Genomic DNA, 288,358 nt, shown 5'->3' on the forward strand with positions numbered 1-288,358 from the left:
CTCCAGGAAGAGAAGTCACCAAGCATGGATGAGATTCCTCCTCGAATGCTGAGAGAGGTAAGGGAGCAAATTGCAGAGCCATTGACAGAAATTTTCCAGGCCTTTCTGATGAATTTCAATCAAGAGAATTATAAGGCAGTGCATTCTGGTAGAAGAAACGTGGAGAGACAATACAGGTGCAGTGGTACAACTTTGAGGGGAGTACAGGAACAGGAGGACCTCATGGTCACGTATATAATTCTCAGAGGTGGCCAGGCAAGTTGAAGCAGTTGTTAGAAGTCTTCTAGGATTCTTGGGGGTTTATATATAGAGGCATGGTATATAAAAGCAAAGAAGTGGTGCTACACCTCTACAAATCATTGGTCAGACCATACTCGGAGAATTGTGTTCAGTTCTGGGCACTTTATTTAGGGAAGGAAGTTAAAACCCAGAAGAGAGTTCAAAGGAGATTTGCTAGGATGATACTGAGAATGAGCGATTTTATACATAAGGAAAGACTAGAAAAACTGGACGTATTTGCCTTGGAGCAGAGAAAATTAAGTGGTGCTATGGAGATAGGACTGGAGAATGGAACGAGCTCGGCAGCTTCTTTGGGAGCTGATACAGACAGATGGGTCGAATGACTTCCTTCTGTACTGGAAAATTCTATGATTCTATGATTTAGCTGCATGGCTTGTCTTCTAATGGTTGGCATATTAAATCTAAATACATATTCCACAAAAATATAAGTTATCTTCCTTTATCCTTATTAAATGTTCTTTTTTTCTAACTGAGACAAGTAGTGCCATAAAAGAATAATCCAGTAGAGATGGATCAAAAAAAGAGTAATTTGCTAAATTTTAGAAGTAATTATGTGTTGTGTTTAATGGTCAATATGACAGCATACCTTGGACAGACATGCTCATAATATCATCACTGCATCATATCATGTGACCTGAGGGTATAAACAATAGACAATAGACAATAGTTGCAGGAGTAGGCCATTCTGCCCTTCGAGCCTGCACCACCAATCAATATGATCATGGCTGATCATCCTTAATCAGTATCCTGTTCCTGCCTTATCTCCATAGCCCTTGATTCCACTATCCTTGAGAGCTCTATCCAACTCTTTCTTAAATTAATCCAGAGAGTGGGCCTCCACTGCCCTCTGGGGCAGAACATTCCACACAGCTACCACTCTCTGGGTGAAGAAGTTTCTCCTCATCTCTATCCTAAATGGTCTACCCTGTATTTTTAAACTGTGTCCTCTGGTTTGGCACTCACCCATCAGCGGAAACATGTTTCCTGCCTCCAGAGTGTCCAATCCTTTAATAATCTTATATGTCTCAATCATATGCCCTCTCAGTCTTCTAAACTCAAGGGTATACAAGCCCAGTCACTCCAGTTTTTCAGTGTAAGGTAATCCCGCCATTCCAGGAATTGACCTCGTGAACCTACGCTGCACTCCCTCAATAGCCAGAATGTCTTTCCTCAAATTTGGAGACTAGAACTGCACACAGTACTCCAGGTGAGGTCTCACCAGGGCCCTGTACAGCTGCAGAAGAACCTCTTTGCTTCTATAGTCAATCCCTCTTGTTATGAAGGCCAGCATGCTATTAGCCTTCTTCACTACCTGCTGTACCTGCATGCTTACCTTCATTGACTGGTGTACAAGAACACCCAGATCTCTCTGTACTGCCCCTTTACCTAAATTGATTCCCTTTGGGTAGTAATCTGCCTTCCTGTTCTTGCCACCAAAGTGGATAACCATACATTTATCCACATTAAACTGCATCTGCCATGCATCTGACCACTCACCTAACGTGTCCAGGTCACCCTGTAATCTCCTAACATCCTCCTCACATTTCACCCTGCCACCCAGCTTTGTATCATCAGCAAATTTGCTCATGTTATTACTAATATCATTAACATATATTGTAAAAAGCTGTGGTCCCAGTACTGATCCCTGCGGTACCCCACTGGTCACTGCCTGCCATTCCAAAATGGAGCTTTTTATCACTACTCTTTGTTTCCTATCAGCCACCAACTTTCAATCCAAGTTAGTACTTTGCCCCTAATACCATGTGCCCTAATTTTGCTCACTAACCTCCTATGTGGGACTTTATCAAAAGCTTTCTGAAAGTCCAGGTACACTACATCTACACATAAAGATCTCATACTCCATTTTACTGGCGATCATTTGAAGCACAACATTCTACTTGAAGGATACTACATTGTTACAGCTTAATAATATAACTTTATCTTAGACACAAGTGTCCATGGAACGTAATGTTTGTAATATTATGCCTCACTGGGATAGAGCACTGGAAACCAGGTTCTGCTTTTCCTGGAGTCATCGGACATGTTTAAAAAAATTGTCAAAGTATGCAAATTCCCCAGTTTACATGTCTGATGGACTCAGACTAACAGAAGACATTGACAAGGTTATCTACTTAAGATACTCCAATAAATAGATTCTAACCAAATAAATGATTATGAACTGTTAACATATCCCTTCCAGTTAACACTCTAAACTTTCATTGCATACACACATACAGACAGGCACAAAAATGTTCTGAAAAAGTATAGGGGAAACATTTCAATGGCACCAGTTCTAAGGATTCAATGGAGGGGATCCTTTTGTTTCCTAAGTCCTTTCATTTGCCAAGTATTTCCCTTTATTTTTACATTTTCATAAAGGCACAGAACAACTGGTTCACAAATTATAACATTTCTGTTTTATTAGTTGAAATCAACAAGTTACAGCAACTAGTGGGAGAAAACAATTGGCTTTCTTTAGCTTCAGGTATTTTATTCATGTAGTGAGAGACAAACCACTTTCCCTTCTCAGATCTAAGGGCTTCTCACTGTACTGTTCACATCCACAGGCTGTTCAGATATTTATAACTCATCACAATTCCACAAATCAGTCAGCAGCCTGTTTCTGGTCAAATCTCATTTTGTAAATACAACCCAGTGATGTACCATCCCCTCATATGCCATCCCCCCAACCCCCACATTACTTGCAAAGTGACAATATAAACACAATGCACAATGAATTTCAATAACTTTCTTTCTAAAAGAATAACAATTCCTTTCTCATTTTATTTTCCCATTGAATTCATAATCAAAAATAAAGTAAAATAAAAAGATGCAGTCTTAAGAGTATAACTTCATTGAATCAAATATCTACTGAATTCTTCAATACCAGAATATTTTCTTTCATTGTGGGGATTAACCTAAGTATTCATCAAAAACAAGTTGGATAGAAGGGTCTGTTCATGTCTGTGTGACCCTATGATGCTATTGCCACATCAGGGAAAAGTCCTTTTGGAGGTCAATGTATTCTAATATGTTCAGCAATCTAAATCCTGTCACAATGCTGTAACACAAGATTTGAACACATGAACAGCCCAAAGATCATGCAGCGAGGATTCTTTATTCCACTGGTACCAGATCATTACAAACAAGAAGGAAAATTGTGCTTAAACAAAGAAGTATTTTAAACTTTACATGGTATGAAGGCTGTGGTTTACAATGGGTTGAAGAATAGTTTATCCATCTACTCTCTCTTCCATGAGCCCTCCTTCCCCCAAATACAGCCATTTCTCCAGAAATAAACCATTAGCTGTCCTCTCTCACCATTGCTTCCTGCTGCTGGAGGTCCTGTCACACTCCAGTATCTCCTTTGTGACATTGTGTTAAACTTTGCTTGATAACACCCTTGTAAATCGTTTTGGGACAACTAGTATTTCAAATCAAGAGTAATGAAACAAGCAAAATTAGCTTAAAGACAGCATTTTGAAGATTGAAGAAGAAAGAGAATAAAGATCAGAGCAGCAGGTAATGGTAATGACAGTGCATTCTAATTAAAATAGGCACAATTTTTGCAATAAATTAAACTGAATGAACTGTTGTGAGCCAACCATGAAGGTTTCATACTGACATTCAAAGATTTGGTTACAGTTAATTTTCCAAATAGAAACACTGACTGAGTCCCTCTTCTCTCAACACTGCTGCTAATGGCAAAGGTAACGTTTCTGGAATATGACAAAGGGAGCCTCCAGTTTACTGAATTAAACCTAGGATCCTGGTGCTGTGAGACAGCAGTGCTAACCACTGAGCCACCGTGCAGTTTACCAGAACAGTTCTCCAAAGATGCTGCCAGATATGCAAAACAAGGTAAATAGTATTTTCAATTTACTGCTGGTCATGGATCTATTGTACCAGTGCAGATCAATTTAAAGTAATTGCACTTTCAACATGAAAAACAGGCCTACGTCAGACTTCAATTGACTGGATTGTTGCTTAGAATGGAACAATACCCACTACAGTGTCAATATGCCTGAAATTCTGGGTTCAGTGTAATGAATGATCCTAAATGGCCATCATCAACAAAAACACACTGCCAATTGGGATCCAGGTTCACAGGTGAGAATTGTTTCACCACAATGACCTTTGAACCTCTGTGAATCAATGAGTTGAAATGTCAATGTACATAAGAAGAACTAAATGCAAACTGAGGGACCGGTTCGGGGAACATCTATGGTCCACATGCTCCAAATAACCCCATGTCCCAGTTGCCAGCCGTTTCAACTCCCCCTCCCACTCCCCTAATGACATGTCCATCCTGGGTCTCCTCCACCGTCAAAATAAGGCCACGCGTAAAATGGAGGAAGAACATCTGAAATTCCACTTCAGGAGCTCACAACTTTATCGCCTCAATGTAAATTTCACCAGCTTCAAAATCTCCCCATTTCCCACCTCATCCCAGGTCCAGCCTTCGCTGTCCTCCCCACCCACATGACCTGACCTAACCTGTCCACCTTTCTTACCACTTCTCCGCTTTATCCTTCCCACTGACCTATCCCATTCACCTCCTACCTGCATCCACCTATCACCATCCATAAGACATAGGAGTGGAAGTAAGGCCATTTGGCCCATCGAGTCCATTCCGCCATTCAATCATGGCTGATGGGCATTTCAACAATACTTACTCGCACTCTCCCCATATCCCTTAACTCCTTGCGAGATTAAGAATTTACCAATCAATGCCTTGAAAACATTTAATGTCCTGGCCTCTACTGTGCTCCATGGCAATGAATTCCACAACGAATCCCATCTACCTTTCCCCAAGCCCGACTCTCCCTTTATTTGTTTCTCAGCCACCTTTCCCAGCTCTTCCCATCCCAGTCCCGATGAAGGGTCCCGGCCAGAAACATCTACTCTCCTGCTCCTCTGATGCTCCTTGACCTGCTGTGATTTTTCCAGCTCCACATTTTATCGACTCTCACTTTCCAGCATCTGCAGTCCTCACTACCTCCAAGAAAATGGACAGGAATATGGTATGAGGCATTCAAGAGTGTGTTGGAAGATGTTTTGGATAGTAATAGCATTCAAAGATGTATGGAAGAATCAGGAGATTGGTACTAGGTAACAATGTTCATTTGAAGAGCCAGTGCAGGAATGGCCCATTTCTGCACTTTTACAATTCTGTGATTCTGAGTAGGTCATTTAATCCCTCAAGCCTACTCAACTACTCAATACAGCCTCAGCTGCAGTGAACAATATATATCATGCTAGCTAAACATTCCCCTACTGGAACAACTTCGTTTCTTTTTAGTGTCCCAATTTGAATGTTCTCCTGAGCAATGGTGCTGTAATCAGTTTTTTCAGTCTCCCTACAGTCATTGTTTAGTCTACACAAACTAGAGGACATAGCTTTAAGGTGAGAGGGGAAAGGTTTTAAAGGGATCCGAGGGCAACTTTTGCACACAGAGGGTGTTGTGTAAATGGAATGGGCTGCCAGAGGAAATGGTGGAGGCTGGTACAATTACAACATTTAAAAGGCATCTGAATGGGTACATGAATAGGAGGAGGGTTTAGAGGGACGAAGACCAAATGCTGGCAATGGGACTAGATGTATCTGGTCAACATGGGTCATTTGGACCGAAGGGTCTGTTTCCGTGTTGTACAACTCTATGATTCTATATGCTGCAAGAACATCAGATGCTTCTCCAGTGCTACCTTCTGCAATTTCATATCCACTTCACTAACAGTCACATCCTCCTATTTGTTGCCATGGACCCAGAACAGAAATATTTAACTGAACAGCTGTAACTGCTTCCTAGAACAAAGTATCCAAGTAACCTTCTCCCTCCCTGATGCATTGCAATGTTCAAATCTCAAAATCAGGTTCCTGATCTATGAGTCAACATTTCTCAGTTTGCAGACACTTACTGTAAGTGGGTAATTTAAGTTTTAAGTCTGACACTCTTTCGTGCTATTTCAGTTGTATCCATCCAGATTGGACTGATAGTGGATTAAAGGACATGCAGAAACTCCAAATCTTACAAATCTGCTGCCACCAGCAAATTTTAGTTGTTTCCTTACATTTGGTGGCAATCAATATATTCATATCTAGATGTGTGCATTAACGTACTCTTGGAGTGATTGGTTCAATTACACATTTAAAAATGAAGATTTATTTAATTTCTCACACACATTCCAAAACTTAATGGAAACATTCACCCACACTGACATACAATATTAGATCAAAGGAAGAAAATACTGTAATTATAAAAACGGACTTTACCTCTGTCACTGTTGTGGTGCAGGTCTGGTGTTTCTCAGTTAAGTTGATACTTTGGTTGCTTAGCTGACTGTAGCACACTGATGGCTTTTTTGCAGAACACTCTTTAATGAAATTTCTTTAAAAAGTTTTAAATTCAACTATTTTTGTTTTTAGCAGGGAGCAAATATAGCCACTTTTACATGTGACCTCATAGAAGTGTCAAGTCACTGTCCAAATAAGGTGTCATGGTAATTGAATAAGTAGGCCAAGTTCATTTTCCAGTCTGAGGTTTGCAAATAACAAAGGTCTTCATTGAAAGACTAGGCAACATGACAATGAACGTTTCAAACAAGTTTTGTTTATCTTTCAGCTTGGCCCACAGGATCATACGAGTGGAATGTCCTCCTTGCTCTCTCTGGAGATAGTTATTTCTTAATCTTCAAAATATATCCTTGGAAGCCATCTTGATTTTGAACTTAAACGTATCTTTATGAATACAGATTTGAGGATTTATAAAATCATTATACTGAAACAGCTGTATATATTTAAATTTCTTGAACAGCAATTTTTGCCGTTATTATCCCACAAATTGCACAACCTTGGAGACAGACACATCTGCAAGAACCCAGAGGCACAGAAATTTAACATGTATTTTAAAACCAGTGCATTTCAGTACGTGACACATGCTTCAATGTCCAACTTGCCATCTCACAGAGCGCAAAATCTGCCCCAAAGATTCATAGAATTTTTGGCCAAAATTTATGTACTGTGACTGACTTTAAAGAGACAATAACTGATTTAAAACTTAACTGAAATATTGGCTGGAGAGATCAGATTAGCTGTCCTGAGGATTGAGGATGAGTTTTCTCCTTCCTCATTAATAAATCCATTCTTTTTGTCATGAATGAGCTTTAATGTTAAGTGCAGAAGCAGAAAACTCAGCTCATCACTCTGTTACATGATTTCCTCCCTTTTGAACTCAATACTCAGCAGTGCTGCCAAAGGGTTGCTCAAGTGGATCAAGCCTGTATTTATTCCTGATGTGACATTGTGTTGGCATTCTTTTGACTTGGAGTGCTGCCTGCTAGTCCTGTGGCATTTTCACCTACTGTTCCTATCTCTAACATTTCTGACTTGATGAAGCGAGAAAATAATTATGATGCAGGAGATGATTGCTTGCCATTTGCACTCATCAAAGTAATTGTGTTGGCATTCTTCATGCTATCTTATATGCAAATTGAGATGATGGTTTGTTACTTGTTTTCCCAAGATAAAAAAAATTGGTCAATGTTTGAATGACTATATCAAGATTTACAGAAAATGACAATGAAGCTTGCTTTAAATTTAATGATTGTTAGTTGCAGAAGCAATCTAATATTTAAAACTGAAATCTGTGATTCAGCGTGTCCTTTCATCACAGCACATGATAAATATTGAATCTAGGCTTTTGCAATCCTGAAATATTTAAGTTTTAGTGAATTTCAGTGTAAAGCATATTCAATTAAAATAACGTGTTTGTTTACTGCTGTCTATTTAAATTCACAGCTAAAAATTTATGGATAACCTTATGAATTGTTTTGAACATTTCTTGCTGTGATTGCTGAGTCCAATTGTGAGAGGGATTTCTTTTCTCATAGTTTAGCCAATAAATTAGGGATTTATGACCCTCTGGAAGCTGGTTGTGAAGAGGTCTGTAAAATTAGGCATCAAGATATGGACTCTATTTCAAGTGGCTATACCCACCACCACCCCATGCTGTGATTTTACTTGTGATGGGGGGGAATGTTGGGAGGTCTTCCTGCCTCTGGGCCATTTTAGGCATTTAAGTGCCTACTTTAAGGCCACTTAAGTGCTTTGTCCCATCTATATTGGGGTTTAACCTGTAGCAAAATATGTCCCCACACCAAAAAGCCAGTCCAACATCTTCTGCTGCTCAGGAAAGATTTGGGCTTTCCTTTAAGGATCTCCTACACATTTCCCCTCCACTTTACTTCTTTACTTCTTTGTGACAATGCTGCTCCTTTAACAAGATTATGTTTCCGTTGGTGTTTTTTCAGAGACGTCATAAAAGACATAGACTCTGACAAGTCTAAGTTGAAGGGTTTTTAGGCCAGTTTGATTATAGCTAACAGATACTGCCTCAGGAAAAAGGTTTCAAAGTCTTTTAAAAAAAAACACTTGTATAATGAAAGAGAAGAGGCCAGTTCTCCCACCTCAGCTTTCTCTTGGTTTGGTTTTAGCACAGTAGTGTTTTGGAAGCTGCTGGACCCAAAGAAGCAGGTCCATGCTGACCCTCTCTCTCTCTGACATCTCTCCTGTAAAACCCTTTGTTTGATTTTACCTTTTGTGCCAGGTGGGGATTGTTGCAAGTATTGGGAACAGCCCATCATTAAGTTCATATAATATGTTGGGTTTTTGGATAGATTAATTCACTCGGTATTCTTTTGTTTGTGTTCCATTCAGTAAACTTGTAAATAAATTCTGTAATGTTTAAAATTAACTGGTTTGACCAGGTGCATCAATTCTGGAATATCCACATTACATCAGCTGAAACAACTAGCAAAGTTAGGGCCTGAGCTACTTTCTTGAAACGTTTTGAGGGGGTCTAGCCTGGTCCTATGTCTACTATGGCCTGTCCATCCACTGAACACCTTACCAGGCCAGCCAACCCAGTGAAAGTAATCCCTTGAATATCTGGATTAAGTGACAATCTGCATTGGATCCCAGCACTAGCCACTGCTCCTGGTGATGGTGCTGGCCACAAATTGATTGACCACCAACTTTCAGAAACACGATTGTCTCTCTGATGTCGCAGATTGGAAATTCTGCATCAAGATTCTGCAAACTAAGTCAGTGAAAGAAGAGTGGTTTCACAGGCAGCAGATTTTGGCTGCGTTTGGAACTAAAGGCAAATTTGATTTAAAACTTAAGGAGTGGATGAGTCTACCATTATATGGCAGAGAGCACCCAGCAAGATTCTCAAATATTGCTCTCGAAGCCTTTGTAGAGGAGATGAAATGAAGGAAGGACATTGTATACCTTCACAGTACATGACAAGGGGGTATTTGGAGGGAGGTAAATGCCAGGGATAAGGCTTCATATGCCTGCAGTAACATAAAAAGTTCAAGGTCTGCTAGTTGTTATCAAGCTAAGATCAGTCTTCAAGTGGCACCTCATAACCAGTGTCCCAGAAACCTAATGAGTTGCTGAATTCCAGTGGTCCTCATCCCTGACTACCTATATTCTCTATCGATCACTTTAATTCATATGGTGAACTTCAAGCTCTTACATTCATTATTATTGCAAATAGTACATTCAAATTACAGTTTAAACACACACCAACAGTGAATCAAGTATAAAAGCCACATAACTCCAGCAACTTGCAAAACCTCGAGCAAAAGGAGAAGGAGCAGCTTATGGCAGACAGCAACTGGTGGAAGAGGTGTGTACTTTATGTACTGATCTCGATGGAAATGGCAGTTCTGGTCACTTTGGGAAGGAACATTGAATCACAGGACTGTTGTAGTGCAGAAGTAGGCCAGTCAACCCAATAAGGACACTGAGCTCATTTGTGTAACTGGAAGGATCAGTGATCAGGGTTTCTACCTCCTCACTTCTCCCTTTCCTTCCTTTCACACCAGAAGGTGTAAAAGAGGAGCTGCTGAGGATACATTCTCTCCCCAATTCATCCTTATCTATTTATTCATTGTAACTCTCCAAGAAGTGGAAACTCCAGAAACAGTGAAGGAAGAAGAGAATGACAATGAATGAAAATGCAGCATCACTTAATCTTACTCTTGTGCCACCGACTTAAAGGACAACATTGCACAGAATTGAGAAGCTACCTTATACAAGATAATTCCACTTAGTGAGTGACTCAACAAAACTGCACTGAAATGGGGGGGGTGGGAGCTAGTGGTGGGGATGTCGGGATGGAAATGTGAAGTCTACCAGAGGTACCCGCTTACTGGAGAATGGGTTGTACACTAAACTCTTCTCCAGAGGGCTTTGATGCTATCTTGAATGGCCAAGCTACAAGAGAACGTGGTACATGGGATAACATATTTGTATGGACAGAAATTGTCATGAAAGCAGAAACCATGAATCTGTTGTCAATTGTCAGAGACACCCATCTGGTTCATTAATGCCCTTTAGGGAAGGAAACTGCCATCTTTACCTGGTCTGGCCTATGTGTGACTCCAGACCCAAAGCAATATGGTTGACTCTTAACTGCCCTGTGGGCAATTAGGATGGACAATGATGGCCTAGCAAGTGACACCCTCACCCTGTGAATGAGTTTTTAAAAATTGCCACAAATAAGATGTACATGCATTTGGAAAGACAAGGTTTGATTAGTAATAGTCAGCATGGCTTTGTGCATGGGAGATCATGCTTCACAAATTTGTGAGAGTTCTTTGATGAAGTGACCAGGGAGATTGATGAGGGCACGGTGTAGACACAGTCTATATAGATTTAAGTAAAGCTTTAATAAGGTTCCACATGGAAGGCTGCTCTGGAAGGTTAGATCGCATGGAATCCAGGGGAGCTTGCAAATTGGATACAGAATTGGCTTGATGGTAAGAAGCAGAGGGTAATAATGGATGGATGCTTGTTGGAATGGAGGCCTGTGACTAGTGGAGTGCCTCAGAGATCAGTGCTAGGCCCATTACAGTTTGTTATCTATATTATTGATTTGAATGAGAATGTACAAGGCATGATTAGTAAGTTTGCAGATGACACTAAAATAGGATATCGTAGACAGTGAGGAAGATTACCAGAAATTGCAGCAGGAACTTGATCAGTTGGGAAGTGGGCTGCAAAATAGCAACTGGAGTTTAAAATGGAAAAGTGTGAGGTCTTGCATTTTGCAAAGTCAAATCAAGGTAGGAGTTTCATGATGAATGGGACGGCCTTAAGGAGTGTAGTGGAACAGAGGGATCTTGGAGTTCAGATGCACTGTAAGTGGAGTCACAGGTAGACAGGACAGTGAAAAAGGCTTTTGGCACACTGGTCTTCATCAGTTAGAGCATTGAGTATAGAAGTTGGGAAGTTATATTGCAGTTGTACAGGACATTGGTGAGGCTGCACTTGGAGTATTGTGTTCAGTTTGGTCACCTTGCTATAGGAAGGATGTTATTAAACTGGAAAGAATGCAGAAGAAATTTACAAGGATGTTGCCAGGGTTCAATAGTCTGAGTTGTAGGGTGAGTTTGGACAAGCTAGGACATTTTTCTTTAGAATGTAGGAGACTAAGGGGTGATCTTATAGAAGTATATAAGATCATGAGAGGCATGGATAGGGTGAATACACTTTGGTCTTTTTCCCAGAGTTGGGGAATCAAGGCCTGGAGGGCATCAGTTTAAGGTTGGAGGGGCAAGAATGAAAGGGAGACTGAGGGGCAACTTTTTTACACAGAGGGTGATATGCGTATGGAATGAGCTGCCAACGGAAGTGGTTGAGGCAGTACATTTACAACATTTAAAAAGCTTTTGGAAAAATACATGAAAAGGAAATGATTAGAAGGATATGAGCCAAGTGCAGGGAAATGGGGTTAGCGTGGATGGACATTTTGGCCTGTATCCGTGCTTTAGGACTCTATGACTCTAAATGTTAAAAATCACACAACACCAGGTTATAGTCCAACAGGTTTCATTGGAAGCACCCTAGCTTTCGGTCATTGCTTTGAAGCTTATAGCCTTGACAACCACACGCAATGCTGTCCTCATCCTCCTTGAAGATGCAACAGCTGACATATTTCAGTGACAATCTACTTGGTGAAGCAAAGGTACAGTATGACCTTCTCTTCAGTGATGTTAAGGCAAGACAAATGGCCTTTGAATATTCTCCGTGAATAAGCTCCCTTGCTAAGTGTTTTGTTTCTTCTCCTCCTCCATTTTCAGGTTTTCCTTCTCTATTGAATTTTCCTTCTTTCTTCCAATCTTGTTCTAATCTGAAGCACAGCCCTACTGGACAACTCACGGCTTGAGGAAATTAACTTGTGTGGTAGATAAGAGTAGGCTGAGGCAATATAGAAACTGCCAGACCTATTGTTCTACAAATTACTGAAACTTTCAACAGCTATATAACTGAGTTTTTAAAAAATCCATAAATGAGTAGTAACCAGAAAACAATCCCAGCAGTTTATGATTCTTGCATAATCTTTTTAAGTACCATTGAAAGGTCATTATTCCATCAGCATCGCTGCCTACCTGAAACAAGAGCTAGCAAGTAGACTGGTTCTTTCTCCCCACCCCCACCCTCCTCGCTTATCTCTCCATGCTTCAGGCTCACTGCCTTTGTTCCTGATGAAGGACTTCTGCCCGAAACGTCGATTTCGAAGCTCCTTGGATGCTACCTGAACTGCTGTGCTCTTCCAGCACCACTAATCCAGAATCTGGTTCTATACCCAGACATCCTGATGAAGGGCTTATACCCGAAACATCGATTCTCCTGCTGCTCAGATGCTGCGTAGCCTGCTCTGCTTTTCCAGCACCACACTTTTCAAGTCTGATCTCCAGCATCTGCAGTCCTCACTTTCTCCACCTCTACATCATGTCTGGATAGAACATTAAAATGAGTGTGAAGAAGAATCATCTTCCATCACAAGATAATGTAAGTCATTGAAATTGAAATTGTCAATAGCCAAAACATGAGAAACCATTTGTGAGGACGATGAAATGCAGACATTATGGTCACCTGACGGGAAGCCTGGTTTCTGACAAAGGAAATCTATTGAGACATACTTTTGGGAGCAACAGAAAGAAAGAAAAGGTTGCAGAATAACAAGGGAACAGGACCCACCTAAAATCAATCAGGAGGATGAAAATTAATTGGGCTGGCATTTATCCATCTACTTTAGGGACCAAAGCAGGTTTTCATTGAAGGAGTTTGACTATAGTTTGCTTGGAGTGAAATCAGAAAGTACTGCTCCTTCAAACTGCAAATCATCTCCATAAACCTCCTGGGATCAGGGACCTTTCAAGATCCTACCTTGAAGGAAGCAAGCGTGGTAGTGAATTGTTGGACTTTTACCTCTTTTGTAATCACCCTTCTTGGTATGTGTGTGTGACTGTGAGAATTGGTGTGGTTGTCTATACTTGTCAGGTGTTGAGTAATAAAACATTTAACCTTCTTCTTTAAAACTTGCAAGAAAACCTGTCATTTATCTGTTCTTGACAGTTATGGAAATCAAGAGTTAAAACATTTTCCTTTCAAAATATATTACCTTCAGTCAGTCAGAAGGTGGAAGATGGCCGTGCATCTCTCCCTTGCTGTAATAAAGGTTATTTTCACATTTCTAGCTCCTTCTCTTTGTGGAATCAGCAGAGCTAGACATGAAGAGGGCAGCTCAGGTCCAGGTGGATTTGATATAACTTGTCTATAGATGTAATGCTTATCACATGTAAATGCAGTAACAAGACTACATTTTTTTTGTAAATATTTTAATTGAAAAGAAAAAGATTTTTGAAGTTTTTTTTACAAAATTACAAAATTAAAACAAAACAGTGTATCCACTTTATAGTATAATAACATCATCAATATAAAATTAAGAAAACTAACTACTAATCTACTCTACAAACTACCAAAACACAAAATAAGTTATAAGAAAGAAGGCTCTATACATAAAAAGACCACAGTATCATACATTACTAACAACAAGAAAAAGAAAAAAACGAAGGTAAATAAATAAATACATTCAAAATAAAATTATATCAAGTCATAACAAAACCCGTATTCATATGGGATTCTTCCTCCCAGGGGCCCCCGAACCAACAAACATCATCTTCACGGCTAAACAAAGGCCCTAAATAGTATGGCTGATACATCTGCATTGGTGTAGTTCAAAATGGGCCGCCATGTTCTATAAAATAATTCGTAAGGAAATCCAGGGGAATATATTCCATAACTCTTCCATGCCAATTCAAAAGTCCTGGGGGACTTTCCGATACCCAACTAACTAAAATGTTTTTCCTCGCACAAAAGGAAAGGATAGTAAATAGTTTTCTTCCCGTATGCATCTCGAGAAGGAAAATTTGGAAAGCCCAAAAGGAGAGACATCGGGTCCAACCCAATCTCCATTCCCAAAATCTTTGCCAAAGCATTTGCTACACTATCCCAATATCTACGAATGTTATGGCATGTTCACAAACAATGAGTGAGAGTACCAACTTCTATTTTACATTTAGGGCACATTGGGGATGCTCCTGTCTTGAACTTTGCAAGTCGCTCTGGTGCCATATGAGCCCTATGAAGTATCTTCAATTGAATAGCCTGAGTACTATTACAGATAGAGATCTTGCTGACATTTTCCCAGATATCCTCCCACATCTCTAAGGAGATTTCCTTGATTCCAAGTTTTATATAACTGTTCCATGTCCTTCGATACCTTATTACTAGCAAGTGGTAGAGAGTACTGACCGAGGGTACGCCCATCTGCCGAAGCACTCTCTTTTCCATATCCGATTTATAAGGATTAGTCATCAATGTGTTTTTTTTGTATGAAGTCTCGTACTTGAAAATATTGACAAAGGTCCTTGCTGGGCAACCGAACTTCTGACGCAACAGTTCAAAGGACATCATGACCTCCCCATCGAACAGATCTCCCACACAGGAGATACCTCTGAACTCCCCGATTTTAAATCCAGCATCAGTCAGGCCTGGCTGAAATTCCAACGTTCCCACTATAGGAGTAACAGGGATGGTTTTTTTGTAAATTACCCTTATTCTGTCGCATCATCGTCCAAGCTTTGATCGTGTTTAGCACAATTGGGTTTTTACAATGATCTGTAATAACTCTCAACTTATCCATAAACAATAGATTGATGAGGGGGCATTTTGCTCAATATCCAACCAAATTGATTGTGGGTCACAAGAGACCCAATCAGCCACAAATGATAACAGAGAACTTAGTTGGTACTTCCTAAAATCTGGAAAATCTAGACCTCCCCTTACTTGTGGGATAAGAGTCCGCCTATGACTCCAAATGAAGAAGCCAAGCCAACCATAACGCCTATGCAGTGCCTGTCTCGGCAACATCAAAGGAAGCATTCTCATAGAGTATAATAGGCGAGGTAGAATCTTCCTAGTGTTGGAGGTCCTGCCTTATTTTCTCTAATAAATGCATTTAATTAGCTTTGTATAGCTGACAAAATACTGGGATAATAAAAATACCTAAATAGAGAAAACCTCCCAGTGACCACCGAAAGGGGAAGCGGGATCCATTCGCAAAATTGGATATGCTGGTAAGACCTCCTAGCGGCATAGCCTCTAATTTCATAAAGTTAATTTTGTAATCTGAGAACATACCAAATAAGTTAACCACTTGAATTAGGCAGGGTACAGATATCAATGGATCATTTAAGAAAAGAAGGACATTGTCCACATAAAGAATGATTTTATGCTTCCTCGATCCTACCTCCAGGGCTGTTAAATTAGGGTCAGTTCGGATAGCTCCGGCCAATGGTTCAATCACTAGAGTAAAGGGTAGTGGTGAGAGAGGGCATCCTTGACGACAACCTCTGCCAACATTAAAGCTATCCAATCTTATGCCATTGGTAATCACCATTCCTTTCGGGTCATTATATAATACTGCAACCCACTTGGTAAAGCCCCTTCCAATGCCAAACTATCCAATAGTGTTAAATAACATGGCCATTCCACCCGATCGAATGCCTTCTCTGCATCTAGGGAGACGACTAATCTCAGTATTGCTTTTTGCTGGCAGACTTATACCTTGTTTAACACTCTTCTGATATTGTTAGTAGATCTGCGATCCTTAATAAACCCCGTCTGATCCTCTTTTATAATGAATGGTAAAACTCCCTCCAGTCTTAATGCCAACATTTTTGAGAGAATTTTAAAATCCACATTCAATAATGATATAGGTCTGTACAAGTACAGTCTTCTGGGGCTTTTCCTTTCTTAAGAATGAGAGAAATATTTGCTTTTCTCAGGGAGGGCAGAGACTACCCTGATTGTGTGAATAATTATACGTAAGTGGTCCGACCAATTTGTCTATGAACTCTTTATAGAACTCAGCCTGGAATCTGTCTGGTCCGGGCGCTTTACCGCTCTGGTGCTACTTCACCACCTCTTGCACTTCCTGGGTTGTCAGGGGGGCATTCAAAAGCAACACCTGCTCCGACGTTAAGCCCGAGAGGACCAGATTTTTAAAAAAAAGATTCCATCTTTCTCACTCTATCCTCACAGCCTTTCGAGTTACACAACTCAAAGTAGAACTTTCTAAAGGCTGCAATGATCTTTTTAGGATCACAAATCAGGGTACCAGCACCTTCTCTAATAGACGTAATGGATTGGGGAGCCTTTTTCTTTCTGACAAATCGTATCTCCTTCTTTGCTGAATTCAAGGAAGTAAATTCAAGGTAGCTCGAGGGCTGTAATCCGCTGTAGATTCATAATGGAGTGTCTATCGGCATATGCTGTCTCAGCTGCCTTCAGGCGAGCCTCGAGCAGATGCTGTTGTTCTCTCTTTTATCTTTTCCGGGTCGCAGAATATGAGATAGCCAAACCATGCGTATATGCCTTAGCAACCTCTCATATCACTGATGGGTTACTGGCTGTGCCTGAATTGATATCCCAGAAAGTTTTAAATTCCTGCGAGAAATATTCGATGAACTTATTATCCTTCAATAGGAAAGGGTCAATACGCCAATGTCGGGAACCCATCTTACCATCACTAGTCTTAACCTCCATATACACTGTTGCATGGTTGGAAATAGTTATATTCCTTATTTTACAAGACAATATCGAATTCAGAAAGGTCGAAGGGACAAAAAACATATCGATTTTGGTGCGACATTTGTGTGGGTTAGAATAAAAAGTAAAATCTCTACCCTCAGGGTGAAAACACCTCCACACATCTACCAGTCCCAACTCCCTATTCAGATCAGCCAACTGCCTAGATCTCAGAGAAATACCCACAGAGCTCCTAGGTATCCTGTCCACCTCAGGGTCAATAATACAATTAAAATCTCCCCCTATAATTGAGTGACGCACCCTGAGAGCCATCAATTTAGAGAGGACATCTGTTACAAATTTAAAAGGATGTGCCGGGGGACAATAAACATTCAAAATCCTGTATTCCTCTCCATGTATTAGGGCTTTAAGTAATATATACCGTCTTTTATCTGGATTAGCATTTGGAAAGGAAGATTCTTCTGGATAAGAATGGCCACTCCCCTGTTTTTTGAACTAAAAGATGAAAAGAACACCTGACCAAATCCTCGCTGCTGTAGCTTCAAATGCTCCTTATCAAGTAAATGTAGCTCCTGTAAAAGGACTACATCAACCCTCTCTTTTTTAAGACTTGATAATATCTTTTTCCTTTTAATTGGCGAGTGGCTCCCCTTGACATTCCAGGGGAATTGTACCAATTAAATGAATGACTAGCCATGGACATTCAAGAAAGTCCGAGACCCCCCAGGAAGAAGAACTCCACTCAAAAAGCATTGAGTAGAAACCGTAAACAATTCACGTAATTTTAAAAAAACAACCTTTAAAACAATTAAGTCAAGACAACTACGAACTACTCCTAAAAAAAAAGACAAAATTAAAAGGAGACATTCCCCCCTGTCCACAGGGGGCACTCCTACCTTCCAGTAATCCCACCATAACCCCTTCCAGCTAGAGCCATGCCCTCGGCCCAGACATTACTAAGTAAAATAAACAAATGCCAATATCTTATAATACAAAAATTAGAAGTAAAGGCAACCAACCCGCCCCCTCCATATTGTTACCTAGGCATTCTTAACAAAACAGCAACGTAAAATAAAATATATAAAATTACAATCCCAGCAAATATTAAGGAAAAAAAACTCAAAAACATCCGCCAACAACCAGATAAACCAAGCAAGTCATTGATAAGAGTTAAAAGAAAAATCCTGCCCCAAGGAAGGATGGAAAAGAGGAAGGGGGAGGGAGGAGGAAAAAAAGGGAGATAAAATAAAGTGATTGTCCATATAGTTCAAGTCCATCAGTCTATTTGACAGCATCTAAAAATTATTTTACTTTTTCCAGCGATCCGAAGTTATATGCAGACCTTCTATGACTGAAGCGCAGTGTTGCTGGGTTGAACATGGAGTACTGAATATTTAAATCCCTCATACGCTCCTTTACCTCATTAAACGCCTTCCTCTTGCGAACCATAACCGGAGAAAAGTCCTGAAACTGCATTATTTTGGATTCCTTGTATACCATGGCGTGGGGATCCTTCCCAAAGCTCTGGATGCCTCCAGTAGCATTTGTTTTTCCCTGTAGTGCTGAAGTCGAACTAGGACTGGGCAGGGGTGCTGGTCTGACCCAGACCTGCGCACAGCAACCTGGTGGGCCCGCTCAACCAACACCCGGCCTGACTCAGACTCCAGTTTCAGCAACCATTGCTTCAAAAAGTCAACAAGCTGGCTTTCCTCCTCACGTTTGGGAAGGCCCAGCAACCGAATATTTTTCTGACGACCTGACCCACAGAAGATTCAGCAGTGATCGCAGAGATTGCGGCCCATTGCTCCGCCCCTCCAACACGCTGCCCGAGTTTCTCGATCTCTCGGTCATGCTTCTGCAGCATGACCAAGATCAACACCCACCTGGACTGGGTCTCTTCAATCGATGCATCGATCTTCTCTAAGAGCTTGACAAACTCCGAGCTCAGGCTCGCCTCTGCAGTTAAGTCCCCCAGGACGACCGCGGACGCATCTGTTGCTGTGGGGTTGGGGGGGCGGTGTGGTCCCTGCTTGTTGTGAACTCCATAATCCTTTACCTTTCATCATTTAAAAATGTATCAAACTGCCAAAGTTTCATACAGAATGACTAGCTGCTGGGTAAAAGCTATTTTTAGTCGTTTAAAAAGTCTTAGACCTACTGGGTCGCCGCCATCTTGAATCCCCAAGACTACATTTAATATAATGCTCATAAGATAGAGTAGCAGAATTAGATTATTCAGCTCATCAATTCTGATCCGCAATTTGAAGATGGCTGATATGTTTCTCAAATTCATTCTCTTGCCTTCTCTCCATATTCCTTGATCACCTTACTAATCAAGAACCTATCTCTGCCTTAAATACGCTCAATGACTTGGCCTCCACAGCCCTCGACGGCAATGAATCCCAAAGATTCATTACCCACTGACTGAAAAACTTCTTCCTCATCTCAGTTCTACAGGGTTGTCGCATCATTCTGAGTCTGTGCTCTTGGGCCCTAGTCTCTCGTACTAGTGGAAACATCTTTACCACATCCACTCTATCCAGGCCCCACTGTATTCTGTACATTTCCATCAGATCCCTCGTCATTCTTCTAAACTCCATTGAATGTAGACTCAGAGTCCTCCCTCCTCCTCACATGTGAACCTCCTTTGGTTTCCCTCAGCTCATCTTTTCTTAGATACAAGGCCCAAAACTGCTCATAATATTCCAAATGCAGCCTGACTAGAACTTTATAAGCTTCAGTAGTACATCTCTGCTCTTGTATTCCCACCCTCTTCAAATGAATGCGAACATTGCATTTGCTTTCCTAACTGCCATCTAAAACTGCAGGTTAACATTAACAGAATCCTGAACTAGGACACCCAAGTCACTTTGTGCTTCAAATTTCCAAAGCCTTTAACCATTTAGAAAATAGTCTATATATCTATTCTTCTGACCAAAATGCATATACTGTATTCCAACTGCCATTTTTCTGCCCATTCTCTTCTAGCATGTCCAAATCTTTCTGCAGCCTCTCACTTCTTCAACAATACCTGTGCTTCCATCTATCTTTGTGTCATCTGCAAACTTAGCAACAATGCCTTCAGTTCCTTCCTCCAGATTATTAATGTATAATGTGAATAGTTGTAGTCCCAACGTGGACCCATGTAGAACTCCACTAATCATCGGCTGCCATCCTGATTCGGACCCCTTTATCCACACTCTGTGCCTTCTGCCAGTCAGCCAATCCTCTACCTATGCCAGTACCTTGCTCCTACAACCATGAGCTTTTATCTTACTTAGCTGCCTCCTGTGCAACACCTTGTCAAAGGCCTTTTGGAAATTCAAATAGTTCATGTCCACTGGTTCTCCTTTGACTAATTTGCCCTTTCCCTCCTCAAAGATGTCAAACAGATTTGTCAGGCCTGACCTCCCCTTGACATACATGCTGATTCAACCCTATTTTACCAGGCACTTTCAAGCACTCTGCAATATCACCATTTATAATAGACTCTAAAATCTTTCTAACGTCAGGCAAACAAGTCTAGAATTTCCCATCTTGTGCTTCCTTCCCTTCTAAATTAGGGATGTTGCATTTGCCATTTATCTGTAACCCTCGCTGATTCCAGTGATTGCTGAAAGATCACCACCAATGTCTCCACAATCTCCTCAGATATCTCTTTCAGAACCCTGGGGTTTAGTCCATCTAATGCAGGTGACTTATCTACCTTCAGACCTTTCAACACCCCCAACCCCTTCTTCTTAGTAATGGCCACTACACTCTCCTTGACCCCCTGTTTCTCTTAAAGTTCTGGGATGCGACTGATGTGAATATAGGAGTTATCGTTAGTAAGATTGCAGATGATACCAAAATTGGAGGCGTAGTGGACAATGAAGTAAGTTACATCAGAGTACAACTGGATTTTGATCAGATGGGCCAATGGGCCAAGGAGTGGCAGATGGAACTTAATTTAGATAAACGCGAGGTGCTGCATTTCGGAAAGACAAATCAAGGCAGGACTTATACACTTAATGGTAAGGTGCTGGGGGGATTGCTGAACAAAGAAACATTGGAGTATAAGTTTATAGTTCTTTGAAAGTGGAGTCGCAGGTAGATAGGATAGTGAAGAAGGCATTTGATATGTTTTTTGTTTTGGTCAGCACACTGACTTTGTGAATTGGGAGGTCATGTTGCAGCTCTAAAAGACATTGGTTAGGCCACTTTTGGAATATTGCTTGATAGGCTTCAGAAAGATTTTCAAGGATGTTGCCATGGTTGGGGGGTTTGAGCCTAGAGAGAGGCTGAATAGGCTGGGACTATTTTCTCTGGGGTATCAGAGGCTGAGGGGTGACCTCATAGAGGTTTATAAAATCATGAGGGGCATGGATAGGATGAATAGCCAATCCCTGGGGTGGAGTTGTCCAAAACAAGAGGGCATAGGTTTAATGTGGGGCAACTTTATCATGCAGAGTGTGATGCGTGTGTGGAACGAGCTACTAGAGGAAGTGGTGGAGTCTGGTATAATGATAACATTTAAAAAACATCTGGATTGGTATATGAATAGAAGGATTTAGAGGGATATGGGCCAAATGCTGGCAAATGGGACTACATTAATTTAGAATATCTGGTCAGCATGGATGAGTTGGATCGAAGGGTCTGTTTCTGTGCTCTACAACTCTATCATCTCTTCCACTGTGAAGACTGATACTATTCAGTTCCTCCACAATTTCCCTTCTCCTAATCACTACTTCTCCAGTCTCATTTTTTGGCACATCAATGTTCACTCTTGCCTCTCTCTTACCTTTTATATATATATATAACAGCTTTTCTAACCTTCTTTTGTATTACTAGCTTATTTCAACTAATGTTACTAAACTAAGGACTCTAAAATGCCATGGAAAAAATAATGCTTTCGTTCCAAATATCACCTACAAGTATTCATGTGGGTGTTACGCATGAGTTGGCATTTTAATTTTGCAATTTGACATCATAAGCCCCAAAATATTTCTGAGCTATAAACTTATAATTGTTGTTTTAATTAATAATTCTTAACTCAAAATGTCTGGCATTTATGTGTTCGTCAGTTGTTTATTATCTAAATATTTTTAGTTAAGGTTGGTAAATCCCTTATTAATGTTGTACAACATAGTGCAATGTAAGTGTGCAGGCAAGCACATTCACAGTCAAGGCTCATATTGCACACTGTCCACTCTAATTCTTGGTCTTCAAATATCATTAAACTAATGTTAGTGTTGCTTTTCACTTGTCAGCTTGTGGTCTGTTTTATTTGAAATTTCTGGATTGGCACATATGCTATTTAATTTCTAACTTTACACAACCATTATGATGTTCACCTAGGGAATTGGTTTAGCTTAGTTGGCTGGATTATTGGTTTACAGAGCAGTGAGATGCCAACAGGGTGGGTTTAATTCCCATCACCGGTTTGAGGTTACCATGAAGGACTCTCCTTCTCTACCTCTTCCCTTGCCTGAGGTCTGGTGGCCCTCAGGTTAAATTACCATCTGTCGCTTCTCTCTAATGAGAAAGCAGCCCCTATGTCTGGTAAGACTATGGCAACATAACAACAGATGTTCACCTCTGACATCCATATTTGTGATCGATGGGGGATTTCTCATCCTTGCTGTCAACTTAGCTTGAAATAAACATGAGAAAGTGAGAGTCCTCTGTGTCATACATAAATACCATTTATATTGTCTAATTCTGACAGTCAACACTTTGGGATCCCTGTCAAGATTAGAGTGGTGCTGGAAAAGCACAGCAGGTTAGGCAGCATCCAAGGAGCAGGAATATCGATGTTTCGGGCAAAAGCCCTTCATCAGCCACATGGGGCATTGTTGGTGGAGAGCCGAGGCTTCCTGAAGGGCTTTTGTCCGAAATGTCGATTTTCCTGCTCCTCGAATGCTGCCTGACCTGCTGTGCTTTTCCAGCACCACTCTAATCTTGACTCTAATCTCCAGCATCTGCAGCATTCACTTTTGCCATCTTTGTATTCCTGTCAATATTCAAGTATTTCTATCCAGATTGCATCTTACTCTGAGGAAGGGTCAGTGGATCTGAAACGTTAACTTTGATTTCTCTCCACAGACACTGCCACACCTGCTGAGCTTTCCCAGACTTTGTATCTTACTCTGACGATTTTCTCCCAAGCCCTGCTTCAACCAACATATGACTGATAATAATGGTTCCTTGCCTACATACTACTACGCCAAATGCTTATAAGAGGAATTCCAATTGCAATACACTGTAAATTAGCATTTTTACAAGAATCCTTTTGGAAACTAGAACTCTGTGGAAACTATAGAGCCTTTCTTTCAATTCATTGGGCTGGTGGTGCAGTTAGAATCATAGAATCCCTGGTGTGGAAACAGGCCATCGGCCCAACAAGTCCATACCAACCCTCCAAAGAGCATCCCACCCAGACTCACTTCCTTAACCTATCCCTGTAACCCCACCTTTTTCATGGCTCATCCACCTAATCTACAGATCCCTGATCAGTACGAGTAATTTATCATGGCCAATTCACCTAACCTACACGTCTTTGGACTGTGGGAGGAAACCCACGCAGACACAGTAGAATGTGCAAACTCCACACAGACTTTCACCCATGGCTGGAAATGAACCCGGGTCCCTGGTGCAATGAGGCAACAGTGCTAACCATTGTGCTGCCCCTTATAGTTTAACATACTGGTTAACAATCCATTCAATGGCTTAACTGACACAAAGTGAACAGTTGTGATGCCACTAGGTATGGGTTTTCTCAGGAGTGAAATTGTGACTGTGTCAGACCATTGCCCCGGTACTGAATATTTCAGCAGTTCCTCATGAACATTGGCCCCATCTTCCATAGCCTGTCAGAGAAGTATACAACCCGGAAACGGGCCTCAAGTGGTTGAACATTCTCTGCATGTTCCATGGCATGTGAAATCTGGGATTTCCCATTCTAATCAGGTTTTTGCTGATAATGTTCACAGCAGGAAGTGCCCCACCAAAGATTACAGCTATTAACAGTCTGTACTATGTGGCTGGAGGGAACATAGTCCTACACTTTGTTCTCTCTTGTTGCCTGTTCCTGGCTCTCCAGTAACACTGCCACCTGTGGCTGGAGGGTGCACCATTCTCTCGAGGCTCTCCATCAAAACATCCCATGTGACTGATGAAGGTACCATACTCTCCTTCCTCTTGGGGAATAGTGCCCCATGTGGCCAGAGGGAGCACCATCCTCTCCTGGTTCTCTGGACACAGTGCCTCTGTCTGGGGGAGGCACCATCCTGCCCCGGCTCTCCATGTACCCTGTACAGTGCCCGATGAGGGTGGAGGGAGCACCATTCACCCCAGGCTCTACGGATATAGTGCCCCTGTGGACGGACGTAGCACCATTCTCCCCCGGCTCTCTGGGCACAGTGCCCCTGTGGCCTGAGGAAGCACCTTGCTCTCCTGGCTCTCCATGTACCCTACAGTGCCCAATCTGGCTGGAAGAAGCAACATCGTCACCTGGCTCTCTGTGCGCAGTGCCACTTGTGGACTGAGTGAGCACCATCCCCGCCTGGCTTTCTGGGCACAGTAACTGATGCGGCCAGAGAAAGCATCATCCTCCCCTGGCTGTCCAGGTAAAGTGCCCCTTGTGGTTGGAGGGAGAACCATACTCCCCTGGCATTCTGGGTACAGTGCTCCTTGTGGATTGAAGGAGCACAATCCTCCCCTGGATCTCCAGGGACAGTGGCCCTGGATTTCCAGGTACAGTGCCCCCTGTGGCTGGAGGGAGCACCATCCTCCCCTGCCTCTCCAGATAGAGTGCCCCTTGTGGCTGGAGGAAGCACTATCCTCCCTTGGCTCTTTGGATATTCCTGAAGAAGGGCTAACGCCCGAAACGTCGATTCTCCTGCTCCTTGGATGCTGCCTGACCTGCTGCACTTTTCCAGCACATTTTTCAGCTCTGATCGCCAACATCTGCAGTCCTCATTTTCTCCAGATACAGTGCCCCTGTGGCCAGAGGGAACACCATTCTCCCCTGCCTCTCTGTTACAGTGCCCCCTGTGGCAGAAGGGAGCACCATCCTCCCATGGCTCTCTGGGTCCAGTGCCCCCATGGCCGGAGGGAGCACCATCCACCCCTGCCTCTCCGGGTACAATGCCCTCTGTGGCCGGAGGGAGCATCATTCTCCCCTGCCTCTCTGGGTACAATGCGCCCTGTGGCCAGAAGGAGCACCATCCTCCCCTGCCTCTCTGGGTACTATGCCCCTTGTGGCCGGAGGAAGCATTATCCTCCCTTGGCTCTCCAGATACAGTGCCCCTGTGGCCAGACAGAGCACCATCCTCCCTTGCCTCTCTGTTACAGTGTACCCTGTGGCAAAAGGGCACACTATCCTCCTGGCTCTCTGGGTACAATGCCCCCTGTGGCCAGAGGGAGCACCATCCTCCCCTGCTTCTCTGGGTACAATGCCCTCTGTGGCCTCAGGGAGCACCATGCTCTCCTGCCTCTCTGGGTACAGTGCCCCCTATGGCTGGAGGAAGCACCAAGCTCCCCTGCTTCTCTGGGTACAGTGCCCCTGTGGCCAGAAGGAGCACCATCATCCCCTGGCTCTCTGGATTCAGTGCCCCCTGTGCCCAGAGGAAGCACCATCCTCCCTTGCCTCCCTGGGTACTGTGCCCCTTGTGGCTGGAGAAAGCACTATTCCCCCTTGGCTCTCCGGATATAGTGCTCCCTGTGGCCAGGAGCACAATTCTCCCCTGGTTCTCCGGGTAGAGTGCCCCCTGTGGACGGAGGGAGTGCCATCCTTCCTGGCCCTCCTGGTACAGTGCTCCATGTGGCTGGAGGGAGCACTATCCTCTCCAGGCTCTCCAGGCTCTCCAGGTACAGTGCCCCCTGTGGCTGGAGGGAGCACCATCCTCCCCTGCCTCTGGGTACAATGCCCTCTGTGACCTTAGGGAGCACCATGCTCTCCTACCTCTCCGGGTACTGTGCCCCCTGTGGCCAGAGGGAGCACCATCCTCCCCTGGCTCTACGGGTATAGAGCTCCATGTGGCCGGAGGGAGCACCATCCTCCCCTGGCTCTCCGGGTACAGTGCCCCCTGTGGCCGGAGAGAGCACCATCCTCCCCTGGCTCTCCGGGTACAGTGCCCCCTGTGGCCGGAGGGAGCACCATCCTCCCCTGGCTCTCCGGGTATAGAGCTCCATGTGGCTCCGCCCCGGCCGCTTCAATTGGCTTGAAATGAGAATGTGACACATGCGCAGTAGGGTGGGCCTGGGGGTTGTCGTTTATTTTCTGTCAGTTTCCCCCATCCTCCGGCCGCTGGCTGAGTTGGGGTTTTGTTTGGTCGGAGGCCTTTGGCCTTGACAATATCCTGCACAATGTGAATGATAGCGGCGGGGACATGATGGCGGTGCCCAGGGCCGGAGAGCCACCAGGTAGGTTACCCTCGCGGGCTCGGGACGGTGAGGCCTGGGACCTGGATCCGGGGCCTGGGGCTAGGCCTTATAGTCGGCTCCGTTTTTCCAGTGCGGCTGTGGATGGTGGTGTATAGCAACTTCTTGCTTGAGGTCGTTAAAACCTCCCAACCTTGTGTGCGAGGCGACCTAATAAAGTCTTTAATACGGTCGAATTTGATAGATGAAACTTCAAATAACTGGAGTCCAAAACGATGATTCATAATCATATTTCTTTAATTATCGAAAAATTGCTAATAATTCCCATAAGGAATTAATAAATCTCAACCCGAAGTGTGAGCAAACAAGAAAGGAATAGAAGGATACACTGATCAAGTAGGAGGAAGCTCAGAGTCTATAAATCTCAATGTAGTCTACAGTATTTAGATTAAGTGGTCTGACTTTATTTTGCTGCAAACTCTCTTTCTTTTTTAAAACCTATTGAAACAAATAGCATCACTGGGTAAAGGTTGAAGTGAGGATTTCCAGGACTGGTGTGAATGATGGCGATGTGGGCTTCAATCCAATGTCTTTGTAAATATGATGCCCTTGTATAGTCTATGCAACTATTACCATCAACCTTTGGTGTTAATCCCAGCCTATAAGAAAGTGAGGACTGCAGATGCTGGAGGTCAGGGTTAGAGTGGGAATCATTCCTGATGAAGGGCTTATGCCTGAAATGTCAATTCTCCTGCTCCTTGGATGCTGCCTGACTTGCTGTGCTTTTCCAGCACCACATTCAACTGTAATCCCAGTCTATAAATGGGATTTCACATAAATTAATCTGCAAGACATATGAGACCTTCAAATAGTGAAGGATCATCATAGATGCAAGCAAAGTAAATAAAGTTTGGTGTTGATTTACTAAACCCTCTTAATATAGAATGCAGTATTACAGTTTTGGAGTTCAGGTTAAAAGCATGTGCTTGTTGCATTTTATTCTGTTAATATGTTATAACTGTCACTTAATTGCATTTATGGTGCATCTTGAATGTCCTCAAAAGTCTCTGTACACTTCACCAGAGTGGTGAATAAAAAATGTGTAAAAGTTAGGAGAAGTAGTTTTAAAAAAAAAAGTGGAAAATGTAGTTCCAAATAAGGATGGCATGTGTCTGAAAGAAAAATTGCAAACAATATGTTCCCACATGCCTTTGTCTGCCTTTGTCCTCCTAACTGGTTAAGGTTGTAAGTTTGGAAGATGCCATTCAAGCAGGTTTATTTACTTTCTCTGCATCTTGTAGCTGGTTCTGCTACCACTGAGCAGCTGGTGAAGCATGTAATTTTTAAGTTGGTGAACAGACGACTGATCAAGTCAGTCACTTGATCAGTCATTGAGTGTTTTTGGAGTTACATGTGAATTGAATTAATGGTGAGTATCTTAGAGGAATGCTTCGCAAATTATATTGTAATCCCATTTTGACACACATTACCATGCCCCTCGACTTCAACAAAAAGACATAGATCATAGAGATGTACAGCACAGAAACAGACCCTTCGGTCCAACCCGTCCATGCCGACCATCTGCATAGTAACTGTTGAATTTTGCTTATTATACATAATGTTATGATCATTATATATGAAAATCTGTGACTGATACTAAATTATTTTGTGGAAAGGTTGTTTTATTGTGTTTCAATGTCTCACAATCTAGCAGCAAATGATACTGCACACCTAAACCCCAAAGTGATACTCAAGGTTGGTTGATGTCTGATCTGATGTAGGCAATTGAGCTTCACACAAATGCTGTTAACAAAAGGAACCATCACTTTTTCAATGTGACTAGTGCAACACTAGTTAGTGAGTAAGAATGTTGTCAGAGAACTTCTGAAAATGGTTTCGTGTAAAAATTGTTTGGATAAAGCTGTGGCCAAATCCAGTTGTTCTCAGGAACTTTTGAAACCGATTTTGCACCCAGTCAAACTTTTTGTATTCTTTCCCTTCAATTTGGATGAGATGAAGTGCACCTTCAAGTGGCTGAGATGATTGGTCATCACATAATTGAGACATTGTTTGATTCTCATTGACAGAAAGAAACTTGTAAAATTGCGGAAAAAAGTCATAGTTCACCTTGACCATTACTCTCTCAAAATGCAGTTTGCTTCAAGAACACTGATTTGATCAGCCAATTGAGTGTTTGTGTTCTTTTTCTTGCACAATTGCATTTAATTCATTTAATTTCCCCAAATTTAAGAACTTTTAAAGTTTCCTTTATCTTGACAGCAGGTAACATCACAATAATCCAATCCCATGTCTTCAAACACATTTACAATTAGATACCCATGAAGTCAGTTTACAATTGATGTGACCTGCTGGACTGCTTCAACTCATTTTGTTCTCGGTTCTTCTATTGTATTGTCCCTGTAAATAGTGCAGCAATCCAAAGAGCTAATAGCAAATCTCTTCATTAGGACGTACGCACCTGACCTATGACCTGCCAGAGCCAGAAAATCGTTAGTACTACCAACAATGCAGTCTCATGGAATATATTTGTCCTCCATGTACCCTGTAATTCACTGAATAGTCCATCTCATAGCCAAGGTTTAAAGACAGAACAGTGGCTTCAAGAATACTATTTATCCATGTATAGTGTACAAAAGCTATTCTGTGTGCATCATGTCGTCAGTGCTCACCATCAATTTAAGCAGCTAAACAGTGTATGGATCACAGATACTCCACCAGCAGAGATTCTTGATCACTTGCAGTTGCCTCAATTCCCCACTACATATTGGTTTTTAAGGGAGACACAGCTGCAAGTTTGTTTGCCTCTGCTTCTCCAACATTATTTTACACCATTTTGATTGACAAAGAACAAAAGAAAACTACAGCACATGAACAGGCCCTTCGGCCCTCCAAGCCTGCGCCAATCCAGATCCTCTAACTAAACCTATCACCTATTTTCTGAAGATCTGTATACCTCTGCTCCCTGCCCATTCATATATCTGTCTAGATACATCTTCAATGACGCTATCGTGCCTGCTTCTACCACCTTCGCTAGCAACGCATTCCAGGCCCCTACCACCCTCTGCTTAAAGAACTTTGTACGCATAGCTCCCCTAAACCTTTCCTCTCTCACTTTGAAATCATGACCCCTAGTAATTGAGTTCCACACTCTGGGAGAAAGCTTCTTGCTATCCACCCTGTTTATACCCCTCATGATTGAGGTCTACAAAATCAATGAAGGAAAGCACCCCTTTGCCTTGACCACTTTACTGACTTGCTTTGCCACTTTCAGGGAACAATGGACCTGAATACCCAGATCTCTCTGTATATCAGTTTCCCCCGGGACCTTTCCACTTATTGAATACTTCACTCTTGAATTGGATCTTCCAAAATGCATCACCTGGCATTTGCCTGGATTGAACTCCCAACTGCCATCTCTCTGCCATCTCTCTGCCATCTCTCTGCCATCTCTCTGCCATCTCTCTGCCATCTCTCTGCCATCTCTCTGCCATCTCTCTGCCATCTCTCTGCCATCTCTCCCAACTATCTATACTCTGCTGTACTCTGACAGTCCCCATCAATATCTGCTACTCCATCAATCTTGGTGTCATTCGCAAACTTGTTAATCAGGCAACCAATACCTTCCTCAATATATAGTCCCAAGATGGATCCATGTGGAACAGCACTGGTCACAGGTGTCCATTTTGAGAAACTCCTTCCACGATTACTGTGTCTCTTGTTGCCCAGCCAGTTCTCTATCCATCTAGCTAGAACACTGCAGTCATGTAAAGCATCTTTGCCTGTGCAATCTGATAGTTCACCTCAAAAGATGCTTTTTCAGTTCCTTTGGATGCAGTTTAGGCCCTCTTCAATTGTTCTTTCAAATGCTCCTCTTTCTATTTGCATGCAGTATTTGTATGAACAACTTGTCTCGCTCACTATCCATTCCATTGGTCACATGATTCCATGATTTTATTAACTAATGATTATAGTCATGTGTCAATTAACCTACAGCAGACGTGAAGTGAAGAAATCCTTGGAAATTGTAGGTGATTTCTAATCAACTTGCTCATCTTGTTAAACATCTCTCTAAACATTTTTGTGAGAGATTAAGGTAGGTTAGTCAATTCTTCTGCCAAAAAACAGGAAAATTAGAGAAAATAGGGATTACTGTCTTGTAAACCTGAGTTTTCAGGTAGGAATTATCTCATGTTCATGTTGTTACCTGTCTAAAGCTATAGCTTAATACTGGGGCTACATACTCTGCATTTTTATGTCAAAAAGAGCAGCACTCCTAATAGCAACTACTGCAGGATGCTGCAATTTACTTTGCTCTATTTGGGAAAATGACTATTTAGTACTCTGCTTTCTGCCTTCTGGCCAATTTTGTCTACTCTTCCTTTAATCTTATATCTTAGTTTGCAAACAAATGCTGCGCAATATTTAGATGATTGCTGAAAGTCTCTGGTGCCTGCTTCTGTTCTGAAAGTTTCTGAACGTGAGATTTTTCTAATTATTTTTAATGATGGTTATGCTATTCAGATTATGAGAGGGAACTCGGATAAATAATCTTTCAGTGCTTCATATGAAACTCCTAATTGTTATGTATTTGTGTTTAACAGGTGGACTGGAACTTAATCCAGATGCTGCAGATTTCATTCCTCGGGAAATGCAAGAAACAGAAAGAAAAAAGAAACCAGAGGATTTTGGCAGGAACAATAACACAAATCTATCATCATCAAGGCAGCGACCATTTCGTAGTTATCGCTGTGGTTTAACACACAAGGGGGAGTATTCTCAGCAGTCAAGGAATCATTATGATGAAGACCCTACCTCTGATCCCAGAATAAGCAGTGAGGGGCACAGGACTAACCAGAATAGAGCAGGCATGCATAGTTTCCAAAATCAGCGGCGACACCGTGTAAGAGAAGAGAAGGCCTGTTCTGGAGAAATGTCACTTGCCAATGAGTCACAGCAGGAAATTGCTGGAAATCTATTGCAGTCAAGGCTTTTTGAAAAACATTTGGTGGAGGATAGCGCACAGAAAGACCCAGTGGAGGCAGGGGCAGAATGGGTGGGGCACAGAAAGATTCACAGTTCAGACCAAGAAAATTGGAGAGCACCAGAAAATCGGACTGGAGCCAAACCAAAGAAAGTTAACTTGCACATGTATAAATCCAGTCGAGGAATCGTTAACCAAGGAAAATTTGCTTTTGAGAAAGACGCTAGAACATTTGGGAAAAAACACAATATAATTGAAAACATGAGCCCACCAGAGACGAATCAAATAGAAAACGCTTGTGAACCTTCTGTAATGGATAAAAATTATGAAAGATGCAATGATCAGTCACAGAGAAAGTTTCTTAAAAATAGAAGTAGCCAGAGAGAATTCACCTGGGGCAAACCGTACTCTGACAATGAAGCGTACAGAGGTTTGACAGCAGACAATGTTCGGACAGGCACTGGTTTCACCACGACTGCTTCAGCAACGGATACCAAGACTGATTTCAATGAGGAGAGCGTGAATCCTAAATTACAGGATCGTTTGACCCACCGAACACAAACATGGAAAGTGGGTGAAGTAGAAAGAAGAAGAAAACGCCCAGAAGATCTACAAAAAAAATCCTTTGATTCGCAAAAGAAATCCTTTGATTCAGGAAGGAAGAGCTTTTGGAAAAAACAAATGGAAGTTCACAAGAGCAAGGAGACTCATACAGGTTCACTTCCTCAATCAATTCATTAATTACAATTTCTTGAAAATGCATTTTTACAAATTGTTGAATAAACAAGTCGTATTGTGGGAAAGTTCTTGAATTCCAGCAGTTATAGTGTTTTGGGATAGTTTTAATCTCTTGTTTCACCTTGTCTCATCACTTTCCTTGGATACAAAATTGGCTTGAAGGTTGGAGAGGGAGGGTGGTGATGGAGGATTGTTTTTCAGGCTGGATGCCTCTGACTGGTGGTGTGTTGTAAGGATCAGTGTTTGGTCCTTTTTTTTTTTGTCGTTTATATTAACCATTTGGATGTGAATATAGGAGGTAGGGTTAGTAAGTTTGGTGTAGAAGCTTACCTCAGTACAATGGGACCTTGATCAGATGGGCTAAGGAGTGGCAAATGGAGTTTAATTTAGATAAATATGAGATGTTACATTTTGGAAAAACAAATCAGAGCAGGACTTGCGCACTTAATGGTAGGGTCCTAGGGAGTGTTGCTGAACAAAGAGACCTTGGAGCGCAACTTCATAGTTCCTTGAGAGTGTGGAGTTGTAAGTAGATAGGATAGTAAAGGTGTTTTTTATGCTTTCTTTTATTGGTCAGAGCATTGAGTATAGGAATTGGAATTTCATTTTGCGGCTATACAGAGCATTATGACAGGTTTATAATACTGCATGCACTTCTGCTCTCTCTGCTGTAGAAACGATGTTGTGAAACTTGAAAGGGTTCAGAAAAGAGTTACAAGGAAGTTGCCAGGATTGGAGGACTATAGGGAGAGGCTGAATAAGTTGGGGCTTTCTGCCCTGGAAGAGGCTAAGGGGTGACTCTAGAGATTTGTAAAATCACAAGGGGAAGGATAGGATGAATAGCTAAGGTTGTATTTTTTTCCCGCAGGGTAGGGAGTCCAAAACTAGAGGGCATAGGTTTAAGGTGAGGGGGGAAAGATTTAAAAGGGACTTGAGGGTCAATTTGTTTTTCACACAGCGGATGGTAAATGTATGGAACAAGGAAGTGGTGGAGGCTGGGTACCATTACAACAATTAAAAAGCATCTGGATAAGTACATGAATAGGAAGGATTAGAGGGATATGGGACATCTGCTACCAAATGCAACTAAATCAATTTGGGGTATCTGATCAGCATGGTTGAATTAGACCAAAGGGTCTATTTCGGTGCTATATAACTATGACTCTATGACTAAGTGTCTTAAACTACTTGGGCTGCCTTCACTTTCTGAAAATATCGATTAGGATTGTGAATTGGCCATTCAGTTCTTTGAACCTAGCCTGCTTTTTGATAAATTTGTAGCTTCTACTCCATTTAGCTATCCACTCCTAATGTCTTTGGCTTCTTTGCTTGTGAAAAATCTGCTTACCTCTGCCTTAAGTATAATAGTAGGTTATCCTATTAATTTGGTACTAAAGACATTATGTGCGCTACACAAACCATATTGAGAATCCTTTCATTTTCTTGATTTTTTTTGTTTGTTCTGATTACCCCTTCTGATACATGTCTACTTAAAGCTTACAGGATTTTTTTATTTTAAAGACCAGTTTAATTGTGAGAAGTTAACATTAGCTTTTAAAAGCAGGGAGTTGAATATGAATAAGGCCATTCAGCTCCTGGAATGTGTTCCACCATTCTCTAAGATCATGGTTGATCTCATTGTGTCTGCAAATTTGATCTCATTGTGTACCAAATCACCTTTTCACCTCATTCCTTAACCAGAATTTATCAAAACATTAAAAGTAATATATTTTTTAAGCTGCTCCATGATTCTGCTTCCAAAATCTTTTCAGGAAGAGTTTTGAAGGCTTGTGACGCCCTGAGGGGGAAAGAAGGATTATTTTGCATTGCCTTTTGTGCTATTTATTAAATATGGATAGCACTGACATGACAGCCTTTATTCCCGCCCTATTTATCCTGATGATTTTAGGGCTGAAACTTTGTTATGACAGCTCAAATTCTGCTGCTGAGGCCAGAGACAGTCCTGCCCCGCTTTGTTCAGCAGCAGGATTCAAGGAGGCGTATTTCTGATCATAGCCAAATATGTGGCTACCATACCTAGAGTACAGCAGCCTGCTCAAGTCACCACAGGCCCAGTAATTTAGTCTACTAAGTTGATCTTAAGCCTGATGAAGTGTGAAAAGAGACATTAAGTAAACCCATTATCAAGAAAAGTGTCATAGAAAGCAGCCTTTAAGTATGTTTAGTTTCTACCTCCTCACCTGGTCTTCCAGCTGTTTCTTTATAATTATTTCTAACTGACTTGTTGAGACATGATGGGACTCAAACCTAGACCTTCTGATCCAGACATGGAACACTACAGCTCTGCTGTAAGAGCTCTTCTTGTGTACTCAAGCACTGAAACGATGCCATTCATTCATGTATCAAAGTATAATTAACATGGCATTAACAGACTTGGAAATCAGTGCAGCCCTCCAGTGTTGGTCAGTACTGAAGTTACATGCCTCAGCTGTGGTACTCTCAAGATGACCTTAGAGGTTTGTAAAATCATGAGGGGCTTGGGTAGAGTAAATAGTCAAGGTCTTTGCCCTGCGGTGGGAGAGTCCAAAACTAGAGGGCATAAGTTTAAGGTGAGAGGGGAAAGATTTAAAAGGGACCTGAGGGGCAACTTTTTCATGCAGAGGGTGGTGTGTCTATGGAATAAACTGCCAAAAGTGGTAGAGCGTGGTACAATTACAACATTTTTAAAAGGCATCTGGATGGATTAGAAGGATATGGGCCAAATGCTGACAATAGGACTGGGTCCGTTTGAAATATTTGGTTGGCACAGATGAGTTGGACTGAACTCTTGCACTGTTTCGGTGCTGTATGACTCTCTGATTGTATGAACTCCATGTTCCTGCCATTCCCCATTACCCTTCAACCCATTATTGATTAAAATAATGTCAATCAATCTCCTTAAAATTATTTTGCATGCTGGCATTGAAATTGCACGCTCTGGAGTTGTAAATTGCAAATATTTGTGACCGTATGAGTGAAGTAATTCCTCACCTTTTCACTTAAACTATGACCTCTAATTATTCTTTGTCTTAGGGGAAACATTCTATGCCCACTTTGTCGATCTTTTTAGCATCTTGCAGACCTCAATTAAATCTCCCCTCAGTCTTCCAAATTCTAATAAATAAAGGAAGAAAATGTTCAATCTCTGTTCAAATAAATCTTACATCTCTGGGATTAACCTAGAGTACCTGGTCTGAACTGCCTCTAATGCAATTACATCCTTCCTCAAGGTGGCCAAAACTATGCATTGTACTCCTGATATTGTCTCCCCAATACCTTGTACAGTTACAACAACACCTACTTTTATAGTCCATTCATTTATCAATCAACTCAAAATTCCATTTGCCCTTATTACCTGCTGTACTGCATGCCAGCTCTGTGATTGATGCACAGACACCCAGATCCCTCTGTACCAATGCAGTTTGAAGTTTCTCTCCACTTACTATTTTTACAACCAAAATGAATAACCTCTCTCTCATCCACCTTAAACTCCATCTGCCATTCATCTAGCCTCCTCATATCCATATGTAGTTTTCTGATTTTCATTGCAACTTACTTTCCTACCTATTTTAGTGTCACCTGCAAGTTTGACTAGAGTACATTCCTCTTCCTGCATCAAGTCACTAAACAGGACTGAACCCTGTGGCACCCTACTAGTTACAGCTTATCAATCAGGAAAAGATCCATTTATTCTGATTCTGTTTTTAGATGATTAACCAATCCTCTATTCAAGCTAATACAGTATCCCTAACTCCATGTGACCTTGTGTAATAACTTTTTGTACGGCACCTATTCAGATGCTTTCTGGAAATCAGATAAACAGCAATTTTTTTTTTTATTAACCAGTACCTGTGGGACCATGATTGTGCTGGTTGATAGAGGTTTATAACTGCAAATTTGTCTTAAATAAAACTTGCTAGCAAAGAGCCTTGTCACTCACACCCTCAACTGCTGCTTCCCTGCTGTTTTCAGACTTCTGAATGAACCTCTCTTGTTGATATGATTTTTCTCTGCACCTTCTCAGGTAACATTATATCCTGCACTCTTCTGATTTCTCCCCCCCCCCCCCCCCCCACACACACACACACAATGCACATTTACAGTACGATTTGCCTGTAAAGCATGTAAGATAAAACTTCAGTAATAACTCAAAATCAAATCAAACGGACTACTCAGACATCATAGACATTGTGATAATGCAGTAAACATCTGGTGTTTTAGGTATGTAATTTTTCCTGGTTTATCAAAAGTGCCAGTTAAAATTAAAGTTTGCTGTTCAGCTTTTACAGGTCTTCTATTATCCACTTTGCTTGCTACATCTTCAAAGAATTCCAGCAAATTGAAACATAATTTATCCTTCCATGCTAACTGGTTGCACTTTTGACTTTCCAAATGCCCTGCTTTACTTAATAATTGATTCAACAATTTCCCAACAGCACATGTAAAGCTAACTGGTCTTTCTGCCTCCCTCCTTTTTAGGCGTTTCTCTAGCGTTTTTCTGATCCATTGGACCCTTTGCAGAATCTAGGGAAGATTGAAATATATGACAATACCTCTGTTGTTTCCTTTAGGACCCTTGGATAGAGGTCTTCAGGACCTGGGACCTGTCTGCCTTAATCCTAATTGTTAACTCAATATTTTCTCCCAAGTGACGTTTTAAGTTCCCTTTTTTAAAAAAATAACCTCTGTGTTACCTGTTACATATTGGGATGGTTACAGTGTCATCCACCATGAAAGCTAAGGCAAAATTCAGTTTTAATGTTTCTACCAAGAATATGCTCAAAGGAAAGCTTCTCGTCTCACTGAATGGTGTCCTTTATGCAGCTAAATACCTGCAGAGATGGGAAGTGCTGTTTAATTGCAGCCCATTTGACCTATTTCTGTGGTCACACAGATGGCCAATTTAACACTATTCTTTAGCTTTGAATATGGCGCGGTGGTGAAAGTATGTCAGGTGTATCTCCGCCTGGTATATTTCTGCACCATTCTGTCAGCCTTTCTATCATCCAGCTTGTTGCCAAAAGCCTGCCGAGCGTGTGCCTAAGAGTTGTCAACTGTATACTGTAAACTTTAGTCATATGGACGCACATCAGACTGTCGAATTGGTAAGTACCCTGTCCTGAAAGAAATTAGTAAATCAGATGACTTCTAAGACCACCTGCGACTTTTATGGCTATGTTATCTGATAACTCAACTCAATTCACGATATTTAGTAGAAATAGATTTCTCAACTGACATGCTTGTCTCTGAATTCACAACACTGGCTTGCTCAACCACCATCATGGTTGTTACATGACCATGCCCTGCCATATATCTGTGGAGAAAGCTTGCACATAGAAATGTTAAAACAGTGGGTTAGAGATCAGTAATTTATAATCTTGGAAGCGATTACATGTATTGAATTAGGAGAATCTCTCCAGGCCTTTTTGAAATTGCTTTAAAATGTCTTCCTTTCTTAATAATGGGATGGGTCCCATGATATTTGTCACACCCTTTTCTGTTATTTAGCAAATACCACGTGTTACATTGTAATTTTCTAAAATATTCAAGTTTTTCAATCCGGTAACAGATGAGCTCTATTTTCTTATCTGATCCCTTCTAATACTCACCATTTTCTTTTATTTTCAGCAGCCTGACACATAGTTTGGTCTAACTAGTTATCCCATTTTTTGTTTGTTTGTCAGGATCTCTGATCGAGCAACTTACATCTGAGAAATATGAATGTATGGTTTGCTGTGAGGTGATCCGTGTGATGGTACCTGTCTGGAGCTGTCAAAGCTGTTATCATGTGTTCCACTTGAATTGCATTAAGAAATGGGCAAGATCACCAGCTTCCCAAGCTGAAGGTTAGTTTTGCAATAGACCACTGACTTGAAACATTAACTCTGTTTCTCCCTCCATAGATTATTAGAATGGCTGAGTATTCACAGCATTTTGTTTCTTCTGTTAGTGTTGGTTTACTGTTTAGTTTGCTTGCTGCATTAGAGTTTTGCACTCTGTTATAAAACATGATGCATAGAGTTAATTGATAGTTCTTGTAAAGACCATATTGTAGTGTGAGAAACTTGACTTTGGTTTCTCACACTATTAATGGCAAGCCACATTGTGTGCATGCCTACCTGTAGTATGAGTTTCACCTATAGGTGGTGCTGTTGATGTCCATTTTCAAATTCAAATTTAAATCTGATTCCTAAGATGTTTGAAAGAGACAATTGGTGTGCAAACCTTTCATGCCCCAAAGCTTAAGCCATGCTAAGTGTTTTTAGATCACTACTACAGTAACACTGCCCTTAAAGTTATTGATGTGTTCTTGAAAATTGCAACTTTAACTTTTAAGACTTCAAGGAAATTGCATTTTACCATTAAAGCCAATGCAAGAATTATTAGGTTCAGCAGAACTCTCCTTAGCAATCTTAAAATATTGCTGAAGTACTTTGCTAAATCTTTATAATAAATACATTTTCAATTACTTTTAAAAATGTGGAAGGAATCTAGCATGATATCTTGCTACTTCCCTCTTGCTTGCTGCTGATCCTGCTTTCTGAACCTCCTGCTCTTCACACATTCTGCTGGCTGTCCCTCCAGGTTGCTGCAGACTTTGCCCCCTGCTGACCGTATGGATCGCAGCCTCTGCGACTCCCTGACCAACTCTCTTGCTGTTCCAATAATTTGTGGCTTCTCTCATTTCTGATCCTTTTTTTGTTTTTTTTTGCAATTTGTTCTACATCCTGACCCAACCCAGGTAGAAGCTCTCTTTCTGAACTTTGCTCAATTGCTGCTGCTTCTGCTCCTGCTCCTCTGCTCACCTCCAGAATCTTGCGAGAGCTCAGTCACAAGTGATAGAATCAGGGGGCAGGAGGTTAGGTGAGTTGGGGAGTCCAATGGGCCACTAGTTGGAAGAATGTAATGAGGGTGAATTAGGGAGAGGGCAGGGCCACAGATCAGAGAGTCAGCAGCTGTCAAGTAGTTCAGGCAATATGATCCTATGAACCCAAACGTCATCGCAAACAAGGAAATTGAAGGAGCAGGAGAGGTCACAAGATGTGGGCTAGGCAGTAAGAAGTTGATTTAGGAAGCAGTAGAGGGTTGGCTGTGAGAAAATTTCTGGTAATGGGGGAGCTGCTGTTAAATGGCATTGATTGATTGGGTCAAGCAGCCATACGTAAGACTGGAGCGAAAAGACTTAAAAACAAATCTTGTGACAATTAACACAAGTACTGACCACCATTTGACATGAAACAGCATAAAATGTCAAATTGAGTCTTGTAATGTCATTTAAAAGGAATCCCAAGTTCTTGTTATGGTCCTCTTACATGACTTTAAAGAATCTCGAGAACACAAGTGGACAAGGAACCAACTAACAGGTATTCACATTTAAATTTTTAAGATTATCAAATCAGCATCAACATAATTCAAATATTAACGGGTAAATGAGATTTCAAATTACAAATGTTAATTTTACTCTGAATAATTAGAAAACAAATTTATTTTATAAACTACAAACATCCATGTCATTCCTCTGTCATTTGGTCCCCATAGCAGCCTCAGCCAGAATTTAACAACTCGGATGGTGTCACAATCAGAAGTCCAATTATAACTGTCTTTCCAGAAAGTTTCCTTGTTTCACTTGGCAATTTAAAGGACTTAGTTCTTTATATTTGAAAAGTGTGGCACTGGAAAAGTACAGCAGGGGGTCAGGCAGCAATCGAGGAGCAGGAGAATCGATATTCCGGGCATAAACCTTTCATCACCTTCCTGATGAAGGGCTTAGTCCCCAAACGTTGATTCTCCTGCTTCTCAGATGCTGCCTGACCTGTTGTACTTTTCCAGTGCCACACCTTTCTACTCTGACCACCAGCATCATAGTTAGGATAAATAAACAAGGGGGAGTCCAGGACTAGAGGGCATAGCTTTGGTGTGGGGGGGAAAGATTATAAAAGAGACCTAAGGGGCACCCTTTTCACGCAGAGGGTGGTACATGTATGGAATGAGCAGTCACAGGAAGTGGTGGAGGCTAGTACAATTGCAACATTTTAAAAGGCATCTGGATGGGTATATGAATGGGAAGGGTTTGGGGGGATATGAGCCAGGTGCTGGCAAATGGGACTAGATTAGGTTAGGATATCAGGTCGGCATGTATGAGTTGGACCGTACGGTCTGTTTCTGTGCTGTACATCTCTATGACAATGACTCTTAAGTCAGTCACAAGTTGTAAATAGTTGAGCCACCAGCAATGATCCCAATGACGCTTTGCTAAATGCAGGTTCCTAAGTGGAAATGGCCCCATATCCTGATTCTTTCTCTCCTGATTGTTGGTTAAGCCTTTACTGTCCCAACATCTTGAGCTCTTATCTTGTGTGGTAACTGTTTACGTGGGACTTCTTTGAATGCCTTTTGGAAATCTGAATATGTTACATCTAATAGTTCCCTTTTTAAATGCTTCGATTGTTGCATCTTCAGAATTCCAATTTATCAAAAAAAATTCCTTTGTGTATATAGTACAATCACGTTGAGCCAATGTGATTTTATTCTGACTTTGTAAATGTGTTGCTGCTACTTCCTCAATTGAATCTCTGCAATTTCCCAGTTATGGATGTTAGGCTAACTGGCCTACAGTTTTCAGTTTTCTATCGCCATCTTTTCTTGAATAGAAGTGTTACATGTTTTCTAATATGTTTGGACCTTTCCAGAATCAAGGGAGTTTTGGCAGATTGACTGAATTATCCATGATTTCTGCAGACGCTTTCTTCACAATCCTAAATTGGAAACTGTCAGGTCCATAGGACCTGTCAGCCTTTAACCTTTCCAGAAATTTGACACGAGCAACTGAGAGGGTGTCTTGAGTTTCTTCCTCCTTTTGCTCCTTGATTTTTCTCATTTTCTTGGAATAGTTTTGATTTTCTACTCTGAAGAAATAGAAAATGCTTGTAAAAACTGAATTTTCTTGTTTTTCCCTAATTTCTCAACCTCCTCCTTTTAAAGAGATCAATGTTTGATAGAAATACTCTCTTCCTTTTTGTATACATAGATAAGTTCTTACTTTCTATTTTAATGTTTCTTGCTACTTTGTTTCCATCTTCTAGTGTCTCCCTCTTATTGTTGTTGCTTTGCTGGTTTCTAAAATGACCCCATGATTCTAGCCTGACATTAATCTGTGCAGCAGCATGTCTTTTCTTTCAGTTTAGTGTCATCTTTAACTTCCTTAGTTGGGCATGGATGATATATGTTCATTTTTGAATTACTTTTTCAATGGAATGTGAGAATTATGAGAAATAGTTGAGAATTATGCAATATTTCCCAACTTTCGCTGCTGTTCATCAACTGTTTTATTTATTTTCAGGTTTACTGTAACCAACTGTTTTTAATCACACTTCGATAATTGCCTTTATTTAAAATTAAAACATTATTGTGTAGGCTTCTCCCCCTCCCATAGAATTTCACATTTAATCAGGTTGGGATAATTCATTCTTAGAGGATCATTTATAATTAGATCATTAATTTATCCTGTTTCGATACACATTCCGAAATCTGCTCCTTGGTTAATTCCAGGGTATATGTTTATTCCAAGTAACTATACCAAATACTTATGAATTTATTCTCTGGAGTTCTTGTGCCATTTTAATTTGTTCAATCAATGTGCAAGGTAAAACTGCCTGCAGTAATGCAGTGTTTTCTTAAGTCATCCCTATTATGGCAATACTGAACAGGGCTTTTGCCCGAAACGTCGATTTTGCTGCTCCTTGGATGCTGCCTGAACTGCTGTGCTCTTCCAGCATCACTAATCCAGAATCTGGTTTACAGCATCTGCAGTCATTGTTTTTACCCAATACTGAACAATGACTGACTGACATAAAGATGTGTTGATATGGTAAAATATTTTTGCTGAATTAGCCACTATCTGGAAGTGGACACTATCTGATGAATTTTACATTCTATTTTCCAATATTAAGTTCAACAGACTTACTTATCAAAAATTCAGAGTTTGTTTTACCCCTCAAACCTTCAATAGTGATAACTTGGGGCTACCATAGTCACAAATCAGTTCAAGTTGATGCATTAGACATTGCACTTAAGTATATTGTGGTGATTTTTTTCAAAAATGAATCCCTTGAATGCCTACTTGATGTATTATGGAACAGCTTCTATTCTCACCTCAGCACAATACAATAACCTGTTTGCACTGTTCCTCTGGTGATTTAGTTGAAGCTATGGAAGACCATCAAGGGATACCCAGTAGGAATTCCATCTGTTTGAACAAGTTGTTATGGATAAAGCCAATTTTTAAAAATCTAATTATTTTGAGTAAAATTTGTTTGAAGGGCAGCTGTTTTTATTCAATGTTCTTGCAAAGCACTGTGTAAAGAATGAAGAACCTTTTACAAGTTGCATGCAGTCAGTAAGAGTATCTATTCATGTAGAACAATAGTTTAGCTATTGTCAAATAGCAATTTTTCTTCTCTTACCATGAAAAAGTGTACTGAAAGATAATGGGAATAACTTTTGTTCTTAATATTGTTCTGAACAAAACATTTTTATTCATTTTGCATGCTAGATGGGAATGGTGGTTGGCGATGTCCTGCTTGTCAGAACGTTTCTGTAAGAGTTCCCAATTCTTATATGTGCTTTTGTGGTAAGTAGAAAATTCTGCGGCATTACCTGAAAATTTTCCCAAAAAGTACTCTTGGAAAATGCCACTAATAATGTCTTGTGTGGTTTCTATTTAATAAGGAGTGTTTTGAACAGCTTTACCCTTTATACATGTCAGAATAATCTTTAATACTAAAGTGGGTGGCACGGTGGCAAGCACTGCTGCCTCACAGCGCCAGAGACCCGGGTTCAATTCCCGACTCAGGCGACTGACTGTGTGGAGTTTGCACATTCTCCCCGTGTCTGTGTGGGTTTCCTCCAGGTGCTCCGGTTTCCTCCCACAGTCCAAAGATGTGCAGGTTAGGTGAATTGGCCATGCTGAATTGCCCGTAGTGTTAGGTAAGGGGTAAATGTAGGGGTATGGGTGGGTTGCGCTTCGGTGGGGCGGTGTGGACTTGTTGGGCCGAAGGGCCTGTTTCCACACTGTAAGTAATCTAATCTAATCTAAAAAGTAATCTAATCTAAAGTACATCTGGAGTGCAAATCATGTACCCAGTTGTAAGATTGGATTTTAACATGTATCTCAAACTCTGATAGTGATTCATTTGTTTCTGTACTTTGCTGTATTGAGTCGTCATATGCTCCAATGACTTTGCCCATTTACAAGAAAAGGCAAAGTAAGATCAATTGGTGCACCAAATAGTCTATTAATACATTCTCACTGAGCACTTCCACTCACCCACCGCACGCAGACAAAATCTGGAATTGAACTCCAGTCTTATCAACAGGTGACTATTAAGTTTTGTTTAAATATAGCTGGCTCACAAATGTCATTTAGGTGAAGAAACCTACCTTGTCTGATCTACTTGACTCCAGACCCACAGCAGTGCTGTTGGACTTGTAACTGCCCTCTGACATGACCATGCAAGACACTCAACAGTTAGGGGTGGACAATAAATGTTAGCCATTTCTATGATAGCCACATCATTGTTTCAAAAACAAGTGGAGAGAAGAAACGTTACTCATTTTATTTCACTCCGCACTGATGTAAACTGTCCTGACTCAAAAAACTACAATCTCCTTTCTTGGTCACTTGCTAATTTTGATTCTCAGGTTAGTGCCAATTTCACTGCCTATTTCATACCTGTGGTATGTGATTTGTTGTCTACTTTGTCAACTTACTATTATTATACATCCAGTCCACTTCTGCAAATGGATGTAGATTGAAAGGAAGCTGTAATGTTTTTCATTTTGGTCCTTTATTGATTATAGAGAGCAATGGAATTTGATGACTTGGTAAAACTGAACAGAGTTTACTTGACTTCTGAGACTCATTGACATTAAATTTATTTTGTAGTAAAAAAAAAATCAAAATGTGTGCATGTGGATATGGTTAAAGCCACTGAACCAAATGCTAATAAAAAGTCGAAAGTGACATGGAAAAGTCACCAGTTTTTGGACAAGTTTTCTCAAGACAGAGGGAGGGGAAAGCAACATTTAGTGATGTAACCGAGAACTCAATCTTGGGACTTCTGATTTTTCTTTTTTTTAAACTTAAATCTACATTCCATGAAAGAATGTCTAGCAAGGTCAGCATTTGTCACTTGGCCTAATTGTGTGGCTTGCTCAGTCATGTCGACAGACACTTGAGAATCCACTACGTTTCTGTAAATCTGGAGTCACATGTAGGTCAGTCAAGTGAGGATTGTAGGTTTTTTTCCCTTTGAGGACATTAACTCACCAGTTAAGTTTTCACAACAATCGGCAGTTTGGTCACCAATATTGAATGGCTCTGAGATTTGAAGCTATGCCCCCAGGGCGTTAGCCTGGGCCTCTGGGTTATTAGCCCATTGATATTCCCACTGTGCTATTGTTGCTAGTTTTTTTCTATAGGAAAACGGGTGCAGCTAAAAATCTAACAGGTAATATTTAAAAAACGAAAAGCAGATTTGGCAAATTAAGACTTTACGTCTATTTTCAGAGAAGATGTGGTGCAGCATAAACTGTTCATATAATGGAGTCTAAAGCAAGTTGCAGGGAGAAAACCTAATAGATGTTTTAAAATTTCATTCTAAAAAAGATCATGAGAACATGGAATGGATCTTGAGATAAACAAATCTCCAGGATGTCATGCCCTGTATCCCAATCGATTAAGGGAAAGATGGCAGAAAATTAGAATTGGACTAGTCATGACTTGCCATACTTTGGTGGGATTATGTGCCTTTTGGTTTGGAAAACTGCATATCATTGCATCATTTAAGAAAGAAACCAGGAAACTATGGACTTGTCAAATTGAATCCTTTATCATAAAGTGACAATCTTTGATCAGTTCAATGTGAAGTACAAGTCATGTCTGACTAATCTAGTTACATTGGTTGAAGCTGTTTGGTAGGGTTGTCGGAGGATTTTTATCTGAGAACCTCAACAATTAATTTTCAAATTCCACCTAAAATTATCGACGACAATAAAAATGGAGGTAGTTTAGGTAAATGAAGAGGTAGGTCACCAAAATTAAAAAGAATGTGATTCATTTGCTGAGAAACGACCGTGTTCCTTTTGTAGCTGCATTCGGGTGTCAACTCTAATAAATATAAATAAAATATGAATCCTTAAATAGTGGTTTCATGTTTTTCATGATACCAAATTAAGCAAGGTAATTTAAGTAGACTTAAAGCCACAAATACCATTCAAACTAGCAGATCTAGATCAGTATCTTAAAGTGTGTGGATAATACATGAAGTTACAAAGACAGATTAAGTAATTAGCAAAATTGTGGCAGATGTTGTTTATTGTGTGGAAGTGAGGTGAGACTGGGAAAGAGCAAAGGGTTTGGGTGTCCTCATGCACATGTCTTGCAGAACAAGCTGACGGATATATGGAAAGGTGAATAATATGGCCTTCATCTCAAGGGGTAGAACTATGCTTATTTAAAATTGTGCAAAGTCTTAATCAGACCCCGTCTTGACTATTGTAATCAATTTTGGGCCTCAGGAAGATTTTGGCTTTAAAGAAAGAGGAAAAATTGACCCAGGGCTGAAAGGGTTAAATTATGGAGATCAATTGTGCAAACGTGGCTTGTATTCCACTGAGTTTTGATAATTGAAGTGATCTGATTTGTCATTTTTAAAGGGTTTGTAAAGATGCATTAGCGTAGATACAGGGAAGCTATTTAATTTAGTGTGGGAAATCCAGAGTAAGCAGCAGAAAGGAGTAAAATCAGCAGGCACTTTTGAAGGGCTGTGGAATTCTTTCTTAAAATGCCTATGCTGGATTAATTGGCATTGTAAAATTAGTTTCTAATTGTTAAGGTATCAATGAGACCAAAGGTAGTTAATAGAATTAAAATTTGGATTAACCAGGATCTAATTAAAGGACTGTATAGGCTTATGGACTTAGTGATGTACTTGTGACCCTGTGTTGAACACTGCTACAAAACAAAGTTGAGTTAAAATCCTCAAACTCCCTATGTGATGGCATTTTGGGTCTGCCTGTAGCGCGTGGACTGTAGCAGTTCACGATGATAGCTTACCATCACCTTCTGAAAGGCAGTTGGCCCAGCCAATCACGCTCACATCTCACAAATGAATTAATCAGTAAGTTGTGACCAACATAATACAGTTCTCCACATCCTGAGTACTGTTCAGTTCTAGCAACCATGACACAGAAGACATTCTGGAGGCAGTCAATTCAAGAGTCTGAGGCCTGTCCCTAGAATGAAATATTGTAAGGTGTGGATAAAGTAAACCTGGAATGTTATTTGAATTGCAAGAAGTCAAAGTAAAAAGTTACTTTCCCTTTAACACTGTTATCACAACTTATTTACACACAGTGATCATGAATGGAATGAGCTTTGAGATAGAATAGTGGAAGCAAAAAACTTTAAATGCATAATTAATCTGAATTTTCCTACCCTGCTTAGAAAAATACCCTGCTTTATCATCCAATTTATACTGTCTGGATTCAGGCATACAGACAGTACAGCTTGTTTCATTTCCTCCAAGTTTACTAATTCAGCTTTTTGTTACATTTTGTTTATAAAAATATAACCCGTGTGTCCGTGTCAACAACTTAGTAGAAGTCTAATTAGCAACATCTTTGGGACTTCAACTGTCTACTTTATTTGTAACTTCTTCAAATACATTTGACATTTATTGAGGAGCAGTTTCACTTTTTAGACTTCTGCTGTTTTCTGATTTACTAATGTTCTCAAGAAATTTAAATTCTGATGGAGTGCAATTCCTAACCATGAAATCTCACTTTCGTGAGGAGTGTTGTTGTAGTGCTGTGCAATTGTAGTTTTTTGAAATAATCACAAGATCATATATGTAAACTTAAGTTCACACTCCTGGTAATGTTTTGTTTTGTATAATTGTAAGGTAAGGTTAACAATCCAGAATGGAACAGGAATGAGATACCTCACAGCTGTGGCGAGCTTTGTGGAAAGAAACGATCTGGCAATGACTGTCCCCACTCATGTAACATGTAAGCACAGAAAACACACAATGTATGCAACTTTATGCCTTTTACATGTTGCTTTATTGTCAATAATTTGCCTTTTTTAATATTTCAAGTTTTTGGAATTTTTCATGAGTATATTACTAAATACAACAAAACTCACTTTGCATATAGGTATGTGTTTTTGTATGCTATTATTTTTCAGTTCAACTTTTATTGTGCCACTTCCTTTAGACTTGTAAAATAAACTTGGGCAGATACTATATTTGATTATGGTGGATCTTGTACTTTGGAACCGTGGTTAACTGTTTGTTGTAGGTGCTGCCTATCTGTCCCACTATGGAAGCTTTGAACTGGATAGTTTGAAAATGAATCTAATGTATGTGAAAAAGATTTTACTTGCAGTTCAATGCGTGTTTTTAAATAATTTTAGCTGTGAGAGGATTGTCCTTACCTGATTCATTGAGATGATGGTTGACCTGTGATCTAACTCCATATACTGGCCTTTGTCCTGTATTCCCTATGCAGTTCTGTTGTCACAAAAATCTATTGAGGCCTGATTATAAAAATTTAAATTGATCTAACCTCAATTGTTGTTTGCCGAAAAGTTCAAAATTTCTGATACATTATGTACAGATCTTTCCTAGTCTTCCCTAGAAGATTTGAGTCAAAATTTGACTGGTCTCAGTCCCACACTCCCAAACCAGGAGAAATAGTTTCTTCTGTTTGAATTTACCAGTTTCCCTTTGATTTTGAAAAAATTGATCACCACTTAGACTTCTAAATTCCAGGGAGCTCTGCCCTATTTTTTCTGTGATGTTACTCCAACTTTGGAAATCAAAGTCCAAACAGACAGTTTTAATGCTTTAAAATTATTGTTGTTCACTACTTTGAAAATGTTGATAGTTGTGGAAATATTTTTGTAGTTACAAAAAGAGTAAGATCATCACTGTTTTCCAAAATTTACAGATTTTTATCTAATGCAAACTTAATACCCATTGGTTCAACTGGTGAAGATTTTATTTTCCAAGAAAAATGTCAATAATCTATCCAATTCACTTTTCAAATATTTGTGGAAACCCCTAAGTATGAAGAAAGTTACCATTGTTTAAGTTAGTGTTGGATGTCAAAGTGAGGAGTAACATCACTCACGATTGCTGAAAATTCTGGCTGCTGCTGCTCAACTCAACTATACTTCTGTTTCAAAATGAAGGTTAAAAACTGACTGAGGTTTCCAATTAATCCTGATGCCTTTGTTACAACCCAGCCCAATCCCTGCAACAACAACTTAAGGAATTGTATTTTAATACTTAAGGTTACAAATTAGCAATCGTTAAATTAGTAGATTTCTGAATGATGTTGATATATGAAGTCATTTGTTTTTTTTTTTTGAAAATTCAGTCAGATTCAAAGGCCAGTATCAGCCAGTGCTTGTGCTATACTGAAAGCTTTTAAATTTTAACCTGTGTGTGAAAATTGAGGAAATCTAACATACAACTATCTTGAGAAAATCTGCTAGCAATTATATTTGTAAAAACAATGACTGCAGATGCTGGAAACCAGATTCTGGATTGGTGATGCTAGAAAAGCACAGCAGTTCAGGCAGCATCCGAGGAGCAGTAAAATCAACGTTTCGGGCAAAAGCTTTTTACTGCTTTTACTGCTCCTCGATTTTACTGCTCCTCTGATACTGCAAAAACTGCTGTGCTTTTCCAGCACCACTAATCCAGCAATTATATTTGGACAAGCTTCAAAAGTATCAAATGATGCTTTGCTCTTTGGTACTTTAACTGCATTCTCAATTTATTAACACTGCTTCTTTGTAACACATTAATATGATCTCTACAGAAGATTCGCCAAACAAATGGAGCCTCCCATCCAACCAGCATTTCTAGTGCTGTGTTGTAATTGACCCTAACATTGCATGGAAGATCATTGTAAATGAAAAGGATTTGTGTTCCTTTCTGTTAAGATAATTCTTGCTGTGCCTATGTGGTTTTAAGTCTTGTTACCTAGTTGATTCATTGCAAACTATTTACTCATTTATAACTGGGGCAGAGAGGAGAGTAACAGTTATGATAACAACAAATTTGTGAATGTCAATGGACTTAGGTTAACTTTTGATATTTCTGGCATGTACGTTGGCGATGGGTTTATAGCAACGAAGTAATTAACTGTTTTCAAGAGCAGGCTTTGCTAGTGACACACAGACGTGTAACTAATTTAAAAATGTAAGTTAAAACATTTTTAGTCTCTTGCCTTACCTTCCCTACCCCTCCACCCCATTCCTTCTCTTGCCATTCTCCTGCATTTATTTTAACTTTTGCTTTATTTCTAATATACCCTATTTCATCCAACTTTGAAAATCTTGACTGATGACTGAAAATTGGCTGTGAAGGCTAAATGAAGTTCAGAAATCTTAAGTGACAGGTTTGTGTTAAATGTGTGTTAATTTGCTTCCGATTAGAAAGAGCTTGAACACTGAATTGCAATCCCTCTGGCAGGATTTGAAATTAACTTGTACATTATATCCAGGGATTTTATAGGCTGTATAGGGTTTCGGTTACAAATAAATTGAGCAATGTTTAATATGTGTGCTTTAAAAGTTATCAAGTCTATTACTTCTCAGCAGGGTGAAATTAGTGCTCTCTTTTTTTTTTAAATGCAAATCACTGAAGCAGAATCTTTTCCTTTCAGCCTCTGCCATCCTGGGCCATGTCCGTCATGCCCTGCATTTGTGACAAAAACATGTGAATGTGGTAGAACCAGGTAAGACCCACTTCAGTATTCCCATTTCCTGAACATTGTTTAATTTTTTTTGAAAAATTTTTGAGTAAATTATCCTTGAGATACTCAAATTTATTCTTTTCATTTTTATCTTAATAGAATGATACAGCACAGAAGTAGGTTGTTCAGCTCATGTGTCTTGCAGGCTCCTTGATGGCAATATTCAAATAATTCACTGTTATTCTTAGCTCGTAATTTTTTTTAAGTTTGCCTTCGTGTTTTTTTTGGGCATTATGATCAAATCTCTTTTCACCACCATTCTTTCATGTATTGCATGCTGTATCACAACTTCTTCCTGCATACCTTTGTTTTGCTCCATGTCATCTGCTTTCATCTACCTTAAGTTTTTTTCTGGTGACTGACATTTTTAGAAATAGGTTTCTTCCTTACTTGTCAAAATCCTTCATGACTTCTAATGCATTTTTCTCCGATCTACCCATAACTTTGTGCTATGTAAGAACAACTTCAAATTCTGTAGCCTCTCCAATAAGTGTCTCATCTCTGGTATCACCCTATCCATCTTCTTTTCAAGCCTTGCTATCTTGTCTGAAGTATGGTTACAACTGAATGCATCACTCCACATGAGGCCTAACCAATGCTCTATACTGGTTCAGCATAAATCTGTTGCTTTTGAGGCAACAGCCTAGTGGCATTATCATTAGACTATTAATCCAGAAACTCAGTTAATGTTATGGGGGCACAGGTTCAAATCCTTCCATGGCAGATGGTGAAATTTGAATTGAATGAAGAATTTGGAATTAAGGGTGTAATGATGACCATGAGACCATTGTTGATTGTTAGAAAAACCTATCTGGTTCACTAATGTCCTTCAGGGAAGGAAATCTGCTGTCCTCACCTGGTCTGGCCTACATGTGACTCCAGCCTCCAGCTATATGGTTGACTCTCAACTGGCCTCTAGGCCATTAGGTATGGGCAGTAAACCTAGCCAGAGACATCCGCATCCTGTGAATGAATAAAGATTTTTTTATTCTGTACTTTGTTCCTCTAATAAAGGGGATCTTGTGTTTAACTCTTAAATCACTTTTTTGCAAATTTTTCTCCCAACTTCAAAGGTTATGTGCATTTCTCTATTGCTGCACATGGTTAGAAGCTTATTCATAATTTATATTGCTTCATTCTTCCTACTAAAATGTATCACCACATTGATTTCATTTCATGCGCTGAATTCTGTTACTGTTCTCTTCATTATTACGAGACTTGTATGACTTTGAGAAATCTAAATTCTGAGCATTCTACCAGTACCAATCTCTTACCTTTTTCCCCAATAACTTGCGCGTTGTTTCCATTTGCATAATCACTTAATGCCCTCTTAAATACCTCAATTGAATTTGCATGCTTCCAAGCAGTGTATGATCTTGGCATTTGTCATAGAGCTGTAGAGCACAGAAACAGAGACTCTTCAGTCCAACTCATCAACATCAAACAGATATTCTAAATTAATTTAGTCTAGTCCTATTTGCTAGTATTCAGCTTATATCCCTCTCAACCTTTTTCTATTCATGTTCCCATCTTTTAAATGTTGTAATTGCACCGGTCTTCACCACTTCCTCTGGCTGTTCTTTCCATATACTCATCACCGTCTGAAAAAGTTGCCGGTCAGGTCCTTTTTAAATTTCTCCCCTCTCTCTCACCTTCAACCAATGCATGGTAGTTTTAGACTCCCCAAACTGGGAGGTCATTTAACAGTTTTGTATATGGCATTGGTTTTGGAAAGTGACATGTCTTTCCTATCTGAAATCCAACCAGTCATAATCACTCTCTGAAGTTTGAACTTTAAGCAATGTTTTATCCATATTGCCACTGCCCCATGAATTCTATGGGTTTAAATTTTGGAACCAAATCTATTATGTGGCATTTTATCCAATGCCTTTTGAAAGTCCATGTAATCATTTCTCCTCTGGTATCATTCCGATATTCCTGAGGAGGATTAGCGGAATGTGCCTACAAGCTCTGCATCTACCATCTTTCCTTCCATCGGTACTGTCCGATATCCCATCCAGTCTGAGTGAAGTTTTGTACTTTGCAAACTGTCAACTTTTTAAGTACTACTCTTAATCAGTTATTTTCCCATCAATCAGACTATTGTTTTTCTTAATATAATATGTTGGCAACATCCTCTTTTCCCATGAACACAGATGAATTGTGCTTATTTACAACTTGAGTTGTGCCCACTGCTTCCACAAGAAGATCCTTATTTTAGATTGGTTCTGCCCAAACTGACTACCCTCTTACTATTTTCATGTTTATGAAATAGTCTCAGATTTCCTTTCATGTTTCTTGTAAATCTTTTCTCAGACTCTACCCCTTCATTCTCCTTTTTGAATTACTAAGCTTATTGCAGCCTGCTGGGATCTCTGCATTTGCAGACTTCTGGTGCACAAGGCAGCCATTCAGCCAGTGTCTCAAACAACTCTCTGAGCATTGGTACAATGCTCAATCTCCCATCTTTCCCCCAATAACTTGCATGTTGTTTCCATTTGCATAATCATTTAATGCCCTCTCAAATGCCTCAATTGAATTTGCATGCTGCCAAGCAGTGTATGATCCTTACGTTTGTCATATGTCTAGTTTTGTTTTGATTTTCTAACCTTCAGATCATCTTAATGTTTATTAATGTCACTTTTTCATTGTCCCATGTATCATCTTGTGCATTTATGGAAAATCACTCCAAGCCCATCTAAGAGAGTCTCACATTTGCTCTGTCCGATCTCTCCTAATTCTAATCTACCCTTGTATAAGATTTGTCTCTTTCAATATTCTGTTCAACTTACAAACAAGAAGAGAAATTGCTGGAAAAGCACAGCAGGTCTGGCAGCATCTGTGGAGAGAAATCAGGGATACTAACTTAGTTCTATCCTTCTACTGCACTAGCTAACCATGTTAGCTGTTGAGTTGCAACCAGTCTACCTTGATCTGGCCTTGCCTGAGCCAATGTTGATACCAGTATCCCAAGAACCAAAAGCTTTCTTTCCTGCACAATTCTGTCACTGTACATTAGTCTCCCTTAATATACAGCTCCTGTACCCACTAGAGGCATGCAGCTGAGATTAATCCTGAAATCTACAACTTTTAATATACTGCCTTTCGTTTCCTCAGCTTTTGAAACACTCGCTGTATTACTTGACTCTTTTTCTCGTGGTTCCTGTGCACCATTTGCTGTCCTGACACCAAGACAGCAACATCATTGATTGCAGAAATGCCAATTGTCCCTTGACTATTGTATAGCTCCTCCAATTTTATACTTTACTATGCCACTGTGATGGCATGATCCCTGTGCTGCCCACCACCCCTATGTCTTTTGCACCAAAGTGCTGTATGCTCCTTTTTAAAATGCCTTCATCCTTATTTGGTGTTCAGTAGTGAAAGCCAATTTGAAGGTCACACTCCACTGCTTACCACTCCCTACCAGTTGAATGACAATCCATTCAATGCCATGTCTAAAGTGATGTTTATAATTTTTTATGAATTGGTTGTCTCAGCAGATTTTGAGAAGATTAATTTAGTCAAATTGCAATTTTGGTGCTTTATGAAATATGTTGCGCTTTGGTTGCTAGAGCACTTCATTGCAAAATGTTCACCAGGGGTGCGAGTATTGTACTTCATGTTGTTGACAGCTTTGCACAGTTTCTCAGAGGCTTTCTTTAACTTGAAGACAGTATATAAAACATTTTGATTTGGAAGTAATTCAATTAGTGTTTTTGCCTCCCCTCAAAAATAAGTATCAGAAAGTAAAAGCAACCAACAATACTGGTTTCCAACCAAACTTCTGGTTTTAAAATTTCTAATTGATTAGTAGTTGTCAAACTCCATGTTTTAAAGTTGTGTTTTTCGCACAACGTCCAGTTATAGTCCAACAGGTTTAATTGGAATCCTACTAGCTTTTGGAGCACCACTCCTTCTGGTGGTTGTGGAGGACACACTTGTAAGGCACCTGATGAAGGAGCGGCGCTAGTGTGATTCCAGTTAAACCTGTTGGACTATAACCTGATATTGTGTGATTTTTAACTGTGTACACCCCAGTCCAACACCGGCATCTCCAAATCATGATCCATATTTAAAGGAATTGAGAAATTTGGAGCGTTAATGAGAAAACTGAGGGAAGAGTCTATTTCAACTGCTTTGTACAGTTCAATGGGGACCGTCTTTCTAAGTGCATTTGATATATGTTCTCCTTGTTCGGCATGTATTAGGAAGTCCTGCAAAAATCTAGTTTAAAGTGTGATTGCTGTAATGGTTCTACAATGAGTAAGAATAGTAGAATGGTAATAGCAAGGTAGCTCTAAAAAGAATAGGTTTCTAAACCTGTCTCTTTGCCACTCCAGTACCAAGAATAAGCATAGACCATTAAGCTCCTTGAGTCTGTTCCATTATTGAATGACATTATGACCATAAAAATCTAATCCTATATGCTTGCCTATGCATGTGATTTAATACCTTTTCATTTAACAAAACTCTTACCAATCTCAGGTTAAAATTTACATCTAATATTGCATCATTTGCACTTTACAAAAGAGATTGTGAAACGTCTACCACCCATTTTATGTAACAGTATTTCTAACTTTCTCCCTGATCAGGATGCTCTAATGTTAAGACTTTGGCCCTGAGTCCAAGACTCCCCAACCCTAAAGACCTTTATTTTCTTGTATCTACCCTATCTGTTCCTGAAAGCTCTTGAAATTTTTGATCAAATCACACCTTAATCTCCTGAATTCCTGGGATATAATTCTAGTTTGTGTCATCTCTCCTTTTTAGTATAACCCTTGGAGTCCAAATATCTCACATGCTATAATTCCTGCAAGGCCAGCATATACTTAAATTCTAGTGTACAGAATTATTCAGCATAACCCAGAGGTCCTCTAGCAAGGATTTGTTAATAGCTGCAAGATAACTAGTCCCTAAGATATATTCACAAGCATTCTGTCAGCTGTTGACAGTTTTCTGTACCTGTTTGTAATATTTTAAACCATCTTCCAGAATCCAGAGTTGCCATGGCGCTCCATTGCTTCAAGCTTTTCATTATTTCAAAAATTACCCTGTCCTTTTTGGATCTAAAGTTTGGATGACCTCACATTTGTCAAATTGCTCTTATCAAGGGCAGTTGGGGATGGATAAAATAAATCTTGATCTAGCCAGCAAAAACACATCCTCTGAATAATTTTTTTAAAAAATTGGAATCCATTTGGCATAGCTTTGCTATCTCTACCTGTAATTTAATGCTTCTGTCTATGAAGTCACCTAGTTTGGATAGGTGGCTTTCTATCCCATCATCTACTAATGGATTAGTAAATTTGCAGATGACACTAAAGTCAGTGGAGTAGTGGACAGTGTGGAAGAATATTACAGGTTTTAGGGAGACTTGGTTAAATTACCGAATGGGGCTGAGAGGTGGCAAATGGAGTTCAATGCAACTAAATGTGAGGTGATGCACTTTGGGAAGAATAACAGGAAGGCCGGGTACTGAGTTGCCACCCAGGTGGATAGTGCTGTTAAGAAGACATATGGTGTGTTAGGTTTCATTCGTAGAGGGATTGAGTTCCGGAACAGCAATATCATGCTGCAACTATACGAAACGCTGGTGTGGCCACACTTGGAATATTGTGTACAGTTCTGGTCCCCATATTTCGGAAAGGATGTGGAAGCTTTGGAAAAGGTGCAGAGGAGATTTACCAGGATGTTGCCTGATCTGGAGGGAAGGTCTTATGAGGAAAGGCTGAGAGACTTTGACCTGTTCTCATTGGCAAGAAGGAGGCTAATAGGGGATTTGATAGAGACATACAAGATGATCAGAGGAAAAGATAGGGTAGACAGTGAAAGTCTTTTTGCTAGGATGATGACGTCAGCTTGTACGAGGGGCATAACTACAAATTATGGGGTGATAGATTTAAGACAGATGTCAGAGGCAGGTTCTTTACACGGAGTGATAAGGGCATGGAATGCCCTACCTGCTAATGTGGTCAACTCCACCACATTAGGGAGATTTAAATCCTTGGATAAGTACATGGATGATTTTGGGATAGTGTAGGGGGACGAGCTGAGAATAGTTTACAGGTCGGCGCAACATCGAGGCCTGAAGAGCCTGTTCTGCGCTGTATTGTTCTATGTTCTATCTGCTGCTTGTGTCCCATTTGTAGCTACCTTTGCAGGAAGTCTGCAGTCATGATATGTCACACCATTAGATTCTATGGCTAACTGTGGGAGTTGTTATCTGAGACCACAGACTCTTTACAGGCAGCTGTCCACTTGCCTGTCCTGGATGTGTGTCTCACTTTGCCAGTGTCTGCCTTCTAAGCATTGTCATATTATCTTGTCAAGATTTGTTGGCTAATTTGCCATTCATAATTTTGGTACACCTAGAGGGTGCAAAGCATCCATGCTACATGAGGTGAAACCTAAGGACCTTCACTTCGCCATCAGCTAAATCATCAACGCACATAGTGAAGAGGTAACATCACAAGGGTACCTGACAAACTAAAATGTTACAAAGTGAGGCAACAGTTACCAAAGTGAATGTTTGAGTTACAAATGAGAGTACATGTATTCTTTTGAATTGCATTTGATTTGAGCATTTTTATTTCAGCACAATTTATTCATTGGAGTGATTAATAATGTTATTTAAATAAAAGCAAAATACTGTGAATGCTAGAGATCGGAAATAAAAGCACATTGCTGGAAAACTCAGCAGCTTTGGCAGCGTCTGTGGAGTGAGAAACACAACTAGTGTTTAGAGTTGGTTCCGATGGGTCATATTGGACTCAAACTGTTAGCTTTGTTTCTCTTTCTCAGATGTTACTACACCTAAGGTTGTCCAGCACTTTGCTTTGTTTCAGAATGTTGTCTTTAATTTTTCAGTTGAACATGGTTACTGTTTTAGCAGCAAACTGCAATATTGTTCATGGGCTTTTCTGACGCCCCTCTCTCCTCCTTACCCACCACTTTTCTCTCCTACCCTTTTGTTACTTCCCTCTGACCATCTGCCTCCCTCCTCTGACTCTCCAATCCTACCCTTCTCTTATCCATCTCATCTTTTCTCCCATCCTCTTCCCATTCACCACACTTCTCCACCCGTCCTTTTCTGCTCACAGCCACCCTCTGTGTCCCTTTTCTACTTGCTAACTCTTTGCTTACTATTGATGGAATTTCTGGCATGTTGACTTTTCACCTACTTTAAGTACAACCACAAAGTAATTACTCAGTGTCTGCTCTGTTATGCAATTTGTTTTATTAACTGGCACTTGTGGAACCAGAAGTGTACCGGTTAATCAAATATTCCAATGGATCAAGAAGTCCACATAATTGATGTAAAAATGCATACTGAGTAATAGAAACATCATGCAGGGGGTATACACATCACTGTTACACTTTTTAATTTATTATTTAAGTGATTTATGCTGTGAATAATGCAACTTGTCTTAAATAAAATTTACTGGCAGAGATCCTTCTCACACTCTCACGCTCAACTGACTGCTCGGACATCGCGAAGATCGCGATAATATGGTAAACCACTGATATTTCAGGATTTTTTTATTGCTGGCTCACAAGATGCTGGTTAAAACAAAATTTGCTGCAAATATTAAGGAACTATATAGCTGTGTCAAATGGCTTCCTACGCAGTGCTTCTGACCACCCTCTTTTTCCGAGTTATGAATTTTTATTTGATCTTAAGCTTTTTGGCCGTTTGTATGTTTTTTTTTTGCCCTTTCCTGCACTCTCATTTGTTTGTCCCATTCTGTGCCTCTTCTGTATATTTGTTTTGTCTTTAACTTTTTCTCTTCATCCATTTTAATTTTTTTAAACTTAAATTTACTACTGCAGACTACAAAGGGAACTCCCATATCAATGCTTTTTGAATAATTTATAGCTGTCATTTTACTTATCAACAAAGCTGCTCACTTTGTGGACGGTTTCTGTTTGATTACATTGTAATCAGTCTTACCTATACCTGGAATCATATCTTCTGCATTTCTCCCTTTCAAATACAATGTCCTGATCTGGAAGTAATATCTACACATGGTTCTGAGTGTTAGCAGCCATCTGGTACCTTTCTCAAGCAGCCATCTTTTATGCTTTTAGCCACATGAAGTATTACTTCCCAAGTAAAAACTCTATTCAGTACACCAAACAGTACCAGCTCTCTGGTGACTGTTCTAAAACGGTCTCCAAATATTAAGTGCTAGACTTCTACTCAAATCTTCATGTGCTCTGTGGGGGGATAAAAATGTATGACTAATTGGTAAAGCCATATTTGGAATAAAATGAAGAACACAGGGAACCAGATTAGAGGAAAATTATCTGACCAAACAACACTAGATTGGTGAATAGAAAATAAAATGTCTGATAGACAAATCAAGCTTCATTTGAAGAAAAATTTTTATTGTCATCTTCATATGGATACCTATTTACAAATTAGTCAAACTTCTCATTATTTGTTCTGGCATTTAAGTTCAGTTGTGCACTCGCAATGTCCTTTTGATAATATTTAGATGTAACTCTTTAAGTGATCCAAGTAAGTATTTCATAACTAAACTACTGCTTCAGTTATTCTTGTGTATTTTGTGTTGTAATCTTTAAATCCTTTCAGAGGATTTTAACTTTTTCCCCCACTTTGCAGCCAGTCGGTTCGATGTGGGCAACCGGGAACCATTAACTGCAGTAATGTGTGTGATAATCTCCTAACTTGTGGGAAGCATACATGTGCCCAGGTTTGCCATGCAGGGAAATGCCAGCCATGTCAACTTACTGTTCAGCAAGGTAAGGAGCCAGTCTTCATTCCAGGTACAACACTGATCCATTTTCATTAGCTATGGAAAATTGATTGATATTACATTGTCCACTGTGGGTATAGAAATCATTAAAGTTTATTATATGTTACCTTAATTAAAAATGTTGAATAAGAAGGAAGTTACTGATTTCAGCAAGTAGACTTTTGCTTAAGAAATAGGAGTGGGTCATTTGATGAATGTCTGCTCCACCATTTAATAATCATGTCTGATATGAGATGGCGTTAACTTCATTTTTCTGTCTGCTCCCTCTTCACTTGTTAACAAAAATCTAACTCAGCCTTGCATAGTATATGTTTAGTGACCTAATCCTGACTGCTTGCTGAGGAGACAATTGCAAATATTGATGACTCAAATAAGTTTGTCCTCCTTTCTGTCTTAATAGAAGATCCCTTATCTTCAAACTGAATCCCTCAGTCCTAGATTCCCTATCAAGCCTTCAGAATCTTATACATTTCATATAATAACCTGGCATTCTTCTAAATGCCAATACGTGCCCAATCGTCGTTTCATTCCAGCATTTAGCCTAGTGAAGCTTCTGCTCTGAACTCCAATGCAAATGTGTTCCTCCAGTAAGGTAACCCAAACTACTTCATACATGATCTCACTATTGCACTGTAGAATTGTTGCAAGAATTACTTGTTTTTTATACTCTATCCCTGTTATCAACACCAAAGACTGCATGCTGTTCTGCGTATGCGCCAATGTCCACGCCTTTGTGCGCACACGCTGCTGTCCACATCAGTCTTCGTGCTGTCCTGTGCATGGGCTGATGCCAGCTGCTGACAGCGCAGCTTTCTGTGAAAGGGACTGTACAGAGAGCAGCTTTGTTTTTTTTTAAATATGCTATGTTAAATCTACTTTTTGTTTTGTGAATAAATATGATTTCAACCTTCATTTAGGCTGTGCTATGCTTTATACTTTTGGTGGTTTTTGAGCGATCATGAGTGACTTTTTTTTTGCTGGTCTGTCCCTAACCCGACTTCTTCCATAGGCCCCATTATTTCTGTTAAGTGATTTTCTGTTGAGCGAGGTTTTGCTGCAATGCAACTACAGCATTATAGGAGAATTACCTGTAGTTACATAAAGGGGAAGTGGATGGTCAGGAACAATGTTGGCCCATGAAAGACAGCAAGTGGGGACACTGTCAGTGTCTACAGGAATTTTACAGGCATGTTGAATACAGTAGAAAAGGAGAATAGTCTGTCAGAAGTCGCAAGAACGTTAATAATAAATCATGAACAGGGACTGAATAAAGTTAATCTAAGCAAAACATCAGTAATGGAGAAGATAATGAAATTAAAAACTGACAAATCCCTAGAATCTTATGGTTTCCATGAGAGAATGTTGAAGGAAGTAGGGGACAAACTGTAGTTACTGTCAACATAATCTTTCAGAGTTCTCTAGATACGGAAGTTGTCCCTCTGGATTGGAAAATTGCACATGTCACTCCATTTTTTTTTTGAAGCAGGGTGAAAGAGAAAAACCAGGGACAAATAGGCAGACCATTAGCAAACCATGAACACCAACTAGCTACAACCAGCTATTCCTAGTAGCCATACGCACACATTACAGGGACCACAAATTACACTGGCATAGCACAACAATCATAGAACAAGCTAAACAGAAGGCAGCCAGAGAACTTCTAGAAGCATGGCACTCATCTACAAATTCCATCAACAAACACACAGACCCAGACTCAAGATACTGGCAATGACAATGGACAATGGGAACAGGCAATCTGAAACAGGAACAGAACCAAAAGTTCCAGAAAAAACTTAGAGCAGCGCTTCACAGGAGGCTCCAAAGCACTGAAGATGTCACCTGGACAAGGGATGAAATGTCTGCAAATCAACGTCCCAGCTCAGCAAACATACCCACAACTATGGCAATCGGCACCTGAGCTACAAATCTTGCTACAAATCTTTCACAAACCTTTGAATAGGCTGCGTTTAGCTGAAAGCAGATCTCAAATTGATGCATGTTGTAGTTTTTTCTGGGATGGCACTGTGGACTTTGAGAGAGATGTTATTGACAATATTGAAATAGAATTTTAGGCTTGCTCGTCAGAAACATCTGCAGACTAAATGTATTGGTAAAGACGTTTAAACAGTAGGTTTGAAGTAATTTTGAATCCACAACCTTATTCAGAGTTCTGAATATAAGTTTGCTTGCTGAGCTGAAAGATTTGTTTTCCGACGTTTTGTCACCATACTAGATAACATCAGTGAGCCTCTGGTGAAGCACTGGTGTTAGTGACCTGCTATCTGTTTTTGTGGTTAGGGTTCCTTGAGTTGGTGATGTCATTTCCTGTTCTTTTTCTTAGCGTGGTAAATGGGGTGCAAGTTATTGTGTGTGTTGATAGATTAACAGTTGTGGAGTATAAGATCAACATTTCTATTAAGAAACACATCGACTTGGACCCGTTTGCCACCCTCTGTTTTTAAAAAAAACTGGAAATGACATCACTGCAGGAAATTGCATCACCAACCCACGGAAACCTAAACACATAAATAGAAAGTGGGTCACTAACACCAGTGCTTCACTGGAGGCTCACTGTTACCTAGTATGATGATGAAACATCTGAAAACTAACCTTCCAGCTTAGCGAGCAAACTTATATTCAGAGCCTGAACCTGAGCTACAAATCTTCTCAAAACTCACGTATTTAGATAGTGTTAATCTTACCTCTGTTATCTCTATGCTAGGTCATCAGAGGAAAATTGTATCACATCTAAAAAAACAAATCATTGAAAAACTTAATTGTTATGAAGTTGAAGGCATGTATTGTACCTTTTGAGAGAGAGAATGGTGTTCTGAACTGAGATTACAAGCACCTCCGTACATGATTAGATGGCAGTCCTAGAACGTACTGAAAAATTGAAAATATGTAACCTTTGGATGTGAAATGGATACCTGAGTTTTGGTTGCTATTTTACGACAACTCAAATTTAATCAATCAATTTAAATTATGCCCAGGATATTAAAACCCTACCGAGTTTGAATTTACTGTTTTTCCAACATCAAACCAATGAGATGATACAAGGTTGGGTATAAGAATGTGGACATTTTGAAAATTGGTCAGAGAACAATTGTCATAGAGAGAGAAAAACTGCTGGAGAGCTAATTGCCTACCTTACATTTTGCTTTCAAAGAAATTAGGAAAACATTCTTTATCAAAGGTACTTCTTCATGTGAAACATACTTGCAGTAAAAAGAAAGATGATGACTCAGGAAGATCAGTAACAGGAGAAGACAAAGACTGGGTGATTTTGAGATTAAGCTAATGTAATTTTGTAAGTGTATTATTGGAACAGCATATTTTTAGAGTTGGAGTCAAAAGTTAGCAGTTAAGAGAAATGGGGGCTTAGATTTGTCAATATTCTTTTGTGTAATGCTCACATTTAGAGTTAGAAAATAAATTGATATTTTTTAAAATAGTGAAATTTGGGAGTTCTCTGTCACCTCATTTGAACAAATTGCAAAGTGAGCTTTTCTGGGTGCTTGGTTTAATTAACAAAAAAGGTTCACCTCTGTGTCATAGTTAGTTGAATTGGTTATGTTTTCAGACCAGACCACCTATTAGCACTGATATATAGAATTAAATACTATAATAAAGCATCTTAAAGTAGAGAGTATATTTTAAGGGAAAATAAAGCGTCAAAAATTAAAAATGGAGAAATGTGTACTTGCCATCCTAAGATGACCCAAAGAACCAGAAGTTAGTTGAAGCTGATTTTATAATATTTTTGGATGGTGTAAATGGGAAGTGCCTTTAATCCTAAGAAGCTAGGAAGTAAATGCAAATATTTGAGAATTATGTGAAGTTAAGAGTACTTGACCTGCAGAAACTTGTGACAGCAGTGGATATGAGATTTTTTTTGTCAAATATTTTTGGAGAAATTCAGCCCCTGGGGTAAACTGGACACACTTTGTCCAGGTAACATTCAATGAACAGTCATTCCTTGTGGGATAGTGTACACTTTACAAAAAGTGTAAATAGGGGAAAAGCTGTAAGGATTGACCATATTAGCATGGAACAGTTGTTGGTTTTTAAAAAAATCTCCAAAATCACCTGAGTTGATACAAATCACCAATTATCTCTTGTTCCATCTAAGAAGTGTCAAAATATTACAGGGACTCCTGGAAGAGAGCCATTTGTCTTGCAATGCTTTATATAAAATTTTAGAAAGTAATTTTATTTGTTTTAAAATGTAATTTGTGAATATTATGTAAGCTTTATTTTTAAACCAGGAAATGAGGAGTTAATTGTGTAACATGATGTTGTGTTTACAGGAGAGGGGCACTCTTTGCTCAACACTTGTGCTCATATAAAGGAACACTTGGTAACACTGGAGCCATCTGTTTGAAATATTTCTTTGTGAATAAACCTAAAACTGAATAAATATTGTCCATTACAGCTGACTTTTAGAAGTTGAACAATTTATTGGTAAACAAATTTCAGCATATGGTGTGATATAGTACATTTTGAATGGAAGACTGAGGAAATTGGATAGAAAGAGTATAAATGGATAAGAAAACACAAGGGATCTAGGGTAGAGATGGTCAAATCACTAAAAGCAGGAAGACAAGTTTAGGAAAACTTTTTTTAAAACAAACACAAGCACTGGGATTAAGTTCTCAAAGAATAGAACAGAACAGATAAGGTAAACTGAATGTGTCGTGAACTGAACTTATTAGAACTGCACATGGCAGTATACTATATCCATATTTTGGAAACAATTTTATAGAAACATTGGAGAAGGTGTAGAAAATATTCAAACATAATATAACGACTGCCAGGACTCATCCTTCAGGAAAGGTTCAGGCAATAAATATAGATGCACTTTAACTAGAGAAGAACGTAAAGAAGAAATGAATAGAGGAATATAATGGAGTTAAATGAAGACAGATCATCTTTGTGGAGTGTTAAGCTGAAATAGTCACATTCAACCAGCTACCTGTTTCTGTGCTGTACATGGAATGTGACTCAATTCTTTGGCTTTCTTGATCTTTTCACTGCATTGTGAAACTATTCAGTTATAGTGATCTTGTAGCATGATAGCTTATAGACTAGAAAAATACCTGAATTATGAAATACCAAAGTGATCAAATCATTATTACTTTGTCTCCTTTCTAGGCTGCTACTGTGGAGTTACTTTCCGAGAAGTACTATGTGGAACAGATAAAGAAGCATATGATGGCACTGGCTATTTTACTTGTCAGAAACAATGTGACAGGTGAATTGAGCATAGATGTATGCTTTAATTGGTCATAGTAGATATCTTTTAAGAGGCAGTTAGTGAGACAGAATATACTGATTGATAATGTATGTTTGCTTTTTAAAAACAAGTTAACTTAATAAGTGAAGTTTGAGATTTCCACTGCTTCCTTGAAATGGGATCTCTCTTATTTCTTCTTCCCTTGTTCAGGTCTGAAATTTGTTTCTCTTGGTTTTCCTCTATAATGATTTCTTTGATTTTCTCTAAACCCTGCCATTCTGGGTTGAGTCTCAGTCTCTGTATCTCCAATTTTTGGTTAATTTCTCCTATCTGTCTGCTAAATATAATTAAAAGTAAAATAAGCACCACCTGGTGTGTCCACTGACCATCCACTATTTTTCTCCCTCACAGAATGGATATATTTTCATATTCACACATCTTAAGAACAAAAGTAGTAATATCCTGTTTAAATCAGTATTTTCCAAGTTTCGACCATAAGAGACATGAGCAGAAATTAGGCCTTTCAACCTATTGAGTCTACACTGCCATTCAATCATGGCTGATAAGTTTCTCAACCGCATTCTCCCATTTTCTGTCCGTAACCCTTGATCCCCTTGATACTCGACCCATCTATCTCAATGACCTGGCCTCCACAGCCTTCTGTGGCAATGAATTCCATAAATTCACCATTCTCTGGCTGAAGAAGTTTCTCTTTATCTCCATTCTAAAAAGTCTCCCCTTTTACTCTTAGGCAATGCCCTCTGGTTCTAGTCTCTTACTAATGGAAATACCTTCCCAACATCTACTCTGGGCCATTAAGTATTCTGCATGTTTCAATTAGATCCCTCCTGTCATCCTTCTAAACTCAGACCTTTTTTTCGTGTCTTGTTGGTTAGGATTTTGGTAAGCTTTTAAAATTCTGTCCTTTGTTTTGGTGTGGCTTGATCTGTATTGCTCTTCCCTACTTCCACTTGTCTGTCCGTTTCGGCTTCTCAGTGAGCGAGCCATTTGCAAAATGATGCCAGTTGTGGCTCCATGTCAAAAGATTTATTGAATTGTTTTATTTTAAATGTCATTTTAAATGAATGATAAAGCTAATGAATCTCATTGAAACAAGTAGACAAATTTTAATGAATTCGTATTAACACTGAGTCCCCCCCCCACCCCGGTATAAGTCTCTCAATCATGTATTTATAAAGTCAGTTGAGGCTTCTTTAATGCCCTGGAAATAAAAGCCTTAATGTTTTGTAGTATGAAGAGGTAATGGACTTGGTGAGCTTAAAAAATTGAAGGAAATCATTGACAAATACAGAATGGCAGTAGGTAGAGAGATATAGGAAGGCCGTGATAAGCTGGGGCTGCGCCTTCATGTGAAACTCTTGTTTATCATGATGTATTAGTACCCTTACAGAAAATAAAAATTGGTTCAATTTTTTTTGATCAGCTTTGAAAGACTCAGAGCACAATTATCAGATACTTGTCATGGTGATTAATTTGAGTCGGGTCGGTTTTATAAACATCTGCAGAAATTTAAAGGACACTTGATTTGGGCTAAAATTGCTCAGTCTCCTGATTTGCTGAATTTTGGGTGAATTTCATTGCAAAAATCAGCATTATCTGCAGGAATCGCTACCCCAATGTGAACTGTGATTCCAAAATTAACGTGTTGCATTTAATTTGATTTTCTACAGCAAAGGCGTAGGCTGAAAGTACTGATTTTTTAAAAAAATTAAAACATTATGACAACAGTGTTGAAACTGAGATCGCTTTCATGCGTGAGTATGCACGCGTGCAGGAAGTTGGGTGGGAGTTTTAGTTGATTGATCGTAGTAGAAAACTCTTTACTTTACAATAGAAAGTCGGCATGGAATCTGATGCCATGATAGAGCATGTCCAAAGTTACCATTTCTCACTAGTACAGCTGTAATTAATTTTGTGTAACCGCATTATTACAATTACTAAAGCTCATCCTACATGTTTTATGTATTTAAAAGACACAAGAAATAATTGTTAAAAAATTGGTTGTGTCTGTTCCATGTTGTAATGCTATGTAATTCGCAAGTTTGCTTTTTTTTCCCAATCACATCTGTGCATAAAAGATGTGATTGGCAAAAATCCACTGGCAAATTGAACCAAGATTTTTGGATGCAAAACCATTTTTCCCACTTTAATAGCTTCGATTGTGAGCATTTTATATGGATACTGTAAATGCTGTTTTTAAATTTCTGTATTGTAATCTCACCTTGTATTGGCTCATTGTAACTATGGCTCATTGATTTGTCTGTCTGCATGACTGGTACATGCTATAATAATCCCCTTGTACCTTATTGTTTACTTCAAAGTTTCATGGATTATTTGCTCCCTTAGGAAACTCGACTGTGGAAACCATACCTGTTTGCAGCTGTGCCACCCATCTGCATGTCAGCCTTGTCCTCGCCTGCCAGCATTGGTACACAGCTGCCCTTGTGGGCAGACTCCTTTGTGCAAACTTCTAGAGCTTGGTTACCCTGAGCGTAAGAGCTGCACTGATTCTATACCATCGTGTGGGAAGACTTGTGGCAAGCCCTTACCTTGTGGCTCTGATGGTGAGGAGATTAGATGGCTTTGACCAGTTGTGTTTATGAACTTTTTTTTTAATTGATGAAATGAAGTTTTTAAATCATATTATTGAGGTTCATTAATAAAAATTTTAAACTGGTTCACAACTTGGAATAAATTCTGCGTGGAATTTGTTAGGATTGTTAAAACATTATTGTGGTACTTTTCCATAATTTGTTAGAAGTCACTAAGGAGTTAGCTATTTTCAGTTTGTTGTTCATAATATGGAGAAAACTTGTTTCCAAGCTGTAAATTACTTAGTGAAAACCAAGTAAACATATCCTTGTGCATTCTAAGCTATGGTTTTGTAATTTCAGTCATGTTTGCTTTTAATGGGGAAAGGTCGAGTATACTGAGACTGCAATCATCATTGGCTTAATTTGATTGGCCATCCTGTTTTGTTTGTATTTGCTTCTCAAACATAATTATGAACAGAAAATGTAGCAAATTTGAGATAAAAACAGATACTGGAAATGCATAGCCATTTAGAGTATATCTGTGAGGTGAAAGTGCTTTTAAGCCTTCTGATTCTGCATGATGCAATAGAACTGTCAACAATTTGTTACAAGTGGCTAGGAAGAGAAAGAACCGAATGAGTGTGAGACTTCATAAATGGTTATAGCACCAATATTTCACCTGCATTGAATGTACCAGGTCTCTGCTAGACCAGTGCACCTAGTCCCATAGCCTTTTCCCTAGAGACGTGCAAGTGGAAAACTGTTACATAATGTAGGCAATTATAGGTGAGTCAAGAGAAATATTGTGTAGAAGTCATTGAAGATGGAAAGACATCAGCGAAGTTCTTAAGCTGAAAACATGAAGGAAATTGAAGATCAAACAAATAAAAACCATCTCGTAGATTTGTAATAAAATTTTGACCCAAGGCAAATGCATAGCTCTTTAGTGTACATCTGCAAAGTGGAAAAGCTTTTAAGTCGTCTGATTCTGCCTGCTTTGTGTTCGGCTGGCTATCTGAGTAGCAATACCCTATCAGACCAGCTCCCTACGTTTAGAGTGTCCGGCTGTTTATTGCTAAAATCTAAAGCTACTGGTCAGTATTTCCAACAGAGGTATTCAGGATGCCTAGAAAAAGGTAAAACACTGTTCTTGTAGTTTGTTTTAAACTTGGATAGAGCAGTACAGAAAACTTGATAAGTATGGGATAGGTGTGGGTCTTGATGACAGCCAATCTCTGCAGTAGTGAGCCACAGGGTATTATTTGGTCATATTTACAGGCACATTAGAAAGTGTCCTAACATGTTTTGTGCCCTCGTAGAAGGGGCTACACCATGAGCAGCAAATACAATCTCAATTCTCTTTTTCAAATCAGTTAAGTGTTTTGGACACTGCTTTCAGTTTGAATGAGAAATGGAGAAGTATTGTAATGTTCTGCATGGAAGTATCAGGGATAATGAAATGTCAGTTAAATTAGGAGAAGATCAAATAAGAGCATTCCCTTTCCAGTAGCACCCCAGGGATTGTAGTGGTACCACCACCTTCACAAGGGCACTTAGGGTGAGGCAATAAATACTGACCTGGCCAGGGACATCCACATCCCTGCAACAAATATTGAAATGAAGTCCTAGATTAAAAGTTATCCCTGTAAAATAGAGACCAAGAAATCTGTTTTGTGGAGACATCACAAAATATGTAGTGGGGTGAATACTAACCATTAGTGTGCAAGGAAAGGGTGCTGTTGAGTGTTTAAGAGTGGAGGCCAAAACCAGTCCTCTTAGCACTGGAAAAGAAGCTCTGCCATAAAAAGATTTCTCTGACCTTTCTGGTATGGAAAGAGGAATCATCAAATTAGATGTCACTAACATGGGAAAATTAGGAATCTCTTGCAGACTCGGTGTGGCTCTGGAAAAGCACAGCAGGTCAGGCAGCATCCGAGAAGTAGAAGAATTGATGTTTCGGGCATTAAGCCCTTTTTCAGAGATGTGCGGTGGGGGTTTGGCTGAGAGATAAATGTGAGGGTGGGGGTGCACCAAAAGTAGCTGGAAGGCCGGTGGGGTGCAGGTAGGGTGTGACTGTGATTGATCGGCAGGAAGAGTGGAGTGGATAGGTGGGAAGGAAGATGGACAGGTCAAGAGGGTGATGCCGAGTTGGAGGGTTGGATCTGGGATGAGGTGGGGGTAGGGGTGTAACTGCGGAAGTTGGGCTGTTCCATCCTACAAAGGCAGGCATAACTGGGTCCATGCGGGAGCCCATGGCTATCCCTTTGGTCTGAAGGAAGTGGGAGAATTTGAAGGAGAAGTTGTTGAGGGTGCGCACCAGTTCCGCTAAATGAGTTTGTTGTTGGAGGGGTACTGGTTAGGTCAACAAGAGAGGAAGAAATGGGGTGGGGGGGAGCGCGGAGGGAGTTTGGAGGCAATGGTGAATACAGGGCATTGGAGGCCAGAGAAATGAATGTCATGGAGGTGAAGCGGGTGGGTGGTGTGGGAATTCCTAGACCAAGGGGGACAGGATGGTGTCGAGATAAGAGGCCAAGTTCGGTGAGGCAGGAACAAGTTGACTGGTGCAGTCAGGTTAGTGGCTTTTGGGTAAGAGGTAGAACTGGGTGGTACGGGATTGTGGAACTGAGGTTGGAGGCTGTGGATTAAAGATCGCCTGAGGTGATGAGGTTGTGAATGGTCTGGGAGATGATGGTTTGGTGAAGGATGGTGAGGTCGTGGTTGATGGGGTGGTAGAGGAGGTGTCCATGAATTGGTGCCTGGCTTCAGCAAGGTAGAGGTCAGTGCACCACACTATCACTGCGCCCCTCTTGTCTGCTGATTTAATGGTGAGGTTGGGATTGGGGCAGAGGGAGTGGAAGGTTGCGCTTTTGAGAGCATGAGAGGGGTGGAGAGGTTGAGGCGATCAATGTCACGGCAGCAGATGGAGATGAAGAGACTAAGAGACCAGGGCAGGATGTCCAAAAGGATGAAGAGTTCTTGAGTCAGAAGAAGAGGTCCTTGGAGGGTGGTGGGAGTCGCAATTGAAAAAGTAAGCACTGAGCAGGGGACAGTGGAAGAAAAGCTGGATGTTGCAACACGTAGGGAATTTGTTGACCCTAGTGTGTGCTCCAACTTACTCATTCACTCACTCTCACACAAGGGCTTATGCCCAAGACATTAGATCCTGCCTGACCTGCTGTGCTCTTCCAGTACTACACTTTTCAATTCTGACTCTCCAGCATCTGCAGTCCTCAGTTCCTCTCTAGGTCTCTTGCCGTCTGTTAAGGTAATTCATTGTCAAATGTATGTTTGGAATATTGTAAGATAGGATACGAATTAATACTCCATGATGATATTAACACTAAGTTTCTTGAGTGTTCTCAAAATTAGATAGCCTGCTTCCAGGCCAACAGTCTGAAGCAAATATGACTTAGTGACTGTATACACTATATTGCCTTTTCTGAGACTAGTCCGTACAGCTAGTCTTCAACAATATTTGAGAATTTTATTTGCAGGAATTCTGACATTCATGGTCATCAATAGAATTAAGTTTTTTTTTCTTTAAAATATAGGTTCCATTCATACTTGTAGTAACCTTTGCCATGAAGGTGAATGTGGACCATGTGCTGGAATTTCCACTGTTAACTGTCGGTGTGGATTTAAAAAGCAGGTGAGGGAAAGGTCACATCTATAATACAATATATTATATCTACTTCATTCAATTTGCTTTCAATACTAATTCACATCTCATTGGAGTTAGACCATGGCAAGGACAGATTTAGGGAGATGGCAAGTGTTTATGCAGCAATCCTTTTGAATCTGGAAAAATATGAGTAATTTTTCACAGAACCCAGTTTCCTAGCAGAGATCAGGTTTATTTGTCAATCAGTTTGACTTCCTAGTGAGGCACTTGTCATTATCAGGCACATGCATGCTGGTATGTTGAATCAATTCCCAGCATGCAAGGGAACCCAGACTTCAGATTTTGCATTTAACTCCGCTGAACACCCACCCATCTACATATTTTGCCACAAAAAGTATCTAGCCTGTAATTAAAATAATTACCAGTCTCCGAAGACAATGAATAGATGAACTCTAAGCCATAAAAATTCTTACCACCACTAATAGTGTGCCATTTAACAATAGATTCACTATTTAATTTCTGTGGTTTGATGACGAATTAAGTTTTGCCATTTCTAAAGGACTATCTCCAAAATCATTGATAGAAATACATTCCTTAATTGAACTGTTTACTCACATCAGTGGTTGACCTGTGTGGAAGAATTTAATTCTGCATTAATCTCTGATAGAAAAACTTCAGTTCAAGAAAAAAAAGTTCAGTGAATTTCAGCTTGTGTAATAATTATTATTTAATCCTGCATAGGATGTTCCCTGTGTCAACATCACAAAGGAAGGTAAGCATCGAGATGCTTCCATTTTTTTTTGGAAATTAAGGTAGCGATGTTTTCAGTTAAAACGTTGTTAGAAATTGATTATTTGTTATGTTTATTTTTTTTTAAATAGGCGAAATGAGATTTCACTTCTTACATTTTCACAATTCTGCCCCATATCATCACCCAAGGTTTTGAATGAGAGATTCCAAAAATCTATTGTGAAACTAACTGCTAAATAAAAAATTTGATAGATTCTTGTGGCGACTAGCTTGTTTTAGCCTATCCTGCCCTCCTTTGTTGAGAAGCCTTCCTAAAGTATTCGTACGATGTTAGATAACTGGCCAAGTTCTACTCGGCATACAGTAATTTTGTAACTAACCTTTGCTGGTCAGTGTTGAAAAGTGAATACTAAACACGTTTCCCTTGTCTGACACACTCTAGTGTGGTCACCTCTGTCCAGCACTTGTAAGTTTAATGCGCACACGTGTTCTCACATGTACATGCCGCAATTACTACCCTCATTCTGTAACCAGTAGCAACCCCATTGGTACCTAGATGCTGTTTTTTTTTCAAAATGAATTTCATAATTTGTTGACTATATTAGAGATACTCATGGTTTAGTAGAAATTATCAATTTCTTATTGTATCAATGAAATTTTATTTCTGAAAGGAGATTGCACTGTTGTGAAAGCCTTCATGAGTTGCTGTGTAACACCACCTCTACTGTAATTTTCTTATGTAGCAGATCTGCTCTTTCTGTGTGACAAGCGTTGCAATAAAAAACGTTCTTGTGGCCGCCACAAATGTAATGAAATTTGTTGCGTGGTAAGTCGATCAAATATGTTTGAGACTTTTTTAAACTGCACACTTTATTGCCCCATGATGTACATTAAATATTGTGTTCTGACAAATCACTATTTCAGAAGATCAGATTAGATGCATAGATATATCTCGTACTCTGTAATAAAGGCCGGTAACTTATCCTTTAAAATAAATTATCCATAGTCAATTTATCTTGTATTAGCATGGTTGCATTGCTACCTACCATTGCACAGGTAATGGTTTCCAAAAACAAAGGAGCAAAGTGGAAGCAACCACATGCTCCAGAATGCAGTCAGAATATGGGATGATGAAAGAACTTCAGAAGTAAGAGCTAGAAAACGATACATAGTCCTTCAAGTTGCTCTGCCACTCAGCAAAATCATGGTTGATCATCTACCTCAATTTCACTTTCCTGCATGATCCTATTCCCTTTGGCTAAAAGTCTATCTTTATCTTAAATATACTTGGTGAGAAGTTCCAACCCAAACAGCTGATAATGTGTACTCAAAGAATTTTCTCCTCCTCTTAATTATAACTTCTCCTGCCTCTTATTTTGAGTCTAACTGTTTTCCAGATCCCATATCCAGGGGAATGTTTTTCTCTACATCTATCCTTGAAAAATGTTATCTCTTTGAATTAAATCCGCACTCATTCTTATAAACTTGAGAGAGTATGGACCCTCAATATTCTTAGGATAAAACCCTTACCCCAGCAAACAGTCTAATGAACTTTTCTGTCACACCTCTGGAGTAAGAGTGTCCTCCCTGAGGTAAGGAGGCCAGATTTGAACACGTTATTTCACACGTGGCCACATTTAAATGTTGTAAGATGTGTAACAATAACTAGTATATGATTTGTCATTGTCCACATAGACATGAACATGAATGGGCGGCACAGTGGCTCAGTGATTACTACTACTACTACTCACTGCCGGGACCCGGGTGTGATTTCAGGCTTGGGAAACTATCTGAAGTCTATACACTCTCCCCATGTCTATTTGGGTTTCCTCCCACAGTCCAGAGATGTGCAGATTAGGTTGATTGTGCAATTTAGCATGGCCATAGTGTCCAGGGATGTGCAGGCTTGGTGGATTAGACATGGGAAATGAAGGTTTACAGGGATTGGGTGTGTCTGGGTGGTATGCTCTTCAGAGGCTGTGTTGACTTGATAATCAAATGGCCTGCTCCCAAACTGTTGGGATTCTATGCTTCTACGAATACCAAAGTCAAAGGATATCAAAATCCTTCTAAATATAAAAAATTCGCAATTCCTTTGTTGCAAGTTGATATTTTTCCCACAAGTTTATAACTTCATACTGTGTCACATTGTTTTCTATTTGCTGTTACATTCTTTTCTTCGACCTAATCATTTACAAGGATTGGTTTCAAAAAAAAAGGGGGGTTCTTTATTTGAAGGTAAGTCTATGTACAAACTATATGCCCTGGAAGCTAAATAAAGTACATCTGACTTTTGCTGCTCTTTATGGACTGCATATCATACAGCTAGTATTGTCCTGAATTGAATTTATTGACAGTTCAGAATACACAATCTTAAAGATATGTACATTTTTTTTGTAACTCACTTGTGGGTTGAGTGATGCTGGCTGGGCCAGCATTTATTCCCCATTTTCCAGTTGCTTTGAAGATGATAGTGAACTGCCTCTTGAATCACTGCAGTCCATTTGGTGCAGGTATTCCCCCAAAATGCCACTCGCGAGGAATTTCCAGGATTTTGGCTCAGCAACACTGAAAGAGCAATGATATATTTTTAAGGCTGGCTCGCAAATAGCTTGGAGGGAAGTTAGCAGATGGTGGAGTTTCCATGTATCTGCTGCCCTTCTAGATGGCTTGTTTATGTGCTTCAGAGAACCCAATTTTGATGTATGGTCAGAATGGAGTGAATTCAGGCAGGTTATCTTCCATTTCAGTATTGGATATTTTGTGGTCACCTTCTACCTTTTTTTGCAGCATTTCTTAATGCTAGCTGCAGCTTTTGACATCTAATCCAGAATCTTCCAGCTGTTTTGTCTTGATTGACCACTAAAGGTACTGCCAGTGCCTTAGCTGGTCATATATTACTGCTTAACAGTAATGATGGTGCTGTTAAGCTTTTTGATTTTTCGTTCCTGGCTTAACTTAAGCACTAGCCACAAATAATAAATTTAGTTGTGAAAACTGACTTCAGGAGTTCCAAAGTGAAAGTAAATAATGAAGAAAATACTTTTTACAGACTTAGTGTTACTACATAGATTCTTCTTTACAGCCCAGTCTGTAGTCGTTAATTTCATTAATGAATTCCCATGTAGTGAGATGGCCTGCTGTCTGCTATTCAGTTTCTGTTCTTGATTTAACCTTGTGGTTAGACTTTGAACAATTAAGCTCTCACAGGTTTAACCTAACTTATGGGAATCTGATTCCTGTTGGCTTCAGCAAGGTGTGATCCAATACGGAAGTAATTGTATGTGGAGTTCCCCCTACAGAGATGTACCCATACAAAAGACAGGTTTCATACTTGTTTCACTTTAACACCAGCTCGTTTCTTCTATTGAGTATGGAGGGGTCGAGGTTTATATTCTGTGTGGTTATGTTCAAAATCATGCCACTGCTGCTGAATGTGAAAATTAAAAATCTTCAGAAAACACATACTAGTGTTACATAGCATCCTTTTCTTCCACACATGCCAGTCATTCACAATGATTGGTGAAACAATCTGGATTGTTTATTTCCAAGTAAGATTGTATAATGTTCACTAGGAGCGAAGTATAGTATGCCTGAGTTTTACCACTGTTGCTCAAAGTTACATGACATGTCAGTCTTAATAAATCACATTCTGCCTCAAGATGGTGGTGTTTAATAGTAGTTTAATGTGGTCTCTCCTTTAAAAGTATATGAACATCATAACACCACATCTGCTCTTATCATTCCCATAAATTTAATCTGTCTGTCTCTCACTCCTGCATCTTAGTGTCCTCTCACCAACTCTTGTTGTCAGCAAATCTGGATGCATTAAATTTTTACAACTAGCTTGCTGTCCGCTGATCTCATCTTAAACATTTGGTATTTTTTAAAACCACCTTCATTACAATATGTAAAATTCTGTCACTATACAACATTTAAGCTCTTAAGATATTAAGGTTGTTTTATTAGATCATGCAGATTATCTTGCCTTTAAGGTGCAGGCTGGTAGTTGACATTGCATTAATATATGCACCTTTGCTCATTCTAGACCAATTTATCTCAATTTTCTCTGCTTCTCACCATTCTGTCTGTCTGACTGTCACACTGCTGCTTCCTATATTCCATGCTCACTGTTTTGTGGAATTCCACAGTAGACTCAGTAACATTTCAGAGAGGCACTATTTCAGTTATTTTGAAATGTATGTCTTGGCAAGTTTTTGAATGTATATGGAGAGTGAGGGTTTTATTTTGTTAAATAGATTTTTGAATAGTTTTGAGACTACTGTCAAATGTCTTGTAACCTGTTTGGTTTCATTTTTAAGGATACTGAACATAAGTGTCTCCTTCTCTGTGGACGCAAGCTTAACTGTGGACAGCACAAGTGTGAGGAACCTTGCCACCGTGGAAACTGTCAGAATTGCTGGCAAAGTAGTACGTCTGAAGTCAAAAAATATAGTAATCTGACTTAGTGTCTATGAATTATGCAGCATTTTATAATATCAGAGTCCCATTCATGGCCCAAGCATGTGATTACATAAATGCAAGTTTTCTACTAGATAGAATCAGAAGCTTGAAGAATACACTCTTAAAACAGATGTTTAATAAAATCTAGCCTTTACCATAGCAAACCAGTTAGTCCATAACAGGATTCCAAAGGATCTTTTAAATTTTGTGAACTGGTTGCTCAATAAGTTTTTTAATCTGCTGCATTGCATAAATTTCTTATTTTTGTTTGAGTCTAGGGGCAGTCCTTCATTGATTTCACAGCTGAAGAAAATGTCATTGGATTTGATAACTATCTCTAATTTGCCTGAAACAGTAGGACCTTTAGTTTAACAAAAAAAGAGAGCCATGCTTAAAATAAATTGTTCTCTGAAACTAGTCTTTTGACAAAAGACCTTTCAAAAAACTGTCAAAATTGTCCTTTGTCACCAAGAATGCTATTCCACACAAACGTGGAAAATCAGTGTCCCCTATTCTGCACTACTCATCCCTCTCAGTCTTTTGTTAAAAGTCACTCCTGATGCTTAACCTAGAAGCTGCTTAGCAACCAGGGGAAACCCAGCTTTGTTTGTCACAAACAGCTCTTCACACCCATAGCAAAGAGTGAAGTAGATGGGTAAATGAGGCTTGTTGGTTAAAATTGATTTGCTATGTCTGCCAAACTGAAAGTTCACTCTCGCTGGACACCTGTTCAAGGTAAAAGATGTCTGAAAATGTTCAGTCTGACTCCTCGATCTCCTTCCCATTTTCTTATTCTACACTCAGTGTAACAGCTGTTTCTTCATCTGTTATTATCCACGTGTAGATTACATGGTAGTGCAAACTCTTGGAAGCTAGATTATGCAATTAATCCAACATTTGCTGTTTAGGTTTTGATGAATTAACATGTCATTGTGGCAAAACAGTGATCTATCCTCCAATACCATGTGGCACCAAACCTCCAGAGTGCAAAAACCCTTGCATCAGAGAGCATGAGTGTGATCATCCAGGTAAGAAAGAATGGCTTGACCATGCTCATTAAATTGAAATCCTTTTGTGATTTTTGGTGGAGCACAGGTGATTAACTGTGTTTAAAGAGATTTAAGTGAATAGTTTGGATAGTTATGAATGGTGATAAGTAGTTAAGGGGCTATCTTTGAAACCCATAGGGATAACAAAGTTGACTATAACTTGTTTGACTTCACTTAGGCAGTATCCAATGTGATCTAAAATAGCAGAGTATCATTTCTGCACCGGCTGGACCAAACCTCATGGAGTCTCTAGCACCCATATTTAACTAACACAAATGATTTTAAAGAAGCATGAGGAGGGCTGCTTAAATTAAGTTTAAAGAGCGCAAGAGGAGAGTGACTTCAGAGTTAAAAGCACCAGTGGAGAGTGGCCTCTCATAAAACTAGCATGCATGTGAACAACTTTGGAGAGATTATGAATGAGAGGAGAATAGTTTCAGTGAGATCAAAGCAGGTCCACGTTTAAGGGAGTAAGTGATCCTGGACCAAGGAAGGAGCCTGATGAAGGGCTTTTGCCTAAAACATTGACTCTCTGCTCCTCTGATGTCCCTGACCCGCTGTGCTTTTCCAGCGCCTCACCTTTCGACAAGAAAGGAGCCATCAATCACAAAAGCGAGGGAAGGCAGAGAAAAGATTGGGATATTAGATCAGGCCTTCACCATCGAGGGAAGAGATGGAAAAGATTCATCTCTTAGTGAAGCACTTCTAGCTGCTTCCCGTCCCTCTCTGTTCTCTAAAATGGAGATCCTGCTGCAAAATGACCTAGGTTCTCCAACTCCCAGTTAATCCTCTTGATGCATAACTTTAATTCTACTCCTTTTTTGAAACTCCTTTATCTGTCGAGTCAAAAGACAATGCCTGCTGTCTTAAAATAGGAATTTGATCCTAGTAATGCCTCTGTCAAGCAGGACACAACAAGATGCGTTGGAAAGCAAAAGATATCTAATTTCTGTGTTGTGGCATAAAAATGCAACCTTGATTTATTTCTTTTACCCCCGCAAGTGATATCCAAAATAAATACGCTCAATCATTGGAGAAAATTAGATTAATCAAATATTCTATTAAATATATTGATGACCTTGTTCTCAACCCAGATGTACCGGGTTCCGTATGACGGTTAGTTTATTGGATTAGAATTGTAATTAGACCATGCAGTCTTTTTGTGCACTTTTGAAGTGTATGGATATTTTAGACTGTCATTCATGTGCATCTTGTTATATTCCTACAGTATTCCACAATTGTCACAATGAGGAGAAATGCCCACCTTGTACTTATCTCACTCAAAAATGGTGCATGGGAAAGCATGAAGTAAGTACGGGGATGCGGGGGGGGAATAAACCAGAATTACTTTGATGTCACTCCCTATCAAATCCATAGATTTAAAACAAAACTGCAGAACATCGGTTCTTCTCGGGCTTTGTTTAGTAAGTCCAGCGCTGACCGCTGATCACAAACGTTTTTTTTTTGAAAATCTCAACTTCTGTCTTTTTAATACAAATACAAAGAATAGTTGAAATCCAGCAGATTGAGAAATTTATGAACTTGCATCCTTTGTACGTTTTTATAATGAAATTGAAAAAAAAATTGCAAGCCACTATTAATGCTTACAAATAGCATATGTTTTTAATAAGACGTCGAAGCAGCAGAATGCCATTCACCCATTGAGTTTGCTCTCCTATACAGTGGGATAATGGCTGATCTGGTAATCCTCAACTATGCAGACTCTTCACCTTTTTAAAGATGCAGGAATTCTGATAGGCAGTAACCTGCCTAATAGACAATTAACCTGTCACATTTCCTGGAAATGATGGTCACAGAGTTGCAACCAACATTTTGGCTGGTTGATCAGATCACCGCTATAGTGGTTAAATTTAGCCCACAGTTTCTTGGCCTGATCACACACAAGACAGAGATTCCCTATAGAGGCAACCATGCTGAAAAGGTTCTCAAATCATAATGTGTACAGAAGCCTATGAAACATCTTTGATTCTATCATTGAAATGGATTTCAAGTGCAAGTCCTTCATTCCTGATTACAAAATTCAAACAAATATATTAGGGAATTTACAGGTTCACTGTTAGAATCAAAATGAAGATAAAAGCCATGTTCGGGTTGTTGACCATACATCAGAGTGGGAAGTATTGAGACAATACAGAAGAGCAATGTCTTTTTCCATGCTTTGTTGTAATGCAAGCAAGGGACCCTGTAGTAACGGAATAGTGGATGCAGTCTTTCAGCAGTGTAACTACTGTTGATCTAGATTTTAACTGAGATCTATCTGCACACTGAAGACATGATTTCTTCTCCATTTGAAGAGAATTATGTAAAAGTTATTTGTTACAAACAACAGCCTATTTTTGATTCATTTACTTGTCTATTTTGCATATCTGCTTATCAGTGTAATGCAGTTGTGCTTTGATAGTCAGTTTATATTAAAGCATAAATCAAGGACAATTATTTTCAAATTTTTAATTTTTTTCCATTTTCAAAGCCAAATGCAGAATTTAGATGCTTAGATTACAGAACATGATATCTGGAATGGATTTGAATTACATGGATTTAATGGAACACTTTCTTTACCAGATGCGGAGCAATATTCCTTGTCATCTGACTGGCATTTCCTGTGGGCTTGCATGTAACAAGCTCTTACCTTGCGGAATGCACAAATGTAAGAAGATTTGTCACAAAGGTGACTGTGTCACTGAAGAACCATGTAAACAGCTGTGTATCATTCCACGACCTGACTGTAATCATCCTTGTTCGTCTCCATGCCACCCAAATTTACCTTGTCCAAAGACCCCCTGCTCTGCAGAGGTAAGTTTATTATGTGTGGTTTCTGCTCAGAAAATAAAGTTAGCCTTGTGGAAATAAAAAGTTTGGATTTGCATGACCTGTTACATGATTGAAAACACCTTGAGGCCTGAGTGTTACTTTTGAAATGCAATCATACAATATGTAAACAAAAAAAGCAGCCGATATATGCACAAAATTGTCCCTAAAACTGCAAGTTAATGAGCAAATTAAAATTGAAATGCTATTTTTATTTCACACTGCCAGCATCTTCACTATTTTGATTTGTATGTGAATGAGTGACCTGTTTTTGGTGCAGGTACTTCTTCTATAATGTGTTCTTGTACAACTCTACATTATAGAAGAATCACACTTTAGAAACAATGCTTAAAGTGTTGGTGGTGTAGTCATGTTACAGCCAGCACGTTTTAAAAGTCTACACTTTAGAAACAGTGTCCCCAATTCGGTAATCGTGTCACAGCAAATGTGCTGTAATGAAACGCACGTTAGTGTTTCATTTATAACCTAAGGGAAGAATGTTGGCCTGGACCGGTACATTGGAACAACTTAAGTTCTTTGCTGTAGTGGCATGGAATTCTTGTGCAACTTCTTGACCAATTAGATGTCCTGTTGTTTCAACATTTGTATCCTAACCATGATGCAATGCATAATTCGATCAGTGCCTCCCAGATATGTGTGTCACTGTCTTCAGTTCTGGTGAAACGTAATTGAACTGAAAATAACTGTTTCTCCCCACAGATGCTACCTGACCTGTTGAATCTTTCCAAATAGTTGTTCTTATTTCAGATTTCTAGCGTCACATTTTATATTATTCTTAGCCTGTCAGCTTGTAAATATTTGAAAGAATGCAAATATGTATGAGTGCTGTGGAAAAGAACATCGAAAATAATCATTTGACTCCAACTGTAAACTTGGTTGCGTTTTGAGCACAAGAAAACTTGTTAAAGATATTCAAGTTTTATACTTTAAAAATGCAAAGTACCAGGACCAACTCAAGTAATTTCATTATTTTTAATCAGTGCAGTCAGAATTTCATACTCTGGCTTTTGATAAAGATGTAAATGTACAAAGTAGCTACATTAGGCTAATATTCATGATTACATCTGTTGCATTGCAGGTAATATTATATTGTAGCTGTCAACGGAAAAAAGAGATCATGATCTGCAGTGAGGCTTCGAGTAATTACCAGAGGTTTGAACTGCTTCCATTTGCAACTGAGACTGAAGCGTGATTTTTTAAAAAATATACACAGTTGGGCAGGCATTTTTGCCATTATTCATTATTCGTGGATGAGTGAATATTTTTTTCCTGTGTTTGAGGATGGAGGTAACCTTTTCAAAACAAAGTTCCTTTCTTCAACATCGACCATAAGCCGTACCCTAAGGTAGAAATAATACAAAAAGGTTGCATACTCCTCGATTCTAATTATACAGCTATATTTTTCTAAACCTATACTAATATTGGGCCTCAAATGCTTTTCCTGTTGGTCCATATGACTGTCAGACACTCCTAATAGTTTTGGACTAAATTGACCCATTAAAGCCTGAACTTACAGCATTGCTTGTGAACAAGAGATGCACGAGATCAAGTAAACCTTTCACATTTGGTTGATTGTAACTTTGCCCCCAACTCGCTCACAATGCCAATCCTTACTCCCCACCATTTTTCCAGATTACAAGGCCACCAGCTCCTGTTCCTCCTCCCAACTTAAAATCTTACCAAAATAGATGGGGATAGTGGGTTACAGCCCATGCCTGTCATCTTTCATCACAAGCATTCATGCCTGGCAAGTTGCCAACCAGGCCAGCTGTTGGGCTAAGAGCAGAATAAAGTAAAATTACATTGCTTTTTAATTACAGCAAAACCAATCACTTTGCTGAGATTTGAGTTTCCATTGCAAATACACTCCCCAGTTTTCTAAAACATGTTGTGAAACCTATATCTGCACCTGATGTGTTAATGGCATACTCATGAGTCGTATATGATAGCTGATGGCCTCAAATCTGTGATTAAAGCTTTGTGGTATGTAATATTGAAAGTAGTGATCTGGAAAGTTCAAAGGACTATTCCAGTTGTTGACTGAAGTAAATAAGCTGGGAATCCTAGTGAGTGTCTTTAGAACTGTTTAGGCACAAAGACTTTGTACACCTCTCTTTGTGATTTTCTTTTTATAAATGACTTGGATGAGGAAGTGGAAGTGTGGGTTGTAAGTTTGCTGATGACACAAGTTGTTAGATTGGTGGATAGTGTGGAGGGCTGTTGTAGTTTATAATGGGATATTGACAGGATGCAGAACTGGCAGATGGAGTTCAACCTGCAAAAGTGTGCAGTGATTCATTTTGGAAGGTCGAAATTGAATACAGGACTGTTCGCAGTGTGGAAGAAGAGGGATCTTGGGATCCATGTCCATAGATCTCTCAAAGTTGCCTCCCAAGTTGATAGAGTTGCTCAGAATGTGTATCGTGCGTTGGCTTTCATTAGCAGGGGGATTGAGTTTAAGAGCAGTGAGGTTATGGTGCAACTGTACAGATCCCTGGTTAGAACACATATGGAATATTGTTCATTTCTGGCCACCTCATGATAGGAAGGATGTGGAAGCTGAGAGGATGCAGAGGAGATTTACCAGAATGCTGCCTGTCTTATGAAGAAAGATTGAGGGAGCTAAGGTTTTACTCATTGGAGCAAAGAAGGTTGAGAGGTGACTTGATAGAGGTTTACAAGATGATGAGAGGCATAGATAGTGGATAGCCAGAGACTTTTTACCAGGGTGGAAATGGCTATCTCAAGGGTGTATAATTTTACGGTGATTGGAGGAAGGTTTTGGGGAGATGTCAGATAGGTTCTTTACTCAGAGTAGTGAATGTGTGGAATGCACTGCCCACAGCAGTAATAGAGTCCAACACATCTAGGACATTTAAGCGACTCTTGGATTGGCACGTGGATGATAGTAAAATGAAGGATATGTAGGTTAGTTTGTCCTTAGAGTAGGATAAAACGTCAGCACAATATCAAGGACTGAAGGGTATATGTTCTAAATGCAGATTCGCATTGTAAGACAAGCAGGTCCAAACTGTACTCCTTTCGTGATTCATAACTCCGTTGAGAGGGAGTATTTTCTTCCATTCATGTGAAATTCAGGCCTCGACCATGTTTTGAAATTGTAATTGAGTACCTTTTGATTGTTTGGCTCCGTATGGTGACTCCTTTGCCAAGGTGACTGTGAACGAAGCTAGATAAAAGCATTGCGAATGAATAAGTGTAGTGAGAATGGGTGTTCAGGGCATAATTATGGTTGGTATGTTGAAAGCTGCTGTATATATGTTCTATCATTTTGAGGCCAAGTGTCGATCACGTGTAGCTAATGAGCAAATCCTAAGACTTGAAATGACAGCTGCTGAAAGGCAATACTTAATGGTGGGTGTGAAATTCTCTATGCCTGTCATCACTTTACATGAAGAAACAGCTAATGCCAAAACTCTTAGCTAGTTGAGAATGTAGAAGATGCTGGAAATGCATTCGTGTTTTGTGTTGAGTTGTGCTAACCCTGCCTGTTATGAGGAGCTAATTCTGCTGCCCGGTTTGAAGCGTTTAAAAATGCTGTTAGTTGTCTCCTGAGAGGAGATGAGAGGAGTTATTGGTGGGATGAAGCTGGTTTTCAGCAACAGCCTGTGGTAGAAGTTCAGAATGGAAGTGACACCTTGCTATGACGTTGACAATATAAGTCAGACATGTCGACAGTCCATCAGTACAGCAGATGTGAAGTTGATTAAATATCCAGTCTGGCTCACTAGTGGAAGCAAGGGTGGGGATGCTCACTGCCTAGCTCAATATCACGTGCAAGCTGTGTCCCTAATCTGACTGGTAGCCCAAAGTGGAGAAGCAGCAAAAAAAACTTTCTAATAATTTACTGTCGTAATACTTGAATTATAATGCTGTTTCACCAGAGCAAAGTTGAACACGTTCCCTGTTGTTTATTGTTTCTTTTCATTTATGATTATAACTTGAAAATGAATCCTCTTTATTTATCTTCTTGTTCTTTTGCTTACACTCTATGTAGGATAACTGCTATTTCCATGGCCAGCAAACTTTCTGATGTGCATCTTGGGGACTCGGTGGAAATCAGTAAACTCATTTCTAAGAAAGAAATGAAACAGAGCAGGTAAATCATTCTTTTATGCATTGGGAGGTGGAGTTGGAATTTTCCAAACAAAAATGTAAAATAAGTTGCAAAAGCACCAAGAGCTACTAAGTTGAACAATAACTGACCTATTTCATCCAGGTGAGCATGATATGGTTTTATTTTCAACCGCTTGAATTTTGGATGGTGTTTATTATTGATTATAAGGAACCTTATTTCTCAAAAATAAATTGTGGAAAGTTGTACAGAATACTTAGAGACTTGAATCGAATGGACGTGGGAAAGATATTTCCACTTTGAGATGAGGACCCAAGGGCACAGTATCAAATAAAGCGTTGATCTTCTAGAACAGATGAGGGATTTCTGCACCTGGGGCCAGGGTCGGGGAATCTGGAATTCTCACTACAGAAGGCTGTGGAGCTCAAGTCATTCTGTGTATTTCAGACAAAGATAGGTTCTTAATTCGTAAGGGAATCAAGGGTTATAGGGAGAAGGCAAGAAAATTGGGTTGAGAAACAGATCAGCTGGTGTTTGAATGGCTGAGCAGAATGATGGGCAGAATAGCCTAATCCAGTGACTTTATTTTGTAGCTAATCAATGTTTGAAGTGTTAATGTCAGGATGGTTGTGCTGCTATAAAATTGCTTCTTTTCCATGCAGATTGGAGTGTGATCAAGAATGTGCAGCAGTAGAAAGAAATAGGTGAGTTATTCTATGACATGCTATGACATGAGAGATGCATTTTCCAAAATTAAATGTGTTCTCATATTGCTATAAACCAAATGTATGTTGCCTTTTCACTTAAGACTGCCCAAGCCTGATTTAGTTTACAGATTTTCAGTTTGTGATTGATTAATGCATCGAAACAACATCCACTAAAGTGTTTGATTTGCTTTAACTCTGGAATAGTCTTATTAATTTACCCTAAAATACTGTGTGCAACTATTGATGCCAAAAATCAAAATGATGCGTGTTCATTGTTGAAGATTGCTCATTACACTTGAGCACATGAGGAAATATTGGAGAAGCTTGTGTTCCAATATCTAACAATAAGAAACTCCAGAGTTTGGGAGGGGAGGAGGAAGGAAAAGAAAATTCATTACTTTGCATAAATCATTAATTTAGATAACATGAAACCAACATAATCACCATCTTCTAGGTATGTTAGTCTTGTGGGAACACAGAGTTGGGAGCTTTAATGAATAGTAAATTAAACTATTGTCCAAAACATGATGAATATTTGAAAAGTAAAAGCTATCTTTGAGGTAATTGAATCTCAAGATGTTGGGGACATTTAAGGTGCTGCTGGATATCAGGCAAGGTGAATGGATGTGTTCAAGGAGTTTTTCCTTCCTCTAAAATTCTTAAACATGGCATATCGTTTGCTTGTGTTCTCCAAACACCTTTTGTCCCTTTATTTTCTTTTTTGCTAAGTTCTGCATTTTTGTAGTTGATTCAGTCCAATCACAATTTAGCTTTAATGAACAGATGCATGTATTAATGTTCATCCTGTTTAATTCTATTGTTGTGAATTGATGCAAAGATATGACTAGCTTAGTTCCTGTGCTCTGTGAACGTTTAAGCTGTTGAACATATGACTTGATTCATATGATCAAAACACTTCAACAGCAAAAAGCTGCCTTTAATTTGTAAGTAATTTTAATTTATGGACATTGCCATAAAGCACAGATAACAAATTATTTTCTATTTTGGACGTGTGCATTCCAGTGCTGGGCAATGTTAACATGTAGAGTTAACAAATAGTCAATAAAAATGTTTAAAGCTTTTAGGAATATTCCTATAGACAACTGACACTTGCCCTTTATTATACATAAATTAGATAGAACTTGCACAGTCAAATGCAGAAGGTGCTATGCGCTGCTTTGTCCTTGCATAAGCTACACACATCACTATCTAGCTGTTCAGTTAACTGTTGAATGGTGTGGCATTGTGCACAATCATCATGAATGTGTGTTTGACTGGCAGTTCCATTCTAAACACCCTTTTAGTGGTGGAATAAGCCTTAATTGCGTCAAGCAACCTTTTATAATCTTGAGAATTAATTTTCACAGGCTTTGAACTTTTACTTATTGGAGATTTTTCCCAATTTTTTTGTTTTCAATCTCCCTGTTCCCTATTTCCTAACTCCCCTGTCTATTTCTGTTTTAATATTGACTTCTTTATTTTAACTTCGCTATCTTGGCCATAACTCCAGACAAAATCTGTGGCTGATGAGCTGAACCCTTCAATTTGTGGCTAGTAACAGTCTGGCCAACACCAGATTCCAAAAGACTGGTGACAATGGATTTGTAAGAGAAAGTAATTTTGGTAGTGAGGCAAGGTTTTTAGGACAATGTTGATGGATTATTTGATTGCAGCAGGCATACCTAAGTCTATATTTATCCATTTCAAATAGTGATCACTGAGTAGTGGTCAAGATTGAGTATTCTAGCCAATAGTGTTTCCTCATTCCTAGTCCAGGGATATTGAGGACAGTTTTATAGGGAGTTTCCTGTTGTCCTGACTGAGAATCGATTCAGCATAATTTGAGGATCAAACCTCAACTATACTTTTAGGGTAAACTGAATTGAGTCATCAGGTAACCTGGAAATCAGCTTTCAGAACCATCTTTTCTGCTATTGGTGAATTTATTCCCAATCACATCCAACTTTTATTCCTGACCCTTTATAGCATCTGACATTTTAAAGGGTTTCCAAATCTTGAGTGCTGAGTTTGTTCTTCTCAAGGCTGCCATCACCTCTGCTCAAAAAACAGTCCTTTGCTTTTGTCTTTTCTTCTTTCCTGTTTTCCACTGCCCAGCTCTCACTAACTAATATAGTCTCTGATTTCCTTTCCTCTTAAGTCCTTGAACATGTGGCCTCCCAGCTCCATGGTTTAAATCTTTTGCAGTGATGTTTCTACTCTGCCATAGAACTGAAATTACCTCTGTCAAGATGCAAATAATATCCTATATGACTGTTTCTTTAAATTCTCCCTCTTTTTCACTTTCTCTGCGACCTTTCAGATCAATGAAGATCCGTTGTCTTTCTTTGGTCCCATTCCTGTCTAGCACATCTCCAGCAATGGATTGTCTTACCATCCCCACAATGTTATTTCTAGATTCTGTCCTGGATCTATTTTTAACATTCCCTAGTCTCTGAAGGACAATATCTTTTATCTTTAAAGACATAGCATACATGCAAAATGTGAAGCAGATAATCCTCCAGGTATATCTTTCCACTGCCCCTCAAATTTTCGCTACTGGCTTCCATCTCCATTTCATTGTCTTCACTACTTCTGTTTCACTTCATCTGTTAATGGAACTGTAATCTATAGATTTATTATCAAGTCTCCACTTTTCCTAGGACTGTCCTAGCCATCTTCCAAAAACATCAACTCATTAAAACTCTATAACCCCTAGCCATCAGCCTTATCCTATGTTAAGTGTTAACCTTTGCTTAGTGGTAGTATGCTCATCTCAAGGCCAAGAGTATAAGTTCACCTAATTGAAGGACTTTGCAAGTATAGGGTAATTTCCAGAAGCTTCCACAAAAGATCATGTCACAAGTTGCAGTTGTTGGATGAAGGCTAAGTATTGGCCTGGGCATCAGGTGATCTCCTCTGTTACTTTTAAGAAAATGTAATAGGATCTTTGAGTTCATGTGAGAGGCAGATAGGGGCCTTGGCTTAAAACTGCATCCAGAAGTTAGAATGTTTGACTGTGTGCAGCATTCCTTTAGTAAAACAGTGTCAGCCTGCAGATTGTGCTGAAGTGATATTTATCTTGAGCCAGCAGGCTTTATTCACATATGCTGCCGTTGAGCTATAGTTGACCCCTAAAAATTGGCCTGGATGCTAACCGAACAGTATTGATCCATTAACTTTTGGTTTATATGCATAACAATGTTGGCTGTTTGCTAACCTGTCTGTCAGAAGTGTTTGAGTTCCTCTTTGCTGTTCATAATGTTTCTTATGTTTCTGTGTATATTTTTCACAGGAGAATAGCAGATGCTTTAAACATTAACCCTGCCTCCGATCCATTTCATGTTCGCAGTTTAGGATCCAAATACAGTGAGAGTCTAAAAGAGGATGCAAGGTAGGTGATGATTAGTATTGGGCACATGTAAAATGGAGTGCAGATAAATGATGACCAGTTTTAAAATCGCATCTGTGTTTGACATCTTGGCTACAAAGCAAATAGATTAATAATTGTATTTACTAATTTGTCCAAGCTGGATAGGCATAGAATTTTCACCAGAGCTTGAAATTCTGGAGTTACAACTGATCAATAAGCAGCTGAGCAAGAGACAAGTTTTGTGTCCCACCAGATGTAAAAAATCTTTTGTTTTTGTTTTGTTTAGATTACTAGTTATAATCATTTGTGTTTCTAAAGGTAGTACTGATTTTTTTTTTTGTCATTTTTCTCTGGGGCTCGGATGGTTTTTGCCAGAGAAAACGTCTGTGCCATTTTGTCACAAATAATGTTTATATAAGTAAACATGTTGATGTTGAGTTGGATGGATTAGTGCCATTTATCAAAAAGCAATCCCTCTGCCTAGATAAAATTTAAATTGTGGCCTGCAAACATCAATTTTCATTTTATAAAATAGAAAAATCTAAGGCATCTCATTCAGTTAGAATGGGTGAAATGGTGATTTTTTTTTTATTTCCTTCACTGGAAGATTTAAGAAAATGTACCAATGTCACATTAACTAAATACGTGGTTGTAATAAAATTGCAATGGTGGCCCTATGCACATAGCAAAGGATTGAAATGAAGTGATGAGAAATGAATCCATTTGAAGTGGTAAAAAATAAAGATCAACCGTGATCTTAATGGCAAAATAGACTTGGCCGACTCCTGTTGTTCTTTCAGTTGTTTGTGGAAGTAAACAAATGATGCAAACCATTGCAAATAATGTATGATGTTCACAAGTATCAAATCCATCAGGTGGTTACATGTCCTGGAAATTTACCTTGATTAAAAGTAAGTTTTCTAATAACCAACTGGGAATTAGCATGTGCTTAGTTTTCGGAGATGTATTGATGCAATAAGTCATAGGTCTGTTTTCTTTTTAATCTCAACTAAAGGAAAGATCTGAAGTTTGTAACTGAAGTGGAAGAAGAAATTAAAACTCTTGTGGAAGCTGTTAGTAAGGTTGGTGCTGCAGCTAATAAAGTGCCTTTATTATTACTCTCCAACACAATGTCCTGTTTGAAAGATCTAACTGTAAAAGAGCTAATAGAACACACAAGTTTATCATCGCTGGTGGTCAACATTAAGCCACATGCTGTTTTGGAAATGTTCACCAAGTAAGTTGAGATATGTCATCCAATGTAGTAAAGCATGTGGCATCCTCTTCCACATTTTAGCTCAGAATCAAATTGGCAGATGACATTAAACTTTTGAGGATAAATGATGGTGGGTTCACCAGGGGTAAACTCTCTCCACTGCAAATTTCTTCTGCTAATCAAGGAGCAGAGTTTGAGGGGTGTGAGGGAAAAGAACCACCTCCCTTTGGTGGCCAGGCGCAGCACTTGGTGGCATTTGAATTCACTTAACAGCTGGAATAAAGAGTCTTTGGATGACCATGAAACCCTGGTTGACTGTCAAAAAAGCTGATCTCGTTCATTAATGTTCTTCAGGGAAGGAAATCTGCCATGCACATGTAGTCTGGCTGACATGGATTGGAATGTCATGTAGTTGTACAGGACTTGGTTAGGTCACTTTTCAAATACTTTGTACAATTCTAGTCAACTTCCTATTGGAAGGATGTTGTTAAACTTGAGAGGGTTCAGAAAAGATTTACAAGAATGTTGCAAAGATTGGAGGGTTTGAGTTATAGGGAGTGGTTGAATAAGCTGGGTTTATTTTCCTTGGAACATTAGTGGCTGAGGGCTCTCCTTATAAACACATGAGGGATGTGGGATAGGGTAAATAGAAATGGTCTTTCTCCTAGAGTAGGGCAGTCCAAAACTAGAGGGCATAGGATTAAGGTGAGAAGGGAAAGATTTAAAAGGTACCTGAGGGGCAACTGTTTCATGCAGAAAAAGTGGTGTGTGTGTGTGGAATGAGATGCCATTTTAAAAGGCATCAGGATGGTTACATTAATAGGAAGGATTTGGAGAGATGTGGGCCAAATGTTGACAAATGGGACGAGGTCCGATTGGGATGTCTGATTAGTGCAGACAAGTTGAAATGTGGGGTCTGTTTCTGTGCTATGTGACTCATAGATAATGGGGTTGACTCTCAACTGCCTTCTGAAATAGGCAAAAGTGAGGAGTGCAGATGCTGGAAACTAGAGTTTAGATCAGTGGTGCTGGAAAAGCACAGCAGGTCAGGCAGCATCGGAGGAGCAGGGTAATCGACGTTTTGAGCAAAAGCCCTCTATTCCTGAAGTAGGGCTTTTGCCCAAAACGTCGATTTCCCTGCTCCTCCGATGCTGCCTGACCTGCTGTGCTTTTCCAGCACCACTGATCTAAACTCTGCCTTCTGAAATGGCCTAGTAAGTCACTCCGTGGCACCAATCTCTCGAGTCTCAAAAAAAAACAAAAGCAGACTAACCATCTAATATTGATCTCAGCACCAGAAATTATAATGGTAAAAAAAACAGCTTTGTTGACCCTGCAAAGACAACATTATTAACGTCTGGGGCTAGTGCCAAAATTGGGAGAGCTCTCTGACTAGTCAAGCAACAGTGTCACAATGTCACTGACACCACCCATCACCATCCTGGATAGGTCCTGTTCCACCAACAGGACAGGCCCAGCAGAGATGGCAGCAGAGTAGTAGACAGTCAGGAGAAGTTGCTCTGGGAGTCATCAACATTGACTTCAGACCCCATAAAGTCTTACGGCATCAAATCAAACATGCAAAAGGAAATAAATCGCCCACCTTCAGCAATTGCTCCTGTTGCACACCACTTGGAGGAAACTGAATGTGCTGTGGGTAGGGCGTTTTCATTGTCCACCACCAAAAGTGGCTCAGCAGTGGCATTACTAAGTCAGGCCCTGAAGGGCATAGTTACAAGATTGGGTCAACAATAAGTGGTGAGAGAAAACCTACTTGACCAAAACTTACTTACCAAAACTTCACCAGTCCTTCTGAGTTTTTCTAGCATTTTATTTCAAATATTAAGTGTTTGGCTTTCATACAACAATTAAAGCAGTGTTTGTAAAGCTTTGACAGATTTGAGTAACTTTTTAAGGTCACGTTTTGTTGTTATTACTGACTTTATTCTGTATGACCTCACTAAGTGCTTTAAATGCTGAAATACTGAGGTCACTTTTGTGAAGTAATGCAAAAGCATTGGTTCACACACTTGATGGAAAGTAGATGAGGGGATCTGATGGTTCTACACACTTGAAATTTAATAATTGCATCTAATTCAAGTAGGCTAGAAGCTTTTGCATTTCACGTATCATTAAAAACTGCTATAATTTTCCAGCACTACACCCCGACACTTGATTTTTCTGCATTGTGTTGTGATGTGTTCCTAATTCCCTATTCTAAAAAATGTTTGTTCAGATTCTGTAGTTCTCATCCACACTCATTCCTGAAATATTAAGTGATTTTCTTTAATTTAATCCAGGGCAAACAGCAGAAGAAAAGCCGTTGCTATCCCCCGATGAACCGGGAGCATCGCAGAATCATTCATGAGCTGGCTGAAGTCTATGGTGTTGAAAGTGTCAGTTATGACAGTGAGCCCAAGCGCAACGTTGTTATCACTGCTGTGAAGTGAGTATTGACAACACTAAAAGCCTCAACTTGTTCCCTTTCCCACCCACCTGACATGGGGGAAAAAAAAGGTATTTACTCTTCTGTTCAGATTTGCGTGTCGAACAGGAATCTTTGGGCACAGTGGAAAAGTTATCCATCTTCCCTTTAGATGGCAAATAAATTCTATGTGAAATTAGTTTTGATAATTACATAGATACCTCAAAGTTGCCATCCAGATTGATAGGGCTGTTAAGAAGGCATATGGGTGTGTTAGCTTTTATTGGTAGAGGGATTGAGTTTTTGAGCCATGAAGTCATGCTGCAGCTATACAAAACTCTGGTGCAACCGCACTTGGAGTATTGCGTGCAGTTCAGGTCACCACTTTATAGGAAGGATGTGGAAGCTTTAGAAAGAGATTAGAGGAGATTTACTAGGATGTTGCCTAGTATGGAGGGAAAGCCTTATAAGAAAAGGTTGAGGGACTTGAAGCTAGAGTAGAAGGTTGAGAGGTGACTTAACTGAGATATAAAAGATAATCAGAGGGTTAGATCAGGTGGACAGGGAGAGCCTTTTTCCTAGGATGGTAATGGCTAGCATGAAGGGGCATAGCTTCAAATTGAGGGGTGGTGGATATTGGACAGATGTCAGAGATAGTTTCTTTCCTCAGAAAGTAGTAGGGGCGTGGAATGTTGCAGATCGTCCAACTTTACAGGCATTTAAGTGGTCACTGGATAGGCATATGGATGAGGTTGGAATAATGTAAGATAAATGGACTTCGGCTTGGTTTCACAAAATGGCGCAACATTGAGGGTCAAAGGGGCTGTACTGTGCTGTAATGTTTTATGTTCCTCCAATTTTTAGTGTCTTCTGCAAACTTACTAAATTACCTACTATGTTCACATCCAAATCATTTATATAGTTTTCCTCTGCTAATCTGACTATCCCAACCTATGTAAAAGTTAAGTTCACTCATAATTATTGTCCTCATTATTTCCTGACCTATTATCTGTTACATCATGTCATTATGTTAAAGACTCCTGCCACCAGTGCATTTCTTCCATTTTTTTATTTCTTCTTCCTATATGGATTTTGGATCTCTGATTCAAGATCACTTCTTGCTACCATACTTATTTCATGCCATACCAACAATGCTACCGTCTCTTCCTGCTTTTTCCTTTGAAAAGTCAAAAATCACTGAATACTTAGTTCCCAGCTTTGATTATATCATAGCCATGCCTCTGGAGTCATAAAGTCATAGAGATGTACAGCACGGAAACAGACCCTTCGGTCCAGCCCGTCCATGCCGACCAGATATCCCAACCCAATCTAGTCCCACCTGCCAGCACCTGGTGCATATCCCTCCAAACCCTTCCTATGCCTCTTAAATGTTGCAATTGTACCAGCCTCCACCACTTCCTCTGGCAGCTCATTCCATACACGTACCACCCTCTGTGTGAAAATGTTGCCTCGTAGGTCTCTTTTATATCTTTCCACTCTCACCCTAAACCTAAGTCTGGACTCCCCCACCCCAAGGAAAAGACTTTGCCTATTTATCCTATCCATGCCCCTCATAATTTTGTAAACCTCTATTAGGTCACCCCTCAGCCTCCGCTCCAAGGAAAACAGCCCCAGCCTGTTCAGCCTCTCTCTCTAGCTCAAATCCTCCAATTCTGGCAACATCTTTATAAATCTTTTCTAAACCCTTTCAAGTTTCACAACATCTTTCCGATAGGAAGGAGACCAGAATTGCACGCAATATTCCAATAGTGACCTAACCAATGTCCTTACATCCGCAACATGACCTCCCAACTCCTGTACTTAATACTCTGACCAATAAAGGAAAGCATATCAAACGCCGCCTTCACTATCCTATCTACCTGCAAGGAGGAGCTATGAACCTGCACTCCAAGGTCTCTTTGTTCAGCAACACTCCCCAGGACCTTACTATTAAGAGTATAAATCCTGCTAAAATTTGCTTTCTCAAAATGCAGCACCTCTCATTTATCTGAATTAAACTCCATCTGCCACTTCTCAGCCCATTGGCCCATCTGGTCAAGATCCTGTTGGTAATCTGAGGTAACTCACTTCGCTGTCCACTACATCTCCAATTTGGGTGTCATCTGCAAACTTACTAACTGTACCTCTTATGCTCGCATCCAAATCATTTATGTAAATGACAAAAAGTAGAGGGCCAAGCACCGATCCTTGTGGCACTCCAATGGTCACAGGCCTCCAGTCTGAAAAACAACGCTCCACCACCACCCTCTGTCTTCTACCTTTTGAGCCAGTTCTGTATCCAAATGGCTAGTTCTCCCTGTATTCCATGAGATCTAACCTTGCTAATCAGTCTCCCATGGGGAATCTTGTTGAATGTCTTACTGAAGTCCAAATAGATTACATCTACAGCTCTGCCCTCATTAATCCTCTGTTACTTCCTCAAAAAACTCAATCAAGTTTGTGAGACATGATTTCCCATGCACAAAGCTATGTTGACTATCTCTAATCAGTCCTTGCCTTTCCAAATACATGTACATCCTGTCCCTCAGGATTCCTTCGAACAACTTGCCCACCATCGACATCAGACTCACTGGTCTACAGTTCTCTGGCATGTCCTTACCACCCTTCTTAAACAGTGGCACCATGTTAGCCAACCTCCAGTCTTCTGGCACCTCACCTGTGACTACCGATGATACAAATATCTCAGCAAGAGGCCCAGCAATTGCCCCTCTAGCTTCCCACCGAGTTCTAGGATACACCTGATCAGGTCCTGGGGATTTATCCACCTTTATGGGTTTCAAGACATCCAGCACTTCCTCCTCTGTGATATGGACATTTTGCAAGATGTCACCATCTATTTCTCTGCAGTCTATATCCTCCATATCCTTTTCTACAATAAATACTGATGCAAAATTCTCAGTATCTACCTCATTTTCTGCAGTTGCACACAAAGGCTGCCTTGAGAGGTGCTATTTACTCCCTAGTTACACTAGGGAGTGATGTCCTTAATGTATTTGTGAAAACTCTGGATTCTCCTAAATTCTATTTGCCAACGCTATCTCATGTCCATTTTTTACCCTCCTGATTTTTTTACCCATTAACTTTGTATTTACACATTAATTCATCTATTTTGTTCCACATACTGCACACATTCAAGTAATGAGCCATTTATTTTACCTTTTTTGTCATGTTTTCTCCCTTTTTGATCTGATTTTAGAACAGCCTGAATGTTCATTTATTTTATTGCTGTTTGGTAGACCTTGCAACTCTGAGACGGGTTACAAATGTCTATAGATCTTGATAGTGATGAAGTGATTGACTAGATACCAACAAGTTTGTCAAAAAAGCAGGATAATTATAATGGGAGACTTTAATTTTTGCATACTGGGAGAAGTCTCAAAGGTGGCCAATTTCTTGAGTGTAATAAATTTTTCGATGGTGGATTTGCATTTTAAAAGCATTAGAAGAGAGGGCATGCTGATTGTTTCCAAGTTGAAGAAAATGGTCCCTTTCCATCTGTTGGACCGTTTCTCTTTATGGCTGGAATTGTCAAAAATAGACTTCTATGCTCGTGCTATTCATGTAGTATCTCATTAGTTCTTTCAGTCTGGTAAACTGTATGAAATAGACTGCAGGTTTGTCTGTTTATATTTTATGCCGCAAAGCAAATTTGCTCATGATTTTACATTGTCACTCATCTCATTATTTCAGTAATTTTCATTTCTTTGCAGGGGAAAATCTATGTGTCCAAATGTTTCACTCACTTCATTGATTGAAAGAGAGATGGCAGCAAGACCACCCCCACCAATTGCACATTATAGGCAACAAGCACTTAAGTGAGTAACATGAAGTACATCACCTTCACACTGGTAACTGTAATTTCACAAGCGAATTCTTGCATGCATAACCATACCAAATCTTTAACAAAGTACACTCTTATCTATGTAAAACAATGGATTAAATTTTCCAGAGTGACAATCTCATGTAGACTGTCATTTTGTCCCTGCTTTATGAAAGGGGAGAGCTCCAGCATTCTGACAGGAGATTCTGAAAAGGCCTCCTTCAGAAAATGGCACTGTAGTTCCATTCTGTCAGGTTCCTCACAGCAGAATTGTCAGGGGAAGTGAAACCACTGCCACTTTAATAGCTTTTGTCAAACAGTAAGTCCGTGAGAAAAGAATGAGGGTAGGGTACAAGAGGACCATCTAAGTGATGCAGTATTTAGCGTGGGTCACTGGGAAAGATCTGTTTTGGAGGTGGCTAGGAGGAGAGGTCATAGCACATTAGTGTCCAAGGCTTGGGGTAAGGGATGGCTGCCTCCCAGTGGGTCAGAGGCCGATTGGGTCTGAAGGTGGGTGGGGAGAGGGAAGGGTAGAGTGTAACTAACATTCCAGTCTGGTGCAAGGGGGAATTGGTGAGGTTCAGAAAATCTGCTCCTGGGAGGTGAAGTGGGATTGGGTCCAGAGGGGGTAAAGTTAATGGCTCATTACTTGATTATGTGCAGTATTTGGAACAAAATTGTTGAACTAATGGTACAAATACAAAGTTAATGGGTATAATCTTTTTACTGTAGAGGCACGGTTACGATATAACCAAAGCTGGGAACTAAGTATTCAGTGATATTTGACTTTTCAAAGGAACAAGCAGGAAGAAATGGTAGCATTGTTGATATGGGATGGAATAAGTATGGTAGCAAGAAATGATCTTGAATCAGAGATCCAAAATCCAGGTCTAGCACCAGGAAACTGAGTCGGCAAGTGTAAAGTGTGTCAGGTCCAACAGTGGAAACGGATGGGTCCGGTCTGCAGCAGTAAGAAAAGGTGTATCTGGTCCCTAGACATTAAACTGTTAGGTCCTGGGGATTTGTCAGATTTTAGTTCCTTAAAAGTCTTAAATACTTTGTCTTTCTCAAATATAATTGCCTTCTTTTTGCACCCAGGAATGTAACTTGTGTTGTCTTCTATGCAACCAGATTAAACACAATATGGCCGATGCCTCTGCCATTTGCTTGAACCAGTGTTTACATTGGCTTGTCTTTTCCTTTTATAAACTCCTAAAAGCTCTTACAATTTGTTTTCATGGCTAGTTTGCTCTGCTTTGTTGTTTAAATCAACTTTTTATGAAACTCTGGCATATGTTACTTTTAGACTTGGAATTCAGTTGTATTATGATCACTTGTTCCTCAATCTTTTATTGTGAGCGTACTAATTAATCTTGCCTTAGTACAGAATCGATTTAAAATGGCTTTATCCCTGTTTGATTCACATTGTGCAATATTATCCAGGAATCTTGCACGGAGGCATTCTACAAACTCATCGTGTGCCAATTTGATTATACTAGTCTGTAAAGGTTAAAGCCCCTCCACAGTTACTATATTGTCTTTGTTATACACTCCAATAATGACGAATGAAAATATTGCACAAGCTTTTACAGTGGACAAAAGGGATTCAGGGTTAAAGCTTAAGCCATATCGTCAGCAATAAGGAAGGTGGCTACATATGTCAGAATTAACAAACTAGACATCAGACTTCAAGGTTAATAGCTAGAAGCCATATTAATAAAGGCCTGGAATGAAACAATGCCTTCAAAGACTGCAAAACAAGATAACATGGAATATGTGTTGACGTTTGGGAATCATCGCTGTAATTATAACCATGCCGTAATCTGTATCAATCTTGGAATTCTCTTGGAGCGAGCATTGACCGATGTTAAAGTTTCTTTCCAAATGTATATATCAAATAAACAATTGTTATGTTCTCCTGGAGATGTCTACTAATTTGCGAAGTGGAAACAAATGTGTTGCTTGAGGAGATCTAGTTTACATATGTGATTATTGATAATTGGAAATGTACAAAATAAGATTTTCTATAATTTTACAGGATTGACAATGGAACAGTTGCCCTGCAAAAGCCGTTCAAGGAAGAACCAGTCATTGATTACTTTGATGTTCAAGACTAGAAGAAGACTTATTTTCAAAAAGTTTTGAAATTTAGATCACACATCTGGGGAGTAAGCGGTTGAGAAATAACCTGATCAATAGTGCACAAAAAAGAATCACTGAAGATTTGTAAGGTGATAAAATTGTGTCGATCTTTTAAACTTAAATTCAATATGCATAACAAAGTGAGCTGCTAGTCTCTGCTGTAAGGTGTCACTGTTGCATGAGACAAACATAAGAATTAAAACAAAATCTGTGGGAAGACTATGTAAACCATGCATTCCTATCAGCTGTTGTATTGCTCCTGTTAATGGTGCTGAATAAAGGGTTAACATTGTTTTTCCCTTGGTTTTTTTCTTTTTGAAAGAAATCAACATCAACGTGATAATGTTAAAGGTGGCTGTGTAATAATTGCACTCAACGATTAAATAAATTTCAACAAATATAATTTGTCTCATTTTAATGAGCTATGTGTGAATGAACCTTTGGAAGTAAAGCCACAACAATTAGATTTGTTGCAAACTGTTGGAATACAATAGTTAATCCTTTTTGTGAAACATCCTCTCTTCCAGATTAAAATACTCATTCAGTGCATGACTTTTCACTGAGAGCCTTTGCATAGATATTGTCAGATGTACAGCACTGAAGCAGACCCTTCGGTCCAACTTGCTCATTAGGTCCCTTCTAAATCTTTCCCCTCACACTCTAAATCTATGCCCTCTAGTCCAGTACTCCCCCCACCCCAGAGAAAAGACTTTGTCTATTTATCCTATCCATGCCCCTCATGATTTTATAAACCTCTCTATAATGTCACCCCTCAGCCTCTGATGCTCCAGGGAAACCGTCTGAGCCTATTCAACCTCTCCCTATAGCTCAAACCTTCCAACCCTGCCAACATCCTTGTAAATCTTTTCTGAACCCTTTCAAGTTTCACAACTTTCTTCCAATATGAGGGAGACCAGAATTGCACACAATATTCCTATTATAATCTCTTTCAGATTTGATTGGGTTTAGTGGTAAAATCAATCTCTGTCCCTTCCTGAAACTTTGGGATATACTTGAGTATTGTATTACAGAATGTCCTTAATCTCCAGGCTATTGGGCTGTGGAAAGGTGGTAAACCTCATCTACAACTGAAATCTTGTCTGAAGCATGAGGGGCAACATAACCTAAGTGCTATAATTCTAAAAGAGATGTGGGACAGGGAGACACATGGGAATGTGTATACATTAATCTTTGGGGTGGCAGAACAAATTGAGAAAGTGTGTTCTTTTAAAACGTGATCTTGTCTAAATAAAGGCAAAAAGTGCAAAATAAAGCAAGCTACCTTAAACCTCCAGAAGTAAATTGTTTGACGTCAACAAAGGTATTGGGTTTACATCTAGGTACAATACTGAAACCTAGGCTGAGAAGAGTAAGAAAGTGAATCTCCAATAATATTATCAGGAATGAACAATTTCAGTTATTAAAGAGATGTAATTATGTTTCACTGAAGGTGTAATCCTCCAGAGGTCCTGAACATCATTGCTGCCAGTGTTCAGCCAATTCAATTCCGCATATTATTGAAAAGTATTTAGAGGAACTTGACATTTCAGAAGTAATACTGAAAACTTCTGCTCCAGGACTACTACAACGCTTGCGTTTACCCAACAATGTGCAAAATTGCCCAAGTATGTCCTGTACAGAAAAAGCAGGATCGATCCAACCCAGCCTTTTGATAGCCAGTGCTATCAAGCAGTACTTGCTCAGTGATGACTGGTTTGGGTTCTGCCAGGGCCACTCCGCTCCTGACCTTCATTACAGCCTTGGTTTAAGCATGGACAAAAATGCTGAATTCTGGAGGTGAGAGTGACCGCCCTTGTCATTAAGGCCACATTTGTTTGAATGAGACATCAAGGAACTGTCATGTGAGCAATTGAGGATTCTGGATCTGTACTAAGATTTTAGAAGGATGGGGGGGCGGGTAATCGAATTGAAACTCTCAGAAGACTGAGAGGCCTGGCTAGAGTGGACATGGCGAAGATGTTTCCACTAGTAGGAGAAACTAGAACCTGAGGGCACAGACTAGGAGTGAGGGGACAACCCTTTTGATGAGGAATTTTAGACAGTGGTGAATATGTGGAATGTATTGCCGCAGATGGCTCTGGAGGCCAAGTCATTGAGCGTATTTATTTGATTAAGGTCACAGGGAACAGAGAATGGGGTTGAGAAACATATTAGGCGTGATTGGCGTAGTAGTCTTAGTGGGCCAAGTGGCCTAATTCTGCTCCTATATCTTTTGGTCTCATGGAGTCAAAAGAAATCGGGTGGGGAAGCTCTTTGCTGGTTGGAATCATACCAGACATCTAGGAACATGGTTGTGGTTGCCGGAAATCTGTCATCTCCAGGATGTGTCTGGAGGGGTTCTTTAGGGTAGTATCCTAGGCCCAGCCATCTTCAGCTGCTTCATCAGTAACCTTCCCTCCATGTTGTTTTTAGGAACAATAAGTCCTTCCAAGACCCACTGCTTGGAACTGTTAGTGGCCACCTTGGCCAGGCCGTGGAACAGAGTCACAAGATAGCCCTTTGACTTGCCTGCCCCTTCCCACACCAAATGCCCGTAGATCAGGAGTGAGGGGCTGAAGTGTAACCAAAACTTTAGTAGCAGCCCCTTCAAATAAACCAAAAATGTGCTGCAAATGGAAACATTCTACATAGACCTGAAACACTCCAGGTTACAAAATCTACACGAGCAAATTATAGTGAATGTGAATCTGGATAAGGGCCTGAGTAACATTTATGATACAGAGGTCATTCATACCTTTTTTTTGTGGAGCTGAAAAAGACAGCAAGTTAAAAATAAACATTCCCTGCTGCTACATAATTTTTTTTTTCAAAATGTTTCGGTTCATAAAGCCCAGGGTTACAAGAAATTAAAACTTCAAAAAGAGGGTATACTTAACGAGTTTTGAGAATTCTTGTCCATCCTAGGACAAGCCAAACACAGAGACACACCAGAATTCCTAAATGCATAGCATTCCAACCATCCTCTACCAGCAAACACATTGACTTGGATCCCGTTTACCACCCACTGAGACGAAGAAAGGGAAATGACATCACCAACCCAAGGAAACCTAAACACAAATAGAAAGCGGGCCATGCCGCCAGCAATGATGTTACCTAGTATGGTGACGAATCATCTGAAAACAAACCCTACAGCTCAGCGAGCAAACCTACATCCAAGAGGGTATACCTGTCAAGAACAATTGAACAAAGTCTGGCTGTTTACTGTAGAGAAGAGGGGATCAATGAGAGACCTCATGAGGTGTTTAACATCACGAAAAGATTCAACTGTTGGTATAGTAAAATATTTTCACCCACTGCTGAGATCAAAATTAGGGCCAAACTAAAATGTAAACACTAGTAAATTCAACAGGGAATTCAGGAAAAATCGTATTTGACTAAAGTATGGTAAGATTGTAATATGTGCCCTCACATAAAATAGTTGAGGCAAACTGCACAGAGGAAGAAAATAATATAAGGAAATGTTAACAGGATTAGATGAGATGAGATAGGCAGCAGTCAGCCTGAATGACATCTTTATATGCTATGTAAACACTACAAAGGCCACTAAATTTTATGAAGATATGTACACACATCTAATAAAGTTTAAGCCCGTACTGGATCAATCATTATTTTCAAACCCTTATGTAAATTCCTTTTCTCTCTTGTCAGGGAACAAAGGTTCTGACAGATTAACTGTCTTTGGTGGACCATAACAATGCTTTCACAAAGATTAGTAGATCTTCTATCTCCCAGCTTGTCCTTTGCACATGAGCTTTCCTATGGTATAAAAGGCCATCTCTAATGGTGCACCTTTGGTATCGCCAAAGTGTACAGCTTGGATGGGCAGTGATGATTTATCACGTAGAATTCCTTCATCTGTTCTCCAAATGTGGTCATTGCTATCACAATTGCAAAGCTTTCCTGGGACAGAACAGGATCCTAGAAGATCAACAAAAGAGATTGATAACCGTCAATTCATATAATGCTTCATATATTTTAATTGAAATATCTGGGACAGCTATATCTGAACACAGGTATAACCAGAGTTGAGTTCTTCTGTTGTTGACTTCACTCCATTACTTCATCACCCTTTTAGCGTAGTTTTTGGAAGTTTGTTTATCAATTTCTGCCTTAAATATAATTAATTTGCTCACTAAGACTTCAACTTGGCTTCATGCTTCATTATTTTCAATCTCTCCATTCTATCAACTCAGGCATACCATAATATCTTCCTGCTTTACCAACAATAGCAAAGATGAAAGTTAAAACACTCTGGAATTCTTTCAACTCCCCGGACTTGTGTTTTTCCCTGTCTCCTTACCATTAAAAATTTATGCTAAATTTACTTCATTGAGAACATTTTCATTCATAGAATCTTAGATTCCCCGCAGTGTGCAAGCAGGCCATTCAGCCTATCCTATCCCTGTAACTCTGTATTTACCATGGCCAATCCACCTGACCTGCACATCTTTGGATTGTGGGAGGGAAACAGAGCACCCAGAGGAAACCCACACAGACATGGAGAGAACATGCAATCTCCACACAGATAGTCGCCCAAGGCTGGAATCAAACCCAGGTCCCTGCTGCTGTGAGGTAGCAGTGCTAACCACTGACCCACTATATTGCCCGTTACTTCTAGTTTACTACACCTTCCTCTGCCATCACAGTTACTTACAAACTTTTTCATAAATAAATAGCCTTCTTTTGAGCAGGTCTGTGTTTCACCTGAAGGGATTTTGTTACATATTTTGGTGTCATGCTGTTTCCAATACATTTTTTGTAACTACAAGCAAATTGTAAATCAGAACAATTAAGATCATGACTCATCTCAAACTTTGAATAGTCATGTTATAGTTTCATATTTTTAATATATAACATCAAGCCAAATTTAATTTCCTAAAGATCACATAGTAATTCTATGTAAACCTGTAGATGAGCAGGCTATCTACAATGGAGTAATGAGTTTTACAAAGGCATTTATTATTTTAAGATCTTTAACCCAAGTTAGAAGTGATGTTCTTCAGGAGATAATTTAATTACTGTTCAAAGGTAGAACATTAATATAATAGGTGAATATTTAGAGTAGATGCAGTATGTTATGTTCAAAGTGAAATAGCATTCTCACTATTTTTCTGAACTATTTCTTGTTGAACTTAATGGAGTAATTTTCTTAAGTGGTCATAGCAAGTATGGGAGATTCTGAGGAAGAGTCACTCAACCCAAAACATTAACTCTGATTTCTCCCCACAGACACTGCTGGACCTACTGAGCTTTTCCAGCAATTTCTATTTTTTGTCCCTGCCTTAGATATTAGATATAGAACTCCTACAGTGTGGAAACAGGCCATTTGGCTCAACAAGTCCACATGAACCCTCTGAAGAGTATCCCTCCCAGACCCATCCCCTTAACCGGTAATCCTACATTTCCCATGACTAATGCACATAGCTGACACTTCCCTGTACATACTATGGGCAATTTAACACAGCCAATTCACCTAACCTGCATATCTTTGGACCGTGGGAGGAAACCCATGCAAACACAAGCTACCACCACATAGATAGTGGTCTAAGGCTAGAACTGAACCTGGAACTCTGACACTGTGAGACAGCAGTGCTAAACCACTGAGCCACCATGCCATGCCACTTTAACTGATTAAAGTGCTTTATTAGGTATAGATTGGTTCATCTTTAATTTGTAACAAATTAATCAAGTTATTGCAACATTTATATCACATGACTCTGAATAAAACAGGTTTTAAACTTCATTTATTAAATCTAAATTAGTGAAATTATGATCATCAAAAATATTCTGCTCCCCGTACTGAACCAGTAAAAATGGTAACATTTTAACCTACCTTCATAAAGATGTTACACCATTTTAAAACTTACAGTGGGTTTTATTTTTAATCCTGAAAACCAATAATCCATAGTCCAGAACACAGCTAATTAAAGCTGATGGTTTGGAGTTTCTCAGATACCTGTCATTCCACAAGCACAGCGACCACTCTCTGGACTTGCACCTCCCCAGTAGAACATTCTTCTTCCATCCCAGGATGTCCACCAGCCCCAGGCTGCTTGAATGAAGCGAATATGGCGACAGTCCAGCTATAGACACAATAGCACATTCTGAACAGGAGCAACATAAAACCATAAAGCACTTATTCCTGCAACCCTATTCAGGTTTATTTTTACTAGATTATATGCTTTTTCAAGTAGTTTTTGATGCATTTAGAACAGCTAGAAATTCTACCACGCTGCCTTCGCCCTCCCCCCCCCAATTATCCCAGAAGCCCCCTCTAACACACACATTATTATCAGGTTGTAAGTTTGGTCACTGAGCTGGTAGGTTTGTTGTCAGCTGTTTCATCACCATGCTCGGTAACATTATCAGTGAGCCTCCGGTGAAGCAGTATTGTTCTTTCCCACTTGCTATTTATGTGTCTTGGTCTATTGTGGTGGATAGTATCATTTCTGGTTCTGTTTCTGAGAGGTTGGTAAATGGGGTCCAAATCAATGTGTTTGTTAATGGAGTTCGGGTTTGAATGCCAGACCTCCAGGAATTTCCGTGCATGTTTTTGTTTAGTCTGTCCCAGGATGGATGTATTGTCCCAGTCGAACTGGTGTCCCTCTTTGTTTGTGTGTGTGGATACCAGTGATAGTTGGTCATGTTTTTTGGTGGCTAGTTGGTGCTCATGTATCCTGGTGGCTAGTTTCCTGCCCATCTGTCCAATGTAATGTTTGTTGCAGTCCTTGCAGGGTATTTTGTATATAATGTTTGTTTTGCTGGTTGTGGGTACGGGAACCTTTAAATTAATCAGTGGTTGCTTTAGTGTAGTAGTCAGTTTGTGGGCTACCATGATGCCTTGGGGCCGAAGCAGTCTGGTGGTCATCTCTGAAATGTTTTTGATGTATGATAGGGTAACTAGAGTCTCTGGGCATGTTGTGTCTTGCTAGGCAAAAGTGAGGACTGCAGATGCTGGAGATTAGAGTCAAGATCGGAGTGATGCTGGAAAGGCACAGCAGGTCAGGCAGCATCCAAGGAGCAGGAAAATCGACGTTTCGGGCAGGAGTCTTCATCAGGAATCAGAAACAGTGTTGTGTCTTCCTGTTTAGATCTGTTGTGGTGCCTTGTTTATTCAGCTCTATAATCTGTCAGTGAGTTCAATTTTATTTAACCACAAAGTGATTTATTTTTGGAGGAGGCAGGAAATGGAGAGTTTATTTCCATCATGTTGGATTGTACATGCGCTACACAGTATCTTCATTTATTTAGTGAATTCAAATAATAAAGCTATTTATTTAATTTCACAAAAAACAAAGGTGTTCAGAGGCAAGGCAGCAACAGGTTGAATGAAAGGGAAAACTGGAAAGCTGAATGAATGGACGATCAGTCACTGTGGGTCCACGGTGCTATTGGAAATTATCAGGACAGGCCAACAATGGAATTAACCCTCAAATAGAATTAGATTTTGGATTGAAGTAACAACAAGCATAGGGTTTAGAAAAAAATTGCAATGTATAGGAGATGAAAGAACATAAATTTTGCAAAACTGTTGAGAAAGCTTAAAAATCTGCACTGATAATAAACTGTGCTCTTTATGAATTTTCCATTGCTCTGACCTTGACATACTGCTCACAGGATTCAGAAATGCTTGTGAGAGCATTCAGCTGATTCAGCTCTGCTTCATATTTTATCTCTTTTCTGTAGCAGCCAGGATCCTCACAGGGAGCTACTCTTGTGCGTCTTTCACTGTCATGGCTCACGATGGTTATACCTGCATCAGACACATGGCAGTCAGTGGTTTTTTTTGAAAACTCTTATGTAAACACCTTGTTATAATTTGTGGCCAAGATTTTCTTCTTAGTTGCTGTTGAATTTGTGGCAAATTAACGTGTTTTGGTGTAAAGGCATAATTCATATTTTCTTCTGAATCCCATTGTTTTATTGTCATGCGATGAAGCAGAATAAATTTGCAATTGATTTAGCAACTTCATCTCCAGTTAACTGCCATTATGAGAAGGGATGCAACAAGACATTCTTTGTAATTCCAGCATGAACAATTATTTTTCTAATTATTGAAGTAGAATGTGCATAATATGGTATAAATTATTAGATGGAAACATTGCTTCATTTATCAGAATACCCTTCTGGTGAGTTTCATGATTTTTATCCTGAGGGCTGTGAATTAAAATCCTGCTCACAATGCTATCTTTTGGAATGAGATGGGTATGAAAGGGTTAACACAGTTTTGTTCTGGTACTTGGAAAGTTATCAATTGAATGCTAATACAGCTTCGATCATTCAATTTAACTGCTGCATTTGTGTATCACAATGCTGCCTGTGTAGCATTCTACTAATCACCACATCATTCAGACTGGTCGTAAAATCAGAGATGGGAAATTCTGGATTGAATTTAGATTAAGATGATTTTGGACCAGTTCAATATCCTAGAAATTTGCCAAGTTTTGATTGTAAAACTGTTGCAAAATTTGGACCAGTTGGGCCTATAAACTAATGTCCCTTTAGTAAATGATTCTGGACAGTAGTTTATCTGATTCTGCTATTCAGCAGGTTACCAATAAACTGAATGGCAGCTGAGGATAGCAGCAGCCTTCCTACCGTGCTACACTCTCCACAACAACCCACCTTTGACGGTCCCTATCCCCACCAACACTCAGCATCATAAGTGGGATTTTAATTGCAAGTCACCTACAGATGTATATGACATGAGTAGAGCCCAAAATGTCAGTTTACAAACCCTGAAGAAATTCCAACACTCCTGAAAAATTTCAAGCACATTTTGCCTCTGGAATACATCCCTAAAAAGTTAACATTTTAGAATAAATGTGCTCATAACTATACCTGTAAAATTCTGATTCAATTATCTTAATTGATACGTGTTAAAATTTGTGTTTACTTTAAAGTTTACCATGGAGATTCCATCATTTAGCTGATATCGTTCTATGACAATGTGATTGTGAAGGATAAACAGGATGTGTGCTAATAGGCAGGTGGAACTGGTTTCGTATGGAATTAGGGCCGGCACAGATTGGTTAGGCCACAGGGTCTGTTTCCATGCAGTATGACTCAATGAATGGCTGCAACTACATTGTGTCTTAAATGTATTTCTGTGGTTTTGAACTTATTCATTCATGAGTCTTTCAATTATTTTGTTAACAGCGCAGTTGATTTTCGGCTTTTGTTCAGATCAAGAATAACTAGCGACAGTCACTTGTCATTTTGACAGAATCTAATTACCTGTTGATTGGTCAGAGGTCAAATCACAGAAAACTTCAAATGGTGCAACTCCCCTTCCAGCACCATCTGGGTCAATGACATAACGACGTGATTCCTGGAACCCTGCCTTTTTCAGTGCAGTACAGGACTCCAGCACCGAAACCTGGGAACCTATAAACCACAAGCAAATCATACAGTCAGTGTTAAATTGACTGCATGTAGAAAATATACATGGACAGCATCACCTCAAGGACAAAGGACTTGCCACATATGGTTTGCACTTTCACTCTGGTTTGTATGACTTTCAGCAATAACAATTCAACAACAACTTGATTTTTTTTTAAGTTAAAAGAAAGTCTCAAGTTATTTCACAAATAGGGTTGAAAGAGATAGATGTCAAACACAGGAGGAAGAGATTAAGGGACTGAGGTAGGTTAGTGGGGAACTGTGCATTTGTTTTGGGAGGTGGGTTTTAAGAAAGTTCTTGCTAAGGAGGAACTTGTAGCAATTATAACCTCAACATCTGAGGGAGGGCTCTGTGGCGAACGTTGTAGTGAAAGGGTGTGGGGGGATATTCCAAAAGTCCCAAGTAAAAGGGATAGAGGGAAGGAAATAGGTCTGAAAGAGATTATAGGGATCGAATTAGAAAAAGCAAAAGGAAATTTTGCCAAGTACTTTCCAATCCTTTTATTAATTATTAATAAATAATACAGTGCCGTGTAAAGTAGTTCAAATCCCTTTTCAGCCTCCTGTTCTATGATTGAGATTGTGTTAGCTTACTGTTGTGAATCTGTGCTCTGCTAAATCTTAAATGCCTACAAGGTTAAAATTGAGCCTTTTCCACTAGAAACATTCAAAATCTCCACAGCCTCCCATCAGAATTCATGTTTAATCCTAGCTACGGATTCAGAGCCCTTCACTGCACGGTCTCCAATGCTTAGTTGTCTTTCATATAATTGATTGATTGTACATTGTCTCCCACATGGGACTGAGCCAATGCATTATACAAACTCTATCACTGAGATATATGTACTACTGGTTTAGTTATACATCCCAAGATCCTACTTAACTCTATTCACTGCTGCTTTACAATGTTTTGTGGGCTTCAGCAATTTATCTACCAATGTCTGCAAATCCTTTTCTTGCATTTTTACTGTAAAATAAGACCTTGTGGTGCCACTGCTTATTAACTTTACAGCTAAAAAGATTGGCATCTTTTCAGTGAAGCTAGTCTTTGCTGAACAGTTTTCTCCTTCCCAAGGAATAGTTCTAATGTATCGTGGTTCCACATGCACCATGCTTTAAGCCTCACAATCTATTTTTGTCTCTCTCACCCAGCTCAGAGTGTGGCACTTCTAGTAATTCCAAGATTACTACCTTAGGAATCTCAAACTATTCCTTTCCCTTTGAAACTGAATTTCAAAGGCTTGAGCCTGCTCTTTCATAATTGCGTCCTATGTTAACCAAAGCCTGTGGCTATTTTCACAATCCTTTAAGAAATGTTTCTCTACCTACTTATTAAATCTTGAGGCAAAGTACCATAGGGAACTCCTGACATGACTGCAAAAGAAAAATTAGCTATCTCTCTATTAATAGGGTCTGTATAATGATGACCTTCCTGTTTTTTTCTACTTCCTTAACAGTGTTTTTTTCTCTCATTATGCCCTGCTGTCTGCTTCATAGCTATTCAGTATCTGGCAATAGCATTGGAAGTTTGGGAATACCCATATTTTTGAACTCCATTTCTTCAGCAGTGACCTATTTAGTTAATTTTTCAATCTGTGGAATAGTGGTAACATGGAATGTGTGGAATTTAACTCTGCACTTTGGAAGCTGTACCCCTGATCATAAATGTCAGGTGCACACTTGCCTCCATCCTGGTGACTTTCCTACAAACACTTTGACTGGTCCTTAATTGGATCAAGGCAGGTCTCTCAGTATCTTCTGGGAAGGAAGTCCCGCCTCTGAGATCTAATGAACAATCAAATGGCTGGCAGATCCCACCAGTGCCACCACGAGTGATGGTCACTACTGGTACTGCATCCAATTCCCAATATGATCATTCTTGGAACCAGTCACCAAGGTAACTGGAAGGGCTTCGTGAGGGCCAGACTATGGCTGGAGATAGGGTCTAGTATGGGAAACTGCGGTAGATAAGTCACAGAAGGAGGGGAAAGATCTTGAGGAGGTTGGCCTCCAAGGGACTTCGCTCACCACCAAAACAGTACTGAAAGTGCCAGACAGCAGACTTGATGCCAGCCTCTGCCTGCTGTGCATAACATTGCAGCAGGAATAGGGGAGGGTAGATAGTTGCCAAGAGCCATGCCCATAGTATTGAGTCCAATTTTTTTAAAACCACAACCACTGCCAACCTGCTCCTGGGCGAATATAAAATTCAAGCTCAAATGTTGCATTTTGCAGACATCAACTCGTCATTAAAATGTCGGTAACACAATTCTCTGATAATTCCGACCAATGTAATGTCCACCATGCACAGGACTGCCCACAGTTTATATATTACATGTCATGAGCTGTTCTTATTAGTCAATTATTTCCAAATGATGAATCCATCTTTTATATGCAATAGTTGACTCACCAATCATTACTAGTCTTGATCAAGCTTTCCCAAAGTAGTCCGACTAAAGAAACAATGAGGAAAAAGAACATGCTTGTATTTTAGATTAGATTAGATTCCCTACAGTGTGGAAACAGGCCCTTGTTGTCACGAAAGTACCAAAGAGATAGTAAAGGCAATTAAACCCAAGCCTGGCTTCCAGAAGTTAAAAACAATATAAGGAATTGACCTGGGAACAGTCTCCCTCTAACTTTAGTCCCAGAATTATACTTCAAAAAAAAACTAAATTACAGTAATCACAGATGTTATTCTGTAATGTTTATTGTGAGCAAAGGAAGGCAATTCAGAATGAATAATTTCTTCAAATGGAAATGATCTTTGTTTAAAACCTCCTTTTAGTAAGGTCATTGTAATACCATGTATTATGAAAGAATGAAATGTTACAATGTTTTTGTGTTTTCCTTGGCTAAAGATGTTTCCAATTTGTAACTAATCAGCCAACTTACCAAAACATCTGCAGTTCATAAAATTTGTCACTAAATCTACAAAAAGCATTGAACAGGTAATACAAGTGGGAGTAAAACAACATTTGTTTCAATTGCACCCAAGATGGTTTTTAACCATGGAAAGCTAAGTGACAGCTGGATTTCTTGTACTGCAAGAAACCTGTCAGGAAGACTCCTGCTTTGTAACAGGCTGCTATCAAATCAGAGGCACCACCATCTACAAGGTTTACACAATATTAAAACTAACATATAATCTTCGCACTTTATGCATAAATCATTTAAACGTTTTTTGAGTTTTCAAAACATTCAAACATCGTAACTTTATCCCCCTCACACTGCATTTTTACAACTAAGATGTAAGGGCTGCTCGCAATGAAGCTGGTCACACGCCTGATGTAAGTGCAGCTGGAGTGCAGAGGATTGGTGGAAAGTTGGGCAAGAACAAGGTACCAAGATCTCTCCACAGAAGTATCTTGGAGAACATTCACTGAGAGGCCAGCGCAATCCTTTTGCCTATTGATGTTCCCATAGGTTGAATCTCCAATCTACCCGGGAATTTCAGCCCAGGAAAGAAATCAACTTCCAGGTCTTTGTTAAAATAGATGTAAACATGTGGCCTATAGGAACATCTAGGGTAAAGTCATTGCCTGATCCAATTTTTACTTATGGTCAGCACTTTGATTCTTGCGTATTGCAAGCAGGGATTTCAACTTTTATAGGGAACCCACCATTGGTCTACTGACTGTCAATTTATGTATCTAATGTTGTGTATCATCCAAATCCATGCCTCACCCCAATAAGATCTTGGGACCAGCACATGCTGTTGAAGGAATATGAAGTTGAAATGGTGGAGGTAGTTCAAGGGAAACTAACCAATTTTCTGGCCTCTGCATTGGAATACCACCAACCCCTGGCAATGCCAGAAAATGGTAAAGGTACATACAGCCCCTTTGTAGCCCCAATGTCAAGCTGCATCCCTCTACCCACAACCTCCCATCATGGAGCTTTATGACTTCCATGCCAACTTATGTCAATCCTTGCTCCCCTCACCATTTGCCCTTACAACAACCAGTTCATCCAATCCTAAAATCTACCATGGACAGACCTGAAAATCCTGTTGAATGCAGAGTGCAGGAGGACATGGCAGGAGCAGCATCCGGCATACGGAAAAAGGGGGTATCATCCTGGTGAAACTACCAAATAGGACGACTTGCACTCCAAACAGCACAAGCAGCAAATGATAGAGCTAATTGAGTTCAAAACCAAAGAATCAGGTTAGTGCTCTGCAGTGCTGCCACATCCAGATGAGAATAATTGTGGAGAATTAAACAATGCATTGCAGGAGGGGGCTCTACAAATATCTCCATCTCAATGATGGAAGAGTTCAACACATCAGTATAAAAAAGAAGGCTGAAGCATTTGCGGCAATCTTCAGCCAGAACGGCCAAGTGGGTGATCCATCTTGGTCTCTTCCAGTGATCCCCAGCATCACATACCAAGTTCAGCCAATTGATTCACTCTACATGATACCAAGAAACAGTTGGAGGCACTGGATACTGAAATGGCTATGGGCCCCTGACAACATTCTGGCAATAGTACTGAATATCTGTGCTCCAGAACTTGACGCACCCCTGGCTAATCTGTTCCAGTACAGTTACAACACTGACATTTACCCGACAATGTGGAAAACTGTCCAGGTATGTCCTTATTACAAAGTGAAAACAAATCCAACCCGGCCAATTACCACCCGATCAGTCTGCTCTCGATCATCAGAAAAGTGATGGAAGGTCTCATCAACAGTGCATCAAGCAGCAGCTGCTCAGCAATAACCTGCTCAGTGACGCCCAGTTTGGATTCCACCAGGGCCACTCAGTTCCTGACTCCACAGGAAACGTTTATGCTACTCAGGTGCCAGGCAATAACCATAAGAGGAGATAATCTAGCCATCATCCCCTAACATTTAATCACCTTACCATGGCTGAATTCACCATAATCAAAATCCCAAGGGTTACCATTGAACAGAAATTCCATTGGAGGCAGTTCAGAGAAGGTTCACTGGATTAATTCCAAAGATTATAGAGATTGAGCAGTTTAAGCCTGTACCAGATAGAATATTGGAGCAGGAGAGGAAATTTAATTTAAGTATATAAAACGCTAAACATGGGCATAGAGTCATAGAGATATACAGCACGGAAACAGACCCTTCAGTCCCACTCATCCATGCCGACCAGATATCCCAACCCAATCTAATCCCACCTGTGAGCGCCCGGCGCATATCCCTCAAACCCTTCCTATTCACATACCCATCCAAATGCCTTTTAAATGTTGCAATTGTACCAGCCTGCACCACTTCCTCTGGCAGCTCATTCCATACACGCATCACCCTCTGTGTGAAAATGTTGCCCCTTAGGTCTCTTTTATATCTTTCCCCTCTCACTGTAAACCTACACCCTTTAGTTCTGGACATTCCCACTCCAGGCAAAAGACTTTGTCTATTTATCCTATCCATGCCCCTCATGATTTTATAAACCTCTATAAGGTCACCCCTCAGCCTCCGACGCTCCAGGGAAAACAGCCCTAGCCTATTCAACCTCTCCCCATAGCTCAAATCCGCCAACATCCTTGGCAACATCCTTGTAACTCTTTTCTGAACCCTTTCAAGTTTCACAACATCCTTCCGATAGGAAGGGGACCAGAATTGCATGCAATATTCCAAAAGTGTTTAGATTACAGTGGTGCTGGAAAAGCATAACAGGTCAGGCAGCATCCGAGGAGCAGGAAAATCGATGTTTCGGGCAAAATCCCTTCATCAAAGCACTGATGAAGGGATTTTGTCCTAAACATCGATTTTCCTGCTCCTCGGATGCTGCCAGATCTGCTGTGCTTTTCCAGCACCACTCTGATCTAAACTCTGTTTTCCAGCATCTGCAGTCCTCACTTTTGCCTATATTCCAACAGTGGCCTAACCAATGTCCTGTACAGATGCAAGATGACCTCCCAACTCCTGTACTCAATACTCTGACCAATAAAAGAAAGCATACCAAACGCCTTCTTCGCTATACTATCTACCTGCAATTCTACTTTCAAGGAGCTATGAACCTGCACTCCAAGGTCTTTTTGTTCAGCAACACTCCCTAGGACTTTAACATTAAGTGTATAAGTCCTGCTAAGATTTGCTTTCCCAAAATGCAGCACCTTGCATTTATCTGAATTAAACGCCATCTGCCACTTCTCAGCCCATTGGCCCATCTGATCAAGATCCCATTGTAATCTGAGGTAACCTTCTACGCTGTCCACTACACTTACAATTTTGGTGTCATCTACAAACTTACTAACTATACTCCCTATGTTCATATCCAAATTATTTATATAAATGACGAAAAGTAGTGGACACAGCACTGATCCTTGTGGCACTCCACTGGTCACAGGCCTCCAGTCTGAAAAACAACCCTCCACTACCACCCTCTGTCTTCTACCTTTGAGTCAGTTTAATATCCAAATGGCTAGTTCTCCTGCATTCCGTGAGATCTAAGCTTGCTAACCAGTCTCCCGTGGGGAACCTTGTCGAATGCTTTACTGAAGTCCATATAGATCACATTTACTGCTCTGCCCTCATCAATCTTCTTTGTTGCTACTTCAAAAAACTCCATCAAGTTTGTGAGACATGATTTCCCATGCAAAAAGCCATGTTGATTATACCTAATCAGTCCTTGTCTTTCCAAATACATATACATCCTGTCCCTCAGGATTTCCTCCAACAACTTGCCCACCACCGACATCAGGCTCACTGTTCTATAGTTCCCTGGCTTGTCCTTATCACCTTTCCTAAATAGTTGCACCACATTAGCCAACTTCCTGTCTTCCGGCACCTCACCTGTGACTATCGATGATACAAATATCTCAGCAAGAGGCCCAGCAATCACTTCTCTAGCTTCCCACAGAGTTCTAGTGTATACCTGATCATGTCCTGGGGATTTATCCACTTTTATGCGTTTCAAGACATCCAACACTTCCTCCTCTGTAATGTGGGCATTTTTCAAGATGTCATCATCTATTTCCCTACATTCTATATCTTTCATGTCCTGTTCCACAGTAAACACTGATGCAAAATACTTGTTTAGTATCTCCCCCATCTCTTGTGGCTCCACACAAAGGCGGCCTTGCAGATTTTTGAGGGACTCTTTATCTCCCAAGTAACCCTTTTGTCATGTCCCCTTTGTGCCCTCCTGTTTTTCCTCTTAATTATACTCCTACTGCCTTTATACTCTTCTAAGGATTCACTCGATCTATCTTGTACATATGCTTCTTTCTTTTCCTTAAACAAGCCCTCAATTTCTTTAGTCACCCAGCATTCCCTAAACCTACCAGCCTTTCCTATCACCCTAACAGGAATATACTGTCTCTGGATTCTCGTTATCTCATTTCTGAAGGCTTCCCATTTTCCAGCCGTCCCTTTACCTGCGAACATCTGTCCCCAATCAGCTTTTGAAGGTTCCTGCCTAATACCATCAAAATTAGCCTTCTTCCAATTTAGAACTTAAACTTTTAGATCCGGTTTATCATTTCCATCACTATTTTGAAACTAATAGAATTATAGTCTCTGGCCCCAAAGTGCTCCCTCACTGACACCTCAGTCACCGGCCCTGCCTTATTTCCCAAGAGTATGTCAAGTTTTCTCTAGTAGGTACATCCATATACTGAACCAGAAAAGTATCTTGTACACATTTAACAAATTCCTCTCCATCTAAACCCTTAACACTCTGGCAGTCCCAGTCTATGTTTGGAAAGTTAAAATCCCCTACCCTATTATTCTGACAGATAACTGAGATCTCCTTACCAATATTGAAAAAATAGACACAAATTGGGTGTATCTGCCTGTGGGGCAATTTGAACAAGAGATCATAGTTTTAGACTACATGGTTGGGGGGGTATAGATTTAAAACAGAAATGAAGAGGAATCACTTCTCTTGAAGGTCCTGAGTCACTACACCAGATTGTGGTAGACAATAGGACAGTGAATAAATTCATGTAGGAGATAGGGAGATTTTTAAATTAGTAATGGGTTGAAAGGTTATGGGAACCAGACAAAAATATAGAGTTAAGGCAGAGATGAGATCAACCATGATTGTATGAAATGATGGAGCAGGTTTGAGGGTGTGAATAGCCTACTCATGTTCCTAGTTCTTATGTTCTTATATAAATACTGTGGCTATAAAAGCAGGCCAGAAACTAGGAATTCTGTGGTGAGCAAACTGTATCCACAATGTGGTCAACAATAGACAAATTATTTCCCCAATGCTGCCCTCCATCTACAAGACACAACTTTGGAGTATAATGGAGTACTCTCCACTTGCCTGGATGGGTATAGTTTAAATAAATGGTAAATACATGGAATAAGCTGCCAGATGAAGTGGTTTGGGTGGGTACAATTAAAACATATGAAAGGCATTTGGACAGATGCATGGATAGGAAAGGTATAAGAGGGATATGGACCAAAAGCAGGCAAATGTCAGCATGGATGAGCCTGCTTCTGTGCTGTATGACTCTATTACACTCAAAAAGCTTGATGCCATCCAAGACAAAATATCCCACTTGATTGGCATCCTATCCACCATTTTCAAATTCATATCAACACTCAGTAGCAGCAGCATGTACAATTTACAAGATGCACAGCAGAAATTCATCAAGGTTTCTTATAAAGCACCTTCCAAACCCACGACCATTTCCATTCAGAAGGACAAGTGACAAGTGCAGCAGATACTTGGGAACATCATCACCTGAAACATCCTCACCAAGCCTCTCATCATCATGTCTTGGATGTTCCTTCACTGTTACTGGGTCAAAGTCCTGAAACTCTATCCCTGAGGGCATTGTGGGTTAACCCACAATACGTGGACTGCAGCAGTTTAGGAAGTAGTTTACCATTACCTTCTCCAGAGATGTTAGAGGACGGCAGTAAATACTGACCAAAGCAGTGATGCTGTTATCCCATGAATGCACGAGAAAACATTCTCCAACCCAGCCATGCCCAATAAAATTGGAAAGTGCCATGTCTGCAGAAAAACTTGTAACTTTAATTTCTTGTGAAATGAGGGATTCCCAATCGAATGTGTCAGAAGAGTTTCTGAAAGGCTTTCCTCAACTTCAATGATGCACGAGCAAAGCTGTTAATGTTGACATTTTTCACCCATACTATACAGTCAAGAATTGGCCAATTATCAGACTCTTGAGTTTTGACTAAGTGCAAAGTGACAGAGAGTTGAAATTCTGTTTTTTTAGTTTCTCCTGGGTGTATCCCAGTATACTAATTCATTTTACAGTGACCTGCCTAGGGAGACTGGAATTTCTCAGACCTTAAGGCAACCTGTGGGATTCAAACTGAAGTTGCATTCTTGATTTGATGTTACAGTATTTTTAACAGGATTTTATGGTCACAGAAATCCTGTTCAGTTGGTTATCAATACCTGTGCTATTCTGTTACCTCCATTTCCTCTACTAATCAGATACTGATCTGGTTGTATTGTTTTGTAATCCAGTTGAATTTTAAACTGCGTCATCATTCTTTAAGCATTAGTTACGAATTGAGATTCCCATTTGCTTTCAAACATGCTCTTACTCTGTCCATAACAATGAAGTGGGCTGATTTTGTGAAACGCCATCTCGACAGGTGCATCTCTTGTATCTCCAAATCTCACTTCACGTACAGGAAGAATGGCTTTGTCTGTCAAATATCCTTTGTCTTGTCTCCAAACTCCATCATTTGCATCACAGTTGCATGTGGAAAGACCCAGGGCACAGTTGCCTGTGAAAAAAAAAAATCGCTAAATTTTTTTAGCGCCACATCATATCGAAACAATTTGCCACTTAATAAGATTTAGCATTTTTAAATATATATAAGTCTACGTGGGTGTCCTAACATGAGTCCTAAACATAAACTACAGTCCTAAACATAAACTACAATTAACCATTCGGATGCTCACTAACCAGATGAGTAAATGTAATACAATCCAGTTGACATGTTGTTTCTAGCTTTTACATGGCTTGAAACTGCTTCAAATGATTATACTTTTTTCAACTGCTGGGGCTTGAAAGCTATTCCAGTTAGATTCCAGCATATCTTTTTCAATCAGAATTCTTACTTCTGACTGTGGACATTTCCAGGACTTTAGGAAAACTTGCCAGCAATATGAAGTTGGGGGAGTGGACCGGGAACCTTTAAAAAACTCAATATTTCAAGAAATTCTCCAATTACAGATTTGAATTATGTCTGAGGGTCAAGAATACACCACACATTACCTTTGCAGCACCAGTTGGAACATGAATACAAAAGCAAAGGGGAGAGATGTATTAAATTTACAACATCGGAACAAGTTGTAAAGAATGAAGATGACAGCAATTTGCATTTTCATCATGAATTTGACATAAATTACATTTCCCAAGGTGATTGGAAACAATACATGGCAGTAAGACATATAAGGAGACATTAGGTCAGATGACCACAAGCTTTGTTAAAGAGGTAGATTTTCAGGATGGTCTTAAAGGAGGAAATTTTAATAAAGAGGCAGAGAGGTGTACAAAGGGAATGCCAGAGTGTAAGACCTGAGCAGCTGAAGATATTGCCAGCAATGGTGGAACAATTGAAATTGGGATGTTCAAGAGTGAAGAAATTGTTGACTACAGATATCTTGGAAGATTGTGGGGCTGGAGGATTTTAGAGAGATGGGGAGGGATGAGGCCATGGAGGGATTTGAAAACAAGTTGAGAATTTCAGAAAGAAGACATTGCTGTAATGTGAGCCATTGTAGGTCTACAGCCACAAAGGTGATAGGGTAATACATCCACAGCAGAGTTTTGGATGACATCATGGACATTATGTTGAGGTTGCACAGGAACTGGTGAAGCCTCTTCTGGAATACTGTGTCCAGTTCTGGTCACCCTGTTAGAGGAAGGATATTATCAATGTGCAGAGGGTTCAGAAGTGATTTGCCAGGATGTTGCCGTGAATTGAGAAGCTGGATTGGCTGAGCATAGGAGGTGACCTTGTAGAGGTTTATCAAATAATGAGGTGTGTGAATAAGATATGGTAGTTGTCTTTTCCTTCAGTGGGACATTCCAATATTAGGGGGCATATTTTAAGGTGAGAGGAGAAAAAAATTAAAATGTCATGAGATCCAATATTTTTACAGAGTGGTTCATGTTTGGAATGAATTTCCAGAGGAATTGGTGAATGTGGTTACAGTTACAATGCTTAAGAGATATTTAGAAACATAAATGAATAAGAACTGTTTGGAGGAATATGGGCCAAATGCAGGCAGGTGGGACTCGTTTAGTTTGGGACTATGGTTGGCATGTATGACTAACTGACTGTGTGACCTCAAGTCTACATAATATGACTTGAACGACTCATGTCTAGATGTAACATAGATTGTAATGCGGGGACCATCAGTAGATACACAGAGAAGTGAACCAATAACATGCAGGTGGAAAGCGATGGTCCTAGTGATGGTGTGAGTATTTAATTGAAAAGTCATCCCCAGTAAAATACTGTATAAAGTCTGTGAAGAGTCTGGTTTAATCTCAGGCTATTGCCTCGGAGACATGGACATCAGTAATGATAGAGCTTGAAGGGGGCTCGTTTCAATCTTTCCAACATTTAATTAGAGGAAGGAAGAAGAAGCAAAAGACTGACTGGCATTTATTTTAAAAAAGGGAGTGTTTCAGGTTCAGTAACAAAAGAGAATTCATCTGTTTTTAATCATTAATGTACAGTGGTTCTTACCATTCTCCCCACAGGCACATTTTCCACTGTCAGTTGAAGCTCCACCCCAGGAATTTATTTTACGCCCATCACGAGACACCCACCAACCCCAATGCTGCTTAAGGAAACGGATATGGCGACATTCCAACTAAGCAAAACAAGAAGTAAAATATTGTTAATTGGCTATGTTCCTATGAACGTTGCAGAAGTTAATGAGTTGTTACTTTCTCTATCTGTGCTCTTGTACGGTTTATATTACTATCCCTGATCCATCACTGGCCTATTGAGAGTCAATCTGGAAAACAGATCTACACAATCATACTTGAAGGTACTTTAACTCTTCAAGTACCAATGTGGTCAAGTTTCCTACAAGAGACAATTGTACATTGTAAGTAAATGCTTTTAATACATCAAAGATTGGCACATCTATGTTCAGAACCTATCAATCATTGCTACATTTCCCATTTGATGTCGCCTTATATTTAATTACATAGTGTGTTTTGTCTTTTCTTTCCACCTCTTGAATAGAATGGAAATAGAGAAATAGAAGAATGAATCTGTGGACTTCATTTTTTAAAAAATTAACACATAACATATTTCATCAGGTAGAATTAGAAAACAGTACAAGTAAAGCATCCTTTCTTAAAATGGGAAAAATTCAGGCAGAATGTGACAGCCTACCTAGCTGCACCATCCTTCCAAGCAGGTGAGCTTGCTGGAGGGTGTGTAAAATTCAGGTGGGATACCTGGACAGGATGTGCCTGGCATCAATCTACCTCCATGATTATTTTACCAGCACTGGAGTAGCTGACAGGCAGTGCACAAAATCTTGAGTCATTGATGGTAACCATTTAATGGTGACAAGGCCCTCAGGTATGCCTGCCTTAGGACTCGGTGGGAACTTCCACCTGTTTGGGAACCCTGTATCCCAAAGAAGGAACTCCTTCTAGTGGAAAAGATTACCTTGTTCAAATTTGCATGCCACCTTGGCCTCCCCTCCACCCTGGCTGACTGGTCCTGGTGAGGCTGCCCCATTAATGTTGAACTCCAAGCCTCAGCAACAAACTTACCTGAGGTGTGACTGCAGTTCTAGCAGTTGCCACTGTTTCTGGTGGCACTGTTGGGACTAGTGAGCTGCCAGTCATCTGATTTGCCAGCATGTTTGGAACCTCCCAGATGGGGGCAAAAGCAACTCACTCAGGCCACCAAATCTCTATGACCACAAAAATTGTTTGTGGCTTTCTTGCCAGTGAGTGGGGCCACTGTATAAAGTTCGACCCAATATTGTAGCACCAAAGTCGTTCCTGATTTTAGCAAATCATAAGCTGGAAATTAAAGCTACCAGCCCAGGGACACATTATTTTTAATCCTTGCATGGGATGTGGACGTCACTGGCAAGGCCAGCATTTACGATGCATCCTTACATCACCCTGAACTAAGTGGGTTGCTAGGCCAGCTCAAAGTCAGCCATATTGCTGTGGTCTGGAGCCACCTGTACGTCAGATGGTAAGGACAGCAGATTTCCTTCCCTTCAGGACATTAATGAATCAGATGAGATCTTTAGAAAGTCAATGATTGTTCATGGTCAACATGACATGGACTGCCTTTATATTGTAAATTTAATTATTGAGCTTAAATTTTACCAGCTGCCATGGTAATTGTTTCAACTGTTGGCTCTCATTCAGTGATATTACCATTAGACCAGCACCTTAATCATCTTTCTGAACTGACAAGTGTCTAAAAGTTAACATTTCTTAAAAAAAAAAATTTAAGGGAGGGTCAGAGTGGATCATCCTGATGGTTGAAAGCATGTCAACCAATGGCAGAGTCAAGGAAGTGGGGATTGATTTGAAAAGTCAAGTCTCAATAATTGACTGATTTCAAACAGCTCATGCAAATATATGAATTAGGTATAGTATGAGATCATTCAGCCCCTCTGAGCCTGTTCTATCATTTAGTAAAATAAATGTTGATCTGATTGTGGCCTCAACTCTACTGTCCTACCCATTCTCGATACTGTTTTACTCACTTGTTAGTCAACAATCTACCTATCTCTAAAATTTCCTTATCTTTAAAGAATTAATAACCCTGCTTCCACACTTCTCGAGGGAGCAGAATTCCAAAGACAGGGAAAAAAATTGATCCTCATTTCCGTCCTAAATAAGCAAGCTATTATTTTTTAAACTGTGTTCCCTAGTTCTAACACTTCAGTAAAAAAGTTGTTGCCTGAGTGACAGAATCTAAATGTAAGTAAGACAAAAGAATAACTAAATTGAGGATTGTGGAAAAACATCGATGTATTATCATTCAATAATGTTATTGTAAATCGGAGATAAGAGAAAATGAAGCAGATTGAAAATTGATAAGGGTAGACTTTCATTTTCACTCTTTATGTGACAATCTGTTTTGACAGGGGACACAAAGGTATCTGTTGGACTTTTTACATTATTTTCACAATTATTCCTTTCTAAGTATAATTTTTTTTTCATTTTGCAGAACAACTAAAATACTGAAATGAGACAAGAATCTAGCATGTTCATTTTTTTTTTGCATTACCTATGACTAAGAAAATGATTATCACGATGTATCAGTTACTTACACTGATATATTGCTTACAGTACTTTGATGTCTCAGTTAAAGCCTTAAGTTGATCTAAAGATGCCTGATTGTAATGTATAGCTCGAGAATAGCACCCAGCATCTTCACAGGGAGATACACGGATTCGATCCTCTGAATCGTGACCGATTATGGTAATACCTTAAAAAAAGAGATTGTAATTTTCACTAAGCAGCTTGTTCACTTAAATATGAAATTGTTAGTTCATTAGTGTTCAACTCAGACTAGTATGAATTTGTGTTCACTAATGAATTAATTCTTAAAGATTAAGATGATGCATTCACTTCAACACAAATATCTGATACATTATTATTCTTGACTGAACAGTTCCACCAGATGTCCCACCATTTCAGTGTTTTTGTACAGAAATTTTTACTGAAGTATAAATTTTGAAATGAAGCATCCCTCACTGGTACTCGTCCCAGTAAATGCACAGCTTGTAAATCACCTCCTTTTGTTGCAGCAGGGAATGGCAGAACCAGAAATGTGAATCATTTTTCTTTCAAATGTAACTGAACAAAACTTGAAAAAAACTTGAAGGAAAGTACTCATTGAAACAAAAACAGTTTGTGGTGTACAATTGGTTGTAGTGTACTCTTGTGGGAGATGAGAGAGTGAGTTACTGGGGCCCCAGCAGAAATTTATTTGCCACAGGGGAGGTGCCAGAGCACAGGAGGTGAGCTAATTTGCATGGGTGGTAGAGTGAGACCAGAGAACTATTGACCAGTGATTCTAATATCAATGTTAGGGAAATTATTGGAGAAAATAATGAAGGAGAAAATTAATCTCCATTTACAGGGCAAGATTTGATCAGGGATAATCAGCTTAGCTGGGACAGAGGGAGGTCATGCCTAACAAATCTGTTTGAATGCTTTGAAGAGATAAGGGTATGCAGTTGATGTAATTTATATGGATTCCAGCAAAGCCTTTGAAAAGGTCCCACATGGGAGACTGATAAAGAAAGTAAAAGCACATAGGATCCAGAGTAACTTGATAAAATCGATCCAAGATTGGCTTAATGACAGGAGACTGAGGGTGGTGGTAGAAGGCTATTGGTGTGACTGGAGCCCAGTATGCAGTGACAAATCACAGGGATCAGTGCTGGGTCCCTTATTGTTTGTGATAATCATACAAGATGGAGATAAGAATATGAGGGGATGATAAGTAAATTAGCAGATGACACAAAAATTGGCTGGGTGTTCGACAGTGAAGAGGAAGATGTTACGTTACAGGAGGATACTAACAGAGTGATCAGACGGACAGATCAGTGGCAAATGGAATTTAACCCTGACAAATGTGAGGTGATGCACTTTGAAAGATGGAACAAGACAACAGAGTCCTCAATGAATGGCAGGACAGTAGGAAGTTCAGAGGAACAGAGGGATATTGCGTTGTTTGTCCACAAGACCCTGGAGGTGGCAGGACAGGTTAATAGGGAAATCAAGATGACATATAGGACACTTGCTTTATCAGTCATGGCATAGACTTTAAGAGCAGGAAAATCATGTTGGAGCTGAACAAAAACTTTGGTTAGGCCACAGCTGGAGTACTGTGGGCAGTTCTGGTCACCAGGCTGTAGGCAGGATGTACTGGACAGGGTGCAAAGGAGATTCAACAGGAAGTTAGATAGACTGGAGCATTTTAGCTATGGAGAGAGGCTGGAGAAGTTCACATCTTTTTCGAAGCAGAGAAGGTTGAGGGGGGAAATCTGATAATATTATGAGGGGCACAAACAGGGTGAACAAGGTGTCAATAACAGGTTGGCATAGATTTAAAGTGATAGGTGGGAGGGTTAGAGGAGATCTGAGGAAAATCCCTTTCACCCAAAGGGTTGTAGGGTCTGTAATGCCTGGGAGAGTAGTTGGCACAGCAACATCGCAACCTTTACGAAGCACCTGGAGGAGCGTTTGAAGTTGCTATGGATTTAGCGCGGGCAAGGGGTACGTGTGTAGGTTGTACTATATTATTGGTGGTACAGACCTGATGAATCAAAGGGTCTCTTCCACACTTCACAAGTCGTTCTGGTATAACATGCAAATTGGCTAAAAGCTGACTGGGGGCAGATGTTCGCAGGTAAAGGGACAGCTGGAAAATGGTAAGCTTTCAGAAATGAGATAACTAGAGACAGTATATTCCTGTCAGGGTGAAAGGAAAGGCTGTAGGTGTAGGGAATACTGAATGATTAGATTACTTACTTAGAGTGTGGAAATAGGCCCTTCGGCCCAACAATTCCACACCGACCCTCCGAAGAGCAACCCACCCAGACCAATTCCACTACATTTACCCCTTCACCTAACACTACAGGCAATTTAGCTTGGCCAATTCACCTGACCTGCACATTTTTGGACTGTGGGAGGAAACCAGAGCACCCAGAGGAAACCCACGCAGACACAGGGAGAATATGCAAACTCCACACAGACAGTTGCCCGAACTGGGAATTGAACCCACGTCTCTGGCGCTGTGAGGCAGCAGTGCTAACCACTGTGCCATTGTGCCATCCATATAACTAAAGAAATTGAGGGTTTAGTTAAGAAAAAGAAGGAAGCATATGTCAGGTATAGACAGGATAGATTGAGTGAATCCTTAAAGGAGTATAAAGGCAGTAGGAGTATACTTAAGAGGGAAATCAGGAGGGCAAAAAGGGGACATGAGATAACCATGGCGAATCGAATTAAGGCGAATCCAAAGGGTTTTTACAAATATATTAAGAACAAAAGGGTAACTAGGGAAAGAATAGGGCCCCTCAAAGATCAGCAAGGCGGCCTTTATGTGGAGTAGCAGGAGATGGGGGAGATAGTAAACGAGTATTTTGCATCAGTGTTTACTGTAGAAGAGGACATGGAAGATATAGAAAGCAAGGAAATAGACAGTGACATTTTGAAAAGTGTCCATATTACAGAGGAGGAAGTGCTGGATGTATTGAAATGCATAAAAGTGGATAAATCCCCAAGACCTGATCAGGTGTACCCTCGAACTCTGTGGGAAGCTAGGGAAGTGATTGCTGGGCCTCTTGCTGAGATATTTGTATCATCGATAGTCACAGGTGAGGTGCCGGAAGACTGGAGTGTGGCGAACGTGGTGCCACTGTTTAAGAAGGGTGGTAAGGACAAGCCAGGGAACGATAGATGGGTGAGCCTGAGGTCAATGGTGGGCAAGTTGTTGGAGGGAATCCTGATGGAAAGGATGTATATGTGTTTGGAAAGGCAAGGACTGATTAGGGATAGTCAACATGGTTTTTGTGCGTGGGAAATCACATCTCACAAACTTGATTGTGTTTTTTGAAGAAGTAACAAAGAAGATTGATGAGGGCAGAGTGGTAGATGTGATCTGTTTGAACGTCAGTAAAGTGTTCGACAAGGTTCCCCATGGGAGACTGATTAGCAAGGTTAGATCTCATGGAATACAGGGAGAACCCGCTCAAAACTTGGACACAGAACTGGCTCAAAAGGTAGAAGACAGAGGATTGTTTTTCACACTTGAGGCCTGTGACCAGTGGAGTACCACAAGGATTGGTGCTGGGTCCACTACTTTTCGTCATTTATATAAATTATTTGGATGTGAGCATAAGGGGTATAATTAGTAAGCTTGCAGATGACACCAAAATTGGAGGTGTAGTGGACAGCAAAAAAGATTACCTCAGATTACAACGGGATCTTGATCAGATGGGCCAATGGGCTGAGAAGTGGCAGATGGAGTTTAATTTAGATAAATGTGAGGTGCTGCAATTTGGAAAAACAAATCTTAGCAGGAGTTATACACTTAATTGTAAGGTCCTGGAACACATTGCTGAACAAAGAGACCATGGAGTGCAGGTTCATAACTCCTTGAAAGTAGAGTCTCAGATAGATAGGATAGTGAAGAAGGTGTTTGGTATGTTTTCCTTTATTGGTCAGGGTATTGAGTACAGGAATTGGGAGGTAATGTTGCAGCTATATAGGACATTGGTTCGGCCACCTTTGGAATATTGCATGCAATTCTGGTCTCCTTCCTGTCGGCAGAATGTTGTGAAACAAAAGTTTAAGCGATAAAAGTTAAGGAGATGATCATCACTGACAGCTCAGTGTGAGGCTGGGTAAGGATGGAGTTGCTGAAGTTTAAGTGGCTATAGTTCATAAGCTCGAGCTGTTTTCTGTTTGTATCATGCGTATCTTTTTCATTCGTGTGTTCGCCTATAAGCAATTGATAGGATGTGATTTCCAGAAGATAACAGTGAGGCCAGGAATGATACAGACCCAATAAGACTGAGAATGTTTTGAAGCCAGTGTTATAATTGTCCTTTTAGAATTATGTATAAATATGTCTTGGAGAGAGAAGCTGAGGGACTTAGAGGGTGAGTGTGACTTCAAGCATGTGTGTAAGAGAGAGAAAGAGAATGAGGAGTTTGATCTTCTCGTCGACTTGCTTGTAATAAAAATCTTTGGACTTGAAACATCTCTGACTCTAGGTAAGGCATTTGTTCCACAAAATAATCATCACTTGTTTTACCTGCTTAAAGACACCTCCAAGATCATTCTTAAATTTGCACACATCTTTTTCATATCAATTTATCACAGGAATAGCCAAAAAACTTTCAATTTTTAAACATGACTGCAAAAACTAAACAATTGAAGAAGCCACTTTTTGACTTTTCAAAATTCAGATGGTGGAACACCTCGTCTCCAAAATTAGTATTTATGAGATCAGTTTTGCCCATCATGAAAGATAATGCTGACAATAATAATACAACAAAAGCCTAGAATCATGGTTATTGCAGCAAAATGTAACAGCATAGCATTGTCCCACAAACAGAAATGAGTTGAAAGCTGGTTGGTCTGTTTTGAGAGGTGAATATTATCCCAATATTGTATATACTTCCAGAAATTACAAAGGAAAATTGGAAATTTATGACCGTAGCTGTTTTGAAAAAGAATCACAAAATTAACTTTATCAACAAACTCATTTGACATTAGGCGGAATTTTACCTTGGAATTTCTTAATTATCAGTTTAACACCACACAATACTTGTAAAATAATGCGTGAAACATTGTAAACATGAATTGAAGAATGCTCCACAACTTCATTGCCAATGTTTGAAATATTAAATAAAAAGCTGGTTATGGTGGATTACTAACCTGTTGCTGGGTCAGAGACCATGTCACATTCAACAGGAAAAGGATCTACTCCACCATCCACACCATCAGGATCTATTGTGAAGACCCCAGACTTCAGAATGCCTGCACTTTTTAAGGCTGCACAGGATTCCATGACTGTGGCAAATTCAAAGTAAAATTTGAGGAATTTAATTTCATCGGACTGCTTTTATTTCTAAAAATGTAATCTAACATTATCAATTAGTATTCAGCTTCAGGTTGGCAAGGTTTATTTGTGATTATAATGGTTTGAAATTTCTACGCTAAATAGTTTCTCAGGTTCAATTTCCTTATCAATCTTGCGACCCCCATCCCTAAGTTCCTTCAACATCTTTTTTCTAATAAGGAATTCCTTGTGAGACAGTAAGTGCTCATCCCTTAAGTGTTGTTACTAACATGTACCACAAGAAATTCAGCACCAAGGAATAAAGTATATCTCATGTTAACATTGTCTCTCTCCACAGATGCTGCCAGACCTGCTGACTTTCTTCAGTGTTCTATGTTTGCTTATGCTTTTCTTGTTGCAGAACCAGCACCATAGGTCTAGTTTGTTCATGTTGCATAAATTTTAATTCATGGCAATTTTAATTCAATCTTCCCTACAGATGTCCATTTATATGGTAAACAGGAACAGACTACCGGGAGGAAACCTAATAAAGGCAGTATACATTTGTGTATTGAAGTACTCACTGAATAAGATCACAACGTGTGTCCACTCCACTTTTAAAAATTCAATGTCTGTGTCATGCAGTCAAGTTACCATGGTCTTAGCAGACTGTAGGGGTATTCTTTCATTATAGAGAGAGAGTGACACACAACAAGTAGTAGTTTAACCTGAGGATCACCACAGGTAAGGGAGAGTTTGAGAACGAGAGTCCTTCATAGTAACCTCAGCAGGTGCAGAAATTTAATCCACACTGTTGGCGTCATTTTGTGGTGTAAACCAACTGTCTAACTAACTGAACTAAACTGACCCTCCCTGTGTCATGCGATGCTTAATCTAAACATATTTACATGATTTATTTTTACATCAAGGAACAAGAGAATTATTGTTTTTTAACCTTGTTTTTATAAACCATCCTTTATCCCAATAGTAAGGTGTGAGTATCAAATCTCGGAAGTTGGCAATATGGTATGACAAACAACTCACCTTGGCAGATGACTGCGGCATGTTCATTGCTTGAACATTTACCAACCCTTCTGATATCACAGTCCTGCAGTACCATTTCATCTCCTTTGCATTTAATACAAGGAATTGTTTGTGAAGTATTTTGCTGATTCACATCAACCCTGAGAGAGAGAAGGCACTATTAATTTCCAGTACCATAAACTGTCCATCACAAATAAAGCTCATGTAATCGTAACAAATATATCAGTATGGATTGAGGATTGGATTACAGACAGAAAACACAGAGTAGGAATAACTGTATCATTTTCAGGTTGTCAGGCAGTAACTGGTCAAGTAGAGTAAGGATTAGTGTTTGAGCCTCTGTTGCATTTATGGGCAGAATTTTTGGGGGTCTGAGTGAAATGGGCCATGGCAAGATGAGTGATAGAATCACATCAGAGGTCTAGTGAGACCATCTCAAATTCAAAGATGAGTGTATTACATCCACATTTGCTGATAATACAAAGTTAGGCTGGAAAGTAAACTGTGGGGAGGATGCAAAGTAGCTTAGAAAAATTAAATGAGTATATAAATATGTAATAGTTTAAATTTAAAATAGGGAAGTATGAAGTTATCCATTTTGATAAGAAAAATATGAAAATAAAATACTTCTTAAAGCAGCATGGTATAGAGAGGGATTTGGGTGCCCTTACATGCAAACCGCAAGCATTTAACATACAGGTTATGGCATGATTTGTTTGCCCTGCCCATTGCCTATTTAATTACTGGTGGGACACGGGTGATGCTTACTGGCCAGTATTTATTGCCTGTCCCTTGTTGCCCTTGAGAAGGTTGTGGTGAGCTGCCTTCTTGGACCACTGCAATCCATCTAGACCCACAATGCAGTTAGGGAGCGAATTCCAGGATTTCAATCCAGCAACAGTGAAGGGATGAAGATATATTTGCAAGTCAGGATGGGGACTAATGTGAAGAGGAACGTGTGGGTGTTCCCATGTATCTGCTGCCCTTGTCCTTCTCTATAGAAATGATTGTAGGTTTGGAAAATGCTATATAAGATCCTTGGTGAATTTCTGCAGCGCATCTTGTAGATAGTACACACTAATGCTGCCAGCAGTGGAGTGAGTAGATGTTTGTGGATGTGGTGCCAATCAAGTAGGCTGCTTTATCTAAAGGCAATTTGGACAAGAGTTTGCTAAATAGTTGATGAATCCAACAAATCATTGCACAGCCATTACATCTGTTGGTCACTGCATTGTTGCTACAGCTCTGACCTTTATTCTTAAGCAAGTAGCTGTACTTGGATTTAATTGACATGTACCAGGAATAAGGGAAAGTCAGAGAAAATATAATAGAGTAATATAAGTTAAATATAAGTGAGTTAAGGAGAGCAGGATATTCCAATCTAGGACAGAGTCAATTTAGCTCGAACTATGGAACATAAAGAATGCATTACCTTATTCAGGGTAATCTATGGACCACCAACTAATGCGGAGGATTTGGTGAGCAAATCAGCTGGGAATCACAGAGAACAAATTACAACAAGTTACAGAGAAATGCCAACTTTGTAGGATAGTTCTAATGGAGATTTTAATTATGCACAAAGTCTGGGATATTGGTGGTTTAATGGGTAGTTAGGAGCAAGTGTTCCTGGATTATACTCAGGAGAATTTCCAACAGCAGTATGTGACCAGTCCAATAAGAAATAATGCACTGTTGAACCTGGTTCTTCAGAAATGAGGTAGAGTAAGTAAATCAAGTTTCAGTGGGGAAGCAATGAGAAGATGGTGTTCATTGTATTGCAAGGTTCAGGATAACGGTACAGAATGACATTAGTCAATCCAGTGAAAGAAAAATCAATTGGCAGAGTGTCAATTTCAGTGGGGCAAGAACAGAACTCAGCAGGATGAACGAGAATGAAAGGTTGGCATGAAACAATTAACTGAGCAATAGGCTACCTTGGAAGGTGCGATGTTTCAAGTACGCTCAAGGTATATTCCCTCAAATGGGGAAGGCAGGGCAAACAAATCATGCCATTAATTCCTCCTCTACCTTATCATCATAATTCAAGCAAGATGGATAGGCAGCTCATTCAGGACCAAATTGTAACCAGCACCAAGAACCATTGATAAATATGAACCAGAAGCCAGAAACCAAAATGATATACAAAAAACTAATTTCAGATGCAAGGGCCTAGCTTAAACATTTCCAGATTGCGTTGATTTGGGCAGCTGCCAGGGTGCTTAAAAGATGACACATTGGCCTGTACACCCGCTCAGATTAGGTATAGGTATGGGTCTCTGCAGGAAAATAAATACGGGATGCATGTTCCCAATGACCAGGGAATCCAGAACCAGGGGTCACAATGTGAGGATACAGAGATTTCCATTTCAGACTGAGATGAGGAGAAATTTCTTCACCTGGAAAGTGGTGAGCCTATGGACTTCTCTGCCACACAAAGTGGCTGAGGCCAAAACATTGCATGTTTTCAAAATTGAATTAGAACTAGTTCTCAGGATTAAAGGGATCAAAGAGTATGAGGAGTAATCAGGAACAAAGTACTGAGTTAGATAATCAACCATGAATGTGAGAGCAGGCTCAAAGGACTGAAGGGCTTGCTCCTGTTTCTAGTTTCTATGTTTCCAATTAGGCTACCTTTGTGTATCTTTCATATCTGGAAAGTAGGCATCATGATGGTGAATTTAGATTCCAGTCAATTTTGAATTAGAATTGAAAAATCCAACATTAGTCACAGGTTCATAGCTCCTTGAAAGTGGAGTTGCAGGTAGATAGGATAGTGAAGAAGGCGTTTGGTATGCTTTCCTTTATTGGTCAGAGTATTGAGTACAGGAGTTGGGAGGTCATGTTGCGGCTGTACAGAACATAGGTTAGGCCACTGTTGGAATATTGCGTGCAGTTCTGGTCTCCTTCCTATCAGAAATATGTGAAACTTGAAAGGGTTCAGAAACGATTTACAAGGTGTTGCCAGGGTTGGAGGATTTGAGCTATAGGGAGAGGCTTAACAGGCTGGGGCTGTTTTCCCTGGAGCGTTGGAGGTTATGGGGTGACCTTATAGAGGTTTACAAAATTATGAGGGGCATGGATAGGGTAAATAGGCAAAGTCTTTTCCCTGGGGTGAGGGAGTCCAGAACTAGAAGGCACAGATTTAGGGTGAGAGGGGAAAGATATAAAAGAGACCTAAGGGGCAACTATTTCACACAGGGAGTGGTACGTGTATGGAATGAGCTGCCAGAGGAAGTGGTAGAGGCTGGTACAATTGCAACATTTAAGAGGCATTTGGATGGGTATATGAATAGGAAGGGTTTGGAGGGATATGGGCCGTGTGCTGGCAGGTGGGACTAGATTGGATTAGGATATTTAGTCAGCATGGACAGGTTGGACTGAAGGGTCTGTTTCCATGCTGTACATCTCTATGACTCTGTGTTTCTGGGATAACAGCTCTCAGAGTGGGAGAAATGGGCTGTGTCAGTTCTTACATATTGGAGGCAAACATCCATATGTAAAGTAACTAACTGTGTGCTAGTCCTTCCAAAAAATTCAACTTCCAGGTCTGAAGTATTATCTTTGTAAATGCAAACAGCAAACAGATTGATGATGCATATCACTCGACACTCAGCTCACATTCTTATTGACCTTGTTGCTAACGCTGGTCCACCGAAGCCTAACTGACGGCACACCACCATGGCATCTCTATTGGTCCAGTGTTTGGCACATATTCCTCCCCAGTGCCCATTGGACATCATTTTTATTATGCCACCATATTTATTATTTCCTCTATCCAGGTGGATATAACCTATGGGTATCAGAGACAGAACAAGAAATGAATGTGTCAGAGGCTTCAGACCCTGCTAAATTAGTTGGCAGTTCCAAATTCTATCATTTGTGCTTTGACAAACCAACAAACAAAGTCCATTCCGTGCCATCTACCTTCTGGAGCTTGAAAAGTGCTAAACTGGGCTGAAAATCCCTCTAATTCCATCGATGAGTCTGATCTCATTGTGATGCTCATTGTGTTGGAAGAGCCCTGCAGCTGTGGTGGCACTTCAGATCCACAGAACCTGATTCAATGAGGTTAAACAAGAAAAGCAGAACTTTAATTTGCAGCTATTACTTTTCTCATAATTAAACAACAGCATTTTATACAAGTTATATGACACTTCGTAAATTTCAAATTTTAATGTTCATTCTCCAGTGCCCAAATTAGCAGTTGCAGCATTGTGTTGTTTTTACAATAAATGGGGGATATCACTGATGATACAATATTTATTACCCATCCTTGGTTACCCTAAAACCCCTGGGTAAGAAGCATGTAACACAGGATTAGAGTTGTATGTAAATCAAAGCATCAGATGACTCCTTGAAAGATGTTCGTGAGTCAGTTGTGTTCTTACAGTTGTGATCAGCATCTTTTATAGAGTCAGAGAATCGTTACTGCACAGAACAAGGCCATTCAACTCATCTTATCCATGCTGGCTCTCATAAGGATCATTTCATGAACGGCCACTTCTCTACCCTTCCCCAAATCCTTACACATTCCTCCTTCTCAGATATTTAGAAAGTGTAAAACAATTAAAGTGCAGAAACAGGCTATTCCACCATCATATCTTTGCTAAAATCCACGCAGACCACGTCACCAGCACTGCAGCTCTTTCACCAGCTTCATCTCTGGAAAACAAAGTCCCCCACATGTTGGACTTACTAAATACTGACCGAAAATGTTCTCCTGAATACAATTCAAGAATTCTGTTTCTCCATTCAGTTACACTAAACTATCCCAGTTAATATTGCCAGTTATAATCCCTTATTACTGCTTTCAAGTTTTTGCATTTTCACAGATTTGCTTACTTATTTGTTCTCCTATCTCCCTCTGACTGGTTGGAGTTGAAACTACACTCCAAACAGTGTTGTTGTCATTTTCCTTTGTTTCTTAGCTCAATTAATATGGCCTCGTGTGATGATCCTCCTAAAATATCATCCTACCTCACAGTTGTAATTATTTCTTCATTCAAAATTGAGACCCTCTCCCTTTTTTAACCCTTCATGAACAGATCTGAAACCTCTGTAACCAAGCAGCTCTTCCTGTCCCTTTCTAACCACGTCTTTCATCTGTAATTGCTATGACATCACATTGCCATGTTTCTATCTAACCCTTGAGCTTGACTAACACCTTGCACTGAAGTATATTTCCTTGAGCAATACCAAAACTTTTTTTTTATTTTTCTAATCTTTGTTCCCTCTATCGTCCAGGCTTATTGACTAATTAGGATAATTTTCTTGTGCAAATCCACAAATGGCCAGATTATTAAATTTAATTTCATATCTTGCTGCAGTTTGTCTTTTAAAATTCACAGCCTCTGAGCTGCCAGTGAAATATCATAACCATTACGCTGTAGTATAACAGGTAGTTGTGGTTACAGATTTGAATAACATCACTTGAGGGTTATTAAGCAACTAAATATAAAATAGTTCCCTTCAACAAACGTTTTGGCAAATTCATAAATAATGCATGAAAAACAGTTAATCCCAGCATGCATTGCATTTATGCAGCATATGTGACTCCTAAAATGAATGTTCCATTTTACAGAAATTATTTATCTTCTCACCATATCTTTTTTTAGAACTGTTCTGCCTGTCTTACAATCCTCCTTGTTTATTATGCAAAATTTTCAATTCTTACCTGCCCATTTCTACTTTGTCGGGTCCTTTGCCGTCATAAACAACCACATAATCATATTTGCATGTTCTGTGTTCTTCGATAAACAAGGAAGTAAAATCCAAACGGATGAGATATCCAAGAGGTGCTTCAATCTCCCAGGTGCAGTCCATGTCCCTCGGGTAGGATTGTGGATAGTGTGGGGTCTGAAATCTTCCTTCAATCTGTCTCATCAGACCACCACATGAATCTAACATGAAACAAATGTGCTAGGAGATTTGTGGATTGCTTGCAGGGTGAATCCCATCATACGTTACATTATGAACTATTTAATATTAATCCAAAACATTCAAAATGATACACCAGAAGTTTTGTTTTATTCACTCACAGAATATGGGCATCTCTTGTTATTGCCAGTCCCTAATTGCCCAGAGTGAAGTTAAGAATCAACCACATTGCTGTGAGTCTGGTGTCACATGTAGGCCAGACCAGGTAAGTATCACAGATTTCCTTCCCTGAAGGGTATTAGTGAACCAGATGGGTTTCTCCAACAATCAACAATGGATTAATGGTCATCATTAAACCCTGAAATTCAGATTCTTTAGTGAAATTAAATTTCACTATCTGCCATTGGTAGGGTTTGGACCCAGGTTCCCAGAACATGAGCTCAGCCAAAAGTACTACTACACTATTGTCTCCTGAAGTAATTACCATTTAACAATGACAGGTTTTATGTCATGTCAAATAACTGGAGCCTAGGTTTGTTCAGCACTTTCGTACTGAAACTTTTGTGATTCATAAATGATGTATTTTACCAGAGGCATAACATTTATGAATGATTGAATTCAATAATATTGGTAAAAACAATTTAATAGAAAACGTCGTGAAGAATAAACAATATATCCAATAGCAATTTAGACAGCATAGGGTGCAGGTTACTTATTAGAATTCCATCTTCATTGAATAATTTATAACTTTTCAGGAAGAGCGATGAATCAAAAGAAATATTTATATAGCTGTGATATCTGACTGATTCAAATATAAACAGATACTTTACAACTAAAAATACTAATGCAGTACATTTATTTAGTTTGAAATAAATTTTCACTTACCTGGATCTACAAATGAGGAGGTAGATGAATGTACATTATCTCCCCTTGTTGGTACTTTTGTGGTAATGACAGGAAAAGCTGATATGGACATGTCTTCAAGATTTAATGGTGAATGCGCCGCAGGTGTTTGCATAGTAACTGGACTTATTGATGAAGCAACTAATGATAAAAAATCAGTGACAACTTCTGTGATGTTGGCAACATTTTTTCTATGGAATGAGGGAAGGGTCACTGTTTCAGTTAAATGTGACGCATAATTTTGACTAAATTCCTCTTTTGGTAATGGAGCCCCTTCTGTGCCTTCGACACCCTGACCTCTATATACTCCAGTAAATGTGTGTGCAATGGCTTCATGAACATCCTCAGAGGAGCTTTGTTGCATTGTACTCTTTTCACTTAGACTAAGTGATGGCTCAAAGATGTCAGCGATAGTTGTAACTACTTGCAGTATACTTGTATCTTTGTCGACAACGGGCTGAACTTTGCCATCTTTTCTAGTCATGGGTAAAAAACTCTTAGTGGTTGTTACACTTACAGGAATTTTATCTTTTGCAGTAGAAGTGATGGATTGGGATATATCACCTGGGGAGTGAATGAGTGTCTGAACAAGACTATCTTTGTTTAGACTTTCTTTCTCATAGACCAGATTCTTCTGACTTATTCCTGCAACTCCACTGAATGTGGTTGGTTGAACTGTTCTTTCTTCAGTAGATGTGGTAAGTTCCATCCTTTCACTGTCTGTGGATTTCTGAAGTTGACTGAAGGGTGTAGTTATTTTGGACAGGACAGAACTATTTACAGTTAGCACAGGTTCAATTGGTTGGAATGTATTTATTTCACTGGTTTCATCCACATTTGCATTTCTTTCTGTACTCACTGTTGCTTGTGAATCTGAATTGTGTGTAACGGGTTTATGTAGCATAATCCCACCATTCACTCTGGATCGAAATGACTCTTCTTCATTCTTACTTACAAATAGGTTTGATTTTATATTGACATTTCCTGGTTGGTCTATGCTGGGTACTGCTGCTTGTGAGAAATCTTGTGTTTTGAATGTAATTAGTTCTACATTTGTGCTTGTACTGGATGCCCCTGGAAAATCTGTTACATTCTGACTAGATACTACCAGCTGTGTTTTTTTGTCCACATTCTGGGGAAGAACCATATCAGATATCTGCAGATGTTTCATCATGGCTTCAGAGCTCTTTGTTCCTGAAAAGGTAGTTTCACCTCTAGTTAAATCAAGCTGATGGTTCTGATTCTTTCCTGTGGGATATGAAATGTCTTCTATTTTACGTGTGATAGGATGAAAATTATCCTTAGTGGTGGTCACCCCTGACAATGCAGCATTGTCCAAATTCAGCACATTTTGTGAAGCTGGCAGGTGCTTATCTGGAGCCGATTGGTGGACTGCACTATCCTTAGCAACATTTTCCAAAAATATTTCCCCTTTTGTATTAACTAGATATTGTTGATCTACTTCCCCTCCTTTAAAATATCCCCCTAATTGAAAGTGCAGGTCTGACTTATCGCTTTTCCTCAAGTCCATAACAAACTTCTTCAGGCTCACCAAAGAATGTGTTGTGATTTCATGTTGGTATGATGTATTCATGGAGAGCGCACCTCTTCCATCAGGGCTACTTTTGTATCTAAGGTGTGAAGCTTGAGGGGTTTTAGTGTCTTTATATCCTGAATCATCATCTATTTTCGAGCTTTTAGATTTATCAATAGTCATATTCCAAAGTTGCAACCTCACTGCATTTATTTCAGAGGAAGTAGTGATTGAACTGCTTGTCATTTCTGAATAGTATTCTTTCTTGGTCCCATTTGTCAAGTTGTTCGTTGTTTCAAACTTGGACCAATTTACACTTAATTGAGAAGCTGCATTAACTTTATCGCTTTGTTCCACTTGCAGTGAATACTTATTATCTGAACTTTTCACAAAGTTTTCAATTAAAAACGGTTTCACCAATTCCTTAAAGTTGTCCTTTTCTGAACCGTTGACTGAGGAGGCAATTGAAGTTTCTGCTAAAGCAACATTAGCTGACGTGAAAGTTTCTAAGTCATGTAGATCTTTAGTCTGCTTGTTATGAAAGCTTGGTTTTACCACATTTGGGAACTGATTTGTTTGATTTTGAAGCTGGATCAGATCTGCTTTAGCAATTTCTTGTTTCTTGGAAGCATTATTCTGAGAAGAAGGCATGATCGATCCCAATAATAATAGATCCATTGATTTGCTGTCAGAAGTACTCCCTTCCAATTGTGGTGACTGATTATGAGCAAAACAGTCATCACCAGGTTTGTAGCAATACACATCCCACTTTTCCAAAAGGTTCTTCCTAACCCCGTATGAAATAATGCCGACTCTATTTTGGCCACAATTCCAGTTTCTGTGTCTCCTTGGATACGCAACTTCTCCTGATGAAATCCAACCTGCTCTGCATCCCTCTAGTCCAGCAAGGTAGGCAGCATGAAGCTGCTCCCTTGTTGCCACCACAGCACCAAAGTCTTGCTCACAAGCCACTTTAGCAGCAGGGAAAGTCAGTGAATATCGAATCCTCTGATCATAATGGAAAACACCACTTAGACTCCCTACAGCAAAGAAAATATATGGTTTGAAAAGTACTAGAGCTGAGAAAATGTTCTATTTTGACACACCTCCAAAGGTATTTACTGTCACCAGTTTCTCATGGTTCTGTAATACAGTTAATTCTTGTCAAAGTCCTGGTTGTCTTGTCATATTCAATACTGATTTTTAATGCTAACTGCGGAGAAACCAACAGCAAATTCAAATGATGCGTACTAAATAGACATCTTTAAAAGGAAGATAAAATGAGACTGCAGATGCTGTAGAGTCAATCAAAGTGTAGTGCTGAAAAAGCACAGCAGGTCAGGCAACATCCAAAGAGCAGAAGAGTAGACGATTTTGGCGTAAGCCTTTCATCAGGAATGTGGAGGGGAAAGGGGGTTGAGGGATATATAGGGGGTGGGGTGGGGTTGGGGAGAAGGTAGCTGGGAAGTCAATAGTTAGATGCCTGTGGGGACGATTGTGATAGGTCAGTGGGGAGGGTGGAACAGATAGATGGACAGGTAGGACAGGTCAAGAGGGCGGTGCCGAGTCGGAGAATCTAGGATGAGGTGGGGGGAGGGGGCATTTGGAAACTAGTGAAGTCAATGTTGATTCCGTGTGATTGAAGGGTCCTGAGGTTGAAGATGAGGCGTTCTTCATCTAGGTGGCGGGTGCCTTGTATTTGGTGATGGAGGAGGTCCAGAATTTGCGTGTCCTTGGGGAAGTGGGTGGGGGAGTTGAAGTGGTTTGCTACAGGGCAGTAGGGTTGTTTGGTGCATGTGTCCCAAAGAGCGAGTTGGCGTCCTGGCCCCACGATGTAGAGGAGACCACATCGAGAGCAACAGACACAGTAGATGAGGTGTTTGGAGGTGCAGGAAAATCTCTGCCGGATGTGAAAAGATCCTTTGGAGCCTTGGATGGAGGTGAGGGAGGAGGTGTGGGCTCAGGTTTTACATCTCTTGTGGTGGCAAGGAAAGGTGCCGGTAATTGAGGGTGGATTGGTAGCGCGCCTGGACATGATGAGGGAGTCACAGAGGGAATGGTCTCTGCAGAACGCAGATAGGGATAGGGAAAGAAAAAAATCTTTAGTAGTGGGTTTTGACTATAGGTGGCAGAAATGGTGGCGAATGTTGCGCTCTATATGAAGATTAGTGGGTTGGAAGGTGAGGACCTGGGGGGGGGGGGGGGTTCTGTCCTTGATGTGGTTGTACGGGTGGGATTCAAGGGTGGAAGTGCAGGAAGTGGAGGAGATGCACTGGAGGGCATTGTTGATCATGTTGGAGGGGAAATTGCGATCCTGGAAATACAAGGCTCCTGTGGGAGCAGATACGGTAAAGGCAGACAAATTGGAAGTAAGGGATCGCGTTTTTATGGGGTGGGGGGTGTGAGGAGGTATTGTCTAGGTAGCTAAGTTTGAAATAGATATCTGTGTTGAGTCAGTCGTCAATGGTGAAGTCCAGGAAGGTGACAGAGTTGTTGGAGATGGTCTGTGTGAACTTACGGTCAGAATGGAAAGCTGTCCGTGAAGTTGATGAACTGTTCAACCTCCTTGTGGAAGGACAAGGTGGCGCCGTTAGAATCATCAATGTAGCAGAGGAAAAGGTGGGGGATGGTGCTAGTGTAGCTGCGGAAGATGGTCTGTTCCACATATCCTGCGATGAGGCAGGCATAGCTGGGACCTATGCGGGTGTCCATGGCTACCCCTTTGGTCTGAAAGAAATGGAAGGATTTGAAGGAGAAATTATTGAGGGGGAGGACTAGTTCCGCCAATCAAATGAGTGTGTCAGTGGAGGGGGGCTGGTTGGGTGGATGGGAGAGGAAGAAAAGGAGGGCTTGGAGGCCGTCGTCATGGCGGATGGACGGGTTTAGGGACTGGATGTCCATGGTAAAGATGAGATGTTGGCGGCCGGGGAACCGAAAGTCATGGAAGAGATGGAGGGCATTGCTAGTGTCCCAAATATATGTGGGAATTCCTGGGCCAAGGGAGACAGGACAGTGTCGAGATATGAGAAGTTTGGTGGGGCAGGAGCAGATAGAGAAAATAGGTTCCCCGGGGAAGTCAGGTTTGTGGATTTTAGGTAAGAGGTACAACTGGGTGGTGCAGGTTGTGAAGCTCTGAGGTGGCAGACTGTGGATGGGAGATCGTCTGAGGTGTTGAGGTTATGGATGGTCCGGCGATGGGAGGTGACGTCATGGTCGAGGGGCGTGGTCACACAATTACAAATTAAAATTCCTGCCTTTTATTTGCAGTCACCCTGTTCAGAGTTGTTATTACACACCTCTGGAGCAGGTGAAACTTGAACCAAGAGACAGGGACACTTCCATAAGGGCCCTTCACTCCTGGTTGTTTTAAACAGCTGTACCAATGCAAACCACACATTATTGGTTTTAATCCACGAGTAAACAACAGCTTAAAAAGTTATGAGATGCATCGTCGGAAGACTTTTGGTGCAATGTGAGAGGGCACCAGTAAGCCTAAAATGCTCCATTTATGTCACACAATGGTAACATTTTTTAGTGGTTTTTTTCCCTATATATGTGCCTTTGCTTTTCAAAAATAGAATGAATACATTACTACCTCGTGGGATGTCAGGTTACCATGTGTTCAGATGAGACCTGGGATCCTTGTCATACTTCTGCTTTTATCACATTGACCTGAGTATAAAAAACAGGCAACATACACAAAGTGCTGATCTTTCCTGAGAGAGTCCAAGCAAACTTGTGACAGGCTGCTGCTGTGAGTGAGACTTCAGGAAGGTGTGTTGCCTCCATGGTGCCAAGGTCAAGGCTATCTCAGGGCGATTAGAGGAAATTCTCAAAGTGGGAGCGTGAGCAGGCAGAGGTCACTGTACACATTGGTAACAACACTGTAGATAGAGAAAGGGATGAAGTTCTGCAAAGTGAATATAGGGAGTTAGGCAGGAGGTTAAAAAGAAGCCACAATCACCTGATGAAGGAGCAGCACTCCAAACGCCAGTGCTTCCAAATAAACCTGTGTGATTTTTAACATTAAAAAGCAGGACTCCAAGGATAGTAATCTCTCTATTACTCCTGGTGCCACCTGCTAGTGAGAGTAGGAATCGGAGGATAGGGCAGATGAATGCATGGCTGAGAAGTTGGTGGAAGGGGCAGGCATTCAGACTTTTGGATCACTGTGATCTCTTCTCAGGCAGAAGTGACCTGTCCAAGAGGGATGGGATTACATCTGATCTGGACAGATCCAATATCCTGGCGGGGAGATTTGCAGTGCTACAAGGTAGGGTTTGAACTAGGGGAGGTGGGAACCTAATCAGTAGTGAGACAAGAGGGAAGGTTGAGGCTGGTACAAAAGTTAAAGAGAGCAAATTACGTAGAAACTACATGCAAGAATATGGCAGATAATGAGGGAAGACTGACTAAATTAAACTGCATTTATTTCAATGCAAGACACCTGACATGTAAGGCAGATGAACTCAGGGCATGGATGGGAACATGGGACTAGGATATCATAGCTATCACGGAAATATGACTGAAGTAGGGATAGGACTGGCAGCTCAATGTTCTGGGGTATAGATGCTACAGGAAGGATAGAAGGGGAAGAAGAGAGGAGGGGGACTGGTATTTTTGATTAGGGAAAACATCACAACAATTCCTATACACAATAAATAGAACATTACAACACAGTACAGGCCCTTCAGCCCTCAATGTTGCGCCAACCTGTGGAACAATCTGAAGCCCATTTATCCAACACTATATCATTCTCATCCGTATGATTATCCAATGACCACTTAAATGCCCTTAAAGTTGGTGAGTCTACTACTGTTGCAGGCAATGTGTTCCATACCCCTAATACTCGCTGAGTAACAAGCTACCTCTGGCATCTGTCCTATATCTATCACTCCTCAACTTAAAGCTATGTTCCCTTGTGCTAGTCATCACCATCTGAAGAAAAAAGGCTCTCCCTGTCCACCCTATCTAACCCTCTGATTATCTTATATGTCTCAGTTAAGTCACCACTCAACCTTCTTCTCTCTAATAAAAACAGCCTCAAGTCCCTCAGCCTTTCCTCATAAGACCTTCCCTCCATACCAGGCAACATCCTAGTAAATCTCCTCTGAACCCTTTCCAAAGCTTCCACATCCTTCCAATAATGCAGTAATGTACGCAATACTCCAAGTGCGGCCGCACCAAAGAGTTTTGTACAGCTGCAGCATGACCTCATGGTTCTGAAACTCAATCCCTCTACCAATAAAAGCTAACACACCCTATGGCAATCCTATCAACCTGAGTGGCAACTTTCAGGGATCTATGTACATGGACATCGAGATGTCTCTGCTCACCTACACTATCAAGGATCTTACCATTAGCCCAGTACTCTTTTTTTCCTGTTGTTCCTTCCAAAGTGAATCACCTCACACTTTTCCGCATTAAACTCCATTTGAGGAACTTGAAGGACTTTTGCTTGAAATGTCATTTTTCCTGCTCCTTGAATGCTGCTGTGCTTTTCCAGCACCACTCTAATCTAGACCAGTCGACTGGAGGATGCTGTTTGCAGGTAAAGGGATGGCTGACAAGTGGGAGGCTTTCAAAAGCAAGATAACAAAAGCTCAGGGACAGCATGTTCCTATTAGTGTGAAGGGCAAGGCTGTCAGGAGTAGGCAACAGTGGATGATTAGAAATACTGAGGGTCTGCTCAGGAACAAGGAATATGTCTGGTATAGCCAGTTGGGATCAAGTGAATCCCTTGACGAGTGTAGGGAATGTAGGAGTACACTTAGGGGGGAAAGCAGAAGGGCAAAAAGAGAACATGAAATAGCTTTGGCAGATAAGGTAAAGGAGAATCCAAAGAGATTTGACAAGTATATTAAGGGCAAATAAGTAACTCAGGAGAGAATAGGGCATCTTAACAATCAATGAAGCCATGTATGTGTGGAGTGATATGAGATGGGTGAGGTCCTAAACAAACATTTTGCTTCAGCATTTAATGTGGAGAAAGACATTGTACTTGGGAAAATAAATAGTGATGCCTTGAAAATGACCCTCATTAAAGAAGAGAAGCTGCTGGATATCTTAAAACACAAAGGTAGATAAATCCCAGGGGCCTGACCAATTGTATTGCAGGACATTGTGGGAAGCTAGGGAAGAAATTGTGGAGCTCCGAGCAGAACTACTTGTATCACTGGCAGCCACAGGTGAGGTGCCAGAAGGTTAATGTTGTATCACTACTTAAGAAAGGCTGCAAGGAAAAACCAAGGAACTACAGACCAGTGAGTCTGACTTCAGTAGTGGGTATGTTGTTGAATGGGATTCTGAGAAACAGGATCTTTATGTGTGAAAAATCATGTCTCACAATGTTGATTGAGGTTTAGAAGAGTTGACCAAGAACATAGATGAAGGTAGAGCAATAAACATTTCCTACATTGACTTTAACAAGTTCTGCATGGTAGACGTGTTTGTAAGGTTCGATCACAAGGGATCCAGGGAAAGCTAGCCAATTGGATACAAAATTGGCATAATGGTAGGAGACAGAGGGTGGTGATGGAGGGTTGTTGTTCAGACTGAAGGCCTGTGACAAACCAGAGTGGGACTTACACAGTTAATGGTGGGACCCTGGGGAGTGTTGTTGAACAGAGAGACCAAGGGGTGCACGTACAAAATTCCTTGAAAGTGGTGTCACAGGTAGACAGGGTGGTGTCAAAGGCATTTGGAATACTTGCCTTCGTTGTGTACAGGAGTTCAATTGTCACATTACAGCTATACAGACATCGGTAAGGCCACATTTGGAGTACAGTGTATAGTTTTGGTCACCCTGCTATAGAAAGGATGCTATTAAACTGAAAAGGGTGCAAAACAAAAGCTTTACAAGGATGCTACCAAGACTGGAGGGTTTGAGTTATAAGGGGAGGCTGGATAGGCTGGAGTTTTTTTACTGGAGCATAGGAAGCTTAGGGGTGACCTTAAAGAGGTCTACAAAATCAGGAGGAGCATAGATAAGATGAATAGCCATGGTCTTTTCCCCAGGGTAGAGAGTCCAAAACTGGAGTGTATAGGGTTTAACATTTCAAGTCCGGTGACTCTTTATCAAAATTAATTATTCAGATGAAGAGTCACCAGACTTGAAATGTTAACTCTGTTTTTTCTCACAGATGCTGCCAGATGTGCTGAATTTCACCAGCAATTTCTGTTTTTGTTTCAGATCTCCAGCATCCACAGTTCTCTGTTTTACATTAATCATGCAACCAAACTCAACTTATGGAATGAACCTGACACTGCACTGAAGGTAACGCAGAGCATGCTGGAAAAACTTAGCAGGTCAGGCAGCATCTGAGGACTCAGAATGCATTTCTCTCCATGGAAGCTTCCAGACCTGCTGAGTTTCTCCAGCATTCTCTGTCTTGGTTTCAAATGTCCAGCATCCACAGTATTCCGCCTTTACTACTACACTGAACATAAATGTCACGTGATTTAGAATGGAATCACAGAATCCGACAGTGTGTAAGCACACCATTGGAGTCCACAACACCCTTCCAAAGAACATCCCACCCAGACCCCTACCCTGTCCCTATATCCCTGCATTTTCCCATGGCCAATTTCCCATAACCTGCAAATCTTTGGACAGTGGGAGAAAACCCATGCAGACACAGGGAGAACATGCAAACTCCAAACAGACAGTCACCCGAGGCTGGAATCAAACCCAGGTCACTGGTGCTGTGAGGCAGCAGTTCTAACCACTAAGCCACCGAGCCACCCATTTGCCCATTTGTCCACCTACATGGGGAAACTCTTCAGTATTTTATTGCAACTTAATGTCACAGAACATAGCGAGGTAACTATATCCATATATAAAGTAAGAAACCTTTAGAAGTATTCAGGTGATGTTACATGTTCCCAGACCAGTTTGCTACTGGGATTGACTGAATTACAACGTTTTGTAACAAATACAGTTTTTGTTTTTGGAAAAAACATTGTAAATCTTAGTTTTTTTCCAGTGAAGTCTTATTACATTTCTCTGAACTACCTTGTGATTTTACTGGGGTTTTTTCTACATTAAAGGAATAAGCAAATGCAAGCTGTTGATATTGATTAAAGATTGTCTCAATAGACTACGATTGTGGTGTTAGCTACAAACAGTTGGAGATACATTACTTAGATATTAGAATTCAGTCAGAAAGTAACGGAACTCAGAAATTAGATTAGATTAGATTACAGTGTGGAAACAGGCCCTTCGGCCCAACAAGTCCACACCGACCCGCCGAAGCGAAACCCACCCATACCCCTACATTTACCCCTTACCTAACACTACGGGCAATTTAGCATGGCCAATTCACCTGACCCTGCACATCTTTGGACTGTGGGAGGAAACCGGAGCACCCGGAGGAAACCCACGCAGACACGGGGAGAACGTGCAAACTCCACACAGTCAGTCGCCTGAGGCGGGAATTGAACCCGGGTCTCAGGCGCTGTGAGGCAGCAGTGCTAACCACTGTGCCACCGTGCCGCCCAAAAGATTGCAGGCCAGGTTTTATCTAACAAAATATCATTGCAGGTATATTTTTTATTTGACGTATTTATGTATTGTATACTTTTACTAAGAGGTAGGCCAAAATCACCCTGAATAACACAGACTATAATCCTTTTACAGGAAATTACTTTTCCGTTTCACAGCAGCTTATTTTGTCATTAAACACATCATCCCTCACTTATTATCCACAATTCAAAGGGATTTCTAAAATAAATGTTGGGTTTTATGATGTCGCTTAAGAACTATTTCTATTTTAAGAACTTTTAGTCCTTATTTTCAGAATTGCAGTCTTTCTAATTTGAATTAACTAACTTTTGTGCATTGCCATTTTTGGTAACAACGCTGTCATATTGTGGGGGGGGAATGCAACTTCCAAAAAAGCAATCATTTCCATCTGAGAAGACAATGTTCATCTAGAAAAACGCGGACGTGGGATTAAACTACTTACTGCTCAGGTAGAAAGCACAGTTCAGCCCCTGTGAGGAAACACAGCGAATGACGAACGGCACCAACAGGACGGCCGCAATAAAGAACATATCTGGTGAAGAAAAACAATCTCAATAAAGACCGGATGGGTACAGTGTGTGGAACGTGACTACATCAACAGTAATTCGTTTTGCCTGTATCATGCGCAGATGCATTTTCGTTCAGGAGTGTCAAGGAGCAAATGTGGAATCCTGAAATAGCACTAACCTGAACAATTCCTCTCTCAAAGGTAACTTCTGGAAGAAACGATTGCTCAGCACAAAGCTCTGACTGACTGTGTTCAGACACTGTAGTGCTGCTGTTCAGGAAGGAAGGGGCAGCTTGAAGAAACCGCGGTTCCCTCAGGATCATCACCCTGAGATGAACTCGGAATGGACTGTGGGGGTGTATGGGCTGAACAACTTTCAACTCCCACTCACATTCATCCGCTGCACGGATTCAAATATGACACAGGGGAGTGAGAGAAGGAATAAAATTATCCCAGCCGCCAATAATAAGGGCAATTTCTTTTTTTAAAAAGTTTTATTTATTTCCTTCTGAATTTTAGTTCCCTATTTTGTTTTTAAAAGAAAAAGTGACCGAGAAACTACGGACACTGTTCCTGTTAGTCGAAGTTTCCTATCAACTCTGTCACTGAGGGACAGTTTCTAACCCTAATGAGTAAATAAAGCAAAATTCCACATCTGTCGCCCCTTCCTTAACATGTTCTGACAGTAAGTTGGGCTTTGTTCTACAGGCTGTTAACTTGTTTAAGAAGTTTTATCAAGAAGGCCGAAACAACATTTTGAAGAAGATTAAAACAGAAATTACTGGAGAAACACAGCAGGTCTGGCAGCATCTGTGCAGGGAAAACAGAGTTAACATTTCAGGTCCAGTGACCCTTCTTCAAAACTGAAACTCTAGCTGCATTCAGATGGTTCGGAAGAAGGGTCACTGGACCAAATATCGACAGAGCTTTCTCTCCACGGAGGTTGCCAGACCTGCTGTATTTCCCCAGCAATTTCTGTGGGAGTTTTTGTTTCAGATTTCCAACACCCCAGTTCCTTTTTTTTAAACTTAAAGATGATAGTAGATTATGTGACCAAGGCTTCCAGCCCATTTATTAATTCCACAATTTGCTTTGCCAGAAATAAATATAAAGGCACCAAGAGCAACTCTTACATTAGAGAGAAACAATGGGTGGTAGTTTAACGCCGGGTCACCACAGCTCAGGCAAGGGAAGAAGTTTAGAAGGAGAGTCCCTCATGGTAACCTCAGCCTGAGTGGAGATTGGAATTCATGTGGTTAGACATTAACTCTACATAGGATGCTAGCCATCCAACCAACTGAGCTAAGAAGTGAGGACTAAGGGAACAGGGACGAAAACCAGACTCAGCAAAAATGCAATCATTGAAATTAAGCATTTAGAAATGAATAACATTATTTAACTCACCCCATCATTTAGACGGAAGTGGGTATTGCAGATGCTGGAGATTAGAGACAACTTTATAGTGGTGCTGGAAAAGCACAGCTGGTCAGACAGCCTCCGAGGAGCAGGAAATAACGATTCTAATCTTGACTCTCCCCATCATTTGATCATTGATATTTAAGGTGTTGAAGCAACAGCAGCTAAGGAATGATAATTTTAATAGTCAGTTGTAAATACTGTATTGTATTATTAGAAAGTCATCAATGTTGGGTTTGGGGTTTTTGTACACTTACTTTTAGGTTCATTTTGAAATCTCACTCGAGATCATTTTATTGTTATGGACCAGGCCAGACGCCACCGCCCAACCCACCCAAAAAAAAATTTCAAGAAGGTAGTCCAGACCCATATCCCAGGAGGGATGCAGCTGGTCAAACCACTTAGTTTCAAACAAAACAGAGTTTACTTGCAAGATTACACAATGAAACACGAACAAAAGAGAACAGAATATCGAACCTATCTGAAAAACCAACAGATCATTCCAACTTAAAGATGCTGTTCCAAATAGCTGCAACATTCCCCATAAACACCCCTTGGGACCACGTTTGCCAACCTCCAGTCTTCCGGCACCTCACCTGTGACTATCGATGATACAAATATCTCAGTAAGAGGCCCAGCAATCACTTCCCTAGCTTCCCACAGAATTCTCGGGCACACCTGATCAGGTCCTGGGGATTTATCCACCTTTAATTATTTCAAGGCATCCAGCACTTCCTCCTCTGTAATCTGGACATTTTGCAAGATGTCACCATCTATTTCCCTACAGTCTATATCTTCCATATCCTTTTCCACAGTAAATACTGATGCAAAATATTCATTTAGTATCTCCCCTATTTTCTGTGGCTCCACACAAAGGCTGCCTTGCGGATCTTTGAGGGGCCCTATTCTTTCCCTAGTTACCCTTTTGTCCTTAATATATTTGAAAAAAATCCTTTGGATTCTCCTTAATTGTATTTGACAATGCTATCTCATGTCCCCGTTTTGTGCTCCTGATTTCCCTCTTAAGTATACTCCTACTTTCTTTATACTCTTCTAAGGATTCACTCGTTCTATCCTGTCTATACCTGACATATGCTTCCTTCTTTTTCTTAACCAAACCCTCAATTTCTTTAGTCATCCAGCATTCCCTATACCTACCAGTCTTCCCTTTCACCCTGACAGGAATAAACTTTCTCTGGATTCTTGTTATCTCATTTCTAAAGGCTTCTCATTTTTCAGCATGATTTAGATGCGAGCATAAGCGATGCAGTTAGTAAGTTTTCAGATGACACCAAATTGGAGGTGTAGTGGACAGCGAAGAGGGTTACCTCAGATTACAACAGGATCTGGACCAGATGGGCCAATGGGCTGAGAAGTGGCAGATAGAGTTTAATTCAAATAAATGCACAGTGCTGCATTTTGGGAAAGCAAATCTCAGCAGAACTTATACACTTAATGGTAAGGTCCTAGGGAGTGTTGCTGAACAGAGAGACCTTGGAGTGCAAGTTCATAGCTCCTTGAAAATGGAGTCGCAGGTAGATAGGATAGTGAAGAAGGCGTTTGGTATGCTTTCCCTTATTGGTCAGAGTATTGAGTACAGGAGTTGGGAGGTCATGTTACGGCTGTACAGGACATTGGTTAGGCTACTGTTGGAATATTGTGTGCAATTCTGGTCTCCTTCCTTTCGGAAAGATGTTGTGAAACTTGAAAGGGTTCAGAAAAGATTTACAAGGATGTTGCCAGGGTTGAAGGATCTGAGCTACAGGGAGAGGCTGAACAGGCTGGGGCTGTTTTCCCTGGAGCGTCAGAGGCTGAGGGGCCTTATAGAGGTTTACAAAATTATGATGGGCATAGATAGGATAAATAGACAAAGTCTTTTCCCTGGGGTCGGGGAGTCCAGAACTAGAGGGCATAGGTTTAGGGTGAGAGGGCAAAGATATAAAAGAGACCTAAGGGGCAACCTTTTCATGCAGAGGGTGGTATGTGTATGGAATGAGCTGCCAGAGGATGTGGTGGAAACTGGTACAATTGCAGCATTTAAGAGGCATTTGGATGGGTACATGAATAGGAAGGGTTTGGAGGGATATGGGCCAGGTGCTGGCAGGTGGGACTAGATTGGGTTGGGATATCTGGTCAGCATGGACGGGTTGGACCGAGGGTCTGTTTCCATGGCTGTACATCTCTATGACTCTATGACTCTATGGCACAAAAGATAAAATCAAACACAGGGTCTTACAGGATAGGTGTCACAGAGAGAGGATCAGCAGCGATCTGCTTCTTTGGGTCCAGCAGCTTCAAAACTGCCTGACTGCTTTCAGTGAATAACCAGACCAAACCAAACCAGAGAAAAGCTGAAGTGGGAGAATTGGCAAATCTCCTTTCAATGTACAAGTGTTTTTAAATTTAAAAGCCTTTTTTTCCATTGTGCTAATACCTACAGTCTATATCTGAAAGATTCCAAAAGGATGTAACAACTGAGTTCTCCATCTTCTTTAACACCACAGAGTTTCAATTAATTCAATTAAGCTGCTTGAAATGACTGTGGTCCAAGGTAGGTTTCTAAAGTTTCTGATATCTATTCCAAAAGAGTGTCTCCTTCTCAGAATCTAACTCCAGCTAAGCAAGGGTTGGAGGATTTGAGCTATAGGGAGAGGCTGAGTAGGCTGGGGCTGTTTTCTCTGGAGCGTTGGAGGCTGAGGGGTGACCTCATAGAGGTTTATAAAATCATAAGGGGTATGGATAAGATAAACAGACAAGGTCTTTTCCCTGGGATGGGGTAATCCAGAACTAGAGGGCACAGTTTCAAGATATAAAAGGAACCTAAGGGGCAACTTTTTCACACAGAAGGTGGCGCATGTATGGAATGAACTGCCAGAGGAAGTGGTGGAAGCTGGTACAATTACAGCATTTAAAAGGCACCTGGGTGGGTATATAAATAGGAAGGGATATGGGCCAAGTGCTGGTAATTGGGACTAGATTAGGTTGGGATAATTGTTTGGCATGGACGAGTTGGACCAAAGGGTCTGTTTCTGTGCTGTATATCACTATGACTCTATGACTCTAAGACCAGAAACCTTTAGCATAATCTAAGAGTTTGCAAACATATGCTGAACAGGGAGTTTTCCATTGAATTTGCAATATTTTAGTCTTATAAAGTCCATGATATAGAGTCATAGAGTCATACAGATGTACAGCCATGGAAGCAGACCCTTCGGTCCAACCCGTCCATGCTGACCAGAGATCCCAACCCAATCTAGTCCCACCTGCCAGCACCCGGCCCACATCCCTCCAAACACTTCCTATTTATCTACCCATCCAGATGCCTTTTAAATGTTGCAATTGTACCAGCCTCCACCACTTCCTCTGACAACACATTCCATACACATACCACCCTCTGCATGAAAAAGTTGCCCCTTAGGTCTCTTTTATATCTTTCCCTCTCACCTTAAACCTATGCCCTCTAGTTCTGGACTCCCCCAGCCCAGGGAAAAATACTTTGTCTATTTATCCTATCCATGCCCTTCATGATTTTACAAACCTCTATAAGGTCACCCCTCAGCCTCCGACGCTCCAGGGAAAACAGCCCCAGGCTATCCAACCTCTCTCTGTATCTCAAATCCTCCAACCTTGGCAACATCCTTGTAAATCTTTTCCGAACTCTTTCAAATTTCACAACATCTTTCCGATAGGAAGGAGACCAGAAATGCACGCAATATTCCAAAAGTGGCTTAAGTGATATTCCTCAATGGAACAACCGTCTGTCTTTTAAAATCTACCAAAGTATGCCCATTCCTCAATGGCATTTAATACACCATCATTCTTCTCAATTTATATCCATTAGCTTAATAGAAGCACTAAACATACCTTGTTTTTCACCTGAAGGCCTTTAATCTGATAAAATATTTTGCATCTGTGCATACTCTTGTTAGGAAGCTACAGTGCCAAAGGCACACCTTGCTTTTTTCCATTTCAGTTGGGTATATCTCATGTTTATGCATCTACCTCACGTTTCTATAAATAAGGTAGAAATTCAGAGAACATCAATGGGAAATCATTTGCTGAGAATTGACATTTGATTTTAACTATTGATCACAAAATTAACTCAAGTTACAATCCTCTATCTGAAAAAGAATCACTTTCCAATCTTTACCACATTTTTAAAATCATCAATTCACATACATGTCAGCTGTCCTCAATGAAACATATACCTGTTAACATACATGGTGAAGACGAGCCTGCTTTCATAGTTCAGAATTGTTACAGCAGAAAAGAAGGCCAATCAGCTCATCATGTCTGTGACACCTTTCCAGAGCTGTAATTTACATGGAGACATTCCCCTCCCAGTACAGCTGCACATTCTTTCTTCTGAGGTAAAAATTTAATTCCCATGTGAATGCCTCAATTAACTCTGCCTCCACCACACTACATTCATGACTGTAAACATTCAATACATGATAAACCCTTTCTTCTTGTCATCATTGCTTCTTTTGTTAATTAAATCTATGTCCCCTTGTTCTCAACCTTTCTACAAATGGGAATAGTTTTTTCCCTGTACAATATGTCCTGATCCCTCAGAATTTTGAACATCACTGTCAAATCTCCTCCCAACCTATCTTCACCAAGAAAAGTGGTTCCAACTTCTGCAGTTTTCTACATAGTTGAAGCTTATCATTTCCAAAACCATTCTTGTGAATCTTTTTACCGAAGCTGTAATGCCTTACCATCTTCCTTAATGTGTGGCAAGCAAAACTGGATACTCTACTCCAACAAAAGCCAAATCAATGCTCTATTTAATTTTATCTATACATTTTATTGACCATGCTGTCAAACTGTCCTGCCACCTATAGTGAATCATGCTTATGTACTTCTGAATCCCTGGCTGTCCAGCATGTTTTAGATTTGTACCCTTTATTTTACATTGTACATTTCATTCATACATTTTATATTTCATTCTTCATGTTAAAGTGAATTACACTGCACTTCTCTGAATTTTTCTCTGTTATTTCTATCCCATTCTATTGATTTGTCTATGCCTTTTCAGATTTGACAATATCATCTTCACAGTTCACAATGATTCAAGTTACATTTCATCTCCAAACTTGGAAATGATATTCTGCACATCAAGGTCTGGGTCATTAATTTATATCAAGAAGAGCTGGTCTCAACACCAATACCTGTGGTATTCCAATACAAATCTTCCTATGGTCTGAAAAGGTTATCCATGGCTCACTGTTTTCTGTTATTTGGTCAACTTTCTATCCATATTGCTAATAACATGTTTGTTCCAAGAGCTATCACTCAGTCCACAAATCTGCTGAACGGCACTTTATCAATGGGGGTGGCACAGTGGCTCAGTGGTTAGCACTGCTGCCACACAGCACAAAGGACCCGGGTTCAATTCCAGCCTCGGGTGACTGTGTGGAGTTTGTACGTTCTCCCTGTGGCTGTCTGGGTTTCCTCTGGGTGCTCTGGTTTCCTCCCACAGTCAAAAGATGTGCAGGTCAGGTGAATTGACCATGCCAAATTGCCCATAGTGTTAGGTGCGTTAGTAAGAGGGAAATGGGTCTGGGTGGGTTATTCTTCAGAGAGTCGGTGTGGACTTGTTAGGCTGAAGGGCCTGTTTCTGCACTGTAGGGAATTTAATCTAATCTTATCAAATGCCTTATGGAAGTCCACTTACACCACATCAATGGCATTATCTCATCAGAAACACTTCATCAAGTTACTGATTTGTTCTGAACAAATTTGTGCTGGCTTTCCTTAACTAATCTGTTTTTTATCCATGATGTGGAGGTGCCAGTGTTGCACTGGGGTGGACAAAGTTAAAAATCACACAACACTAGGTTATAGTCCAACAGGTTTATTTGGAAGTACGAGCTTTCGGAGCGCTGCTCCTTCGTAAGGTAGCTAGTGGGGCAGGATCATAGGACACAGAATGAATAGTAAAAGATCAAAGTATCATACAACTGATGCAATGTATTGAACAAACCTGGATTGCCGTTAAGTCTTTAATTAGTTAGAATAAGATTGCAGGTTTCGATTCATTAGTAAGTAAATTTTAAAACTAAACCTGCGATCCCATTCTAAGTGATTAAAAACTTAAAAGCAAACTAGATTTGCTCAATACATTACATCAGTTGTATGACATTTTGATCTCTTACTATAAACGTGTTCTATGATCCTGCCCCGCTAACTACCTGACGAAGGAGTAACACTCCAAAAGCTTGGTACTTCCAAATAAACCTGTTGGAGTATAACCTGGTGTCGTGTGCTTTTATCCAAACATTTACAATAAATTTACAGATATCCAGTTGTTCCACATAGGTGCCAAGAACACAGATTAAACCAGAAAGAGATTCTGCTGAGGGAGTATGGGCTGTTTGGTGCTAAGTTAAAAAGCAGATCCTCAAATCTCTGGCTAATTACCTTAGCCACGAGTAAAATGGTCTGGGGTAAATAAGATTTAAGAGCTGAATATGTGACACAAACATTAGTGTTGGAGAAATGAGTTTGATTAATGGGCACTGGCACCAGCACTTAGGAAAGCAGAATGTATTTCATTGGAATGGTCTTTACCTGAACCGTGCTGGGAACAGTGTTCTTTCAAGTGATATAACTAGGGTGAGAAGTGAGCTTTTATCTTAATAGTGGAGGAGAAGAGTCAAATAAAAGAAGATCTAATAAGTGAAAGTGAGAGGACAAGGCAAGAAATCAAGGTAGCAATAAGAGTAACGATTATCAGAATGGGGGGGCAAGTGACAGAGTATACAAACATAACAATATGCCAGGAGATAAGGCCAGAGATTGCAAAAATAGTAAAAGTAATGGTTCTGTTTTGCAATATGTGTAGTATTTCTTATAAAATAGATGAGTTATCAGCCCAATTGTCCAACATTCACAATGATATATCATAGTGAGAGTCGAACATAGTTCTAAAGACCATGATGTAGACTCAATTTAGGTAGAGATACAAATAGCAAAGATAAGAAACGTATGTTATTTATAGTTCCCTGCACAGTAATTTTGGATGAGGTGATTTGTCAGGGGAGTGGTGAGAAAGGTACAGAAATAATCGTGGGTGGTTTTAATCTATATGTAGATTAGATGTCTCAGATTGGCAAAGATAGCCTGGAAGATGGGTTCATAGAATATTTTCAGAAACAGCACATTCAAGACCCACCTAGACAGCAGGCTATTCTAGACCTGATAATTTGTTGCAAAACAGGGTTAATTGATGACTTCATAGTGAAGGATCATCTAGGTAGCAACAATCAAATTTGAACTTCTCATATTGTCTTAGAAAGAGAAGGCTAGGTCTGAGACTAACTCTTTAATTGTAAGTAATAGCAATTGTATGGCTATGAAAACAGAGATGGAGTAATAGAGTCATACAGTTACAGAAACAGAACCTTCGTCTAATTCATCCATGCCAACCAGATATCTTTTACAGGGTTTGGAGGGATATGGGCCAGGTGCTGGCAGGTGGGACTAGTTTGGGTTGGGATATCTGGTCGGCATGGACAGGTTGGACTGAAGGGTTCTGTTTCCATGCTGTACATCTCTATGACTCTATGACTCTATATCCTAAACTGACCTAGTCCCAGATGGCTAAAGTGAAGTAGGAAATAAGATCAAGAGGCAGGTCAATAGAGATGTAGTGGGAAATGTTTAAGGAGATATTTCAAAACATTTTCAGCAAAAATATATTTCAATAAGAATGGAAGACTCTTAGAAAAGGAAACATCAAATGTGGCTAAATATGGAAATTGAACATTGTATTAAATTGAAAGAAAATTTTGAATAACAGGCAAGAAGAGAGGACAGAATATAAAAACCAGCAAAGAATAATTAACAAAACAAATGAATAAATTAAAGCATGAGAGAAAGTTAGCTAGAAATATAAAATTGGTATTAATAATTTCTAAGCACTTAGAAAGTAAAAGAGTAACTAAAATAAATATTTGTCTTTTAAAGTGAGAATCTTGAGATTAGTAGTAATAAAGAACAAAATATAGGATAAATTGAAAGGTATATTGATCATAAGACCATAAGATGTAGGTACAGAACTCAGCCATTCAGCCCATCGAGTTTGCTCTGACATTCAATGAATTTGACTGATCTGAGAATCCTCAACTCCACTTTTCTGTCTTTTCCTCATAACCCGTTTCCCTTGCTGGTTAAAAATCTACCTATCTCAGCCTTGAATATGCTTAATGACGCAGCCCCAATGGCTGTGGGTTAAAAAAAATCCATAGATTCACTCTTCAATTCAGATTCAATCCTCTCATCTCTGTGTTAAATATGCGATTCCTTATTCTGAGACAACGCCCTCTGGTCCTAGAACTGCCACATTGGTAAAAAACATTTTTGCTTCTATCCTATCAAGTCCCCTATATTTTGTGTCTTCCTTCACTATGGAAGTTACAAATAACAACTCAGAAATAATTGCAAATCTAAAGGGACTGAAGAACTTAAGACAACTAAAGTCACCAAGGAAAATGTACTGACAAACCTATTAGAACAAGTCTCAAGATCATGATATATTTCAACTGGAGTCTTAAAAGAAGTGGCTGCTTAATAGTAGATGTATTGGTTTTAATTTTAGGAATCTCCATAGATTCTGGAAAGATTCCATTCAAAAATGATGAATGTAACTCCTCTACTCAAGAAAGGAGGGAGACGGAAAGTAAGAAACTACGAGCCAGTTGACATCTCATAGGGAAAGTGCTGAAATCGATCACTAAGGATGTTATATCAGGACACTTAGAAACTCTCAAAATAATCAGGTAAAGTTGACATAGCTTTGTGATTTCATTTTCAGGTTGAAAACAATTAGGCACACGAATGCCACAGGAATTTCTGCTGGACCTCAACTATTTACAGTTGAAAAGTATGGTGAAGGAAAAGCATAGCACAGCACCACATTTTTTGACTCTGATCTCCAGCATCTGCAATCATCCCTTTTTCAACTATTTGCAATCGATGTAAATGACTTGTATGAAGCGATCAAATATTGGGTAGCTAAATTTGCTCATGATACAAAGATAGGAAAGTAAGTTATGAAGAGAATATAATGATGAAAAGGACATTATATGAGCAAAAATATTGGCACATGCAGTAATGCATCCAAAAGTATGAACTTGTCCTCTTTGAATAGGAAAGCAGCATATTATTTATATGAAGAGATATTACAGAATTCTTCAGTACAGAGAAATCGGAGTACTCTAATCAAAATATTAGCACACAGATACAGCAAATCAAGAGGAAGTCAAATGGAATTTGTTTTTTATTCGTTCAGGGATGACTGGGTCAGCATTTATGGTCCACCCGTAATTCCACTTGATATGTTGATGTTGTGCTGTCTTCTTGAATAATTGTAGTTCTGGACATTGGAAATACCCATAGTGCTATTAGGGAGTGCCAGGGTTTTAACTCAGTGACTGACAAAACACTGACAAAGAGCTATGTGAAGATTTGTGTGCTTTGAGGGGGAGTTTGTAGACTGTAATACCCCCATGCATTTTCTATTCTTGTCCTTCTAGATGATAGAGATCACCTTTTTTTGTTTATTGCAAAGAGAATGTGAGATAACAGAGAGGTGGTCTTTCTACTGTTGTGTAGGGTACTACGGAGATCATATTCAGAGTACTCTTACAATTTTAGTCTCCTTATTTAAGATAGGAGATCATTGCACTGTTAGTAGAGAAAATTCACTCAGCTGATTCTTGATATGAAGGAAAATTGAAGAAAGGTTGGACATTTTGAAGTTCAGAAGAATTAGAGGTGATTTTATTGAAATCTTAGATTCTGAAGGGACTTAGATTAGATTACATACAGTGTGGAAACAGGCCCTTCGGCCCAACAAATCCACAAAAACAAACCCACTCAGTCCCATTCCCCTATGTTTACTCTTGACTAATGCACCTAGTACTACGGGCAATTTAGCACATCTTTGGACTGTGGGAGGAAACTGGAGCACCCAGATGAAACCCACACAGACAGTTGCCCGAGGTGGGAACTGAACCCAGGTCCCTGGCACTGTGAGGCAGCAGTGCTATCCACTGAGCCAATGTGACTTGACATAATGAATCTTGAAAAGATATTTCCCTTTATGGGACAAAGTTAGGAAACACCCCTTAAAATAAGGGGTGACCCATTTATAAGTTTGACGAGGATTTTTTTTCTCTCAAGTCATTAGTCTGTGAAATTCTCTTCCCCACAGAAGTGTGGAGCCAGGGTCATCCATTACCTTTCAGAAAAAGGTTTTTGATTAACGAGGGAGACAAAGGGTAGACAGGAAAATGGGATTGAAGTTAAAAACTGGATGAGACACGAAGTAAAAACAAAATACTGTGATGCTAGAGGTCTGAAATTTAAAAAAAATAAAAAATGGTGGAGAACTTCAGTAGGTCTGGCAGCATCTATGTAGATAGAGTTAACATCTTTAGCCCAAAGTAACTTAAGAGCAGTACTGTAGCTAGTGGCTAGCACTACTGCTTCACAGCACCAGGGACCCAGGTTCAATTCTAGCCTCGGGCAACTGTCTGTGTGGAATTTGCACATTCTTCCTGTGTCTCCAAAGATGTGCAGGTTAGGTGAATTGTCTGTGGTGTTCAAGGATAAAGTTAAAAATCACACAACACCAGGTTATAGTCCAACAGGTTTAATTGGAAGCACACTAGCTTTTGGAGCGTCACTCCTTCATCAGGTGAACCTGTTAGACTATAACCTGGTGTTGTGTGATTTTTAACTTTGTACACCCCAGTCCAACACCGGCATCTCCAAATTGTGTTCAGGGATGTTAGATGCATTAGTCAGAGATAAATATAGAGTAATAGGGGAATGGGTCTGTGTGGGATACTCTTTGGAGATTGGTGTGGGCTTGCAGGGCTAAAGGGCTTGTTTTCACAATGTAGGGTTTCTATTCAATTTAAAAAACTGATCTCCAGTGGGACAAAATCCTGGAATTCCTTTTCCAACAGCATTGTGGGTGTACCCAGTGGTTCAAAGAAGGCAGCTCATCACCACCTCAATCAGGATAAGCAAAAAATGTTGACTGAAGCCACATCACGTGATTATTAAATGAAATCCACAAAAATACACAATTGGTGCCTTACATCGGACAGATCAGGAGACTGTCATACTTGCTGCACTTACAGCCCGAATGTAACAATAAACTATTCACCAAGTCAAGCAGCGAACAATGAAAACAGACCACACAGGCACTATTTTGATAGCAATGATCTGATTGGCTGTACTATCTAGCAGAGTACCAAACCCAATCTTATTGTGCTTCATACCGCCCCTGTTGGACTGGCTCTGGGACTGCACCCACCAACCCCAAAACGAGTGTGTACGCGCTGACGCCAGGGCGAGGCCGATCATCTATGCTCGTTGCGTCATAAATCACATGTTTTTGAGGCCCGCCCACGCTTCCTGTGACGTCTTCGCTGCTGGGTCGGGTCTGTATTTTTTATTTTGTCGCCGTTGCTGCCGCCGCCATGAACCGACTGTTCGGACGGGCCAAGCCTAAAGTTCCACCGCCCAACCTGACGGATTGTATCGGGAATGTGAGTGATGGGAAAGCAGCCCCAGGGGCAGGTAGAGAGGCCGGGTCCTGAGCCAGGGACTGGGGTAAATGCGGAGGCCGGGACCGGGCTGTGTTGGGGGGGGTCAGGCCCGGTTAGGGGCAGAGTCCTGTGGCCCGGGGGGGGGGGGGGGGGAGAGAATGGCTGAGGACAGTCAGTTGTCAGGGTGTTTCCTCAAGGGAGTGAAGATTTGGGACATCCTTCACGGAGCCGGTGTCTCCCAGCCACTTTGGAAGTGTGACTGTCCTCAGCAATGATCCCACTGACGGGAGAAGGAAATAAGTGTCAACAATCTCCTGAATGTAGGTGTTGGCTGGGACACCGGCGATAACAAACTCTGCACCTCTCTGAAACAGTGCCATGGGATCCTTCACATCCACCTGAGGCCTCTGCTTCAGCCATGTCAGCATCACAAATACCCACATCCCAACACCATTTATGTGACTAGTCGTACGAGTCCTGCTGAAAAGGTTGTCCCCGTTTCTGAAATCATTTAAATTGAAATTGTCGAAAGATGAGCCTTGCTGATTTTTTCAGCTGATGGGGCTGTGGATATTTCCTTTAGCTTGTTTTGCTGTGAGATTTTCTAGGGGGTGGTGTGCGGAGAGGTTCAGGGGCAGAGATTGTTGACCCACTGTCTGGGAAACAAATGGCCTTTGCACGTTGTGTGGCTTATTGTTTTGTTATTGCCAGAGGGCACCAGGTACTTGTCAATTCCCACCACTCCATTCTGCCAAAACCTTGGACCGTCATCCTTCAGCGTTGTTTCAGTATTGTGCTGGAATGTTCACTTAGGCTTAGAGGTTTTGGAGAAAGTGAGATGAATATTTAGAGCAGTGCTAAAATATCAGAAACAAAACTATACTCCTGACCACAGTCATTGGTAAGATCTTATTGTCCATTATTAAGCATGAGATTCTCAAGTACTTGAGTGCATGGTAAATTAGGGCTGTCAGTGTGGCTTTGTCAAGGGCAGTCATTCCTTACAAATCTGTTTGCATTCTTTGATGAGGTAATGAGCAAGCTAAACAAAGGAGCCAGTGGATGTGATCTATCTGAATTTTCAAAAGGTGCTGCACAGGAGGCTGCTAAATAAAATAAGAACCCATTAGAGGCAAGATCCTGGCATAGATAGACAATTGATTGACTGGCAGAGAATTGAGGTAAGGGGGTCTTTTTTAGGATGGCAGCAGCTGACAAGTGGAGTACAGGCCTTAGTGTTGGGATGACAACTATTCACATTATACATTAACAATCTGGATAAAGGGTCTGAGGGCATTGATGTTTAGTTTGCAGATGACACAAAGATGAAGGGACAAGTAATGTTGAGGCAGTGGGAAGGCTGCAGAAAGACTTGTATAGGCTAGGAGAGTGGGCAAAGAAATAGCAGATGGAATACAATGCAGGAAAGTCTGAGGTTATGCACTTTGTTAGGAAGAATAGTAGTGTGGTCCATTTTCTAAATGGGGATAAGGCTTTGGAAATCTGACGCACAAGGGGATTTGGCAGTCCTTGTTCAGGACTATCTGAAGTTTAACATGCAGGTTCATTTGACGGTTAGGAAATCAAATGTAATATTAGCATTCATTTCAAGAGAGCTAGAATACAAGAGTAGAGATGTACTGCTGAGGCTATATGATGCTCTGGTCAGACTACATTGGAATATTGTGGGCTGTGTTGGGCTCTGTATCTGAGGAAGGAGATGCTGGGATTGGAGTGGGTCCAGAGGAGATTCAAAAGAATCATCCTGGGGATGAAGGACTTCTCATATGTGGTGCAATTGAGGACTCTGGGACTGTACTCAATGGAGTTTAGAAGGATGGGGGTCGGGGTTGAGGGGTCTCACTGAAATTTACAGAATACTGAGACCTGGATGCAGCCAACATGGAGAAGATGTTTCTGTAAGTAGGAGAGACGATGACCTGGGGCAAAGCCTCCGTGAAAGGATGACCCTTTAGAACTGAGATGAGGAATGTTTTTAGCCAGAGGGTAGTTAATCTGTGGAGGCCAAATCATTGAATGTATTTAAGACTGAGAAAGATGGGTTCTTGATTAGAAAGAGGTTGAAGGGTTATGAGGAGAAGCAAGTAGAATAGGGTTCAGAAACGTATCAGCCATGATCCAATGGTGGAGCAAACACAATTGGCTGAATGGTGTAATTCTGCTCCTACATCATGTGGTCATTTTGGTATAAACTGGGAAAAGGGTAAAAACAATGACTGCAGATGGTGGAAACCAGATTCTGGATTAGTGGTGCTGGAAGAGCACAGCAGTTCAGGCAGCATCCGAGGAGCAATAAAATCAACGTTTCGGGCAGAAGCCCTCCTTTTATTCCTGATGAAGGGCGTTTGCCCGAAACGTCAATTTTACTGCTCCTCGGATGCTGCCTGAACTGCTGTGCTCTTCCAGCACCATTAATCCATAAACTGGGAAAAGCATGTCTGAAAAGTCATGCAAAGAAATTGCATAAAATGCAGTAGGAAAGTATGAAAGGAATGCAGAATTCCAGAAGTCTTGTGTAATGGAAAGAGGTTTTAAAAGTAAGAGGGTAAGAGGTGAGACCACAAAGTGCTTAACGTGAGGTTGAGAATTTAAATTACATTGGATATATTGCACAGAGATGGGGCACTCTTCCAAGCCAACACAATAAAATCAGAACTGTGGATCCTGGAGATCTGAAATAAAAGTGCAGTGCTATAAAAACTCAAGTCTGGCAGCATCTGTGAAGAGAGAGTTAATTTTGTTTACTTGTTCATGAGGTGTAGGCTTTGCTGGGTAGGCCAGCACTTATTGCCCATATCTAGTTGCCAAGTTGGATACTAAAAGTCAGCTATGTTGCTGTGGAGGCAAGATTGGGTAAAAATGTCATATTTCGTTTCTCGAGGTCATTAATAAAGATGGTGGTCATTTTCTAGATTTTTATTCCAGACAATTATTGAATTGAAATTTCACCATCCATTATGATGGGATTTAAACCTATGACCCAAAAGCATCAGCCTGGGATTCTAGACTGTTACTCCAATGACCACCTCTCCAAATTCCAATATGACTCTCAGAACTGTCCAGCCACTCCATGCTGACATTTATGCTTCTGTTCATCCTTCCTCATCCAGCTCTATATGTATCATTCTATTTCCTTCTATCTCCTGCTTCCCTAGCCTCTCATTAATAATATTTGAAATTAGTATAGATGGATTTAATGAGTTCCACATTCTCACCACACTTATGAAGCTCAAAAGAAATAGCTTTATCCAATCGATATAGAATCATACAGCACGAACATGGACTCTTCAGTCCAATCAGTCCATGCTGACCATAATCCCAAACTAAACTCATCACACCTACCTGTGCTTTGCCCATATCTCCAAATATTTCTCATTCATGTACTTATCTAAATGTCTTTTAAATGTTGTAACTGTATCCATATCCATCACTTCCTCTGGAAGTTCATTCCACACACAAACCATTGTGTTTTTGAAAAAAAAGCCCCTCCTTTTTTTTAAATCTTTCTCCTCTCACCTTAAATATGCTCCCCTAGTTTTGAAATCCCCCACCTACCATTCATCTTATCGATACCATTCATTATTTTATAAACCTCTTTAAGGTCACCTCACAACTTCCTAGGCTCCAGCAGAAAAGTTCCCAGCCTATCCAGCCTGTCCTTATAACTCAAACTCTCCATTCCCTGCAACATCATGGTAAATAATTTTTGAACGCTTTCCAGCTTAATATCCTTTCTATAACAAGGGACACCAGAACTAAACACATTAATTGAGAAGAGGCCTCACTAATGTCCTGTACAGCCTTAACACAACGTCCAATCTTCGATACTCAAATGTCTGAGCAATGAGCAAAATATCTTGCTGTAATTGATGGCCTCTCATTTTGCTTATCTCCACAAGTGGAAACACCCACGTTGTGTCTATTAAATCCCATTATAATATAAACCTGCTTTTGTTACTGAAAGTTGTCTTATTCAAGAGAAAAATTACACTCTTTTTTCCTGAATGTCATAATTTGCATTTTTGACATCATCCTGATAATTTTTTTGAACCTTCTGTCAGCCCACTTAGCTTTTACGTAATATGGTCAACAAGTTTAGTAAAATGACCTGTATTGCAATTTTTAACATTTTGTGTATTTGTACTGCCAAATAACTTTGTTCCTCTATTACATTCAGAATTTTATTTTCCCAGCAATATGTGACCTCCATATGTTTCTTGCCAAAATGTAATAGCACTCCATTAATTGGTTAATGAATTTCATTTGTTAAATGAACTGTTCACAATATTATTGAGACTTTGGGGAGTCCAAAGCAAACATAGGGAGTTAGGGCATGGGCTGAACTTTGCTGCCTGGATTCCAATCTGCACTGAGTTTTGAATTTGATATAGTTTATGGATGAAGAAGAATGACTAACCAGCTGGTGATCCTCTGGACAGTGATCCTTCATATTGAAATTTGTTGTCTGCTACTCTTTGTAATGTCTTACCAGTGTTTTGTGGTTTTGAGCAACTTTATACTTAAGATAAACTTTATACATAAACAAGGTCTGAAATATAGAAGTAATCTTGCATCATTCATTTGTATTTAGTAGGCTGTGTTTTCTATGAGTGAAGAAAATTTCAAGTGGATGAAAATGCATTTTGCTAATTTTAAAAGTTTAGCTTAGAATCTACTTAAATGCATTGAGGTTGAAGTCAATCTGTTTGCATTTCATTGTATTTGTGTGAATGTGTTAACCAAAGCAGAAGAGAACTTCTTGACTCATCAGGAAGAAGGTTAAAAAAGTTTTTTTTTGTTGCCTAAGATGCAATAAAGCTCAGTAAACACTCCTATACGTGAGTAGAAAGTGAGGACTGTAGATGTTGGAGATCAGAGTCGAGAGTATGGTGCTGGAAAAGCACAGCACGTCGGGCAGCATCTGAGGAGCAGGAGAATTGACGTTTCGAGTATTGACCCTTCATCAGTAAAGAAGAGCTGATTACCAAAACTGAAATCTTAACTCTTCACCCCAACCAACAAAATAACAGCAACACCACCCTGTCTGAATTCTGGTCAAATGGCGATAAATACAGTATGTGACAAGTGTATGTATTCGAGTTTTGAGGAAACCGGAAGAACTGCTTTTATTTGTTCGGTCCAAATATTTCCTTTTCCTTTCCAGAAAACAGTGACAATTGCTAATGCTTGGCAATTTCAACATCTTGTTTATCCATTGGTTTCTGCTCCAAAAAGGGTTGCATCTCTCTTTGTTGTTTGGTTTCCAGAAAACATTGGTAGCACTTAGTGGGTCAAAGAATATCTGTAGATGAAGCAAATTAACATGTCAGTGAAGGACCATATGTGAAAATATATTGTAGATTTAAAAAACAGTACAAGAAATGTGAAGGGCAAGAATGTGAATAAATTAAAATGATCTATAGAAAGTACTCAAGTGGAAAATGGGAAAGAACAGAAGTGATATTGCCATTAGAGTAAGTGACATATTGAGAATAACTGAAGATGTTTAGAAAACTTGAGCAGGAGTGGCAGAAGAAGTGGGTGATAATGCAAGGGAAAATAGTGAGAAATAGAATAGGTGAGGTAGGAGAGTAAGTCAATATCAAAGGTACAGTTTGCCCAAAGCCTGCCAACCCAAACCACAGAATTGGATACACCAACACGGGTAGCACGGTGGCTCAGTGGTTAGCACTGCAGCCTTACAGCACCAGGGTCCCAGGTTCGATTCCAGCCTCTGGCGCCTGTCTGTGTGGAGTTTGCACGTACTCCCCGTGTCTGTGTCGGTTCCTCCTTGTGCTCCGGTTTCCTCCCACAGTCTAAAGATGTGTAGGTCAGATGATTGGCCATACTAAATTGCCCATAGTGTTTGGTATGTTAGTCAGAGGGAAATGGGTCTGGGTGGGTTACTCTTCAGAGGGTCAAAGTGTACTTGTTGGACCGAAGGGCCTTGTTCCACAGAGATGCTGACTTTCTTCGTCACTGTTGTGGGGTAAATGTGATAGCCAATTTGTGCCTAAATTTCTACATACAGCAATATGATTAAATAATCAGCTTTCATTTCATGACATTGGTTGATTTAATCTTAGGCCAAGCTATAGGATCTCTCTTTTTAAACTAGTGCCTTGGCATGCCACTTCTACCTGAGAGGGTATATGGGCTGAGCATTTTCCCTAGAGGTCGCCCTTGTTTTCTGATTGAGGTTTAGACCACTTTACATTTATGGATTACAATTCTGCATTCCCCTTGCCAAAACCACCACCACTACCATTTAAAGACTCTTTTGCAGTATTACCTTGTACACCATACTCCTATTAAAGAATGGAGACTTCCAGACATCACATGCAGCAACACTGAGCAAAACTTGCAATCTTGCCACTTGAGATTTAAACCAGACTTTTGTTCTGTTGTAACTTGTTGGCTCTGAGATTTCTATTCTTCTTTGATTTTGCTATGTATTTGTTGGTCTTTATCTTTTATTTCTACAAAAGAACAAAAAAGTACTTTTCAAGGCAAATAATTTTTTAATGATACAACACAGACTTGACGTATGTCATATGTGCATGTGCTACACTCTGGAAGTGCTCCCTGCCATTTCCCCATACTTATTCAAATTATTTCCTTTAGGTTGTTTGTTCAATCGGTAGTTTTACGCCACAGTGAATAGAATCCTTTCCTCTGAATCAGAAGCTCCAGGTTCAAACCGAGGATAGCCGAGGAAGGTGTATTTAAACAGGTTGTCAATTTGTAAATCCTTCCAAAATACACTAGTGGCAGGCGATAAGCATGTGAGAAAGTCATAATTGGCCATGTGCTGGAAAGAATTTTGGATCCTCTACCATTGCTATTTGTAGCTCTGGCCTAAAACATGCACGCAAAAATGCATGTTGCCAATAACTCTGAGTACTTGGGTGTCAGGGAATGTGTTTGGCTCAGTTTGCTGATGGCTAATGTGGACGCTTGCCCAAAGAACTGAATGAAGAAAGAAGAATTTGTTCAATTCCTTTGAGTTATTGAATCTGCTCTATTATTATCCTTTCAAGTATTGTATTCATAATCATAACTTTGCTTACTCAAAATCTTTCATGATTTTGAACACTATCAAATCTCTTAACTTTCTCTACTCTGAAGAGAACAACTACAGGTTTCTGTGCAAAGTATGCTTAATTGAAGCACGAAAGCAGGAGTAGGCCATTTGGTCCAAAGAGCCCCACTCTACCATTCAATATGATCATGCCTAATTCTCTTATCTCATGGCATATCTCTGCTCTCCCTCCATATTCCTTGTTACTTTTAGCCTCTAGAAGTTTCTTTTTAGCTGGCGTATAGTCAAGTGAGTTGGCCTCCAGAATCTTCAGTAGAATTCCATAGTTTCAGCACCTTCCTCAGTGAAGAATTCTGTTCACCTAGATTGAAATGGTCTACCCATATCCTGAGGCTGTAACCCCTTTTTCTGAACACCCCAGGCCAAGGGAAACAACATTTCTGCATCTGCTTTGTCCAGCCCTGACAGAATTTTATACATCTTATTCTTCTCGACCCCTGTGAATACAGAGTCAAAATGTGTGATGCTGGAGAAGCACAGCCAGTCAGACAGCATCTGAGGAGCAGGAGATTCAACGTTTTGAGAATAACCTTTTTCACTCTGATCTCCAGCATCTGCAGTCCTCACTTTCTCCTTGTGAATACAGACCTAATTAATCTTTTTTGATGGAATATCAATGGTTCAGTTCTGTAACTACTTGCTTTACATTTATATCTATCAATTAAAAATGCTGACCTCCAGTCAGTGGAAACACTGTTAAAATATATTTCCATAGGAGTGCCAAAATATTTATGCTGTTCATGTGACTTCTATTGAAGTGGATGTGACTCAGATTGAGATACTGTAATGTTCTTGGCTTCATTAAAAGCTAATCTATGGCAGCTCAATTTGGGTACAATAGTTAGTTATCTGGTTGCCAGACAAGTAGATATTCCTGCTTGCTCGTGAAGTATAATACCTAATAGCGTGGGATGACCAATTTAAAGCTCTGTTTGTTTCAAATAAATAAATGCAAGTATTTTACAGTCAAACCAAATCTGAATGCTACACATATTGGTTCTGATTTGAGATGTACTGCCACCATCTCTTGTGCAATATGTGATTAGAACATGTCTATTCATAAGGCCACACCTGCTGGATTTCACAAAGGCAACACCCTGTTCCACCTACCTATTCTTTACATGAAAGTGCTAGCAGGTTAATTTACAGGAGTGTGGGCATGACCATTGAGCTTGATCATCATGCGCACATTTTACGTAGAATCATTGGCGAGTAATTGGTCATGTCTATTTTCCCTCTTGGTCCAAGAACACCGAGGCCAATAGTGTTGCTTCACTGCTGCATGAACCCTTGTGTGTGATCTGACAGCTTAGCCATTAGCTCTTCTTGCCTGTTTGGCCAATCTGTCTATGTGCATTAGGCCAGTTCACCAGTGGTGCTCCTGCTCACTCTCGATCCCAGGCTCTGCTAATCACGTGCTACCCTCACCTAGGCCTCCAAGTGACCTGCTCCTTCGTAACTATATCCCTCACAACCATTTGCTTTCACAGTGGGTTATGTCCAGCCCACACATTGCCTTTAGTTGGAGCCCCATATCCCTCCCCTCCCACAGCATTGATGAAGTCCCAAGCCTTCCTCATTACCTATGTTGTTAATTGATGAGAACCGGTGATATTCACCAATTTCTATGTAAAGCAGTGATCAATGGAAGTTTGAAGACACAAGATCTGGTGTTAAGATTCAGTGAGTGAAAGATGACATCAATTTTACTTGCAGATGACAAAGCACTTGTAACTGATGCAGTTCATGCATAAATGCAGCATGACCTGGACAATATGCAGCTTTGGGTGAAATGTGGCAAGTAATATTTGTGCCACAAAACGGCAATGATCATATCCAACAAGAGAGAATCTAGTCATTATCCTTTTGATATTCAATAGCATTACCATCCACCGCCGGTATAAGTTAGGAGTGTGTTGCAATATTCTCCACTTGCTTGGATGAGTGCTGCTTCAACAACATTCATGGAGCTTGATGCCATACAGGAGAAAGCAATCCTCTTACACCATAAATATAAACATTCACACTCTCCATCACTGATGCTCAGTAGCAGCAGTTCTACAAGATGCACTGTAGAAATTCACCAGTACTCTTTCGATAGCAACTTCCAAACCTGCAACCATAACCATCAGTAGTTCAAGAATGCAACTCCACCACAAGAATATTTAGGGGTGGGCAAAAAAAATCCTGGCCCAGCCAACGTCACCCCACATCCCATGCAAGAATTTTTAAAATCACAGAAGATGCTTGCAAAAGGTATTGGATAAACTGGTAACAATTGGTTAATGAAAGTGAACATTGACAAAACCACACTCTGGGACACTGGCATGATGGTAATGTTGGTGAACTAGTAATAGAGACCCAAGCTAAATCTCTGGGGGCAATTAGGAACGGGCATTGAATGCTGGCATCAACAGTAATGACTATCTCATGGAAGAATAAAAAAATCTCAATTTAGAAGAAATGGTCCTGCTTGAGAGCTGAGACTTTATTATGCTCCCACTAACACTTGACATACTGCATACATTATTGCAAACCCAATAAGGATTCTCACTTGTCATTTTCCCATGCCTAATTCCCTTCTCCACCTCTCTTCATTCATCCTCCAGTGACTTAGACCCATCACACATGAAAATTTTGGTCACCCCCATGCCTGCATGAATAGTCAACTGTCTTTTCCAACTTCATTATTGCTAACTCCAACCTTGTGTAGCAACTCATTGTCATCCCTTTGTCCCTCTTCGTCTAATTCTGTCCCATTTCCAATCTGTCCTTTGTTCCACTCCTGTTTCTCACTTTTCTTGTCCTCTATCATCTTTTCTGTTCCCCTCATCTATTTTTACATCTGGTGAGCTATGTACCAACGATGAGAGATTTCAGATATTTTAATCAATAGGTTATATGAATGAAAGCTATTATTCTTATTATGTTCTCTCCCTCTCTCTGCTTTCAATTCTATTTGAAGGAAAAACAAACCTTTTTGATCTTTTTGTTCAGGTTGATGGCAGAGCCGAATCTATTGATAAGAAAATTTCTCGGCTTGATGTTGAATTGGCCAAATACAAAGATCAAATGAAGAAAATGAGAGATGGTGCATCAAAGGTAATAGTTTTAAAAAAAAATCATGGTGCAAAACATTATGGGCAAAGCTGGCTTTCTGGCATTTTTTTTGTTTAGCTCTGAGGGATGAAAACCATTTATTTGGAATCATTTATAAATCGGGGAAATTACTGTTATTCTTTACATGGAATTGTTGTCTTAAACCGGAACTAAGCAATGACTAAAGGAATTTTTTAAGATGTCTGAGAAAGGTATTGCCTCTTGAGCTTTTAGTTAAATGCACCACAAGTCTTTTTTTTTTAAGATTTGCTTCTATATCCTAGAGGAGCTTTGACCAATGGTATGTATCTTTGGGCTTTTGATTACATTAGCAAAAAAATACTCATTACTATTTTTTTGTTTTCTAGAATATGGTAAAGCAAAAGGCAATGCGAGTTTTGAAACAGAAGAGAATGTGAGTTTTTTTTTATTGTAGTTAATCTTAATTGTAGTATACTCAATAATTTAAGCAATTAATATTTTGAATGTATATGGTATCCATTGATAGGTACGAACAGCAGAGAGACAATCTAATGCAGCAGTCGTTCAACATGGAACAAGCCAATTATACCATACAGACATTAAAAGATACAAAAACAACGGTAAAGCAAAATAGCATAACTGCAGTCCTAATATGCCTAAATGAAGGATTTAATATACATATGGACACTAGTTAATATGGAAAAATAAAAATGAGTGATAGTTTTATGAAGTAACACTGCAAATGCTCATTATATTTAAGAAATCGTTTTTCTAAATAGAGTAAATTGTCTTAAACTAATTTTGTTGAATTATGTGGGGTTGTGCTGATATCTAGAGTTGAAAAGTGTGGCGCTGGAAAAGCACAATGGGTCAAATAGCATCAGAGGAGCAGGAGGGTCGACGTTTCAGGCATAATCCCTTCATCTTCCCTGATGAAGGGCCTATGCCTAAAACATAAGACTCTTATCCTTGGATGCTGCCTGACCTGCTGTGCTTTTCCATGTCACACTTTTCGACTCTGACTCCAGCATCTGCAGTCCGCACTTTCTCCTTGTGCTGATTTCTGTTCTGTTCTGTAGGTAGATGCAATGAAAACTGGTGTCAAGGAAATGAAGAAAGCTTACAAACAAGTCAAGATTGATCAGATTGAGGTGAAGCACTATTCATTGTTCTGTTTAGTAACTGCTGTTACTGAAATTGATCATCTGACAAAGGCAAAATAATTAGGAATTTCTAAAGATATTAAGCCAGATTTCCTACATTAAATGTCAATATGAGAGGATTATAGAGCTTCTTCTATCATACAGTGAAATCATGGCTGGTCTGGATCTTATTTCTATCCACATGTCTTATTTCCATGTTCTTTTATATCCTCGGCTAAAAAAAATGTCTCTGACATGAAATTATTGCTTGAAGAAAATCTAAGCTTTTGTGGAAGAGAATTCCACTCAACTACCATCTTTTGTGTAAAGAAGCATTTTCTGATTTCTGTCCCAAATGGCCTAGATTAAAAATCCTTGTATCTGTTTCTTAATCATATTGATCAGTTGTATTTCTTTATCTCTCAGTTCCCATCATTTCTAAGCCAGATACAGGATTGAAAAAAGAGGGGCAATTTTTTTTTAATAAAGTGTGGTTTGTATTTGGAATGAACTTCCTCAGGAAGTGGTGGATGTGGGTGCAATAAATATTTGAATAGAAAAGGTTTGGAAGGACATGAGGCAGGTGTGACTAGTTTAGTTTGGGATAATGTTTGGCATAGACTGGTTGGACTGAAGGGTCTGTTTCCATGCTGCATGACTCTCTGATTCTATGACTTTATGCTTTGTCAAGAAAGCCAGTTGATTTATTTTCAACTCTCTGCTATCAGTGTTCCAAGCAGGCTGCTAGGGGGACACAAGCTGCCTGGAACCAGACTGTTCTTAAAGGTTGGTGATCCAGTATGTTGGTAGTTCAAATTTATTGGCTCTTTCTCTTATTTTCCTTGAGCGATTTACAAACTGAGTCACGAAATCTCAAATAATTCTTAGGTAAGCAGTTACCACAGCCATGTTATTTACAGCATTCAGTGCAACATGGTGTTTAAGAAGGAATATTGCATATGAACAAGGATAAGGCCACTCGATACTTCAAGACTGCTCTACCGTTCAATAAGATCATAGCTGATTGATTTTTAACCCCACTGTACATTCATGCATACCCCTGAAAATCTTTCATTTTTTTTTTTGTTGACCAATAAGATAGACTCCACTTTGAAATTTGTTCTGTGGTTGTTAATATTTCTGAGAGTTTCAAACAGTCCATGTTTGTTCTTTTATTGTCTTTTTGCATACTGCAGCTACATCATGGTTTGTGGGCTGTACTCGCTGACTCAAGTTGGCTCATACAAAGGGTAGCTCATCTGTCTTTTGAGGGTATTTCCTAAATCAAGATTCCCAACTAACTGCCTGTTGGTAATCAACTGTTTAGTGGAATTGGTATTCTCTAGAATTGCTCTAGTCACTTAACTGCTACCCACTACTTGATGTTGAGAAGTCATGGTGCGCTCCATGTCATTATAGAAGCCGGTTTTAACATATGACCTGACTGTCTGAATCCTTGCAATGCTGGGGAAAGAAACTTATACAAGTGCTCAAGAATATACAATACACATTTCATGGATTTATAATGGAACATAAACTTTTTTTGAAAAATTGGGAATTAAAATGCTTATGCTAATTCAAATGATTTGGAATCTACACATGACAAACCAATCAATTAATTCATAAAGGAAGTGAAAATGAGAGATTGTTATTTACATTGCATGTTTCCAGTGCTACATCAAGAAGCTACTCAGAGTAACTTGTTGCTAATTAGGGTAATGATGAGTTTTTGGAAGAATGTTCGTGTAATGTAAATGACATTGGTGACATTGATTTACCCATTGTTGTTCTCCCTAGAATATACAAGATCAACTGGAAGACATGATGGAAGAAGCAAATGATGTGCAGGAGGCCTTGAGTCGCAGTTACGGAACGCCAGAGATCGATGAGGATGATCTGGAAGCGGGTGAGAACATTTCCATAGTTTAGTTTATAATTACAGGGAGTGCAAGACAAGAATTTCACAAGTCTCCACTTGCAAATAGAAGTTGGGACTTGTTGTAGCAGTATTTATTAGCTGTGTACTGGGAGGAACGATTTGAAATGTTGTATTAGTTGCAATTTTATAATCCTGGGATTATTTTATGAAGAAAGGTTAAGTGAATTTTATTATAAAAAGGAGTTGAGAAGGAGACGTGATCTTGGGGAAGTGGAAAAGTTCTTCATAAGAGGAAAGGAATATAAAAATAGGGAAACCACATCAATAGTCTTAGTTGTCTTATTTGAAAAAAATGAATTGCTTTAGGAACAGTACAGAAAAGGTTCACCCTATTCTTGTGATGAAAGCCTTATTTATGAAAGGTTGCACAAGTTAGATGTATACCTGTAGAAGCTTAAAATTTATTCAAGGCTGAGTTGGATAGATATTTGACAAGTGAGTGTAGCAGGTTGTGCGGTGAAACTGAGACTTCGATTAGATTTGCCATGATCTTTTGAATGTTGAAACAGGCTTAAAGGGTCAGGTGGCCTACTCCTACATCCAATGTCCCTCTGTCACAAACTCACTGCTTTCAAATTATTGGCTACATGCCTGTCCTAAGATACTTTTCATGCCAATGTTGAACATGAGAGCACAGTCAGAAAGTATTAAACTCCATCTGTGGAAATGGGAGGCCAATTATCTCAACTGAGTGCAGCATGAATTCCTCAGGGCAGTGTTCAAAGCTTAATCATTTTCAGCTACTTTCGGTGACTTTCCCTCCAATGTAGGATCAGAAATAGAGATATTTGTTGATGAAAACATTTTTTTTGAGCTCTTGGAATGGTGATGTACCCATGTACAGCAAACTAGGACAGTGTTCAGGCTTGGGCTGGTGAATGGCAAGTGGCAATCATGCCATCAAATTACATCATCGTGACATTCAGCAGTATTACCAATCATTAATCTCACACCAGCAAGGTTTCCCAGTGTTGCCTTTGACCATAAATCTAACTCAACCAGCTACAAAAAAAGCAAATACTGGTGATCTGAAATATATTTAGCAAGTGCTGCGGCACTGCCAGCATCCATGAAGAGAGAAACACCAATATGTTAATGACTGACCGAATGGTGCTACTTCCTGTTCTTGGCCAGAACTAGAGAATATAATCAATTTTGCTTCCTTCTCTGACCTTCACACTGGTCCACCTCTGACTGTTTTCATCCCCTCTTTGACTTCTCTCTTTTCATTTCTGGGGATATGCTGTATTGCATTGTAGTCCCTTTGACCTCAGCTACCTCATCTTCACTTTCTCTCACCCTGCTTCCTGTATGCACTTCATTCAGTTCTCCTTGATTCTCAGTCTCTGTTGCATCCATTCCAGTTGTGGTAGCTTCCCAATGCAATCTCAGAAGCTGCAATGTTTGCTCCTTGAACTCCTCCCTTTTACACCACTGAAGACTCCAATCACTTCTCCCAGGTGAGACAGTGATTTTCTTCACTACTTTCAATCTATCTACTGCATCTGGTCTCTCAGTCCACAAAAATGATTCTGATGTTATAGTTGCTTGCTATTTTAATATACCATCTGGCTGGCATACACACCTTTCTGTCATAGGCTTGCTGCAGTGTTCCAGTGAGGCTCGGTGCAAGCTGGAGGAACAGCATTTCATTTTCCATTCCACCTTGTAAATTTCTGAACTCTGCATTGAATTCAGCAACTTCCACTGTTGAAGGGGAAGTGATGGCCTAGTGATATTATCATAGACTATTAATCCAGAAACTCAGCTAATGTTCTGGGAGCCTAGATTTGAATCCCACCACGGCAGATCATGGAATTTGATTGAATTTTAAAAAAAAACAAATCTGGAATTGAGAATCTAGTGATGACCATGAAACCATTGTAAATTGTTGGGGGGGAAAAACCCATCTGGTTCTTTCAAGGTTGGCTCTTGCCTGCTATCTGAAATGTTCTATCAATAAACTCAGTTATACTAAATGCTACAAAGTCTCAACAAAGAACTGAAACCAGACATTCACTTGGCATCATCCTAGGCACAGGAAATTTCAACGACTCTGCAAAGTCCTCCTTAGTAAAATATGAGAGCGGCTGCCAAAATCGGGAGAGCTGTCTCGCAGATTAGTCAAACAACAGCCTGACAGTCAAACTCATGAAGTCATACTCTAGAGTAAATATCCCTGACATCATCACCATCACCATCCCCGGATATGTCCTGTCCCCTCCTGCCGGCAGGACAGGCCCAGCAGAGGTGGTGACAGTGGTATACAATTGAAAGGAAATCACACTGAAGGCCCTCAGCATTGACCCTAGACCCCATGAGGTCTCATGGCTTCAGGTTAAATATAGTGATAAAACCTCCTGCTAACTTCTACATATCATGTTGACAGTACCCTTCATTGCATTTTATGGCACTGTCTTTTTTTTCCCCCAACAAACTACAATGGTTTCATGGTCATCACTGGATTCTCGATTCCAATTTTTTTTTAATGAATCAAATTCCACGAGCTGCCGTGAAAAGGACAGACTTCAAGCAGATCTAGCAACTGAAGGCTGGGCTTGAAGTGCTGTGGGATCTCTGCAGTCCTGCTACACCCAGCCATGAATGGTGGTGGACAATTAAACAACTCGAGGAGGAGACTCCACAAATATCCCTTCCTCAATGATGGAAGAGCCCAACAGATTAATGTAAAAAATAAGGCTGAAGCATTTGCTGCAATCTTCAGTCAAAAGTGCCAAATGGATGATCTATCTCAGCTTCCTTCATCCAGATGACCAGCTTCAGCCAATTTGATTCCCTCCACATGATATCAAGAAATGGTTGGAGATGCTGGATACTGCAAAGGTAATGGGCCCTGACAATGTTCCGGCCATAGTACTGAAGATGTGTGCTCCAGAACCTTTTGCTTCCCTAGCCAATCTGTTCCAGTATAGTTACAACACCGGTATCTACCCAGAAATGTGGGAAATTGCCCAGGTACATCCTGTACACAGGAAGCAAGACAAATCCAACCTGACCAATTACTGCCCCTACTCTCGATCATCAATAAAGAGATAGAAGGTGTCACTAACAGTGCTATGAAGTAACACTTGCTCAGCAGTAACCAGCTTAGTGACACCAGAGCCACAGCTTCCAAGCTCAGTACAGCCTTGGTTCAAACGTGGACCAAAGAGTTTAATTCCATAGGCAAGGTGTGAGTGACAGCCCTTGATACCAAAGCAGCATTTGACTGAGTGTAACATCAAGGAACCCTAGCAAAACTGGAATCAATAGGTATCGGGAGGCAGATTCTCTGGTTGCAGTCACACCTGGCACATAAGATGGTTGTGGATGTTGGAGGTCTGGCATCTCACCTCCAGGACATCTCTTTAGGTGTTCACTATTTTCAGCTGCTTCATCAATGACCTTCCCTCCATCATAAGGTCAGAAGTGGGGATGTTCGCCAATGATGGTGCTGAACATTGCACAATTCACAACTCCTCAGAAACTGAAGCAGGACATGTCCAAATGCAGCAAGATTTGGATAATATCCAGGCTTAGGCTTAAAAGTGGCAAGTAATATTCATGCCACCCAAATGCCAGGCAATACCATCTCCAATAAGAGATGATCTAACCACTGACCATAATATTCATTGGTGTTACCACCACTGAATCCCCCACCTAGAACATCCTGAGGGTTACCATTGACCAAAAATGCACTGGGCTTGCCATATAAATACAGTGGCAACAAGAACAGGTCATAGGCTCAGAATATTGTGGTCAGTAACTCACTACCTGACTCCCCAAAGCTTGTCCACCACATACAAGGCACAGGTCAGAGGTTGGAAATTCCATGGCAAGTAACTAACTGCTTGGCTCTGCAAAGCTTTTTCATCATATGTAAGACAAGTCACTAATGTAATGGAATGCCTGGGTGAGTATAGTTCCAACATTAAGAAGCCAGACACTGCACAACAATGCCTAATTAATTGACATCTGCCACCACCATAACATTCATTTGATCCACCACTGCCTGCTGTGTACTATTTATAAAATGTGATGCTGCACTTTGCCAAGGTTTCTTAAACTGTACCTTCAAAACTAATGACCTCCAAAACTAGAACTTGGCTTCCCAAATCATGCATTGCAAATCCCAATGGAATTTTGAGATTTGTTTTTGGGATTGCAAGTTGCAAGGCATCAATGGCTGCTGTAGAGCTCGGACTGAATACGAACAGCTACAAGAGCCCTTTAAATCCCATCTTTTTACAGGTGGTGGGCATGGACTAACTGACCAATCCTCCAGGACTGCTGCTTGTTCCAAAAAAGCCAGTGAAAAGATTATTCTTTCTCTTTTTTTAAAAAAAAGTGCAGTTTAAACACATGCCTCCATGCCCCACTTCACTCACCACCTCAACTTTTGCTCTTGCAAATCTTTCTTTCTCTCTCTCCTCTGTTTACTTTCATAACTCTCTCTGTCTCTGCCTCTTTGCTTTACAAATCTGCGTGCCTTTCTTTGCTCTGACAAACTTCTCTCTCTTTTGGTGAAGCAAACCTCTCCTCTTCCCCCTTCATTTTCCAAGCCTCCAACCTGTCCTCACTCTGGGGTCATGGCAATTTTAAAGTTTCAAAGTGGGAGAAACTGTTTGGAAAGCATTAGTCTAGAATGTTTTAAACAACAAATGCATGGAAATGTTGGCAGCTTCAAGTTCCCTTCAAAGTTGCATCCTGGCTTGATGAAAGTAATTCTGTCCCTTCACTGTCACTGGGTCAAAATCCTGAATATCCTCCCTAACTCCTCTGTCTGAGTACCTTCATTACATGGACTCTATTTCGAGAAGGTGACTTGCCACTCGGGTGATTAGTGCCACCTTGGAGATGGGCAACAAATGCTCTTCTGCCATATCCCACGAATGAATGAAAGAAAATACAGACATTATGAACAACTTGCTCAATTCATTTGGTAGGTTTATGCCTGAGACTATTCTGTTAAATTAGATTCTCCTAAATCCTCTGGGAGGAATAGACCTAAATGTTGCTTCTTGCAAATGAATTTAGTTGACTGTTTCATTTAATAATATTATGGTTGGCATTATTTTCAATTTTAAACTGCAATTTCACGTTGTATTTTTATATAAGTGTTTTGTTCCTTGATGCCACACTTGGCATGTTCAAAGTCAGTTTGCCCAGTTGTGTGTCTTGGAAGGAAAATTAATGCCCAGGGTGTGGTGGGATGCTTGTGTATTCCCAGCAATTTGTCACAGTGTTGTAAAAATGTATTTGGGTGCTTAAATCAGTCAAAGATTAGATGAATGTAAGGAAATATGCATTTAATAACACTATCATGTTTAATACTTTCAGAACTGGATGCACTGGGTGATGAGCTTCTAGCTGACGAAGATTCATCCTATCTCGATGATGCTGCATCTGCACCATCTATTCCTGAAGGTGTTCCCACTGACTCAAAAACCAACAAGGTATATTTACAATGGCCATCACAGAATGCTGTCTTGAAACTTGTTCCCCTTCAGATTTTGTGGTGAACAGTGAGTGATATGTTTCAGTGCAATGAGAACATTTAAAAACTTTATGCTAGGTGCAGTATCTAGAACATAGAACATAGAAGAATACAGCGCAGTACAGGCCCTTTGGCCCTCGATGTTGTGCCGATCCAAGCCCACCTAACCTACACTAGCCCACTATCCTCCATATGCCTATCCAATGCCTGCTTAAATACCCATAAAGAGGGAGAGTCCACCACTACTACTAGCAGGGCATTCCATGAACTCACAACTCGCTGAGTAAAGAACCTACCCCTAACATCTGTCCTATACCTACCACCCCTTAATTTAAAGCTATGCCCCCTCGTAATAGCTGACTCCATACGTGGAAAAAGGTTCTCACGGTCAACCCTATCTAAACCCCTAATCATCTTGTACACCTCGATCAAGTCACCCCTAAACCTTCTTTTCTCCAATGAAAACAACCCCAAGTACCTCAGCCTTTCCTCATACGATCTTCCTACCATACCAGGCAACATCCTGGTAAACTTCCTCTGCACCCGTTCCAGTACCTTCCTATAGTATGGCGACCAAAACTGCACACAATACTCCAGGTGCGGCCGCACCAGAGTCTTATACAACTGCAACATGATCTCAGGACTCCGGAACTCAATTCCTCTACCAATAAAAGCCAGAACGCCATATGCCTTCTTCACCGCACTATTTACCTGGGTGGCAACTTTCAAAGATCTGTGTACGTGGACACCAAGATCCCTCTGCTCATCCACACTACCAAGTATCCGACCATTAGCCCAGTACCCCATCTTTTTGTTACTCTTACCAAAGTGAATCACCTCACACTTAGCTACATTGAACTCCATTTGCCACCTTTCTGCCCAGTTCTGCAGCTTATCTATATCCCGCTGTAACATGCCACATCCTTCCTCACTGTCAACAACTCCTCCGACTTTCGTATCATCCGCAAACTTGCTCACCCAACCTTCTAGGCCCTCCTCCAAGTCATTTATAAAAATGACAAACAGCAATGGTCCCAAAACAGATCCTTGCGGAACACCGCTAGTAACGGCACTCCAAGATGAACCTTTACCATCAACTACTACCCTCTGTCTTCTTCCAGCCAGCCAATTCCTAATCCAAACCTCCAGCTCACCCTCAATGCCATACCTCCGTATTTTTTGAAGTAGCCTACCATGGGGAACCTTATCAAACGCCTTACTAAAATCCATATACACCACATCTACCGCTTTCCCCTCGTCCACCTCCTTAGTCACCTTCTCAAAGAATTCAATAAGGTTTGTGAGGCACGACCTGCCCTTCACAAAACCATGCTGACTATCCTTGATCACATTATTCCTATCCAGATGTTCATAAATCCTATCCCTTACAATTCTCTTTAAGACTTTGCCCACAACAGAAGTGAGACTCACCAGCCTATAGTTACTAGGGTTATCCCTACTCCCCTTCTTGAACAAGGGAACCACATTTGCTAGCCTCCAGTCTTCTGGCACTACTCCTGTAGACAACGAGGACATAAAAATCAAGGCCACTGGCTCTGCAATCTCCTCCCTTGCTTCCCAGAGAATCCTAGGATAAATGCCATCAGGCCCAGGGGACTTATCTATTTTCCCCCTTTCCAGAATTTCCAACACCTCTTCCCTACATACCTCAAAGCCATTCATTCTACTTAATTGTGACTCAGTATTCACATCGGCAACAATGTCCTTTAAGTTAACGTTCATTCACATCTCCCATTTTGCTATCTGAATGTTGCATTTATTACTGATAATCTTTTAGGCCACTTCACCTCACCAGTTCTGTATCTTCATAGACAGTACTTAAAATTGTCAGCAGTAAATATTAATTTTAAGTTAACAACCAATACTAAGACTTGCTTGTCTTTTTAGGATGGCGTATTGGTGGACGAATTTGGCCTGCCTCAGATTCCTGCTACTTAACGCAAGCTGCTTTCAAGCAAATTTGTAATTAAACATTTTTTGTATGTATATTGTTATTTGCAAAGAATATGTTCCAAAATCAAAACCTGGTCTCCTCATGATCTTGGTCACTACATTATGGAAGTGTGCATGAAAGGATGGTACATGTAGACATCTTAATGATTATTGCGGGTGGGCTTTTAAGTTTCCATTTAATTCCTTTAAATAATGTGCAAGAAATATCTTGTAGAATCTTGATTTATAATATCCCCCTAACAGAACAATGATTAACTGCATTCATCTAATATTTTAATCTGCAATGGATTCCAAGCATGATAGTACAGAAAATAGAATTGTGAAAAACTTTATAAGATTCAATTAAACTGCTGTATGTTAATAAACTTACTGCTCAGACAGGCCAACTCTGTAAATCTCTCTTTCTTGTTGCGATGAATAATTTTCACATGATTGGAGTCTATTGGAAATCTGTTTCTTTGTAACATGTAATTGTTTTTGTTCACTTTTAAAAAAGCTTGATATATAAATTGAATTTGTATGGATGAAATAAATGCCTTTACCATTAAGCTGCAGGTTGGAACTTAGCCCAAATGAGTGTATTGACAGTCCTCTATCTGTGATTTTACGTGAAATTAGCTTTGCTGGTAGTCATCTAGTTTGCAGTAAGAACACATTGAGAATGATGTTTTTCATACAATCTTGGAATGTGACAGAATATCCACACCCTTCACCACTGATGCATGGTGGCAGCTGCATATACCATCTACAAGGTGCACTGCAGCAACTCACCAAGCTCATTCGACTGCACCTTCCAAACTCATGATCTCCATTTGTTCGGGCAGCAAATGTCTGGAAAAATCACCTACAAGTTCCGTCCTGACTTGGAACTATATCCCTATTCCTTCACTAGTACTGGGTCAAAATCCTGGAATTCCTTTCTTAACAGCATGTTCCACCCCAAGGACTGCAACAATTCAACAAGACAGCACGCAACCACCACACTCTCCAGGACAATTTGGGATGGGAAATTAAATGCTGGCACATTACCCTTAAATGAATCAAAAATTACAGGGGCATCAGATCAAAGTTACAGTTTATTCACCTCAAGAGTCACTAGTTTGATTTGATAGTGTTCACTCCCCATACCCAATATAATTCTGTTTGTGGTGAAGGGACTTTTGAAACAACAAAAACATCACAAAAGCTCCAGCAGAAGGTGTTTTTGCACACTTACACTTAAAATGCCATGGGTATTTGTGCTGCTTAAATAAATCTGCCCAGATTCTGCTATTATTTGAATGGAAATCATGTGAAGCAATACAATATAACATTATGGTAGTTTGATAGGAGTTGAATTAGCCATGAACTTTTTTTAAATTTCAGATTTTTCTATCTTTGTTTAGACTGTGCACTTACTTTTTTCTTTTTCGTTGATTTCTTTTTTGCTGATTTCTTTTTGGAAGGAGGGCTTTCATTCTTTGATTTTTCTGTGCTCTTTTCTTTTTCTTTGCCAGATGTGTTAACTTTTGGTCCAAATTCAACTAGCTGGCCCTGGCACTTCAACTACGGAACAGAAAATTTAAAAATGGTCAAACTGTGGTTCTTTTTGAAAGGGTTACTGAAACTGTAGCTCTAAAGCACTTTTATTTATTTTCCTGTCTCCTTTGAACAGAAGCCTCTCCCACACTTCAGAACCAATTAAACTTGAGGCAGGAATTGGAGATGTGGGAGCCAAAATTAAACAGGTGTTGTGTATAAGGATGAGGCATTTCAGTGCCCAGATATCATTTACATTAGTCAGTGCTGACTCCTGCATGGACAGTAGATACAAACCTAGTGTGAAGTTACAAACAATAGAGGAAGTTTGACCTTCCCATCTGTTGGGCGCAGTGTAGGTGTAGAGCTAAGATGGCAATTGGTGAGTTCCCCTTTTGCTTCTATCTCTGCCACTTTATTTGACTGAATTTAGTCATATGGTGACCTACCAAAGGAGCACTAATTTTAAGTGTCATGTCTCACGACTGGATATGCATCTTGAGCTGCACAGAATTTTAAGAGCTGACAGCATCCAGGATCCTGGCTGCAGGAGTCCCAGTTAAGTGACTTTTAACTTCTGTACAAGGCTCTGACCTTAGTTTGAAGGACAGTCATACTGGACTCAATATATACGTTGTTTCTTTCTCAACAGACCTGCTAGGTTTTCTACAGCACTTGAATCCACAGCACTGCTTTTATATGAGGATAAATGGCTTTCATTGCCATAAGGCTTCAATCCTGCTCCTGATTGCTGATAGACCACCACTTTTCCCAAAACTATACTTTGTCATGGATTGTCTCTCAGTAGCAGTTTCATTTGTGCTCACTTTGATTCTCATTAATCGTTACGTGGTCAGAATCACAGTATGGAAGAAAGACCTGGGTGTTAGTCCCTAACTCATTTTTTTGGAAGGCTGAAGTAATCTCTGTCCATTTTGGCTCCCTTGTGTCTGAGTTAAAATTAACCCTTTGGTTACATCTCTAAGCCACTGACCTCTGTAATGCTGCAATTGAATTCTATATTGTTCCCCCATAGGGATGGATACAGTTACACGTGAAGGTGACTTTAAAGAAAATGTCTGTCCAGTACCTGCAAAGCACAAATCAGGAGTGTAATTGAATATTTCCCACTGGATGAGTGCAGCTTCAAGAATAACCAAGAAGACACTATCCAAGACAAAGCAGTCTCAAGCTGTTATTTCATCCACCATCTAAAATGTTTACTCTCTTTACAACCCATGCACAGTAGCAGCTGTGTGTACTATGTATAAGATGCACTGCAGTAATTCACTGAAGCTCCTCCAACAGCACCTTCTGAATCCATGATCTCTACCATAAGGAAGAATAAGAATAGTGATTTACCAGCACTGCAAGTTCACATCCATACTACTCACCATGCTGAGTCAAAATCAAGGAACTGCTTTCATACAACACTGGATGTCCCTACACACCAGGACTGCAGCAGTTCAAAAATGTCAAAGCCTTCTTCAGGGCAGTTAGGGATGGGGCAGTAAGTACTGGCTTAGCCACATCCCATATACAAATAGAAAAGACAAGAAAAACTGTGGTGCTTAAAATACATGGTGACCAGCAGTGATTCTAAGTGAACTAACTGGATTTTTTTTAAAATATTCATTCGTGGGAACATGTAGATAATGCAGTTACTCCTTCCCTTTTGACAACGGCATTGCACTAAATGGTAGTTGAGAACCAATCATCTTGATGCATGCAGTAAAAGATGAGCTCCAGTGATGAGAAACCCATTCACAATTAGGTACACAATAATACTAAAGCAAACACTACAAGCCACATTGATTCCATTATATTTATTGCCTGTTGTCAGATTAAAACTATATTGCTACTCTGGGTCCAAGTTAGGAGAGGGAATATTTGCTTGTAGTTGTGTTGGAATTGTAGGTTATATTTAAGTCCTTCTCACCTGGAAACATACTCGGCATTTATCTGGTGATGACATGGTGCCAATGAAATCTCCCCTACCACATTCCCTACAGTAACGAGTCCCACACCATTGACACATAAAGACCTGAATGAAAAGAGAAATATGTGACACTGTATGTAATACACAATATTCCACAAAATCTATTATGCACATTAATGTCAAATAAAATCCATTTTCTCAGCCTACAGCAAACTGAATTATTACAGTTCCAATATTCCATACTGTGCAACAATCTTATTTGTTTCCCCAAATGTAACTTTTAAGATTATTAAGCATGGAGCCGGAGGATGTGGATATTTTCTTTAGTGAATACTTTGCATTGGTATTTACAAAGGAGAAGGACATGGTGGATGGTGAGTGTAGGAATGAGTATGTTGGTATTCCAGGGTATGTCAATTTAAAAAAGGTGTTTGGTGTTTTGAACAGATTTAAGTAGACAAAAGTTCTCAGGACCTGATGGGATCTCTCCCAGAATGCAGAGGGAGGCAAGGAAGGAAATTGCTGGGTCTTGTACGAAATCTTCAAATTCTTTTCAGTCCCAGGAGAGGTCCCAGAGGACTGTAGAATAATCAACTTTGTTCTCTTGTTTAAGAAGGGCAACAGGGATGATCTGGGAAATTACAGGCCAATGGGCCTTATGCCAATGGTAGGAAAATTATTGGAAAAGATCGTTCAGGATTAGATTTACTGACATTTTGAAAAAAAATGGACTTATTAGCAAATAGGCAGCATGGTTTTGTGTAGCGAAGTTTGAGCCTCAGAACCCTGGTGGAGTTTTGTGAGGAAGTGATAAAGATGATTGATGAGGGCAGGGTGGCAGACATTGTCCATATGGACTGTAGTAAGACCTTTGACAAAATCCCTTATGGCAGACTGATACAAAAGGTCAAGTCACATGAATCCACAGTGAACTGATAAGATGGATATCGAACTGACTTGCTCATAGAAGTCAGACAGTAATGGGAGAAGGGTGTTTTTTCTGACTGGAGATCTGTGACCAGTGGCGTTTCACAAGGATCAGTGCTGGGACCCCTGTTCATCATATATACAAATAATTTGCAGGAGAATATGGGTGGTCGGATTAGTACCTTTGCAATCAATACAAGATTGGGAAGCTATAGATAGTGAGGAGGATTGCCAGAGGATAAAACAGAATATAGATAGGCTGGAATTTTGAGTGGAGAAATTGCAGATGAAGTTTAATCTAGACAATTGAGAGGTGATGTATTTTGAAATGCAGGAATGATGTATTTTCTAATGCAGGAGGGAAGTATACAGCAAATGACAGAATACTAGCAGCATCAATATACAGGGGGATCCAGGTGTACAGGTTCCCATAATATGGCAACACAAGTGGATAAAGTGGTCAAGAAGACGTATGGCATTATTGCTTTTATTGATTGGGGTATAGAGTATCCTTGAAAAAGTTCTCCCTCTACAAGGATCTCAGTGAGTCTCTCTCTCTCTCTCACTGCAACCTCCAGATTGTCTCCTCTGCCCTGAAGCTCTTCAGCCATGTCCTGAAGCAGACTCGCTACTACAGCCACATCCTTCCTCAGCGCCTGCCGATGGAACCGATTGATCCCGCATGGTCTCTGGACTACATTCAGACAAGCACGGTTTGGACCTGATCAGGACAACCAGTACCTACAACAAATCCAAAGCCTCCAGAAACAGTTCTCCCTCCGCTTCCTCCACTGCCACACCCGAACCGCCCGATGTCTGGAGGAAGAACGCCTCATCTTCTGCCTTGGGATGCTCCAAGCACACGGGATCAATGTGGATTTCACCAGTTTCCTCATTTCCCCTCCCCCCACCTTATCCCAGTTCCAACCTTCCAACTTGGCACCGCCCTCTTGAACTGTCCTACCTGTCCATCTTCCTTTCTACCTATCCGCTCCATCTTCCTCTCCAACCTATCGCCTTCACCCCCACCTTCATCTACCTATTGCATTCCCAGCCAGCTTCCCCCCAGCCCCACACCCTTCCATTTTCTCTCTGCCCCCTTGGGCCACAAGCCTCATTCCTGATGAAGGGCTTATGCTTGAAACATCAATTCTCCTGCTGTTCAGAAGCTGCCTGACTGGCTGTGCTTTTCCAGCACCACCCCCATTGACTGTAAAAATTGACAAGTCATGTTGCAGCTATATAGCACTTTAGTTCGGCCACATTTGGAATATTATGTACAATTTTGGTCACCACACTACCAGAAGGATGTGGAGGCTTTGGAGAGGGTACAGAAATAGTGTACCAGGGTGTTGCCTGGTTTGGAGGATATTAGCTAAGAGGAGAGATCGGACAAACTTGATTTGTTTTCACTTGAATGTCGAATGATGAGGGGCAATCTGATAGAAGTTTAAAAAATTATGAGGCATGGATAAAATGGATTGTTTGAGTATTTTTCCCCCAGGGTAGAAATGTCGATTACAAGGGGACATAGGTTTCAGGTAAAAAGGGGTAAGTTGAAAGGGAATGTGAGAGGCAAGTTACACAGCGGGTGGCTAAGTACCTGGAATTCACTGCCAGAAGAGGTGGTGGAGGCAACGTTTAAAAAGGCATCTTGACAGATATATGAACAGACAGGGAACAGAGGGATACAGACCAATGAAAGGCAAAAAGCTTTAGTTTAGAAAGGCATAATTTATTGGCATAGTCTTCATGGGCTGAAGGGCCTGTACCTGTGATGTATTGTTCTTTGTTCTTTATTAACTGCTATCCTTTCCATCATGTATAAAAGTTTTAATATTTCAAAATCCTCAAAGATTATTATCTGTCTACTCCCATAATGTCACACCAAATACCACCCCCCCCCCCCCCATCACTAATACAGAGAAATATTTTCCTGTTTGTCATACAGTATTTTTAGAATCCAATCTATATCTCAGCCCATATGGTACAGGTCTATTAATTTCTCTCATCCAACTGAAATAATTACTTTTTCTCATGTCATACTTTATGGAACTACGACCCTATCAAGTTTATAGTGCACAGAACCATTACACTTTCACATTGCAGGTGCAAAGGTCTATTACCCTCTCTCTCCATCAGTCCATTTGTGCAGACATTCAGCCTCTCTCATTCCATAGTTTAATTAACCATCATTCTCTTTTCTGCAGTGTATATAATACTATTAATCCCTCTCAGTCATAAAATGATTGTAATTTGCATGCACATGAAGGCCATTTGATTCATAATATTTCTGCCAGTGATATCTCCTGTCATTGAAGTTGCTTTCCTAATCCAACTCTGCTTTTTCTCTGTACTATTTAGTTTAATCAATTATTATCCAATTCATTAATTATGATCGTTGACTGATCCTCAATTATCATACATAACATATTCTAATCGCTTTTAGACCTATAGTCATATCCACGCCTTGTTACCAATCACTGGACATAACTGTTTGATATGTGCCCTCTGAAGCTCCATTAAAACATTGAAAAATACTTTTATGTGATCCCTAATAATAATCTCGGTGTCAGTGACTACTTCCCCAGGTTTCCACGTCTCGAATTAAACCGTATACTCTTAGTTCCGTTCTCACCCTTGTTTGGGTAGTATAGTACTCCCTATCTGCAACATTACTACTGCACCGAGATAATCAAAATGTACTCTGCATCAAAATTGTACATTCAGCGCCATGTTTTCTATGATTTGCATCCAACATCTCTCCTACATTATTAAAAGTAGTCTAATTTTCCCTTCAGTGTTTTATTAATCACTCCTTTTCAACCTTATACAGAATTAATAGCCTTCTCCTGTGGCATTTGTTCCTCATTCCAAGGGAGCAAAGTATTACCCCTTTCCAAATACTGTGTACAATTCTCACACACAACTATCATCCTGTCAATTCCTTCAGATTTTGAAGCTTTACAGAAACATGCACTCTCTTGTATGTGTCCTCCTGGGGAGTAATGCCCGGTCTAAGCACATATTAGGACGGGATTACCGTGTTGACTTCAGTGCAGCCCCAGCGGCACATTCGGACTGAGCGGCTGCAGCTTCTGGTACGAAGGGCAGGGCGAGTGAGGAATGGGGGGGGGGAAGGGGCCAGCGGCAGCCTGGGAGCCCGGGAGCCAGCTCAATGTTCAACCGCGTTTCCTCTGCTTTGCGGAGCCGCTTGTGGCCGGCGGCTGACTTTCTCTCGCCCTGACCATCACAATCTGTTACGTTTCATGGCATCTGTTAGTTTTGAAAATCTTGGTCGTTGAATAAATGTGTAAGTGGGAGCTGCAGTGTAATCCCTCTGCTGTATCAGCGCAGACCTGGCCTCTTCATTCTTTCTGAAAAGTCACAAACTTCCAACGAGTGTGTGCAATCTTTTTTTTTGTTGCTATTGCAACAGCGTCGTTCCGTCTCAGTGAACGGGGCCGTCTCCAGCAGTGAATTCCCTTCTCCTTAATGCCAGGATTTCCTCCGGTTCTCTTGCTCCGTTAGGCGGCACTACTGGGCCAAGATTCAAGTAGGAGAACAGCGCAGGAGGCCGTTCAGATCAGTCCAGGCTCAGTGACCCTCACCGCTCCTTGTAGCTGCGCACACTCCTCCTCCTCCTCAGATCATGGCAGGACTGATTGACCCTGACTTCTGCACACTCCCAGGCGGTGCCTTCTACATCTTAACTACTCGCTGTGTGTGTGTGCTTGCGAGCACTGTTGCCATTATTAATTTTCGCTAAATCTGTGCCGCGCCCCCCCTCCCCCCGCTGCCGTTCTTCTCGATCTGTTCTTCATCCTCTCGCCAATGGGAAGAGTTTCTTCCTATCTCCTGTGACCAGATTTCTCAGGAATTCTCACCTCATTCTTCAAAATTTCAATGAGTACAGCCTGAATATGCTCAGACTTCTCTCAATAGGCAACCCCTTCATGCAGTCTAGCAGTTTAGAACTGCTTCTAAAGCAAATCTATCTGCACCTAAACTGAACACAATATTCAGGTGTGCTGTCACCAATATATGGTTGTAACCTTCACGACCTTTATACTCCATTACCCTTGCAATCAATGGCAACACTTTATCTATCCTAGTTGTTGTACCTGCATGCTTTTTTTTGTGATTCATGTACAATGACACGAAAAAAATCTCTCAATTGTGGCATTCTTCAATCTCTCTCATTTAAGTAATATTCAGATTTTCTATGCTTCCTGTTAAACTCACAGGGTGTCATGTCATATTCATGTGCCAATGTTTTGTCCATTCACTTAACCTGTGTCTATTACTTTGTATCTTCTTTGTATTCTCTTCACAACAAGCTTTGTTACTCGTTATTGCATTGTTATCACATTTGGGTACAATACAGTCTGTTCATTCAAATCAATAGTAGAAATCATAAATACTTGAGGCTCCAACACTGACCCTACAGTACTCAATATGGATTGGTTACAAAAATCCTGACTCTCTGTTCCCTGTTTGTTGACTACTTGTCATAGACAGAACATGTGTTCTCCTTTTGTCCATGGACCCTATTTCCTGACACAGAATGTAAACAGGCCAACAAAGGGCGAAACCCCATTGGATTTGGTACTGGGTAATGGATCCAGCCAGGTGTTAGATATGGAGATGGTTGAGCACTTTGGTGATAGTGACCACAATTCGGTTATGTTTACTTTAGCAATGGAAAGGGACTGATATATACCTCAGGGCAAGAGTTATAGCTGTGGAAAAGGCAATTATGATGCAGTTAGATGAGATTTAGGATGCATAGGATGGGGAAGGAAACTGCAGGGGATGGGTACAATTGAAATGTGGAGCTTATTCAAGGAACGGCTACTGTGTACCTGTCAGGCAGGGAAGAAGTGGTCGAGTGAAGGAAACATGGTTTACTAAGAAAGTTGAATCTCTTGTCAAGAGGAAGAAGAAGGCTTATGTTAGGATGAGATATGAAGGCTCAGTTAGGGTGCTTGAGAGTTACAGATTAGCCAGGAAAGACCTAAAGAGAGAGCTAAGAAGAGCCAGTAGGGGTCATGAGAAGTTGTTGGCAGTAGAATCGAGGAAAACCCTAAAGCTTTCTATAGGTATATCAGGAATAAAAGAATGACTAGAGTAAGATTAGGGCCAATCAAGGACCGTAGTGGGAAGTTGTGTGTGGAGTCTGAGGAGATAGGAGAAGCGCTAAATGAATATTTTTCATCAGTATTCACACTGGAAAAAAAAACAATGTTGTCAAGGTGAACGCTAAGATACAGGCAACTAGATTAGATGGGATTGAGGTTCACAAGGAGGAGTTGTTAGCAATTCTGAGGTGTATGAAAATAGATAAGTCCCCTGGGTCGGATGGGATTTATCCTAGGATTCTGTGGGAAACCAGGGAGGAGATTGCTGAGCCTTTTGCTTTGATCTTGATGTCATCATTGTCTACCGGAATAGTGCCAGAAGACTGGAGGATAGCAAATGTTGTCCCTTTGTTCAAGAAGGGAATCGGGACAATCCTGGTAATTATAGACAAGTGAGTCTTACTTTGGTTGTGGGTAAAGTGTTGGAAAAGGCTATTAGAGATAGGAATTATAATCATCGAGAAAGGAATAAGTTCATTAGGGCGAGTCAACACGGTTTTGTGAAGGGTAGGTCATGCCTCACAAACTTTATTGAGTTCTTTGAGAAGATGACCAAACAGGTGAATTAGGGTAAAGCGGTTGATGTCCTACATATGGATTTCAGTAAGGTGTTTGATAAGGCTCCCCATAGTGGGCTATTGCACAAAAATTGGAGGCATGGGATTGAGGGTGGCTTATCGGTTTGGATCAGAAATTGTCTGGATGAAAGAAGACAGAGGGTGGTGGTGATGGGAAATGTTCATCCTGGAGTTCAGTTACTAGTGGTGTACTGCAAAAATCTGTTTTGGGTCCACTGCTGTTTGTCATTTTTATAAATGACCTGGATGAGGGTGTAGGAGGATGGGTTAGTAAATTAGCAGATGACACTAAAGTCAGTGGAGTTGTGGAGAGTGCCAAATTATGTTGCAGGTTACAGAGGGACATAAATAAGCTGCAGAGAGTCATAGAGTCATAAAGATGTACAGCATGGAAACAGACCCTTTGTTCCAACTCGTCCATGCTGAACAGATATCCCAACCTAATCTAGTTCCATTTTTCAGCACTTGGCCCATATCCCTCTAAACCCTTCCTATTCATACACCCATCCAGATGCCTTTTAAATGTTGCAATTGTACCAGCTGCCCCCACTTCTCTGGCAGCTCATTCCATATACACACCAACCTCTGTGTGAAAAAGTTGCCCCAAAGGTCCCCTTTATATCTTTCCGCTCTCACCCTAACCCTATGCCCTTTTGTTCTGGACTCCCCCACCCGAGAGAAAAGACTTTGAATATTTACCCTATCCATGCCTCTCATGATTATATAAAGCTCTATGAGGTCACACTTCGACACTCCAGGGAAAACAGCCCCAGACTATTCAGCCTCTCCCTGTAGCTCAAATCCTCCAACCCGGCAACATCCTTGTAAATCTTTTCTGAACCCTTTGAAGTTTCACAACATCCTTCCGATAGGAAGGAGACCAGAATTGCACGCATTATTCCAAAAGTGGCCTAACTAATGTCCTGCACAGCCACAAAATGATCTCCCAACTCCTGTACTCAATACTCTGACCAATAAAGGAAAGCATTTTAGACGGCACGGTGGCACCGTGGTTAGCACTGCTGCCTCACAGCGCCAGAGACCCGGGTTCAATTCCCGCCTCAGGCGATTGACTGTGTGGAGTTTGCACGTTCTCCCCGTGTCTGCGTGGGTTTCCTCCGGGTGCTCTGGTTTCCTCCCACAGTCCAAAGATGTGCAGGTCAGGTGAATTGGCCATGCTAAATTGCCCGTAGTGTTAGGCAAGGGGTAAATGTAGGGGTATGGGTGGGTTGCGCTTCGGCGGGTCGGTGTGGACTTGTTGGACCGAAGGGCCTGTTTCCACACTGTAATGTAATGTAATACCAAACACCTTCTTCACTATCCTGCGATTCTACTTTTAAGGAGCTATGAACCTGCACTCCAAGGTCTCTTTGTTCAGTAACACTCCCTAGGACCTTACTGTTAAGTGTATAAGTCCTGCTAAGATTTGCTTTCCCAAAATGCAGCACCTCACATTTATCTGAATTAAACTCCATCTGCCATTCCTCAACCATCTGATCAACCTCCTATTGCAACCTGAGATAACCTTCTTTGCTGTCCACTATACCTCCAATTTTGGTATCATCTGCAAACTTACTAACTATACCTCCTATGTTTATATCCAAATCATTTATATAAATTATGAAAAGTAGTGGACCCAGCACCGATCCTTGTGGCACTCCACTGGTCACAGGTCTCCAGTCTGAAAAACAACCCTCCAACACCATCCTGTCTTCTACTTTCAAGCCAGTTCTGTACCCAAATGGCTAGTCCTCCTTGTATTCCATTAGATCTAACCTTGCTAATCAGTCTCCCATGGGGAACCTTGTCGAATGCCTGGGCTGAGCTAGGCTGAGAGGTAGCAAATGGAGTTTAATGTAGAAAAGTGTGAGGTGATTCACTTTGGAAGAAGCATCAGGAATAAAGAGTAATGGTAAGGGCTAATGGTAAGATTCTTGGCAGTGTAGATGAGCAGAGAGATCTCGATGTTCTTGTATATTGATCCCTGAAAGTTGCCACCCAGGTTGATAGGGTTGTTAAGAAGGCATACAGTGTGTTAGCTTTTATTGGTAGAGGGATTGCGTTTTGGAGCCACAAGGTCATGTTGCAGTTGTACAAAACACTGCTGTGGCTGCACTTGGAATATTGTGTACAGTTCTGGTCACCACATTATAGGACCAATGTGGAAGCTTTGCAAAGGGTTCAGAGGCAATTTACTAGGAGTTGCCTGGTATGGATGGAAGGTCTTCTGAGGAAAGGCTGAGGGACCTGAGGCTGTTTACTTTAGAGAGAAGGTTGAGAAGTGAGTTAATTGAGACATACAAGATAATCAGAGGGTTATATAGGGTGGACAGTGAGAGCCTTTTTCCTTGGATGGTGATGGCTAGCATGAAGGGACATAGTTTTAAATTGAGGGGTGATAGATATAGGACAGATTTTAGAGGTGGTTTCTTAACTCAGAGAGTGGTCGGGGCATGGAATGCCCTGCCAGCAACTGTAGTAGACCTGCCAACTTTAAGGGCATTTGATTTGTCATTGGATAAATATATGGATGAAAATGAGATAGTGTAGGATAGATGGGCTTCAGATTGGTTTCACAGGTCAGCACAACATCAAGGGCCGAAGGGCCTGTACTGTGCTGTAATGTTCTATGTTTTGTGTGGAAAATGGTATGCATCTTCTTACTTTTTTAAATGTGTCATTCAATGAAGTAATTCAACAGCAAGCTTTTATGAGATTAAAATGAAAGGCTATTTACTTTCTTGTACATGTGAAAGGCATGGTGGCTCAATGATTAGCACTGCTGCCAAAGACCCGGGTTTGATTCCAGCCCCGGGCGACTGTCTGTGTGGAGTCTGCACATTCTCCCTGTGTCTGCATGGGTTTCCTCTGGGTGCTCCGATTCCCTCACACAGTCCAAAGATGTGCAGGACAGGTGAATTGAACATGCTAAATTGCCCATAGTGTTAGGTGCATTAGTCAGTGGGAAATGGGTCTGGGTGGGTTACTCGTCAGAGGGTCGGTGTTGGGCCGAGGAGCCTGTTTTCACACTGTAGGGAATCTAATCTAAACATGTGAATTACTGTAAAGTCCCACAAATCCGAACCCGCCATTAATTCTTTCTTTTCTATTCTTCCTATGCACCTTATATCTGTGAATATTTAAACCCAGTCCTGCCCTTCTTTGAGCCAGGTTTCTGTTATAACGACATCATCATATTTCCATATGTCCATCTGCGACTCAACAATATCACACTCCATGCTTTCCCATAAATGTGCCATAACACTAAATTAGTTTTTATAACTTTCTCTCTTACACTGATCCCACCTAATAACTTATTATTTCCTGCTGTAGTATATCCATCTCTCCCAGTATTTTTTACCTCTTGGTTTTCCTTCCAAGTATTATCTACTGGTTCCCATACTTCTGCCAAGCTAGTTTAAACCTTCCCTGTTGCACTAGCAAATCATCCCCTCAGAAAATTGATCCTGGCTGTTTGTACAGAAACAGCCCATCCAACCTGTACAGGTCACATTCCTATTCACTCAAGAATTAAAATGTGTATGGCTTGGAAGGAAATTTGTTCTCATGCATTTGCTGCCATTTTCCTTCTGAATGGATTGCTTATTTGGAAGGTGCTGTTGAAGGACCCTTGGTGAGTTTTATACATTGCATCTTATAGATAGTACACACTGCTGTAACTGTGCTTTGCTGATTGCATGTGGTATCAATCAAGTGAATGCTTTCTCCTAGATGGTATTGCTTAGTTTTTTTTTACTGTTGTTGGAGGTAGATTCATTCAGGCAAGTGAAGATTGTCCCTTCTGACTTGTACTTTATAGATGGCTCCTCTGCCCTTGAGCCCCGCCCCTCCAATTGCCACCAGGACAGAACCCCACTGGTCCTCACCTACCACCCCACCAACCTCCAGATACATTGTATCATCTGTCGAGATTTCCGCCACCTCCAAACGGACCCCACCACCAGGGATATATTTCCCTCCCCTCCCCTATCAGCGTTCTGAAAAGACCACTCCCTCCATGACTCCCTCATCAGATCCACACCCCCCACCAACCCAACCTCCACTCCTGGCACCTTCCCCTACAACTGCAAGAAATGCAAAACTTGCACCCACACCTCCCCCCTTACTTCCCTCCAAGGCCCCAAGGGATCCTTCCATATTACATTACATTACATTACAGTGTGGAAACAGGCCCTTCGGCCCAACAAATCCACACCGACCCGCAACCCACCCATACCCCTAATCTAACACTACGGGCAATTTAGCATGGCCAATTCACCTGACCTGCACATCTTTGGACTGTGGGAGGAAACAGGAGCGCCCGGAGGAAACCCACGCAGACACAGGGAGAATGTGCAAACTCCACACAGTCAGTCACCTGAGGCAGGAATTGAACCCGGGTCTCTGGCACTGTGAGTCTGCAGTGCTAACCACTGTGCCACCGTGCCGCCCACAAATATCCGCCACAAATTCACCTGCACCTCCACATACATCATTTACTGCATCTGCTGCACCCGATGTGGCCTCCTCTATATTGGGGAGACAGGCCGCCTACTTGCGGAACGTTTCAGAGAACACCTCTGGGACACCCGGACCAACCAACCCAACTACCCCGTGGTTCAACACTTCAACTCCCCCTCCCACTCCACCAAGGACACGCAGGTCCTTGGACTCCTCCATCGCTAGACCATAGCAACACGACGGCTGGAGGACGAGCGGCTCATCTTCCGCCTAGGAACCCTCCAACCACAGGGATGAACTCAGACTTCTCCAGTTTCCTCATTTCCCCTCCACCCATCTTGTCTCAGTCCCAACCCTCGAACTCAGCACCGCCTTCCTAACCTGCAATCTTCTTCCTGACCTCTCTGCCCCCACCCCCACTCCGGCCTATCACCCTCACCTTATCACCCTCACCTTAACCTCCTTCTACCTATCGCATTTCCAACGCCCCTCCCCCCTTTTATCTTAGCCTGCTTGGCACACTTTGCTCATTCCTGAAGAAGGGCTCATGCCCGAAACATCGATTCTCCTGCTCCTTGGATGCTGCCTGACCTGCTGTGCTTTTCCAGCAACACATTTTCAGCTCTTTTTAGATGGTGGTCAGGCTTTGGAGAGCCAGAAGGTAAAACCTGGAGCTCAAGGTACAACAGCTGATAACACTTCATACACAGGAGATATCCTGGAAATCCCACAGGGAACAGGATGTTCAGTCCAGGGGTCAGAGCTGCCCTGCCATTCCTCTACCTCTATAGTAAGGACTGTTAAAGAAAAGGTTAATTAGGATGCTTCCCATATCATAAGATTTCCAGCTCCTTAGACCAACTTCCAACCACAGAGAAAGGGGAACAAGGATGCAAACTCACCTGCCAATCAACTCACAATTTTCTTGTAATGTCACATTCTGATTTTGTTCTGTTTCCTACCTCAGTTATTCTGATTTACTGCACACTGCTCCCACTCTGCTTCATAACAATTCTGTTTTCGTGCACACTCCTCCCATTCTGCTTCACAATGCTCCTACAGGCTTCAGAGTGATCCTGGTCTGCTGCACACACCTTCCAGTCATTGTAAAATTACATTTACATTTTCAGAGAATTGGAACTGAACTGATAAAATAGTTCTATCAATATGTTGGCGAGATGAACGTTTTTTTGTCTCATAACATCACAACTTTTATTCTTTTATGAAGTGATTTTAACCATACTCCTTCGTGGTGTAAAACTAGAACATTGATAATTTCTCTGATAGCTTTACACAAGGACATGGGATTGATATGTATAATTTGTAGAGAATTGTAGAGAGGCAGAACACAGAGATTTATGGGTTCAGATAAATATTTTAATTTTAATAACATTAGGGCATATGGAATCAAAGTTAGTCATTGAAAAGAGGGATAGTTCATCGCAGAACAATAAAGCCTCAATTTTAGATGGGAGAAAGTGGGGACAGCAGATGCTGGAGATCAGAGTGGAGAGTGTGTTGCTGGAAAAGCACAGCAGGTCAGGCAGCATCCGAGGAGCAGCAGAGTCGACGTTTCGGGCAAAAGCCCTTCATCAGGAAAGTTCTTCATTTACTCTTTCGGTGCTTCCGAATAAACCTGTTGGACGATAACGTGGTGTTATGTGAGTTTTAACTTTGTCCACCCCCGTCCGACTCCGGCATCTCCAAATCAAATCGCAAAAGAAGAAAGTTTCTAGAGGAAAGAAGTTAGTCCACCTCAAACAAAATCTCTGCTCAGGTTTAGGAAAGTTCAGAGTACAGTGCAGAGGCTGGATACAATCACTAGTACAACTAAAACTTTAAATTATTTGTATTTGATGGGCCCCACTGATTAATTTCCGCACCAGTTCAGGTTATACCCCTCACAAAGATGGCGTCGCTCCCGGATTTGTGCATGCCGTGCCCCTCACAATGATGGCGCTGTTTCCGGATGTGTTCCGATTGTGCCCCGCACAATGATGGCGCCCGGACCGAGTCTCCGCCACGTCTGCGTTACTATTTCCGCTGCGGAGCGGAAGTTGAGCGGGATCCTCTTGCAGGAGACATGTCTGGGGATACGGTGGGACTGACCCTGATGCACGGTAATGGCCGGTGACTGGGCTCTGCTTCCTCTGTTAGTGGAGGAAGCAACAGAGCAGCGTGGAGGGAGCGGGCAGTCAGTGAGCAGCAGGAGCTGCAGAGCCCGGGCAGGCTCTGTCTGTGTCTGCACACTCAGCCTGTCTGCATTCACTGTTAATTCACCAAGTGAGTTGGCTTCAATCATCTGCAGCCCAGCCCGGCCGTTCATCTACAATAAACCTGCCATCTCACTGATCGAGGGGCAGAGTAATTTCTGATATATCTCTTCATGAACTGTAAGACACTGCCTTATTACTGTGGTAGAGGACCGATTCATTGGGCAGTAATATAATTATCTGAAGAGGAAAACAAACAGTGGGGTTTCATAGAAAGGGATGGGAGTGGAACTAAATTGCTGCTGCAGTTATGAACATAAAGGCCTGCATGGTCTCTTGAAATTTATCTGATTCTGTGAATATAATTCCGCATTTTTATAGCACATGAGACATTGTGGCATTACAATATGAGATGTTTTAATGTGAATAAGATGCAGTTTGAATCAAAAGGCCTGGAGTTTTTTGTGCTTGGCGTGTGCAACAATTAAACTGAATGTAATTTATCTGCACATAGATTATTTTCATCTGTTTATTATGGTAATGTAAAATCATGGGAGCAGGAGTATGTTTACTATTAGATTTATATTTCATTCTTAGGTAGTTCAAAACACAAGATTGAAATTTCAGCGGTACAGGAAGGATGTGAACCTACATTACAAGACATGGCAACTGTTATTGCTCAAGTTACTGGAGTACCCCAGCAACTTCAGAAACTAATTTTCAAAGGTATACATGATTTACTGGAAAGATGGACAATGTATGAAATAATTTATCATCATTATTGTGACTAGTGATCTTGCAACAGCAAAATTCCACAAATTTGACATGATTAGTTAATTCCTTGGATTATGATAATTTATTATAATCTCAACTCATAAATGCTTTTAGCAGTCCAGCCTGTTTGTAATCTTGGTGCGATATTTGACTTGGACATGAGCTTCTATTTATGTAGTTGTGCAGCACTGACAGGACCAACATTTATTACACATTTCTAATTGCACTGGAGCTGAAAATGGTGTGCCACCTTCTTGAACCATTACGGCCCATTTGGCATGGATCCCCCTCCAGTGCTGTTTCACTAGTGATCTTAAAGGAACAACAATATTGTTCCATGTCAGGATGGTTTGTGACTTGGAAGTGAACATATTGTGTGTCTGCTGCCATTTTCCTCTGAGGTAGTAAAGGTTGCCTGTTTGTGTGCTACTTTTGAAGGAAACTTGGCAAGCTGCAGCAGTTTTTGTAGATGGTATACACTACACTGCAGGCACTGTGCTCTGGTGGAGAGACGGTTATTGGAGCCACAGTCATCCAGACAACTGCAAATTATTCAGATAGACTCCAGACTTCTTATTAGGTAGACCTTGGGAGTTTGGAGGTAAATTAACTCGGACTTCCTAGTCTTTGACTCGCTCTTGTATTTGCTCTTGCCGGTCCATTTCAGTTTCTGAATGTGTCTGTAAAGAAAGTACAGTAAAGAGACTGTGTCTAAGTGAGTTGTAGACCAAATGTACTTGTGATTATTTTCATAGTAGCAAGGTTCACGAGTAAGCAAAGAAATGGCAGGGCTTCTTCAGTCCTGATGTGGGAACTCGAGGATGATGCCTATATTGTGGATAACCATTTATGTTGCAAGTATCATCAGTTGTAGCAGCTTAAGCTCTGGGTTTCAGAACTACAATGTAATCGCTCTGTAGCTAAAGGTTACCACTGCTAGTCAAAAAGAAATAGGCAGATAATACAGTTTTCAACCAGTGTTTAGTTCTGAATACTAATCTGGCTGATGGCTCTTTCAGCACTCTCCAGATGAACTAGCTCCTTGGCACCACTGGAGCTCCCATGATCTTCTGCCAGCTGCCTTCTCTCTGAGAGAACAGTCCCAACTTCTTCAATCTATCCTCTCAAATGAAGTTTCTCATTCCTGGAACCATTCTTGTACATCACTTCTAAACTCTTCCCAGTGCATTCACAATTTTCCTATAATGTGGCACCCAAAATTGTATGCTGTACTGCAGTGGAGCTCTAACCAGTGTCTTGTACAAGTTCAACATCAGCTCCTTACTCTTGTACTCTGTGCCCCTATTGATAAAGCTGAGAACACTCAATTTTTAAAAAATTGATCACTCCACCTCTCCTGCCATCTTCAGTGATTTGCGCTACAGTATGCCCAGGACCATTTTGCCCCTGCATCCCCTTTGGAACTGTACCCCCTATTTTATATTGTTTATCAGTGTTCTTCAGCCAAAATATGTCACCTTGCCCTTATAATAACATCATAAGAAATAGGAACAAGGAGTAGGCCAATCAGTCCCTCGAGCCTGTTCTTCCATTCAGTAGGATCAAGGTTGATCAGATATTCCTTATGTTCACTCTCCTGTCCTTCCCCCCTTAACTCCTGATTCCCATACTGATCAAGAATGTAAATGTGCACAAGGCCTCTGTCCCCACAGCTCTCTATGGCAAGGAGTTTCAAAGACTCTCAGCCCTGAGAGAAGAAATCCCTTATCTCAGTCTTAAATTGATACACCTTTAATCTAACACTATGGCCTCTGGTCCTGGACTTTTCCATGTAGGGAAACATCCCTTCAGTGTTTACCCTGTCAAACCACTTAAGAATGTTTCAGTGAGATCACTTTTCATTGTTCTAGATTCCAGTGAATAGAGTCCCAACCTGTTCAACTTTGAAATCTTCTTTGCATTGATCTCATCTGCCACCCATCCACCCTCTCCACCAACTTGTCAGTATCTTTTTAGAATTCCGTACTGTCCTCTGTTCACAATTCTTCAAAGTGTTGTGTCATTTGCAAACTTTGAAATTATCTCCTGCCCACCAAGATCCAGACAATTAATATGTCAGGAAAAGCAAGAGTTCCAATGCTGATCCCTGGTGGAATTGCCGCTACAAGTCTTCCACCAGCCCTAAAAATGTCCATTGACCATTATTTTCCTTTCACGCAGCCAATTTAAAGTCCAGGTTGCTGCTGTCCCTTTTATGAGAAGGTAGCCTAGATCCTACCTTTTTCTTATTTTAAAGATAGATGTGAAGTGCGTGTTCCAAAGCTGATGCGACTTTAAACAGAACACAATTAATTTAAATGCTATAGTTAAAATACAAACAAAAGAAAGAGGAATTTAAAATAACTATTGAAAAACTTAACGGAATGATAGATGCAGTATCCATTACTAATTAACAATTCCAACATAGTAACATCCCATAAACACACCCCCTTGGCAGAAAAGGTTAATTCAGACACAGATTCTTACATGCAGTTCTCCAATCCAGGAGGAAACAACATCAAGAGAGATCTCGGAGAAAGTAACAGCTAGGAATCATTTACTGAAGCCTTCCTACCCTTCTGAGACCCCAGACAGCTACTGCCTGCTACAACTAAAAAAAATGAGAAAGCCTTAAATGTGAGAGCTAGCCACTCCCCTTTCACTGTTCAAACTGTTTTAAAACAACCTAATGGCCTCCTAAGTTCACTTAAGCTTTATTTTTATAATAGCCAGTCCTACACCTCTGCCTTTACAATCTCTTTTCAAAAAACCCAGGACAAAATAACTTTCTTAAAGTGACAGCATTGTCATAACCATGGTGTACAGCATGTGTCATAAGTCTTTGTGTGGCACAAAGGAAGTTTCCTTCCCAGAAAGAGGTTGGGTTTATATGTCTTCTGTTGTTTTCTGGTGCTTGCCCGTAAATTGACATTGATTTTAGAATATAACTTGCCATGCTAGGAATTGAACCTTTAAACTTGAAGTAGTTGGTACAGGCTACCAAAAACCATAGGACACTTCAGACACTATGTGTAAGTTCAGTTAAAAGTGTCAAAATTGCTAACAATATTTTTAATGGTTTTATTCTTCTGTGTCACATAGGTAAATCTCTCAAAGAAATGGAACAGCCTTTGTCTGTTCTTGGTGTTAAAAATGGCTGTAAAATAATGATGATCGGCAAAAAGGTAAATTTGTATAACTTTTCTGTCAAAGAATTTTTCCAACGTGTCTAAAATATTGTTTTGTGCTTTCTAGATCTAAGTTATATTTTCCTTTTTTTTTAAAAAAGTACTATTTTCTTGATTTCTCCTTCATTTGTATGGTTTTCCTCGGCCATGCCATGTTTCCTTTGTCATCGGAGTAGACAGATTGCCTGTTCTAAATAAGGTACATGAGAGTAATCTGGGTGACATGGCCTATTGCATCATCCTTCTTGTGTAGGGAAATGCCTAGTCTATGCCTTGAATTTTGGCCATTCAAATTACAAATCTGTCTCTATGAATAAACACAGCAAGAATTACTTGATGTCAGCTGGAACAACAGGCACATATTCAGAAAGACGTTTTACTTATTTTTACACTGTTACTCATTTAGTAATCCATCAGCAGGATGTTAAATTTGTACACCTCCAATTATACATCTGCTCTCTGTCGTGTATGGCTGAAGGTGTGTGGCAAGATGCTTTGGAACATACATGCGTGATCCTATGTGGGAAATATCTGGAAGTTTATGGTCAATTCCATAGCAGGTCTGGACCCTCCACAAATGTCTCTGAGTTAGAGTCAGAAGCGAGCAATCTGCAGTAGTTTCCTGGGTAATTACCTAGGAAATGTTATATTAACTGTTAGATTAAGACCTCGTCTAACATCTGGGTAACCCTCCAATCAATCTCACTCCCATCTCTGCATTTACCCCTCCTAACTGCCCTGATTACTTGCTTCTGATATAACCCAATCATTCTCAATCAATTCCCCAACCATCCATTCAACTCTCAACCTGACCACCCTCCCAATCAGATCTAACCAGCCCATTTCCAAATTGACTACCCTTCTTGACCCAATCCAACTACCACCTCCCTGGGACCCAGCCACTCTCTGGATCAGATCAGACTTACTGACCCAACTGCTACCCTGTGTTGACTACCCTCTTGACCAGATCTGACCACTGACTACTGACTCATCCACCTCTCTACCTTGCCCACCCTCCCATGAATCCGTTCACTCACATTTAGACCAGACCTTTAAAATTGCCGTACTGCCACAGCTGTGAAAGTGTCTTGTTATTTCTCAACTCGGCTCTGCTCCAATGGCATTCCTCCAGGGACAGCTGGGATTGGAAGATGCCAGAGGAAATGTTGTTATGACAGACAGCCAAACCAAATCAGCCTTCCTTCCTCTGTATTCACAATGCAGTAAAAGTAAAGCCATCAAAAGATTCTCAAAATTGACCAAATGGTTCCTAATAAGATTTTAAATAACCATTGTGAATAATCATTTTTGACACCAGTTTAAGCTTAAACAAAAAAAACTTAGCTATTTATTTTTAATACAATTATTTTAGTAGAGCAAAATTAAGCAACGAAGTAATGCTGTAAACCCAAAATTTATTGTTTTCAGCTCCATTCACACAAAGGCAGGCAGATAAATGCAATTAATGGATAAATAACAGTAAATAACAAAACTGACCAGATTACTTAAGTGGTTTTTACAATGCATAGGTGATGGTTTCATGGTTTACTTTATGAAGATATTGATTGTGGTCACCTTTACAGTTCACTCAGTTAAAGGCAGTAACACTTAACCTTAGTCTTCTATTCTCTCAGCTTTCAAGAGCTGCTCGTAGGAGGTTAGGCAGGGAGCTTTCTAATCTTTATGCTGTAGTGTCAACAGCCAGATTCTTTCCCACATAAAATGCAGTCCAAAACCCAATTCAAACTGTGACCACTCACAGAAGACTGACCATTTACTCCATGAGGTCCCAGTTACCATTCAACATCTGCCACCTGCTTGAGCATAATATCTTTCCAGACTTGCTGGAACCAATTCCCAGGTATTGGCCTCATTAATAACCAACTTCTGCTGTCTGCTGTTCCCAAGTGATAAATCATCTGCAGAGCCTTTTCTTCTGGAACCATCCTGCAGTCCAGGCCTCGTGAATAAATAAAAGCTTGTTTGATTTGTTTTCCTTTTAACACAAGTCCACAAGTCATCTTTAGCTCACAGTTCCCAGTTTATGGCTCCATCCTGATCCCATCATATTCTTTCACTTTGCAGAACAGTCCTGAAGAGGAAGCTGAATTAAAGAAGTTAAAGGAGCTGGAAAAATCCACAGACCAGCTCTCCCACAAACTGGAAGAAATTAATGCAGAGCTGACAGGCATTCAGAATGTGAGATGCTTCTTATTTATCTTTGAAAATACTGTAATTTTACTATTCTTGGTATTAAGTTCTCCTCCCTGTAAAATAAATGCAGCTAGATTGCTGGCTTCTTTTCAAACATAGTTGTACCCATATTTTGGATCACTGGCTGTGTGTGAAATATGCCATTAAAGTTTCATTCCTTTCAGTGGCAGCTGAGTATCTTAACTAAAATAACTGACATATCATTCTCATGCACTGATCATAAACTGTTCAACTTCTCTGGTCGTGTTTGGATACATTCTGTCAGTTTGCTTGGGCACTGCAAATCTGTTACTTGCAGGAACACTGTATTGGGAAGGTTCCGACATTTGTGTTATTGGAACACAGAAATATTATGACAGTGTTGTTTCTTTATTGAAACAGCTTTTACCGTTCTAATTTTATTAGTAATTGTTTCAGAAAATTGCTTGTGAACATTGTCTCTCTTAATAGCTCAGTGTAGAAATGTAAATCCCAAGTTAACCTTTCAGGTTATAACTACTGAATTTCATTTTTGCAGTTGGGTGTATTTCATTTGGCCTCAATGTATGGTCTAGGAATATTAACTAATGTAGTTCAGGACAGGACTGGACTCAGCTGTTATTTCATATTGACATGCTAACCTTTACTGTCTTGACTTTTTTTTATTTGTTCATGGATCTGGGCATCGCTGGCTAGGGCAACATTTATTGCCTATCCCTAATTATCCTGGAAATGGTGGTATTGTTTATTTTTAACAAAGTCCTGCATCAAAGAGTAATGGGTAATATTAACGTGCATGGGATTGAGGGTAGTGTATTAAGATGGATAAAAAATTAGTTCACAGACAAGAAATGAAGAGAAGGAATGAAAGGGTCATTTACTGAATGCAAACAGTGACTAGTGTGATACTGTATTAATTAAATTTTGCCTTCATGCTTTTATTATGCATTAAAATAATTCCATTCTTTGGGATGAAGTTTAATTCCGTCTCATCTCTAGTTTATCTGAATTCATAACTGACTCCTTTAAAAAGTAATAACTTGCCCTGCAACCAGCCTAAAGTGGTTGGCTCTGCCAGGCTGTCTTCCTGTAATTCTTTGTGGCAATGTCCCAGAGAAACTAGGCTCACCTAGTGGCAGAGACTATACCTGGCATGGCAAGTTCTACAGATCTCAGCTGCTGGTATTGAGGTACTCAGACATTCACAAAATATGTTAATAATTTAAATGAGGCAACTAAATGCAATAACTCAAAATGTTCAGATGACACAAAGCTGAGTGGAAGGGTGACCTATGAGAAGGATGCAGAGATGCTTCAGCATGATTTGCATACGTTGGGTGAATGGACAAGTGCATACTACATGCAGTATAAAATGCGTAAATTGGAGGTTATCACTTTGGTAGCAAAAATAGAAAGGCAAATTATTACTTGAAAGGTTGTAAATTGAGAAAGGGGAATGGTCATTGAGACCTGGGGTGTTCTTGTGCATTAGTCACTGAAAGGAAGCAGGTAATAAAGAAGGTGAACTGTATATTGGCCTTCATAGCTAGAGGATTTGAGTACAGGAACAACGTGAGAGACTAGGAATACTGTGGTGTGTAACTCACCACCTGCCTCCCCAGTGTCTGTCCACCATATACAAGGTACTAGTCAGGAATGCGATGGAATACTCCCCATATGCCTAGATGGGTGAAGTTCCAACAATATTTTAAAAACCTGACACATCCAGGCCAAAGTAGCCTGCTTGATTGGCACAACATCTACAAATATCCATTCCCTCTTCTACTGACACTCAGTACATGCTGCTGCTGCTATCTATAAGATGCACTGCAGAAATTCACCAAAGATCCTCAGACAGTGCCTTCGAAACCCACGAGCACTTCCAACTAGGCAGCAGATACATGGGAGCAACACCACCAACAAGTTCCCCTCCAAGCCCCTCACCATCCAGACTTGGATATATATTGCCGTTCTTTCACTGATGCTTGGTCAAAAATCCGGAATTCCCATTCCTAAGGGTATTGTGAAGCAACCTACAGAACGTGGACTGCAGTGATTCAAGAAGTCAACTCACCAACACTTTGTCAAGTGCAACTCGGGATGGGCAATAAATGTTGGCCAGTCAATGACACCCACGTCCCGTGAATGAATGAAAAAAAAAGTTTTACTGCAATTATACAGGGCATTGGTGCGGCCATACCTGGAATATAGTGTGCAGTTTTGGTCTCCTTATCTGAGGAAGGATGTTGCTGTAGAAGAGGTTAAGCAAAAGTTTACCAAATTGATTGTTGGGATGGCAGGACTGACATGTAATGAAAGACTGAGTTGGTTAGGATTGTATTCTCGGCTTTAGAAGAATGAGACAGGATCCTGTAGAAGCCTATAACATTATAAGATGGCTAGACAGGCTAGATGCAGGAAGGATGTTCCAGATGGTAGGGGAATCCAGAACTATGGTTCATAGATTAAGGATAAGGGATAAATCTTGTAGGACTGAGATGAGGAGAAATGTCTTCACTCCGAGAGTGGTGAACCTGTGGAACTCAGTTACAGAGAAAGCAGTTGAGGCAAAAACATTGTGTTTTGAAGAAGGAAGTCGATAGAGCTCTTGTGGCAATTAGGATCTAAGCTCAGTGATCAGCCATGATTCTATTGAATAATTGAGCAGGCTGATGGGTCTATTTGCCTACTCCTGTCTTCTTTGTTTACCTGTTTTGCCAAATGTCCTGCTGAGTGCAGGGCAAGAAGCTTCAACAAGATTTTTTTGCGGCAATACTCAACTAATGATACACACCTAATGCAATAAAATCTTGGGTACTTCACCATATTTTATAAATAGATTCATAGAGTCGTACAGCATGGAAACAGACCCTTTGGTCTAACTCGTCCATGCCGACCAGATATCCTAACCTAATCTAGTCCCATTTGCCAGCACTTGGCTCATATCCCTCTATGTCCTTCCTATTCCTTTACCCATCCAGATGCCTTTTAAATGGTGTAATTGTACCAGTCTCCACCCCTTCCTCTGGCAGCTCATTTCATACATGCCCCCTCCTCTGTGTTAAAAAGTTGCCTTTTAGATCCCTTTTAAATCTTTCCCCTCTCACCCTAAACCTATGCCCACTAGTTCTGGACTCCCCCACCTCGGGGAAAATACTTTGTCTATTTACCCTATTCATGCCCCTATTAAGAGTCAGTGGATCTGACAAAGAATTACAGCTGAGCATTTTTGGTAGTTTCCTGTGATGTTAAGGATTTGGTTTAACTGGCACCATTGGATGTATAAAACATGATGTACAAGGATAAAATAATTTGTGCTGAGATTTTGTTGTCATCTAGGGGTTCCTTGCCCAAGATCTTCAATCAGCCGCATTAAGCAAATTAGAGAAGAAAGTGAAGAGCACATCGGAACAGTGTATGAAGTTTCTTGAACAGATTGATGCTATGGTGGGTGAGAAAATTACAAATGTATACAGATTACATAAATAGAGTTTCTGGAGGGGTGGTAGTTAACTGAAAATTTGTGTTTTTCTCATTAGTCTGCAGTGTACATTTTCATGAATTCTATTTCTGTTAAAAAAAGTTCACAATTTTCGATACCTTAGTTCAATGTATTGCTTTATTTCCAAAAATCTCTTTCCGTCCAGCCCTTTGGAAAATTATTTTTCAAGTGCTTGCATGTTGATAATTAAACTTCCTTCAGCAAAAATGGATCAGCTGTGAACACCAGCCTGCAATAAATTTTAATCAAGACATAGACAATATATTGTATAACATTTAAATTATAGCTAAATGTAACAGTCAACGCATTTGAACAAGTCATATTCTGATCAGCTCTTTCCTGCAATATGTTCAGAATTTATTTTGAGGATAGTGTTTTGATTAATGAAATGTGACCATGTAGAAACTTAAACTTTTCTTTTTTACATGGTTTGACTAGGTAGATGTAAATGGGATGTTTTCCTAAGCTGGTGAGTTTAGAACCAGAAGATAGAGTCTCAGGATAAGGGGTTGGCATTTTAAGACTAAGATGAGGCTGGTGAATCTTTGGAATTCTCTTTCACAGTGAGCTGTGGAAAGTCAATCATAAACATGTTTGAGACAGAAATCAATAAGATTTCTGGATACTGAAGACATCTTTGGGTATGAGGATAGCTTGGGAAGATGGTATTGAGATAGATGATCCACAATGATTTAACTGAATGGCAGATGGATCTGATGGGTTGATTCCCACTCCTAGTGTTCCCAATATTAAACTCTTGTTCCTCTTGTTTTAAAGGTATAAGCAACTAAAATAATTTCTCAATGATATGAATGAATGTAGTTGATCCTTGAGAAATGTCTGTTTCAGTAGCATTTGTCCACGTTTAAATAGGATTCGTGCCACTTTTTTATTACTTCAGACATAATTCAAAATTGAAAACACATGGCAAGAGAGAAACTCAAGAACCATTCTCAATTCATGTATTAGTTTAGTTGTGTAGGTCCATGTTAAAATTTTAATTTTATATATATATATATATATATATATATAACAACTTGGTTTGGATGTGTCAAGGCACAGTAACTATAAAAATAGGTAGACCATGTGTGTGGACACAACTGGCATATTTAGTGCAGCATAGGGAAGAACAAATCAGAAAACCTCCTTAATGGTTAATTAAGATCTATAGATGAACAAAGGGACTTCTGTGTCCGTGAACATAATGAGAAAGATAAATATAACTTTGGTCTTCAGCTCAAGAGGGATAAAATTCAGTTTTCCAGTCCTTCTCCAACTACGTTTGGGACATTGGCCCTGATATTTCAATTGGAAGATAGCCATTACGGCCTAGGAGCATGTGGAAATCCTGATACAGGTAACTCTGTGGGAATTGCCCAGACAATTGAAATTTCTCTGGGGCATATAACCCAGCATCAGGAAGCTCCACAGAAGTCTTCTACTTTGAATCGGAGACTTTGGATGGTTCTGATTTACTTAGGCTCAATAATTGCCCTCCAAGTTAGAGGATTAAATGAAACCATTGATTCACTGCTGACTTCCTGATCTGACCTCCTACCACGTTACCCGATAATCGGCTATTGTTTGTTGAATCAGGATCAGAAATAGTGTCCAATTTTGATGGGTGAAACTGGGTTGTTGGATACATGTACTTTATACCATTCTTTGGACATATTGACTTAGGGGTTATGTGCATAGTTTAATCAGAATGCTACTGGGGCTTAAGGATTAAATCCGGAGGGCAAATGCATTTGGCTTTTAACTTCCTCAAATCTAGAAGATTGAATGAAGATCAGATTGAGGCCAGAAAAATAAGAAATCGTTAAATTGAGGGGATCAACTATTTTCTCTGATGGTGTAATCTGGAGCAATATGACATAATATTAACATTAGAATTGGACAGGAATGATATCAGGAAGTCCAACTTCACACAAGATGTAGTGCAAATCTGGAAGTTAACTAAAAGGATGAAGGCTAATTGAAATTTAAAACTCAGATTAATACAAGGAATATGGAGCAAAGTTAAGTAATTGGCTGTTGTGGTACATATCCTCCATGATTCAATAGAATGACAGAATCTTCAAGGGGCTGAACAGCTGACTTGTGTCCTGTTGCAGCAATGCTTTTAATCCACATGGGAAAATTTATAGCAGGGTGCTTTCAGGTTATTTTTGATGTGTTAATTCAGAAATTAAGTGAGATAATGAATGGTAGCCCAAATCATCAGTCTTGTACATCTGTACTTTATTTTCAGTGAATTCCTATAGTGTTGTCTTATTTTAAACTCTTAACTATTCAGTAATATTGCAGAATATTTTAAAATGTCCTCTGATCATATACTACTCATGATTGAGACATTTAATACAATGGTTGCAATTAATACTGCCATTTAACTCCAACTGATCGATGTAGGAATGTCAAATTGAATTTATACCAAAAACAGAAGTTAACAGTATGTATCATTCAACAGTTATTTTCCTGCAGGATGTGCGATATCTTTGTGTGATCAAAGATTGACTTTAGTTTAATTACAAACAAGCAAATGTTGTTTGTGAATAAGCAAATGCAAAATTGTGACATCTGTTGAACAACATGAAACTAATGGTGAAACTACTTGAATGATGAACATAGAAAAAATAATTTTAATTTTTGAAGCACATTGGGTTAAAATCTTATTTAAGTACAGCCAGTACTGCATGACTCCAGTCAGAGCTAATAGTGACTCAAGTTTAAAGGAAGATGCATGTAACAGGTCCTGGAACATAATATTTAACAAACCTGATGCAATGACCAGTATCACAGTGCACTGTCCTCTCTGTTAGGAAATTCCAAACTAAATTTAAGTTTTAAACACACAGTAAGTCAAATTTATGCATTTATACTGTTTGTTCCTTACAAGTAAAATATTTTGAATTTATTTTCAAGAGTTTGCCTGATGACTTTAGTGACTGCAGACATAAGAGAAAAAGTCTTGTAAAGAATGTACAGGTGAGTTGGTCTTGTATATTGAAATTTAAGGGATATCTTGCAAATGTTTGAAAGTCAGACTCTCTCTCATACTGTACTGTGTGTAATTGGTACCCAATTTAATTGATAACAATGTTAATTTGTTAGATTGGAATTTCAGCTTTCATCTCCTGTAACCAGTATTACTGACTCAACTGATGTTTAGAACAAAACTGTCTTGAGTGCTTTACTACTTATTAATCTACATTTTAAGTGGCTTGTTTTTATAAATTGACTACACTTCCTAGAGTTTGTTTAATTTAAATCTGAAACATTGAAAATTCAAAACCTGAACAGTGGATATTTTGCTTCGATTTAGTCAAATCGGATGTGTAAATGGTTTAGATGCTAAGCCCCAACACAAACAATCAAGAAGTCTGGAAATTTCAAGTTTGATGCTCTGTTTACCAGTCTGAGACCAGTAGCCGAAGTATTGGGTCTAGCTGGGTAATAGCCAGTTTACATTTCCTGGCCAACTCTAATGGCTTGGAAGTATTAGGTCTAAGCAATCAGAGAGGTTGAACTAAATATTTAGAGTGTGGGTGACAACAACATGCTGTTAACTACTGATGGGTTTAAAAACATCCTTGAAGCCTGAGGGACTTGATTGGGGCAGGTAGTACTTGCAAAGATGCCCTTCTGTCAGGGAGGGGAATAGCTTGCCAAGGTATCCCACTAGTTCTGTCCACTATTAAGCAAATTATAAGTAGACACTGCGTAACAGTTGGTAAGCAAATGGCAGTCTCTCCCAGATGTGGCAAGTTCATACTCCCAGCCCAGAAAGCTGCCATCAAATGTATACGTAAGACTTCTACATTATCTCCAAATGTGATTTTTTTTTCTTTTTTTGCCTCAGAATTACTTGGCTCAGTGTGATGTCATTGAAACAAATATCTCACAGCAACTAGAGAAGCTTCAATCAAAGAATCTCACTCTTGCTGACTGATTTTACAGAAAATAACAAAGGAGTATGATAGTAAGGAACCACCCTGTCTAGATTTTACCATTTAATCTAAGAACTTTTAAATAACTCACAACCTGGTGTAAATAATGATTTAGAGAATGGAAACTTTGTAATAAAGGTAACCAATTGCTTTCCAGGACAGTAACACATTTCCTCTGATAATTACCTCCTACATTGTCACATCAGAAGGTTCTCTATTACTATAAAGATACCAGGTTGTTTTGAAACACTGCGGGTCGTAAACATTAATGCATGTAGTTGGCACTGAAATAAATGTTTTTGTATTCTAGCAGTATGTTGGACTGTTTGCATGTGGTAGTTGTTAGTCAAAAGGTATTCCTTAATAAATTACTTCATTTAATATGTCTAATTTATTTCAGATTCATTGGAGGGATCATGAATAACTATTAAAAGTGCTACTCCAAATAATTGCTGAAGCTTAACTGCTTATTCACTTTAGAGGCAATTAAATTCTACGCTATTGTAACACACCTTTGCTTTCAGTTTTGGGGCAGTTCCCATTCTTTTTAGATTCAAAGTACATGGTTCAATGAGATTAATGTGGAAAGTGACGGAATGTGGGGCAAAAGGTCAGTTTATGTTTAACACAGCTAATGATAACTACATTACAGATGTGTACACATCTTTGAAGGTTGCAGGGGAGTTTGAGACCACAAGTAATAAAGCATAAAGGATCCTGGGCTTGATAAATGAGGAAAAAGTAGACAAAAACAAATAAGTTATAATAAACCTGTATAAAACACTCGATCACCCTCAGATGGAGTACTACAATGCGACCCCCACCCCACCTTTTGCCATATCACTTTCAAATCTTCTATCTTGAGGCTGAAGATGAACAAGATACTGAATAGCTGTTTCCTGTAGCATATAAATCTCTGATTATAAAATACCATGACAGACATATAACTAATTAAAGATTAGTATAATAATGTTCATATGAATATTTCTAACATTTCAATCAATCACAAACAAATTTCCCTCTAAGCTGTGTGACTGCTCAGAGATCCACACATCCACACATGGGAGAAGGATTCACATTTTTGGATCATTGGAATCTATTTTGGGGTAGAAGTGACCTGTACAAGAAGGACGGATTGCACCTAAATTGGAAGGGGACTAATATACTGGCAGGGAAATTTGCTAGAACTGCTTGGGAGAATTTAAACTAGTAAAGTGGGGGGGTGAGACCTAGGGAGATAGTAAGGAAAGAGATTGGTCTGAGACGGGTACAGCTGAGAACAGAAGTGAGTCAAACAGTCAGGGACAAGGTAGGACTAATAAATTAAACTGCACTTATTTCAATGCAAGGGGCCTAACAGGGAAGGCAGATGAACTCAGGGCATGGTTAGGAACATGGGACTGGGATATCATAGCAATTATGGAATCATGGCTCAGGGATGGGCAGGACTGGCAGCTGAATGTTCCAGGGTACAAATGCTACAAGAAGGATAGAAAGGGAGGCAAGAGAGGAGGGAGAGTGGCATTTTTAGTAAAGGATAGCATTACAGCTATGCTGAGGGAGGATATTCCCGGAAATACATCCAGGGAAGTTATTTGGGTGGAACTGAGAAATAAGAAAGGGATGATCACATTATTGGGATTGTATTATAAACCCCCCAGTAGTCAGAGGGAAATTGAGAAACAAACTTGTAAGGAAATCTCAGCTATCTGTAAGAATAATAGGGTGGTTATGGTAGGGGATTTTAACTTTCCAAACATCAACTGGGACTGCCATAGTGTTAAAGGTTTAGATGGAGAGGAATTTCTTAAGTGTGTACAAGACAAGTTTCTGATTCAGTATGTGGATGTACCTACTAGAGAAGGTGCAAAATGTGACCTACTCTTGGGAAATAAGGCAGGGCAGGTGACTGAGGTGTCAGTTGGGGAGCACTTTGGGGCCAGCGACCATAATTCTATTCGTTTTAAAATAGTGATGAAAAAGGATAGACCAGATCTAAAAGTTGAAGTTCTAAATTGGAGAAAGGCCAATTTTGATGGTATTAGGTAAGAACTTTTGAAAGCTGATTGGAGGCAGATGTTCGCAGGTAAAGGGATGGCTGGAAAATGGGAAGCCTTCAGAAATGAGATAATAAGAATCCAGAGAAAGTATATTCCTGTCAGGGTGAAAGGGAAGGCTGGTAGGTGTAGGGAATGCTGGATGACTAAAGAAATTGAGGGTTTGGTAAAGAAAAAGGAAGCATATGTCAGGTATAGACAGGATAGATCGAGTGAATCCTTAGAAGAGTATAAAGGCAGTAGGAGTATACTTAAGAGGGAAATCAGGAGGGCAAAAAGGGGACATGAGTTAGATTTGGCAAATAAGAGTTAAGAAGAATCCATAAGTGTTTTTACGAATACATAAGGACAAAAGGGTAACTAGGGAGAGAATAGGGCCCCTCAAAGATCAGCAAGGTGGCCTTTGTGTGGAGTCGCAGAAAATGGGAGAGATACTAAATTAGTATTTTGCATCAGTATTTACTCTGGAAAAGGATATGGAAGATATAGAATGTAGGGAAATAGATGGTGACATCTTGAAAAATGTCCAGATTACAGAGGAGGAAGTGTTGGATGTCTTGAAACGGTTAAAGGTGGATAAATCCCCAGGACCTGATCAGATATACCTGAGAACTCTGTGGGAAGCTAGAGAAGTGATTCCTGGGCCTCTTGCTGAGATATTTTTATCATCGATAGTCACAGGTGAGGTGCCGGAAGACTAGAGGTTGGCAAATGTGTTGCCACTGTTTAAGAAGGGCGGGTAAGACAAGCCAGGGAACTATAGACCGGTGAGCCTGACGTCGTTGGTGGGCAAGTTGTTGGAGGGAATCCTGAGGGACACGATGTACATGTATTTGGAAAGGCAAGGACTGATTAGGGATAGTCAACATGGCTTTGTGCGTGCGAAATCATGTCTCACAAACTTGATTGAGTTTTTTGAAGAAGTAACAAAGATTGATGAGGGCAGAGCAGAAGATGTGATCTATATGGACTTCAGTAAGGCGTTCGACAAGGTTCCCCATGGGAGACTGATTAGCAAGGTTAGATCTCATGGAATACAGGGAGAACTAGCCATTTGGATACAGAACTGGCTCAAAGGTAGAAGACAGAGTGTGGTGGTGGAGAGTTGTTTTTCAGACTGGAGGCCTGTGACCAGTGGCGTGCCACAAGGATCGGTGCTGGGCCCTCTACTTTTTGTCATTTACATAAATGATTTGGATGTGAGCATAAGAGGTACAGTTAGTAAGTTTGCAGATGACACCAAAATTGGAGGTGTAGTGGACAGCGAAGAGGGTTACCTCAGATTATAACAGGATCTGGACGAGATGGGCCAATGGGCTGAGAAGAGGCAGATGGAGTTTAATTCAGATAAATGCGAGGTGCTGCATTTTGGGAAAGCAAATCTTAGCAGGACTTATACACTTAATGGTAAGGTCCTAGGGAGTGTTGCTGAACAAAGAGATCACGGAGTGCAGGTTCATAGCTCCTTGAAAGTGGAGTCACAGGTAGATAGGATAGTGAAGAAGGCATTTATTATGCTTTCCTTTATTGGTCAGAGTATTGAGTACAGGAGTTGGGAGGTCATGTTGCGGCTGTACAGGACATTGGTTAGGGCACTGTTGGAATACTGCGTGCAATTCTGGTCTCCTTCCTATCAAAAAGATGTTGTGAAACTTGAAAGGATTCAGAAAAGATTTATAAGGATGTTGCCAGGGTTGGAGGATTTGAGCTACGGGGATAGGCTGAACAGGCTGGGGCTGTTTTCCCTGGAGCGTCGGAGTCTGAGGGGTGACCTTATAGAGGTTTACAAAATTATGAGGGGCATGGATAGGATAAATAGACAAAGTCTTTTCCCTGGGGTCAGGGAGTCCAGAACTAGAAGGCATAGGTTTAGGGTGAGAGGGGAAAGATATAAAAGAGACCTAAGGGGCGACTTTTTCACGTAGAGGGTGGTACGTGTATGGAATGAGCTGCCAGAGGATGTGGTGGAGGCTGGTACAATTACAACATTTAAGAGGCATTTGGATGGGTATATGAATAGGAAGGGTTTGGAGGGATATGGACCGGGTGCTGGCAGGTGAGTCTAGATTGGGTTGGGATATCTGATCGGAATGGACGAGTTGGACCAAAGGGTCTGTTTCCATGCTGTACATCTCTATGACTCTACTGACATGTATTAGCTTCCAGTTCCAGAGTCCATTGTTGTGTGTGGACTTTGAAAGCACATGCAGTAGCAGGAAGAATTAAAAGGAATGTGAGGAACATACAAGTTCTTTCATGCATGTAGTGTAGCTAATCAGATAGGTCCAAATCTGCCATAGTGCATGCTAAAATCAATCAGCTATATTCATCTTGTGCTACTTCTAACTTACTATATTTGTCCCACTCAAAACCTTTTATTTTTTAAAGTCAAAAGATCCATGAAGTTAGGTATATTAACCTGTGGCCATAAGAATAATATACTTCAAATAAGCGCATTCAAAACTGTATTTGCGTTTTAGTTCCCTTTCTGCAAAAATGAAATGATTAAAACACATGACTAATATTATTTAAGGAGTTTATTTTTATACATTATTTTCAGTAATAGTTTTATTTACATGACTGTAATCAAGATGCTAAATAGTAGGTAAACATTGCTGTAAGGTGGCCACCAATGCAAAATGCTGGCATTGCATTGTGTAAAGTGGAAATTAACTGGCTATGTTTTAGCTTTTTTCACCAAGCAAGTCTGTAGCTGTATGGAAAGATCTTCTTGTGAAGGTATTCTACCATCTCCTTACTGTTCTGTAGCTTGTCAAATTCGTAGAATGGAATCTAGATAAAACAAATTACAGATTTTCACATTATCTTTAGTTTAATAAAAATGTATACATTTATGTGCAGACATTAATTAATTACAAGTTGTCAATATGAAAGCTTTGAAAGTTGGAATTACTGTCAAAGCAATTTATAACCATTTGTCCAAGTATATATCCTAAATACTTATTTCATGAGTAAAATACTTATAACTATCTCAAGCTGTACCCACCTGTACAACATCGTAGCCCAGCAGCCGTAGTTGCCTCTGTTTGATAGTTTCCTTACCGAGTAGATTTTGAGTATTTGCAGAGTACCTTCTCTGGTCATCAATGCAGAGTGCTACTCTGAAAAGGATAACCACAATAAATAACACAGTTGTCTAACAACAAAAAACATATACGGTGCCCGTTACATAAAACCTTCCTGTGATTATGTTTAAGGTGGATAGGGAGGGAGTTCCACAGAATGGGATTAAGTTAGTGGACATTGGGACAAAGAGTAGGATAACACATGGGCACTATTTCAGAACTGGGAATTGTAGGGTGGGACAATAACTGAAATCTTGGGTATGGTATGTGTGGCAAGCAAAGTTTACAATTTAAAAAAAAAGTTGCAGAAATTCAGGATCCGATTACAAGTGCAAATTTTATTTAAAGCTTTACTAAGACTACCCAAGCTACATAGTCGATTACTGATGAGCAATATCAACCAATTTACAAAGCTGTGGGTCATCATGTGACAGTGACTACATCTAACTTCGTGTTTTGGGACAGATTATATTAATTCAGACAGACCTTTATGAAAATTTGTCGCCCTCAAAGCATACAGCATACACACATTCCCCTTTAGAAAAATGTTACATGTTACAGTGTGACTTCATGATTTGGAAGTGCCGGTGTAGGACTGGGGTGTACAAAGTTAAAAATCACACAACGCCAGGTTATAGTTCAATAGGTTTACACTAGCTTTCAGAGTGCTGCTCCTTCACCACCTGATGAACTATAACCGTATTGTGTGATTTTTAAGTGTGATTTTAGACTTTCTAGACATACCTTCTGGCATTGTCTTTGTTGCGAGGTAAATCCGAAAGAAAAAGTTGAGAATATCACCAGAAACCTTTTCTTGCAATCCTCTACCCGACCAAAGCATTTGACTCTGCAAATTGTGGGCTTTTTGGATTGTGCTCCGAAAATTTAATGTACAAGAAATATCATAATCCTATAGTTGTTTCATAACATTGCAAATGATTTCAGTGGGAGATCTGAAACAGATACCTTCCAGATCCAGACCAGGATTAAACAAGGTACTGCAATAGCTCCCATAATATTTACGATCTCCCTTGTATTCATTATTCACCTTGTCATGATCACTTAGATGGAAGCTTTTTAACCTAAGTTGTTTCTGTACCCAAACAAAATGACCACATTAGACACACCTGATCTACAGATGGCAGATGACTGCCAAGTTGTTGCCTGCTCTGCACCAGATTTGCAAGCAACCCATGCTGTTTTCAATTCTGCTTGCCTTTGAATTTGGTTATATCACTTCTCAGCAGCCAAATATTCCATCCACTTCCAATATGTTAGAAAACACAAATGCCATCTAGTGGTGTAACCTCATTTTACACAAAGATCTCCAAATGATATCTACAGGGACAGAGGGGCAGGTCAAGAGGAACACCAAACATATACACTAACACTCAAAATACACGGGGGTGGTGGGGATTGGGAAAGATGGGGAGGCAGAAACAGGAATGCTGAGATTGACAGAGGGCGTCAGCAAGGGGATGGGAGTAACAGCTGCAAAGAAAATTTCAAACCTGACAACAAAGAAACACTCAGTTAACTAGCAGTGAAGAAATCATGAAGACCTTTACATTGAAATGAGTGAATTCAATATCAGTTAGGTGGAGGGAAATAAATATTAGATTGAAGGAGGAAAGTTAAAATATTTTAATTTAAGCTGTACATTTTTCAAATCTTTATCAAAAGGAGTGAGACTACACACAAGCGTCAGTAATTGAATAGGCAATCACTAGCGTATCACAGCTTTTAAAAAAGTCAATATCATGTCAAGTTTAGTTTGTATCCACTGTGCGCAAACAGCATCTTTACACTTTTAATGCATTTCATTTATAAGCTACAGCGTGAGATAGAATTTTTTTGGAATCAATGGAGGAGTAGTAAACTTCTAGGAACACAGGGACAAGAGTAGGTCATTCAGTCCCTCAAGCCCATTCCACCATTCACAGAGACCATAAACAATCTGTGGCCTAACTCCATACAATTCCCTTTGGCCTATATCTTTAATACTTTGGTTTAACAAAAATTCCTCTGTCAGATTTAAAATTCAACAATTGATCCAGCATCCACTGCCATTTGTGGAAGAAATTTCCAAGTCTTTATTGCCCTTTGTGCATAGAGGTGCTTACTAACATCTCTCCTGAACAGTCTCGCGCTAACTATCGGACAATACCCCTAGTTCTAGAGTTTCCACTGGTTATCTACCTTTCTTTTCCTGTTAAAATGTTTCCTGAAAACTTCGATCAGATCACCCCTTAATATACTAAATTCCAGAGAAAATAGGCCTAATTTATATAATCACTCCTCATAACTTAACCCTTGAAGTCTAGGTATATACACCTACATTGTCCTCCCTCTACGGCCTGGTGCCCACATCAGCTTTTAATACACCAAGTGGAGTCTAACCAGGGTTTTGTCTCACTGCAGCATAACTTGCGTACTCTAGACCTCAAGAAATAAAGGCCAGCATTTCATTAGCTTTCTTGATTATTTTCTGAACCTGTCTGTGCATTTTAAAGACCCAAATCTCTCTTTAAAAACATCCACGGTATTTAATTTCATAACATCTAAAAGTACCCTGATCGATCTTTTTACAGTCCAAAATAGATATCCTCACTTGTTTACACAGTTTTGCTCAGTCACTTAGCATAAAATTACAACAGGATATTGATAGACTATCTACACTGTCTACAACGCTGCCTAATTTTGTGTCATCAGCAAACTATCTGAATCTTTTTTTAAAAATTATTTGACTGGTGTCACTGGATAGGAATTTGATACCCGCCCCCAACTAATCTTGTGGTGGTCTAGCCTGAACTACTATAATCCTTGGGGTGGAGGCAGACTCACAGTGCTGTTGGGAAAGAAGTTCCAGGATCTTGAGCCAGGGAAAGAACAAGAATATAGTTCCTAGTCAGATGATGTCCACCTTGGAGAGGAACCTGCAGTTGGTAGCATTCCCATGCATCTGCTACCCTTGTCCTTTTATGTGATATAGGTTGCGGACTTGGAAGATGCTGTCGAAGCAGCTTGAGTGTGTTGCTGCAGTGTGTCTTGTGTATGGATGTTTAGTGCCAATCAAGTGTGCTACTTTGTCCTGGATAGTGTTGAGTTTCTCAAGTGTTGTTTGAGTTCTATCCTCACCTCACCGCACCTTCAAGTTCACATCCTTTGTCCATGGTTTCTTTGGTTTGGGGGGGGGGGGGAAGAGGAAGAGAGAGAGAGAGAGCAAGGCTGCACTAATGTTGTATCTGGACCTTCCCTGAAGATGTTTCCACATATATAACAGGCTAATGGTATTTCTGTTATTTATCAGCAATGTCTGGTAAATCAACTCTGCATTCTAAATCATTAACTCTGGTTCTCTTTCTTTGGACATTGATCTCGTGAATTTATTTGTTTTATTTCTAGCATTGACTTTGCTTTTAATATTAATCCAGATTTTGCATTAGTCACTCTTATGAAATTACTAACCACTTCATGATGAAAGTGAGTACTGCAGATGCTGGAGATTAGAGTCAAGAAGGGTGGTGCTGGAAAAGCACAGCAGGTCAGGTGGCATCCGAGGAGCAGGAAAACCAATATTTCGGGCAAAAGCCTGATCCCTGAAGGGCCTTTGCCCGAAATGTTGATTTTCCTGCTCTTCAGATGCTGTCTGACCTGCTGTGCTTTTGCAGCACCATTCTCTTGACTCTAACAACTTCTAGCATCTACACATGTAAAAATCCAGAACCTGCAGTTAGTGATTCTACACAGACCCCTAGTCCATACTGCAGTCTCCGCAAACCAATCAATTAAAAGTCACTGAACTGTGAGAAACATTTTATTTTACATTGTTTTCACAATGATACTAACAATCAAGCTGTCTTTTTTTTTAAAATAAGGCCTAACTGGGTTTCAATAGCATAAAATGGTAATAGTTACTGAAAAACAGACATACTACCTCTGAAAACTAGTTATATAATTGAATTATCCAGTCTCTTCACTGAACATTCTGGACAAACTTGCAAATTTCGATATTTCACCTTCTAGCTGAACCTCATGTCTGTCTCAGTTGATTGATTCACTGTCCATGTTTTAACTGAGTGGAAAAATTCAGTGCTTTTTACTCTTGATTTGCTGTGAGAATGCTTGAACATAATTTAGCTTACTTGGTGTTACATGGAAATCTCCTTGACTTGACATGAAAAGTAAATTGACATTGAGAAAAGTAAAATCCTAGTCACAAAAATCACTAGCATTTTGTAAATCAACAATGTTTAAAATTTCACCTGGATGTAGTTCAGGAAAATCAGCCACAGAGGAGATTTAACTCCTTCCTGAATTTTTTTTTGTCTATTTACATTTGAAGTTCCCATTTTCAGTGTGCAGTTCTCTCATCCAATTTATCATTTATGTACTGTGCCATTCTTTGCACACAGTCATGTGAAGAATTTGGCCTTTCATCTTCAATCTAGTTGTATCCTCAGGTATACAGTATCAGCCGTTAGGTAAAGTAGAACACAGTTATATCTGATGTCTTTAGTGAACACTTTCAGTGGATGACCAACTGCCTTCTATTTTGATTATTTTAAGATCATCTACAATTTTGAATTTGTTTATATTCTTAAAGAATTCTAATTTTTGATTACCCTCATTGAGTGGAAAACATCTTTAAACTAGAAATAAAGAGCCAGAGAAGTTAGATTATCTATTCAACACCGACTAATTTTTGTTTTTATTTTTTATTGAATAACTATTTCCCACTGGTTACCCCTTCTTCTCCTCTTAGCTGTTGTACAGTTTGTTTTATTACTATTGATTCACTTGGCATTGTCAAGTAGAGATTTGACTTGCAATTTGTGGCATGTTTAATAACACAGGTGAGAAAATAGTCCTGCATTACGTTTACATTGATATTCTAGACCAGTTAAACTTATATTAGGTTGGTTGAAATTCCCTTTAAGTGTAATATTTCCAATTTCCTTTCCCCAACTTTATTACCTTAAATCCTCATCCACTGTCCTTTTTTTATCCTTTTAAAGGTCATTTGTACCAATCATCTTCAGCAACAACCTATTGAAATGCCACTAATGCTGATGACACCATCCCCTAAAAAGCTAACTGAAAGGTGAGCTGCAATCAAAATTACAGATCATTACAGACAGTGTAATGAAAAGAAGTACACATGGAGCATTCTCTTCAAAGAAAGAACACATTTATAAAACCACTGAATGAGATCAACTGAAAACTATCTATATAATTTTGCTATGGAATACAAACCCAATACTTTTATTAGCCTATTAAATTTGGTAATTAAAGTAGCGATTCAAGCTGATGTAAATGAATAGCAACACCAGTTGCAAATGCTGGTGTAAGAATGACACTCCAACAATTTAATTCTAAATCAAGGATGAAATGCTCCAGCATTGTTAAAGAGAGAAAACCCATCTCCTGAACACCTATAGACCTAATCAAACTATTGCCATCCAGATCAGTGCATTTGATAAGCAAAGGTTACTCATAAACACTTGAGTTTTTAGTAGTTACAAATGAAGGAGTTCCTAACATTTAAACCTGCATCCATGTTCTACCAAGGCTGTAGTGTAATTCTTGTTGCACCTCAGCACAATGGCATAAATAGCCAAATAATGTGATCAGCTGGAACATTGTATCTTGGATTCAGAAAATGACACACAGACCACCACAATTGATGGAATACATTAAGCTAATAGAAGCTTGCTATATTTCTGTTTTTTTCCCAGTAAAACTCCTATCAATCATTTAGGACAAGACCGTGTCATTTTTTTCTCTGTTCTCTCCACTTGTACCCTGCTGCCATTTTACATACACTTCTACAGTGTTCTGCTATACTCTGACTGTGAAATAAATATTTCTCTGAAGGACAACAGCTTCATTAATTAAATGTTCTCACCTTCGGAATACCTCTTCGCGCTGAGAGGCAGGGAGCACATATCCTTCTTCATCCAATTTAATCTCAACATCTGAAAAAGTGCAGTGGTTTCAGGTTTTATTCAGGGGAAAAACATCTAAGCTTAATTTTGTTTTATAGAGTTGATCAATATGTTACCAAAAGACATTGTAATGCAATGGTTTAGAGTTGCATAGCATTTGGGTATATGTTGCCAAGCTCCCACACAATTATCAAAGGAGCTGAGGCTAAAAGCTGTCCCAAACAAGTTTTTTTGGGGGAGGGGCTAATCTTGACATTCTTATAATACTCTAAACTGTGTAAGTATGGTTGCAGAATATGTTAAAAAAAAAAGATAGGGAGAAAACGTCTATCAGTTGAAAAGTCAATATTACACATGTTATATATTAATAATGAAAAAAATTTAGTTCATTGCAAAACAAAATTCAGAAAAGAAAGAAAGCTGACCTTTGGGATTCCTATTTTATTCTGATATGCACCCAAAAATATTCCTTTCTCACCACTTTAGTTTCAAAACTAAATTATTATTCAAGATGCCATTTAGACAAAGACAGGGTAACAGACATTTCTCAAATATTTTTGTATGCTGTCTCCTTTATAATTGCTGGATATATAGAAAATCATACTGCACAAACATACCATTAATAGTCAATGATGTACATCCAGATCACATTAAAAATTAATGAGTGCTTATACCTAATGTATAGCCATATGGTGTCAGCAAACGGGAGGCAAAGTAATTCCTTGCTCCGAGAAGATCAATCAGGGCATTCTTAACTTTGTTGTAGAGATGATCATCCACAAGGCTTTCCACTGAACGCCCTGGTGTAATGAAAGATTTCACTCGATACTTTGAAGGAAGGCTGGGACCCTGTTGAGAAAAATATTTTTTTATGTCAAAGGTGTGCCTGTTTCATACATTAAGTTTCGGGTTACATAAACTGAGGACTATCTAATTCCCAGGACACAATCGCTTTGTGTTATCAATTTGGAAAGAAAGGCGTAAATTATAAATTATCTACATTCCAAAGTGCTTCACAGCCAATTTGGTACTTGATATGGATTTTCTGAAATGTAGATGGGAGTTACTTATTGAAACCCAGCAGAATCCCCATTATATCAGCCCATCAAGATACTGCCTGTGAATTTGAAGATTCTGTTGGACAATCCCCCTATGTTTGGAATCCATGGAAGATATAAATTTTAATCACAAAATTAAGATGGTTCTGCTGAAGTTAAGTAAATAGACAGGAAAAGTTAGGGCTATTAAATGTCTTGTTTAACTAAAGCCACAACTTACTTCATACACTCAAATATACATCTCCTAAATCCAGTACCATCCCAGACCATGACCTGACACCCCCTAACTGCTCTGGACACCTTCTTCAGATTCAAAAATAGCTCCCCACCAATTAAATCAGCAATCTCCCTCCCCCCTCACACCCATACCGACATACTGTAAACACTCAATTACTAACCCTACCTACCGGGCACCCTAACTCCACACTTACCTTACATACTCGCCCTTTGACAGCAGCCATGAAAAAGTGTGTGGTGCTGGACCTTTAAGTTACAGAACTCGGCAACAGTCTTCTGTGAGAAAAGCAGGGTGGTTTGCCTTTCTCTGACTGTTTTATGCTACATGGGATGTGTGAGAACAGAAATTCAGCACAGCATTTCTGAAGAAGACCTAACTGGCATCTACTCTCTGAAATCCTAAGCTTTTTCATTTTGTAAAATTAGGAGTGGAGTGACAATATGTTCGAGATTACCACTCCTCAGAAAGTCTGGCCCACAGTCATTGTTCTAACAAAGGAAATGCAATAACTAATTTACACACAGCAAGGTCCCACAAATATTAACAAGTAATAAAGACCTGAGTTTTCTGTTGTTTCAAGATGCTTAATGGTTAGAACATAGGGGACAATTTCCTTGCTTCTCTTTGAAACAAGGAGACACTGCCTGAAATTTTTACATCCACCTGAAAAGGCAGATGGGACCTCGTGGAGTATTCTGTGTAGTTCTGATCATATTATCTGAAAAGAACATAGAGGCATGGGAGGAGGTGCAGAAAACACTTGAAAGTAATATTTTAGATGTGAGATAACAGCTTGGGGAAAGGGTAAACATTGATTTTTTTTCTCTCCTGAAAAGTTACAGCTGAGGGACAACTTAATAGTTTTTTTAAAAAAATCAGGGTTTTCTAGATTAGGTATAGACACAATGTTTTCACTTTTGAGGAAGAACTAAAACTAGAGACCATCGATACTAAATAAAGTTACCAAAAAGTCAAATGCGGAATTCAAAAGAAACATTGTTACCCAGAAATTGTTGGGAATATAGAACTTGATCCTCCAGGGAAGCAAAGAATATCGTTGCACTCAGAATTGAGCTAACAAGTGGCAAGTACCAGGCAATAACCATCTCCAGTGAAGGAATCTAACCATTGCTCCTGATGTTCAATTGCATGACCATTCTTAAATCCCCACTTTCACAGTTGACCTCCTGGCTTCTCAATACTTGTCAACAATCTAAAAGGCATAAGTTAGGAGTATGATGGAACACTCTCCACTTGCCTGGATGGTGCATTTCCAACAACACTCAACAACCTTCACACCATCCAGGATAAAGCAGCCTGCTTAATTGGCACCCTACCCACCATCTTTAACATTAACTCCTTTCACCATTGACAAAGTGCACTACAGGTACTTGCAGGTTTCCTCCAAACCCATACAATCTCGACTTGGAATGCTATTCCTCACAAGCAGTAATTGTTTAATGCAACTGAGAAAGATTTTAGAGGAGGCTAGCTGTTTCATAAAAGCTGATATTGAGCTAGCAATTAGATGCTTAGGAGCACTGTTGGGACAAGAGATTGAACTACAAAGACATCAGTAATCATTTAGACAGTCCAAGTCCAAGAGAAGCTTTAAGGACATTCTAAGGTTAGACTTTTGAAAGTCAAGAATTGGAATTCCTTGCAAAAGAGACAGAGTTTTAGTGGGATTTAGTGATCCACAGTTCACTAACATCTGAGCTGGATTTATCTTAACTGCATTGGCCATTCAAAGTCTAGTCTGTGGGATATTTGAACACAATTTGTCTGCTAACTCAAACTTACCTTATGTTAATCCTGAATAATAAAGTTTAAGTTGTATATACCGATATATTGTTTAGAACCATCAATTTACCAGTTTATTATACTTATTTAATCATTATTGTTTGTGTTGGTTTTGGTTAAATTATATAATAAAGATTTTATTTGTCACATCAATTCAACCCTGAGATCCTGTCACTTATTTTCTTATCCTTGGTTCCATTATTCTTTAAAACATTATGGTCTATCAAGCTAGATCCTAATAAAGATCCAGCTTTTTCAGTATTCTCATAACTGGGATCATAACATGAGATAAGAAACAACTCATACTCTGGTGTCTCACTCCTACAGATGGTAAATTACATTTAGAGGTTTTAAATATTTTGTCTTCTTACTTTTCCTTTATTGGAAAATTCATTTCCCTTCTCTTTCTCAATCCAATCTTTTCTGCCCTCTTTTTAATCTCTATTTAATTTGACTATCATTCACTCTAGTTATTTCTCCATTGTCGTTGTTACATTCTCTTCCCTCAAATTTAATTCGTCTTGGAAGTAAACGGTTATATACATTGTTCATCAAAATCTAAAATACCTCTTTGATCTCAGTACACCTATCAACTCAGACAACTAACAATTTGCAGGAAATCAAACTCAAGCAAGATGTCCTGGTTCAGAAAATTCCAATGCAACACCATTGTATAGTTCAGCAGAAGGCCATTACTTCTCCCAGAAATGGTCTGACTGAACCAAAGTTTTGACGTCTATATTACAACTTTAAATCAGAAACCTAACAGTGTCCATGTGCCCTGGTGTATTTAATATCCTCCCTCTGATTCACTCAAAGCCTAAAGTTGATTCACCATATCACAGAATCATAGACCATTTGAATGCTGCAGAAAAATCCATCATCAAATGAGCATTATTACCTACTGGCAATTGCCTGTTTGTTCACCATACCCATGCACATTGATTACTTGGATAGAAATATTCAAGAGTCGAAAAAGTGTGGCGCTGGAAAAGCCTCCCGAATGCTTCAATTGAACCTGCTTCCACATTTCCTGGCTGTGAATTCCAGACCCAAACCACTCATTCTGTGAGAATGTTTTTATTGCATCATATATGTTCCTTTTCCAAATAACTTCAAATCTGTACCGTCTAGTCTGTGATCCCTTAGTGAGCAGGAGTAGTTTCTCCCCATCTACTTTACGTATTTAAAAACCTTAACCATGTGCAGTATAGAGGAAACATAATCTGTAAAGAGACAAAGTGAATAGTTAAAAAACTTCATACCTCATAGGTTCGGCACTCCAGTTTCATAGTCATGAAGAGCTGAGTCAACTGGGCAAGGACAAACTTGTCAAAACCTGTTCCTTCTGCTATTAGAATATAGGGACAAAATATGAAAAATAAAATGTATGATGCTAACTGGAGCTAGGGATCACCACCAGCACCACTTTTTAATACCGAAAGAACCTTACAACCATGTACCAATTTAAGACAGTTGGCTTATCGGAGAAGGAAGAGAAACGTTGCGTTTGCTGTTTTCTACTGGACTTGTGTTAATATGCATTGCCCGTGCAAGGATTTTAACTGAAAACAAAATCTGAATCATTAGTCAAGTTTTGGTTCAAACATGAAGTATGAAGAGTTGGGTGATATTCTGGAGACTTGCTTATGTTCATAAGACCATATCAGAATATGAATGAGGCCTAAGCAGAGGGAGAAATAAAATGATGTTTTGATTTGGAAAGCTCTTCATGCCAATCCTGCTCTTACAGAAAGAGGCTGGTAGTTGCTTGTTAAGTCCATGCTACAGACATAATGAATTACTAATGATTAGATATTGGGAAGATGTAGAGAAGGTCATTAGGACAGAGAAAAATGTGAAGGCTACCTGTACCTTGATTGCGAGAGGCAGAAAGAGAGTGAGAAGCTGTTTGGTGGACAAAGTCACATTCAAGAACAGAGAGTGAAAGCAGGGTGGTGCTGAAAGGGCAGTAAGAGACTCAAATGCAGCTTTAAAGAAATTACTGGCAGTTTAATCGAGACACAAGTAACTGTGTTGCCTGCCACAATAATCACAGAGTTAATATAGCTTAAGCAGTGACTATGGGTGTCAGTAATGGAGGAAGTGAATGTTTGAGATTGTGGGTGCAATGCTAATCAACCAGACTGTTCTGTTCTTGAATGTTCAAACAGTGCTGAACAACTATCACAGACAAATTGTTGCTATGGACAAAATAAAACAGTAAAGTTAGCAAAGAAAACTGCTAAATCAATTCATGAATGGTTGTTACCCAATCAGGAAAGATTGATCCTTGAAGAGACTGGGTCTCCTTTCCCTAGATAAGAGTAAGTAAAAGGAGACCGACTGAGGGCATGAAGGGTTTAATATGGGAGATGTACAGAGAATGTTTCTATTGGCTGTGAGACTAGTTCTAAGAGGACAGTGACTAAAATCCAAAAAGGAATTTAGGAGACACCTCTTTACCCAGAGAATCATTAGAATCTGTTGAGATAAATCACACAACAAGCTTAGAGGCAAAACTGGAAGGAGGGAAAATGAATAAAATGATGTATCGATGGGAGACAGATCAAAAGGAGTGGGAGGCAATTTTTAGGGCACATAAGCAGCAGCATTGACTTACTGGGCCAACAGCTTGTTTCTGGGCTGTCCATTTAATGTATGCATGGGGAAGAATACTCAAGCTCCTTTACATTTCTTCCTCTCTTGCTGAATCATTAACTACTCGCTGGGCTATAGTTTCACAGATGCTCTCTTAACTATCATTTATATGCAAGCCTAAGGAGCAAATCTTAGTCTATTAAACAATTGTACGATCACTGTCTTTTCTAATGTTCAAATCAGACATCCATAAAACAAATTCTGTCCCTCACCTCACCACCCCACTACTCAAGGGTCTATCGAGGAAACTATCCAGGAATGTGGAAATTGCCCCAGTATGCTCTATCCACAAACTCCAACCTGGCCAATTACTGTCCAACCATTTTGTTTCAACCGTTAACAAGTGATGGAAGCTGTCATCAATAGTGCTATTAAGCTGCACTTACTCAATAATATCCTGCTCACTGGTACTCTTATGGGGATCTGCTAGGCCATTCAGTTGCGGACTTAATTACAGACTTGATCTGAACGTGGACAAAAGCACTGAACTCAAGAGGAAAAGCGAGGGTGGCTGTCCTTGATATCAAGACAGCATTTGACTGAGCATGGCATCAAGAAGCCCTAGCAAAACTAGAGTCAATGAGAATCAAGGAGAAAACTCTCCAGAGATTGGAATCAAACCCAGCACAATGATAGGTAGTTGGAGCTGTCAGGGGCCAATCAATTCAGCCTCATCTCCTAATAGTCCATATATCACTAAGCAGTTTGCTAGAGAAACACCATATAACAACGTATGTCTCTTGTTGGTTTATGAGGACTCAGTAAGACTCAACTCCACATCTTCCTTCTATGTCTTTTAAGAGCTTTAAACTGAATCCCCAGGCCCTCGAAATGCTGTGGATTGGTTATTTCCCATTGTGAAGTGTTTCATTTCCAATGCATACCACTACCGGTTAGTGTGTAGTATCTAACAAATACTGGCTCTGATAATAAAAAACACAGAAAAAGTGCAATAAAGTTATGTTAAAAAATGATCTATTGTTTTGATGTTTATGGTGTCACCTGAATCTGATAGGTAGATATGGCAACATAATCACTTATAAGAATTTGTGTTCTCTATGAACTTATTATTTCCTGACTCAAAACGGCAACTAATTATTATCAATCTACATGAAACAAACTGTATCAATGTGCTGTTAATTCGTAAAGAAAGTTTTGTGAACCTCCATTGCTAGCTCCTCTTTCTCCAGGAATGGAGAAGTGTACCTCCAACAAGCATATGGAGACTGCTACATTGTTGTGGTTCTGTTCGCCGAGCTGGAAGTTTTTGTTGCAAACGTTTCGTCCCCTGGCTAGGCGACATCATCAGTGCTTGGGAGCCTCCTGCGAAGCGCTTCTTTGATGTTTCCTCCAGTGTTTATAGTGGTCTGTCCCTGCCGCTTCCGGTTGTCAGTTTCAGCTGTCCGCTGTAGTGGTTGGTATATTGGGTCCAGGTCGATGTGTTTGTTGATGGAGTTTGTGGATGAATGTCTAGAGGCATGGCATTCATCCACAAACTCCATCAACAAACACATCGACCTGGACCCAATATACCAACCACTACAGCGGACAGCTGAAACTGACAACCGGAAGCGGCAGGGACAGAGCACTATAAACACGGGAGGAAACATCAAAGAAGCGCTTCGCAGGAGGCTCCCAAGCATTGATGATGTCGCCTAGCCAGGGGACGAAACGTTTGCAACAAAAACTTCCAGCTCGGCGAACAGAACCACAACAACGAGCACCCGAGCTACAAATCTTCGTGCAAACTTTGAACTGCTACATTAAAACTCAACCAGCAAATGCATTTCAATAAGTGATGCAGGACTAATTTAATCATACCAGGAAAAACAGAATGAATAGATTAAGTGAATTTGAATAGAGTGGAGTCAGAAGCAGATACATTACAGGGTGAGGGGTGGGGGGCACAGTATTCATTAGAAGATATTTTGGTCAGTATGAAATTACTGTACTGTATCAGCTCAAAGCCCATTGCACATTTATGTTGTTACATCTAAGAAAAACATTAAAAAGAAAAATCCAATTAAACAACTGAATACTGAGTGTTGGAGCCAATTTGAATGTGATTCAATATCTAATAAGTTCAAAGTATCACAGCCCAAAATCCAAACAAATTGTAACTTTAAATTTTAAAAACTCTGAGTTAAGTTACTATTTTCCAATGAAATCAATTATGAAAAGAGCAGTTGCTTCCACATTACAAGAATGGTATACACAGGATGAGAACCGGCATAATTCGAGATGAGCTCACCTTCCAGCTGCTGCAGAAAGTATGGACTAAAGATTTTGGCTACAAAATTCACAGGAAAGCGTCCTATTAATATACAGGAGTGAAGAAGGTTCAACAAAGTACGTGGCTGAAATTGTGAAAATCGTCCTCTTAATAAGTTTTCAATCTTTCGGAAGAGCTGGCCAGCATTTGGTGGCAGATAATTCAACTTGCCAAACGGCATAATTTGTAAGGCAATTTCTTCAGTTGTAAAATTATCTGAATTGTAAACAAAACTCTCAGCGACTGCATCAAATATGGGAAGTGACAGGATTCGCCGTTGGCTGCAGTATTGCATCACTTTACTGATTGCCTCTGGTTTTAAGACAAAGGCTTTTTTGGGGACATTTTGCTCCAAAGTGTCAACAAAAAATCTGTCACTGTGTCCAAAGTACATGAGAGCATTCAGTACCACAATGAGCTCCTGGTCTGAGAATTGAGGAACATGTCTCACTGAATGTTTGCATAGATTAATCACCAAAGGAAGTGCTTGGGTTTGTTTAAGGACAACCATTGCTTTCAGGATGTCATTTTTGGCTTTACGACTCAATTTGGAAACTAAATGAACGGTATGGGTATTCATTTTGTTCAGCAACTGCTGATAATTTCCTCCTTCTCCCATACTAGCCTCCAGCAAATTATAAACCATTACTATCTCTTCAGATGTCCAATTAACAATTTTCATTCTTTGAATTTCATCCATTACTTGCTTAAACATTCTATACCCCGGGCCTTCCAAGTCCAGCAAGGCCTTGCCCAGCAAACACAAGTCTTTAATGGACATCTGTCTGTTATTAAGCCGCATCTGACATTCTGACACCAGTCGCACCATGAGCGTGCTCTGTGGGTCCACATACAGTTGAACGTAAGCATACAGAGCAGTCACCAGTGCTGCACTGCTGAGCCTCAAAGACTCGTGCTCGAACTGGAAGCACAATGCCTTGAAAGCTTCATTCTCCAGTAGGTCCGCAGGGCTTTTCAGACTACTCCCATCTCTTTCAATCTGCGATATTTTAAGCAATGCAGCAGCAGCCATTGTATCCGTAAATGCACCTGAAGAGTTCAGAAGTTTAAAGATGTGCTTCGCAGTTTTATAGTTGTTCAAATGTTTCAAAAACTCCTGCTCATTGGAGGATCCATTCTGCTTGTTGTCCAAATTAAGGTTCTCCCCAGCATCCCCATGGAGACACTCTGTTCCCAAGGTGTCACAAGGCTGGTCTCTGACCAGGTTGTGGTATCCTTTATGTGGAATCTGATGATACCATGCCTTTAGAGGTCCTACTGACAAAGTCTTGTTATATTGTGGATACAGAATTTTGTTAAGGCTTTTGCAGGAACACAGCTGTCGCTTCACGATTTGTAAAACATTGTATGTCTGTAAGTCCGACGAAAGAAAATGAAACACTCTTAGAAGATTTAATGCCATAGCAGCTTCAGCAACGTTACTCGTCGCCTGTCAGAAAAAGACACAAGGTCAGGGATAGCTATAAGTTCCCATTATAGTGAACTATTAATTTTAAAAGCGAAAACTGTAAATTACATTCAGCACTTGCAACAAAAGGTGAAACATACTGCAAACATTTTAAATCTTTCCCACAACCAAGGCTTTTCCAATGAATAGACAAATGTCACAAACGAGAACACTTCCTCACATTGACCTTTTGTAAAATACCCAGTAACCACTATTTATTGGGGGTTAAATCTGACAAACACAGGGCCCCGATGGCTGGCCACTGAGGAATTAGCTGCTTGTGTCTCCCCCTTTTACCTGGCTCAGCCCAGAAAAGGCGCGGCGCTGGGCTGGGGGGGGTCTCCAGGCGGAGTGTCGGGGCCAGATCACCCTCCTGCCCCAGAAAGTGGCAGTGCCTCCCCTCCTGCCCCAGAGAGTGGCAGTGCCCCCCTTCTGCCCCAGAGAGTGGCAGTGCCCCCCTCCTGCCCCAGAGAGTGGCAGTGCCCCCCCTCCTTCCCCAGAGTGGCAGTGCCCCCCTCCTGCCCCAGAGAGTGGCAGTGCCCCCCTCCTGCCCCATAGAGTGGCAGTGACCCCCTCCTGCCCCAGAGTGGCAATGCCCCCCCTCCTGCCCCAGAGAGTGGCAGTGCCCCCCTCCTGCCCCAGAGAGTGGCAGTGCCCCTCTCCTGCCCCAGAGAGTGGCAGTGCCCCCCCTCCTGCCCCAGAGTGGCAGTGCCCCCCCTCCTGCCCCAGAGAGTGGCAGTGACCCCCTCCTGCCCCAGAGTGGCAGTGCCCCTCTCCTGCCCCAGAGAGTGGCAGTGCCCCCTCTCCTGCCCCAGAGAGTGGCAGTGCCCCCCTCTCCTGCCCCAGAGAGTGGCAGTGCCCCCTTCCTGCCCCAGAGAGTGGCAGTGTCCCCCCTCCTGCCCCAGAGTGGTAGTGCCCCCCCTCCTGCCCCAGAGAGTGGTAGTGCCCCCTCCTGCCCCAGAGAGTGGTAGTGCCCCCCTCCTGCCCCAGAGAGTGGTAGTGCCCCCCTCCTGCCCCAGAGAGTGGCAGTGCCCCCCTCCTGCTCCAGAGAGTGGCAGTGCCCCCCCTCCTGCCCCAGAGAGTGGCAGTGCCCCCTCTCCTGCCCCAGAGAGTGGTAGTGCCCCCCCTCCTGCCCCAGAGAGTGGCAGTGCCCCCCTCTCCTGCCCCAGAGAGTGGCAGTGCCCCCCTCTCCTGCCCCAGAGAGTGGTAGTGCCCCCCCTCCTGCCCCAGAGAGTGGTAGTGCCCCCCCTCCTGCCCCAGAGAGTGGCAGTGCCCCCCTCCTGCTCCAGAGAGTGGTAGTGCCCCCCCTCATGCCCCAGAGAATGGCAGTGCCCCCCCTCCTGCCCCAGAGAGTGGCAGTGCCCCCCTCTCCTGCCCCAGAGAGTGGCAGTGCCCCCCTCTCCTGCCCCAGAGAGTGGCAGTGCCCCCTCTCCCCCCAGACACACCGGAGCCTGGACTTCAGGCCGCTCCTCCCTATAACCTCCATCCACTCACTCACTCTCTCTCTCCACCTTCGTTTCTTCCTCTGTCTACCCCCTTCTCGCTCTTCTGTCTCCCTTTCCGCTCCTTTCTCTCTCTCTCTCCCCCTTCCTTCCTTCTTTCTTTCTCTCTCTCTCTCCTTTCTCATTCCCTCTCTCACCGTTCCATGTGCAGGAAGTCCTCTGTGGGTCAGGGCGGGCCGACTGCGCACTTTCCCGGAGTTACTGCAAGTTGGTTCTGTGAAGGGCCTTTGGTTCTTGGCAGTAACCACATTGTCAGAATAATCAGATGGGCTTCTCTTAACACTCACGCCGTTATCATGTTTTTACAGTTCCCATGTATGAGGGATTTGTATTTGCATTGTTAAATTCATGTCACTTAAGTCAAAGTATGATAACAGCAGAGCTTTAATATTCCTGCCAGGAGCTGTGGACCAAGACCAATGTAAGGATATTGTGGGTTCTCCTACTTTTGATAAGAGCATTAAATTAATTTGGCATGGGTTGTGGAGAAAATGAAGAGAATGCCTCAGAAGCTAGCCCTCCTATTTGCTAACAACTTCAATGCCTTACAGAATGTGGTGGTGAGATGTCCTTGATCTGCTGCAGAATATAGGGTGGTAGGCACACACACAATACTGTTAGGAAGGGAGGTCTAGGGGGGATTTTGACCCATCAGTCTACTCTTGATCATTAATAAAGTGATGGAAGGAGTCATTGATGTGCAATCAAGCAGTACCTATCAGTAATAATCTGCTCACTGATGCCCAGTTTGGGTTTTGCCATGGCTACTCAGGTCCTGAGCTCATTACAGCCTTAGTTGAAATATGGTTAAAAGAGCTGAATTTCAGAGATGAGGTGGAAATGCCTGGCCTTGACATCAAGGGCATCATTTGACCAAGGAGCGTTAGCAAAACTTGGGTCAATGGAATCAGGAGAAAGAGTCATACCCCAGCACAAAGGAAGATGTTTATTGGAGGTCAGTCATCTCAGGGCTCGGACATCGTTGCAGGAGTTCCTCAGGGGAGTGTCCAAGGCCCAACCATCTTCAGTTGCTTCATCAATGACTGTGCCTTCAAGATTAGAAGTGAAGATGATTGCTAATGATTACAAAATGTTAAGTACATTTGTGACTCCTTAGATACTGAAATAGTCATTACCAATGGAAGCAAGATCTGGACAATATCCAAGTTTCTGCTGGTAAATGGCAAGTAACATTTGCATAACTCAAGTGCCAGGAACAACCATCCTAAAAAAGAGAAAATTTAACCATTAGCCTTTGACATTTAATGGCATTACTGCTGCCAAATCTCTACTGTAAAATATTAGGATGATCACTTTGGTAAGTTACTGGTCAGGCGGAACTTGGTACTGCAGATGCTGGAGCCTGATGAAGGGCTTTTGCCCGAAACGTTGATTTTCCTGCTCCTCAGTTGCTGCCTGACCTGCTGTGCTTTTCCAGCACCACACTAATTTCGACTCTCAGTTACTGGTCAGCAGCCATGGAATAATACTAGTTTCTGTCTTCATGAGAAGAATGTAACAAGTTTCAAAGATAGCTAACCAAAGAAACATGTGTACCTGAAAAGTCATAACAATCAGCAATGGGAGTTTCAAATCACAAACCACGAATTGCCTTTCGCCAGTTTTATTAAAGATAAGGGTATATCTAGTTTAAGGTTCTAGTCAGAAATTCATGTGACTCTGGTCAGCTATGATAAGTAAACCCAGATCACACATTTATGCGCTGAGCTGATAAAAACATATCTAAAAGCACAACCATTTTAAAAGGACATCGTGTTCAAGTTCTTACTTTACCGGATCATAGTTTGGTGTTTGCTAGATGTGAATTATTTATGCAAAAATATATTAACAACAATGCATTATGTTAGAATTGTAAGTAGCTCATTTTTGAAATTTTATTTACAATATCATGAATCAAAGAAGAACAGAAAATGAAATAATATGGATCTATATATACAATTATCTTTTATAAAGATCCTTACAATCCCATGGCAGTGAAATTAGTAAATTAAACACTATAGAAAGTTATCCATTTAAACACAATAGAGCAGATACTTAACAGTTAAGGATAATTTCAATCATGAGATTTATATCCTTGCTTTGCCAGTCAACACCTTCAGGCCATAAAGGGAAGATTTTAAAATACTAAATTTGAATTGGTGAATTGTTCTTATAAGTGATTTACATATTTGTAACATTTTGTTTTATATTCCTTTTTTTGTCTGTTTATTCAATCTCTTCACTATCACTCTACATTTTTCTGATGTAAGTACTTTCATAGCAATTTTCTATTTCCTTCTCAGTTATTCCTCTGTTTGTCTATCCTTAAATTTACTTAATAAAGGAGATAGGCTATTGGTCTCATCCTTCACCAAGGATCCAGATGTTCAATTACCTCCTTGCATTGCAATCAGCTTGACTTTGCTATAGAGATGGAAATGTGTTGCTGGAGAAGCGCAGCAGGTCTTTGCTATAGTTAATTCCAAAGAACGAAGGCAAAGAGTATGCTGCCCCGCTGTGATGTGGTTAGGGGCTGAGTGACCTGGCAAAATCCAAATTGAATTTCTGAAGAAGAGTCACGGTGGAGTCAAAGTATTAACTCTTTTCTCCATCCATAAAGCGCCAGAGACCCGGGTTCAATTCCCGCCTCAGGCGACTCTCTGTGTGGAGTTTGCACATTCTCCCCGTGTCTGCGTGGGTATCCTCCGGATGCACCGGTTTCCTCCCACAATCCAAAAAAATGGGCAGGTTAGGTGAATTGGCCATGCTAAATTGCCCGTAGTGTTAGGTGAAGGGGTAAATGTAGGGGAATGGGTCTGGGTGGGTTGCGCTTCAGCGGGTCAGTGTGGACTTGTTGGGCTGAAGGGTCTGTTTCCACACTGTAAGTAATCTAATCTAATCTAATCTAATCATAAATGCTGCCCAACCAGCTGATTTTATCCAACACTGTTTCTATTTAAAATTTCCAACATCTTAACAATACTTTTATTGAAGTGTATTTCCCTATGTTCATTACTTTGTCTTTATGTAAAATTTTGTATGCCATAGTCCATACCCATACTTGTCTTACTTACCGGTTTGTCTAATCTGGCTACATTGAGTTGCAGCTCCATAATTCCACAGCCCAATTTAGTTACTTAATGCAAGAAAAATCAAATGACTTAAATGAGTGATATTATCAAGTCAGACAGAGGTCAGAAGTCACTCAATACTAGGTTATAGTCTAACAGGTAAATTTGGAATCACAAACTTTCTAAGAACTGCCCTGTTGTCAGGTGATGAAGAGGCAGCACTTGAAAAGCTTGTGATTCCAAATAAACCTGTTGGATTATAACCTGGTGTTGTGGGACCTCTGACCTTTTCCACCCCAATCCAACACCAGCATCTCCACATCAAGTCAGATAGAAAATTGGCAAATGGGGTCTTGTGGTGCAGTCAGTGGTGTCCCTATCTCTGCGCCAGAATGGGGAGGTGTTGGCTTTAGACCAAGATGACAAAGTCAGACGTCACAGGGCACCAGGTTATAATCCAGCAAGTTTATTTGAAATCACAAGCTTTCTCAGCACAAGCCCACTCACCCGACAAAGGAACAGGGCTCCAAAAGCTTGGGATTTCCAAATAAACCTGTAGGACGACAACCTGGTGTCACCTGACTTCTGACTCTCGGCCAAAAGTTCTGGGGTCAAGACCCGCTTGCCTCAGAGGTGTGTCATAACATGCCTGAACAGGTTGATTGAAAATAACAAACATTGGTGGCCAAGTTGCCCGAAAGTAAAATTTATTTTAGTACTCTTTGGAGATCTCCTTTGTGATAGATTGAATAGGGCTGAGCAAAAGTGAGGACTGCAGATGCTGGAGATTAGAGTTGAGCGTGTGTGGTGCTGGAAAAAGCACAGCAGGTCAGGCAGCATCTGAGGAGCAGGAGAATCGACGTTTCGGGCAAATGCCCTTCATCAGGAAGGATGAAAGGCTGATGAAGGTCTTTTGCCCAAAACGTCGCTTCTCCTGCTCCTGAGATGCTTTTCCAGCACCACACTCTCGAATAGGGCTGAGGTTCTGTCAGAGCAGGAGCGCGGTTATTGGACATCTGGAAGGATGAGACCAATAGTTTATCTCTTTAATTAAGTAAATTTAAGGATAGACAAACAGAGGAGCAAGTGAGAAGGAAACAGAAAATTATTATCAAAGTCCTTTGTTGGTCAGAGTATTGAGTACAGGAGTTGAGCGGTCATGTTGCGGCTGTACAGGACATTGGTTAGGCCACTATTGGAATATTGCGTGCAATTCTGGTCTCCTTCCTATTGGAAAGATGTTGTGAAACTTGAAAGGGTTCAGAAAAGATTTACAAGGATGTTGCCAGGGTTGGAGGATCTGAGCTACAGGGAGAGGCTGAACAGGCTGGGGCTGTTTTCCCTGCAGCGGCGGAGGCTGAGGGGTGACCTTATAGAAGTTTACAAAATTATGAGGGGCATGGATAGGATAAATAGGCAAAGTCTTTTCCCTGGGGTTGGGGAGTCCAGAACTAGAGGGCATAGGTTTAGGGTGAGAGGGGAGAGATATAAAAGAGACCTAAGGGGCAACTTTATCACGCAGAGGGTGGTACGTGTATGGAATGAGCTGCCAGAGGTGGAGGCTGGTACAATTACAACATTTAAGAGGCATTTGGATGGGTATATGAATAGGAAGGGTTTGGAGGGATATGGGCCGGGTGCTGGCAGGTGGGACTAGATTGGGTTGGGATATCTGGTCGGCATGGACGTGTTGGACCGAAAGGTCTGTTTCCATGCTGTACATCTCTATAACTCTACTGACATCACCATCGCCCCCTCCAGGGCCTTCGTCCCGCCCATTTCACCCGGATTGCATTCATTGGATAATCGTGCCCGAGGCCACATGATGATTGGGTAGTTCGGCTGTCAATCCGGCGGGTTGGGTTTTGTTCTGCGCTTGCGCTGATGTTGCCAATGAGTGGAACGCTGAAAGTATCGAGTTGGAGTTGGATACTTGTCGGAATCACTGAGAAAGTGGGATCGGTTCGCACAGCACATTTCCCTCGATTCAGGGCTATTCGTGACCGTCTTGTAATTTGTCCCCGACGGGTATTTCTTACTGTGGCACTTAGAAAAAGGACAATTATCACCCCCAGTCCTCCTACGTAAGTAACGTATGTTGTTTTTGTTCTGCCCTGTGGATTGTAGTTCGTGTATCGCTCTAGAGGTCCCTAATTATTTTACAGTATCTACTTGTAACAAATAATCTGATCATTTAAATCCCACGTGCTGCTCTTTCGGTTTGCGCCATCTTCAGTTTTTCACAAAATAAAAGTGCCATAGCGCACCGGTGCCCTTTAAATCAGTGGAAAATTTAGAGGAACAGTCCCCAGTCTTTGCACTTTAGTCTGGAATGGAGTGAGGGTGATTGGAAAGCCAAAATAAAAATTATAGTTTTCTTTTGGAGGGTGTACAATATGTTTAGATATATTGCTGTTCTTGTGAACCAATTTTGGGAAGGGGGAATGAAGTACTAGTTTGTCCGAAGGTACGGAAACAGGCCATTCAATGCAAACAGATCATGCTGGCGAATATGCTCCCTTCAGTGCCAATCCCACAGGTAACACTTGCGGCTTTTATCAGGAAAAAAGACTTCCTTCAGTTTTCAGTAGACATTTCTTGGTGATAGTTTTCTGTTGATGGCATCTGCTTTTTCTCTGTCCACTCTATCGTTTTCTAATTTTAAAGACCTATTTTGGCTCACCACATCTTTTTTATCAGAGCTTTTCTGCGATATGGATGTATGAATTAGAAGTGGACAAGGGCTACTTGGTCCTTTCAGCCTCTTCTGCCATTAAGCTTGATCATGACCAATGTGGTTTTAACTTTAGCTTGACATTTTTGCCTACTCCTGATAATCTTTCGGCATTTGCTTAACTAGAATCTCTGCTTTAAACATACTTGCCTGCAAATTTATTGACAACTTTTACAATCTACAGATATCCTCCTATCAACCAGGTGGCCAGTTTTTGTAATAATTCCCAATAATTCCTTATGACTTTATGTCCAAATTATTAATCTACATTTCAAAGAAAAGCAGGAACTGAGTACGAAGCCCTGTGGAACCTCACTAGAGTCACCCTTAGCATCACAAAAGTATCTATTGATAATTGTTCTCTGTTTCTTGCCACTGATTTTTACTTTATCCATATGCTTTTAAACCTTGTTTAAAAACCTTGCTAAAATCCATGTAGACAATGTCAACGCCGCCTTCATTAATTCTCCTTGCTACTTTCTGAAACAATACCAGCATATTAATCAGGGAGGAGAAAGTGAGGTCTGCAGATGCTGGAGATCAAAGTTGAAACTTTATTGCTGGAACAGCACAGCAGGTCAGGCAGCATCCAGGGAACAGGAGATTCGACGTTTCGGGCACAGGCCGAAGAAGGGCCTGTGCCCGAAACGTCGAATCTCCTGTTCCCTGGATGCTGCCTGACCTGTTGTGCTGTTCCAGCAATAAAGTTTCAGCATATTAATCAGACAAAATCTTCATGATCTCCACTTAACAAATCTGTGCTGCCTTTCATTGGAAACATGTTTGCTCTGAACCACTTGAATCTTCCACCTTGAATGTTTTCACTGTTCTGACACTGATTTACCTTCAAACCCGTTTGTTTCCAACCCATTCTGCTAAATCACTCCTTAGATTTGTAAGACCTGCCTTGCCAATGTTTAAGAATTCTAACTTTGGTTCTATATTTGTCATTTCCCATAATTATGCTCAAATTTTAACTGAATATTAGTCATTACTGCTAAAATGTTCTCCTGCTGCCACTATTTCCACCTGTTAACTTAAGTTCTTAAAATTAACCCCAGAACTGCAACGATTGTTGGACTTGTCACATATTTGCCAAGTTATCTTTTCTGAATGCACCTCAATAACTCTGCTTCCTCAATTTCTTTCTGATAAGCTGCTGCAACTTAATATTGGGATTATTTGATTAAATTTATGAGAAAATGTCACACACCAAAAAGAGTTGCTGGACAGATCAATTGGTCTTGACAGTAGAATTTCCGGTATTATATTATATATGTGCCTCAGGAGCAAGTGGAACTTGACCCCAGGCAGCCTTGGCTCATGGGAGGGATACAACCACTGCAACACAAGAGAATTGCTTTCCAATAAGTTATGATATTCTACAATCATAATTATATCAGAGAGTTTTGAGAAGATTTGTAGCTCAGGTTGAGCCTCTGTATATAGCTCAGCTGGAAGGTTCATTTTCAGATGTTTGGTCACCATACTAGATAACATCTTCAGTGAGCCTCCTGATGAAGGACTGGTGATGTAGCCAGCTTTCTGTTTATATGTTTGGGTTTCCTTGGGTTGGTGATGTCATTATCTGTGGTGACATCATTTTCTATGGTGATGACACTTCTGGTTCTTTTTCTCAGGGGGTGGTTATTTTCTATGGTGATGACACTTCTGGTTCTTTTTCTCAGGGGGTGGTAAATGGGATCCAAGTCAATGTGTTTGTTGATAGAGTTCTGGTTGGAATGCCATGCTTCTAGGAATTCTTGTGCGAGTCTCTGTTTGGCTTGTCTTGGGGTGGATGTGTTGTCCCAGTCATAGACTCATAGACTCAATTACAGCACAGAAACAGACCCTTCAGTCCAACCTGTCCATGCCGACCAGATATCTCAGCCCAATCTAGTCCCACCTGCCAGCACCCGGCCCATATCCCTCCAAACCCTTCCTATTCATATACCCATCCAAAATGTCTTTTAAATGTTGCAATTGTACCAGCCTCCACCACATCCTCTGGCAGCTCATTCCATACACGTACCACCCTCTGCGTGAAAAAGTTGCCCCTTAGGTCTCTTTAATATCTCACCCTAAACCTATGCCCTCTAATTCTGGACTTCCCCCAACCCAGGGAAAAGACTTTGTCTATTTATCCTATCCATGTCCCTCATAATTTTGTAAACCTCTATAAGGTCACCCCTCAACCTCCGATGCTCCATGGAAAACAGTCCCAGCCTGTTCAGCATCTCCCGTTAGCTCAAACCCTGCAACCCTAGCAAATCCTTGTAAATCTTTTCTGAACCCTTTCAAGCTTCACATCACCTTTCCGATAGGAAGGAGACCAGAATTGCACACAATATTCCATAAGTGGTCTAACCAATGTCCTATACAGCCGCAACATGACTTGCCAACTCCTGTACTCAGTACTCTGACCAATAAAGGAAAGCATACGCAACACCTTCTTCACTATCCTATCTACCTGTGACTCCACTTTCAAGGAGCTATGAACCTGCGCTCCATGGTCCCTTTGTTCACCAATATTCCCCAGGACCTTACTATTAAGTCTATAATTCCTACCAAGATTTGCTTTCCCAAAATGCAGCATTTATCTGAATTGAACTCCATTTGCCACTTCTCAGTCCATTGGCCCACCTGATCAAGATCCCATTGTAATCTGAGGTAACCTTCTTCGCTGTCCACTACACCTCCAATTTTGGTGTCATCTGCAAACTTGCTAACTATACCTCTTATGCTCACATCCAAATCATTTATGTAAATGACAAAACGTAGTGGACCCAGCATCGATCCTTGTGGCATTCCACTGGTCACAGGTCTCCAGTCTGAAAAACAACCCTCTATCACCACCCTCTGTCTTCTACCTTTTGAGCCAGTTCTGTATCCAAATGGCCAGTTCTCCCTGAATTCCGTGAGATCTAACCTTGCTCACCAGTCTCCCATGGGGAATCTTGTCAAACGCCTTACAGAAGTCCATATAGATCACATCTACTGCTCTGCCCTCATCAATCTCTTTGTTACTTCTTCAAAAGACTCCATCAAGTTTGTGAGACATGATTTCCCACGAACAAAGCCATGTTGACTATCTCTAATTAGACCTTGCCTTTCCAAATACATGTACATCCTGTCCCTCAGGAGTCCCTCCAACAACTTGGCCACTATCGATGTCAGGCTCACTGGTCTATAGTTCCCTGGCTTGTCGTTTCCACCCTTCTTAAACAGTAATACCATGTTAGCCAATCTTCAGTCTTCTGGCACCTCACCTGTGAATATCGATGATACAAATATCTCAGCAAGAGGCCCAGCAATCACTTCTCTAGCTTCCCACAGAGTTCTCAGGTACACCTGATCAGGTCCTGGGGATTTATCCACCTTTATCCATTTCAAGACATCCAGCACTTCCTCCTCTGTAATCTGGACATCACCATCTATTTCCCTTCATTCTATATCTTCCATGTCCTTTTCCACAGTAAATACTGATGCAAAATACTCATTTAGTGTCTCTCCCATTTTCTGCGGCTTCACACAAAGGCAACCTTGCTGATCTTTGAGGGACCCTATTCTCTCCCTAGTTACCCTTTTGTCCTTAATGTATTCGTAAAAACCCTTCTGGATTCTTCTTAACTCTTATTTGCCAAAGCTATCTCATGTCCCCTTTTTGCCCTCCTGATTTCCCTCTTAAGTATACTCCTACTGCCTTTATACTCTTCTAAGGATTCACTCGATCTATCCTGTCTATACCTGATATATGATTCCTTTTTCTTAACCAAACCCTCAATTTCTTTAGTCATCCAGCATTCCCTATACTAACCAGCCTTCCCTTTCACCCTGACAGGGATATACTTTCTCTGGATTCTTGTTATCTCATATCTGAAGGCTTCCCATTTCCCAGCCATCCCTTTACCTGTGAACATTTGCCCCCAGTCAGCTTATGTAAGTTCTTGCCTAATACTGTCAAAATTGGCCTTTCTCCAACTTAGAACATCAACTTTTAGATCTTGTCTATCCTTTTCCATCACTGTTTTAAATCTAATAGAATTATGGTCGCTGGCCCCAAAGTGCTCCCCCACTGACAACTCAGTCACCTGCCCTGCCTTATTTCCCAACAGTAGGTCAAGTTTTGCTCCTTCTCTCATAGGTACATCCACATACTGAATCAGAAAGTTTTCTTGTACACACTTAACAAATTCCTCTCCATCTAAGCCCTTAACACTATGGCAGTCCCAGTCTATGTTTGGAAAGTTAAAATTCCCTACCATAACCACCCTATTATTCTTACAGATAGCTGAGATCTCCTTACAAGTTTGTTTCTCAATTTCCCTCTGACTATTGGGGGGTCTATAATACAATCCCAATAAGGTGATCATCCCTTTCTTATTTCTTAGTTCCACCCAAATAACCTCCCTGGATATATTTCTGGGAATATCTTCCCTCAGTACAGCTGTAATGCTATCCCTTATCAAAAACGCCACTCCCCCTCCTCTCTTGTCTCTCTTTCTATCCTTCCTGTAGCATTTGTATCCTGGAACATTAAGCTGCCAGTCTTGTCCATCCCTGAGCCATGTTTCTGTAATTGCTATGATATCCCAGTCCCATGTTCCTTACCATGCCCTGAGTTCATCTGCCTTCCTTGTTAGGCCCCTTGCATTGAAATAAATGCAGTTTAATTTATCAGTCCTACCTTGTTCCTGCCTGCCCTGACTGTTTGACTCGCTTCTGTTCTCAACTGTACCAGTCACCGATTGATCTCTTTTTCCTCACTATCTCCCTGGCTCCCGAAGTGGTATCCTTCCTCATCCGTATGGAAGGATACCAGTAAGAGTGGGTCAAGTCTTTTTGCGGCTAATTGATGTTCATGTATCCTGGTGGCTAGTTTTCTGCCTGTTTGTCCAATGTAGTGTTTGACAATTTACCTTATAAATTATTGCCACTACACTGTACAAACAGATAGAAAACTAGCCACCAGGATACATGAGCATCAACTGGCCACAAAAAGACAAGACCCACTCTCCCTAGTATTCTTCCATACAGATGAGGAAGGACACCACTTCGACTGGGACAACACATCCATCTTAGGACAAGCCAAACAGACATGCATGAGAATTCCTAAGAGCATGGCATTCCAACTGGAACACTATCAACAAACACATTGAATTGGATGGAGGTGGGTACTGCAGATGCTGGAAATTAGAGTCAAAATTAGAGTGGTACTGGAAAAGCACAAAGTCAGGCAGCATCCGAGGAGCAGGAAAATCGATGTTTCAGGCAAAAGCCCTTCATCAGGAATGAGGGCTGATTCATTCCTGATGAAGGGCTTTTGCCTGAAACATCGATTTTCCTGCTCTTCGGATGCTGCCTGACTTTCTGTGCTTTTCCAGTACCACTCTAACATTGAATTGGATCCCATTTACCACTCCGAGAAAAAGAACAGGAAATGATATCACCATAGGAAATGATATCATCAACCCCAGGAACCCAAACATATAAATAAAAAACTGGCTACACCGCCAGTACTTCATCTGGAGGCTCACTGAAGATGTTACCTAGTATGGTGACGAAATGTATGAAAATGAACCTTCCAGCTCAGCGAGCAAACCTACATCCATTATTATAATATTACCATGGGTCACACAACCACAGTTTATAGTCCAATATGTTGATTTGAAATCGCATGCTTTCAGAGCGAGGATTTCACCTGATGAAGGAGCACTGCTCCAAAAGCTTGTGATTTCAAATAAACCTGTTGGTCAATAACGTGGTGTCGTGTGACTTCTGATGTTGTCCACCCCAGTCCAACATCGGCACCTCCACAACATAATATTGAAAATATCTTGTCAAACTGAATAATTGTATCATAGCTAATATAGCTGTCAATAGATTTTCATGCTTCATCATCAAAATACAAAACAACTCTGAAGCAGTAATATTGACATTAAAATGGACTGAAGTATCCCTTTACTATTCCTTCCCATTGCATGCATCAGGAGCAAAGTCCTTGCTACTATACTGTACTGTATCTTGTAGCTATTTAAAACCTTCGCAAAGAACAGTTGTACATTGCTTCTGACTTGTAATTTGACCCAGATTTCCCAGTGCTGACTGTTACAGTATTAGATATTATTTCCCCAGTCATGGCTATTTCTTCCAAGTTGTATGGAGATCCTTTATGAATGGGTATTCTGTAATGTAGTTTGAATGCTATGTTTTGTTGATGTTTTTTGTCTTGCATTCATGACCATTCAGAATAAGTAATAGAGGGAAAACATCATTTCTACTGTATGAGTGAAAAGTGCTGATTTGTAGGTGGTTTTTGATTGGTAGGGGTATTACCATGGTGAAGCATCATTTAAATGTTCAGCCAGCCAGGTTTTTTGATTTTGGTTAAGGCATTGTCTTGAGAAATTAACCAGAAAATGTTATCATCAACCTTGTTGAGTTTGATGCTGACTCATTTCACGCACACATTCTTTCTGTCTGCAAAGAACCAAACGTTGTGTATTAATATGTGAGTTGCCACTAACTAATGCCATATTGCATGCAGTGTCTTAAACCTCCCCAGCCTTGCATGCTTCTGTCACCATCTCAATAGCCTTTCCCCTAGCCCCATCCCCTTTCCCCTAGCGCCACATCCCTCTATTTATTTCTCAGCCCCCTTCCCTCTCCACGGTCCAAAAATGTCAACACCTGCTCCTCAGTAGCTGCCTGATCTGCTGTGCTATTTCCAGCACCACACTTTATTGACTCTGTGTTTCTATGTCTTCACCTTCCTTTGCGATAATAGCTATCTTTGGTCATTTTGCAATCCTGGTTTGTTCATTTCTCACTGTACATTATGTAAATTCATGAATGAGCTTAAGTTGTCACTTTTTTTTGATCCTAAACTGAAAAGTGCTATGTTTACCTCCCATTTACCCTGAAGTTTGAGTAACAGGTTAACCTAGTTGTTTCAAGCTCCTTCTGTACGAGTGTAACATGGGTGGTGTCTGCCACTTACAAGATGCTGCTGTCAGGCCAAAAAGATGTTCTGCCTATCACACAAATAAGTAATGGTGGTTCATGAGTTTCAGTACCAATGTGATGGCAGGTATGTAGGCTGTATGTCTCAAGCACTTATGGATGTCCCTTCAGTTGTATGCAACAAGCAGACCCTGGACTTGCAAAACTCACAACAATGCACAATATAAGAAGGGATTCCAAAATTGGACAGCATTTGCTTGATAGTCTGGAATCTGTAATTTGTTTTATTATTGAGAATCAACTCAATGGGCTTGTGAGTACTGGAAGTTACGCATAATTATGCAGGGCTCTTTATTGCAGACCGAAGGAACGCAGGTGTACACTGTGCTTGTATTGACTCAAAACAGGTGACCAATTCTCTGTTGTTGGTCCAAGCATTGGTAAGTAGACTTGATTTCTCAGGACAATCAATCAGTGCTCTGTAATCATGTTTTCATTTTCAGTGATATTTCTTTCCAGTAGTCCTGATAATTGCAAGATGAAAAGTCATTTCTTTTTTTCTAGCTGTAAGTCACATTATTGATTTGAGAGGATTGTTAGCCATAATCTAAAAGCAATAGCAAGTTGACCTATCATATGGGACTATTAGCACTTGTTCAATTGATGGCATTCTTACCTCTGAAACAGAAGGCTTTGAAGTTATGCCCAAGTTCTGAGGGTTGAGGAAGCAAATGAGACTGACACTCCAGTGCAGAACTGAGGGAATGCTGCAGTATTGGTGGCAGTATTTTTCAAATTACATATTTAAATGAAAGCCTTGCCTGTGCTCCAAGGTTGGAATGATATATACTGCTGCACTAATTTTAAAGAAAAGTAATGGAGATACCCTAGTGCTGTGATCAATATTTATTCCTCAATCACTTAATGTTTCACTTTAAGTCAGATAGCCTAAAATGCTTCACAGGAGCATTATTAAAAAGAGATAGTCCTGAGCCGAAAAGGGATATTGAGACAGGTAACTAGAAGTTTAATGCAAGAGGCAGATCTTAAGGAGTGTTTTAATTTTTTTTTCTTTGGAGGGAGAAATGATGCACTCCACCCGACTCCTGTTTATTTATTTATTTTTAAAACCCCCACACTACCACCTAAGTGCGGTAGTGCTTATTTTTTTCCCCAGCACCCATGGTGTGTGTGTGTGTGTGTGTGCAGGTGTGAGACACAGTGAAAGACACAACGTGCACAAATCTTTATTCAAATTCCACCACCAGGAAGATAGGAAACACCCGGGTGGCCAGTGACAAACACTGCCCTTCACATCAAAGGGCAGTGCTGTGTGATCAAAACAGTGAAGGGAAGGGTAGGGACTAAATCAAAATAGAGTTGGAGGGAGAAATAATGCACTCCACTCCCTGCGGCGCCCACCTCTCCCTGAACAACTCCAGGGTGTTGGTGGACACCGCGTACTCCTTCTCCAAGGACACCCGGGCCCTAACGTAACTGCGGAAGAGGGGCAGGCAGTCGGCCCTAACGACCCCCTCCACGGCCCACTGCCTGGACCTGTTGATGGCCAGTTTGGCCAGGCTCAGGAGCAGTACCACAAGGAGGTCTTCAGACCTGCCCTCCTTCCTCCGTACCGGGTGCCCAAAGATCAGGAGCGTAGGACTGAAGTGCAGCCAAAAACAGAGGAGAAGGTTTTTAAGAAAATCAAAAAGGGAGTGCTTAAGGAGTGTTTTAAAAGAGCAGGAGAGATGTTGAGGGAAGGATTGTTAATCATAGGCCAATTGAGATCAGGGATAGCAAAGGCCAGAATTGGATGAGTATAGAGAGATTTCAGAAGTTAAGTTGGGGTTAAGTTACACAGTTAGACTAGTGAGGCCCTGGAGGAATTTGAAAACCACTGAGAATTTTAATGTTTAGCTGTTGGCAATGATTTATAAGGTAAATTATCAACATTGCTGTTTGTAGAACCTGTGTGAAAATTGGCTGTCACTTTTTCTATATCAACAATTGGAATTTTAAAAAAAGTCTAGGAGAAAGTGAGGACTGCAGATGCTGGAGATCAGAGCTGAAAAATGTGTTGCTGGAAAAGCGCTGCATGGCAACACGACGCCTGGAGAAAGAGCGCCTCATCTTCCGCCTAGGAACCCTCCAACTACAAGGGATAAATGCAGATTTCTCCAGCTTCCTCATTTCCCCTCCCCCTACCTTATCTCAGTCCCAACCCTCGGACTCAGCACCGCCTTGTTGACCTGCAATCTTCTTCCCTACCTCTCCACCCCCACCCCCACCCCCTCTCCGGCCTATCACCCTCACCTTAACCTCCTTCCACCTATCGCATTCCCAACGCCCCCCCTCCAAGTCCCTCCTCCCTACCTTTTTATCTTAGCCTGTTTGGCACACCCTCCTCATTCCTGAAGAAGGGCTTATGCCCGAAACATCGATTCTCCTGCTCCTTGGATGCTGCCTGACCTGCTGCGCTTTTCCAGCAACACATTTTTCAGCATTTAAAAAGTCTACCTATGCATAATACTCTGGGGCTATCCTGAGGTCATGAAAGATATTATACAATTGCAAATTATGTATCAAGCTAGTCTTATCAATTGCCATTATACATGGGAACTAACCAATTGTTTTGATTTACGCAGCTGGTGCGGGGTCATGCCTTTAGAGACCAAACGTCGAATTTTGTTACTTTATGCCTCACAAAGTGGACAAGCGAAAGCAATTGCTGAGGAAATTGCTGAGACAGCAGATGGAAAAGGATTTGTAGCTGATATATATTGTGTGAGCCAAATGGAACAGGTAACTGAGGGAAAATGATCCTCTTATAGCAGACCATGCATGTGATGAAGAGAGTAGGCTGAATCTGGTACCAGAATTTGGTTTAGTAAGCTTTACAGATAGCTTTGCTCAGTGAAGCCCAGCATGTTTTCTCTCCCACTGTTCTTTGCAACTCACCTCATTGGCTGTGCACCATGCTTCTATGGAATTCTGTTCAATCTATCTTTCCTCTTGTCATTTGGAGGAAGTATTTGCCATTGTTGGGACCTCCAGGAAATCCCAGCCCTGTTATTAAGATGCATTTGTGCACCAAGTTGAATGCTGTCAGTGTGGACCTAACAAGCTCTGATTCTCTGACTTGAAGTCCCTCTGTGTGGCAATCTGACTTGTATGTAAATGTGTTAAATTTACACCATGTTTTAAACAAAGCTTGTGGCCATTCATTGTTACAGTGCTATCACATATCAATGAAAGTGTGTTTTGTTTCAGAATCACAGAACCACAAAAAATAAGATCAAGAATAGGCTTGAGCTTGTTTTGTCATTCAGTATGATTGCTGCTGACTGGGGGTGGCACGGTAGCTCAGTGGTTAGCACTGCTGCCTCACAGCGTCAGGGACCCATGTTCAATTCCCACCTTGGGTAACTATCTGTGTGGAGTTTGCACATTCTCCCCGTGTCTGCATAGGTTTCCTCCGGGTGCTCCAGTTTCCTCCCACAGTCCAAAGATGTGCAGGTCAGGTGAATTGGCCATGCTAAATTGCCCGTGCATTATTTAGGGGTGAACACGGGGTGTGGGTGGGTTACTCTTCAGAGAGTCGATGTGGACTTGTTGGGCTGAAGGGTCTGTTTCCGTACTGTAGGGAGTATAATCATTCAACTCCATATCCTGTTCCCACTTTCTCAACCTACCTTTAGATGTGGTTCTTGGGGTAAAGGGATCAAACTCCTTGAAACCATTCAGCATTTTGACCTCAACTGCTTTCTGTGGCAGAGAATTCCGCAGGCTCGCCACACTGGGTGAAGAAATTTCTCCTCCCCTCAGTTCTAAATTGGCTGCCCAGTGTCTTTGGAATGTGACCCAATGACTCTGCAGCTGTTGGAAACATCCTCCATGCATCTGGTATCTATGCATGCTACAGAGGTGTCACTTAGGGGGCCACTGGGTAACAGGCTTCACTGAGTTCATTTGCTTCATTGTTGAACTGTATTGAAAAGCTGAGGGGCTTAATATTTGAAGACATTCATTTTCTCTTGACTTATTCCTTTAGTTCAACCTAGAGAAGGAACGTGCTCCAGTTGTTATAATCTCCTCTACCACTGGTGTTGGAGAAGTACCAGACACAGCAAGGAAATTTGCACAAGAGCTTAACAGTGATTTGCCAGCTAACTTCTATTCGCACATGAAATATGCAGTGTTAGGTAATAAACTGTCATCTGGGTTTACAGATAATGTTAGCTAACAATTTATTGTACTGACATTGATTTATTCTCTCTAGCTCTTGGCGATTCTAACTACAGTCATTTTGCCAATGGTGGAAAGATAATTGATAAATGCCTTCAGCAGCTTGGTGCACAACATTTCTATGCAACTGGATATGCAGATGATGGTGTTGGGTAAGGCCAGCAGTGAGATCTTCTAGTAACTGTTGATTTTTAACTGTGCTGTATATTTAAAGTGATATTGCATCATATATAGAATTTTGGGGAAAATAATTAACAGATATATAGAAGCCATTGAAAACTATGTAAAGTAAATTATTCCTTTTCTGAACTTGCCAAAGATATTATTTTTAAGATGTCCATTTGCTTTCATTAGTATGCTTGGCAGAGTGGACTTTTCAGGAGAAAGTGAGGATGGCAGATGCTGGAGGTCAGAGCTGAAAATGTGTTGCTGGAAAAGCGCAGCAGGTCAGGCAGCATCCAAGGAACAGGAGGCCACATCGGGTTCAGCGGATGCCATGGATGATGTGTGTGGAGGTGCAGGTGAATTTGTGGTGGATATGGAAGTGTCCCTTGGGGCCTTGGAGGGAAGTAAGGGGAGAGGTGTGGGCGCAAGTTTTGCATTTCTTGCGGTTGCAGGGGAAGGTGCCGGGAATGGAGGTTGGGTTGAAGGGGGGTATGGACCTGACAAGGGAGTCACGGAGGGAGTGGTCTTTTCGGAACGCTGATGGGGGAGGGGAGGGAAAATATATCCCTGGTGGTGGGGTCCGTTTGGAGGTGGCGGAAATGACGGCGGATGATACATTGTACATGGAGGTTGGTGGGGTGGTAGGTGAGGACCAGTGGGGTTCTGTCCTGGTGGTGGTTGGAGGGGCGGATGGGTCACCACTCCCAACTCCGCCCCCACACCGATCTCCGTCCCCGCCCCCACGCCCAACCCCGCCACCACTCCCAGCTCCAGCCCCGCATCAGGTCCTAGCTCCCAGCCCTGCCGTGTTTTCACCATCCCTCCAGACCTACCCCTCTCTGAGGATGAAAGATCAGTCCTCAGCAGAGGCCTCACCTTCATTCCCCTACTCTCTCGGATCAACGAGTTCAACATGCGGCGTGACATCAAACAATTCTTCCGCCGCCTTCGCCTCCGTGCCTACTTCTTCAACCAAGACTCTTGCCCACCCTCTGACGACCCCTTCTCCCGCCTCCAACACACCCCATCCACCTGGACACCCCGTGCTGGCCTCTTACCCGCCCTCGATCTCTTCATAGCCAACTGCCGCCGCGACATTAACCGCCTCAACCTCTCCACCCCTCTCACCCACTCCAACCTCTCACCCTCGGAACGTGCAGCCCTCCACTCCCTCCGTTCCAACCCCAACCTCACTATCAAACCAGCTGACAAGGGAGGCGCGGTAGTAGTTTGGCGCACTGACCTTTACACCGCTGAGGCTAAACTTCAGCTCGCGGACACCTCCTCCTACTGCCCCCTTGACCATGATCCCACCTCCCACCACCAAACCATCATCTCCCAGACCATCCAGAATCTCATCACCTCAGGGGATCTCCCATCCACCGCCTCCAACCTCATAGTCCCACAACCCCGCACCTCCCGTTTCTACCTCCTGCCCAAAATCCACAAACCTGACTGCCCCGGCCGTCCCATTGTCTCAGCCTGCTCCTGCCCCACCGAACTCATCTCTGCATACCTCGACACGGTCCTGTCCCCCTTAGTCCAAGAACTCCCCACCTACGTTCGGGACACCCCACCCATGCCCTCAACTCCTCCATGATTTTCGCTTCCCCGGTCCCCAACGCCTTATCTTCCCTATGGACATCCAATCCCTGTACACCTCCATCCTCCATCACAAAGGACTTAAAGCCCTCCACTTCTTCCTTTCCCACCGTACCAACCAGTACCCTTCCACCAACACCCTCCTTCGACTGACTGAACTGGTCCTCACCCTGAACAACTTCTCTTTCCAATCCTCCCACTTCTTCCAAACCAAAGGAGTAGCCATGGGCACCTGCATGGGCCCCAGCTATGCCTGCCTCTTCGTAGGATATGTGGAACAGTCCATCTTCCGCAGCTACACTGGCACCACCCCCCACCTTTTCCTCCGCTACATCAATGACTGTATCGGCGCTACCTCATGCTCCCACGAGGAGGTTGAACAGTTCATCCACTTTACCAATACCTTCCTCCCCGACCTCCAATTCACCTGGACCGTCTCAGACTCCTCCCTCCCCTTCCTAGACCTTTCCATTTCTATCTCGGGTGACCGAATCAACACGGACATTTACTATAAACCGACCGACTCCCACAGCTACCTAGACTACACCTCCCCCACCGTGCCCCCTGTAAAAACGCCATCCCATATTCCCAATTCCTTTGTCTCCGCTGCATCTGCTCCCAGGAGGACCAGTTCCAAAACCATACAACCCAGATGGCCTCCTTCTTCAAGGACCGCAATTTCCCGTCAGACGTAGTCGACGATGCCTGCTCCTCCGCCCTTGAGCCCCGCCCCTCCAACCGCCACCAGGACAGAACCCCACTGGTCCTCACCTACCACCCCACCAACCTCCATGTACAAAGTATCATCCGCTGTCATTTCCGCCACCTCCAAATGGACCCCACCACCAGGGATATATTTTCCCTCCCCTCCCCTATCAGCGTTCCGAAAAGACCACTCCCTCCGTGACTCCCTCGTCAGGTCCACACACCCCACCAACCCAACCTCCACTCCCGGCACCTTCCCCTGCAACCGCAAGAAATGCAAAACTTGCGCCCACACCTCCCCCATTACTTCCCTCCAAGGCCCCAAGGGACACTTCCATATCCGCCACAAATTCACCTGCACCTCCACACACATCATCTATTGCATCCGCTGCACCCGATGTGGCCTCCTCTATATTGGGGAGACAGGCCGCCTACTTGCGGAACGTTTCAGAGAACACCTCTGGGACACCCGCACCAACCAACCCAACCACCCCGTAGCCCAACACTTTAACTCCCCCTCCCACTGCACCAAGGACATGCAGGTCCTTGGACTCCTCCATCGCCAGACCATGGCAACACGACAGTTGGAGGAAGAGCGCCTCATCTTCTGCCTGGGAACCCTCCAACCACAAGGGATGAACTCAGATTTCTCCAGTTTCCTCATTTCCCCTTCCCCACCTTGTCTCAGTCAAATCCCTCGAACTCAGCACCGCCTTCCTAACCTGCAATCTTCTTCCTGACCTCTCCGCCCCCACCCCACTCCGGCCTCTTGACCTCCCTTCACCTACCGCAATTCCAACGCCCCTTCCCCAAGTCCCTCCTCCCTACCTTTTGTCTTAGCCTGCTGGACACACTTTCCTCATTCCTGAAGAAGGGCTTATGCCCGAAACGTCGATTCTCCTGTTCCTTGGATGCTGCCTGACCTGCTGCGCTTTTCCAGCAACACATTTTCAGAGTGGATTTTTAAGGAAATTGTTATGGGTTTGATCTTTCTGCTTTTTTTTAAAGTTGCTGTCAATTTATTCCCCAAAGTAGCAGAATCAGGGGAAGTTGTTGTTTAAAAACAGATCTTGTTTGGCTATTTACTACTCACTAGTTAACAATGGAGCAGGTCCAATGGAGCAGTGCATAACCTGTGAACTGTGGGAAATCAAGGAACATTAAGCTTTCGATAGGATAATGTTAGTGTTGGAAGTTTATAAAAGTACTTTCCTCTTCTTGATTAGGGGAGAAATTGCCACAAACGATCCAACAGTTCTTTTTTTTTGCAGCTGACCTTTTGCGTAGGTCTGTGCAAAATAGAATCACAGATTGTTGTTACATTTGCAACCTACAAATTAGATGGAATCTAATCTCTGCGCTTTGCTTCTCTGTAGGCTTGAGCCTAGTGATGACAGTTACCTTTCCTTTTCAGTTGAATGTTAGAAGCCTTCTACTTTCAAGCTGTCTAAGCTTCACTTCTCTTTTTTTTTCTCTCTCTCTCACCTTCTACATTTTTGGTCTTCCTTCAGTCACGTTTCAGCAAGATTTTATTGCTCAGAATGTAGCCAATCTCAATTGTTTCCTTTTGTAGATGTTATTTACTGACAATCTTTCCCTCTCTGTGCCAAGAACCTACTCACCATTCTTGTGTCCTCTTTAACTGACCTGCTCCATCCTTTTCCAGAATCCCATGCTCACAATGATCTCATCTTTGTGTGTCCCTTATTGGTCTCATGCAACAAGCCACTCCATATTACAATATTAATCATTTAGCTCTGGTATTTGTTTAAAAATAATACAATACATATTTCTGTAAATATACTGTAGCAGGTTGTGTGACAATACATATTTATTATCAACAACAATACTTTCAAATATTGTTCTAGACAAGTTTTTATGTGCAAGTATTAGCCTAGAATTTGTAGATCACTAAATGTTAGTATTATTTAACACATTGACCCTCTGAATTCAAATGCAATTTTAGGATTTACTGCGTGTGCAGATTAACCTTGAAGTCATCTCCTGTCATTCACTCCTGTGTCATAGTTGTGCTATGGGCCCCTCCCCCAATCCTGTCCTAAAGAATCACTGAAATGAATTAATGTAGCAAAGACGTCTTATCGTGCCCCGCTGTCATTTCACTGATAGAAATCCGATGGTATTAAAGCTCTTAATAATTCCGGGGAGATGGTGGTGTAGTGGCAATGTCAAAGGACTAGTAACCTAGAACCCAAGCCTAATGGTCTTGAGACATGGTTTTAGATCATATGAGGCTAATGGAATTTGAAATTAATAAAAATCTGAAATAAGGCAGCTGAGTTGGTGACCATGCAACCACTGTTGGTTGTCATAAAAACTCATCTGAATCACTAATTTCCTTTTTTTTTAAGATAAAGGCTGACCTGTTCTGGTGAAAAAGTCTAACGGTCATAATGATACTACAGTAAATTTTAAAGTGATTCAATTTATATACTCCTCATTTTCTTGTTGGCTTGCTGTAATTTTTTTGGCACGATTCAATGTATTTATCTTGCAAATTTTTGATGGAAATGTGGCACAAAAAGTGGAAAAGAAGTATGTAGACATGCACTAGGTATATATCCTTGTGCTTTACAAAGATCTTTCTTAAAAAAAAGGAAAACTTCAGTTAATTCTTTATTTTAATGTTGGTGCAATTCATTATCTAAAGCCAAGCATGAAATTGATTTTTAATTTGAAATGTTTGGTCCAGCTTTGAAATTTGAATATATAAATCTGCTAAATGTCAGCCCGAAGACGTTCCAGCTGTACTGACGATAGTCAGACCACTTTGACCAAATGTTTCAAAAGATAATAGGGGATTCAGGGCCTCAATATACAATATGGTGCATCCTAACTTGCAATCAGTTTGCAAATTCATCTTTTCAAACAAAAACTAAAATGAGCTTTAATTCATATCACAGGAGGTTACTGTTAATTTAGTCAGAGGGGTCAAATGATTTGATCATGTAATTACAATGCACATGCTACTACTAATTCCTGATGAAGAGTTTATTCCCGAAATGTTGACTGTCCTGCTCCTCTGATGCTGTGTGACTGGCTGTGCCTTTCCGGCACCACACTCTTCGACTCCGATCTCCAGTATCTGTAGCCCTCTCTCCGTATACTAGTCTTGATTTAAAATTAGTGATTCTAACTTTATGGCCTGCACAGTCTTTCAAACAAAAATTCTAAATTAAGCTCTTGTTGGTTATTCTTGTGGAGGATTTATGGTAACAAAAATGTGTTGATTTTTAAAAAAATCTTTCTGTTCCTACTTGATCAAGTAAAAGCTACTGCTGTGGTGAATTGCTTTCCAGGTTCATTCACTGGCCAGCTATGTCTGAAAGTCGTGTATGCAGTACCCATGGCGTTCTGATCATTGTAGTTGGGCAAAACACCATTCACGTTTAGAGATTTCAAACACTTGCTGCTGCTCAATGAGCCTCCTTACTGGCAGCATGAGTATGTAAAATGATCGCTTATGTGGGGTGGGGGAGTGAAAAGCAGTAACACGTGGAAAATGTATATTTCTGCATCACCAACAATCTTGAAATTGGAGTCTATATTAATGGAACAAAATAATTAATGATAAAATCTTGTTAGTTTGATTCTGATTTTATGGAGAGGTATGCTAGCAGTTTGGTTGAGTATATTATAGGTATATTCTACTGTGTGCTGTCCTCTTGTTATGATGTAAACAAACTTAAGTTGATTATGTTATAAGCTTGTTAGAGCAGCTCATTCCTAATTTGTTCAGAATTATACTAACATTTATTTTGCTAACAAGGAAATGTTGTTACAGCCCTTCCTGTGTAATTTTGAACATTGAAAATCAACATTACCGTAATTATTAAATTTCTGTTTGTTTTTAGGTTGGAGTTAGTGGTCGAACCTTGGATTGAAGGTCTTTGGGATGCATTGAACGAATTATGCAAGGGGCAAAAAGAGGAAATTAACAGTATAGAAAACATATTGGCTATGAATGATGTTTCAACCGCAGACAGGAGTTCTGAGTTGGCAGATATTGAATTGTTGAAGTTAGAAGCAAATGTCCCACCAACAGCTAAAGATTCAGTTATTTCATCTGTGGGTGTTGAACAAAATCCTATAGTAGCAGGATTTCAGGAATGTTGTCAAGTGCCAACCTGGGTACAATCTGAAAAGCCCTTGTCAGAAAGTGCTCTGAATATCCCTTCACTGCCAGTGGAGTATCTGAATGTGGAGTTTCAGGAAAGCACAGAACAGGTAAGACCATCTGTCTCTAAACACTCTCTCCTGCTAACTTGATGGCATCATTTATATGCCTTATATACCATAAATGTACTTGAATGATGACTGTGTCTCAACAAACATTCTTTCAAAGACTTTGTCTATTTATCCTATCCATGTCCCTCATGGTTTTATAAAACTCTAGAAGGTCACCCCTCGGCCTCCAACACTCCAGGGAAAACAGCCCCAGCCTGTTCAGCCTTTCCGTATAGCTCAAATCCTCCAACTCTGGCAACATCCTTGTAAATCTTTTCTGAACCCTTTCAAGTTTTGCAACATCTTTCCGATAGGAACGAGACCAAAATTGCACACAATATTCCAACAGTGGCCTAACCAATGTCCTGTACAGCCGCAACATGACCTCCCAACTCCTGTACTCAATACTCTGACCAATAAAGGAAAGCACACCCAATACCCTCTTCACTATCCTATCTACCTGCATCTCCACTTTCAAGGAGCTGTGAACCTGCACTCCAAGGTCTCCTTGTTCAGCAACACTCCCTAGGACCTTACCATTAAGTGTGTAAGACCTGCTAAGATTTGCTTTGCCGAAATGCAGCACCTCGCATTTATCGAAATTAAACTCCATCTGCCACTTCTCAGCCCATTGGCCCATCTTATCCAGATTCTGAGGTAACCTTCGATGTCCACTAAATCTCCAATTTTGGTGACATCTGCAAACTTACTAACTATACCTCTTATGCTCACATCTGAATCATTTAAATAAATGATGAAAAGTAGTGGACCCAGCACCAATCCTTGTGGCACTCCACCGGTCACAGGCCTCCAGTCTGAAAAACAACTCTCCACCTTCACACTCTATCTTCTACCTTTAAGCCAGTTCTGTATCCAAATGGCGAGTTCTCCCTGTATTCCGTGAGATCTAACCTTGCTAACCAGTCTTCCATGGGGAAGTTTGTCAAACACCTTTCTGGAGTCCATATAGATCACATCTACCGCTCTGCCCTCATCAATCCTCTTTGTTACTTCTTCAAAAAACACTCAATCAAGTTTGAGACTTGATTATCCACACACAAAGCCATGTTGACTATCCCTAATCAGTCCTTGCTATTCCAAAGACATGTACATCCTGTCCCTCAGGATTCCCTCCAACACCTTGCCCACCAGCGACATCAGGCTCACTGGTCTATAGTTCCCTGACTTGTCCTTACCATCTTTCTTAAACAGTGTGACTACATTAGCCAACCTCCAGTCTCATTAAGAGGCCTAGCAATTGCTTCCCATAGAGTTCTAGGGTACATCTGATTAGGTCCTGGGAATTTATCCACTTGTATGCGTTTCAAGACATCCAGCACTTCCTCCCCTGTAATCTGGACATTTTTCAAGATGTCACTATATCTATTTCCCTACATTCTATATCTTCCATGTCCTTTTCCATAGTAAATACTGATGCAAAATACTCGTTTAGTAAATCTGCCCCATCTCCTGCTGCTCCACACAAAGGCTGCCTTGATGCTCTTTGAGGGGCTGAAAATGTGTTGCTGGAAAAGCGCAGCAGGTCAGGCAGCATCCAAAGAACAGGAGAATCGACGTTTCGGGCATAAGCCCTTCTTCAGGAATCTTTGAGGGGCCCTATTGTCTCCCTAGTTACCCTTTTGTCCTTAATGTATTCGTAAAAACCCTCCTGGATTCTCCTTAACTCTATTTGCCAAAGTATCCTGTGTCCCCTTTTTGCCCTTGATTTCCCTCTTAAGTATCCTGTCTATACCTGAGATATGCTTCCTTTTTCTTAACCAAACCCTCAATTTCTTTGGTCATCCAGCATTCCCTATACCTACCAGCCTTCCCTTTCACCCTAACAAGAATATACTTGCTCTGGATTCTCGTTATCTCATTTCTGAAGGCTTCCCATTTTCCAGCTGTTCTTGCCCAATAGCATCAAAATTGGTCTTTCTCCAATTTAGAACATCAACTGTTAGATCTGGTCTATCGTTTCCATCACTATTTTAAATCTAATAGAATTATGGTCGCTGGCCCCAAAGTGCTCCCCCACTGACCCCTCAGTCACCTGCCCTGCCTTATTTCCCAACAGTAGGTCAAGATTTGCACCTTCTCACTAGGTTCACCCACATACTGAATCAGAAAGATTTCTTGTACATGCTTAACAAATTCCTCTTTATCTAAACCCTGAACACTATGGCAGTCTCAGTCTATGTTTGGAAAGTTAAAATCCCCTACCATAACCACCCTATTATTCTTACAGATAGCTGACATCTCCTTACAAATTTGTTTCTCAATTTCCTTCTGACTATTAGGAGTTCTATAATACAATCCCAATAAGATGATAATTTTTTTCGTATTTCTCAATTCCACCTGGATGTACTTCTGGGAATATTCTCCCTCAGTACAGCTGTAATGCGATCCCTTATCTAAAACGCCACTGCCCCTCCTCTCTTGCCTCCCTTTCTATCCTTCCTGTAGCATTTGTATCCTGGAACATTAAGCTCCCAGTCTTGTCCATCCCAGAGCCACGTTTCTGTAATTGCTATGATATCCCAGTCCCATGTTCCTAACCATGCCCTGAGTTCATCTGCCTTCCCTGTTAGGGCACTTGCATTGAAATAAATGCAGTTTAATTTATCAGTCCTACCTTGTTCTCTGCTTTGTCCCTGCCTGCCCTGACTGTTTGACTTGCCTTTGTTCTTAACTGTACCAGTCTCAGATTGATCTCTTTCCTCACTATCTCCCTGGGTCTCCCCCCCCCACCTTACTAGTTTAAATCTTCCCGAGCAGCTCAAGCAAATCTCCCTGCCAGTATTTTAGTCCCCTTCCAATTTAGGTACAATCCATCCTTGTACAGGTCACTTCTACCCCAGAAGAGCTTCTAATGATCCAAATAAGTGAATCCTTCTCCCATACACCAGCTCCTCAGCCATCTCCTCATCTGCTCTATCCTCCTATTCCTGCCCTCACTAGCTCGTGGCACCAGGAGTTATCCAGATATTACTACTCTCGAGGACCTCCTTTTTAAATTCCTACCAACTCTGTAAACTCCCTTCAGAATCTCAACTTTTTCCCTTCCTATGTCGTTGGTTTCAATGTGGAAAATGCTGTCCCCTCTCCCCCATGAGAACATTCTGCACCCTCTCTGAGACATCCTTGCTCCTGGCACCAGGGAAACAACACACCATTCTGCTTTTTCACTGCTAGCTACAGAAACGTCTGTCTATATCTCAGACTAGACAGTCCCTTAACACAATCGATCTCTTGGAACCTGACATACCCCTCATTGCATGAGAGCCAGTCTCAATATCAGAAACTGACTATTCGTGCTACATTCCCCTGAGAATCCATCACACCCTACATTTTCCAAAGCAGCATACTTATTTGAAATGGGAATAGCCACAGAAAACTCCTGTACCAACTGTCTATCTCTCTGATCTTTGCTGGAGTTCATCCATCTATGTGATTGTATCTGTGACTTTTCCACCTTCCTATAACTGCCATCCATCAAATCCCCTTGCTGTTGTAAATTCCTCATTGCCTCTAACTGTCTGTCCAACCGATCCATTCGACCTGATAGGATTCGCAGCCAACGGCATTTATTGCAGATACAATCCTAAACTCCCACATTCAACAAGATGAGCATATCACTCTACTATAGGCCATTTTTTGCTTCTGTTAATCTACAGACCCTGAAAATAGCACTGCCTTATTCCTCTACAAAACACTGCTCCAGGTTAAATTAATACTTTGGGCTTATATTTTAAGTTTAATCAAGAGACATATCTCAATAAAACATATAAACAGGAAAGAGCTCACTCTACTCACTACTGCAGACTTACTGTAAGGCCACGCTTAAAATATCCACTTGTCTGTTTCTGTGCTGTGACCTCTCCCAAACAGTTCCTCCAAGATCAGTTGTGAATTTCATTGTGTGTTAATTTTCCCACATGCACTCTGATGTCTACTGATATATGAATTCAAACAGCAAAGGCAGTAACTGTGCAGGTTCACTGCAACAGCATATACAACAGTAATTGCTGCCTCCTAGGATTTGAGGAAATCACTTCCTCCAACACCTAAAATACCTCAAAAAAAGGAGCAGCTGTTATAGCCAGAAATTTTTCCCATCCTCCATCTTGGATTACCAATCTTTAATAGAGTAGACATTTTCATTCAAGATCAATCGAAGGATAAGTTAAGAATTAAGTTAAGACACTTACAAGGAGAGGTAAGAAAGTTTGTTCATTGTAGGGAATAAAAAGCAGAGTATGAAAGACTTCTATAAAAAAAATCTTAATTGTAAATGGAAATCAGGAAACAATGTGGTTGAGGCCAATCACAGCTGCTTCATTGATGACATTCCCTCCATCAGTGAATCTTCCCTGAAAGCGTGATGTTCAATTCTAGTTCTAATTTCTGAGGTACTTAATCAGTTCATTCCCATGCAGTAAAACCTGGATACGATCCAGGCTTGCATTGAATAGATGGGGAGTAACACTCATTTGACACTATTACCAGGTAATGACTATATCTGCTAAGAGAATCTCACCATCTAGCCTGGACAATCAATAGGATTAACATCGCTGAATCCTCCACCATCACTATTGACCAGAAACTGAACTGGACCAGCCATATAAATACTGTGGCTGTGAAAGCAAATGAAAGGCTGGGAGTGTTAGGGCAACAAACTCGGCACTGGACTCTCCGAAGCCTGTCCACTATCCACAGGCTGCGAGTGTGATGGAATGCTCTTCGTTTGCCTGGATAAACATAACTCCAAATGTACTTAGAACTTAACACTGTGCAATTCAAAACAGCTCCCTTCAGCATCCCATCCATCAAAACTCTGCTTCCATTGCCACTACTCAGTTAGCAATAGTCTGTACTATGTAGATGACTACAGCAATTCACCGAGACTCCTTCAACACTACCCTTCAAATCTGTGATCTTCAAAACAATGACAGTAAATACATGGCAAAACTACCATTTGCAGATTTTGTCTACAAGTCAAACACTATTTTGATTCAGAGCTATATAGCCAGTCCTTCTGTACCTCTGGTCAAAATTCTGGCCTGTCTCCCTAACAGCCCTGCATGGGTGCACCTACATCATATATGGACTGCAGTGATTCAATAAGGTGGCTTACTGTCACCTTCTTCTCAAAAGGAATAATTGCTGTCCTACCCACTGATTATCCACATTCCATTAACCATTTCAAAGAAAACAAATCAGACTGTAATCTCTTTTTTTTTTCTTTTACAGGTTTTGGTTTTACTTTTGTTTTTCTTGTCAGCAGCTGCTAATTTTGCTGCTCACATCTTTTTTGAGGCATCTTTTACTAATGTTCACATTACTATCCCTTTTAGCCCTCCCCTACCAACACTTGTCATTTAATCTCCAGTATTCCACTCTGACACAAGCCTTCCTTTTTGTTCATTTTTCACCCCCTCCTCTTTCACTGCTTGAACTTTGTTTTTTTTCCCCCTGGTTCTCATGCAAGGTCACTGACCTGGAACGTCACCTCCGTTTCTGTGTTTCCACACATTAAATCCAAGCTACTCAGAATTTCCAGCATTTTCTGTTTTATCTTTGATTTCAGATTTCCAGGATCTACAGTGCTTTGCTCTATACTTCCCTTGCCTTATTGACTTGACATTGCATCTGTCTGAAATTAGTGCTACAGTTTAGCAGTTGTAATCAATTTTAATGATTTTTGATTGCTATCTCTGTATTTTTCCTTTTCAATCCTATTGTTTGCTAAGGACACAATCAATTCTTTACAGTGGAGTTGACTGATTTAACATTTAATTGGTTTGTTGGCATCACTTCCACAGACCTATTCCTCAGTTTGGGAATTAGCATTTAATTTCTACTTCTTACATGTTTGCAATATCAATTTGTTAGAATTGGATTCTGGCATGAGGTTAAATTCTGTAAGCTCTCTTTCTGTCTGATAATGCGTTAACTCTGAGTGGTAGATGTTCTCCTACTGTAGCAGATGCTTCCTTATGCTGCATAGTCTTAAGCTACTTTCTTCAACGACGAGAACTAGCAACTACAGCTGGGCTTTTGTTCTGTTTAATGTGTTCAGGAGAGGAAGCTCAGGTTGGTATACTGTACTGCGTAAGTGCTGTTTTCTGAACTGAAGGATCTTTTAAAGTAAATCACTAAATTGAAAAATAAATATAAGTACCATATACAGCTCTATATATTGTAGTGTTTACATAGATTTACAGGTACTCCCCTATAGTACTCGACAGGACAATTTTAAATAAACTAGGCTCCATCTAGTGGCAGTTGAAACTTTATTGCTGGAACAGCACAGCAGGTCAGGCAGCATCCAGGGAACAGGAGATTCGACGTTTCGGGCACAGGCCCTTCTTCAGGAATGAGCAGAGAGTGTTCAGCAGGAGAAGATAAAAGGTAGGGAGGAGGGACTTGGAGGAGGGGAGTTGGAAATGTGATAGGTGGAAAGAGGTCAAGGTGAGGGTGATAGGTCGGAGTAGGGTGGAGGCGGAGAGGTCAAGAAGAAGACTGCAGGTCAGGAAGGCGGTGCCGGGCTGGAAGGATCCGGCTGAGACAAGGTGGGGGGAGGGGGGATGAAGAAACTGGTGAAGTCCAAGTTCATCCCCTGTGGTTGGAGGGTTCCCAGTCGGAAGATAAGACGCTCCTCCTCCGACCGTCGGGTTGTTGTGGTTTGGCGGTGGATGAGTCCAATGACCTGCATATCCTCGGTGGAGTGGGAGGGGGAGTTGAAATGCTGTGCCACAGGTTGGTTGGGTTGGTTCGTCCGGGTGGCCCAGAGGTGCTCTCTGAATCGCTCCGCAAGTAGGCGGCCTGTCTCCCCAATATAGAGGAGGCCACACCGGCTGCAGCGGATGCAGTAGATGATGTGGGTGGAGGTGCAGGTGAATCTGTGGCGGATATGGAAGTTTCCCTTGGGGCCTTGGAGAGAAGTGAGGGGGGAGGTGTGGGCGCAAGTGGTTGCAAGGGAAGGTGCCGGGTGTGGTGGTTGGGTCGGTGGGGGGTGTGGATCTGACAAGGGAGTCGCGGAGGGAGTGGTCTCTACGGAAAGCTGATAGGGGAGGGGAGGGAAATATATCCTTGGTGCTGGGGTCTGTTTGGAGGTGGCGGAAGTGACGGCGGATGATGCGCTGTACATGGAGATTGGTGGGGTGGTAGGTGAGGACCAGTGGGGTTCTGTCCTGGTGGCGGTTGGAGGGGCGGGGCTCAAGGGCGGAGGAGCGGGAAGTGGAGGAGATGCGGTGGAGGGCACCGTCGACCACGTCGGGGGGGGAAATTGCGGTCCTTGAAGAAGGAGGCCATCTGTGTTGTACGTATTTTGAACTGGTCCTCCTGGGAGCAGATGCAGCGGAGACGAAGGAATTGGGAGAATGGGATGGCGTTTTTACAGGGGGCAGGATGGGAGGAGGTGTAGTCCAGGTAGCTGTGGGAGTCGGTAGGTTTGTCCACTTACCCCCAAACTCCGGATTCCTCAACCGTTCCAGAAACTTCCATCGGCCTCCGAAACCAGTCCGGCGCCATTACACACACGGCCGCTACAGCGCCCGCGGCAATAGCCGCAGACGCCGACGACGATGACGTCACTTCCGCCCCCACCGACCTCGCAACCTTCATGATCGCGGCCCAAACAACCGCCTCCGGAATCGCCGCACAGACAACCTGCTCTGCGATCGTCATGAAGACCATCACCAACAGATTGGCGACCTCCGCGGCTACGGGGAAGAACTCTGTCTGCGTGGTCGCCGCAGCTACTTCCGCCCCCAGTGACGTCAGCAATCTACGTTTGGACCACATCGCCGCATGTGTCTCCGCCCCCCCGCCGCGTTCCGTCACCACGCCTAACCCCGCCCCCCCCGCCGCGTTCCGCCACCACGCCTAACTCCGCCCCCCGGCCGAGTTCCGTCACCGCGCCTAACCCCGCCCCCAAGCCGCGTTCCGCCACCACGCCTAACTCCGCCCCCCGGCCGAGTTCCGTCACCGCGCCTAGCCCCGCCCCCACGCCGCGTTCCGTCACCGCGCCTAACTCCGCCCCCCGGCCGAGTTCCGTCACCGCGACTAACCCCGCCCCCCCGCCGGTCTCTATCACCATGTCCAACTCCGCCCCCAAGCCGACCTCTGTCCCCGCCCCCAGGCCTAACCCCGCCCCCACATCCACCTCCAGCCCCACACCAGGTCCTAGCTCCCTGCCGTGTGTTCACCATCCCTCCAGACTTGCCCCTCTCTGAGGATGAAAGATCAGTCCTCAGCAGAGGTCTCACCTTCGTTCCCACACGTTCTCGGGTCAATGAATTCAATACACGGAGTGACACCGAACAATTCTTCCGCCGCCTTCGCCTCCGTGCCTTCTTCTTCAATCAAGACTCTCGCCCACCCTCTGACGACCCCTTCTCCCACCTCCAACACACCCCATCCACCTGGACACCCCGTGCTGGCCTCCTACCTGCCCTCGACCTCTTCATAGCCAACTGCCGCCGCGATATTAACCGCTACCTGAACTCCCACACTCCCCCCACCCACTCCAACCTCTCACCCTCGGAACGCGCAGCCCTCCACTCCCTCCGTTCCAACCCCAACCTCACCATCAAACCAGCTGACAAGGGAGGCGCAGTAGTAGTTTGGCGCACTGACCTTTACACCGCTGAGGCCAAACGCCAGCTCGCAGATACCTCCTCCTACCGTCCCCTTGACCATGACCCCACCCCCCACCACCAAACCATCATCTCCCAGACCGTCCATAACCTCATCACCTCAGGGGACCTCCCATCCACCGCCTCCAACCTTATAGTCCCACAACCCCGAACCGCCCGTTTCTACCTCCTGCCCAAAATCCACAAACCTGACTGCCCCGGACGACCCATCGTCTCAGCCTGCTCCTGCCCAACCGAACTCATCTCGGCATACCTCGACACGGTCCTGTCCCCATTAGTCCAAGAACTCCCCACCTACGTTCGTGACACCACCCACGCCCTCCACCTCCTCCAGGATTTCCGCTTCCCCGGTCCCCAACGCCTCATCTTCACCATGGACATCCAGTCCCTGTACACCTCCATCCCCCATCACGAAGGACTCAAAGCACTCCGCTTCTTCCTTTCCCGCCGTACCACCCAGTACCCTTCCACCGACACCCTCCTTCGACTGACCGAACTGGTCCTCACCCTGAACAACTTTTCTTTCCAATCCTCCCACTTTCTCCAAACAAAAGGAGTAGCCATGGGCACCCGCATGGGCCCCAGCTATGCCTGCCTCTTCGTAGGGTATGTGGAACAATCCATCTTCCGCAACTACACTGGCCCCACCCCCCATCTTTTTCTTCGCTACATTGATGACTGTATCGGCGCTACCTCGTGCTCCCACGAGGAGGTTGAACAGTTCATCCACTACACCAACACCTTCCACCCCGACCTCAAATTCACCTGGACAGTCTCGGACTCCTCCCTCCCCTTCCTAGACCTTTCTGTTTCTATCTCAGGCGACCGAATCAACACGGACATCTACTACAAACCTACCGACTCCCACAGCTACCTGGACTACACCTCCTCCCATCCTGCCCCCTGTAAAAACGCCATCCCATTCTCCCAATTCCTTCGTCTCCGCCGCATCTGCTCCCAGGAGGACCAGTTCAAAATACGTACAACACAGATGGCCTCCTTCTTCAAGGACCGCAATTTCCCCCCCGACGTGGTCGACGGTGCCCTCCACCGCATCTCCTCCACTTCCCGCTCCTCCGCCCTTGAGCCCCGCCCCTCCAACCGCCACCAGGACAGAACCCCACTGGTCCTCACCTACCACCCCACCAATCTCCATGTACAGCGCATCATCCGCCGTCACTTCCGCCACCTCCAAACAGACCCCAGCACCAAGGATATATTTCCCTCCCCTCCCCTATCAGCTTTCCGTAGAGACCACTCCCTCCGCGACTCCCTTGTCAGATCCACACCCCCCACCGACCCAACCACCACTCCCGGCACCTTCCCTTGCAACCGCAGGAGGTGCAACACTTGCGCCCACACCTCCCCCCTCACTTCTCTCCAAGGCCCCAAGGGAAACTTCCATATCCGCCACAGATTCACCTGCACCTCCACCCACATCATCTACTGCATCCGCTGCAGCCGGTGTGGCCTCCTCTATATTGGGGAGACAGGCCGCCTACTTGCGGAGCGATTCAGAGAGCACCTCTGGGCCACCCGGACGAACCAACCCAACCAACCTGTGGCACAGCATTTCAACTCCCCCTCCCACTCCACCGAGGATATGCAGGTCATTGGACTCATCCACCGCCAAACCACAACAACCCGACGGTCGGAGGAGGAGCGTCTTATCTTCCGACTGGGAACCCTCCAACCACAGGGGATGAACTTGGACTTCACCAGTTTCTTCATCCCCCCTCCCCCCACCTTGTCTCAGCCGGATCCTTCCAGCCCGGCACCGCCTTCCTGACCTGCAGTCTTCTTCTTGACCTCTCCGCCTCCACCCTACTCCGACCTATCACCCTCACCTTGACCTCTTTCCACCTATCACATTTCCAACTCCCCTCCTCCAAGTCCCTCCTCCCTACCTTTTATCTTCTCCTGCTGAACACTCTCTGCTCATTCCTGAAGAAGGGCCTGTGCCCGAAACGTCGAATCTCCTGTTCCCTGGATGCTGCCTGACCTGCTGTGCTGTTCCAGCAATAAAGTTTCAACTTTGATCTCCAGCATCTGCAGACCTCACTTTCTCCTCCATCTAGTGGCAGACCTTGCTCAGTGGTCATAGCAGCTGGACAGGTTCACTTGCACCTTTTAGCTTCTGCCACAAGATGGAGCCAGGACCTCAGTTAACAACAGGTGAGACCAGCTGAAGAATGGTCCAGGTAGGAATGCAGGGAGAGGGTCGAAGTGGTTTCCAGGCTGAGGGCAGGAACATGTTCAGGGAAAGGGCAGGACTGGGTGGCAGGCTGAGGGGGTGGAGGAGCTGCTGCAGACCCCTGTTATTACAGCAGGCACTGTGGTGTTTAAGAATGGGGTGGGGGTGTAAGAGGAACCTAAGTGCTGAGAGTCAGCTGAGCACTGGGGAAAAGGTCTGAGCACATTGCATGTTCTGGACAGAACAGAAAACCTTTGATAAGTGATAAGGTGGAACTTGGAACATTTAATCAATACTAATTTGTTAACAGTTAATGTGAAACAATGCTGTGCATTTACTTTATCAAATACATGAGCTCTCAACTTAATCATTAGCGTGGTTCAGGAAGGATGTATAAGAGCTGAGCAGAAATGTCCCGAGAATATTTGTGTATGTACGGAGCGGTAAATCTTCTGCAGCTGGTTGATATATGCTCTTTCTAACCTTTTTTCACTCGCCGTTTGATCCTCAGGTCTACCAACAAGAATGCTTCTCATTGGCACCGGGTGTCACTCTGTTTCAGGTTCCAGTGACTAAAGCAATTTCTCTAACCCGGGAGGATGCAGTGAAAACTGCCTTATTCTTGGAGCTTGATATTTCAGTAAGTCTTTCTGCCTGGATCACTTTTGAGTTTTCATCAAAGATGGAAATGTTCTGCTACAGACGGAGATGATGCGTCTTGTTAATGTCTACACATGCAGACTTTATATTAGTAATATCATTGCTGTTTGTGGGATCCCTTGCTAGGTCCAAACTGATGTTGCATTACAGCTGTCTGTACAACCAGTTGATTTTTTTTTTGGAAGCACTTTCGGACATGAAAAGTGCTCTGTAAATGAAAAGTTCTTTCTTCCCTTCTGACATCAGCCTTGCTGTCCTGCAGAAAATCTGGGAAATAAGATTTTGAGTTATAACTCTGTTATCACCTTCTGGGAAGCAAGGTATAGAGTGGTATTGAGAAATGTCTCTGCAATGGTTTCCTTCCCAAATCTCTATTTTGGGTTTGCTGTGTTTTCTTAGAAGTGGAAAAAAAAGAGGAAAAATAGAGTTATGAATTATAGACATTATTTACTGAATGGCTTAGTGTCGTCATTTTTGTTGGATAGGGTGGAGGGTTACTTCTCTTCCTGGTTTTTAAATCTTTAAAACTCTATTAGTAAGCGCTGGGTTGGATTATTAAGAGTGTCATTGTGTCTTCTTGGGGTGTTAGCTTTCGCCACTGTCAGCTGTGGTTAGAGGTTATGGTTTGAACTTCCTGGTGAACACTTCTTGCTCCCAGACACCGGGATTACAGATTCAGATATGGAGGTTACGTGACAAATGCACGGTTCTGCTATTGCTACCTAAACCACCTTTTATCCCCCTGCCCTGCTACCTTCAGAAAACTGTGGATCCTTTAACCTTCAGTACTTTCTGGGGTCCTACCTTTCATTATGTAATCCCCTGCCTTGTTAGCCCTCCCCAGGTGTATTATTTCACACTTTTCTGGGTTCAATGGTCATTTGCGCAGTGTCAAATGGAAATCTGTTGATATCCTCCAGCAGCTTATCACTATCCTCTTCGTTATTTATCACACTGTCAATTTGCATGTCATCTGCAAAGTTCTTGATCATACCACTGATTAAAATCCAAATCGTTACACCACAAACAGCAAAGGCCCCAACGTAGGATCTTGAAGATCCCCTCTGGAAGCAAATTTCCAGTCTCTGGAAATATGCTTCTGCTTTCTGCCTTTTAGGCATGTTTGGATTCAGTGTGATACTTAGCCTTGGATCTCATGAGCTGTTTCTTTCTTTACCAGTCTGCTATGAGGGACCATATCAAAAGAGTCTCTAGAGTTCATGTCTACCACATCGAATATGATACTCACTCTTTATCAAATTTGTCAAATGTGATATTCCCTCATTAGATCAATGCTGACTGTCTCAAGTAATACCTGTCTTTTCAAGTGCAGATATATTCTAATAATATCCCCACCACTGAGGTTAGACTGACCGGCCTGTAAGAGCTTTAAATATCTGAGCTTCTTTATAAGTATATGAGCTTCTTTCTCTTTCTTAATTCTAACCGTAAGATCCCTTGATGTCAGGAGTTCTGTGGTCTTTTTTCTTTTTACGAGAACGTAGTTGCTTTGTACTCCTGCTTCTTCCGTGAATATCTCCCATTGTTCTGACATAACTTTATCTGAGCCCAGTACACTTTGGGTCACACCATACCTTATCACAGTGTAATTTTCCCAGTTTATTATTATTTTTTTATTCCCAACTCTTTCTTTGTCTTTTTCCATAACTCTCATAACTGAGTTGTGGTCACTTTCTCCAAAATGCTCCTACTTTCTATCTCCTGGCTATACGGTTCTCCAGGATGCAGTTTAAGAACTTTGCTCCCTCCCTACCTTGCACACTAAGACTATCCCAGTTTTAATATTTGGGTAGTAAAAATCCCCTACTTTTACTGCCTCATTATTTTTGCATTTCTCTGAAATTCGATCGTCCTTTTTCATTGACACTTATCAGGGTGTTTCCACTTTTGGTGCTTCTATCCATATGGCTTCACTTGATGATCTTTTCTGATATATAATCCCTCTTCTCTGTAGTAAATGATTCCTTGTTCAATATCATTACCCCCCCCCCCCCCCCCCCCCCACCCCCGGCAAAAAACAATCACTTTATCTCATCTGAATACCTTATAACCAGGAATGTTAGGCTGTGTCTCACTTCAGTGGGATGGTGTGCTGGGAATCTGACCTTGCTGTTCCCAGAGTTCTCACAAGTGAAAGGTTTTATAAGAACACGCTAGATTTCTTAATTTACTGTCTTTTAGACTGAGGTTGACAGAAAGCATAGGCCAAATTCCTGTACTTGACAAGAATGACTATTTAAAAAAAAGTAAATTCTAGCTATAGCTAAATAGTTATGAACTGTAAAGATATGACTCTACTGGTTAAAGTTTGAATTTCTTTATAAAATTCCCCAACCAGACAGATTTAAAAAAACATTGGTATTGTGGTGATGGGTGAATGGGAAGGTGGTTATTGGTCCCTGTCCACAAGGTTTGCTGAAATGGTCCTTTTGGCTTGTTCAGACCTGCGACTTCTTGATTTCTCTTCGCGAGATACTCACTTACTTTCACTTGCTTGCAGGAGGCACATGGTATCTGGTTCACACTTCGAAGGTCTCTGACTTATTGGTCAAAAGCCAGATCTTGCAGCAACTGATGAGGAGAACTGAACTGGCTTTCTTCAGTCTTGAAGTGCTTTGTTTTTACTGCAGGGTTGTTATTTTTTTCGGTGTGTTGGCATCTAATCAGACATTCTTGCACACCAGCTGGGTAGCTGTCACCGGGCCAGCCTCCGTCATTGGCTAGTCGAAAGTCTTCAGTCTGTGGAATGGTGACAGGTTGTCTATAACAATGAGCTGGGTGTTGCCAGCTGAATCTCCCTGTGTTCACAGACCTGACTCCGGCTTGTCTGTAATAATGTCCTCCACTGCAGTGTAAAGAAAACTCAGTTATACTGGGAGAAAGTGAGGACTGCAGATGCTGGAGATCAGAGTTGAGAGTGTAGTGCTGGAAAAGCACAGCAGGTCAGGCAGCATCCAAGGAGCAGGAGAATCGATGTTTTGGGCATGGGTCGTTCATCAGGAATCAAATTGCTGATTCTTGATGAAGGGCTTATGCCTGAAACGTTGGTTCTCCTGCTCCTCGGATGCTGCCTGACCTGTTGTGTTTTTCCAGCACCACACTCAACTCTGATCTCCAGCATCTGCAGTCCTCACTTTCTCCTCAATTTGGAGACATACAGCATGGAAGCAGATCCTTTGGTCCAACTCGTCCACGCTGACCAGGTTTCCCAAACTAAACTAGTCCCATTTGTCTCAGTTTGGCCAAATTCCTCTAAATGTTTCCTCCTTGTGTACCCATCCGGATGCCTTTTAAATGTTGTAATTGTACCAGCCTCCACCACCACCTCTGGCAGCTCATTCCGTACACTCTCCACCTTCTGTGTGAAAAAGTTGCCCCTTAGGTCCGCTTTTTAAATCTTTCCCCTCTCACCTTAAACCTATGCCGTCTAGTTTCTCTGGGAAAAAGACTTTGGCCATTTAACCTATCCATGCCCCTCATGATTTTATAAACCTGTACAGACTCCAATGCTCCAGGGAAAACAGTCCCAGGCTGTTCAGCCTCTCCCTATAGCTGAAACCCACCAAACCTGGCAACATCCTTGTAAATCTTTTCTGCACCCTTTCAAATTTAACAACAGCCTTCCTATAGCAGGGACGAGAATTGAAGGCAGTATTCCAAAAATGGCCTAACCAATGTCCTGTACAGCTGCAACATGTCCTCCCAACTCCTGTACTCAATGGTGTTAGGTGTTTGGAACTCCTCTCTCTTCCGTAAATGACAGTTAACGCTGGATCAGTTATTATTTTCAAATCTGAAATGGATACATTTTTATGTAGCCAAGATATTAAGGGATATGGGCCAAAGGCAGTTATATGGAATTAGGTCACAGGTCAGCCATGATTTCATTGAATGGTGGAATAGGTTTGAGGGGCTGAATAGCCTACTCCTGTTCCTATGTTCCTAAGCTGTGCTGAAAGCAAAAGCCAAGAAATCCAGACACTGGCTGGGGCTGGGGATGGAGTGGGAAGGAAGCGGCGAAGGTTCATTAGCTGAAATTGTTGAACTCCATGTTGAGTTCAGAAGACCATAAAGAGCCTAAACTGAAAACAAGGTGTTCTTCCTCTAGTTGGTATTGTGGTTCACTGGAACAAAGCAGAAGAGCTTCTCTTTGTTGGTCTGCATAGTAGCTTTCCTACACCACACTAGACAATTAAGCTGTACAGATTTAAAGGAAGATGGTGTTAGCAAATTTGCCTTATGGTGATAGACAGTCCAGCCAAGCCATATAATGTGATGAGGATTTATTACACCGCAAACCCTGCACCACCACCATAATTTGGGGAAATAAAGTCTTGTGTGATCTGTGGATCACTACAAATAATGCATAACATAATTATTTTCTTATTTTGCAGAAAACCTCAATGATGTATGAACCTGGAGATGCTTTCAGCGTTATATGTCCTAATAATAAGAGTGAGGTGGAAGAACTAATTCAGAGGCTTGGACTTGCAAACAAGAAAGACCATGTGGTTGAAATAAGTATTATACCAAACAATAAGAAAAAAGGTAACTGAAAATGAAAGTCTTTCATTTATATTGTCCTATTGTGCAGTTTCACTTTGTGCAGGGTAGCACGGTGGCTCAGTGGTTTGCACTTTTGCCTCAGTGCCAGGGACGTGGGTTCAATTTCAGCCTCAGGGGACTGTCGTGTGGAGTTTGCACATTCTCTCCGTGTCTGCGTGGGTTTCCTCCGGGTGCTCCGGTTTCCTCTCGCAATCTAAAAGATGTGCAGGTCAGGTGAATTGGCCAGGCTAAATTGCCCATAGTGTTAGGTGCATTGGTCAAAGGGAAATGGGTCTGGGTGGGTTACTCTTCGGTGGGTCGGTGTGGACTTGTTGGGCCGAAGGGCCTGTTTCCATACTGTAGGGAATCTAATCTAATTAAATCAAAATCATAATTGTCTTTTTAAATTATAACATTACCCTTTGGCTAAGCTAATGTCTTTGGTATAAAAACCAGAAGACTCTCTTCCTGAATAGTTTGGCAGTCAATGGGCCATACAAGTGCAGTTTCTGTACAAATTGGTGACTGGTGCATTTCGCTTTGATTTGTTAATGTTGGAAAATTGTAGCTGGCAGCATGTTTTCAATTGATTAAGCAAAATTGTAAGTGAATTTGATAAAGATTACCATGATATTGAAATGTCTTTAAAACATAGTGCAGATAGATACTGTCAAGTATCTGGGTTATAGAATGTATGGCTGTGAAAACAGGTGCAAATCCTAAAATTTGATTTGAAGTAGCCATTATGTTTTTTGTTCTGTAAATGGAAATGTCTCAATAACATTTGTATTTTTGTATCTTTTTAAAATATGGTTGCCGCATTACAACTTGAAAATACAACTAACCTCATTTAAAAATTAATGTACATAGTGTACATATCTGGAATAGATTACAAAAATGAGAAGGATGCATTATAGAAATAACAAAACAGGTTGTAGACAAAGGGGTCTAGAATAATGACCAAAGAATAACTCAAAAGGTGTGATTTGGAAAAGTTTCTAAAATGAAGACAGAGTAATGAGTAGAGTTGAGATGGTTGAAAATCTCTGAGAGGAAACAGGAGATAGCTATGCACACAAGGTAGTGTTTATGAAAAGCTCCTTTAGCAGGCTGAGTTCAGTCATGCAATTAGTGTGGCCATACAGTTCATCATGCCTGTACTGGCTGTGCAAACTAGTGCACGTTTCCCCATATCCCTGTACATCATTACAATCCAAAAAAAATCAATCAATGTTCTCTTGAATCTCAATTGAATCTACTTCCACCATATTTCCAGGGAATGCTTTCCATACCCAACAGCTGACTGACTGTGTGTAAAAGTTCTCTCACATCACCCTTGCTTTGTTTGCACAATGCTTTAAAAGTTTTGCCCTTCCATTCTTGTTTCTTTTACAAGTAAAGACAGATTCACTCTATCTACTCTGTTCAGCCTGGTCATGATTTGGGAAACCTCCGTACGATCTCTTTACATTTCTCCACCGCCAAGGAGAACAGTCCCAATGTCTTCAATCTATCTCCATACCTGAGATTTCTCGTTCCTTGAGCCACTCTAGTAGCTTGCTTTTGTACTTTCTATCATGCATTTGCACCTTTGCCTATAATGTGGCACTCAGAACTGTACACAATAACCCATCTGAAATTGAATGTGTTTTTTACAAGTTCAATATAACCTCCTTATTCTTTGTACTATATATGTCCCTATGAATAAAGCCAATAACATTATATGATGTATTTACTTCTGTCTTCACCTGTCCTGCTATCTTCAATGATCTGTGCACATATACACCAGGTTCTTCTGCTCCTGCGCTCCCTTTTGAAATGTACCCCCCTCAATCTATATTGTCTTTCAGTGTTCTACCAACCAAAGGTCTCTTTTGGAATATTGTGTGCAATTCTGGTCTCCCTCCTATCTGAATGATGTTATCAGAATGGATGGGTATATGAATAGGAAGGGTTTAGAGCGATATGGGCTAAGTACGGGCAAATGGGACTAGATTAGGTTAGGATCTCTGGTCGGCATGGACGAGTTGGACCACAGGGTCTGTTCCCGTGCTGTATATTTCTATGACTCTAAGTGCATTGCCTTACAATGCATCTCTGCATTGAACTTCGTCTGCCACCTATCTTCCCTGGCCACCAACTTGTCAATGTCCTTTTTCGGAGTTCCATGCTATCCTCCTCAGTTTAAAATTCTCCCAAGTTTAGTATTGCCTGCAAGCTTGGAAAGTATCCCCTGCATACGGAGATCTAGGTCACTCATAATTGATATTTTTTTTAAGCAAAGCAATGTCCCAATAACAGCCTACACTACAATCATCCCTCCAGCCTGAAACATATTCATTGACCATTACTTTGTTTTCCACCACTCAGCCAATTTTGTATCCACATTGTTGTAGTTCCTTTCATACCATGAGCTAAACTTTTCTCATCTATTGCGAGGCACTGGATCAAACACCTTCTGGACATTCTTGTACACAATGTCAACCGCATTACTCTCATTGAACCTTTCCACTATGTCTTCAAAAAACTCCCAGTTCGTTAAACCAGATTTCCCTTTTTAGAAATCCATGCTGACTCTTAATCAGCCCACCTTTCTCCAAATGACTATTGATTCTGTCATGAAAAATTGTTTCCCTCTTAGTGATGTTAAACTAACTGATCTATAATTGCTTTTAGTCCTTCAACTTTATTTGAGCAAGTCTGTAATGTTGGCAATTCTGTAATCTTCTGGCATCTCACCAGAGCAGAGAACACTGCTCTGAAAGATTGTTGCCAGTGCCTCTACAATTTCAACCCCCACTTACTTCAAGATCCTTGGATGCAATTGATCTGATCCCAATGCTTTGTCAGCTTTAAGTACCAACAATCTTATCCAAGATTTTTTTTGTTTTCATTAATTTTGATACCTTTTGTTCTTCTGTCACCTTGGCAATGTTGTATACAAACTCCATGCAAATTATAGAGTCAAATTCCTTGAGGATTGGCAATAAATGCTAGCCTTACCAGCAGTGTTACATGAATGAATACAGACAATGCACGGTAATTGTTTAAGGCTGTGGCTGGAGCCCTAATGAAGCAAATTGTTGGGATGGGGAGCCAGATGCTGCCTTTGTTCTTGGATGCTGTCGAGCTGTACTTGTGCTGACTCGTGCCATGTAGATGTTGGACAGGCTTTGAATTGTGAGGAGCAGTGCTCCAAACACTCTAAATGTACCCCTACCGTCCTGAAAACTCATTTATCGGGGTGGCTGATCAGAATAAAGTGACAGTAATGACTAGCATGGTAGGAATTGGAGAGAATCGGCTCCTGATTAAAGGAGCAACCAGCAACCAGGAAAGTAAATGTTGGCAGTGAAGGGGACTGTCAGGGGTGTATCTATTGGGGACTGAGGCTGAGGAGTGTGTTTGTTTTGCCCCTGTTCACATTGCCCATATGTCAGTACAAAAAGAGGTGGTGTTACTATACGAATACATTGCTAGTGGGTGAATAATAATGTTTGTGTGGTTGAGTTGAGTTACATAGTACAGAATTCCTAACCACTGTCCTGTTCTTGTAACCTCAGTATTTACGTGGCTCGGCCAGTTCAGTTTCTGATAGTGGTAATGCTGCAGCATGTTAGTGGCAATTGGGTTATGGTGATGCTATTGAACATAAAGGGTGATGGCTAAATTGACTTGTTGGCGGTAGTTATTGTCATTGCCTGACACTTAATGTTGTATAAATGTTACTTGATACATATCAACCCAAGCTTTTTAGTACAAGTTGGATACAAATAAAAGTAAATTGGATTTTTATTTAAATATGTCATTTGTCCTCCATATTGTCAAACCAACACATTCAACTTGCAACAAATTCAGTTTTTGATTTAAATAGTGTTTCTATAGATATAATTATGTATCCTTTCCTGTGTGAACTAAGGCATCATCAAGTAAATTGTCAGCCAGTTTATTATAGAAAATCGAAGGTTAATAATGATTTACTTTGTAAAGGAATAAACCATGAGGCCACAGCCTGCAGTATAATGTTAAATGAGCAATTAATTTGAATAAAATTTCAGCCAAGCTGTTGGCATCTCTGGAACGGCACCCATGATGGAAGGAAATAGTATTAATTTGCATGAAAATTGAACAGATGTCTTTCAGTAAATATTCTGGGGTAGGAAGAGTAATTGAGTACATGACAGTGGTGCTGAATTCTTGGCAGGAGCAAATACTTCAGACCCATGGTTCCATGTGTCCCTACCACTGGGATTTAGTCTTCCTCACTTCTGGATGTGGCAAGGTTGAGAAGAAGGCTTGAAACATTTAAGGTGTTTCTCGCTCTCTACAGATGCTGCCAGACCTGCTGAGTTTTTCAACTTTTTGCTTTTATTTTAGGTCACCAGCATCCAGAGTGTGTTTTATTTTTGCTTTTTGTTTCCTCCTCATGTTTTAGGCTGTGGCCTATTGCTTCGATTTTAGCCGTTTACTTCCCGGACATGATATGACATTGTTATGGTGACAAGTTGATCCAGGCCAATGAATCTGTTACGTACATTTTCTTAAATGTGTATAATTTTACGCAGGTTGATTTTTGGGTATCAGCTGATTTGGTTAATACCTTAAAAAGCCTTTTAAAGTTTAACTTCAGAACATTTCTCAAATGCAACTGATATAGAAATGAGGACATGAGTTTGGTGCTCTAATTACAGCAAGGTTATATTTTGTCACCTTGGTGGAAGTTGATGTGCAAATAGTGTGTAAGCTGCTCTGAAATGTATATATGTGAATTCTTTTTGCAAGGCTTACAAAAATAATATTTTGTTTTAAGGTGCTCACCTGCCTGAATACATACCAAAGAAAAGCACACTGCAATTCATTCTGACTTGGTGCCTCGAGATACGATCAGTTCCCAAAAAGGTATGAATGCAGGTGTTATAGTTCTGAGGTCATTCTGTTTGAAGTCATACAGTTAAACAGCTATACCAACATGCAATGAAAAATCAATAATATTACAATTACAGATGCTGTTAAAAAGTATCATTGGACTGTAACTCACCAACTATCTCATCTTGCCTGTGGGAACAAGAATGAGATTTCAATGTGTGATTTCAATAACATATATACAAATTAGGAAGACCCACATAACCTAGTTGAAATTTTCATATTTGTAAAACACTCAAGTGTATGAGAAATCCATTTGCAGGTCCTTGGGGTGAGGGGGCAGGCGTCATTAACCATAGGGTGATCAAATTTATCATTTTCTCGATTCAGATGCTCCTTTCAACGTGGTCTGTCTTATATACATTTTTTTGAGGAAGTGTGTCATTGTGGTACATATCCTGGTACCATGGCAAGTGTTGACATTTTGAATTTGATAAAAATCTGGAAAAAAAGTCTAGCCTAATGGTGACTATGTAACCACTGTCAATTGTAATTTTAAAAACCAATTTCATTCACTAATACTTTTCTGGAGGGAAGAAAATCTGCCAACCATATCTGATCTGGCATGCATTTGACTTCAGACCCACAGCAATGTGTTGACTCTTAATTCCCATCTGGGCAAACCAGGATGGGCAATAAATGGTGGCTAGCCAACCACATCCATATCCCACAAATAAATCTTTAAAAAAGTACTAAATGAGAGAAACTAAGGAAATTGGTAGGGAACTGTCAATTAGTGGCCTAGATTTCACTGTCAATCATGCGCATCATTATTGACATCAATAAAGAAGCCGTATACTAAGACCTAGAGACCTCTGTTGATTTTGTTTTCTGATGTAAGTTTGAATCTGGTGTTAAGTCAGTAGGATCTCCAGCGACTGAATTCCATTGAAGAATTTTCAGACAGCAAACCAGTAATTTGAAATATCCAAATTTAATTTTTGTATAAATTTGATATTTTAACTCCAATAGAACAACTTTGACAACATACAAATATAAGATTAGTTTTCAGGGCCTGAGGTTGTTATGCTGTTGAAGATCCCAGTTAATATTATTTATGTGTAACTTTCTCAGTAGAGTTTAAACAGTGTTAGGATAGAATAAGGCAAGATTTTCTCATAGAAGTTTATTATCTGTGTGGACTTCAAAAGTGCATTTTGTGGAGGAGCAAGGAATTGACAGGCAGCAACTTTTGGACTCCCTGACTGTACTACTTTCCATATGTGTAGATGTTAAAGGATGCAGTCGGGTTCACAGATAGTTATGCTCATTTTTGACAGTTTTGCAGTTTCTTTTATTCACTTGTGGAATGTGGACATTGCTGGCTGGCAATATCCATGTACCACAAGTGAATTAAAAAAATTATTACAGTTGCAAAACATCAAATCAATAATTTCTACAAAGGGCAACGGAGCATCTTTGAAGCAACATTGCTGGAATGCAGATTATAATATACCATTTAGTGAGCTCAAACTCATGCAGCTTTGACCCTGAATGGAGTGAGATAAGTTAATGGTAAAATAAAGAACAAAACTTTATCATGAAGGGAGAAAGAGGGAGGAGTATACTGGGATGGTTGTATGGAAATGCAAAAATAAATATTGAGGAAACCAAAACAAGCACAGTAGGACGAAGGAAAGAAAAACTTATCTCTAAGGTACAGTATGATAACAAAGCACTTTCACTACAACAAACTGGTTAGGGCTGGATGAGAAAATGTTGCATTGTTTAAAAGCTGCAAGTGCAGATTGATTGATACAAAATACCGCAGTGATAAGAAAAGACTGCACTAAATTATTTAGCAGCTTTAAACTGAAAAACATTTGCTTCTATTTAAGCAAAGTTTATTAGATAAAAGAATGTGGGCGGCACGGTGGCACAGTGGTTAGCACTGCTGCCTCACAGCGCCAGAGACCCGGGTTCAATTCCCGCCTCAGGCGACTGACTGTGTGGAGTTTGCACATTCTCCCCGTGTCTGCGTGGGTTTCCTCCGGGTGCTCCGGTTTCCTCCCACAGTCCAAAGATGTGCAGGGTCAGGTGAATTGGCCATGCTAAATTGTCCGTAGTGTTAGGTAAGGGGTAAATGTAGGGGTATGGGTGGGTTTCGCTTCGGCGGGTCGGTGTGGACTTGTTGGGCCGAAGGGCCTGTTTCCACACTGTAATCTAATCTAAAAAAAATGTTTGGCCAGACAAGAAAAGAGAATATGGGGAGCTAAAACTCACTCAAGTTTATTTTGAGGAGAGGCATAGAGAAGGAAAAGGAATAGTACAGATGGGTCCTAGCAGGTCAGAGTGTTCACGAAATGGCAGTTATTATTTTTAAGAACAGTTTTTTATGCATGATTTTGATTTATTTCAAACTGTGTGTGTATTTTAGGCATGTTTGCGAGCTTTAGCTGAACACACCTCTGATTCTTTTGAGAAACGGAGACTACAAGAGCTGAGTAGCAGACAGGGTGCTGCGGACTACACCCGGTATATGAGAGACCATAATATTTGCCTGCTTGATATTCTTCGCGCCCTTCCATCATGTCATCCACCGCTTAGCCTACTATTAGGTTAGTCACCTCACTTTTCATTACCCACCGCTGTCGAGATTCCAGATAAAATGAAGTATAAAAGCTTAGCATGAACTACTTGGTGTGTCTTTATTTTTCAGTTTGGTAGTTAGCTTGTGGGGCTCTTTCCATTAAGTGAACATTTGAATGTATAACTGTTGTGTTTTTTCTGTTTCCACCTTTTGGCATCTGTTTAGGTTGTGAGTCTTCTCTGACATTTTGTTTAATCACAGAGGCATTACACTGTAGAAAGAGGCCAGTTAGGCACATTATGTCAGCACTGGCTCCCTGATTAAGCACCTAGCAATTCTCTGTGTAATTTTCTTGCATATTTGTTCTTGTATATCCTTCCTGCTGATTACATTCTGATACTACGGGATATTATCGAGTTTAGTGTCTGAATTTTGAATATTTCTGTGAATTCTTGAGTTTAGCATGCTCTTGGAAGAGTTTTACAGCTGCAGCAGTTAGCAGTACATCTGCACATACAAACTAATCATTCGTCTTGTTTTCAAGGTTAAGCTGCCAGTGCTGCTGTGTTTGTACTCAGCAGCTAAGTAATCTCATGGGCTGTGTTCCATTACCGTTATCTTTTCCATTATTGATTACTTTTCTGTGTTTGTGCTGGTACTTGTGATGTGAGTTGATGATTACTGATACAAAGGAGGTGTCAAGTTTGTTATCACAGTCTTGGGTCCTCCAAATGGAAACCAACTTATCTTAAATCTGTGTCTACATTACAGCTTTTAAATTTGATTTCTGTTGTGAGTTTGCCACTGCTGCTTTCTGTCTAAACTTTGGCATGATGTAATGTGATGCCCTGTTGGAGTTGAAAACACTTTGCGCAAATGGTTGCCATAGATTTTGGCTGCATTGTTGGATATAGGCATTCTGTTAGCACTAGTGAATTTTCTAACTTTTTTAAAGTCAATGTTGGACATTCTCTACTGCTTTGATCCATGTACTTATATGTTTACTTGATGTTCTGTGCTGTGACTCTTGACAAAACTGAAAGGTTAACTTGCATTTAAATGGTGTTTTATTATATGTTGCAATGTACAATTTATGACCTAAATGAGTCTTTCATGTATATGATTTGTAAGATTTTTCAAATGTTTCACAAATAGGAAAATTGATATCAAGCTGCAGAGAGATTAGGTACATGACTGAAATATTATGTGGTGATTAACTGAGTTTTTTAATCTACTTTTATACTAAGAAAGGTGGTAATGTTCAACTTATAACTTTATTTTTTCTTTATCCTTGTATCCAAGATGGCACTGGGAATGGTGACTTTGTACACTTTTGACTGTTTAATTGTTTTTCTAAACTGCATTCCTCTGGGATTAGCTTCTTAAACATTGCTGATTTTTAATTGTACCACTTTTGGAAGCTGTGCCTTTAGCTGCCAGGACTTGGAATTCCAGGTTGACCACCTCTCTTGGAAAAGGATGAGAGAAACTTCACCCTGGGGTTTGCTGATGAGACCTTGGGAAGTGGGTGTGGGGAAGGGACTGGTCTTTGACTTGACTTGTAGATGAAGCCCTATCTACAGTGGTGTGATCCACCCCAAACTGATGCTGCCAATTCAGATTCCACAGCCCTCGACATGTTCTGGATAGACCCATACATAAACTACCAAACAACCACAAATGTGCACTTGCAGTTACAAAGTCTGCAAAGGTGGAGGAAATCTAGGACATAGTGACTGACCCAAAATGTGGGGCAAAAAGCCAAATTACTGGGCAGCCCCAGAAAATCAAGGACCATTTGTCACCTTGTGGAATTCTCTCCCTCTAACCAATCCAAATTTCCTTCCATTTAACCAAACCATGGGTCATCTGTTACAATATCACCTTATCTGGCTTAGTTGAATGCCTTCAGTGGTTTACAAAGTTAAAAATTGCACAACACCAGGTTATAGTCCAACAGGTTTAATTGGAAGCACACTAGCTTTCGGAGTGTCGCTCCTTCATCACTACCACCTGATGAAGGAGCGTCGCTCCGAAAGCTAGTGTGCTTCCGATTAAACCTGTTGGACTATAACCTGGTGTTGTGTGATTTTTAACTTTGTACACCCCAGTCCAACACCGGCATCTCCAAATCATAACTTCAATGGTTTATGATGTTAAAGGTGCTTTGTAAACATGGCACCTTTTTTTTTTAAAAGCTAAGGAGAAGTGAAGAGTTTAGGGAGTGAGTTTAAAGGAATTGGACTGAAGTGACCAACTCTCCTGTCAGCATCAGTGAGGGAAAGGGAGAAAATGGAAAAAGTATAGGCAGACATGAATGTTGTAAGATTGATGATGTGAAGTTGAGAGATTTGCGATTGTGAATTGGGGTAAGATAGCAGAGCAGCATTAAAAAAATGAGAGCTAGATTTTCAGTTGGATGTATAACGTTATAGCAGCTTGTTTATGTCAGTAAGGATGGACACAGAGTCACAGCCGCATCAACATTTCTGCCTTCATTGCTTCCACCATTTTTGCAGGAAGAGATTGCCAATGGTGCCCAAACTTCAGAAAAAGTGTGCCTGGTCTCAGTTATAATTGAATGATTTGGAAGTTTTAAACTGACCCCTAGCCCTGGATTCTCCCAGAAAAGGAAACCTCCTGTCCACGTCTTCCTGGACATTTACAACTTCTAAATACTCCTGACAGGGAGAGGGGAGTTGTGATCTCACTGAATCTGAACTTAATCAAGCATATCTGCTGTGAAGAATTTCACAGATTTTCAACTTCCGGAAGGGGAAATTCCTCCTCTGCCTCCTCCTTCTCCTCCGTCCTGACATGCCTGAATGACTCTGAGAACAGGCCGTAGAGTCATATAGTATGGCAACAGACCCTTCGGTTCAACTCAACCATGCCGGTCCTGTTTGGCCAATATCCCTTTAAACCGTTCCTATCCATGTAGCTTGTTCCATGCCCCCTGGCCCTGGAATTTTTCGCAGAAGGAAACCGACCTCTCCACATTCACTTTGTTACCCTAAGAATCTCCAAGCAAGGTTCAGCATGCTACTGAACTCCAGTGTGTACAGGCCCAGGTTTCTCTACCTTTCCTCATAAGGTGGTCCTCCATACTCAAAATCACCCTAGTGAACCTTCTCTGGATTACCTTCAGAGAAAAAAGTTAGATTTGAGATTATATCTACTGTTAACTCCCTGGCATCAGTTTTCCACAATTTTTGCTAAAGCAAGAGATAATGTGGATTCTGCATTGGAGCTTGTGCTGATGCAGCTGGAACTTGAAAAGTTGTTTCTTAGTAATTACATCAATAATTGTACACACTCTTGAGAGCTACTTGTTCTCTTGATAGTCTAACTAATTAAATTTGGTTAGTTCTTTGGTTTTGTGCTAAATCTATTTAATCAGTGTTTCATTCAATTGTTTTGGACATTCTTCTCCAACGTTTGAAGGAAATATTTGTGTACTTTCAGACACACCTCATTTAATCAATAAAAGCTCAGAATTTGATCAATAGCAACCAATATAGGTCTATAATTTAAAATGTCAGCCAAGTGCTATGTGACAGTGACTTTTTTTTCTTTTTTAAAAGATGTTAAATGTTACTGAGATTGAACTCTTCATTGCCAATATCACAGAACTCTTGCAACATGCAGTTGTCGCACATTGGAATAAGACTGTAAGATAGCGGAGTAGAATTAGGCCATTCGGCCCATTGAGTTTGCTCTGCCATTTGATCATGGCTGATATGTTTCTCAACCTCAGTCTCCTGCCTTCTCTCTGTAACCCTTGATCTCCTTACCAATCAAGAATCTATCTATCTCAGTCTTAAATCCACTCAGTAATTTGGCCTCCACAGCCTTCCGTGGCAATGAGTGCTCAGATTCATCACCATCTGGCTGAAGAAATCCCTCCTCATTTCAGTACTAAAGGGTTGTCCTTTCACTCTGAGGCTGTGCCCTCTATTCCAATTTAAAATAACTCCACAGAGTGGCTAGTATTCTGTCACTAGGTCCACTTTTATTTCCACTGGAGAGTCCTTGACACTGGTCCTGCTTTGGCAGAGACAGCTCTGAGTGCTCAGAACCTTTGACACTCCTGTTTGTGTCTGTCAGCCATTAATCTGGCCCAATCAAGGAACTCTTATTCAGCTAAGTGATTCCATTACAGTCACTACATTAGTCTGTCCTACTAGTGGAAACTACTACTGTACTTGTACTCTATCTAGGCCTCTCAATATTTTATAAATTTCAATAGATTCCCCACCTCATCCTATTAAACTGCATTGAGTACAGGCCCAGAGTCCTTATCCGCCCCGCATATGACAAATCCTTCATCCCCAAAATAATTTTTGTAAACCTCCACTGGACCTCCTCCAAGGCCAGCACATTCTTCCTCAGATACAGGGCCCAAAACTGCATTCTGTGATCTGATAATAACCTTGTATAGCCACAGTCGTCCATCTCTGCTCTTAGTATTCTAACTCTCTTGAAATGAATGCTGTTATTGTCTTCGACTTCCTATCTAGCAACTGAACGTTAATGTTAATGAATGAGATATGTTTGTCCACTTGCCCACTGAGTGATTGATGGATAGGATATTAAAATGCTTCATGATTCTAGTTGGATGGTTATTAATTCATTCTCCAAATCTCTCAGCAGTTGGTTATGTGAAATAACACCAACAATTCTGCCTGGCATTCACTGAGGACTTTTTTGCTTTTTGACGGTCTTTCACCTCACTTCCACACCATGTGCTTTTCAACCTAGTCGACTAGAGAGACTGCCTTTAGATTTTGTTCAGATTTCCCACTCAGCATCACTGAAGGCATGTTTGGTTACGAGTTAACTCAATCGTGTGCAATATTAGTTAATTGTCTCTCTTGCATCTTGTTTACTGTGTTGGAAGACAGTTGTTTTGTGTATTATACATCTCTTTGGCATGAAGCAGGTTGTCAGTGCATTTTGTTTTTTGCGGAGTTGTTCATCTTGCACAAGTTTAAGTCTCAAAACTACCTTTCAATTCTTCACTCCAGACGAGAGAAATTGGACTTCCTTTGTCTGTGATTGCAAATTGTGCCATCACCTCTTTGAAATGTCCTGACCACTTTTGCCTATGTGGGAATACAGATGATTGTGAATGGACATTGAAAGCTGGTAGATGGGCGTAGACAGCATCATATTCATGAGCAGTGCAGTGATGTGCCTTCTCTGAAATTTGAAGTTTTGTCTTTGTTTGAAGGGTTTGTTAAGGTAGTTATTTTTGCAAAGTTAGAGTGCATATACTTGGAAAAGCTTTCTTATTTTTAAACCTGAACTGGAATATTTCCTTTGTGTATCTAACGCAGTCTGAGCATGTCTTAAAATACTTTCCGCAGAAAGCAGACTGTATTCTCTTAATGTCTGAAACCTGAAAATATCATTTATCATGAAGTCTTTGAGATAAAAGTAGCTGTTATTACTTTTTATCAAATGGTTTGGATGTGTTATGACACTTTCTTGGCCATCACATCCTGAAATTGGAGTTAAAATTGAGGCCCAAAGGGACATTACTACTGTGTCACAAGTCCTGTAGAATGGCTGTGTTTAATCTTTAGAATTTATAACTGGATGAACTGTTAAAGATGGATCCTATTTTAATTATTCTCTTTTCCTATCCGACTCCCTCTGCTCGGACATCTGTGTATGTGAGCCTCAAGTGGTCAAAATGCACAATGTATTTTTCAACACAATAGGTCTGTTTTAGTTGCAGCCTTTGTGAAGTGATATTTCATTGCTTGGAATATATGGAATTATCTGCTTTTAAGCAAATTCAAATGTAAGACTTCAGAATGCTTTCTCCAATTAATGTAGTCTCAGCATGGCTTACTATTTTAATATTATCCTTCATGGTTTAAAACTTTATTTTGTTAAGGTAGTTAATTGCTATTCTTCACCCATGACTTAACTCCCATGAGGTATCACTCCAAAGAATGGCCAAAAACTTCCTTTTGTAGGCAAATTAATATTAAATTAACTATAAGTGTCAAATAAGAGAGATTAAACATTAATACATTACTTTCTTTCCCATCCTAACTTTTGTTTTCTAAAATCTCTTTTCTGTTTCAGAACATTTACCAAAACTGCAAGTTAGATCCTATTCAGCAGCCAGGTAATGTTTTATATTGTGTTGGCAGTGATGAATGATGTTGTTCTTAGGCGTGATCATCCTCAATAGTCATGAGCTTTAATATCCAAACAAAAAAGGAACATGTTAAACTGAATTGAACAATTAACTGTTTGGAAGATCTTTGTCTTCTACAGTTAAACTCCCTTCTTCTTGCCACTGATCCCATCCCTATCCTGTTCTGTGTTAGCTTTACTGTTTGTTATCACTGCATCCTATTTGACCCAGAACTGAACTTCCAATCCCATAGTTTGTCATGAAGACCACTTCCTTTAATCTTTATAACTTGCTGATGTCTGCACTGCCTTAGCCTATCTGCTGCCAAGTCACTCATTTATATCTGTGGAATAATTGCAGCTCAAGGTAACAGTGCATCTGACCTCTGCATCTTGTCAGCTGTACCAGAATTCAGTGATCTAATACCTTGTTCCTCCATGCTGTACCACATCTATTATCTGCTTTACTATTTTGGCTCCTAGTCCCTCTGTTACTTTTTAAATTAGATCATACAATGTGTTCAGATCTGTTTGTCTCCTTGTCCTTTCCTATCTCTTTAATAAATTCCGCACCCTCCAATAACTCTGCATTCCTTCTATCTTTGTTGTCTTGTGCATTTCAAAATCCCTTTGCGTCACTAATGTCAACTATACCATTAGTAGTCAAAACTTTAAACCTCTTCTATTCACTTTCCAAAGCTCTCTGCTGCTCCACTTCTATCTGCTAATTTGAAACTACATAAACTGAGCTGGAGTTCAAGTTGAGACTAAATGGAAGACTAGCTATTGTGTGAATCCTGTGTGATTTGGTGCTTTTTTTTGTCAAATGTTCCTTTTACATGCAGAATGTGTGTTTATAATAAAGCCAGTGACTTTACTGGCCCCTTCTCACATAACCACTACCACCATCGAATGCATTCTATAGACAGTGGGGACTTGGTAGCTATTCACCACTTTGAATCAAAGTACAGCAAGTTCCCACAAAGGAACATTGAGAGCATGTGGTCAGCAGATTTTTAAAAGAAAAATCCAAGTGGACTTTGTGCAACATGTGGATGCACATATCAAAAACCTGTTTCATAAACTGCTGCAACAATATCCTGGTTGGTCTGGAGAAAATAATGACCAGAATAGTGGAGGTGTTGCCGGTGAGGAGCAAAACCACAGAGAATATTTGAAGAGACTCAAGCCCCGACATGGGCAATTTGCATTTAGTGAATCAGTGACACTGAGTAGGAGGGGCGATTAGGGTCCTCCATAAAGGATGATCCATTACTGGATAAGTTCAGAAAGGAAGTCACAGCTCTTCAAAGGTTCACAACTATTGTCTAGAGCAGAGGATGTTTTGGCACCAGTTAATGAGAGAAATTGAGATGGAATGGAAACAAAACATGATTTAATATAATAGTATACTTTAGATCACACTTAATGGAAGACAGTTCAAATTAGAAATAGCTTTTTTTTTCTGAACCAGTCAATCACTATTATATGAGAGTGAGTACCCTAAAAGAACAATCCTTTCTGTCAGTCCTTCGGGAGTTCATTTTAATGACATTTAACAATAATGGATCTTGTCTGTATGACTCCAGTGAATAAGTTAGAAGAAAGTGAGGACTCCAGATGCTGGAGATCAGAGCTGAAAATGTGTTGCTGGATAAGCGCAGCAGGTCGGGCAGCATCCAGGGAGCAGGAGAATCCTGTTCCTTTGATATTGCCTGACCTGCTGCACTTTTCCAGCGACACATTTTTAAGCTCCAGTGAATAAGTACTTTAAATGGAAAATGAATAAGCAAAATTAGGCAAGATATTGAGTATTGAGCAATACTGGGCATTATTAAATACTGAGTTTTTTGAAAAAAAGTCCAAAAGAAATGCGGTTGCTGGATATATGAAACAAAAACAAACAAATTGCTGGAAAATCCCAACAGACCTGGCAATATCTGTGGAGAGAAATCATTTAATGTTCAAACTGCAGTGACCCTTCAGAGCTTATGGTAGCTAGAATAAGGATGGTTTCTGTACGGGAGGTGGGGGGAGAATAAACGATGGGTGGAAAAAGAGCCCAAAAAGAGAGAACCAATTGGACAGACAAAGGAATGGTTAAAGGTCAGTCTGGGGAATAAATAGCTAGGAGAAAGTGAGGATTGCAGATGCTGGAGATCAGTCAAAAAGTGTAGTGCTGGAAAAATACAGCTGGCCAGGCAGCATCTGAGGAGCAGGAGAGTCAACATTTAGAGGATAAGCTGTTCATCAGGGATCAGATGCTGCCTGATTTGGACATGCTTTTCCAGCACCACACTTTTTTTTTGGGGAATGATTAGCTGCTGATGAGGGCTATTGATGACTGACAATGGGTAGTGTGTGGTAGCAGCCAATGTGATGCCCAGACCTGGTGTGTGGGGGTGGGGGAAAGCATTGGGAAAGGTGCTCTAGCCCTAAAATTGTTAAACTTAATATTACGTCCAGATGGCTGCAGGGTTTCCAAGTGGAAAATGAGGTGTTGCTCTTCCAGCTTGCACTGAGCTTTGCTGGAGCACTGCAGCAAGCCTGAGATGTTGGCCAGGGAACAGGTTGGTGTGTTAAAGTGGCAGGCAACTGGAAGCTCAAGGTCTTTTTGCAGGCAGGACATAAGTGTTCTGCGAAGTGGTCACCCAATCTATGCTTTGTTTCCCCAGTGTAGAGTAGACCACATTGTGAGCAGCCAATACTGTAGACTAGATTGAGTGAATAAATCGCTGCTTCACCTGGAAGGTATGTTTCGTGCCTTGGATGGTGAGGAGGGAGGAAGTAGATGGACAAGTGTTATACGTTCTGCAATTGCAGGGAAAGGTGCCGTGGGGTTTCCTAGCTCGTAAAAGGAGTGTAGGAAGAGTGGAGCAGGGTGCCGTGGAGGAAATGGTCGTTGTGGAAGGTTGACACTGGTGTGCATAGAAATGTGTCTAGGAGTGGCGTCCTGCTGGAGGTGGCTGAAATGATAGCTAATGATCCTCTGGATGTGGATGCTAGTGGGGTGGTAGGTGAGGACAGTTGGAGGAGGGATGAGAGGAGTGAGGGCTGATGTGCGGGAGAACAGCTGGACCCAACTGAGGTTCCTATCAACCACTGCTGGGAAATCCTCGGTTGAGGAAGGAGGTAGACATTTCGAAGGCTCCCTTATCAAAGTTAGCATCATCAGAACAAACGTGCTGGAGACAGTGGAACTGGGAAAATGGAATCGAGTCTTTATAGGAAGCAGGGTGTGAGGGTGTGTAGTAAAGGTAACTGTGGGAGTCGGTTGGGTTGTAACGGATACCAGTGGCCAGCCTGTCTCCAGAAATGGAAACCGATTTCAAGGAAGGGGAGGAGTCGTAGATGGAGCAGGTGAAGGTGAGAGCAGGATGGAAATTGGAAGCAAAATAGATAAACTTTCTCAATTCCCAATGAGTGTGTGAAGCGGTACCAATGTCATCAATATACTGGAGAAAGGGTTGTGGGTGGGGGCTGGAGTAGGGCTAGAACAAGGAGTGTACCTCGCACAGCGACAGGTGTAACTGGGGCCCATGTGGGTACCCTTGGCCACCCCTTGACCTTAAGAAAGTGAGAAGAGTTAAGAGAAATTGTTCAGGGTGAAATGGTGGCTCAGTAGTTAGCATCGCTACCTCACTGTACCAGGGACCCAGGTTCGATTCCAGCCTCCAGCAGCTGTGTGAACTCCACACAGACATCCTCTCCATGTCTGCATGGGTTTCCTCTGAGTGCGCCAGTTTCCTCCCAGAGTCCAAGGATATGCAGGTTATGTAGATTGAGCATGCAAATTTCCCATAGGGATGTGCAGGCCAAGTGGATTAGCCATGGTAATTGCAGGGTTGCAGGGATAGGATGGGCTACATGGAGGGTTGATGTGGACTCGATGGAGCGAATAGTCTGCTTCCACACTGTAGGGATTCTGTGATTCTAGGACAAGCTTGGTCAGATGGAAGAGGGTGGTGGTGTGTGGGGATGGCTCAGCTCATTTTTCCAGGAAAAAGCAGGGAGCCCTGCAACTATCCTGATGGGGGATGGACCTGTAAAGGGATTGTATATCTACAATGAAGAGGTTTTCCAGTAATTTACA

At 40.9% G+C, this 288,358-nt stretch overlaps 6 protein-coding genes and 1 long non-coding RNA gene across 18 annotated transcripts in view; 4 read left to right on the forward strand and 3 right to left on the reverse strand.

Annotated features, from left to right (window-relative positions):
- The first annotated feature begins 26,518 nt into the window (after positions 1 to 26,518).
- On the forward strand, positions 26,519 to 97,601 carry nfx1 (nuclear transcription factor, X-box binding 1). Of its 2 annotated transcripts, none has more exons than XM_043689966.2 (24): positions 26,519 to 26,674; positions 31,255 to 32,349; positions 38,057 to 38,218; positions 42,925 to 43,002; positions 47,336 to 47,441; positions 50,112 to 50,183; positions 58,831 to 58,970; positions 64,139 to 64,238; positions 66,588 to 66,805; positions 70,327 to 70,424; positions 71,139 to 71,169; positions 71,891 to 71,973; positions 75,470 to 75,578; positions 76,520 to 76,639; positions 77,889 to 77,968; positions 79,244 to 79,474; positions 80,589 to 80,662; positions 83,529 to 83,630; positions 84,269 to 84,310; positions 87,606 to 87,704; positions 88,699 to 88,765; positions 91,200 to 91,345; positions 95,056 to 95,160; positions 97,204 to 97,601. In XM_043689966.2, exons 1-24 carry the CDS (start codon positions 26,641 to 26,643, stop codon positions 97,280 to 97,282), a joined length of 3,471 nt encoding a protein of 1,156 aa, XP_043545901.1. In that variant the 5' UTR covers positions 26,519 to 26,640; the 3' UTR covers positions 97,283 to 97,601. The 2 variants fall into 2 exon arrangements, with proteins under 2 accessions (XP_043545901.1, XP_043545902.1); XM_043689967.2 differs by having other exon boundaries at positions 71,894 to 71,973.
- A 103-nt stretch (positions 97,602 to 97,704) lies between these two features.
- Positions 97,705 to 144,646, reverse strand: LOC122549850 (uncharacterized). Its single transcript, XM_043689968.2, has 14 exons — positions 144,559 to 144,646; positions 134,041 to 136,632; positions 132,953 to 133,178; positions 131,203 to 131,333; positions 130,909 to 131,068; positions 127,279 to 127,418; positions 126,111 to 126,245; positions 120,983 to 121,140; positions 118,405 to 118,531; positions 116,242 to 116,427; positions 106,566 to 106,715; positions 104,927 to 105,081; positions 103,285 to 103,411; positions 97,705 to 101,246 (listed from the first exon to the last, which is right to left on the reverse strand). Exons 1-14 carry the CDS (start codon positions 144,644 to 144,646, stop codon positions 101,050 to 101,052), a joined length of 4,572 nt encoding a protein of 1,523 aa, XP_043545903.2. The 3' UTR covers positions 97,705 to 101,049.
- A 12,812-nt stretch (positions 144,647 to 157,458) lies between these two features.
- LOC122549851 (charged multivesicular body protein 5) lies at positions 157,459 to 178,914 on the forward strand. The gene is made up of 8 exons (XM_043689970.2): positions 157,459 to 157,610; positions 167,731 to 167,835; positions 168,201 to 168,247; positions 168,341 to 168,434; positions 168,894 to 168,965; positions 170,754 to 170,862; positions 176,236 to 176,351; positions 178,301 to 178,914. The coding sequence occupies exons 1-8, from the start codon at positions 157,542 to 157,544 to the stop codon at positions 178,349 to 178,351; spliced, it is 663 nt and encodes a 220-aa protein (XP_043545905.1). The 5' UTR covers positions 157,459 to 157,541; the 3' UTR covers positions 178,352 to 178,914.
- On the reverse strand, positions 162,770 to 186,374 carry LOC148149925 (uncharacterized). 2 transcript variants are annotated; one of them, XR_015757185.1, is made up of 6 exons: positions 185,794 to 186,374; positions 181,824 to 181,928; positions 180,879 to 180,974; positions 179,765 to 179,911; positions 163,924 to 164,110; positions 162,770 to 162,933 (listed from the first exon to the last, which is right to left on the reverse strand). It is a non-coding gene; the product is annotated as an uncharacterized LOC148149925 (long non-coding RNA). The 2 variants fall into 2 exon arrangements; XR_015757184.1 differs by lacking the exon at positions 180,879 to 180,974.
- Positions 186,375 to 194,941: 8,567 nt separating this feature from the next.
- bag1 (BAG cochaperone 1) lies at positions 194,942 to 223,098 on the forward strand. Of its 2 annotated transcripts, none has more exons than XM_043689979.2 (8): positions 194,942 to 195,050; positions 195,741 to 195,869; positions 199,020 to 199,102; positions 201,191 to 201,304; positions 204,638 to 204,745; positions 207,726 to 207,788; positions 208,663 to 208,782; positions 218,912 to 223,098. In XM_043689979.2, exons 1-7 carry the CDS (start codon positions 195,014 to 195,016, stop codon positions 208,750 to 208,752), a joined length of 624 nt encoding a protein of 207 aa, XP_043545914.2. In that variant the 5' UTR covers positions 194,942 to 195,013; the 3' UTR covers positions 208,753 to 208,782; positions 218,912 to 223,098. The 2 variants fall into 2 exon arrangements, with proteins under 2 accessions (XP_043545914.2, XP_043545915.1); XM_043689980.2 differs by lacking the exon at positions 194,942 to 195,050 and adding an exon at positions 195,302 to 195,323.
- On the reverse strand, positions 213,327 to 230,895 carry fastkd3 (FASTK mitochondrial RNA regulator 3). 5 transcript variants are annotated; one of them, XR_015757186.1, is made up of 7 exons: positions 229,411 to 229,705; positions 227,853 to 229,323; positions 224,206 to 224,291; positions 220,516 to 220,690; positions 219,802 to 219,871; positions 213,815 to 213,924; positions 213,327 to 213,600 (listed from the first exon to the last, which is right to left on the reverse strand). XR_015757186.1 is itself a non-coding variant. In XM_087987156.1 (7 exons), the coding sequence occupies exons 2-7, from the start codon at positions 229,294 to 229,296 to the stop codon at positions 213,502 to 213,504; spliced, it is 1,989 nt and encodes a 662-aa protein (XP_087843282.1). In that variant the 5' UTR covers positions 229,297 to 229,323; positions 230,840 to 230,895; the 3' UTR covers positions 213,327 to 213,501. The 5 variants fall into 5 exon arrangements, 4 of the variants coding, with proteins under 4 accessions (XP_087843282.1, XP_043545906.2, XP_087843281.1 ...); XM_087987156.1 differs by lacking the exon at positions 229,411 to 229,705 and adding an exon at positions 230,840 to 230,895 and having other exon boundaries at positions 213,815 to 213,929; XM_043689971.2 differs by having other exon boundaries at positions 213,815 to 213,929; positions 229,443 to 229,702.
- Positions 230,896 to 235,861: 4,966 nt separating this feature from the next.
- The window catches only part of mtrr (5-methyltetrahydrofolate-homocysteine methyltransferase reductase), a 97,910-nt gene continuing 45,413 nt past the window's right edge, over positions 235,862 to 288,358 (forward strand). For 2 of the 5 annotated variants that reach the window (XM_043689981.2, XM_043689982.2), the window contains exons 1-10: positions 235,868 to 235,998; positions 246,257 to 246,413; positions 247,663 to 247,813; positions 247,891 to 248,008; positions 254,204 to 254,576; positions 265,945 to 266,073; positions 270,509 to 270,662; positions 275,470 to 275,558; positions 277,960 to 278,140; positions 284,212 to 284,254. In XM_043689981.2, the coding sequence (XP_043545916.2) occupies positions 246,270 to 246,413; positions 247,663 to 247,813; positions 247,891 to 248,008; positions 254,204 to 254,576; positions 265,945 to 266,073; positions 270,509 to 270,662; positions 275,470 to 275,558; positions 277,960 to 278,140; positions 284,212 to 284,254 (1,382 nt within the window). In that variant the 5' untranslated portion in view covers positions 235,868 to 235,998; positions 246,257 to 246,269. Of the gene's footprint in view, positions 236,008 to 243,956; positions 244,052 to 246,256; positions 246,414 to 247,662; positions 247,814 to 247,890; positions 248,009 to 254,203; positions 254,577 to 265,944; positions 266,074 to 270,508; positions 270,663 to 275,469; positions 275,559 to 277,959; positions 278,141 to 284,211; positions 284,255 to 288,358 lie in introns of all 5 variants that reach the window. The other 3 variants (XM_043689986.2, XM_087987157.1, XM_087987159.1) reach the window with 3 other exon arrangements.

This window comes from Chiloscyllium plagiosum, unplaced genomic scaffold, assembly GCF_037043375.1.
Source record: "Chiloscyllium plagiosum isolate Xiang-an unplaced genomic scaffold, Cpla_swu_hap1 HiC_scaffold_5, whole genome shotgun sequence".
Lineage (NCBI taxonomy): Eukaryota > Metazoa > Chordata > Chondrichthyes > Orectolobiformes > Hemiscylliidae > Chiloscyllium > Chiloscyllium plagiosum.

Excerpts from the sequence above, each read along its gene's own strand:
- nfx1 (XM_043689966.2), top strand. The coding sequence starts at position 26,641 with ATGATGGCGGTGCCCAGGGCCGGAGAGCCACCAG. Across the intron at positions 79,475-80,588 it reads AGACCCCCTGCTCTGCAGAG|GTAATATTATATTGTAGCTG; the intron begins GTAAGTTTATTA and ends GTTGCATTGCAG. Across the intron at positions 87,705-88,698 it reads AGTCTAAAAGAGGATGCAAG|GAAAGATCTGAAGTTTGTAA; the intron begins GTAGGTGATGAT and ends TCTCAACTAAAG.
- LOC122549850 (XM_043689968.2), bottom strand. The coding sequence starts at position 144,646 with ATGTTCTTTATTGCGGCCGTCCTGTTGGTGCCGTTCGTCATTCGCTGT. Across the intron at positions 116,428-118,404 it reads ATGTGCCTGTGGGGAGAATG|GCAACTGTGCCCTGGGTCTT; the intron begins GTAAGAACCACT and ends TTTTTTTCACAG. Across the intron at positions 101,247-103,284 it reads CTGTGCTTGTGGAATGACAG|GATCCTGTTCTGTCCCAGGA; the intron begins GTATCTGAGAAA and ends TTGATCTTCTAG.
- LOC122549851 (XM_043689970.2), top strand. The coding sequence starts at position 157,542 with ATGAACCGACTGTTCGGACGGGCCAAGCCTAAAGTTCCACCGCCCAAC. Across the intron at positions 168,435-168,893 it reads TAAAAGATACAAAAACAACG|GTAGATGCAATGAAAACTGG; the intron begins GTAAAGCAAAAT and ends TCTGTTCTGTAG. Across the intron at positions 168,966-170,753 it reads TCAAGATTGATCAGATTGAG|AATATACAAGATCAACTGGA; the intron begins GTGAAGCACTAT and ends TGTTCTCCCTAG.
- bag1 (XM_043689979.2), top strand. The coding sequence starts at position 195,014 with ATGTCTGGGGATACGGTGGGACTGACCCTGATGCACG. Across the intron at positions 199,103-201,190 it reads TAATGATGATCGGCAAAAAG|AACAGTCCTGAAGAGGAAGC; the intron begins GTAAATTTGTAT and ends TTCACTTTGCAG. Across the intron at positions 207,789-208,662 it reads GTCTTGTAAAGAATGTACAG|AATTACTTGGCTCAGTGTGA; the intron begins GTGAGTTGGTCT and ends TTTTTGCCTCAG.
- fastkd3 (XM_043689973.2), bottom strand. The coding sequence starts at position 229,440 with ATGTTTCACCTTTTGTTGCAAGTGCTGAAT. Across the intron at positions 220,691-224,205 it reads TGGAGTGCCGAACCTATGAG|GGTCCCAGCCTTCCTTCAAA; the intron begins GTATGAAGTTTT and ends TTTTCTCAACAG. Across the intron at positions 219,872-220,515 it reads ACCATATGGCTATACATTAG|ATGTTGAGATTAAATTGGAT; the intron begins GTATAAGCACTC and ends GCACTTTTTCAG.